The sequence below is a fragment of the Bolinopsis microptera genome, chromosome 1, assembly GCF_026151205.1.
Source record: "Bolinopsis microptera isolate Bmic1 chromosome 1, MBARI_Bmic_1.0, whole genome shotgun sequence".
Taxonomy (NCBI): domain Eukaryota; kingdom Metazoa; phylum Ctenophora; class Tentaculata; order Lobata; family Bolinopsidae; genus Bolinopsis; species Bolinopsis microptera.
The window spans coordinates 10,698,246-10,986,603 of record NC_087072.1 but is presented as its reverse complement, the minus strand read 5'-3'; the positions used below and the strand labels follow the sequence as shown (position 1 = coordinate 10,986,603).

Genomic DNA, 288,358 nt, shown 5'->3' with positions numbered 1-288,358 from the left:
ATTGGCTTGTTTATAAAGGGTGTTACATGTTTCTTTTGAGCCAGATATATAGGCGTCAAAAGATATTCTGTGAATTGTAAAAGAGAGGGATCCCTAATTCTGGCATTTAACTGTTAAGTCTGGACATTATGCCTCACATACTATCAAAAGTATCAATCTCCAGACATTGGAGATAGAGGAGATACAGAGCAATGAAACAGTGGAAGATTATTGGGACAGGATCTTTAAGATCACTGCTCTTGGAGAAGTTTCGAGATTCGGGAAACTATCCAAACTTATTCAGGTAAAACAGTTTTGTAAACAGATTTTTTACAAAAGGTTTGTTATTTAAGGGAGGTTGGTTTCGAAATTAAGGGTTATTTTGACACAATAGCCATGTGTAAACTTGCAGACAAAAGGGGTCCGAAAATGGAAAAATATTGCTGACGTAATATAAGTATAACAATAACCCACAATACGGCCAGGTAGCGCAGTTGGTTAATCATCGGCTTTGTAATCGTGAGGTTGCGAGTTCTAATCCAACTGCCTGCCTAGTCGTGGGGTGAGCGTCGTTGACGCTCTGCTAAGGATCCCGAGTGGTCTATGTAGCCCCACGGTTCACTCAGCCGAATGCTCGAGAAATCGGGTGTGAGGGTTAAATGAGGAGCTGTGCTTGATCAACACAGCGAAGCCTCGGGCGAAGAAAGTGTGGCATAGTGCCTTAACCGTCGCTGGCCTTAGGAACGATCCTTCGGCTTCTTGTAAAGCTCTTCCTTGAAAGTGCTGGTTTACATTGTAATGCAGGTAATGCCGAAGTAAAATAACAAAGGTGGTCGACTCATTCGATGGCCTTGTTGCGTCGCAACGAATCCTCATAAGATAAGATAAGATAAGAACCTTTGAATATTGTCTACTTCAGGTGATGCTGTGTATTTACTACCGATCACCGAATAAGGAGCGATCACTAAGATCACTGGAACACAGACGAGCCACAAAGATCGCTCAGGAGTTTGTCAACTTGCAGTGTTCAGGCAAAGTGAGCGATGTAAACATGACTGCTGGACTGATAGCTGCGTATAAAGAGGGCTGGGAGAAGTTAGTTTATCTGTTGATGAGAGCAATAGGATCAGGATTTATAATTACTGTTAGAGAATAATACTCGTTATTTTGACTTTACCCAACCCTTCAGTTCTCGTAGCCCTCTGTTGTCAGTCACGTATTTTGCCTACATGATTTCACATATTTTAAAACTCCCAGGTACTCTGCCCACTATTCGAACAAGGGGCTAGCTCAGAGTGCAAAATATGCAGTAGGGTCGGGGATCATCGGCGAGGGTGTTAACATGCTCCTTGGAGCAGACATAACCAACGTGGGGTACCATGGCATCAGAGAGGTGGAGTTCATTTGTTCGGAAGGTAAAAGCGCGCAATTCACAGTTACTATTTCCCCACATAACGTTGCTCAATCAGCATTCATTATTAAAATTAACATTAACAACACTGCTTAATAATTTGAAACAACACCAATTTTTTGTGCTCAGACACTAAACAGTGGAAGCAGTTTGAAAAAAGTGTTAAATGACAAACTAAAATGTTTCCTTATCCTATCTAGGAGTGTCCCGTATAGAACATGGTCTAAAGAAGGACAACTCATTGGAAGTGAACGCGGGCATGGCCCTGGTTGAGGAGGCCAGGTCCAAGATACGAGTGATCAGAAGTAAAATAATACACAGAGAATACATCAGGGAACTGGACAACAACAACCGGCTACTTTCCATAGGTAAGTTAAAATAATTACCAACTAACATTCGCATTTCTCCAGATTCTGAATTACACACACGCTCTGGATTCACCCTCCAAGTTCAGCACTTCAAGGCCAAGTTAAAATGAATATTACTGTTATATCACAAATATAACCTCGCTTTAAGTTTATATACAACACGAACCACACAGGTCTGTACCGGCTGAAGCAGTCCCGGAACACAGGTAAAGAGGGAGAGGGAGCAGCCAGCTTGGAGGTGATAAAGAGAGGAATGACCGGGATTAGTGACCTCAGGATGGACCTCAGACCAGAAACAGCTGCCGCTCATGTGGTAGATGAGTGAACCCTCTGCTCTTGCTGTATAGTGTAAAGAATATAATCGTAAATACTTATAGACGTTGGTTTTCTGATAAATATTGTCCACACTGTCAACCTTAAGCCCTATCTTCTTTCATAATTTTAGTTCTCGATTAGGGAGAAAATGCAACCTCTTGGAGCCATAGCCGAGAATTTAAATTTTTGTATCGCCTCGGTCACGTACCTTTATCGGATTTTAAATTATTGAACTGGAATATATTTCAGAGTGAGCAAATAGAAGCGGATAATGATGAGTCCTGTATGCTTTGGTTAGAAAGGGTGCTAACAAATAGTTCAGCTTAGAGGGTGTGAGTGAAACTCCCTTCGAAATTCAATCGAGTTGGAATGTGACGGACTTCTCAGACTGGATTTTATACTACTACTAGATTCATACCATGACACTAACAGCGTGAACACGTTTAGAATTTACTGGTGGGTAAATTTTAGCAACATTATGTTTCGCTAATGTTGCAACAAAAAATATTATTACCTATATTGAAATTACTCTGACAAATGATGTCAATATCTTTTACCATTACCAACACGGAGCCAGAAACTTTGAAATTTCCATTATAACTTACATCAGATTCGGACATTAACAAGGCACAATCCTCGTGATTTAACATGGAACCTTTTTGTTTACCAAGTGAGATTATTTCTAAAATTAAATATCTGCTAAACTTTCATTTGTCAACTATGTCTAAACTTATTGAGACAATCGACCACTTATCTGCATCATTGATTGCGTTTGTTTCAGAAATATTTTTTTGCTGCTCAAAGATATGCTCAACCTGGGCTCGTGTAAATGTAAAAAATAAAACTCAAAGATTAAAGCAAAATTAAAACATGCGAAACATATACAAGAATTGAAAATTAAATTTTCAAAAAATCAGGTTATTCAATTAATAATGTGACGACCGTCCTAAAATGAAATACGTGACACCCTTTTGAATTTTTTAAAACTAAATATTGATTTAATATTATACAAAATAAGGTAAAATTATCGAATCTATATAACATTAACATATTATAATAAATCATTAATAGTTTTAAATATCAAAAAAGTTAAAATACCGCACCCGCTTGTCATAATCAAAGTGTCACTGTAACTTAGAGTGTTTTTTCAAATCCAATCTTAATCATATAATGACCGCCTAAGAACTTAACGTACATGCATAACAAAATTCATAAATTGCAATGAATCTACAAATTCATTCATCAAACTTAAGTATTATAATTCAAGTTTAGTTAAGTGGAATATTCATTATTCATCATGATTAAAACAGTATTCATAAAGTCAATGCTGTACTGTATTAACAAATTATTGATATCTGTGTCCTGTGATCAGGATTCAATATTTCGGATTTCACGAAGTTCCAGCCGGAAGGTGGTTTTAACTGCTATATAACCGATTCAGAAAAGCACAGTTTTTTATGCGTACCGAAAGCCCAAATTAAAGAAGTTTCCCAAATCTTGACACAGTCCCCGTTTCTTTATCATAACTATTAGGAATAGGACCAAAGTTCGACACAAAACGTCTGCAATCACAACATTAATTTAAAAGAGCTCAATTCGACGTAATTTAACTACGGTAACCGCAAATATCACTCTTCGTCAAATTCCTCGTCAGACACATCAGCAGCTAGCTGTCTTCTCTGTGCGGGATTAAACCTGAAGCAAGGGAGAGTTAATCTTAAAAATTTCTAAATTAACCCATTAGGGACGATAGGGTCGTTTACGATCCACCTTTTCTAGAGGCTATAGAGGACAAACCAAAATACTACACGCTACGAATCTTTAGCATATATGCTTCAAATTTATTGGGCTACATTATTGACTTTCCAGTCGAGACCCAATTAATCACTAACAATTAAATAATTAGGCTAATTAGTCGTCATAATTGGAAAATATTTCACTTAACTTCTTGCCTTGATTGGGACAAACTTTATGTAGGCTTATTTTTTTGACAACAAAATAGTTGTGGGCAACGATTTCCTAGAGACTAGTGAAAAGCCCGTGATAATCAGATGTTCACAAACAGGGCTAGACGCTGTTTACTAACTGCGGTCGCAAACGACCCACTCATCCACGTCGCAAACGACCCATCACGGAAAAATCAGTTAAATGGGTGAGTTGGTCATTAGCGACTCACTAGGACAACAAAATCGATTGATAAAATACATTTTTGTCAAACTTTTACAAATATTAGTATAAAAACATTTTATTTCTTGGTCATTACTCCTGTACGTTGATTCAACTTTTAAGATCGATCAACTGGGCCAATAACGACCCAATCGAAAGTTATTGACCCAGTTGATCGATTTTAAAAGTTAAACTTAAATCAACGTACAGGAGCAATGACCAAGATATAACATGTTTTTATACTAATATTTGTAAAAGTTTGACAACAATGTACATGTATTTTATTATTCAATTTTAGTGGGTCGCTAATGACCCATTTACCCGATTTTTCGCAGTTTATGATGATAATCACTTGCTGAGAGGCGATTTTGCACATATGATGTCATTTTGTAGGCTGAATTCAAGAATTTACATGGATATATGTAGTAATAAGCAAGTGAGCCGAATGGGTCGTTAATTACCCAAATTCTTTATTCAAAAAGTTAGACTTAGAGTCACATAGTATTGGCCATATGCTTTTAACTTATGTTACAGTTTTTATTTTATCCTAGCGTCTTTGTTTCAGAAGTAATAGCCGAAAAAACCGTGGTGGGTCGTTTTTGTCCATCGCTGTATCTTTTACAGTTAACGAGATACAGATTAGCTTTTTTGGATATCTAATTTTTGCTGTAAAGTGACCTAGTGTGTTAAACGGCATCAAAATCGGCAAACTTTAAAACTCGTCGTCCCTAATGGGCTAAACAATAACGACTTGATTTAGAAACTAGGCAGTAAAAACTAGATGTGAATTATAAAGGTGCTTAGTGCTGGGTATCTTCTTTTAAAAAACAATAGCCTTTATACGGCCGATAAAAATCAACCACTACTTTCAACGTATCATTCGCGTGTTGCAGGATCAGACTTTACTACTTTAGTACCTGACTCAAATCTTTTGTGTGCGCCACATTTGAAGACAAATAACACTGCAATTAGGCTGAAAATTCCGCCAAGTTTGCAGCCTTTAGGTACTCTCAGGTTTATTCTACAGTCTAGTATATAATGTTTGTTTTTTTTTGTTTTTTTGTGTGTATGTTGCATACGCAATTGTTGAGTTTACACAACAGATAACGTATAATGTTAACCGAGTTTCCTGACAATTGAACAATTGATGATGTATATTTCTAAATTTATCCTCATACAAGTTTTAACAATTAGATGGCCAGGTAGCGCAGTTGGTTAGAACGCCAGCCTTACAATCGTTAGGTTGCGAGTTCAAATCCCACTGTCTGCCTGGTCGTGGGGTGAGCGTCGTTGACGTTCAGCTAAGGATCATGAGTGGTCTATGCAGCACCCGGTCTACTCAGCCGAATACTCGAGAAATCGGGTGTGAGGGTTAAATGAGGAGCTGCACATTGCAGCAAAGTCTCGGGCGAAGAAAGTATGGTACACACTACCTTAACCGTCACTGGCCAAATAAATCCTTCGGCTTCCTGTAATTGGCTGGTTGCACTTGTGTAACAATGTGGCTGTTGGAATACACCGAAGTAAAATAAGTGTCTTGATAAAAAAAATGGGCAGGATGACTGGGGCTAGTTGAGCTAACGAAGAGCAAAATTGAGGCAGAGTGTTCAATATTGTTACTTACAACATTAGATTTCGATGCAGTGTGTTTATAATAGAATATAAATATAATAGAATATAAGCTAAGAATAAGATGCCAGTAATTGAGTTATTATATTATCTAACTATAACTATAATCATAGTTAATGATAATCATGATAATAATCATGATAATCATGATTGGTTTACCTAATCACGTGATAAGGTGCCCCCGTTAACTACCCCGTTAAACATTATGGGAATTGTTAAGGGTGCCCAATTAAGGTGTCGTGTCACGGTGTCACATAATCACCCAGTCAATATTGTTAACGAGATACAGAAAATGCTTGATAACTTCGTCATTTCTAATCCGTTTTGCCTCATGTTTTCAGATCATATGCAACATTTGATAATCTACCGTCTCTGAAAAAATTAGGCGTTCAGCATGTTCAGAGAAAACAATATAGGTGTTTTAATATTGAATGGGCGTGGTCTAAAATATTCGAATTTTCAAATTTTGACGACGGAATCCTCGAACCAGTAAGTACAGTATGCCATCTGCAAAGCAACAGCTCTCAAATATAAAACACGGCGGAGCTATTAAGGCCAACGTATGGGTACTGACTTTTGGCCCACCCTGTATATCTAATCGTGAATAAAGTGACTCGACGTCAAACTGTCGAGGGATTACGATCCAAGATTCACCTTCTTTTGTTCATGATCAATTATCCGTATCGATAGTATTAAAAGTCGCCGCATTAACTTGTCTATGTTACTGAAGGAAGTTGGGACAAGTTCTAAAGAGGAACCCTGATGCGGGACAGGGATATATGGAAGGGATTTCGGGCGTATATCGGACTTAGTTCCGACATAGTAGTAGTAATAGTAGTAGTACATTAACTTGCCATATGATACTGTGTTTTCCTGATTTTAAAAAGTAATACTTTCTTTCTGGTGTTTTTAATGTTAAGTTATGAAAAAAGTTTGACCCTAAGTTATGGGCATGTCGACCTTGTCTCATTGTACTTGGTACTGCTGTGTACCGTGCGTCCTTCACAGCAGTCCTACACACTACACGGCAGTACCAAGTACACAAATCAGATGAATAACGGTCGATGGTGCGATAAGGTGCAATATTAGATCAACAGTGCGATTCCGCAGGGATTCCGCACCCACCGCTTGATTAGATTATAAAATTTATGCTTGACAGCTGAGCCATGGTATATGGTAATTGGTAACAGTACGATTAGGAATATGTCATATAAATCGATAATTGAAATCATGTGATCTTTTTTTGAAAAAGGCTTAAATTATGGTCCATAATCTCCGGTATTTACTTCGGCAGCAAAAATTTCTCAAAAAGTCTTCTTTCTGTTGTGTCATACCTGAGAAACGAGTAAATATTTTTTCGGCAGTTGTGGCTCGTTTATAGTTATTGGGTAATAAACGAATACAGTATTAGATTAGCTTAAGGGGGGGGGGCCAATGGATATTTTTTTGTGAAACTTGATTTCGAGATAGCAGTTGACCAACAAACTAAGACCAGTGACCGAACTTTTGAGGGGGTCCCGGACCCCAACCGCCAAACGGTGCCCGCGGGGCAGCCACGCCCATATTTGGTCCAAATTAGGCCCAATTTAGCCAAATACTCTGAACATGCCCAAAACCCAAATTTTAGGTGCTCTACTTGTAGCTAGTGGTCTCCTGAACTCGTATATGAAATTTCATCAAGATTGGACAAAAAATGACTGAGTTATGAGCCAAAAACCATATGCCCATATTTGGGCATACGCACCAAATTTGGTAGATTTCGTCCCATAAATTGGTCAAATATCAATATTTTTCACTGAAACTTACTTTACATGAAAGGTAAGCCTAAACTACATATTCTCTGTAAGTTATAGCTTTATATCTGTTTAAATGTGGATACTAAGGCGAAAAGACCACAAAAAATGAACTAAATTGCCCATATCTTGGTTCGCGATATTCGCAGAATTGATCTCATTAAAATTGTAACAACTCAATCAGTTTTCAAAATTTTTCCATGAAATTTTCGGAATCGACTCGAAATCGCATTTCCACCTTAGTTTGAGAACAGATTTTTGATTAAGGCCTCAAAAAAAATTTGGCGGCCAAATTCTGAATTTCTCCGGGAAAATTTTGGAATTTGGCCGCCAAATTTTTTTGGAGGCCTAAATCAAAAATCTGTTCTCAAACTAAGGTGGAAATGCGATTTCGAGTCGATTCCGAAAATTTCATGGAAAAATTTTGAAAACTGATCGAGTTGTTACAATTTTAATGAGATCAATTCCGCGAATATCGCGAACCAAGATATGGGCAATTTAGTTCATTTTTTGTGGTCTTTTCGCCTTAGTATCCACATTTAAACAGATATAAAGCTATAACTTACAGAGAATATGTAGTTTAGGCTTACCTTTCATATAAAGTAAGTTTCAGTGAAAAATATTGATATTTGACCAATTTATGGGACGAAATCTACCAAATTTGGTGCGTATGCCCAAATATGGGCATATGGTTTTTGGCTCATAACTCAGTCATTTTTTGTCCAATCTTGATGAAATTTCATATACGAGTTCAGGAGACCACTAGCTACAAGTAGAGCACCTAAAATTTGGGTTTTGGGCATGTTCAGGGTATTTGGCTAAATTGGGCCTAATTTGGACCAAATATGGGCGTGGCTGCCCCGCAGGCACCGTTTGGCGGTTAGGGTCCGGGACCCCCTCAAAAGTTCGGTCACTGGTCCTAGTTTGTTGGTCAACTGCTATCTCGAAATCAAGTTTCACAAAAAAATATCCATTGGCCCCCCCCCTTAAACAAGAAAAACCTCGACAAAGTTATATCATCAAATTAAGAAAGTTCGAAGATTTAGGGTTTCGATGTTCACCCAATTCAGATGGTCCACAAAGAGGAGCTAACAGGGTTGAAACTATAAACAAATAAGCATCCTGCAGTACTCACATTGCATCAGTTCTCTGTCTAAGTCTGGACTCCAAAGTGTTAAGCTGAGTCTGAAGGGTGTCGTTGTGTTCGCTTAGTTCATCTGATGTTCTTTGCAGCTTCCGTATCTGATTATTCCGCATATCCACCTGACCAGGTATTACCAGTTAAATTATTATTAATAGACTTATGGGCAACGTGTGGGCTTGGTTTTGAGGTTGAGAAAGCATACAATTTTTGTGAATGCTTAACAACTTTAAGCTACTCGGACACGCGGTAGTTATAACCACAAAAAATGATATTTTGCAAATAATGTTTTAAAATAAATGATCTATACGTAACGTATCATAATACTAATACTATAAGTATAATATAACCAAGATCTAATTATTTCGCTAGACAGAAATTGTGGGAATTGTTAATCAGAAAGAAACTTCCAAAATACTCTTAGTCTAACTATTTTGTTGTCTCTTAAAAATTGATTAAATTTCACAATTCTCAATCCCTGAGAATGGTCCCCTAGTCCAAGCTGGCAACATTTGATTGAATGTTCAGCTACCTATTTTTACCACGTTATTATAAGTTGAGCAATAAAGAGCAGTCCTTGTGACGTAACTGAAAGAAGGATACAAAATTACTACAAATCGTGACCAGATTTTACACAAGGATTACACTACGAATTTACTTGTTAGGATTTGTATTAATGGATCGTTTCCGAAAATGTCCCCTTGACACACCGTGCCGTTTAAAATAAATAGATAGCGTTTAATGTCTTATACATTTTTGAAACTGCACCCTCGCCTTGTTTTTCTCTTTAAGTTTAACATAAAGTTTATTTTAAATATAAATATAGCCTAATCAAATTACAAATTTCAATATAGTATCTTAATCAAGCCTATGATATTATGTTGTAAATATTTAAATATCTTCCATCACCCTCAGACAACCCCAATAAACCCCTCACCACCCTTCCTCATCATTAATTAAATACAAAGTTTTAAACAAGGGACAGTTAAAAACAACGCCCAAGTTTAATCTCCTAAAACAAATAACAAAATGTTAAAACTTCGCGTTATTTTCTGCAAATATCATATATTATAACTTTGTATGAAAAGCATTAATACAGCACTCTAGCTGTATTCTACGTGAAATGGTCAGGTTTCTCGGATACCACCATAGCCCATAATCGAATGCATTATTTGATAATAATTTTATCTAACTCATTGCTCTGAAGCTAACACATCGGTTAAAAGTATAGCCGTGGTCAATCATCAGACATAATTGATTTTAAGGGTTAACCCTATTGTTGTGCTATTATATTTACCCTATTTATAGATTCCGTTTGTCTGGTCAATACGGTGGTATGAGTGGGGAAGTTCTATTCTTTTTATCTGATGTAAATAATAAGAGTAACCATATTTAATTTTAATAACCATATTTAATTTTAATTTATTTGGTTTATTCGTGTATTTCAGCATAGTACATAAAACCCGATTGATGCAATAAATATATCGGCTTGAATTTCGTTAATTTCGGATACGGCCATAATGCTCAAGCATTCATATACAATAATCGGCAAGTTTCCATAAACGATATTTTATGATCGTCGCCGATAATCGCTTATTGAGCGCTTTTTCGGCGCTTTTTAAAAAAAAACCGTTTACAATCGCTTTTTTTACGATTATAAACGGTTCAAAAAAAATCGCTTATAATCGACTATAATTGGTGTCATAATTCAAAAAAGCGCTTTTTTGAATTTAAAAGCGCTTATAAGCGCTTTTAAGCGCTTACTAGCGTCGCTGAGCGATTTGAAAGCGGTTTTCCAGTAGGATTGGCGCCAAAAACGGGTGGATAAGCGGTTGGCCGGATAAGCGATTCGTAGGCGCTTTTTTGAACCATTTATAAGCGATTATAAGCGCTTATAATTGGGGTGCAATTTAGCTGTTTGTAAAGCGCAAATAAAGCGCTTATAAGCGCTTTTAAAATTGAGTCAGGAAAACGCTATATTACATCTTATAACCGCTTATAATCGATTATAAGCGTTTTTTTAGAAATCGCTTATAACGGCTAATTCATCGCTATTTCACCGCTTTTACCGCTTTTCCTATCATCCATGGCCAGGTGAGCAGGAATTAAAAAGCGATTATAAGCGCTTTTTCGATGCTGCCCCTAGCCTGGTCGGAACGGGGTAGTGCCCGGAATTTAAAAGCGCTTATAAGCGATTTCTCAATTCCCCTTAACCTGGTTGGAACTTTCATGTGCTTTTCTGAGCAACCTGGGGTGCACCGGCAGAGTCAGGATTTAAAAGCGCTTATAGGCGCTTATTGCTTATGATCGCTTTTCTACCACTTTTCCTATCACCCATGGCATGGGTTGGCAAGAATTATAAAGCGCTTATAAGCGTTTTTCAATGCTGCCCCTTACCTGGTCGGAACGGGGGAGTGCCCGGAATAAAAAAGCGCTCATAAGCGCTTTTTAAATGCTGCCCCTAACCTGGTCGGAACTGGAAATCAGAGTGCCCGCTTATAAGTGCTTTTCTGAGCAACCTGGGGTGCACCGGCAGTTCACCTAACCATGTGCTTTCGCGCCACTGCGGGCGCGCTTGTTTCACAAGTCAAGAAAGAGGCGGGCGCGCGCTACTGCAAGCGCAAGGGCTCTGGATAGAGCAACACCGGCAGAGTCAGGATTAAAAAGCGCTTATGATCGCTTTTCTACCGCTTTTCCTATCACCCATGGCCTGGTTGGCAAGAATTATAAAGCGCTTATAAGCGTTTTTTCAATGCTGCCCCTAACCTGTTCGGAACGGGGGTGTGCCCGGAATTAAAAAGCGCTTTTAAACGATTTCTCAATTCTCTTCAACCTGGTCGGAACTGGAGAGTGCCCACTTGCATGTGCTTTTCTGAGCAACCTGGGGTGCACCGGCAGAGTCAGGATTTAAAAGCGCTTATAGGCGCTTATGATTGCTTTTCTACCGCTTTTCCCATCACCCATGGCCTGGTTGGCAAGAATTATAAAGCGCTTATAAGCGTTTTTTCAATGCTGCCCCTAACCTGGTCGGAACGGGGGAGTGCCTGGAATTAATAAGCGCTTATAAGCGATTTCTCAATTCCCCTTAACCTGGTCGGAACTAGAAATCAGAGTGCCCGCTTATAAGTGCTTTTCTGTGCAACCTAGGGTGCACCGGCAGAGTCAGGATTTAAAAGCGCTTATAGGCGCTTATGATCGCTTTTCTACCGCTTTTCCCATTACCTAACCATGTGCTTTCGCGCCACTTTGGGCGCGCTTGTTTCACAAGTACGTCGCGTCTTGCTCTATCCAGAGCCCTTGCGCTTGCAGTAGCGCGCGCCCGCCTCACGGCGGTAAAAAGGGCTCTAGCCATGAACCCACCCAACGATTTCGGCACCACTGTACAGTGGTGCCAAAATTACCCGCGCTTTTGTCCTCATATCCGACGCCGCGCGTGTCGTTTTAGTCATTTCACATTTGTTAGCCGCTTTGAATAATTTGTGTTCGACAAATTTCTCGTTGGATAAGATTTGAGATTAATATTATCAAATTTTCAGAAAGCTCAGTTAGTTGTACTGTATTGTTTTTTTACACTGCCGAATGCCCATGATTCTCGAAAACACTCAAACTTTCTATTCTTGTTAAATTCTTTTGTGTTAAATTATAGATACTATACTTTTCTTGACTTGTGAAACAAGCGCGCCCGCAGTGGCGCGAAAGCACATGGTTAGGTGAACGTCGCGTCAAGAAGTGAGTGCGCGCGCTACTGCAAGCGCAAGGGCTCTGGATAGAGCAAATGGCACCCAGCTAGTGAGGCGAAACCCACTGATCTTTCCAAAAAGGTATGACAAATTTGGTATTGTGAAAATTCTCACAGTCTTTAGAAAACAGTGTTACAAAAAAATTTTAAAATCTGAGCAAGTTTATTTTATCGTCCACCCCTAATCCAGAGCCGTTGAGCTTTGATCTAGCCGCCAACCCTCCATCGATTTTGGCAACCATATATTGGTTCCCAAAATTTCCCGCACTTTGCAATTTCTGCAGTAGGGGTAATTAGGTATAAACTACAGTACAGCTGTACTTATATATTATATATTATATAATAATATATATATATTATGTATATATTACAATCACATTCACAAGCATGCAAGCTCACCTGGTCCAATGAGCCTAGCGGGAAACAGAAAACGTTTTAATTAGTTTGTTAAACGAAGTGTCGTACGTCACCTTAAGATCGGGTGACAGGGTGCTTACAATTCGCATTACTGGGCGGCGCTCAGCCAGTCATTCTGCATTCCGCCAAATCTTTATTCGTCCTGAGTGAATTACGACTTTCATCGCCCTAAAAAAGTGCGAATGCTCATTGGACTAGCATTCACGTGATCGTTCAGAACCAATTACAGCCGCGCAAAAGATCACGTGCACGCCAACTACCAATAAAAAAGAAGTGACGTATGCACTACAAGAGCCGCGCGCTGAGTTAGATTGTAAAATCTGATTATTTGATTGTAAAATCGCATAAACACGCCTATTTGCGCGTTTTAGAGGGTTTAATTACGCCAGGCTATGCTTATGAACATACTAGCTTGGGGTCACCTGGTAAAATTCGCGCCACTTGTTTCACAAGTAAAGAAAAGCATCAAGTCGCCTTCGTGCGCGCGCCCGCAGTGTTCATGTTGCCACGCGCGACACCCAATATAAAATTGCTTAGATCCGTGCCCAGGCTGCAAGCATTTTTTCGCACAAGTACCGCCTCTGTGTCACCGGGAGGTGGGGCGCCACTGCAAGCGTAAAAACCCGGGTACTTAAACATTAAAGAAATCCGATTATTTAGAGAGTCAATGTTAACGCGCGCCGTATTTGTGCAACTTAGAATTTTTTAGCGCTAATTTCGGCCAGCACAATTTTCTTCAAACAAATAGATATTAAGTATCCTTCCCGACCTCCGATTGCAACAAAAATTGGTAAGCTTACTCATAGACTTACAAGGAAAGTGTCCGAAAAGTTTAAAGCATATCCAACTATCAGACATTATGTTACAGCTAAAAGCAGCGTATTTTGCCCCATTTTTATCACTATATCAACTCCAATATCCACCACATTTTTCGGACAGTTGTGAAAGCCCTATTGGAAGGTCGTCGCCAATTTTCAGAATGATCTCATTCAAGGAACTGAAGATATATCCAAATAATACGACAAAAATCAACGAATTTGGTCAAATTTGGTCAAATTACGCAACTTTTACAGCTAATTTTGCTCCAAAAGCCGCGCACCATCAAATATGGCACCTAGGCGAAACTCACTGATCTTTCCAAAAGGGTATGACAAATTTGGTATGGTGAAAATTCTCACAGTCTCTAGAAAACAATGGTACACAAAATTTTAAAATCCGAGCAAGTTTATTTTTATGGTGCACCCCCTAATAAGCGGGCACTCTGATTTCCAGTTCCGACGTACCAGGTTAGGGGCAGCATTTAAAAAGCGCCTCTGAGCGCTTTTTAATTCCGGGCACTCCCCCGTTCCGACCAGGTTAGTGGCAGCATTGAAAAAGCGCTTATAAGCGCTTTCTAATTCTTGCCAACCAGGCCATGGGTGATAGGAAAAGCGGTAGAAAAGCGATCATAAGCGCTTTTAAATCCTGATTCTGCCGGTGACCCCAGGTTGCACAGAAAAGCACTTATGGGCAATTCCACCGTGACGGACACCACGATTATGCCATTTTTTAAAGTTCAAACGAATTTTGTGCTCAGGATGTTGCTTCTTTATCAGCTTAAACTATTTATTAGTCCACATTTAACCTTTCTATAGGTTGTGTGAAAATTTCAGACCCCTACCATTATTACTTTCTGAGATAGCACCCCTGTGACGGACGCGACTTGAATATGACACTTTTTTTGGGTGTCTACTCAGAAGGTACCCGAATCTATCTCAAAACGTTTTCTATTATCTCTAATTTGGACATGCAGTGATAGAAAAAGGTTTAGGGATTTCTGAGATACCATTTTTTTGGAGATTGCTCAGTTTTTGTTTGCGTGGCGCCATTTTCAAATTGTGACGGACGTGACTGTGACGGACACACGTTTTTTAAAAATTTCTCCAAATCTTCTATTTGACACTTTTATCTTGTTCAGTGACCTTCATTCTATGTTCATGCCAATTTTTAGGCCGCAAGTACTTCCACGAGGTCTGCAATAGCCAAAATCGTCCATTTTGGGCATACGCGAGGGTATCAATCTAGGGGCAGCAATTATTTCTCTACTTGAACAAATTTATAACTCTGGTAAAACATTCATCTCTGTTCAACACATCACACTGTTGAGACCATCTCCCAAAAGTTTCATTACTTTAGTGTTTAAAATGTGGAAGATATTGAATTTTTACTTCAAAAATATGCGAAAATAGGGTAAAGTCCATTTTTTGTGCCTTTTACCCCTGAAAAAGGTTAAGGCAAATAAAATGGCAAAACTCAGTAAATTCAATTATTGAATTGCATATGATGTTATTTGATAGTCTAGTCAACATAGTCAAACCTTATTTGACTTCAATTTGTCCTGGTTTTAGTCAAAATAGTGGAAATATGGATAAAAATGGCTATAAGTGAGCCGTACGCCCATATATGGGCATATACAAAATTATACACAACTCAGTCATTTTCTGTCCAATTTTCGATTTGACAACACCGTTTTGTTAAGGACGGTATCAGCTTTAACAAAACTGCATTTAAAGTCTGTTAAAAGATCTTTTGGAGCATTTTCAAAAAATGTGACGGACGCGACAAGTTGGGACCCCCCTTCCAAAATTTTTATCTTAAAAGATACAAGCCAGATAATTTTTACGGTACTCCCTTACCTTCAGAAGAGATAGGTTACAGTGGTTTTTTGAATATAAATAGCACTATGTGGCTCTGAAAAAACTTTTTTGCTTAATTTTGTGACGGACGCGACACCATCTTTGTGGAAATTTTTTAGAAAAAGTATTTGAGTAACGGTTTTGAAACTTTGCATAGCTCTCATTCTTATGCCTATGCTTAAGTGTATGAAATTTCATAGAGAAATATTGCTGCATACCCAAACTATGGCCCTTTGAAAATTTGAATGATTTTTGTCATTTCCGAGTAGTGTTCCTTTGAATGAGAAAAATCAAAAGTTAATGCAATATGAAACAAAAATCTTTTGTTGACCTGTAAGGTTAAGAGTCTAATGAACATATTTTAACCAAAATTAGGTGCCTATCTTTACATTTTTCATTTTCACCAAGTGGAACCTTACCGTGGAATTGCCCTTATAACTATAAGCGGGCACTCTGATTTCCAGTTCCGACGTACCAGGTTAGGGGCAGCATTTAAAAAGCGCCTCTGAGCGCTTTTTAATTCCGGGCACTCCCCCGTTCCGACCAGGTTAGTGGCAGCATTGAAAAAGCGCTTATAAGCGCTTTCTAATTCTTGCCGACCAGGCCATGGGTGATAGGAAAAGCGGTAGAAAAACGATCATAAGCGCTTTCAATTCCGGGCACACCCCTGTTCCGAACAGGTTAGGGGCAGCATTGAAAAAACGCTTATAAGCGCTTTATAATTCTTGCCAACCAGGCCATGGGTGATAGAAAAAGCGGTAGAAAAGCGATCATAAGCGCCTATAAGCGCTTTTAAATCCTGACTCTGCCGGTGCACCCCAGGTTGCTCAGAAAAGCACATGCAAGTTCCGACCAGGTTAAGGGGAATTGAGAAATCGCTTATAAGCGCTTTTTAATTCCGGGCACTCCCCCGTTCCGACCAGGTTAGTGGCAGCATTGAAAAAGCGCTTATAAACGCTTTTTAATTCCGGGCACACCCCTGTTCCGAACAGGTTAGGGGCAGCATTGAAAAAAAGCTTATAAGCGCTTTATAATTCTTGCCAACCAGGCCATGGGTGATAGAAAAAGCGGTAGAAAAGCGATCATAAGCGCCCATAAGCGCTTTTAAATCCTGACTCTGCCGGTGCACCCCAGGTTGCTCAGAAAAGCACATGAAAGTTCCAACCAGGTTAAGGGGAATTGAGAAATCGCTTATAAGCGCTTTTAAATTCCGGGCACTACCCCGTTCCGACCAGGCTAGGGGCAGCATCGAAAAAGCGCTTATAAGCGCTTTTTAATTCCTGCTCACCTGGCCATGGATGATAGGAAAAGCGGTAAAAGCGGTGAAATAGCGATGAATTAGCCGTTATAAGCGATTTCTAAAAAAAACGCTTATAATCGATTATAAGCGGTTATAAGATGTAATATAGCGTTTTCCTGACTCAATTTTAAAAGCGCTTATAAGCGCTTTATTTGCGCTTTACAAACAGCTAAATTGCACCCCAATTATAAGCGCTTATAATCGCTTATAAATGGTTCAAAAAAGCGCCTACGAATCGCTTATCCGGCCAACCGCTTATCCACCCGTTTTTGGCGCCAATCCTACTGGAAAACCGCTTTCAAATCGCTCAGCGACGCTAGTAAGCGCTTAAAAGCGCTTATAAGCGCTTTTAAATTCAAAAAAGCGCTTTTTTGAATTATGACACCAATTATAGTCGATTATAAGCGATTTTTTTTGAACCGTTTATAATCGTAAAAAAAGCGATTGTAAACGGTTTTTTTTTTAAAAAGCGCCGAAAAAGCGCTCAATAAGCGATTATCGGCGACGATCATAAAATATCGTTTATGGAAACTTGCCCAATAATCCTTTGTTTTGAAGTATATTTTTTGTAAGAGATTGTGTCTTCTGTCTACTGCCTAAAATCATTAATACATTTGGCTGGATTATCAAGAAGTCTAAATGTTAGCTCTTTATTCTGACATTTAGACTTTCAATCGAATATTCATTAATCGAATATTCATTAATATTCGTCTTTCCTAGATTAAAGAGCTAACATTCAGGACTATTCATCTGGAGTGACACGTTTTGAAAAAGAACTGTTTAGTCCAGTAGAGGAGGTTTTTAGGTGAGTTAGTTTAAAAACAGAGAAAATCTTATAATCTTATATTTATAGATTCCGTTTGTGTGGTCAATACGGTGGTATGAGTGGGGAAGTTCTATTCTTTTTATCTGATGTAAATAATAAGAGTAACCATATTTAATTTTAATAACCATATTTAATTTTAATTTATTTGGTTTATTCGTGTATTTCAGCATAGTACATAAAACCCGATTGATGCAATAAATATATCAGCTTGAATTTCGTTAATTTCGGATACGGCCATAATGCTCAAGCATTCATATACAATAATCCTTTGTTTTGAAGTATATTTTTTGTAAGAGATTGTGTCTTCTGTCTACTGCCTAAAATCATTAATACATTTGGCTGGATTATCAAGAAGTCTAAATGTTAGCTCTTTATTCTGACATTTAGACTTTCAATCGAATATTCATTAATCGAATATTCATTAATATTCGTCTTTCCTAGATTAAAGAGCTAACATTCAGGACTATTCATCTGGAGTGACACGTTTTGAAAAAGAACTGTTTAGTCCAGTAGAGGAGGTTTTTAGGTGAGTTAGTTTAAAAACAGAGAAAATCTTATAATCTTATAATCGGAGCTTTTATTGAAGAAGAACTAAACTGAACTATCGTCCAGGCTTGTAATAAATGTAAAGGTCTGAGGAGGTAATAACTTGTGTTGTGCTAGTAATGGCTAAAGCAATCTACTTTACTTAAAGGCAGTATTACCTTTATATATTTATCGATTAGTCATTTGAATTTGTTAGCCTCATCAAAACTATCGAACTATTATTATAGTATGCCTTTTATTTCTTGGAAATTGAGGTTAACATATTTTCTCAATAATTTAATCTTTTGGCTACCACTTTTAAAACCCAACTTCTCCTACAACGATTTAAAAAAATTTGATTCTCACTCTTTTTAAGAGGTGAACTGTTTACAGTTTCATGATGTGCACTCATGGTTAACCTCATATCTCAGTTTTGGAGTCAAAAATCAAAAATCGCTACATATTTCTTTTGGACAATACCTTGACGAACACTGGTGCTAAGTTACAAGTTCTCAAGTCGTAAACTGTAAAAAAATATAATAAAAAATATATAAAAAAATAGACGTTACTAAAGTTAGAGTTTAGACAGCATGTTATGATGATTTAATGACTAATAAATAATCTCCAAATACCTCATCTTCCCGCTGAGCGAGTTCCTTTTTGAGATCCTCGACCCTCTTCCTCAAGTTGTAAACCTCGTCCTCTATTACCTCCAACCTCTTCTGGCAGTGATCCAACTCTCCCGTCTGGAATAGAAAGCATCATTATAGTCCCATTAGTTGAGTTCTTAATAGCATCTAAATGATGTTCCTGTCTTATAATAATGGCAGATCCATTTAATTGAACACAAATTGAACTGTACACCTGAGAGTATGTGGTTAATATTCATGAAATGTCTGTGGTAAGATCGCCGGACGTTAGACTTAGAGAGATAATTGTCCAGCTTGGATACGTTTGCAATAGTTAAACTGCAGTTTCACCAGATACCAGCTACCAGGTCTACCGGTCAACCTGTATTTTTATCGCTGTTATTATAAATAGAGTGTGAGTAATTCACAAAATGAGGGTGCGATGTCTGACCATAAGATATATATTATATATATATATATTATGTTATATGTATTTATTATATACTCGCTTAACATGAGGCGCATATCACGACTTAGGACTAGTTTGAGGTTTGGATCACAGTTCACATTAGCACCCTGGTGTATACTGCAGACCCTGAATAGCACCGAAAAGGTGTTTTTCCTTTCTCGTAATGCCACTAAGCATCAGCAGGTATATAGTAGGTAAAACAAAGGAGGTCAACTTGGCCATGGTTCAAGCATTTAAATTCTATTTGCGTTGAGATTTTGGCCGTAAAACTTCATTACCGCCCCTTGAGCAAATATATAAAGATATTTAAATTCTAATTTTGCCCGCGAACTTATGATCAAGTTTTGTAACGGATCATCAAGCTGATAATATACATTTATAACACAAAATACTTTTCCTTAACTTTCGCAATTGCGCGATATCCCTCGCACGATGTTGGGGAATTATCTCGCACACCTCTCATTGGTAAATGTATTAGGTATATTAGCGCTCCAACTGATAGTAAGTAACTGATAATCACTAGTATATAGGATCGGAGCCGACAAGCAGGAGCTATGTTAACAGCTGCTACAAGGGTTAAATTGCTGGAGTTGTTCTAGAAAACACCCAGTATCCTCATATTGTGCTGTTCTACAATTGTTTGTTTGTTTGTTCACAAAGCTCTCGCGAAGTCGTTAGACACTGTGTCTTAAGTCTTTCTTTGAGTTTGCCTATCCCTGTTTAAACTATGGAGAAATAAAAGTGACTTTTACAATTTTACACTTTTATCACTTTTTGTCAACGAGGGTCAACACAACTCCCTCCCTTTTTTGGTTCAATTTAGTTGTCGCCCATCCCCAACATTATCTTTTAGTATATGCAATTATGTACCAGGTATAATGAATAGCTACGACATACATGATAATACATTCCTGTTAGGGTCCGTTTATGTAAATTAACACTATTGTAACATGGTAACATGGTGAAATAATTGAAACTTTTAACCAGTAGTTACCTTTTCAGACAGCTGCTTCTTAACTCGGGTGTGAGCAGTTTTTAGCATCTCCAGCTCCTGTAATTTAGAATATATAATGAACATTTGAGAAGTTCCTTTTGTTGAAATATTCATATAAAACTTAATAGGAAATTGATATTAACATCCTTTTCACGAGGTCATTTGCAAATCAAATACTTAAAGATTAAAAGTTCAGTATAAGAGTGTGTAGACTAGTGATTGGGCACTGAAAACGAGCTCGATAGTAAAACAGCTGGCATGTTTATTGTTTAATAAGAGTCCACCTCCAATAATACAAGTCCTTTATCTAGGCCCTTTAGTTATAGAACTGGTAATATCCATCCTAACATATTATATCAGTTATAATTATCAGTTTATATCAGTTGCAACCAAAGTTTTCGTACCTTGTTCCTTTCGTAGATGTCAGCTTGCAAGGTTTTGTATTCTGGGGACGCCAACGGGTTCGTGTTCCTCCGAGCGATCGTTTCTTCAGCTTCCTAAAATAAAACAGTTATATCTTCTCTTCGCTAATTAAAGTAGACTTCTATCTAGAGCACCATGGAGCGGATAATAATCATGAAGTGTCGGAAGCATGCACCATGCAGATCCCTGGACTATCAGAGCTTATCGGGTGATGATAATTGCTATGCTATGTCGGTGAATAAATTTGTTGGCAAATGACATATTGTCCAGCTGCCTGAGTCCCTATTTCTCCAATGTACCGCGTATTATTTTATATAGCTCCGTATCTCTGTAGTTTGAATAAAGATTTTGTGCCTGAATCTGTCTTTTCACCATTTCACGTTGGTACGAGTGGCGAATGACAAGTATTATGCTATACCTATTGAGGTAAAGTAAAGGGAAGTGAGCTGAGCCAGATAGCAATTCGTTAATAGTTAGATTTAAACAACTGAGCCTCATAAGTCTGAGTATTTCTTTTCATTATTAAGCCAAGTAACAAGACTGCAGATACTCATCTTCAGTATTGCACAACAACTCTCCCGGCCGTTGTCTGCAAGGCAATACTTAGTGGGTAGATACGATGCTATACTGCGTACACACAACGCAAAAGTTAAAACGTGACCCGGGAATAGGAAACAGATATTGTCTTGTAATCTGGTTTACCTTTATCAGACATTTTTCTGCGAGTAAAATTGCCTGTTGCTTTGGAAGCGGAGCTAGTTATTCATATCGACCACGTGTTGATACGATGTCTACAAAGCAATATGATGACTGATGAGTGTAGATGTGATGCTGTAGAAAATTACCCGGGAATTTTATAGATATTATCACAGACTTGTTCACCAGTTTACCTTCGTTATAAGCATTTCTCTTAGAATAAAATAATCTTATGTTTAGAAAGCAGAGGTTTTCACATCGCCACCAACCGTAAGATCGGTTATTTAACCTAGGTCTAGGTCCCAGTGCAGGGCGGCCGTCATTTGAAGACTAATAAATTACCGTAAGGAAGAGCAAGCTTAGTCATGTTTGTAGGATGGTATTAATTTTGCCAAAGATTTTTTTCCCTGCTCTTGCCGAAGGCAAAAAGATCGTAGGGAATAAGTAATCGGGTTTGGATATATGAGGTGGCCCGACGGTCCTACGTTGACGACAAAAGTCTGCTCCTTCGTAATATAGACCACTAACCTATAATTATGTGTATAGGAAGCATCTGTTATGCTGCGCGCGATGCTAGCCATGTGTTAATTAATTACAGTTACATTACAGTGAAGTTCCTCCTTCGCAAAGTTATTTTCCACAATTTTCTGGATTCATTTATTGTTGATGCGCGGCGCTACATTGGTCAAATAAATCGTCATTTTTTACCATGCACGTATCCCACTCATTTATAAAAAACATAGTGTGTAAATATGTTGCACTTTTTTTCCAGTCACACTTTTCACTCAAAAGAATTAATGGTACAAGTACATCGTAGGGCCGGGAAAATTGATCGTGCGTGGTTTAACCCAGGGGTCGACCGAGGGCAGGATTTTCGACCGAGGCCGAGGAAAATACAGTTAGTTAAGACCGAGGCCGAGGACAACCGAGGTTTCTTTTTTTTACCGAGGCCGAGGCCGAGGCCGAGGAGTGCAAATTTTGACCGAGGCCGAGGAATTTTGGCAGAAAAATTGTTGGGAAAAAGGGCATTGTTTATTAGGAAAAGCGCACTGTACCTAATCAGATTGTACTGTGTACTATACTGTGTACACACGTTAGACTCTCGAGTTGATTTATCATTTCAACCATTAGTTTACTGGAAAGCTAATAAGCAGAGCTATCCGAACCTTGCTGAGTGTTCAAGGAAATATCTATCTGCGCCGGCGAGCTCAGCAGCACCAGAGATATTGTTTTCTACAGCAGGGCACATCCTGAAGTTAAATCGCCTCAGCCTTAAGCCAACAAACTTTGAGGGGTGCTTGTTTCTCAAAAAGAACATCGGAACATTTGGGGACGACTTCGGCCCCTGTCCAAATGAATTTGAAGCCCCAAATAAAGAGGACTGTCCCCCTTCTGAGCTGTGCACAGAAGATTATTCTGATTCAGAGTGCTCAGATATTGTCATTTCATCAGACGATGAATCTTAGACTATGATATTTTTAGTTTTGTGTCCTGGTCAATTGGTCGTTTTATTTTCAATTTTACAAATTCGTTTATATTAACCTCTGTAAGTCTGTAGGAAAATTCCCAAAATTTCAACAAAAATCCTCGGTCAAATCCTCGGTAAAATCGTCAAATTTCGCCGAGGCCGAGGAATTTCGAATCTATTTTTGACCGAGGCCGAGGCGAACCGAGGAATTGTCCTCCTGACCGAGGCCGAGGAAATATCGCCATTCCTCGGTAAAACCGAGGCCGAGGCCGAGGACTCGGTCGACCCTTGGTTTAACCGCGGCGAAATTCTTGTTTGATGCAGAGTTTGGTGTTTCATTTTGGGGTTTTGTTAATAAGGAGTCGTTCACATAATATTTTTACCCCCCCCCTCCGTAATCAGTTTTACACATAGCTATTGTGTAAAAATTACACTAGCGTAATCATTCGAACCCCCCCCCCCCACCCTCAGCTGATTACGTAATAATGAATAATATGTGAACGACCCCATATCCCGTTGTCTGGAGTCTTCTCGACTCACGTCACATTTAAGGCCTTCAGTTGTATTTTTATTTTGAATGACTATATCGATCATATCTACTGATATGACATCGTTTCATGTATATTTTCCTTTTCATCATTTGATTGGAAATATTCGAATTGCCACATGGCGCTAAAGTAACAGCTAGCTAAGCTATACTTACTAAATTTGATTATTATATTAAATTTAAGCATGCGAACGCGCGCACTTTTCTACAAAAAGGACCCCGCGTTCGCCAACAACAGTACCACGTTTTTATCAATTGAGTGACGCGATGTGGGAATAATTGTAATATTGAATATTCTCAGCCTTGCTAGACCTTGCTAGACCAGTGCAGAGATGGATCATATTATACCGAAAATAGGGAAAATAAATTTAGAAGTGCAAATGGAATGAATTATGAACTAGATTATGACACCCTGCTAAATGGGGTCATTATAACACAGAATTATAGCACTAGATTAACTGACGAAGTATTAATAACCTGAATTTGTAGTTTAAGATTCTTGTTTTCTCGCTCCAGTGAACTTTTTTCTGTCTCTATCCGTTCTCGTTTGGCCCACTCTGTAGCGTTCTCGGCTTGCAGGCGTTGTATCTTTGGGAAGATATGCAGATGATACAACAGTCCGACTTTGAGGGTCGTGAAGACGCGTGCCTTAACGAATACCTGACAAGAACTACCTCATTTAGGGGCTTTGTTGGCACACACATAAGTGAAAGTGAAAGTGAAACTCTTTTACTCACGTCAGCTCGCATGTCCTTGATTTTGCGGTCCGATTCTGCGTGGCTCTCGTTTTCACCCTCTATTTCCAGGCTCAGCCGAGCTAGTTTGTCTCCTGATTCAAGCTGTATCCTAGACACCTGACAGGAGGATGTGTTAGGAGTTTGAGTTTATTGCTTACTGATCAATCATAATCACAACATTGATGTGTTCAATGAAAGTCAATGACTTTAGCCGATGAAATCACGTGAAATTCTTCTGAGACATGAGCACATCGAATGGCAACATACAAAAGGGGGTGTTGCAACTTTCTTCCAAAAGGAACAATAATTAAAAATCATGATATTTACAGAAAAAATTAAGAAATAAATAGTTTTATTGGGGTATTCACAATATCGATCGAGTGACCGCATCAAATATTCAAAACTATTTAATTGTTACACATAACTATTCACATTATGCAGTGTATACACACATAACTACTCATACATTGTGATCTAATAATTCAATCCCGCTTATGTGAAAGGGTGTGTTATGATATTGGATATAGCAGTAACATAACATCTACAATTATTAAACTTTATCCTCTAACTCACACTGAGCAAAGTGCCCCTGATTTTCTGTTTATTTCGTCCAACCCCTATTTTTATAACAACGCATTTATTCGTTGCTATGAACTAGATGGAAACAAAGGGTAAGGAAGAATGTGACCCAAAACGCCACCCAGAGCACAGAATCTCATAATACCCAGAATATAATTTAGACGTAGAACTGGGAGATTGAATAATTGAACTACATATATCTTGATAGTTGTCATGGTTTTGTTGTGGCGATTAGTGCGAGCAGCGAGAGGCTGACAATAAGGAACCCTGATGTCTCACTGTAGTTCTAAACTAGCTGCGAAGTCTCTAGACTAATCTCTAAGCGCAAAAGTAGGTATTCTACAGCACTTGCAGTATATCATATGAGTGTGATAAGATGACAAAGGAAATTTATTAAAGGGCTCGAACTACTGTACCTCGTATAATAAGTAGTTCTCGCCTAGCAACCTCATTAATTAATATAATGCTTTACACCGCTTTCTCATCAGCCCTTCCTTGTCATCTTATGCTTTTGAGAACGTTACCATCCAAATATTTCGGTCCCAATTTTGGTCGCGAGTAGGGGAGGAGAGTTGGACATTATGGTGGAGGGAGGCAAGGCAGAGTTGGACATTATGGTGGAGGGAGGCAAGGCAGAGTTGGACATTATGGTGGAGGGAGGCAGAAGACAGTACAAACAACAGCTCACTGACTTACCCATCATACTTCTTCAAACTAGTGATATAAAACAAATATTGAACGAACATATTTTCACCTATTGTAAAAATAAGTGTTTTGGCGAGGAGGAACGTTTCACATTTTAACGTCAGCAAGATTTTGTTTTTTTTGACCCCTACCTCTTCTTTCGGCGAGTTTACAAAATACGTCTATTGTTTATTGTACGAAAATTGTATCAGCATCAGCATTTCGGTCAATTTCGAAACCCCCGCTGACGTAATATGTGATCCCTCCCTAGGTCTTAGCTCTTTGATGTGCATTGTGTCCTCCGCCCTCGTGTCCTATACCCCAAACCCCATATATACATGAGGGATAATAATGTACAGTTTATTTGTCAATATTTAAACTTTACTTATTTTACAGACGTTGATATGCTGGTTGTTTCTCAATGAAAATTGTTCTCTCTAGTTCATAATGAAAAATAAAATAAAAAACACTATGGGCACTAATGTGAACTTGTCATGTGATTCTGCCATACTGTCTACCTCCGTATAAACTACCAGTGTCCTGTACCCGAATGGGTATGCTCACAGCACTGCATCCCCTTGCATTACAGGCATGTTAAATAGCATTAACACACCTGACGCCATTACCTTCCAATTTTCCCAGTGCATTAGTTTCACATGCTGTTAAAAGCACTGACGTTCCACACTCACTTCAACCAGCAACTGTTTCAATTACATGACGAATTGTTGTGGCTCTGTTTTCATTTTATCAGTTAAAATGGTTAAAATGGCGGATTGTCACTATTTCCACGCCATTTTTAATGTTTTTGGTAGTTTTCTAATGTGTTGTTGTTTACACGTGGAATATCAGCTATGTTGCTTGATCCATGATTCACATCATTATAATATAATTATAACAGACCCCCTACCTCAACTATCAATGAATTTACACAATACACATAGCTATTGTGTGAAAATTATATCAGCATGTCGATCAATTTCTAAACCCCCGCTAGGATGCTGACGTAATAATATATATGTGATCCCTCACTGCCTATATCTTAGCTCTTTGATGTTCATTGTCCCAACACTTAGTACACCTTGTGTACGATTGTAACAAGCAAAATAGCACGTACAAATCACAAACAGCACGTGCAAATCACAAACAGCACGTGCAAATCACAAACAGCACGTGCAAATCACAAACAGCACGTGCAAATCACAAACAGCACGTGCAAATCACAAATATCATGTGCCACTTGTAGCCCTAACTCACATTCCACACATTCAAAACACACATGACTTACTCACTATTTCTAGCGGATGGCATGCGAGTGGGAGGAGTACGAAAGTAGACTCAACCAACTCGGTTATGCGGAGTACGATAACGAAACACTGATCAGCGCACGTGTACACAACTTTGCAGAACTCAAGACTCTGAACACTGTTGTGGCACTTGTGGAAATAGGTAGGAAACTTTTATCACCAAAATTAGTTGCAACATATTTTCATCAAGCACATAATATCATCATGTTATGTTCTACCTTCGCTATTAAACGTTTAAAAAACAATCCGAGATTCTCACTTTCGCACATGCTGACAGTAACAAATGAACGTGTGTTTAAAAGTTGTAGTTTTAAAACCTCATCCACTCTCTCTAGGTATGGGTATAAGCTGTGTTATTTGTAACATATTAGTGTTACAACACTACGTACAGCGGCTTAAAGAACTCACCCCCCTCCTCTACTCAGCAGTCCTCATTGTAGATCTTATTGCAGGTATTGATCAGGGGGAGCAGGTGTAGGTATAACTATCCTGCCCTTTCTGGGTAACTATGTGTAGAATTTAACACCTTAAGGCCCCTTTATGCGGGGTCCTTGATCAGTTTAACTGATTGCGAGCAGCTTGCAAACGTGCTCACGGCGTGTCAAATGAAACGTGTTCCCCAGGAGATTTCTCATTAAAACAGTGGATATTTATATTTTAATATAATGGCATTGCGACACCCAGTACTATCGCAGGATTTAATGCACTCGAAAAGTTCACAATATACATACAAATTACTCCTTGCGAGTGTTCCCAGTGCTATTATATTGATTAAAGCTCACTTTAGCTCTGTAGCTCTTTACAGCTGCAGTGTGCCATGCCACATGTGGGCAAAATAACAGTGGGAGATTTCAATAATAGTGGGAGATTACACTAATAGTGGGAGATTACACTAATAGTGGGAGATTACACTAATTGTGGGAGATTACACTGATAGTGGGAGATTACAATAATAGTGGGAGATTACACTAATAGTGGGAGATTACACTAATAGTGGGAGATTACACTAATAGTGGGAGATTACACTGATAGTGGGAGATTACAATAATAGTGGGAGATTACACTGATAGTGGGAGATTACACTAATAGTGGGAGATTACACTAATAGTGGGAGATTACACTAATAGTGGGAGATTACACTAATAGTGGGAGATTACACTAATAGTGGGAGATTACACTAATAGTGGGAGATTACACTGATAGTGGGAGATTACAATAATAGTGGGAGATTACACTGATAGTGGGAGATTACACTAATAGTGGGAGATTACACTGATAGTGGGAGATTACACTGATAGTGGGAGATTACAATAATAGTGGGAGATTACACTGATAGTGGGAGATTACACTAATAGTGGGAGATTACACTAATAGTGGGAGATTACAATAATAGTGGGAGATTACACTAATAGTGGGAGATTACACTAATAGTGGGAGATTACACTAATAGTGGGAGATTACACTGATAGTGGGAGATTACAATAATAGTGGGAGATTACACTGATAGTGGGAGATTACACTAATAGTGGGAGATTACACTGATAGTGGGAGATTACACTGATAGTGGGAGATTACACTAATAGTGGGAGATTACACTAATAGTGGGAGATTACACTAATAGTGGGAGATTACACTGATAGTGGGAGATTACACTAATAGTGGGAGATTACACTAATAGTGGGAGATTACACTGATAGTGGGAGATTACACTAATAGTGGGAGATTACACTAATAGTGGGAGATTACACTGATAGTGGGAGATTACACTAATAGTGGGAGATTACACTGATAGTGGGAGATTACACTAATAGTGGGAGATTACACTAATAGTGGGAGATTACACTAATAGTGGGAGATTACAATAATAGTGGGAGATTACACTAATAGTGGGAGATTACACTAATAGTGGGAGATTACACTAATAGTGGGAGATTACACTAATAGTGGGAGATTACACTAATAGTGGGAGATTACACTAATAGTGGGAGATTACACTGATAGTGGGAGATTACAATAATAGTGGGAGATTACACTAATAGTGGGAGATTACACTAATAGTGGGAGATTACACTAATAGTGGGAGATTACACTAATAGTGGGAGATTACACTAATAGTGGGAGATTACACTAATAGTGAGAGATTACACTAATAGTGGGAGATTACAATAATAGTGAGAGATTACACTAATAGTGGGAGATTACAATAATAGTGGGAGATTACAATAATAGTGAGAGATTACACTAATAGTGGGAGATTACACTAATAGTGGGAGATTACACTGATAGTGGGAGATTACAATAATAGTGGGAGATTACAATAATAGTGGGAGATTACACTGATAGTGGGAGATTACAATAATAGTGAGAGATTACACTAATAGTGGGAGATTACAATAATAGTGGGAGATTACAATAATAGTGAGAGATTACAATAATAGTGGGAGATTACAATAATAGTGGGAGATTACACTGATAGTGGGAGATTACACTAATAGTGGGAGATTACAATAATAGTGGGAGATTACACTAATAGTGGGAGATTACACTAATAGTGGGAGATTACAATAATAGTGAGAGATTACGTGCTCGTGTTTGGGAGATATGTATTTCTATAATCTCGTCCAGTCGCTAATCTCTTAAGATACCAGACTACTATCTCTTAAGATACCAGACTACTAGTACTAAGACAGCGACATGATATCTCCAAACTTAAGCACCTATATTTAGAGGAAGAATTATCACTGAAATTTGAATATGCTGCAGTATCACGAGCTCACGAGGCTTTTATGCTGTTTGAATATCATAATACTCAACATAACTAGATAACAAATAACAATGACCTCGTACGTCAACATTTACCGTTAGTTAAGTATATTTTACCATCGTAATGATCAGCTAAGTGTATAGTTATTATGAGAAAGCATACAGCATTTTGCATTCCTTGACCTACTGAAAAGAGTGAACAGTAATGATAATAACTAGATAACAGGCAGGTAACGAACTGTGACTATTTTCAAGATAAATCCTTTTGTATTAACTAATGCAAATGTAAAGGTATTTTTATAGAATTCCAAAACTTAGTTTTCTCGACCACAGAAAACAAAAGAGTTATGCAAACACTACATTTTTAACTCCCTCAACTCAACTTCTCACATATAACCACCCAGGTATAGGATCACTGCTACAAGGGCTGACCCTCCTTCTCCTATCCTACACATCCTACACCTCATCCTACTTCTGGTACCTGGCTCCTATCACCTACACCCTCAACAGTCTCGCCTCCCACACTTCCGTCTTCTACTCCACTGTGCTGGTCACTGCCCGGACTATCATGATAACCAGACCCCGCACAGCTAGACAAGTCTCCCCGGTTCTAGTAGCCCTACTGGTGGGGTACCCTGCACTGTGGCTGGGAGTCATACTCTGGGAGGTGTGGATAGAGTGTGTCTACTGGGAGGAGAACACTCTAGAAATGATAATAGACTTGTTCGTGATAATACCCACCACCCTAGGCTCCCTGGACTACTATCTAGGCTACATCTGGACTTGTGAGCCCATAACTCCCGCCACCTCCAGCATCCTCTCTCACGTCATACCATTCGGGGTACCCTCTTTAGTATCAGGCAGTGGTAACAGCAGCTCAGGTCCTGATCCTGACACATGTAAACAGGTTCAGTGCTAAATACCGGAGAGTCACAGTCACTATCCTGATCTTAACAGCTGTGTTCCTGGTGTGTAACACGACCCAGGTACTGACTGTAGTCACTATAGACTCTCTCCAGTTGGAGTATACTACAGGCAGATACTACTGTCACTACCTGGTAGCTACCATGTTACCAGTACTAAACTCTCTGCTTAACCCTGTAGTGTTACTGGTTAGGGGCAGTGTTTTTAGCAGGCAGGACCGCAGTAGGGGTCGCTCTAATACTTTCTCTATGGGCCCTAAAGTAGCGGCTCAGAGCTAAATTGCTCATGTTTCTAGGGTAATGGGGGAGGGGAGGTTTATATATTCATCTAAACTAAATAAGGTCTTCATTTGTCCCTTTTTTATTTATTTTTGAGAAGATTTTGACCATATGTAACGTGTTAGTACTTACTACCGAAAAATGTAAAAGAGACATTTCTTAAATTATCTGAACTGATTTGTTGAACCGAATTCAAAACATTTGTATCTTTGTTATTATTTGTTCTCAGTTAGTTATGCATGAATTACACAAAAGGACACACGATCGGAATTCACAACTCACATATTCAACATAAATGACTGGAGTGTAACAGATATATAATAAGAGATTGATATTGAGACACGTACAATACATTACACAATCCATCAGATTAATCGGAGAGCACTGCCCCGACACTATATCAGAAGAATCTGAAGAATCAAGGGGGCTCTTACCTCTTCTAGTGCTTCAGTCCTCTGCCGTTTATACTCCTCCATTTTCTTCTTCAGCACTGAGTTCTCTTTGTTGTATAGCTCAGCTGACTGGCTTAGTGCTATCTTCGAACTGAAAATATTTAATTTGTGAGGAAAATGTATCGAGATTCGAGTTCTAACATATTTACAGTGTTTATCAGAAAATACAAAAACAGGGTCTGGTTGTATCATAATAGTGCATTATGAACGCTCCCTATGTGGTTACAGTACACAGTCGTGTTTTGTAATTTAGATCTTTTGCAGGAATGTGTTATCAATATTCAGTTTGATTGCACTGAAAATTACGGAGCCTGATTCAAAAATTATACTGCTTCATTTATCGTTATTCCGAGACGATTGTTGATATGCTGAACGTTTACAACATAATATATGTCTACATAATATTATTATGTAGACAATATTTAATCATAAGAGCATTAAAGTAATGATGAATCCTATTTCCTAGTATCAATCTGGAGAAGTAAAACATACGAACCATGTATTTGAGTCCAACAATCAAATCATTGTAGGTACCCGTATTTCATAGCCATGGCGATGACTGATATATGTAGTGTAAAGTTCTACTAAAATGATGATTCCGGAGACTGAGGAATTCCTGAATTTTATATAATGACTTTGCATGCTCACATTTAAGTTTCATCTAAGTTATTCAAGCATACACGATAAATATTCAAGTTTTTATTGGATTCATCAAGCAGGGTTTATAAAGTGTTTATAAGCGGTGTTTATAAAGACGGTTTTGTCTTTAATTTTCAGTTTCCAGTGCCACAGAAACTCAGAAACTTGGCAACGTTTCATTTTATCATCCATCATAAAGTAACGTTCAAATTCCACAGCCTAAACTCACATGTTTTCACACTGTGCCACTTGGTGAACACAGGTTCATATTACTAACGATCTTATATTCACTAGTCTTCTACACACGACTCCTATCTATACCGGTCACGCAGCCATGCATATAATATTTTAGATACTCAGTGTCTAAACACGCTCAATGATTAAAATAGAAAAGAGGGCGATGTCTAACAGTTTCCCGTAGTTAAATATTACTGCCCCACATCATATCTGACTGTGGATTTCTGAGCGGTATTGGATTCTCATGACTTAATTAAGATTCAAGAAGCCCCTTCTATTAATAACATCCCCCAAAACTTGGAGATTTTCCAACACAGTAAGTAATGCACATTATCAACGCAATCAAAGGCTGCTGAATTGGAGAGTTGTAGAGTTACAGAGCGGATAGTTGAATAAAGTGCTCAGAACGGATCAAGTTACAGACAGTGTGTACAGGCCTAGGCCACGGTAATTGTGGTAGTGCGTGCCACTGCTGCACGGTAATTGTGGTAGTGCGCGCCACTGCTGCACGGTAATTGTGGTAGTGCGCCCACTGCTGCACGGTAATTGTGGTAGTGTGCACCACTGCTGCACGGTAATTGTGGTAGTACGCGCCACTGCTGCACGGTAATTGTGGTAGTGCACGCCACTGCTGCACGGTAATTGTGGTAGTGTGCACCACTGCTGCACGGTAATTGTGGTAGTGCGCGCCACTGCTGCACGGTAATTGTGGTAGTGCGCGCCACTGCTGCACGGTAATTGTGGTAGTGCGCACCACTGCTGCACGGTAATTGTGGTAGTGCGCGTCACTGCTGCACGGTAATTGTGGTAGTGCGCCCACTGCTGCACGGTAAGTGTGGTAGTGCACGCCACTGCTGCACGGTAATTGTGGTAGTGTGCACCACTGCTGCACGGTAATTGTGGTAGTACGCGCCACTGCTGCACGGTAATTGTGGTAGTGCACGCCACTGCTGCACGGTAATTGTGGTAGTGTGCACCACTGCTGCACGGTAATTGTGGTAGTGCGCGCCACTGCTGCACGGTAATTGTGGTAGTGCGCGCCACTGCTGCACGGTAATTGTGGTAGTGCGCACCACTGCTGCACGGTAATTGTGGTAGTGCGCGTCACTGCTGCACGGTAATTGTGGTAGTGCGCGTCACTGCTGCACGGTAATTGTGGTAGTGCGCGTCACTGCTGCACGGTAATTGTGGTAGTGCGCGTCACTGCTGCACGGTAATTGCGGTAGTGCGTGCCACTGCTGCACCAACAAATGAGATCAAGTATAGTAACCATGTGTAAAGAAATACAGCAGTATTATGTGCTATGTCAAGTACATCGATCAACTGAAACTTCCAATTCGATACTTTTAAAGTAAAACTAACAAAGAACCTTCGGAGTGTAGGGCTCACTTACAGATGAAATATCTTTTTAATTGGAGCATTTTGGCTGGTATTAATTAAAACACGTGGTTCACCATTCATCCAGCGAACGGAATTTAAAATGGTGAACCAAACTACTAACTTATCCATACTACGACTGTTTACATGAACAATACTCCAACACGTCTTGTGCATTGTAATATCAAAGTTTAGATAAAAGATTGCGCTAGAATCTTGCGAAGGACTTTGGGCAAATGATACGGATTTTGTTCATAAATAGTAAAATAAACACCAAGACTAGATCCTTTTTCTCCTTTGGTGAGTAACTGGTTTATAGTCATATACTGCATAAGCCTGTTCAGAGTCTAATAAGAGTCATCTCCGTAAACTCTCAACTACTGAGGCGCTCTAGATCTTAGAGGGGAGATAGGTAAAATCACGTGATCTTAGTATAGAGGGGAGATAGGTAAAAACTTGTGAATTATGCATATGATCTTGGTCCAGCTAACGGAAAGGTTTGTATAGTAATTGTTGATGGTCATGGCAGCCCAACGTGGCCATATATTTTATTCTTCTAAGATATACCATCTAGTGGATTGCAGGCGTTAAATAACGCCACTAACTACTCATGTTCAGATAATGATATTGATAGTAGGAGGCTTTACGTTAATGTCATTGTCTTCTTTAAAGTAACTTCGCTATGCTAACGTGTTGCTCTCTACGACCAAAATAGATGTAAACTTTTTTACCACACGTATACGTAAGTAAAATTGTGAAGTTTTCTGGTATTTCTCTGTTTTTTCATGGTCTGCTAATTTTCTTTGGTTATTCTCAGGACGTATTTTTGCTTCTTATTCTCCATTGCTCAACCAAAATATCTTGTTTTAATAGGGGAACTGGGGACTAAATATTAATAAAAGTGGATTAATATTCGCTGTTTTAACAGCTGTCGTATGTGAACTCGAACTCCATCGTCAATTTTATTGATTTGAGCATTACAATTTATCAAATTCTAAAATGACATTTAAAGAAAAGAAAGAAAGGAGCAAATGTTAGCTGATAATATGAGTGGGGGCTGCTTTACACCCTGCTCATCCAACAAGTGGACAGCTGGAGTTATGGTAGCCACATTCCTGTTTACCATCACGCCGTTAACATTCGCTAATCGTAAGTTAACAAGATTGCCATGAATATCTTTCGAAAGTTTTGAACATGGAAATGATTCATTCAGTGAGCTTGACTACATCATTGTCTTTTTATTCATTGTTCATGCAAAGATACTATCATACTATATTATATTATCCAGCAGCAGCAGCAGATAACAATAAATTGAACTGGAAATCATTCTCTGCCAACAGTGAGGTCGATGTCACTACCAACTTCACTGGTCGTTCAGTGGAAGTATTTTTAGTGAGATTCCCCTGTGAGGATGTTGAGAATTTGCACTTCAAACTCTACATGTATGGAGCGAATAAAGATAATCAGTATGGAGGAAGAGTTCAGAATTCTCACGTCGAGCTTAAGCATCAGAAGAATGGAAATGTTTTTTGTAAAGGAGCTGGAGCAAAAGATCAGTGGGGTGGGGCCGTAACATATTTTCTAATTGAGAAGGATATGGAGTGCGAGCAGGAAAACATAATCTTGAGGTTCGTTTTTTGAGAGCAGCTTAGAGTTAGTCTTTGTACCATATTTTCATAAAAGGACCGCATTTTTCAGTTTGTCTTTATAATTGGGCTTGAAATATAAATATTCAGCCGCGAAAAATTCCAGGATTGAAAAGACAAAGGAGAGACTAACCATCTTAAACAAAATGAGAGTTCTCTACAACAAGGATTTCAACTCCAATGACGGAAACTGTCTTCGAGCTACAACGATGATCATGACACAAGTGTTCCAATCTTTCGCATATGACAAGGAATTGGGACTAGCAGTTGTTGATAATTCTATCAAAGGTTAGAACAATTAACAATAGGTTTGGTTTAAAAAGCTTTGGTGGAAACTAAACACAGCTACAGGCCGTAAAATTTTATAAATTTACTGCAGCTATTTTAAATATGGTGTTAGTGTTAATGCAAAGTCCCTTTGCATTGGGGTTTTAATTGTCACAGGGAAGGAGCATTGTATTAAAATTGAGTGAATGTCCTATATTATGTCTTATAATTGTCTTGATCACGTCGACCCTTTCGCTCGAATAAAGAATAAAGATCCAAACGAATATTAACAACACATGTTTGAACTTTAAGAATATAAAGGACATAAGAAGGGGAAAACACGAAATTATATATTCCGAACTGTCATGTTGCTATACTAGGCAATCTACACGTGAAAACAGTATACCCTGGCGGGTGGAGTAACTTCAGTGAATGGTTAGAGTGTTCCAAGACTTGTGGAGGAGGATCCCAGACACGAACCAAAACATGCACAAATCCTTCTCCCGCTAACGGTGGAAAAGATTGTCAGGGAGAAGACAGTGAATCTCAAGATTGCAACCCACAAGAATGTCCAGTTGATGGCGGGTGGAGTAACTTCAGTGAATGGTTAGAGTGTTCCAAGACTTGTGGAGGAGGATCCCAGACACGGACCAGAACATGCACAAATCCTTCTCCCGCTAACGGTGGAGAAGATTGTCAGGGAGAAGACAGTGAATCTCAAGATTGCAACCCACAAGAATGTCCAGTTGATGGCGGATGGAGTAACTTCAGTGAATGGTTAGAGTGTTCCGAGACTTGTGGAGGAGGATCCCAGACACGAACCAGAACATGCACAAATCCTTCTCCCGCTAACGGTGGAGAAGATTGTCAGGGAGAAGACAGTGAATCTCAAGATTGCAACCCACAAGAATGTCCAGTTGATGGCGGGTGGAGTAACTTCAGTGAATGGTTAGAGTGTTCCAAGACTTGTGGAGGAGGATCCCAGACACGAACCAAAACATGCACAAATCCTTCTCCCGCTAACGGTGGAGAAGATTGTCAGGGAGAAGACAGTGAATCTCAAGATTGCAACTCACAAGAATGTCCAGTTGATGGCGGGTGGAGTAACTTCAGTGAATGGTTAGAGTGTTCCAAGACTTGTGGAGGAGGATCCCAGACACGAACCAGAACATGCACAAATCCTTCTCCCGCTAACGGTGGAGAAGATTGTCAGGGAGAAGACAGTGAATCTCAAGATTGCAACCCACAAGAATGTCCAGTTGATGGCGGGTGGAGTAACTTCAGTGAATGGTTAGAGTGTTCCAAGACTTGTGGAACAGGAAGGCAGACACGAACCAGAACCTGCACAAAGCCTGCTTCTGCTCACGGTGGATCTGAATGTGTAGGAGAAAACACTGAGGAACAGAATTGCAACTCACAAAGCTGCCCTATTGATGGCGGATGGAGTGACTATGGAGAGTGGTCAGAGTGTTCTAAAAGATGTGGAGGAGGATCCCAGTCAAGAACCAGAACCTGCACAAAGCCTTCTCCTGCTCACGGTGGAGCTGAATGTGCAGGAGACAGCACTGAGACTCAAGATTGCAACTCACAAGAATGCAACATGTCAGATGATAATACAACATTTCTCAAATCAAGTAAGAAACTTTATAGCTAAAATATAGGGTATTATTTTATAAACAATAACGTCATGTTCCTTGATTTGAGGTCAATGCAAGGCAGATTAAGGCACTGTTTTGTATTGATCTTAAAGTTTCACGAAAGAATTAATTGTTGGAAAATCATTTATTTGAAACGCGTTGCCCAGTTCTGCATAAGATTGAAACAGATTTGATCAGAGATGAAAGGAAACTAAGAGCGATACTTTTTATAGTTACCCTTTCAGCTAAGAACTTTATAAACACCAGGTACTACCACCTTCATTTCCTGCTATCCTTCATCTCAAATTCCCAGAATTCATGTTATGCACTATGTAACGGACGAAAGGCTCGGGCACAAAGATCTGTTCAACACGTAGAGTGGTAAAAGCCACATTTTGTTCGCGATTGGGCTGGGTTTTCCAGTTTGATAGGAGTGCCGAGTCGTTGAATTGGAGTTTTACTACTCGCCATGATTATTTATATAATGGTGATCTAATTATCCTGCTAACTTGTCCACTCTGATAACCAGTCCTACCATCACGTGTACCACAAACCTATCTAAACAGTTCTCTATATTTTACTGCCCCAAAGCGTAGTTTTAACTCTTCTAATATCTACCCTTGTGTGTCCTACGACCTACATGCTTCCAAATTTTAAATCCGTCCTTATTTCTTGCACAATGTACTGATATGTTACAAACAGAGTGATGTATTCACTATAATATTATTATCCTAAATAAAATTATATAAAATTCAAATGTAATCTTGCAAAACGTGAGTTTATTGCCTGGTTCCTACAGTGAACAGTCAGCTTTGGTAAAGTTGGAAATGAAAAATATATAAAATCAACGCCAAATCAATCATTTACTTTTAGGTGCAAGAATTTACCCGGTTTTTTGCAATTGTGAGATCATCGGTCAAAATACAATAAATACACTAATGTATGAACACAGAGTATAACCTTTCTCTAACCGTCGTTTGATGCGGTATACTACACTTATAACTATACGTCCATCATCAAAATGCTTTGTGAGAGAAATCACACACAAAGTTTCAAGGTTCACTTTGTTATCAACGACATATTAATGTATTAGTTTTCCAAGTCCTGACGATGATGCCGTTGGTTTTTGTGTTTTTAACGCTCGCTAGTTTACATTTTATCACGACGGAGTGTCAACAAGAAGCGGTGCTACCATCATTAAAAATAATCATCAACCAAAGTGGTGTCAAGAAGCTGGAAGATGTGCTTCACAAGAAGATGAGGGTATTCGAGGAAAAGTTGACGAACAAGGGCGCAATAAAATTCCTTGATATCTCGTCCAGCAGCTACAAAGTAACGGATCTGCAAGTCTCGGAAATGACATTGAAACGTCCGGAAATACAGATCGTTCCAGGAGTCGGATTAAAAGTGAGTCAGAACATTAGTTCGTCTGTTGTTGAGGGGGACTATGAAGTTAAGGCATTCATTTTCTGGGTCAACGGAAAGATCACCATGAAGATGTCGCTAATGCTCGAAGTGACAGCAGGAGTAGATAACTTAGCAGAGGGGCAACTGGCAGCCGTCAGCAAGGCGTGCAGTGTTACTTTCCGCTCATTTGATCTAGACTTACATAATAGCATATACTCAGCTGTTGCCAGCCTAATGGAGGGAACCATCACTAGACAAATCGAGATAGCTGTTTGCGAGCACGTGGAGAAGCAGTTCGGTGATTTAAACATAATAGACAACATTCCCTTTCAAGATTCGATAGAAAAAGACAGTCCGGGTGTTATTTTTGAAGCTGACAGGATTGAATTTTACGCAAGACTTACCAAAGATACAAATCTTCATCAAATGCCTGGTAAAACGAACGAAGGTAATTGGGAGATATGCTTGATTTTATCGAAAGAACTCGTAAAAAACTCAGGAAAAGAAAATATGCATAAAATGGAATTTCTGAAAAAGGCCAGAAAGTTTGTACCAGCACTAAGTGAAGAAAACTTAGATTTTAAAGAAATGGAAAACTTTTTGAGAATATGCTCTGATTTGGACCTCGACGAGGTGATGATAGAATCCACAGAGAAATTTATCATGCTTAAAATATGATAATGCTTATTTATACAATACTAGAAAACCCGTGGCCACAGGGAGGAACCTAATAGTATTCTTTGGCAGTCAGATTAAATCGCGTCAAAAAACATCCTACACAACCGAAGATACAGCGAATTAAAATGTTGCTCGCACTAAACAAAACGTAATATGGTTACTATGCAACTACCTATTTCTCGTCTAATTTGCACGTGGGCGGTCGTACAAACGTACATTGTACATTGTACAAAGATAATTCTGTGAATTATATAAGTAAGATTATGATACATTTTAAAAATTCCTCGAAAATATTTGGTAATTTTGGGGAAATTATATCATGTTAAGATGGTCCTAATGTACCGGTCAAATATTACGTCAACAACCATTTTCAGAATTATACCTCTTGAACTACGCCAGCAATTTTACAAAACTATTGTGTGAACATTTAGTACCAGTAAATTAGTCTTTCTGTAAATTTAGGACGCCGAAGACACTCTTCATTTAAATTATTTCATTGAATTTCGTTCTGTTGTTAATTTTTGTTGCATTATTCATTATTTCATTTGATCAGTAATCACGCCAAAACTTCAATTCATTTAAGTTATATTTATTCAAAAACAACTGGAAAATGTAAACCACAAAATTTAGTTTATCTTGTGTAGCTCCCGAAAGGATGAACGGAGAATTTTAAGATTAAATGATAATAATAAATGATGTTAAACAGCACTATGTAGTTAAACTTACAGTCCGGAGATGTTGTCCAAATAACCCTAAACCTACACTTATACACTAACATTATCTCTTCACCTCTTCAGATCATCTGTAACATTCTTTTTCTCAGGGGAATACTCTTTTACACCTACTGGTATATATGGTATCTGGTATTCTGTCCTTCGATAACACAATTTTAAACTTAGTATTAGTAATTTGCTGTACACAAGCCTTGAGCAAGTCACAGTAGTTCCTTACCTGATCGTTTATCATATTTCATCAGTAGGCTGACTTATGTAATATGTGAACATTTCTTTTATTCAAAAGACAGAGAATGAAACCAGGGTGAGAACGTCAAGTAGGCGAGAGATGATGAGATAGGTGCCTCCCAACTGAATAATTCAGCACACGTTTACATTGAACCTATCATATCTAATGGAGTAATGGGAAAGGTTCTATAAGGATTTGAATAATTTAACATATACTTTGCGAACGATGGTATGGGACAATGCCACAAAGCCATCTTATAGCGAGTATCCTACGTTCGTCGTTCGAGCACACTCTTCTCTACAATTATGTAGATATTTTCAGAAACCAGTCTGGAGCATTGGGAGCTAGCTTTGCTTTCAATGACAGTTTATACTAACACAGAGGGGCAGCGAGGAACCCTATCTTGCCCTCATATTGTGTCCCAGCCAGCTTATCGCTCAGTAGTCTTTTGAAAGCTCCTGCTAATAAAATCATTTCGTATCACTTATATGTTTTAAATATCCCCCTCCAGGCTCAGTAGTCAGTTTGATACGTAAAAACCGATTAAATAGATCCAATCAGTTCAGATGTGCTTGTGGAGCAGATTTGATATTTATGACTACAAACTCAGATAATATAATTCTAATACCAAGCTATCCCGGACGTGCGCAAGGCATCATCAATTAATTATCAATTAATTCGATTAAGCAGGATGCGAACAAGACTACGATCATGATAACATCTACTGTTTTGCTTTTAGCGATCATTTCACCACTACTGGCGGGTGAGTAACTCTGCTACAAACTGTTTCTACAGATTGTCATTGTTGATACTTTGATACTTTGATAGAATGATAGATGGTAATATAATGCTTTCGGGACAAATCGGTGCTAACAAATAAAATAATAAGTTTGAAACAAGTTTCTCCAGCTAAATACAAGGTGACGATTTTGACCTCAACTGAATCCAACTCTGGAACTAATTCGAAATTCTTCTACAAAATCATCGGAACAACAGGACATACAGGAGAGCACGTGACTGATAACCCGGGGAATGATAGAAACTCTGGCGACACAGATATTTGGACCTTTAGTGACAATGCTGACATCGGGGAATTCCAGTGTATTTCCATCAGAATGGATGGAACTGATGGGTGGCTCATTCATACAGTAAACTCTTCTTTCTTACTTATGCCATTTTAAATTAGACTGGCTCGACCAAATTCCACTGAACCTAGATTTTGTTACATTGGACTTGTCTGTATTTATTCATAATTTCATTCATGACATCGCTCTGACATCGAAAAACTCTGTTTTTATGGATTGTTGTATGAGCGGAATTTTAATAATGTTGTACTTTAGATGGCGTTGGAGAGTCATAACATAAGGTTTTGCTCCTAAAACTTACGAAAAAACACGTGCTATAATAAGTTATCATAATACAAATTAAACTGCAACACTTTACAGATCAGTGTTCAAGTAGACGAAAGAAAAGAATTTGACTTTGTAAATGGAGAGAAAATTTGGATTGATGATGAAGCAGAATTAGTATTACAATTCTGTAGACCTGATAAAAGTAAGTTCCGATCTATAATATATATAATAGTAATATAATAGTATAGAAATTGAAATTGACCGAAATTAAAAAGTAGTCAAGTCCTTCGTAGTGGAATACTTTTGGGGAAAAAATTCAACGGACTTTGATTTTATTTGAACGGACATTAAATTAACACTGGGGCCTCCAGCGTCCAATTAATGACCGTTCAAATAAAGTCTGGTAAGGTATGCTCTCAGAACTGTGGGGCACAATTAGTGTACGAACTTAAAAAGTTTGCGGCTTCAAAATTTAATGTGGGAATTATAAAATTTCATAATTTCCAGATACATGCCCTCCTTTCCACCCCTACGTTTACAACAACGGGCAATACTGCTGTCAATCTAACATGGAGAAGGACAATGCTCCTGATGGTACACAATGTGATGGTAGTGTGCTTCGGAGAGACAGTAAGTGCTGTGTTGGTGACAACTACATCAAGTGTCCTAGCGAAATATGCTATCAAACAGGTACTTTCATTAATTAAACTTTATGAATATTAAGGACATAAGAAGGAACAAAAGGTATTCTGTATTATATGAAAAGATGTAATATTTAGAAAATGCACCTATCTATCTTCCACTATCTCACTAAGTAAATATGTAGCATATACTTATATACCTTTGTAATGAAGCTGAAGTCTGGTGGTTCTAATTGTATAAGGAAATTAGTTAATCTCCATTACTGGACCCATCAAAACTCTTACTATACTTTTAAGTATCAAGCATTATATTCGTTCATATTCCGAACTGTCATGTTGCTGGCCATTTTACACGTGAGAACAGTATACCCTAACAATTATTGACTAAAAGAAAAATAGTAAAAAACAGTTCGATTATAGGCGGATGGAGCAGCTATGGAGAGTGGTCAGAGTGCTCTAAGGAATGTGGACCAGGAACCCAAACACTAAACAATATAACCTGCGCGAATCTTGCTCCTGCTCACGGTGGAGCAGATTGTCAGGGAGAAAGCATTGAGACTAAGTCATGCAAAACTAAAGACTGCCCGGTTAATGGCGGATGGAGTGGCTATGGAGACTGGTCATTGTGCTCTACAGAATGTGGACCAGGAACCCAAACACGAACCAGAACCTGCACAAATCCTGCTCCTGCTCACAGCGGGACTCAATGTGACGGAGATGACAGAGAATCGCGGAATTGCAATACTCACTCTTGCCCAAGTATTTGTAAAATTCTAACTTAATTTTAAATTTCACGTTGAAGTCTACTACATAAGGGGGATAACCCCATCAGACTGAAAATATAAACTTGTCCAGACTCAAACTGAATTGTAACAAACATAGTACATTGTTTTTAATTGTAAACAAAAAGAGAGTTTTAAACTTTCATCACTCATTCAGGTTGTACGGGACTAGATTCAACCTGGGAACACGCTGTAACAGTTACACAGTTTCCTGTTGAAGCAGCAGAAGTGATCAGAGTGAGCTGTAAACCTAGATATAACAACTTAGGAACACGGTCTATGACATGTATTAACGGAACGAGCTATGAAGTAGTTGGTAGAGAAACAGCAGACCCTCCTAAATGTATGAAAACAAGTAAGTATTGCATGTAAGGCTCTAGAAATATCTTATATACATATTGTTCATATCTCTTTAATCCATAATTTTATTCGTTATCTTTTTGTGTCGGTATCTTCAGTTCAAAACAAATGGGAATTTGCTTTTGAACCGAATAAACCAACAATTAAATCGTACACAAGCACATATTATTGATAACACCAGACATGGGCGCCGGCGTCAGATGATCCGCCGGCAGTGTGGAGCCCTTACTCGCTCTTCGGCGGCTGCGTGATGGCAGCGTGGACTGAATTTGAGCCAGCCATAGCTTGATATTTGCGGAACTTTTTAACTCCGTATGTACATCAATTAACATATGCCTTTTCATACCAATTAACATTTAAATGATTGGGGAAGAATCATGCAATACTTTAAAAATAAAAATCAACCTCCTTGAAAGTCACGATAGACGGATGTAAAATCCGGATTGGAGTGTTGTTTATGAGACATGAGTCGCATGGTTGCAATGTATTCTTGTGTTAATTTGTATTGATCCCGTTTGATGCGACAAGGAAAAATGCTCTTATCAGGAAAGGAATTTACTCAACGTTTCAATGTTACAACATAGTATTCGTGATCTGTTGTAACATTGAAACGTTGAGTAAATTCCTTTCCTGATAAGAGCATTTTTCCTTGACGCATCAAACGGGATCAATACAAATTTACACAAGAATACATTTTGTTTCTGACATGGACAGTTTTCATATTCCTTGAGACATTCCTATCTGCATGCATTTTCCTGAAATTGTTCACTTAAGTTCACAGATGTGTTATTCCAGTCACAAAAGTTGGACTCTCGTTTTATCCAATATCTTTAAAGTTCCGTACAATTGCAGTGCTAACCAAGGTAGACATTCCGAATTCCTACAACTACAAGATAACGGTGAACTGCAAGGAGGGGGGGGGGGGCCAGTTTGACTACGTGTTCATGGACTCTGAGAAGAGGGAAGCACTGTGTAGCACAGACACGGGCTAACTCCCTGCTTTAAGGCTATTGACCCCACTGACTGAAAAAATATCTTCTGATATTTATCGATTAAACGTTAAATATAGTAATTTTAAAGAAACTGATGATATGTTCGTAATTATTCGTTTTGCAAATATTTTCAATATTATTCAACGATTTTTTAAATGTGTGATGCAATTTTCAATAATCGCAATTTGAGAATTTGATTTAATTTTACTGTTTTAATTTTAAACCATAAATCATTGAATATATATAGTATTATTTATTATACAAAGTACTAATAATATTATTTTAAATTTGTCATTATAATTAAATTATATTCGGGTGAATAAATTCGAATTCTAACTAAACAGGTTCTTGGGTAAATTGCCAGAAACAAATAGGCTACTTCTAGCTCATAATATAAGTTTGTGCTTGCGAGCAAGCAGTTCTCAACTCTTTCGATGTTTTTACCCTGTATGAGAAATAAACGAGATGGGAGATCATCAAGATAAAGGCCTGTTAACCCTGTATCAGAGGGACCACATGTAACGTTAAATGTAGCCTTCATTTGAAAGTAGAGCGGTTGTTTCAAAGTTTCAAGCCGTAGCTGTAATTATTACATAGAATAGGTTGGAAACTCCTTTAGCTATAAAGACTGCTTACACATCAACCCAAGAGAAGTAATAATTTCAAGCTGAAAACGTGAAATTTTCTCATTTTTTCTCCATTGTCATAATCGTGATCTGCTGTAATGAATGAAAAGTGTTTAAACATCAAAATTTTCGCAGGAAAAAATCAGAAATTCAAATAGTTATTATCACATCACACGTGCAGTGGTAGCATTAGGACAGATACTTCCTCTACAACGTGACACCTTCTGAAGAAATCGTTATACGTAAGAATTTGTTTAGTGATTAGACATGCCATGCTGAATTTTGAATAGCCAAATTTCGTAATATACCCAATATTATAGTATTTTGAATTATCAACTGTAATTACCACAACCGAAGCTTGAGTCAGTTGCAAAGTTGTAACAAGATGTCAGCTATATTTTTATATTCTATTATTGAAATGGAACAGTTACTGTGGCTCATATTATATATTATTCTTCGACCTCAAATATTCTGGCCATTGTATTACGTCAATTTCAAGTTCCGTGGCCTGTTGCGCGTACTGTTGAGCAAATTCGTAGTTGTTCTGAATTGTGTAGGGTCAAAACTCAAAATGTTTATAATGACGAATTATAAACCTTCACAGCTACGGTAGTGAGCGAGTTAAACACGTACCTGCTAAGTCTGATACTTTTGAGATAGATTACATAATTATTTAATTATTTGGTAGTTGCATTTAACTTACTGGTTAAGTATCCAGTAAGGTGCATGTTATCAAGCTTTTACTTTCATTCTATCAGTATAAAATCAAGTAACAAAGTTCTACTTATTTTAAGTGTTGTAACTCTCTGATGAATATTGTCACGGACATTTTGTATAGTTAACCTTTGCAATCGTTCTTTCTGTTGGAGTAAAGTTTACAGTTGTTTTAATATCGAGTTTTCCGTAACATTCATTTGATTGATCTGAATTTAATCAGTTATGAAAGCCTGACCACAAGTCTTGCTTTTAATAATGACAATGATGAAGATGACTCTAGTGACGATAGTGGTCCTGGTGATCATAGGGCCTACCCTAGCTGGTGAGTACCTTGCTATCATAATAATGTGTTTGAATAGCAGGGGATAGCTCCATCAAGACCTTATCCATACTCAAACCAAGACGTAACAAACACACATTATCGTATATCAATTGCTCGTATTATAGCACATCCTAAATCATAAATGTTAATTAAATTCTAGCAACAACAAAAAAACTCTAACCAATTAACCAGGAAATTGTAACTTGGGCTGCTGGAAAGACAAAAAAACCAGAGCAATAGCTGGCGGCAAAAGAAACTACGACAATCCAATAGAAAAATGTTACAAATTCGCCAAGGAAGTGGGCTATTCAGTGTTCGCAATTCAAAACGACAAGGAGTGTTTTACAGCCGAAGATGCTCATGAAACCTACAAGAAATATGGAAGAGCAACTAACTGCGAAGATGGAAGGGGAGGTTCCTGGGCTCTAAACGTTTACCTGGTGACTCGTGAATGTAAGATATTTCAGTCATCAGTAGACTTACAGACTTTATCACTGTTTTTCAATGAATTATAACAAACAGTTAGATAATCGTTATCATGATTATAATCTAACGATGCCGTTAAACAACACTTTGAATCATTGATATAGTTTTTAATTCATACAATAACGAGGCAGTCTTTTAACAGCAATCGACAGTGTTATTAACAGCAATTATTAAAAGCAATTATTTATTTTGTATCACCTAATCCACTTCAGGTGTTCAAGTTATTGTTTCTAGCAAGTTGAACCTTTACTAATCAATATTATACAGTATATAACACAAATATAAATAGATACCGGAAAATGGAAAGACTATGGATCACTGTCACCTTGCCCTGGTTTGTCAATGAAAAATAATAATTACGCATTCATATAATTTAACTTGAACAAAATTCCAACAAAAACAAAATACATAAGTGTTCATAATATAAAAGCTTTAAACCTTTACTCATCGTTACTTGTTTCAGTTAACGGAACGTGGACTACTTGGGGTGTGTGGTCGAGTTGCTCAGCAAAATGTGGAGGAGGCCACAAGACAAGGAGAAAAACCTGCACTAATCCTGCTCCTCTTCACGGTGAAGCTAAATGTGCAGGAGACAGCACTGATACTAAGTCTTGCAACACTGAAAGCTGCTCGATTAATGGCGGATGGAGTAACTATGGAGACTGGTCAGAGTGTTCTAAAACATGTGGAAGAGGATCCCAGACACGAACCAGAACCTGCACAAATCCTGCTCCTGCTCACGGTGGAGCAGATTGTCCGGGAGAAAGCACTGAGACTAAGTCTTGCAACACTCAAGACTGCCCGGTTAATGGCGGATGGAACATCTATGAAGAGTGGTCAGACTGTTCTCAGGAATGTGGAACAGGAACCCAAACACGAACCAGAACCTGCACAAATCCTGCTCCTACTCACGGTGGAGCAGATTGTCCGGGAGACAGCACTGAGACTAAGTCTTGCAACACTCAAGACTGCCCGGTTAATGGCGGATGGAACATCTATGAAGAGTGGTCAGACTGTTCTCAGGAATGTGGAACAGGAACCCAAACACGAACCAGAACCTGCACAAATCCTGCTCCTGCTCACGGTGGAGCAGATTGTCCGGGAGAAAGCACTGAGACTAAGTCTTGCAACACTCAAGACTGCCCGGTTAATGGCGGATGGAACATCTATGAAGAGTGGTCAGACTGTTCTCAGGAATGTGGAACAGGAACCCAAACACGAACCAGAACCTGCACAAATCCTGCTCCTGCTCACGGTGGAGCTGAATGTGCAGGAGACAGCACTGAGACTCAGCCATGCAACACTGAAAGCTGCCCGATTGATGGCGGATGGAGTGACTATGGAGAGTGGTCAGAGTGTTCTAAAACATGTGGAAGAGGAATCCAAACACGAACCAGAACCTGCACAAATCCTGCTCCTCTTCACGATGGAGCTGCATGTGCAGGAGACAGCACTGAGACTAAGTCTTGCAACACTGAAATCTGCTCGATTAATGGCGGATGGAGTAACTATGGAGACTGGTCAGAGTGTTCTAAAACATGTGGAGGAGGATCCCAGTCACGAACCAGAACCTGCACAAATCCTGCTCCTCTTCACGATGGAGCTGAATGTGCAGGAGACAGCACTGAGACTCAGCCATGCAACACTGAAAGCTGCCCGGTTAATGGCGGATGGACTAACTATGAAGAGTGGTCAGAGTGCTCTAAAACATGTGGAGGAGGATCTCAGTCAAGAACCAGAACCTGCACAAATTCTGCTCCTCTTCACGGTGGAGCTGAATGTGCAGGAGACAGCACTGATACTAAGTCTTGCAACACTGAAAGCTGCCCGATTAATGGCGGATGGACTAATTATGGAGACTGGTCAGAGTGTTCTAAAACATGTGGAAGAGGATCTCAGTCAAGAACCAGAACCTGCACAAATCCTGCTCCTCTTCACGATGGAGCTGAATGTGCAGGAGACAGCACTGAGACTCAGCCATGCAACACTGAAAGCTGCCCGGTTAATGGCGGATGGACTAACTATGGAGACTGGTCAGAGTGTTCTAAAACATGTGGAAGAGGATCCCAGTCAAGAACCAGAACCTGCACACAGCCTAGTCCTCTTCACGATGGAGCTGAATGTGCAGGAGACAGCACTGAGACTCAGCCATGCAACACTGAAAGCTGCTCGATTAATGGCGGATGGAGTAACTATGGAGACTGGTCAGAGTGTTCTAAAACATGTGGAAGAGGAATCCAAACACGAACCAGAACCTGCACAAATCCTGCTCCTCTTCACGATGGAGCTGAATGTGCAGGAGACAGCACTGAGACTAAGTCTTGCAACACTGAAAGCTGCTCGATTAATGGCGGATGGAGTAACTATGGAGACTGGTCAGAGTGTTCTAAAACATGTGGAAGAGGATCCCAGACACGAACCAGAACCTGCACAAATCCTGCTCCTCTTCACGATGGAGCTCAATGTGCAGGAGACAGCACTGAGACTCAGCCATGCAACACTGAAAACTGCCCGATTAATGGCGGATGGACTAACTAATAACTATGAAGACTGGTTAGAGTGTTCTAAAACATGTGGAGGAGGATCCCAGTCAAGAACCAGAACCTGCACAAATCCTGCTTCTCTTCACGGTGGAGCTGAATGTGCAGGAGACAGCACTGAGACTCAGCCATGCAACACTGAAAGCTGCCCGATTAATGGCGGATGGACTAACTATGGACACTGGGCAGAGTGCTCTGTTGCGTGTGGAAGAGGATCCCAGTTAAGAACCAGAACCTGCACAAAGCCTGCTCCTGCTCACGGTGGAGCTGAATGTGTAGGAGACAGCACTGAGACTCAGCCATGCAACACTGAAAGCTCCCCGATTAATGGCGGATGGAGTGACTATGGAGAGTGGTCAGAGTGTTCTAAAACATGTGGAAGAGGAATCCAAACACGAACCAGAACCTGCACAAATCCTGCTCCTCTTCACGATGGAGCTGCATGTGCAGGAGACAGCACTGAGACTAAGTCTTGCAACACTGAAATCTGCTCGATTAATGGCGGATGGAGTAACTATGGAGACTGGTCAGAGTGTTCTAAAACATGTGGAGGAGGATCCCAGTCACGAACCAGAACCTGCACAAATCCTGCTCCTCTTCACGATGGAGCTGAATGTGCAGGAGACAGCACTGAGACTCAGCCATGCAACACTGAAAGCTGCCCGGTTAATGGCGGATGGACTAACTATGAAGAGTGGTCAGAGTGCTCTAAAACATGTGGAGGAGGATCTCAGTCAAGAACCAGAACCTGCACAAATTCTGCTCCTCTTCACGGTGGAGCTGAATGTGCAGGAGACAGCACTGATACTAACTCTTGCAACACTGAAAGCTGCCCGATTAATGGCGGATGGACTAACTATGGAGACTGGTCAGAGTGTTCTAAAACATGTGGAAGAGGATCTCAGTCAAGAACCAGAACCTGCACAAATCCTGCTCCTCTTCACGATGGAGCTGAATGTGCAGGAGACAGCACTGAGACTCAGCCATGCAACACTGAAAGCTGCCCGGTTAATGGCGGATGGACTAACTATGGAGACTGGTCAGAGTGTTCTAAAACATGTGGAAGAGGATCCCAGTCAAGAACCAGAACCTGCACACAGCCTAGTCCTCTTCACGATGGAGCTGAATGTGCAGGAGACAGCACTGAGACTCAGCCATGCAACACTGAAAGCTGCTCGATTAATGGCGGATGGAGTAACTATGGAGACTGGTCAGAGTGTTCTAAAACATGTGGAAGAGGAATCCAAACACGAACCAGAACCTGCACAAATCCTGCTCCTCTTCACGATGGAGCTGAATGTGCAGGAGACAGCACTGAGACTAAGTCTTGCAACACTGAAAGCTGCTCGATTAATGGCGGATGGAGTAACTATGGAGACTGGTCAGAGTGTTCTAAAACATGTGGAAGAGGATCCCAGACACGAACCAGAACCTGCACAAATCCTGCTCCTCTTCACGATGGAGCTGAATGTGCAGGAGACAGCACTGAGACTAAGCCATGCAATACTGAAAGCTGCCCGGTTAATGGCGGATGGACTAATTATGGAGACTGGTCAGAGTGTTCTAAAACATGTGGAAGAGGATCTCAGTCAAGAACCAGAACCTGCACAAATCCTGCTCCTCTTCACGATGGAGCTGAATGTGCAGGAGACAGCACTGAGACTCAGCCATGCAACACTGAAAGCTGCTCGATTAATGGCGGATGGAGTAACTATGGAGACTGGTCAGAGTGTTCTAAAACATGTGGAAGAGGAATCCAAACACGAACCAGAACCTGCACAAATCCAGGTCCTCTTCACGATGGAGCTGCATGTGCAGGAAACATCACTGAGACTCAGCCATGCAACACTGAAAGCTGCCCGGTTGATGGCGGATGGAGTGAATATGGAACCTGGTCAGTGTGCTCTAAGGAATGTGGAACAGGAACCCAGTCAAGAACCAGAATCTGCACAAATCCAGCTCCTCTTCACGGTGGAGCTGAATGTGCAGGAGACAGCACTGAGACTCAGCCATGCAACACTGAAAGCTGCCCGGTTAATGGCGGATGGACTAACTATGGAGAGTGGTCAGAGTGTTCTAAAACATGTGGAGGAGGATCCCAGTCACGAACCAGAACCTGCACAAATCCTGCTCCTCTTCACGATGGAGCTGAATGTGCAGGAGACAGCACTGAGACTCAGCCATGCAACACTGAAAGCTGCCCAGTTAATGGCGGATGGAGTAACTATGGAGAGTGGTCAGAGTGTTCTAAAACATGTGGAGGAGGAATCCAAACACGAACCAGAACCTGCACAAATCCTGCTCCTCTTCACGATGGAGCTGCATGTGCAGGAGACAGCACTGAGACTCAGCCATGCAACACTGAAAGCTGCCCGGTTAATGGCGGATGGAGTGAATATGGAACCTGGTCAGTGTGCTCTAAGGAATGTGGAACAGGAACCCAGTCAAGAACCAGAATCTGCACAAATCCAGCTCCTCTTCACGGTGGAGCTGAATGTGCAGGAGACAGCACTGAGACTCAGCCATGCAACACTGAAAGCTGCCCGGTTAATGGCGGATGGACTAACTATGGAGAGTGGTCAGAGTGTTCTAAAACATGTGGAGGAGGATCCCAGTCACGAACCAGAACCTGCACAAATCCTGCTCCTCTTCACGATGGAGCTGAATGTGCAGGAGACAGCACTGAGACTCAGCCATGCAACACTGAAAGCTGCCCAGTTAATGGCGGATGGAGTAACTATGGAGAGTGGTCAGAGTGTTCTAAAACATGTGGAGGAGGATCTCAATCAAGAACCAGAATCTGCACAAATCCAGCTCCTCTTCACGGTGGAGCTGAATGTGCAGGAGACAGCACTGAGACTCAGCCATGCAACACTGAAAGCTGCCCGGTTAATGGCGGATGGACTAACTATGGAGACTGGGCAGAGTGCTCTGTTACGTGTGGAAGAGGATCCCAGTCAAGAACCAGAACCTGCACAAAGCCTGCTCCTCTTCACGGTGGAACTGAATGTGTAGGAGAAAACACTGAGGAACAGAATTGCAACTCACAAAGCTGCCCTGTTGATGGCGGATGGAGTGACTATGGAGAGTGGTCAGAGTATTCTAAAACATGTGGAGGAGGATCCCAGTCAAGAACCAGAACCTGCACAAATCCAGCTCCTCTTCACGATGGCGCTGAATGTGCAGGAGACAGCACTGAGACTCAGCCATGCAACACTGAAAGCTGCCCGGTTAATGGCGGATGGACTAACTATGGAGAGTGGTCATAGTGCTCTTTTACGTGTGGAAGAGGATCCCAGTCAAGAACCAGAACCTGCACAGAGCCTGCTTCTGCTCACGGTGGAACTGAATGTGTAGGAGAAAGCACTGACGAACAGAATTGCAACTTACAAAGCTGCCCTGTTGATGGCGGATGGAGTGAATATGGAGAGTGGTCAGAGTGCTCTGTTCCGTGTGGAGGAGGATCCCAGTCAAGAACCAGAACCTGCACAAATCCTGCTCCTCTTCACGGTGGAGCTGAATGTGCAGGAGACAGCACTGAGACTCAGCCATGCAACACTGAAAGCTGCCCGATTAATGGCGGATGGAGTAACTATGGAGACTGGTCAGTGTGCTCTGTTCCGTGTGGAGGAGGATCCCAGTCAAGAACCAGAACCTGCACAAATCCTGCTCCTCTTCACGGTGGAGCTGAATGTGCAGGAGACAGCACTGATACTCAGCCATGCAACACTGAAAGCTGCCCGATTAATGGCGGATGGACTAACTATGGAGACTGGTTGGAGTGCTCTGTTACATGTGGAGGAGGATCTCAGTCAAGAACCAGAACCTGCACAAATCCTGCTCCTCTTCACGGTGGAGCTGAATGTGCAGGAGACAGCACTGATACTCAGCCATGCAACACTGAAAGCTGCCCGATTAATGGCGGATGGACTAACTATGGAGACTGGGCAGAGTGCTCTGTTACGTGTGGAGGAGGATCCCAGTCAAGAACCAGAACCTGCACAAATCCTGCTCCTCTTCACGGTGGAGCTGAATGTGCAGGAGACAGCACTGAGACTCAGCCATGCAACACTGAAAGCTGCCCGATTAATGGCGGATGGAGTAACTATGGAGACTGGGCAGAGTGTTCTAAAACATGTGGAGGAGGATCCCAGTCAAGAACCAGAACCTGCACAAATCCAGTTCCTCTTCACGATGGAGCTGAATGTGCAGGAGACAGCACTGAGACTCAGCCATGCAACACTGAAAGCTGCCCGGTTAATGGCGGATGGAGTGAATTTGGAACCTGGTCAGTGTGCTCTAAGGAATGTGGAACAGGAACCCAGTCAAGAACCAGAATCTGCACAAATCCAGCTCCTCTTCACGGTGGAGCTGAATGTGCAGGAGACAGCACTGAGACTCAGCCATGCAACACTGAAAGCTGCCCGGTTAATGGCGGATGGACTAACTATGGAGAGTGGTCAGAGTGTTCTAAAACATGTGGAGGAGGATCCCAGTCACGAACCAGAACCTGCACAAATCCTGCTCCTCTTCACGATGGAGCTGAATGTGCAGGAGACAGCACTGAGACTCAGCCATGCAACACTGAAAGCTGCCCAGTTAATGGCGGATGGAGTAACTATGGAGAGTGGTCAGAGTGTTCTAAAACATGTGGAGGAGGAATCCAAACACGAACCAGAACCTGCACAAATCCTGCTCCTCTTCACGGTGGAACTGAATGTGCAGGAGACAGCACTGAGACTCAGCCATGCAACACTGAAAGCTGCCCGGTTAATGGCGGATGGAGTGAATATGGAACCTGGTCAGTGTGCTCTAAGGAATGTGGAAGAGGATCCCAGTCAAGAACCAGAATCTGCACAAATCCAGCTCCTCTTCACGGTGGAGCTGAATGTGCAGGAGACAGCACTGAGACTCAGCCATGCAACACTGAAAGCTGACCGGTTAATGGCGGATGGACTAACTATGGAGAGTGGTCAGAGTGTTCTAAAACATGTGGAGGAGGATCCCAGTCACGAACCAGAACCTGCACAAATCCTGCTCCTCTTCACGATGGAGCTGAATGTGCAGGAGACAGCACTGAGACTCAGCCATGCAACACTGAAAGCTGCCCAGTTAATGGCGGATGTAGTAACTATGGAGAGTGGTCAGAGTGTTCTAAAACATGTGGAGGAGGATCTCAATCAAGAACCAGAACCTGCACAAATCCTGCTCCTCTTCACGATGGTGCTGAATGTGCAGGAGACAGCACTGAGACTCAGCCATGCAACACTGAAAGCTGCCCGGTTAATGGCGGATGGACTAACTATGGAGACTGGGCAGAGTGCTCTGTTACGTGTGGAAGAGGATCCCAGTCAAGAACCAGAACCTGCACAAAGCCTGCTCCTCTTCACGGTGGAACTGAATGTGTAGGAGAAAACACTGAGGAACAGAATTGCAACTCACAAAGCTGCCCTGTTGATGGCGGATGGAGTGACTATGGAGAGTGGTCAGAGTGTTCTAAAACATGTGGAGGAGGATCCCAGTCAAGAACCAGAACCTGCACAAATCCAGCTCCTCTTCACGATGGCGCTGAATGTGCAGGAGACAGCACTGAGACTCAGCCATGCAACACTGAAAGCTGCCCGGTTAATGGCGGATGGACTAACTATGGAGAGTGGTCATAGTGCTCTTTTACGTGTGGAAGAGGATCCCAGTCAAGAACCAGAACCTGCACAGAGCCTGCTTCTGCTCACGGTGGAACTGAATGTGTAGGAGAAAGCACTGACGAACAGAATTGCAACTTACAAAGCTGCCCTGTTGATGGCGGATGGAGTGACTATGGAGAGTGGTCAGAGTGCTCTGTTCCGTGTGGAGGAGGATCCCAGTCAAGAACCAGAACCTGCACAAATCCTGCTCCTCTTCACGGTGGAGCTGAATGTGCAGGAGACAGCACTGAGACTCAGCCATGCAACACTGAAAGCTGCCCGATTAATGGCGGATGGAGTAACTATGGAGACTGGTCAGTGTGCTCTGTTCCGTGTGGAGGAGGATCCCAGTCAAGAACCAGAACCTGCACAAATCCTGCTCCTCTTCACGGTGGAGCTGAATGTGCAGGAGACAGCACTGATACTCAGCCATGCAACACTGAAAGCTGCCCGATTAATGGCGGATGGACTAACTATGGAGACTGGTTGGAGTGCTCTGTTACATGTGGAGGAGGATCTCAGTCAAGAACCAGAACCTGCACAAATCCTGCTCCTCTTCACGGTGGAGCTGAATGTGCAGGAGACAGCACTGATACTCAGCCATGCAACACTGAAAGCTGCCCGATTAATGGCGGATGGACTAACTATGGAGACTGGGCAGAGTGCTCTGTTACATGTGGAGGAGGATCCCAGTCAAGAACCAGAACCTGCACAAATCCTGCTCCTCTTCACGGTGGAGCTGAATGTGCAGGAGACAGCACTGAGACTCAGCCATGCAACACTGAAAGCTGCCCGATTAATGGCGGATGGAGTAACTATGGAGACTGGGCAGAGTGTTCTAAAACATGTGGAGGAGGATCCCAGTCAAGAACCAGAACCTGCACAAATCCAGCTCCTCTTCACGATGGAGCTGAATGTGCAGGAGACAGCACTGAGACTCAGCCATGCAACACTGAAAGCTGCCCGGTTAATGGCGGATGGACTAACTATGGAGAGTGGTCAGAGTGCTCTGTTACGTGTGGAAGAGGATCCCAGTCAAGAACCAGAACCTGCACAGAGCCTGCTTCTGCTCACGGTGGAACTGAATGTGTAGGAGAAAACACTGACGAACAGAATTGCAACTTACAAAGCTGCCCTGTTGATGGCGGATGGAGTGACTATGGAGAGTGGTCAGAGTGCTCTGTTACATGTGGAGGAGGATCCCAGTCAAGAACCAGAACCTGCACAGAGCCTGCTTCTGCTCACGGTGGAACTGAATGTGTAGGAGAAAACACTGAGACTCAGCCATGCAACACTGAAAGCTGCCCGATTAATGGCGGATGGAGTAACTATGGAGACTGGTCAGTGTGCTCTGTTCCGTGTGGAGGAGGATCCCAGTCAAGAACCAGAACCTGCACAAATCCTGCTCCTCTTCACGGTGGAGCTGAATGTGCAGGAGACAGCACTGAGACTCAGCCATGCAACACTGAAAGCTGCCCGATTAATGGCGGATGGAGTAACTATGGAGACTGGTCAGTGTGCTCTGTTCCGTGTGGAGGAGGATCCCAGTCAAGAACCAGAACCTGCACAAATCCTGCTCCTCTTCACGGTGGAGCTGAATGTGCAGGAGACAGCACTGATACTCAGCCATGCAACACTGAAAGCTGCCCGATTAATGGCGGATGGACTAACTATGGAGACTGGTTAGAGTGCTCTGTTACATGTGGAGGAGGATCTCAGTCAAGAACCAGAACCTGCACAAATCCTGCTCCTCTTCACGGTGGAGCTGAATGTGCAGGAGACAGCACTGATACTCAGCCATGCAACACTGAAAGCTGCCCGATTAATGGCGGATGGACTAACTATGGAGACTGGGCAGAGTGCTCTGTTACATGTGGAGGAGGATCCCAGTCAAGAACCAGAACCTGCACAAATCCTGCTCCTCTTCACGGTGGAGCTGAATGTGCAGGAGACAGCACTGAGACTCAGCCATGCAACACTGAAAGCTGCCCGATTAATGGCGGATGGAGTAACTATGGAGACTGGGCAGAGTGTTCTAAAACATGTGGAGGAGGATCCCAGTCAAGAACCAGAACCTGCACAAATCCTGCTCCTCTTCACGATGGAGCTGAATGTGCAGGAGACAGCACTGAGACCCAGCCATGCAACACTCAAGAGTGCCCAAGTATTTCCAAAATTGCTACTTTTATTTAAATTGCACATTGAAATCTAGATGAGGTGATAACTTTAATAGACCTAAATGAACATAATCTAGACGTTATATGATATCAGTTATGTCACTTTATACTCATTATTTATAATATAACTGTACACTGTACAGAAATTCATTTAACCAACAACTAAATCGTAGACAAGCGCATACTATTGTAAACAATACAGGCAGCACTAACTAATTACAAAATATTATGACATTATAAAATGTTTCTATCAGGATATTTTTGCTTTAGCTGTGGTACATTCATAATTTTCGATTGCATGGTGATAAAAACTATAGTTATTTTCAGGCAACGCAGCCCAACATAATTTAGGAGTTTGGATATCATCAGGGGTGGTAGCGATTTTCTTCATAACATCAATAATGGCTGGATTGTGTTTCCTACACTTACGTAGAAAGCTGGAAAATGTCTCTGCCAATAATGTAATCTGCCTCAATACTGCAGTTCTCAACCCTGCCGAAATAATCCCTTCTCCTTGGCACAACGACGATGTTGTTCTCCGAGTAACTTCTGAAGATGCTATTTGATATGATGTTGCATTGTTAAGATACGAGGCGATATTCGTTAAATTTTGTGTGGACAAATACGTTTTTTAAATGGGGCTGTTACTTTTAGTATTTCAACTTATGCTGGTAATTGCTGATCAAATATAAAGTTCGATTAACTTATATAAGAGTTTTAAGTCATGAATGTCAGTTTCATTTACTAGCTCAAGAAACACTATTGTAAACCTGAATGTTTTCACAATTCACAAATTACAAATCGTTCCTTATGCTAAACTGCAGTCTTTCAGCTGATATAGTAACATCTATACTCTACAGTGACTGTTATACACTAACATTATCTCTTCACCGGTTCAGAGCATCTGTAACATTCTTTTTCTCAGGGGAATACTCTTTTACATCTACTGGTATCTGTTATTTATATTTAGCGTACTGTTGAGCAAGTCTGTAGTTGTTGTGAATATTATTTGAGAAAACGAAGAGGTTTGATAAAGATGGTACGTAAGATGTTTTTGGCCCAAAACCAAAACCGCCCAGTTTTGGAAAGAGCTTGATTCCTTATCTATTAGAATAGCGGATATTTAGTGTAAATCTATATATATAATAATATTATATATTACATAGTCCTTTAACAGTACCAGTCACCTAACATTACACTATAACAACCCCTGCTTCACAAGTGTTAGTTACCTCATCTTCAGCATGATACTCTCTAAAGAACAGAGAAATTAATTATTCAATAAGAATTTATTTACTGGCACGAAATCATTCAGATCACAATGAACTTGCCATGCTATGATTTTTGTATACGTCAACTGTAGTTACCATGTCCGACAATGTATTCGGTTGCCAGGTTCCTAATAGCTTTGTTTTGTTATTTAGATGGCGCAATAACTGTGGTTCATGACATATTAATTTTCTGTTCTTCCTTTTCGATCTCAAAAACTTTAGAGCATATGCTGACTGCTGAGGTTGACACATGCGCATGGGGTCCAGAGGCACATATTAGGTGCGGTAAAAAAAATCGAAATTATGCGGTACCGCACCCGACTATAAAGGTAAAATGTGCGGTAAGGTGCGGTAAATTTTTACCAATTATGCGGCAAATGTGCGGCGACTTTTTCGAAATTTGTGCGGGAATTGTGCGGTTTTCTTTTGCATTTTCTCAAGGACTTTGGAAATTCTAAACGTGTAACCGCCGCTCTTATCAAAAATAGGTCTGACGACGATTAACACATGTTTATTGAAAGCTTCTACAAGTTAAATCATCGTATCTCTTATATGTTTTTAACCCAACTCCACTCAGTTTTAAAAATAGGTCTGTTTATGTGTTACTGAGGGTGTAGTTCTTTACTAAGACCATGATTGAACCTATATTGAGATTCAGTTATCTGAGAACAGTGACTTGATCTGGTAGAGATCAGGAAACAGTTATTTGAAGACGCCTCTTGATAGAGTCGATCAGATCCCATGCAGGTATCTTCTGTTTTTTGTGTGGTGAGCTTGATGATGGGTCACTGTTTATGTCTGTAGCTGTTCGTTTCTTTAGGAAACGGTCCATGACGTTGTGATATAGAGTAATCAGATGATGTGGTGAAGGTACGAATGATAACTGATACACTATAATCGAAGTACGGTAACGACGAGGGTTCCATAACGGCCTGGGTCACGGTCCCGAAAGGGCCTGGGTCACGGTCCCGAAAGGGCCTGGGTAACGGTCCCGAAAGGGCCTGGGTCACGGTCCCGAAAGGGCCTGGGTCACGGTCCCGAAAGGGCCTGGGTCACGGTCCCGAAAGGGCCTGGGTCACGTGGTAACTGGGTCACGTGGCCTAGGAATGAGTTCCAAAAGGGCCTGGGTCACGGTCCCGAAAGGGCCTGGGTAACGGTCCCGAAAGGGCCTGGGTCACGGTCCCGAAAGGGCCTGGGTCAGGGTCCCGAAAGAGCCTGGGTCACGTGGTAACTGGGTCACGTGGCCTAGGTATGAGTTCCAAAAGGGCCTGGGTCACGGTCCCGAAAGGGCCTGGGTCAGGGTCCCCAAAGGGCCTGAGTCACGGTCCTAAAAGGGCCCGACTTTTAACATATTTTGGTTTTTACACTCGAAAATCTTAACGCAAAAATTTCAAAATTATGCGAAATTACGCGGAAAATGCTAGATTATGCGGAAATATGCAGAAAATTACAAAATGTGCGGAAATGTGCGGAAAACAATAAATTATGCAGAAATGTGCGGAAAACGGTAAATTGTGCGATCCCGCACCCATCGCACCTAATATGTGCCTCTGATGGGGTCGAGCTAAGTTTGATATTTCTAAAGATTTCTTTATTTATTGCTATACTGCGCATAGTTATACACAACGTAAAAATCAAAACGTGACCCAGGAATAGGAAATAGATTTTCTCATTGACTTGTTATCTGGTTTACCTTTGTTATAGTTATTTTGATAATAAAATTGCCTGTTTTGGAAGCCGAGTTTTTCATATCGACCACGTCCGAAGTCTGCACTTTTTTCTTTACCAAAATATCCATCTTGAATCATTTGAAATTTATAACTGATAAAGTTTATTAAGAGATTTTGAAGAATAACGATTACGAAGTTTATGACACACGTGTCGTAAAATTACTAGATGTTGAGGATTACTCTAGCGACGATAGTGTCTCTGGTGATCATAAGGTCTACCATTGCTGGTGAGTGCCTCTTACTATCCTTAGAATTGTAACGGTTTATTTCTTCTGTAATTTATTCTTCTGGTAATGAATTTGTGATTGGTAATGCAATGTACAGGGGGGGGGGGGGGGGGCTCAGCAAATGTTCTACTTTAGTCTTTACTACCGTCAAATGCGTTCTGTTAAAACAGCAAGCTTGGTATAAACAGTAAGTATAAACGACGTTAAATTCCTCAGCTCAGTACAAGGTAACAATACGTACCTCCGACATTCCAAATGCTGGGTCAGACTCAGACTTCTACTACACCTTCCTCGGAAACAAAGGAAGTACTGAAGAGAAAAAAGCAGACAATAGTAACGACAGACAGAAAGGCGAAACAGATACTTGGACATTCTCAGACAGTGCAGATATTGGAGAGTTCAGATGTATCTTGATAAGGATGGACGGATTGGACGGATCGGACGGCTGGATTTTGAAGAGGGTATTTCCTATTTATAGTAATTTTCTGTTTATAGTAGTCCGGGTTTAGAACGCCATTCCCATGTAAAATACTATTTGGATCGTTTCTTATTTTTTGTGATAACTTAATTTTCAAAAGATTGAGATAGCAATAGACGGTTCCCCACAAACAACCATTGTTATTTCTGATCACACATTTATCTTTTTTTTGTGACGGAATACTTCTAACGTGTTTACCCTTTCTAGCAATGACAAGGAAACAGGGATAACCGATTGGACTGGGGCGTTGCAGACCAGTGGCAGCACACTACCGTCCAATCGGTAAGTATTTATAATGTTTAGTTATTAGGTATTTATTTGGAATTGGTTTAAATTGGTTGTAAAGTTATTCTATTATGTAATAAAGTATTTTGTTTTACAGGTTTTGTACATACGACAATTACGGGTTTTAATTGGTCAACAAACGGTCATCTAACAGTGATAGCAGGAAGTCGGAAAACGTTCTACGCAACGACCTGACAGTGGCACTTTGTTTGTGTGTTATTTAGACTACAATTTAGAGACTAATTTAGAGACTAATTGAGAGACAATTTTAGAGTTTTTTGAGTCGAACTATAACTATGAGTCTTCGTGAGATACCAGTTGTAGACGACAGCGCTGATTACAGCACATGGAAGAAGAAAGTGCTAATATGGCAGCTTGGCACCGCAGCAACAACGAAACAGCAAGCTAGTAAGCTGATTATGAACATGAAAGGTAGACCACAGGAGGTCTCTATAAACATGACATTAAAGGTGCTAGGGGCAGAAGATGGAGTTGATAAACTCATTGCCGAACTGGACAAACTGTATAAGAAGGACAGTACCCAGTCTTTATTTAAGGCAATAGATGATTTTGAGGGATACAGGAGAGGAGATGGAGAAGATATAGACAACTACATCTTGGATTTCCAGAGGAGGTATAAAATCCTCAAACAGCTGAGAAAGAACGAAGATCGTTACGATGACATGGTATTAGCGTATAGACTTTTAAATCAGGCAACCCTCAATGATGAACAGGCTAGATTGGTTCGAGCAACTTGCACTGCTACATTATCATATGACCTTATGCAAGAACAACTAAAAAGGACATTCGGAGATGGATTCACAAGAAATGAGAACCACTCCAGTTTACCTTTTAAAAGTACTCCTATGGAGGAAATGGTAAAGCAGGAACCTGTCTTTCTAGCTGAGGATTACAAATTGGGGTCTGACATTCACTGGACCAGAAATGGGGATCAAAGGAATTTCACGGGTCAACCAATGAGAGAAGAAAACAGATATAACCCTGATGCTCAGGATAGAGGACAGCAGAGATACAACTCATATGCTCAAAAACGAGGACAAAAGCTTTATATGAGGGGGAGTAGTAGTCCCAAGGTATGTTGCTTTATATGCCACCAACCAGGTCATATGGTTGCTCAGTGTTCATTCAACACATTCTCACGAGATCAAAGACAAGAGGATGAGTTTCCCGGATCTGAGGATCCTGACCTTGGAAATACGGAATGATCGAGAGAGCTGGCAATACTGAATACATAAAAACCTTTGTTCAGAGTAGATTTGGAAAAGTATCTTGATTGAGAAACAAGAAGGCAATCAAATGAATGTTTCGTGTCGTTTAAATGTATGAGTAAAGAGCGTTGAGTCAAGCAAAGGTCAATGTTTCTATTTTAGGAATTGTGAGTTTATAGATGTGGATACTGGTGGGGAGGTGAAACACATTTGTTTACGTATTAAGTGGCGCCTCTATTCAGCAGGTTGAAGAGGTGATACACATTTGTTTACGTTTTAAGTGGCGCCTCTATTCAGCAGGTTGAAGAGGTGATACACATTTTGTATTATAGAAGGCTTGTAACACTTGTAACGCTTTCTTGTTACCCCCCTTTGAAGGCCCCGAATTATTTTCTGAACGAAAGCTCAAAAATAACCGAGAAATCGACCTTCTTATTAACTCATTTTGATGACTGTTTCTAACCTAAAATTGCACGAAAAATCGATTAAGCTAGGTTTCAGAACCTATAAACACTTCCTTATCCCTCAAAATTGATATTTTATAGTTGATACGAGCAACAAGCAACATTTTTTTGATCCTTCGGTTCTACTCATGACCTAGGCAGTTAAGCTGAACCCGACAGATCGAGGCAATCCTCACCTTAACTGATCAAACTGGTACTAACACAATTTTCAGATATTATAAATGTTCTTTGCGATACGTTTATTGCAGCTTATGACCATAGTTGGTACTACAATAAGTGGGTTTCACTTCTAAGCTACCGTATAACCGTATACTAAATTGTTGCAGGATCAGAATGTTCGTGAGGAACAGTCACCAAAAGTGAGTTGCTTACCTGCTGTGTGTTTTTGTACTCTGGTCTTCACTCAAGTTGCAAAGCTGCAATAAACGTATCGCAAAGAACATTTATATCTGAAAATGGTGTTAGTACCAGTTTGATCAGTTAAGGTGAGGATTGCCTCGATCTGTCGGGTTCAGCTTAACTGCCTAGGTCATGAGTAGAACCGAAGGATCAAAAAAATGTTGCTTGTTGCTCGTATCAACTATAAAACATCAATTTTGAGGGATAAGGAAGTGTTTATAGGTTCTGAAACCTAGCTAAATCGATTTTTCGTGCAATTTTAGGTCAGAAACAGTCATCAAAATGAGTTAATAAGAAGGTCTATTTCTCGGTTATTTTTGAGCTTCCGTTCAGAAAATAATTCGGGGCCTTCAAAGGGGGGTAACAAGAAAGCGTTACAAGTGTTACAAGCAAAGAAATTCAAGTAAAGTCACCTGACATTCCAACATCTAATCCCATAGAGATTTCTCATCAAATAATGAATGTGTACAGCAGTAGCGAGGGTCTGTACTTCTTCAAAGTAAAATTTGCCCGAGGCTTAAAGTTACAGAGTAAACCGGTGAAGCTGGCGGTTAAAAAGAAGTGCAGACCTTTTACTCCTCCACCCAATACAGGTGAATTACATTTTACTAAAGGTGCATTTTTCATTAGTTTCTGGTTTTATTTTACTACTTTTGTTTCTGACATGGACAGTTTTCATATTCCTTGAGACATTCCTATCTGCATGCATTTTCCTGACATTGTTCCAGTCACAAACGTTGTTTCGTTTTATCCAATATCCTTAAACTCCCGTACAATTGCAGTGCTAACCAAGGTAGACATTCTGAATTCCTACAACTACAAGATAACGGTGAACTGCAAGGAGGGGGGCCAGTTTGACTACGTGTTTATGGACTCTGAGAAGAGGGAAGCACTGTGTGACACAGACACGGGAATGTATAGTATAACCGAGCTAACTCCCTGTCTCAAGGCTATTGAACCCACTGACTGAAAAAACAGCTTCTGATATTTATTGATTAAACTGATGATATGTTCGTAATTGTTTGTTTTGCAAAAATTTTCAATATTATTCAACGATTTTTTAAATGTGTGATGCAATTTTCAATAATCGCAATTTGAGAATTTGATTTAATTTTACTGTTTTAATTTTAAGCCATAAATCATTGAATATAATAATATATAGTATTATCTATTATACAAAGTACAAATAATATTATTTTAAATTTGTCATTATAATTAAATTATATTCGGGTGACTAAATTCGAATTCTAACTAAACAGGTTCTTGGGTAAATTGCCAGAAACAAATAAGCTACTTCTAGCTCATAATAAAAGTTTGTGCTTGCGAGCAAGCAGTTCTCAACTCTTTCGATGTTTTTACCCTGTAAGCCTGTATGAGAAATAAACAAGATTGGAGATCATCATGATAAAGGCCTGTTAACCCTGTCTCAGAGGGACCACATGTAACGTTAAATGGAGCCTTCATTTGAAAGTAGAGCGGTTGTTTCAAGCCGTAGCTGTAATTATTACATAGAATAGGTTGGAAACTCCTTTAGCTATAAAGACTGCTTACACATCAACCCAAGAGAAGTAATAATTTCAAGCTGAAAACGTGAAATTTTCTCATATTTTCTCCATTGTCATAATCGTGATCTGCTGTAATGAATGAGAAGTGTTTAAACATCAAAATTTTCGCAGGAAAAAAATCAGAAATTCAAATAGTTATTATCACATCACACGTGCAGTGGTAGCATTAGGACAGATACTTCCTCTACAACGTGACACCTTCTGAAGAAATCGTTATACGTAAGAATTTGTTTAGTGATTAGACATGCCATGCTGAATTTTGAATAGCCAAATTTCGTAATATACCCAATATAATAGTATTTTGAATTATGAACTGTAATTACCGCAACCGATACGACGCTTGAGTCAGTTGCAAAGTTGTAATAATATGTCAGCTATATTTTTTTATTCTATAATTGAAATGGAACAGTTACTGTGGCTCATATTATATATTATTCTTCGACCTCAAATATTCTGGCCATTGTATTACGTCAATTTCAAGTTCCGTGGCCTGTTGCGTGTACTGTTGAGCAAATTCGTAGTTGTTCTGAATTGTGTAGGGTCAAAACTCAAAATGTTTATAATGACGAATTATAAACCTTCACAGCTACGGTAGTGAGCGAGTTAAACACGTGCCTGCTAAGTCTGATACTTTTGAGATTGATTACATAATTATTTAATTATTTGGTAGTTACCGTTAACTTACGTTAAGTATCCAGTAAGGTGCATGTTATCAAGCTTGGTTCTATCAACATAAAATCAATAAACAAAGTTAGATACTTAATACTTATTTTAAGTGTTGTAACTCTCTGATGAATATTGTCACGGACTTTTTGTTTAGTTAACCTTTGCAATCGTTCTTTCTCCGAGATTAAAGTTTACAGTTGTTTTAATATCAAGTTTTCCGTAACATCCATTAGATTAGATGTTATAAATTAAACAAAATATTCAATATTCATCAATAATCTGGATTTGATCAGCTATGAAAGCCTGACCAAAAGTCTTGCTTTTAATAATGACAATGATGAAGATGACTCTAGTGACGATAGTGTTCCTGGTGATCATAGGGTCTACCCTAGCTGGTGAGTACCTTGCTATCTTAATAATGTGTTTGAATAGCAGGGGATAGCTCCATCAAGACCTTAATCCTTATCCATACTCAAACCAAGACATAACTAACACACATTATCGTATTTCAATTGCTTGTATTATAGCACATCCTATATGGGGGGGGGGGGGGGGGGGGGTGACATGTCCGCCTATGTCCTGTCCTTTTTGGATTCTATGAGACAACGGACGTGTTTTTTGGGACATTAGCGGACATTGACGGACATTGGCGGGCTCGGCAAACATTATGAGAATTTTTCGTACATAATTTGGACAATTGGAAGCGAGCTTATATTCATAAAAGCCTATATTCATAACCTATCGAGGCATCCCCTTTACGAATCTCGGAAAGCAGGTCTCCCCTTTTTCAAACCGAACTCGGAATCGGATCAGGGTAGCATGAAACATGGACAAAAGTAGTTTCCAGAAAAACTTTGACTTACAAAATTTTCGGTCTGAGTGATTCTCGATACGTACCTCTGAAGGCAGAGCTCCCGCTTCCGAGCTCGTATTGTGAAGGGGAGGCCTGCCTTCCGAGATTGCATTACAAAGAGGAACCCTCAAGTCCAAAATCGTATATCGAAGGGTAGGTGCGAAGAAATATTTTCGGCTCTTAATGATCAGGGTAGCATGAATTATGAAACATGTCCGAGTCACAGGATCAAATATGTAAATATACTAGACCAATTTTTCAACATTTTTAGAAACCTAAATAAAAAAGTTTGCCCTTTTTGGCCCCTTGCCCAAATTTTATGGGGGCGACAGATCCTCTACGGGATATCAAGGTCATATTGGACTCAAGACAGTGACTCAGCTCTAGACGGTGAATATCACTGTTCCAGACAGTGGCTGCTTGTTAACAGCCCTGTCAAGCGCAGAACCGATTGTAGATCATGTGATACCAATGTAGTGCACACATTGGCTTGCCCATGGTCACGTGATATCGATCCTGCATGGCTGCATTCTGATCCGCTCCAGGGCTGCATGTCTATAAATACCCACACACAGACCAGTAAGTCAGTGACTTCTTAGTCTGTGCTGATATTGTTACCCAGTAGTGGAAGTTATTTCTTCTGACTTCGTAATCCGTTCTTTTTCTCTCGTCTTTTTAAACCGTAACAATTTTGATGAGGATCAAAGAATTAAATAAATTCTGCCTGTTTTAATTCAGCTGGTATTGTCTCGAAGCCCATAGCTATTTCTATTTCTATAAAAGCGGACATAGACGGACGTGACACCCCCCCCCCCCCCTACATGTTAATTAAGTGCTGGCTGAAAGAAAACTCCAACCAATTAACCAGGTAAATGTAGCTTGGGCTGCTGGAAAGACACAAGTACCAGAGCAATATCTGGCGGCAAAAGAAACTACGACAATCCAATAGAAGACTGTTACAAATTCGCAAAGAAAAAGGGCTACTCAGTCTTTGCAGTTCAACACAAGACGGAGTGTTTCACAGCAGAAGATGCTCATGAAACTTTCAATCAATACGGAAATAAAACTAATTGTGACAATGGCAAGGGAGGGTCCTGGGCTCAAAACGTTTACCTGGTGACTCGTGAATGTAAGACATTTTAGTCATCAGTAGACATTTTTACTGTTTTTCAATAAACTATAACAAATATTTCAATAACCATTATCATGATTAATGATTATTATCTAACGATACCGTTAAACAAAATTTTGACTCTTGATATATAGTTTTTAATTCATACAATAACAAGGCAGTCTTTTAACAGCAATTATTAAGAGCAATTATTTAAATTCGCTAAACTGAAATTACTTGAATAATAATGTATATTCATCATTACAGATCAATAAACGAGTGCATCACCTAATCAACTTCAGGTGTTCAAGTTATTGTTTCTAGCAAGTTGAACCTTTACTAATCAATATTATATATATAACACAAATATAACCAGATACCGGAAAATGGAAAGACTATGGATCACTGTCACCTTGCCCGGGTTTGTTCATATATAAAAAAGAATTAAGCATTCATATAATGTAACTAAAACTTGAACTAAGTTCCAACAAAAACAAAATACAGAAGTGTTCATAATATACAAGCTTTAAACCTTTACTCATCATTACTTGTTTCAGTTGAAGGAACGTGGACTAATTGGGGTAAATGGTCGAGCTGCTCAACAATTTGTGGAGGAGGCCACAAGAAAAGGAGAAAATCCTGCACAAATCCAGTTCCTCTTTACGGTGAAGCTAAATGCGGAGTTGAATCAGGAGACAGCACTGAGACTAAGTCTTGCAACACTGAAAGCTGCCCGATTAATGGCGGATGGAGCAGCTATGGAGAGTGGTCAGACTGTTCTAAGGAATGTGGAACGGGATCCCAGTCAAGAACCAGAACCTGCACAGATCCTGTTCCTGCTCACGGTGGAACTGAATGTGTAGGAGAAAACACTGAGGAACAGAATTGCAACACTGAAAGCTGTCCTATTGATGGCGGATGGAGTGACTATGGAGAGTGGTCAGAGTGTTCTAAGGAATGTGGAACAGGATCCCAAACACGAACCAGAACCTGCACAGATCCTGCTCCTGCTCACAGCGGGACTCAATGTGTAGGAGAAAATACTGAGGAACAGAATTGCAACACTGAAAGCTGTCCTATTGATGGCGGATGGAGCAGCTATGGAGAGTGGTCAGACTGTTCTAAGGAATGTGGAACGGGATCCCAGTCAAGAACCAGAACCTGCACAGAGCCTGCTTCTGCTCACGGTGGAACTAAATGTGTAGGAGAAAAGACTGAGGAACAGAATTGCAACACTGAAAGCTGTCCTGTTGATGGCGGATGGAGTGACTATGGAGAGTGGTCAGAGTGTTCTAAGGAATGTGGAACAGGATCCCAGTCAAGAACCAGAACCTGCACAGATCCTGCTTCTGCTCACGGTGGAACTGAATGTGTAGGAGAAAACACTGAGGAACAGAATTGCAACACTGAAAGCTGTCCTGTTGATGGCGGATGGAGTGACTATGGAGAGTGGTCAGAGTGTTCTAAGGAATGTGAAACAGGATTCCAAACACGAACCAGAACCTGCACAAATCCTGCTCCTGCTCACGGTGGAACTGAATGTGTAGGAGAAAAGACTGAGGAACAGAATTGCAACACTGAAAGCTGTCCTGTTGATGGCGGATGGAGTGACTATGGAGAGTGGTCAGAGTGTTCTAAGGAATGTGGAACAGGATCCCAGTCAAGAACCAGAACCTGCACAGAGCCTGCTTCTGCTCACGGTGGAACTGAATGTGTAGGAGAAAAGACTGAGGAACAGAATTGCAACACTGAAAGCTGTCCTGTTGATGGCGGATGGAGCAGCTATGGAGAGTGGTCAGACTGTTCTAAGGAATGTGGAACGGGATCCCAGTCAAGAACCAGAACCTGCACAGAGCCTGCTTCTGCTCACGGTGGAACTGAATGTGTAGGAGAAAACACTGAGGAACAGAATTGCAACACTGAAAGCTGTCCTATTAATGGCGGATGGAGCAGCTATGGAGAGTGGTCAGACTGTTCTAAGGAATGTGGAACGGGATCCCAGTCAAGAACCAGAACCTGCACAGAGCCTGCTTCTGCTCACGGTGGAACTGAATGTGTAGGAGAAAAGACTGAGGAACAGAATTGCAACACTGAAAGCTGTACTGTTGATGGCGGATGGAGTGACTATGGAGAGTGGTCAGAGTGTTCTAAGGAATGTGGAACAGGATTCCAAACACGAACCAGAACCTGCACAAATCCTGCTCCTGCTCACGGTGGAACTGAATGTGTAGGAGAAAAGACTGAGGAACAGAATTGCAACACTGAAAGCTGTCCTGTTGATGGCGGATGGAGTGACTATGGAGAGTGGTCAGAGTGTTCTAAGGAATGTGGAACGGGATCCCAGTCAAGAACCAGAACCTGCACAGATCCTGCTCCTGTTCACAGCGGGACTCAATGTGTAGGAGAAAAAACTGAGGAACAGAATTGCAACACTGAAAGCTGTCCTATTGATGGCGGATGGAGCAGCTATGGAGAGTGGTCAGAGTGTTCTAAGGAATGTGGAACAGGAACCCAAACACGAACCAGAACCTGCACAGATCCTGCTCCAGCTCACAGCGGGACTAAATGTGTAGGAGAAAACACTGAGGAACAGAATTGCAACACTGAAAGCTGTCCTATTGATGGCGGATGGAGCAGCTATGGAGAGTGGTCAGAGTGTTCTAAGGAATGTGGAACGGGATCCCAGTCAAGAACCAGAACCTGCACAGATCCTGCTCCTGCTCACGGTGGAACTGAATGTGTAGGAGAAAAGACTGAGGAACAGAATTGCAACACTGAAAGCTGTCCTGTTGATGGCGGATGGAATGACTATGGAGAGTGGTCAGAGTGTTCTAAGAAATGTGGAACAGGATTCCAAACACGAACTAGAACCTGCACAGATCCTGCTCCTGCTCACAGCGGGACTCAATGTGTAGGAGAAAACACTGAGGAACAGAATTGCAACACTGAAAGCTGTCCTATTGATGGCGGATGGAGTGACTATGGAGAGTGGTCAGACTGTTCTAAGGAATGTGGAACAGGATTCCAAACACGAACCAGAACCTGCACAGATCCTGCTCCTGCTCACAGCGGGACTCAATGTGTAGGAGAAAACACTGAGGAACAGAATTGCAACACTGAAAGCTGTCCTATTGATGGCGGATGGAGTGACTATGGAGAGTGGTCAGAGTGTTCTAAGGAATGTGGAACAGGATCCCAGTCAAGAACCAGAACCTGCACAGATCCTGCTCCTGCTCACAGCGGGACTCAATGTGTAGGAGAAAACACTGAGGAACAGAATTGCAACTCACAAAGCTGCCCGGTTAATGGCGGATGGAGTGACTATGGAGAGTGGTCAGGGTGTCCTAAAGAATGTGGAACGGGATCCCAGTCAAGAACCAGAACCTGCACAGAGCCTGCTTCTGCTCACGGTGGAACTGAATGTGTAGGAGAAAACACTAAGGAACAGAATTGCAACTCACAAAGCTGCCCGGTTAATGGCGGATGGAGTGACTATGGAGAGTGGTCAGAGTGTTCTAAGGAATGTGGAACAGGATCCCAAACACGAACCAGAACCTGCACAGATCCTGTTCCTGCTCACAGCGGGACTCAATGTGTAGGAGAAAACACTGAGGAACAGAATTGCAACACTGAAAGCTACCCTGTTGATGGCGGATGGAGTGATTATGGAGAGTGGTCAGAGTGTTCTAAGGAATGTGGAACAGGATCCCAAACACGAACCAGAACCTGCACAGAGCCTGCTTCTGCTCACGGTGGAGCTCAATGTCAAGGGCATAAAGAATTATCGCGGAATTGCAGCGCTCACTCTTGCCCAAGTATTTGTAATATTTTAACATAACTGAACCCATTCGACTGAATGTTTAGACTTATCCACACCCAAACTTAGTTGTAACAAACACAAATTACTGGTACTTGTATAACGTATCCAATATGCTGATGGAGTGCTGGTAGATAAAAAAATATACATGCAGGTTTGTCAGTTTAAGCACCAAAAGATTTTTAAACGTTACAAAACTAAATTTTCAGGTTGTACGGGACTAGATCCAACCTGGGAACACGCTGTAACAGTAACACAGTTTCCTGTAGAAGCAGGAGAAGTGATCAGAGTGAGCTGTAAACTTAGATATATCAACTTAGGAGCACAGACTATGACATGTATTGATGGAACGAGCTATGAGGTAGTTGGTACAGAAACAGCAGACCCTCCTAAATGTATGAAAACAAGTAAGTACTACATGTAAGGCTTTAGAGTCTAGATGTATCTTAATATTATGTAATATATCTCTTTAATTCATATTTTAATACGCTTTTGTGTTGGTAACTTCAGTTCAAAACAATTGGGAACTTGCTTTTGAACTGAATAAACCAACAACATAAAATCATTATTTACAATATAACTGTACATTGTACAGAAATTCATTTAACCAACAACTAAATCGTAGACAAGTGCATACTATTGTAAATAATACAGGCAGCACTAACTAATTAAAAAATATTATGACAGTAGGGTAAAGCACATAATTTTGTCATTTTTTGGCAATTTTCCGACTGCCTGATATAAACCATGGGTTTTAACCTCGTCTGAAATTCCGATTTAGATGAAACCTCCACCATGTTATAGTAGACAGTCTAGGCAAGTTCTAACACAAAAATGATCGAAATTGCTGGGGTTGAAGATGTTCAAAAAAATTATTTTGAAAAAATGACAAAATTAGGTGACTTTACTTAATTTTGTCACCCCGAACCTAATTTTGTCACTTGAAGATTGTGCAAAAAGTAACCGTTTCTCGGTATTTTAGACTACCTGGATGCATCATTCGAGCGCTTTTTTACCAACATTGACCTCAAAAATCCCAAAGATATGATGTTTTCATAGTTTTGTAGCTTGATGAAAAGATGACACTTTTTGGGTATCTAATCTTAGAAAATAGCCCCAAATGCCCCTGAAACCACTGGCATCTTGAAAAACGATCGGTTCTAGGCCTAGGTTGAAATTTTCATGTCTGTAGATAGATCACTTGCTTAGTAATTTCATCAAATATTTTTTTAGTCATTTTAGATTGAAAAAATCAGATTATCCACCTAATATTTCTCGGCGAAAATATGCTATTATAAGTGTTATGCTATTATTTAAGTGCCTTATACATATCCTATGGGCAAAACAACTTCAGAATAGTTGTATAAGGCCATTTTCAACACAATCTGTGATTTACAAGAAATTTGAGAAAGGTCGATTTTTTTGACAAAATTAGGTACTTTTGGCAAAATCGAACCTAATTTTGTCACCCTCTGTAACTTGAACAATAATTGCGCTAGAGACTTGAAAATTTGTACGTATACTTCTGCTGTAGAAGATATTTGAAATATGCAATGGCATGAAGCTAGCTCAATTACTTTTGAAATAGCAATAAATCAAAATTTTGAAAATTCCTTAAGAAAACCTTAAGGATCTTATTTATTTTTCGGGTTAACAGTTTCGCCTTCATTTTTGACACAGATGCAAAAGAGCTAGAAACTTAAACTTTGTACGAGCAGTTTCAGCAAAGTCTAAGCTTTCTTTTTATACACAATCCTTTTCTTTCAAGCTGAAATTCCGAGCCGAGGCAGTTTTTCAGAGCAAAATGACAAAATTAGGTACCCTGACAAAATTATGTGCCTTACCCCAGAAACAGCAGACCCTCCTAAATGTATGAAAACAAGTAAGTACTACATGTAAGGCTTTAGAGTCTAGATGTATCTTAATATTATGTAATATATCTCTTTAATTCATATTTTAATACGCTTTTGTATTGGTAACTTCAGTTCAAAACAATTGGGAACTTGCTTTTGAACTGAATAAACCAACAACATATAATCATTATTTACAATATAACTGTACATTGTACAGAAATTCAAACCAACAACTAAATCGTAGACAAGTGCATACTATTGTAAATAATACAGGCAGCACTAACTAATTAAAAAATATTATGACAGTAGAAACTCTATATTATATATTATGTTTGAATCAGCTGATATAGTAACATATGCAGTATACACTCTACAGTGACTGTTATACACTAACATTATCTCTTCCCCTGTTCAGAGCATCTATAACACTCTTTTTCTCAGGGGAATACTCTTTTACACCTACTGGTATCTGTTATTCATATTTAGGGTACTGTTGAGCAAGTCTGTAGTTGTTATGAATCTTAATTGAGAAAACGAGGAGGTTTGATAGAGATAGTTTTGGTTTTGGCCCAAAGCCAAAACCGGCCAGTTGTGGAAAGAGCTTTATTCCTTATCTCTTAGAAGAGCGGATATTCAGTGTAAAGCTATATATCATTACATATTCAATTCTTGAAATGTGCATTTTGATTTATTCCAATTCGTTTCTAGCTCTGCTCATATCAGTGACCTCTATACTACTCGCACAACATATTATCAACCAGTGACTGCTGCTCGCAGAGCAGAAATTTGGTTGACATTTAAGATAGGGCTTGAACACAGCTAGCCGAACTGTAAGCACTGTCTTATTGTGTCCACATGGCTTAAGGCTTTTAAAATTATAATTGATAAAAACCCACAATCAAGGATTAATATTAATTTCCGGTAATTTCCGGCAGCCTAAAGTTCCCTCTTCTTAATACCCTGTCCCGGTCCGGCGAAATCTGGCAAACCGGAAAATATATTGGTATCCGGTCGTTTCTGGTACGGCAGCCAAAACCCCAGACCGGTTGGTTCATTTTCTTCATGATAGCAACCACAGTGGTAGTGTTAGTAACATTATCTTCATGATAACAACCACAGTGGTAGTGTTAGTTACCTCCTCTTTAGCATGATACTCTCTAGAAAGAAAACAATAGATAATATGTTTTATAAATAAGACAGTGGAGAAATGGATTATTCTACATTGAGAATTTATTTACTGGCCCGAAATGAAACATATCAACTTGAACTGTGAATAGTAAATTGTCATGATATTTTTTTACGTCAACTGTAGTTACCATGTCCGATTATTTATTCGGTTGTTATGTTGCCAGGTTCCTAGCTTTGTTCTATTATTTAAAGATGGAGCAGTTACTGTGGTCCATGACATATTAATTATTGTCCTTTTCGATCCCTCTCAAAAACTCTAGATTTTATGTTGAAGTTGACACCTGCGCATTGCGTATGGAGTCGAGCTAAGTTAGTTACTTCTAAAGATTTCTTTAATGTTTATACACTGTAGTATTAAGCCAAGTATGCACTAGAGTGAGTTAAGATTGAGGCTACTCACTTTAAGTATTGCACAATAAACTCTCTCGGTTGTCGCCATGTATAGGAACCGACCGGATATCCGGCTGAATTCAGATCCGGCCGGATATCCGGCTTCAATATCCGGTTCCGGCTCCGGTCCGGTTTCAGAAAATATGCCGGATTTTTGCCAGATATTTCTTCAAAAAAATTTATTTCTAAAATCTAGAAATGCATATTTTTCTTCCCTTTTTAACTCAAATCTTTTGAAAAATCAAAAATGTTTTGACTAAGTGCGGAATTCAAAAAACCGAACAAATATTTTTGGATAATAATGATCATGGTAGCATGAAACGTGGAGAAAAGTGATTTCCAGAAAACTTTGAAAAAGTTTCGACTTAGAACATTCTCGGTCCGATACGTACCTCCTATATCGATACGTACCTCCTATATCGAGAGCTCCCGCTTCCGACATTGTGTTGCAAAGGGGAGGCCTGCCTTCCGAGATCGCATTACCAGGGGGAAGCCTCGAGTCCAAAACCTATGTACAGAGGAGAACCGAACCTTACTACGAACAGTAGCTCTAGTAATGCTCTTTATCACAATTTATTATTATGATCCAGTTTTGGCTCCGAGTTTTGTGAAACACTGGCAACGGTCCACTCTACCCAATTATGAGTTTTGGTAAAATATATAATAATATGCTACAACATGCAAGTTTAATTACTCATAATTAATATGCACGTGCGACGAGCGGGCTACGGACATAACTTTTAATTGCTTATTACTTTATTATTATAGTTATAGAGAGATAAAAACAATGCATGTGCAAATCGAGCATGTGTTGCAGACCTCTACGATCTGGAAGGGTCAATCAACAGTTATCACTGTAATCACTGCCTAGTGCCTAACTCAAGCTGTAGCGCGTGGGCAGCTGTTCTTAACTTTTTAAGATCTTAAACGTTTGGGAAATTCATTCGCCAATAATAAATTATTTGTAGGCCGTGAATGAATGGGAAAAGCGAGCGAGCGATGTTAGTCCGCTAATTGACAATAACAGTGATTATACTTATAAATATCTTAAGTAATAGTCTCAATAAATCTGTGTGTGTGTGTGTGTGCAATTTACAATTAAATTCTACTGAAGGATCACATCACTAATTATACGTCACTAATTGGTGACATGATCTGACATGATCTGATCACCGAGGGACCCCTAAAAATTGGGGGTCCCCTAAGTCGTGCAGCCCAATCGCGCTCAAGGGGTCTGGCAGGATATGCCAATTGCATATCATTTCTGATAATAACTTGTCTACTCTTGTTACTTCTTGTTTACTCTGATTACAACTTACTGCTTGTTGATTTGATATTTGAGCTATGTGAATGTCTACTGCTAGGCCTAAACAGGAAATATCATCGGTGTGGTTGTATCAAATTGCTCTTAGGAATGCAGAACTTATCGTGTAATTACAAACGATGGCTTAGTAGAATAAATATCATAGTTGATAACGACAAAAGCCCAATAATGAGGATTAATTTAAATTTTCCGGCAAGTTCCGGCAGCATTATATTTGCCCTTCCTAACAACCGGTTCCGGTCCGGCAAAATCCGGCTAACCGGATAATAGATTAATATCCGGCAAAATCCGGTCCGGCAGCCAAAAGCCCATTCCGGTCGGTTCCTAGCCATGTAGGTAGATACGATGCTATAGTGGGCATACTGCGTACACACAACGTAAAAGTTAAAACGTGACCCGGAATAGGAAATAGATTTTCTCGTTGTCTTGTTATCTGGTTTACCTTTATATAGTTATTTTGCGGATGATAAAATTGCCTGTTGCTTTGTAAGCCCAGTTTTTCATATCGACCACGTCCGAAGTATGCATTTTTTTTCTTTACCAAAATATTAATCTTGAATCATTTGAAATTTATAACTGATAAAGTTTATTAAGAGATTTTAAAGAATAACGATTACAAAGTTTATGACACACGTGTTGTAAAATTACTAGATGGTGAGGATTACTCTAGTGACACTAGTGTCCCTGGTAATCATAAAGTCTACCATTGCGGGTGAGTGCCTTTTTCAGGTCTTACTATCTTTAGAATTGTAACAGGTTATTTCTTCTGATACTTGTTTAAAAAAAAATGGTAATGCAATGTACAGGGGGCTCAAAAATGCTCTATTTTTAGTCTTCACTGCCGTCAAATGCACTCTTGGTATAACATTGACTCAACCTGCTCAAGTATTTCCACATTAGGTTTTAATGCTTTCCATCTAGGTTTTAATGCTTGCATAACTTATTTAATGTGCCGATTGAGTGCTGGCAAAGAAATGGGTATTTTCAGAAACTGTAGAAATATTGAAATTCACCCCGGGTTGAATATTTTAAGTAACACCAATTAACCAGGAAATTGTAGCTTGGGCTGCTGGAACGACAATTCCCGAAGAGCAATAGCTGGCGGCATAAGATTCAACTCCGCCAATCCAATAGAAACATGTTACAACTTCGCCAAGGAAAAGGGCTACTCAGTCTTTGCAGTTCAATACAACACGGAGTGTTTCACTGCAGAGGATGCTCATGAAATTGAAACCTACAAGAAATATGGAAGAGCAACTAACTGCGAAGATGGCAAGGGAGGTTCCTGGGCTCAAAACGTTTATCTGGTGACTCGTGAATGTAAGACATTTTAGTCATCAGTAGACTTTATCACTGTTTTTCGATAAATTATAACAAATATTTAAATAACCGTTATCATAATTATTATCTACCGATACCGTTACGTTAAACAACATTTTGAATCATTGATATACAGTTTCTAATTCATACAATTAACGAGGCAGTCTTAAAAGCAATTATTTATATTCTAAACTGAAATGACAATAATTGTAATTCATCATTACAGATCAGTAAATAAGTGCGTCACCTAATCCACTTCAGGTGTTCAAGTTATTGTTTCTAGCAAGTTAAACCTTCACTAATCAATATATATAACACACATATAACCAGATACCGGAAAATGGAAAGACTATGGATCACTGTCACCTTGCCCTGGTTTGTCAATATGAAAAATAATAATTACGCATTCATATAATGTAACTAAAACTTGAACTAAGTTCCAACAAAAACTAAATACAGAAGTGTTCATAATTATATATAAGCTAACCTTTACTCATCATTACTTGTTTCAGTTGAAGGAACGTGGACTAGTTGGGGTATATGGTTGAGCTGCTCCAAGCACTGTGGAGGAGGAACCGAAACACGGAACAGAACCTGCACAAATCCTGCTCCTCTTCACGGTGGAGCTGAATGTGCAGGAAACAGCACCGACACTAAGTCTTGCAACACTCAAGACTGTCCAGTTGATGGCGGATGGAGTGAATATGGAACCTGGTCAGTGTGCTCTAAGGAATGTGGAGGAGGAACCGAAACACGGAACAGAACCTGCACAAAGCCTGCTCCTCTTCACGGTGGAACTGAATGTGCAGGAAACATCACTGAGACTAAGTCTTGCAACACTCAAGAGTGCCCAAGTATTTCCAAAATTGCTTCTTTTATTTAAATCGCACATTGAAATCTCGATTCGGTGATAACCTTATTAGACTTAAATGGACCTTATCTAGACTCGAACAACGTTGAACTATTGGATTTTAGATGTTATTTGATAGCAGTTATATCACTTTAATAAAGTGACATAACTGCTATCAAATAACATCTAATATAAGTGACTTTATACATAAAACTAAACTTTCAGGTTGTACGGGACTAGATCCAGCATGGAACTACGCTGTAACAGTTACACAGTTTCCTGTAGAAGCAGTAGAAGTGATCAGAGTGCGATGTAAACCTAGATATATCAACTTAGGAGCACGGTCTATGACTTGTATTAACGGAACGAGCTATGAGGTAGTTGGCAGAGAAACAGCAGATCCTCCTAATTGTATGAAAACGAGTAAGTATTGCATGTAAGGCTCTAGAGTCTAGATGTATCTTAATATTATGTAATATATCTTCTTAATACCCTGTCCCGGTCCGGAGAAATCCGGCAAACCGGAAAATATATTGATATCCGGTCGTTTCTGGTCCGGCAGCCAAAACCCCAGATCGGTTGGTTCCTTTTCTTCATGATAGCAACCACAGTGGTAGTGTTAGTAACATTATCTTCATGATAACAACCACAGTGGTAGTGTTAGTTACCTCCTCTTTAGCATGATACTCTCTAGAAAGAACACAATAGATAATATGTTTTATAAATAAGACAGTGGAGAAATGGATTATTCTACATTGAGAATTTATTTACTGGCCCGAAATGAAACATATCAACTTGAACTGTGAATAGTAAATTGTCATGATATTTTTTTACGTCAACTGTAGTTACCATGTCCGATTATTTATTCGGTTGTTAAGTTGCCAGGTTCCTACTAGCTTTGTTCTATTATTTAGATGGAGCAGTTACTGTGGTCCATGACATATTAATTGTCCTTTTCGATCCCTCTCAAAAACTCTAGATTTTATGTTGAAGTTGACACATGCGCATTGCGTATGGAGTCAAGCTAAGTTTGTTACTTCTAAAGATTTCTTTAATGTTTATACACTGTAGTATTAAGCCAAGTATGCACTAGAGTGAGTTAAGATTGAGGCTACTCACTTTAAGTATTGCTCAATAACTCTCTCGGTTGTTGCCATGTGGGTAGATACGATGCTATACTGGGCATACTGCGTACACACAACGTAAAAGTTAAAACTTGACCCGGGAATAGGAAATAGATTTTCCCACTGTCTTGTTGTCTGGTTTACCTTTGTTATAGTTATTTTGCGGATGATAAAATTGCCTGTTCATGCTAAGCAATAATGAGTGATAAGGTATGGCAACCATACTGCTGTGAAGAAGCCGTCTAGAAGCCCCTATATGGCTTCTGAAAGGCCACCATACATTTGACCTCAAAGTTCTTTGTAAGTAGTAATTATCAATTTATTTCGCAACGAAACAGAGCCTTTCAATTATAATACAATAATACCTTGGCTGCTTCGGGCCGCTCGTGATAATTCCCGACAGCTTGCTGGAGGGAATTTGCGGCCCGAAGCAGCCAAGGTATTATTTCTTATAATACCTTCCGGGAATTATATCCACTAAAAGTGTCGGACACTGAGAGCTGATAATTTGCCGATATATCCCGCAAGGAAAGCGAAGGTATTATCAGCATAGACCTCAGACTGGCTGGCGGCAAGTTGTAAAACAAATAACACTGGCGTTCTATATATTAGACACTATCAAGAGTTTAAATTCCCAAATAGTCAGACTGAGCAGGTTGAGCTGTAGTAAAACACAGTACTGAGGCGTTAAAACATTTTCATTACTATCTTCAGTAACATCCTGAATCAGAAACTCGGTTAATATCAGTTCCTACAAAGTGTAACATTGGAAATGAAATGACACAACTAAAAACGATATGAATATTTTTTAAAAACATAACTCTTGTGCCCCAATGCAATAGAAAACATTTAAGATAAATCCAATAATGGAATCCCAAACGGGTCCATGGCATTGAGCCCCAATGGACGTATAGTTCTAAGTTTCTGAATATAACGGTGTTCATCCACTTCTAGAGTTCTTGGGCTACTATTACTGAGAATTGACACTTTATAAGCCTGGTTAAAATTGTCACGTTGTTTCATGTTATGAACTTCTACAAGGTGTTTACCCAAGCTGAATCCGTCGTCGTTTTCTTCAGGGACAAACGTATTGTCCGAAATGAGTTTGTAGTAATGGGCGCGATGTTCGTTTACTCGTGCCCTGAGGGGCTGCACCGTTCTTCCTACATAACACATGTTACAAAGTTGGCAACTGAAGAGGTATACAACATTGTAGCTGACACATGTACCAGTCACTGCTTTGGCTCGCTGTCCATTGACTGTTATTGATGGATGTGGAGATATGATGTTACAGGTACCGCAGTGTCTGCCCCCACATGGTCTTGTGTGAGGTTGGGTTAAGTCATCCGCAAACTGTTTTGCTTTGACTAACTTCCTTCTAAATGATGTTCCAGTACGTCTGACGAATTTGAAGATAGGGCGTGATGTACCGGCTCTAGATGATATTGGGGAGCCTGGGGTGTTTCCACTTGTATGGGAACCAGATAATCCTGAGAAGCTCCTGGTTCTACTGAGTTCTGGTTCCAATCTTTGCACCGATTCTACTAACTCTTGATCACTGCCAAATGTTGAAATAACGCGGACTGCTGGTTCTGGAGACTTTGGTACCAGGACATTGCTGTTTGAGTTGTCCAGTGGTTTGAGACATCTTTCGAAGCCTTTGACCTTTTCACTGATGTTATCTACCATAGTTTTAGGGTAGTTGGATTGGAAGAAAAAGGTTTTTAATTCATCAATTTGTTTTCGGAGTCTGTCGTTATCATTGATGATTCGCCGGAGTCTCAGACATGCACTATAGACTATGCTGCTGAATGTATGGTTCGGGTGGTGGGAACCGAAGTACAGGTAGGAGCGGGCATCAGTCTCTTTAACATGGAGGTCTGTCTGAAGATCACCTGCGGTGTCGAAACAAAATTTGATGTCTAAGAACGACACATAAACATTGTTATCTTCTATGATGTTCTCATCAATGTGGAGGCCAAGTTCTGCTAGCCTTGAGTTGACAGTCGCGATGAATTTTGAAAACTGTCTTTTCGTACCATGGAATACTCCACAGCCGTCGTCTATGTATCTCTTGACCGATTTTACAGGTTCCATTAGTTCCGTGTCTGTATAGACTTGCTCACGCATGACATGGTATACTGCTATGTTTGCAAGTTGTACACAGATACTGCCTCCTGTCGGTACTCCTCGTTTCTGTCTGTACCACTCTCCGTTAAATTTGCCTATAGACGACTCAAAGCTGAGTTCAACACTTCTTATCAACCACTCCTTGAATTTGGCGGACCATTCTGGTCTCTTTTCTTCCATGGCCACCTTCAAAGCTTGGATTGTAAGGTGGGGGCTCAATGAATCATATAAAGCTTTGTAATCAAATGTGAATGCTTTAATGTTGCTTTTGAGTTCTGTGTCCAGGGTATTGTTGATGTTGTCGAGCCAAACTAAGGCGTCTCTATTATCAATAAGAAGGTCTTCGCAAAAATCCCTTTCTAGTTGACGTAGGTATTTATCAGCTAGGAAGACATCCGGTCGTCTGCTGGCTCCTTCGTGGAGGGCGGTAATGAGTCTAGCTGGTGGTTTTGCCCCTGGTATGAGGTCTTCTTTTTTCAGCTTATGGATTTTAAAAGCAGGGTAGAAATACGGCTGTCCAGGGCGATAGTGTGGGAGGGTACTGGGGCGGTTTGTTGGTCCAGTTTGGTCTGCTCTGGTGTTGTCAGAAACACCCATCACTTCTTTCGCATCCCTTGCTAATATCAGTCCTTCTTCTTTTCCCTGTACCCAGTGCTTGAAGAGTTTCTCATACAGCTGTTGGGTAGGGTCACAGTCCAACTTTTCATATAGTTCCTGATTTTCCAGTTTCTCCAGTGTCCGTTGCTTGATGAGGTCAGGGTCGATAATAAGGCACTATATTGTATCATGCACACGTATCGGATTACACCCCTTCCAATTCGGAACCGGAACGTATTATAATATAATAATAGCTTGGCTATTGAGTGCTGAGCGCGATAATTCCCGATAGCTTGCTGGAGGGAACGCGCGGGCACGAAATTAGCTTGGCAATTTCGTGCCCGCGCGTTCCCTCCAGCAAGCTGTCGGGAATTATCGCGCTCAGCACTCAATAGCCAAGCTATTATTATATTATAATACCTTCCGGGAATTATATCCACTAAAAGTCTCGACACTGAGAGCTGATGATTTGCCGATATATCCCGCAAGGGAAGCCAAGGTATTATCAGCATAGACCTCAGACTGGCTGGCGGCAAGTTGTAAAACAAATAACACTGGCGTTCTATATATTAGACACTATATTGTATCATGCGCACGTATCGGATTACACCCCTTCCAATTCGGAACCGGAAAATATTATAACATTTATTCTGTTTAACACTTTTGTTTGTTTTGGGGATCAGATTTTAAGGCAAACGAAAGGCATTCCCATGGGAGGGAATTCTAGTAGCCAGTTCGCTGATCTTTCGCTAGGGAAGTGTGAATTCATCTACATGACACGCCTAATCAAAGAAAAGAAGTTCGGTCTCGCTAAGCTCCTCTCAAGAAACTGCAGATATGTCGACGACCTCAACACTATGAACTATTTGCATTTCTCTAGCCTAATCAGGTCCATTTATCCACCTGACCTGCTTATGGAGAGGAGTGGTGACGACAATAAGTCCGTAAACTATCTCGACATCAACATCTCGATGAATAACTCCGGACACGTCGCCACCAAGCTTTACAACAAACTTGATGACTTCAACTTTCCTGTGGTCATGTACACCTTTCCGTCCTTCGTTACTCTTCCATTATCTCTGACCTTGATTATTTTCTGTGTTCTACCAACACCCTTTATAGGACACTTCTTTCAAGATGTTATATTGGCAGACTCATGAAGAGTAAATTCAGAAAGCTTCTGAAAGACCGACCTAGTATTCTGTACAAATACAGTACCTATACTTGATGTCAGCAACATCCTTGACATCACATTTAACGTGGACAGGTGATCACTGACGAGTGATTGCTAGGGGGTCTTGGCACATTATAAACCGGTACAGGTGTTAATGTTAAACCCCCGAAACCGGTGTGCCAAGTCATCTGCTGATGATGTTCACATAACATTATTTCCTCTCTCCTTTATTCCTTCCGTCTTTTCTTATACTTACAGTTCAGTTACTTTATTTCACCAGGTCTACCTAAGGATCAATTATTCTTTGGTGGGGTTTCACTTCTTGTATGGGCTTCATTCCCGTTCTTTTCCTTATTCTTTATACTTATTTTTTATAAGTTTATACTGTTTAATGAGATTGTATCACGTCGTGACCCCCACGGTCGTTTCACTATAGACCCTGTAGAGTTTTTACGATACAGAGGAGCCGTGCACTCAAGATACAGGGGGAGCCGGTCATACAACATACAACGGATGACAACCAATGCCCCAGCCTGAAACCAACCACTTTCGGAAAAATCTCCAAGTTGGCAATGTACATCAGTTCTAAACGGTCAACGTTTAGACAAGGAATCCCATGTGGATGAGCATAGTTTATTCTATTTTAATGGGTGCTTACCATTAGTTTAGCATATTAAGATTTGTCCCTTTCTGCTCTCCCAATGCCCTAGCCCGAAACCAACCACTTTCGGAAAAATCTCCAAGTTGGCAATGCAAATCAGCTTTAAACGGTCAACGTTTAGACAAGGAATCTCGTGTGGATGAGCATAGTTTATCCTATTTTAATGAGTGCTTACCATTAGTTTAGCATATTAAGATTTGTCCCTCTCCCAATGTCCGGACACAAACCTGGCCAGAGTTCTCTTAGTAGGGCCGGGTTGCACGATAAAAATAAACTTGCTCGGATTTTTAAAACTTTTGTCCCATTGTTTTCTAGAGACTGTGAGAATTTTCACATTACCCAATTTGTCATACCTTTTCGGAAAGATCAGTGAGTTTCGCCTTGGTGCCATATTTAATGGTGCGCGGCTTTTGGAGCAAAATTAGCTGTAAAAGTCGCGTAATTTGACGAAATTCGTTGATTTTTGTCGAATTATTCTGTCATATCTTCGGATCCTTAGGTGATATCATTCTGAAAATTGGTGAAGACCTTTCAATAGGGCTTTCCTGTCTTTACTAACTGGCTCGTTAGAATCTTAATGTTCAGATTATTTTCTTTTACTTTAAAAGAGAAATTAAGATTTTGTGACAATTATAAGCCCGACAATTATAACGTTCTACCTTCGATACATTAGTGCTCGAACTTTTTGCTTTGACTAAAGATTTAAATAGTACAACGATGCGCCAAAAACTGATTTAAACTGTTCGAGTAGGATAATCTATTTATTAGGCTAATAATCGTCGAGACCATTAAATGATTATACAGTTTATCCGCAGTGCGCAGCTGGTAAATTTTATTTTGAAATTGACTATTTTATGAAGGAAAATAATGCTTTTTAGTAAAATCGAAAATATTAACAGTCCGGTTGCGATCATTAATCTATTACTTTATTATAGACAAAATCTGCCGGTCATAGTCCGGCATTACTGTGCAGACGTTTGTGTTTGTGGATTACTTGTGTATCGACATAGTATCTAAAATAATAGCTTGACGATTAGAAAATGACTCATCCTGCATCTGCGGCAATGTCTTGGATCGGCACAGTCAGAATTGAGCACAAGGTTTTTTGTTTGTTGTTTAGTACTGCAATATTAACTAAGACTTGGTGAATAATATATTTTTTATTTTGACCCGTGATGGTTGTAAAACATTTTCCGAAATTATTTACTTGGAGTACTGAAACACTGTTAGGACTTAGGAAAGGACCGTTTTGCGTTTTGCTCTTGTGTTTTGTTCTATACTATATTATAATTCAGAGAATTCTTTTTGTCTGTCTGTACGACCGCCCACGTGCAAATTAGATGAAAAATAGGAATTTAGGTAACAACCAAAACGTTCCATAGCAACGGTGTTTTAATGTACACATACACGTGCAAAGATTGTTTTAACGTCATTTTGATCGGGTTTGTGGTAATTACGTTGTGTTTAAAGTGTTTTATATTTAAATCGGCTGTATCTTCGGTTGGGATGGATATTTTTTGATGCGATTAAAACTTTCTTTCAAAGGATACTACTAGCTTCGTCCCTGTTACCACGGGCTTTCTAGTACTATATAATTTATAACTGATAAAGTTTATTAAAAGATTTTGAAGAATAACGATTACGAAGTTTATAACACACGTGTGGTAAAATTACTAGATCTCTAGATGGTGATGATAACTCTAGTGACACTGGTGTCCCTGGTAATGATAAGGTCTACCATTGCTGGTGAGTGCCTCTTACTATCTTTAGAATTGTAACGGGTTATTTCTTCTGTTATTAATTTGTTATTGGTAGTGCAATGTACAGGGGCCAGGGGGCTCTGCAATCCTTTTATTTCAGTCTTTACTACCATCAAATGCATTCTGTTAAAACAGCAAACTTGGTATAAACAGTAAGTTTAAACATTGTAACATTCCTCAGCTCAGTACAAGGTAACAATACGTACCTCCGACACTGAATATGCTGGGTCAGGCTCAGACTTTTACTACACCTTCCTCGGAAACAAAGGAAGCACTGCGGAGAAAAAAGCAGACAATTACGGTGACGACAGACAGAAAGGCGAAACAGATACTTGGACATTCCAGGACAGTGCACATATTGGAGAGTTCAGATGCATCTCAATAAGGATGGACGGATGGGACGGCTGGATTTTTAAAGAGGTATTTATTGTCTTGTATAGTAATCCGGGTATCCATACAACACCATTCCCATGAAAATATTCTTTGATTGTTTCTTCTTATTTTGTGTCATCTAATTATTTTGTCGAATTGTCGATAGGTCCATTCGCGATCGTATCAACTTTAGAGAATGGCGATTGGCGAACGCTATTTTACATGATAAGTTAATATCGCTCAGATTGAGATAGAAATAGACGGTTCCCCACAAGCAAACATCACTAACCATCTGGGCTGGCTTGACAACGCGGTCCCGTGGCTATCCAAAGCTGTTTTTTGTCTTCCTGATATCATAGGTGAGCAGTGAATTTAAAACTGTCGAATGATACCAGTTATTTTATACTACAGCCTGCATTATTCGAATGACAGCAAGCATCCGATTCAGGTTGAAACAGCCAGTTTTAGTTTATCATACCATGTCAGTAGTTTTATTGCACAGCTAAATATAAATTTAACTTAATATATTAGAAAACAATCTTTTAAATTACGCTAATTACGTATCATTATTATTTTGATTATCGAAAAAAAATAAACAAGACTTCTGGTGGGAATTATACAGTCCTTTACCACTCACCTTAAGCAGCGACCAATCAAAATAGTAAATAATCGTGGTCAGTTGCTGAAGCAATTAAACAACACCTCAAGTCAAGTCTTATAGTTATAACACATTATTATATTGTCGTATCTACAGATAACGGTAACGAGTGTCCCCCCAACTACCCATTTGCGTTCTTTGGACACAACCGATGCTGTTCAAATAACAGTGAGAAACCTTTTGATAACGAGATATCCTATGAATTAGGAGATCAGTGCAAAGGAGGACCTTTAGAAGAGAACAGTCTCTGTTGTATAGGAGATCATGTTGAATGTTCTGATAAACCTTGTATCAGTTACAAATGGTCAGGTATGATAGCATAACTTAACTTTGCTCCCGGAATTCAACCCTCGGGCCTCGGATTCAATTTTAAAGTATGATTTTGGTATCAACTTTATTTTGTTCTTATAACTAAATATTCTGTTCTTCATAAACGTAACCTTTCCTACCTCAGCGTGTGAAGGGCACAGGTGTGTAAGAAAAACAAACAACAGAGTACTTCTTCCAATGGGAGAAAGCATCACCTCTACAAGCGGAAGAATGAGCTTGGTCATGGAGACAAATGGTAACCTTGCCCTGTATTGCAATAGTGATAACAGTAAGGTGTGGGAAACTTATACTGGAAACAACATACAAATGGGTCTTATAATAGAGGTATTTTATAATCCAATATATTTGTGCAAATATATCAATTTATTTGGGGGCCATTACAATATTTGTGGTAGACGAACATTAGTAGCATTATTAACTATTAAGTCATAGTGTTGAGCATCGTAGCACACTTCCATGCTGTTTCAATTAAGAGAAAATTATGTGAACATTGGGTCATTTCACAAATCAAGACATAATATTACATATTATTATACAGGAAAGTGGCAAAATGTCTCTCTACGAACAGCTAGGAAAGGAAGCAGTTTGGAGTTCAGAAAACCGGAACGGTTCATCAGCTGGTACGGTTGTGACACTCTTAGCACAGAATGATGGCAACCTTGTGCTATACAAACGACGCCCTATATCTTCTGGCGAAGCCATTCCTATTTGGGCCAGTGACACTTCCAAAAGTTGCCCAGTTGACGGTAAGGTTTTACTAAGAACTATATTATTTCTTCTGTAAACGAATATCTCGTTGATTTGCAATTAAATTTATCTGTTTTTGCATTCAGATATCGATGAGAACTTGTTTTCGGTTTACGAAGAATGGACTGAGTGGTCAGAATGCTCAGTAACGTGTGGACCAGGAACAAAGACGCGAACTAGAACTTGTAAAGATACAGTTCCCGAACACGGCAGAATTGATTGCGCTAATGGGAAGCAGGAAAAAGAAAGTTGTACCAGCCCATGTCCAGGTAAAATAACAAAATTAATTTTCAACATGACCTCGGTAATCAAATGTGTCACATAATGTGCTTGGTGTTGATGTCTCTGATTGTAGCTAGTTAAACTTCAAATCAATTCTTCAAATTCAACCAGTTGACGGAGGTTGGAGTCAGTATGCAGAATGGACAGTGTGCTCTGTTACGTGTGGAACAGGATCCCAGTCAAGAACCAGAATCTGCACAAATCCTGCTCCTCTTTACGGTGGAAAAGATTGTAGGGGAGAAGACAGTGAAACTCAAGATTGCAACCCACAAATCTGCCCGGTTAATGGCGGATGGAGTAACTATGGAGACTGGTTAGAGTGCTCTGTTACGTGTGGAGGAGGATCCCAGTCAAGAACCAGAACCTGCAAAAATCCTGCTCCTCTTTACGGTGGAAAAGATTGTCAGGGACAAGACTCTGAGTCTCAAGATTGCAACCCACAAGAATGTCCAGTTGATGACGAGTGGAGTAGCTTCACTGAATGGTCAGACTGTTCTAAGGAATGCGGAACAGGAACCCAAACACGAACCAGAACATGCACAAATCCTGCTCCTGCTCACGATGGAGCTCAATGTGCAGGAGACAGCACTGAGGCTCAGACTTGCAACACTGAAAGCTGCCCAAGTATTTCCAAAATCTCTATTTTTATTTAAATTGCACATTGAAATTTAGAAGAGGTGATAACCTTAATAGACTTAAATGGACCTAATCTAGACTCAAACAACGTTAAGATATTGGATTTTAGACGTTATATGCTTATTTGATAGCAGTTATGTCTCTTTATAATACTTAAGATTAAACTTTCAGGTTGTACGGGACTAGATCTAACCTGGGAGCACGCTGTAACAGTAACACAGTTTCCTGTTGAAGTAGGAGAAGTGATCAGAGTGAGCTGTAAACCTAGATATATCAACTTAGGAGCACGGTCTATGACTTGTATTAACGGAACGAGCTATGAGGTAGTTGATACAGAAACAGCAGACCCTCCTAAATGTATGAAAACAAGTAAGTAGAGATTTGGGGTTCTCTGTCTAGAGGTTTATTAGTAGTTTATTCATTTATTATTGTAGTATACTTGGTTCTCTGAGACCAATGGAAATTTGTAAATTAATACATTTATACTATTTTACCTTATTATTTTGTGTTATTGATAACTTCGGTTCAAAACAAATGGGAATTTGCTTTTGAACTGAATACATCAACAACCATATTATTTTATACAAAGATACAATATTACTGTACATTGTAATTTGTATAGAAATTAAAACTAATTATCAATTAATCACAACATATTGTTAATAACGTTTTAACAGCTTATTCAGTTATTATAAACGCTTATTAGAACATAAGATTATAATACTGTAAGCTGTTATACGCTGTCATCGCCCTTTCAGAGTGAGATATTTGTAACAGGTACATTTCTGCACCTGTTCTCCCAGGGGAATAGACTTGTATACCTACTGGTATCTCGGCATGTAGTGTGCTAACCTTTCCTACACGATATTAATAATATTTCAGACATTAACTGATTTCTATCTTTTCAGGGCTGGTTCATACTTCATACCAGACTGTCTTATTGGTAAAACATGATTTCATAGACGAAGCATTAAAGCCAATTATTATATAACTTATTATATAATTTATTATATAACTTATTACATAAACCGATTAGACTCCAGCCAATAAAAATAAAAGTAGCATTGAATATCTCCATCACCTTGTACAATGTACATACATGCAAATATAACCCTAGATTTGTTTACTGCACTGCCTGAAGCGGAATCAAGAAGTATTAAAGATAACTAACTTTCTCTCCTCGTGAAGATGACGTTGAGTCTCCTCCAGCAGTTGCTTCAGTTTGGACAGGTCCACCCCTCCCAGCCGATCCTCTTGTTCCATCCTGGTGCCGGGCTGAGACATTCTCCTGTCTACTCTATCATCTACAATAGGGAGTAATTAAACAGGGAGTATACAATTAAACAGGGAGTATACAATTAAAGTATTACTCTTCTTGTTATTACTATCACAACTTCGTATTATGTTCATTGTACAATTGCTTAATAATATAGTATACAATTGCTTAATAATATATCATCTGGATGATTCAGTTAATTCAGTTAATTAAGGTTAATTCAGTTAATTAAGGTTAAATAAAGAAGTGTCCTATTCTAACTTCTAAAGCCACTAACGCACCGTTTTTCCAGCCAGTAATGTGTCCCCTGGTGTCCCTGACCGGAAGAGCATCACTGCACACTGACTGAGCTCTGCTTTCCCCGTAGTGGTGTTCTGTACTCTTCAACACGTCCTCTATAAAGTGCAGCTCCGACTTCAGAGACGGTTCCGAGCCTTGTTCGTCAGAGGGGGCGTAACCTGGACAACGACAAGGTGTTACTAGGTGTTACTAGGTGAGTGACTTAGGCAACGACAAGGTGTTACTAGGTGTTACTAGGTGAGTGACTTATGCAACGACAAGGTGTTACTAGGTGTTACTAGGTGAGTGACTTGGACAACGACAAGGTGTTACTAGGTGTTACTAGGTGAGTGACTTAGGCAACGACAAGGTGTTACAAGGTGAGTAACCAGGTCAACGACAAGGTGTTACACAGTTGACACTAAGTAATAAGAGGTGAATTTCTCATGTTGTGCTTCTTTGATAATCTGTTTATGATCTGTCTAAAAGCTTTAGAGTTGTTGGCAACGTGCTGCGTGCTCCCTCGCGTATTATAACGCATATAATACGAGCGTGATTTGGTCACTTGTAATTTCGCTTTGACAGGCTCGAGATCACAGTGCTAATGGGCCATTAGATAATGGCATGATTGCAAGATAAGATAATGACTTAAGTCTCCGCCATCCAATTATGATTGTCAGCAAGTAGCAATTATCCCATGGCCGAAGAATTAGACCAAATTTCACGGTATATTAGCGAGATTTGGGTCATGACAAGCAAGGAGGAATCTCATCATGGTTGGATAAAAAGAATTCGTGCGATATCATTGATCGCTCCAGATCTTGAAGAATTTTACTGAGCATTACGCCAGGTAGGTTCTGTTTTACAGCCGATAAATTATTTAATTAGATAATAGGTAAATAGTTGTAATGATCTTCGTTCGTCAAACGAGTAATAATGTAAGGTTGAAATTCTACATTAAGTGTGGGTCAATCGTAAATTTACATGTGGGAAACTTAATCAATGTTCCTCGGTACGGGGTAAATGGGCAACTTTATCTCATACTTTACAGTTCTACAGAAAGAGTAATTGAACATGAACCTTATCTTATTCTGGAATAAATGGACTTCTTTATTGGTATAAGTAACGGTATTTTATTATTGCACAGCTGCCCGTAAATTAAGTTAAAATTTAATTTAAAAACGTTAAAATTTAGGTCCCCTCACCGAATTATCATAAAAACTACTTTATCAGCAAATAAAAATATGCCGAAAAAAAAATCATTTTTCCTAACATGCATCTCAATTCCGTCATTGCTTTAGCATTTCTAAGTTTTGCCTCGCTTAACTTAGAATCAGGTGGCTATTTTTTCTTCTATTTTCAAATTCAATTTGGGTCTTACAACTTGGTTCTTAATGCTTTAAAAGCAGTTTGCTCTGAAGAATAAATTGAAGTTTTGTGGAAATTTAATAAACTTGAAAAGAGGTTAAATGACATGTATAATTTTTAGCGTTATGTGTAACTAACAACAAGATTGTCACCAAATGACTATATTTCAGGTGCGGAAGCAGCCAAGATATCTACACAGTCTCCACCTGGTAAGCTTTGATTTTGACTAATAAACTTGCTTTAAAATAAGTAGGAGAAATACAAGTTAATAGAACTAGAATCGTCATGTTATGTATAATCGGTATATTGTGGTATTTGAGATGATATTACTTCTTATGAAACCGCTCGACATGATGTTTTTGTGAAGAATTACTGACCCGTTGGGTCAGTGTTAGGAGTTTTGTTTTGTTTGATCTAGAGACGGGTCTTTTGTTTCGTTAGACCTGTTCAGGCATGAACAAAGAGAGCCGAATCTATGTCATGATATCAGGTTACATCTTAGTTATCGGTCAGAAGATAGTGTATAATAATATTCGTGAGGCACTACATTGTGTAATCTCAGTAATGTGAACTAGTCTGTCAACACAAACTACACATGCGAGTTCTACAGATAATGCAGATAATAATGTAGTAAGTTCACTGTGAACTTGTGTTATCTAACACTAGAACTGTAACTGCAGTGACACACACACACAACCCGTCTCATTATTATCTCTGTAAAGGTTGGGAGTATTACCAGACATATTTAGAGCAATCTCTAAATTCCGTGTACTTAGAAACGTATTAAAGTTATTCGAGTTGGAACGTTTATAACAGACATCTGAGGTAGGTGTACAGTTTTGTCATCAGAGGACCCTACATTTAAATCAAGGGTCTGCAAATGAGTCCAGTGTGATTTAAAAACGTCAAGTTATTTGTAGTAAATTTTCAGCCTTTCTTGGATCAAAAAATCTCAGAAATAATTCATCATCGTACACCGTGCCATTAAATCATGAGCACATATCATTATTATTGAAAAGGAGGATCAACTCAGAATGTGCACCCTTTAAAATCTTATCTAACTGCTGTTTAGGTTTTATCTAAATGCTGTTCTAGTTCACCCTCTGAATAACTGGAAACTTCGGAAACTTCGGAAACTTCAGAAACTTCAGAAACATCACTTCATTAAGAGCTAGAGCAGATCGGCCCTTGAAGTGGAGATATGGCTTCCTGAGTTCAAACCAATTGCCGCAACTTCTTGCACGCTGAGCTTGCACAAGCTTGAGAGTACCTGCATGCCCTGGATGTGGTGATTATATACCTTGTAATGGTTCCTTTTACAGAGTAACAATAGGGTTACTATGATAATGGGTTAAATAGTATAGCTTGTGCACTCTACTTGCACTACCAATGATCATAATTTATAATTATCATAGAATATTCTGATAGAGACCTAGAGAGTGTCAGAGTAAGCTACAATATTGGAGATTGAAATAAATAACAGGTGCTCAAGTTGATAACTAGCTAATTTGCAGTGACAAAATGAGATTCAACTCCACACTAATTAGGAGTCAATTAGGAGTCAATTAGGAGTATTTAAATAGATTCGACAGTAGATTGGTAGGACTTACTTGAAGACTTACTTGAGTCAATATCGATATGATCATTGGAGGCTCTGGACCTTCTTTTAGATTCTATAGATGATAAGGGAACCCCCTTTACCAAAGCTAGCTCCTCTATTGCACGAGTGTAGTCCGCTCTTATCTCCTCTTTATCTAGCCTGCATAGGTCAAAATACACTATTTTTCGATGCAATTGTTCGAACTATCAGACTTATTCAAAAGTTATATATTTTAAAACCAATATTGTCAGATAGTTAGACATTACTAAATCCACCAGCTGAAATTGAATCAAGTATTCAAATAAAACACTAACCTAAGAGAAGAGCACTCCTTGAGAAGTGTCTCAACTTTACTCTGAAGATGCTTGCACTGTTCTCGAGCTTTGTTTCTTTCTGCCCTGACCTGTGAGCAATTTGGTTACTTACAAAGATGTTTGTTATGTGATTTAGAATGTAAATTGTAAATGTATGCTTTTAATTAAGGTATGAAATGTCCTGAAAAGTCTAGAGAACTGAACAAAGTACGGACCTTGCCCCACTTCTCTCTCCAATTTGCTGTACAGTCACTCCACCACTTCATAGTCTTCTCCATCTGCAGGGCTCGGTTCCTCAGTTCGTCTATCTCTCTGAATCTGCCATCGTCCCAACGAACTATCTCTGTCTTTACAGGCTCACTGAGCAGTCATTTAATGGATACTCTTAAAGTTCCAAAATATTCTAATTTGTGACAGTCGTCATCTCATCATTATTTAAAAGATGTTCATTGTTCATTGTTCAGGGAACAACTGTGAGCTGGCAGTTTAAATTGGAAATACTATCTCAACATAATATCAATCAAAGCAAAAATGACTACCATGTCTTTAAACACACTGCCATTTGTGAACTTACCTTAACTTGGATAGCAGTTCGTCAGGTATATTTTGAGGAGTAGCATAAGGTTCAGCTTTAGCAGCCGGCTGATTCGGTATATAGCTGTTGTTCTCTGAAGACGACATCACCTCTTTTGTTGGTTCACAAAGTTATTGCTAGGAGCATCCTTCTTATGCCATGAACCTATGAAAAAATATTAATTTTGCTCATACTGCTGGCAGTTTAAATGGGATTTTCCAATGACAAAAAAGAAAAGGCTTAACTTATTACGAATTCGTTAGATTTGTAATTTTAAGGATCTCGTGTAAGTCTCCTGATTAACAAATTCGTTTGCAAGGATTAGCAGTAGAGTACGGATTCATAATACTTTAAAAGACAGGTCATTGCACTTCTGCAAATACAGGTCACCACTTCGTAATGAAGTGGTATTCAATTTAACGTTCATAAAACAAAATTGGGGGCAGTCGCCAGAATATTTTGCTGTTAATATTAATAAAGGGCCCCTACATCCATTCTTATGCCCTAAAAAAAGGTCAGGTCTTCTAAAAATTCCCTCTTTGGCACCAAATTTCCTCCAAAATCCAAAATTTCCGCGCAGATCTGCCGCCTTTCTGGAATCTGGATGTGTGTAAAGGGCAAAGGCTATGCTAAATGATAAGACCCTTATTATATTTACCATGGTATATATTAGACGAAACAAAAGATAAGAAGCTTGGTCGAAATGTAGAAGACCTACTGTGATTAAACCATGATTAACGATCACATTTAATTTAAACACATTATTTTTCGTCGAATTAATCTTTCTTGTTAATCGAATTACCCCTAAAAATGTGTCACCTGGTTTGTCACTATTCTCACAGGGTTAACCCCGTTATGTTAGATCATATAAAGTACTTCTTGGTCACACCCAAGTGGTTAGCTTTGATCGTGGGTGCGGCTGTAATTATTTCAACTGTTGTCAAAGAGAAAATGTTTTGAGTGTTTTTAACTTAAATAAATTAAATAACCCTATTAAATCTACTTATTTCTAGTAATTTATGCGTTATCGTTAATATTCTATCTTTGTTTCAAGGCGACTAATTTGATGTCAAAAAAGAAAATCGTCTGGGCAATAATTTTGCTTGTAAAATAACAATTCCAACATTTCAGAAAGTGGCCCAGAAGAGGATGATGTGGTACCGGTAGTGGACAAGATTGTGGCTCATATCAACAATGAAAACATCCGAGAGGATATAAAGTGAGAACAGGCACACACGATAACAAGATATTATATTGTTCAATAGTTCGGTCTGATTCTCTGATTCTTTGATTCTCTGATTCTCTGATTAACTGAAAGATCAATACAACTACTCAAAACATTTGCAATTAGCTACTCACTACATGATTTTGAGAAACACACCACTGTACTATCAATTAAATTAACATTAAATTTTAATTATCTTTATCGACTATCATGTAACTCAAACAGGCTAAATTCAATTATTTTACATTACAATTTAAAATTTGATTGAGTAATATAAAATGTTTTCATTTTTGTCAGGTATTTCGCCGCAGAACCGCACCCGGCTGGAGGAAAAAGGAACTTGGAGCTTGGAGCAGAGGTGTTGAGACGATGGAAGAGCTACGGGTTTGACGACGTTTTCAATAATGACTACGAGGTCTTATTGTCCCTTCCTACCGAGGAGAGGTTAGTCTAATTAAAAGTAGTCATGATCAAGTTTCGGTAGAAAATGGATTTCCTAAGATTTGCCTAGGTAAATCATAAAATAAATTGGTTTTATTGAAATAATTATAAATGTAACTATTAAACGCCAAACTTTTCAGTTAGATTAAATACCAAGGAAGTGTACAGTACAAGCCTAAAAACAACGAAGACAGCAACATCATACCACCGTTCAATGCATTCTCTAAAAAATGCTAAAGTCTCGGGGAAAATTGTATACGTCAACTATGGTAGAGTTGAAGACTTGGAGAAGCTAGTTGAGTTAGAAGTGGATCTAGTTGGCAAAATTGCCATCTGCAGATACGGGAGGATATTCAGGGGAAGTAAGGTCAATATAACGAAAGCACAATATAAACATATTATATTATAATATTTAATGACAGTCGAAGCCCGATTTTTAGGGGACTCTTTTTTAGGGGACTCTTTTTTAGGGGACTCTTTTTTAGGGGACTCTTGAGCAGACAAAATTGCACAGTTTTTCCTGATGAATTAAAGTTTGGTAAATTAAAGTTTTGACTTAATGCCAATGAACAGTTTTTGTGGCATTAAGGTGTTCCTGCTAAATACTGGTTCATGGAACTCAATGAACTGTTTATAATGCACAACAATACTGTAAATATCTTGTACCATGTTGCCGCTTTGATTGCAGTTTTATTGCTAAATGATTTAACACAATTTAAAGTAAATGACCTCTATTTTCAGGCACAAAATGCCTTTGAGAAAGGTATGATAGGCATGATTCTCTACAGTGATCCTTCAGACTCTGGATCAGGAAAAGGCGATGTAAGTTTTCTAAAAGACAATTATAGGAATAGGAAACAAATTGGAAACAAATTGTAAATTATTTTAATACAGTGTCTCAGGTCTCTGTGTATCAATATCGTAGTATTCAAAGCATTCAATGAACACCATTTGACTGTTTCATTAACCTCTGACACAGTAAAATCTCATTAGGTTTACCCAGACGGTATGTGGCTTCCAGATACAGGAGTGCAAAGGGGAAATGTCTAGTCAATCAAGGAGACATATCAACTTTTATGTTTCCATCATATGGTTCGTTTTAGAGTTAGTTTTTAGTTCAGGTTTTGTTTACTATCATCTTATTTCATTTCTTCTGATATTGATAAAAAGTTGTAGATTAGCTGGCCATCTGTTGATAATATCTTACTTTGAAATACTTTGAACTACCAAATATAAACCTGAACTTTTCAGAGGGCGGGTATCACTCAAGCGGAGAGGAGCTAGCTAAAATTGCCCCAAAGATTCCAATTATTCCTATTCCCTACAATGATATCAAACCAATCCATGCCCTGATTGAAGCAGATAGCCCAACTACTCCAGAAGGATGGGGTAACTACAAAATAGGACCATCGGCTGAAGAGATTGAACTGAATGTCAAGACAAATGACACTCTTGCTCTCTGTAGAAATATAATAGGAGTCATTAATGGAGAGGTAGAACCAGACAGGTATGTTCTTGTGGGAGTGCAAGGGGATGCATAGATTCATGGAGCAGTGGACCCTGTAAGTGGGATGTCTACAATCCTCGAAATTTCTAGAGCATTTGGGGAGCAACTGAAGGCAGGATGGCGGCCAAGAAGAACCATTATATATTTGCAAGTAGGGATGCTGAGGAACCAGGAATTATGGGCTCATATGAATTTGTTGAAGACTTTATGACAGGTCTAAAGCATAAGGCAGTAGCATATATCAACATGGATGCTGTTGCATTTGGCACAGAAAAGCTCTTTATGAAGTCAACACCAAACCTCATCAGTCTTCTCTATGATGCAGCAAATAAGACAGATTCACCTAAAGCGCCATATAAGAACATGTATGAATTATGGATAGGCACAGAAAAGGAATATAATGATATTGATTACCAACTACCGCCAGTGAAGCTTATTGGCTCTGGCAGTGACTATACTGCTTTCCTCAATGAAATAGGAGTATCATGTGTTACTTTTGGATACACAAATGACTATGGCACATACCCTATGTATCATACCCAATATGATACATATGAGTGGCTAAGCACCTTCGCGAAGGTGCTTAGCCACTCATATGTATCATATTGGGTGATCAAAATTCGGTGATCAAAATTCGGTGATCAAAATTTGACTTACCATTTAAAGCATTTAGGAGACATGGCAGCAAGAACAATTTTTTCTCTGGCCAATGATGAGATATTACCCCTTTCTGCTGTTGACTATGATATTCATCCCAGCCCCAAGGCTGGGATGCCAGTGTTGGCAAAGTTCTATCTCAGAATCATACACTCAAAGTGGTTTAATCCATTGGGATACTGATGTGGTAATTCAATTCAATATTTAAATTTTTCATTGTCTGCATCAGTATCCTATTGGATCTGATCATTTGGATGTTATTTATATGTATTCAAACGAAGTGATAGCATAATGTATGTTACTTCATATTATAGCACAATACCTAACAAAACACAACGGCGAGACACAATTCTGTTAATAATATACTTTAAAGTTCCATGGGAATATCGGCTCAACAACACCGTGTTGCAACTGGTATGTTTTCTAGGTATGTTATCATCAGTAAAAGTAATAGAGGTAACGGGGAAAATTTGTTGTCCTGTCTTCTGTCTCGTCATATGTTATGTGCTCTATTGGGTATATTTTATTTTTATGTTATTTTGTATATATTTTCTTTGACTATCGATGCTAATATACTCCCTGGTGCTCCCCTACAACCTAAAATACACTCTGTACCATGTTTGAGGTCATCCATAAATCTTTACTTTATGGTAATATTTTGTACCATTTTTCTCAGACACTTTAAACTTGTGTATAGGGGGGAGGGGGGCATTGGGACAGCCTTAGCTGCAATTTCTGTAAAATTGCTATCTACCACAAAAACCGAACTGTCACCTACCATGTCACCGAAACAGACTGTTAAGTTACTTTTCGGTATAACCAGCAGCTGGCTTGGGGTCATGTCTAGGTGTGGTCTGGTTTTTCTATCTCTCCTTAATATTTCCCTGATAGTAATTTGTAATTGTTCCTTACTGAACCCTGGACCAAATTTATCTGTTGTTTACAATAATGTCCATGGTTTCCTAAATACACGCGATTTAGCATCAGGAACACCACCACTAAATATGACCAAGATACATGAATTCCATGGTTATATCTACAAACATAAGCCTCACATCGTTATTCTAAACGAGACATGGCTGAAAAATTCCATTCTCAGTAATGAGGTGCTCCCTGACAAATACAAAGTATTTAGGCTTGACCGATCCTTAAGATCGCATCCAGTGGATGCAACCCAGCCCAAGAAATTCAGAAAAAACGGTGGTGGTGTTCTGATTGCCCATAGAACAGACATTGATATCTCGAGTCTAAAGTTCTCTAAAGTTAGTGTTCAAGCTGAATTATTATCCATCATAATTAAGACTCAGTGTGGAAGAAACTTTTGTATATCAACATTTTATAGAGTAGGAACGCTTGGCTTAGATAATTTTGAATCTTTCAAGAAACATTTTGTTACTTTAGCATCTGCCAGAAAATTGCAAAGGCACATTCTGGTAGGTGACTTTAATTTGGCTTCGATTTCCTGGCCAGATGGTCAGTCATCTTGCCAGCTACATTCTAGCTTTGTAAATTTTCTCACTGATGACCTCGGACATACACAACTTATTAGCTCCCCTACTCACAAGTCAGGCAACACCTTAGATCTTGTGTTCACTAACATTCAAAACCTTATTAAGAATGTTAAAGTTTTAGATCAAAACGAAATGTGTATGTCCGACCACTTTTGTATCACATTTGACATTGATATTAAGACCAAGTATATTAAGCAGCCTAAAAGAAAGATCTTTAATTATAGTAAAGGTAATTTTAGGGGCCTGAATTCTGAGTTATTTAGCATCGATTGGGATAGTATATTTGAGTGTAATGATCCTTATCTTGCCTGGAGTCGATTCAGAGGAGTTCTCGGTGCAGCCTGTGACCGATGGATCCCTAAAAAGACCATTAAGTCTCAGTTCCAGCCCCCATGGTATGACTCCGAATGTGATCGTCTCCTACGAAATAAGGAGAAATGGAGAATAAGGCATAAGGGGAGCAACTCTGAGTCTCATAAACAAAAGTTTTGTGCATTTCGCACAAAATTTAAAAATTTGATGGACAAAAGAATGAGACTCAGTGTTGAGGATGACTCCGATGATGCTCTTATCTCCAAGAAATTCTGGACCTACGTTAAATCTAAATCAAAGTCAACCAGGATCCCTGAAACTGTCAAATATCATAATCGCTTTCGAAACAATCCATCTGATCTGCCCTTTTTAACGAATATTTTTATGAGCAGTTTTCTCAAGAGAGCGATTATGGCATTGACATAGATTTTAGTGATGATTGTTTTTCAAGTCTTGTGTTTAGTAGAGAAGATGTTCTGTTGATTCTTAAAAAGTTAAATCCTAACAAGGCCCCTGGCCCTGATGGGATTCATGGGAGAGTCCTCAAAAACTGTGCCCAAAGCCTTGCATACCCACTTAGTGTTTTATTTAACCTGTCTTTCTCGAGCGGATGCATACCCCCTGATTGGAAGCTGGCACTTGTAGTACCAGTGCACAAAAAGGGCGATAAGTCTTCGGTTGAGAACTACAGGCCTATCTCGTTAACATCTCTTGTAATGAAAGTCTTTGAAAGGTGCATAAAGACTGCATTATACGCTGCATGTTCTGATCTGTTGGATGACCGACAACACGGTTTTGTTAATGAACGTTCATGCACAACCCAAATGATACCTTTCACGGACAATCTTGCACTTGCATTGAATAACAGGTCCAGGACTGATATAATATATTTTGATTTTGCGAAAGCTTTTGATAGCGTTTCGCATGACCTCATTTTAAGTAAATTAAAGAATATTTTTAATGTCGATGGACTAATGCTTAAATTTATTAAGTCCTATTTTGAGGGGCGACAACAACAAGTAGTGATAGGAGGCCAAACGTCTTCTTCTCTACCAGTTTGGTCTGGTGTCCCTCAAGGTTCTATACTTGGCCCTTTATTGTTTGTAATATTTATAAATGACATGTTCTCCTGTGTCTCTGAAGGCACCAATATCGCCCTTTATGCAGATGACACTAAAATTTGGAGGGAGATCCTTGGTTACCCTGACCATCACATAATCCAAAATGACATCAACAGATTATATGATTGGTCAGTGAGAAATCGAATGAAGTTCCACCCACAAAAGTGCAAAGCCCTCTCTGTGTCCCTGCAAAGAAACGTGCTGGATAACTTGCCATTCAATACCTTCTTTTATAAACTTTCTGGAAGTGATATTGACTTTGTGCCCTCTCAGTCAGATTTAGGAGTCGCTTGATAAACTCCAGGTTTAATTGGGGTGCACAATGTAAAGCGCTTGTTTCCAAAGCTACCTCTAGACTTGGACTACTTAAGAGAACATGTCATTTCACTACTGATAAAAGGCAGAAAAGATCGTTCTATTTAGCGTTAATTAGGTCTATATTTGAACATTGTTCTGTCATATGGTCCCCTCAATCTGCAACTCATCTTCAACAGTTTGTTGCTATCCAAAAGAGGGCTATTAAATGGATCAATGGTGAACCTTACTCCAGTTATAATGACGATAAACTTGCTACAGAGCAAAATAAACTAAATATTCTCCCTGTTAAACAGAAGTTTATATATAACGATCTTATGACCTTCTATAAAATAGTGAATAGCATAATTCCAGTTTCGCTCCCTACATATATAGTCCTATGCCGTCCAGAGGGCACCCGATACACTAGGCACAATGCTCAAATAATTGATATGTCGGATACTTCAACTTACATGAGTACCACTGTGCCCTGTTCGGATGCCTTCCGAAATAGCTTTTTTCATAGATCTATGCTGAAATGGAATAGTCTACCAGTATGTATCCGGCAGTCAGAGCGGATTTCTACTTTTAAGGCCAAACTGATCAAGTACCTCTGGGCTGCCAATACAGTCTGGCCAGATTAGCTCATCAGTCTTATGAGTCTCAGAAATTTGTTTTTGTTGGTTACAATTCTGTCCGTCCAATTTCCTATCTGCTTGTCCTTTTCTTTTTTCTTATCAGTTGTGACGGAATTGTAATGAACAAAATCCTTATAATTATTTATGATATGTTTGATTTCTTGTTAATGTTTGTCATTCAAATTTGGTAGACGGCCCCAACGTTAATGTGGCTCTTGCTATGTGTTGGTTCAGCCGAATTAATTATTATATAATCAAGTTTATTTTTCTCGTTAGTTGTCATCCGGCCAAACATTAAGCAACTTATATTGCAGTACCATTTACCATTTAGTATATCAAAATATGTCATTGTAATTTTGCATGGCTGAAATGTAACGCTTGATTTATATATAATGATTAATTGAATTTTCAAATAAAATAAAAAAATGCAAAGAAAATTCAGGAGTTAACACTAGCTCTAATCAACAAAAATCCAGAAAAAATAAAAAACTTAGCCCTTGATTTTACTGGTATGAAGGTTCTGGCACAAGAATTTGTTGATGCTGCAACAACATTCCAGCATCACATTTCCAAATACTCTAACGCAACTGATGAAAATGGGTTAAATCTTCGAAATATCAATAATAAACTGATGTTGATGGACAGGCAATTCATACATGAGCAAGGACTGCCTGGCCGACCTTCATTCAGGCATCTGGTATTTGCTCCAAGCTCTACTAATACTTACGCTGGATCAGCCTTTCTGGGGATAGGAGATGAGATGAAGAAGGGACAAAAAGAATCAACGCAAAAGCAAATAGGACTAATAACAGCTAAACTGGAGGCTGTTACAAGATCAATTAGCTCTGAAGTGAGCTTCCTTTGAAACTAATGTTTCTGTTCTTCGAGAGAATTAATAAGTAACTCAGAAGAAAATATGTTACATGTGTTTGTTTTTAAAAGACATAATATGGAAAATATTATTAGTGTGTTTGTTGAAATAGTTTCTACAAAATCAAAAAATGCTTTTCTGTCACATTTAACATAATATTATGAATTAAATCCTTTGCCAGTATACCAAAATCGTTTCTATAGACTTGTGTATCGAGAAAGAGGATGATAGTGTACCCAATCAGATTTGGGCACTTAATCATGTTAACTGATTGAAAGCATGGTGCAAGTGTTAGTGTTGGATACTTTTTGGACAATTTTTATATCCCTCTGTATGTAATCAGTTTTAATATAGCTATTGTATCAAAATTACACTAGATTAATCATTTCGAAACCCCCTCCCCATCATATCAGCTGATTACGTAATATATGAACATCCCCATAAGAGAATATGGTGGAATTTTATAGAAACAATTTGCATGAAAAAAATTCACATATTACACAAGCTTTTTTTACCACTAAAAAAAGATAACCGATAAGTCCTATTGACAAAAATGATATAATGGGGGCCAGTCTGTTTAGTTGGTGCAGTGTGGTATTTTTTAATTAGCAATTTTAAGATTGCAGGTTAGACTCAATGAACAATGAACACGCGATAGCCTGAGCTTGACACACGCTGCAACCCCTTTTGATTTCACATAGCCATGTGTCTACGCGTACTATACTGCGTGACACGCTTGTTTCACAAGCGGCGGTCGCGCGCTACTGCAAGTGAGAGGGCTCTGGTTAGATCAAGTTTACAACCTACCAGGACGCGCGCAGAGTTGGAATTGATTGACGATGTCAATCTTGCTCTAACCAGAGCCCTCTCGCTTGCAGTAGCGCGCGAAACAAGCGCGTCACGCAGTACGCGTAGGCACATGGCTATGTGAAATGTCAATCCATCGAGATCGTTGCATGCTCTGCGAATAGAAGCAGAGCAACGATCGACGACGGAAGCGAGAAAACTAGTTTGCGCGGCGCGTCGAAGTCCTCCAAAGTTGGAACAAATATTTTACGAGTATCACCCGTTAATTTTAAATTTATACATGCACTGTACACGTTGCCCGCCATCCGAAGTGTAATATATCTTTCTGAGAAAAAATATGCAACGTGTTATATAAGCACGATGCACTACTAGTACTGCCACTGGCAACTGGGTCGCGCATTATAAGATAATATTACCTGGGGACCCCAGGCTATTATGTTCATAAACATAATAGTAGGGGGTGCACGATAAAAATAAACTTGTATTGCTCGGATTTTAAAAATTTGTGTACCATTGTTTTCTAGAGACTGCGTGAGAGTTTTCTTGACATACGTTGCATGCCACTTTTCGCGCGCCAAATTTGTCATACCTTTTTGGAAAGATCAGTGAGTTTCGCCTAGGTGCCATATTTGATTAATATTGCACCTAGGCGAATAATTATTTATATAATTATAAAACAAATAAAAACTCTATGTTGGATCGTTTGAGAAGCGGTTTTTGGTTTTTCACCCAGATTTAGCAGTTACGTTTCTAATTCAATTTAATCGTAGTTCCTAGCAAAAATAACTAATCTTATTTAAAACCTAAATCGTTCTTCAATTAAAACCGCCAATGATAACATGCATAATATGTTATTGATATTCATATATAGTTTTAACCCATTACCATAAATCCATAATTTATAAAAACAAAATCAAAATGATGCATTTAATACAATATCCAAACACAATTGAGTGACACAAAGTTAATGATACAATTCGTGAACAGAAAACTGGTATGCAGTACAACGCAAATTGCGCTTTTCCGTGATAAAAAGAGCCAAGCTACACTTGTCCACAGTTGAATTTACAATTTGTATGTTATCGAAAAATATTGTCAATATATTCCCTCTTGTATTAGGAAAATAAAAGAAGAAACAATAAAATATTAGGTTTCATTTCACAACTTCTTTCTAGGATAAAAATCATAATTCTGAGTTAAAAATCAACCTTACTAAGATTTATATTAATAGAATTACATGATTTTAACACTTTGAGGCAGCAGAGGAACAGAATTTTTCATATACTGTTTACCAATGTGCTCCGAATCACGTGGCTTGTGCGACAGAGGGTCGGAGAGGGACGGGTAGTAGTAGAAGTAGCTAACAGTTGCTATTATTGTGCCAAGCACGCTGCCCCAAACAATATCCTGCAGAAATATCACAATCAAGTATTATAAACCTAAGACAAAGTTTTAGCAACTACTATCATATCAACCTAAAATCAGGTCACTTTTGATTAATCTATTCGGGGCAAATTTCATAACCTAAAGAGCAGGCTGTGCTTTATTTAACTCATTCTTGAATACTCAATTTCCTCAATGTTATAATCCTAATCTATACAACGTAATTAATAAATAAAAGTAAGATGGAGGCAGAAATTAGGTTTCAAGATTAGGTATACCAAAGTGTTTGGTAGGCAGGTGCTCTGCGTGAGGTAGAAAGTGGTACTGACCTGGTAGTGGTGCCAGTAGTCACAGTATCTGGACAGCGCAATGAAGAGTGCTAGCAGAGAGGGACAGAGGGAAATGCAAAAGTTGAGGAGGGACTTGGGGGCGGGGGCTGAGAAACACTGCAGTTTCCCCGCTAGGTAATAGGAGAGGAAGAGCAGTCCAGCAAATGACCCTGAGGAGTGTAACAGTAGAGATAAAGAATAAAAGTACGATACTTGGAAACAAGTTACCCTCCAAATTGTACCAGTTCAATAGTATAACAGTAAGTTAGTAAATACCATGTTAAATTTACTTACAGCTGGAGTGGCCACTTGGAAAACTTTTCCTTCCTTCAATGATAACCTCGGAATCCCCGGAGCAGATAGGAGTAACCCCGTCAAACTTGGAGATACCATCGGGAAAACAGCGGTAATAGAAATCAGGCCGTGGGCGACCAACCATCAGTTTTATACCGTTAGTGATGAAGCCGTTCAGGAGGATTGACATAGTGAAACCTGTTTGTTTGATGGGGATTAGACAAAAATAGTAGTTTGGATTGTTAGTATTAAAGCGGTTATCTGGCAGCTTCGTGACTCGATATCAGTGTATCAGTGTATGATCAAAGTTAACAAATTAAATAACTTAACAGGACACAGAATATGGCTGATCTTACCTAGTAACCCGATTAAAATATCTTTAGGATTCTGGCAGCAAATACCGATGAGCGATATCAGGGCTGCGATGCAGAGCATTATAAACTGGGGAGAAAATGTTTAGAGGCTCTTGTGATACGATTTAGTTGTACAGTAAAAACTGCAGTTACAGAAATGTTTACATTAGACCGAGTTCGAATGTTTGGTTTGGAATAATAATAAGGTCCAGTTGTTATACTCACAAACAGTTGTGGGGTTGTGACTGTAACATCAGCGGAAACAGTGTAAGGGTTTTTGTACAGCCACCACTCTTCTGGCTGGATTACTCGGGTAAATGGTAGCTGCAGGTCCGACCATCTGAAACGAGAGAAATCGTTAAACTCATGTCACATGATGTTTTAGTAGTTGGAGTTTCGTAAGGTAAGCAAATAAAGGTAAATTATGTGGATAAGTGCAAGCCCCTTATTCAATTAAGCAAGCCTAGCTGTTAAAATTCACTAAGATGTCACGTGGTTAGCCGTGTACACTAGGGGGTTACGTCCACTGATAATAATATTCAGCCTCTCTCTAGAACAACACCTTGTTTGATTCCTATGTATGAGGTGTATTAGAAGGGAGTGGACCGGCCGGGGCGGCTAAGAGGTCCGATATACTGACGTATGTTCCTTAGAAATTACTCTGCGTTAACAAGCTGGGTGGGTGTACTAGTTCAGGTAACATTTGAAAGGTTCAACTTTATCTAGAGACTTAACACAGGACTGGGTCTTACAGACAAAGGCTAGCGACAAAGGCCATCGTCGTGCCCGCGTAATAAAGAGGTAGGAAACCATAGCAGATGCATAGGGAGAATTCTGCAGAATAAGACCAGAGGAATTCTGTGTAATGATACCATATGTTCTATGTATTATCACTCTATGCTTCTATTTATACACTGTTTTATACATCCTTTGTAAAATCTCAAAAGGAGTATCAAAATTTTGGAATATCTAACAGTAAGGGTTATATCACGAACGCAAATGCAAAACACCTCTTTCTAAAAGATTAAAACTTACATATACAATCCAAGTAGGACAACTCTTAATGCAACCTCCACAACAACATTTCCCCGAAGTCCCATTCTGTCCGGCTCCTCAGTTATCGGGGTAAAAGTCACAGCTTCTCTGATATATTGAGAATTCTTTATGTCGTCTACTGCCACGAGGTTAAACAATATTGAACATATATTCTCTAGAGGATGTTGGCGTGGTTAAGACGATAAAATTCACTTAACTGCAGCGAATAGCGATAACATGGTGAGAAGGAAGAGAAAATCGAAATCACAACATTGAAATGGATCCAAGATTAGTAATTTTAATTTAATTCTAGCTCATGCAAATTGTAGGAGTTTAGTTCACGGTAACGTAACGTACGTACGCGACGCGCGCACGTGAATCCAACTGCTGTGGAGCCCTTTGCTTAGATATATAAAATTGCATCGCGTGTTACAAAAACTCACATTTCCACATGTGTCCACTGGCAATAAGTACATTTATAGGTTCACGATAGGCGATTGAATCATCACAAAACGATTTTAGTAATAGAAACAAATATGTAATTGACCATATTATAGAAGCAATTTTTTAAACAATTCAGAAACACAATTTTCCGACACACTTTGTACAAGTGGGCACCTCAATTGCTTTAGATCGGAAAAAAAAGTTCCATCTACGAGCGAGAAGTTCGAATCAAATTATCATATCAAGGGGAAGTTTTAATGTTATCGCGGAACTGTTAAAACTACTCCGTGTAAAAATATATGTTCTGTGTCTTTACAAAAAGTTGTTAAATGCCTCTTAAATCGTTTCTGCCTCTTGGCTTCTTATATAGGCTTAATAATCTAGGTAAACTGGTAGACTAGCTTCATTAATTTTCTGTCTCGCATTTTATGAAAGGAGTTAAGTCTACTTTTTAACCAGTAGGCAAGATTCCCATGATATTTTCGAGATTAAAGTCGTTTATTTTGAATCAGCTGTCGGGTGACATAATTCACTATTTACAGCTGTTTTTGCAATTTGCAATTTTGTTGATTAATTCTTCTTGGTAACTTAAATGGGAATCCAACCGTGAAAGGAAATAAATGCCAATTATCAAGATAAAATCAAATCACAATTATTTGAATTCCTAAATACATATATAAAAGATTCCCGTCCCTAATTTTATGACATTTACATTAAGTTATAAATTTTTCTGCCACATATAGATACAGTTATAACAATTTTCTGGCCCAACTTTCGAGAGGACACAATTTCATAAAATAATGACATGATAGCATTTACATTAACATTATCGAAATTTCCTTGGAAAATATCCGCTTCTCTTCAAAGGTCTGACCTCAGGAATTAACCCGATCTCTCTTAGAAAAATAGTGCACTGATTGGACACATTTAATCTTGAATTCATTCAAATCCACAATAAAAATTACAGTTTTCAAATCAGCAAAGTTTCAAACTCAGCTCTTTCTCTCCATCTTTCTCTCAACAATGTCTCATAAAGAATGGTAACCAATGCAACAAAGTAAGTCCCTCACTCTAAGTCAGTGGATACAATCACTTGGACTATGAAACTCTTAGGAATCTTAGCATCTTTAATCGCAGTCTTATCATTTAGGATTTTACCGCAGCAGATCATCCTAATCCTGCTTTTACCCAGAGCGTGGTTTTGTCGGAGGCGCTCCTTAACGTCTGCTATGCGCTCGAGCGAGTTTACGGGCAGTTTCTCATCAGAAACAGCGTCTCCTATGGACAATCTTATTTTTAGGTACATGTCAGGAGCCATGGTAACCGGGCTAGCTGGGATGACAGGTTCGTTGCTAGGTTCTGGTTTGGAGGTGACTATGTTTGTGGGACGTGACAGTACGTAGGGTGGCAACACATATCTGCATCCTAACTCATCATAACAATCTGACAAGAAACCTGGGAGGGAGGTGTGAGACTAGTTTATGGGTTGTCTAACATATATAATAGAAGACAGATTTGGAATCACTGAAACTTAAAACCATATCTGAAACATCAAATAGTTTTTATCTAGTTTTGCTACTGGTACTTAACAAATGTTTTCTCACTGCACCTGAAGGAAGGGTAATACTAGCACCGTCTAATATAGCCTGCGCCAGGTCCCTGTTTCCAGTCTCAAGTGCTTCAGCTGCTGCTTTCAGTGCATCCCAAATCTCCTGAAGTAATAGTATGTTTACTTTATGAACGATCTGAGTTGAAGCAATCGGATCAAGAAAATGATTATTACTCCAATATGACTTCCTGGATAACATTTCCGCATAATAACAGGACATTTGAAATTAAAATTCAACTCTTAAAGTAAAAACCGGTCGTACTTTGCGGCCTTCATAAGCCGGTGAGGTGTCCCAAAACTCGGCCCGTTTGCGCATCAGCTGCTCCGTTGTGATGGACCGCTCGGCGGACCATACTGGCAACTCGCTCTTCACAGGCTGATTCTTAGCTGAGAGTGGTTTGTTGTTATGGTTCAATGTGATCACCAAATCAAAATCCTTCAGGACATAAATATCCAGTGAATATTAATATCCACATATTATATGGTCGGCTGGATTGGCTTGATGTTTAAATTAAATGAGATGTGTGCGGCCGGAAGAGAATGTGAAGCTCGACTTAGAGTTAGAGTAAGCTCATGCGTGATAAAATGGGAGTATATTGTTTTACAGCTTTAATTATCTTCATACTGAAACATTGGGTTTCCTTATATACAACCGAATTGATTTCACGGAACAATTGGAGTTCAATGCACTATCAAAAGTAACAAAACTCGACATGAGTCATTCAAATAATACAGTAATACCATCCATTGACGTACTATCAGCCGGATGTCCAAAAAAGGTCAAAATAATAATGTAAGAACCCGTGAGTCCAGTAGAGTACTCTAGCTCATGTGGTTCGTATTATGATAGCATGAATCCATCAGGAGTAAAATTCAAAGTATGAAGTTCATGCTAATCGATAATCGACGGCAAATTTATGCATATGGTTATTTACTTTGTTATTCGTGGAACAATATTGAATTAAAATTTCGTGCAGCATTTTAAGCATGGCGAGGTTTGGTAGTGAATTAAAGAGATTCATATCGTTATGGCAACAGTTTTTATTGCTAAATGGTAACTGATATGGTGAGAGCAGAAGACAATTTGCAAGTTAACTATAAAGAAAAGGAAGCTGATAATATATAACAATGATAACTACGTCAAGGTGCACTTATCAAACTTGTGGCTTGTGGTAGCTTTGTAACAATGATGCTGCTAAAATGATCATTCTGTCAAACAATATGATCCATACAAACTTGCCAAGCAATTAAAATCAACTTCATACTAACTTCAGACTGTAAAACAATAACCATTTAAAATTTGGAAGCGTTCACAAATTACGTCAGCAAAGTCATTGCAACAGCAATGCGAACGGCTGCTGACGGAGGGGGAGAGGGGGTAAAACTTGCTGACGTAACATGTGAACGCTTCTAAGTAATTAAAACCAACTTCATACCTTCTTCAGGCTGATTACGAGAGGAGGGACATCTGTTTCTGAGCAAGCAGTTCCCCATTACTCTTCAGAGCCATGTCTCATCATGTCACCTTCTCACATATCAAATACACAGCTAGGTAGGTGCAGTTGTGTTAGATCATAATACCGAGATACCAATTAATTATTATAATATGTACGAGATAATAATCATAATATTATGGTGAATGTATTCCAACAATGTCATTCAAATCTAATCTTGATATCTAATCTTGATATCTAATCGGTTCCTAAATAACAATTGGTTCGGAGACAACTGTATTATAACATTTTGTAAGATCACCAAGGATTGACACAAGATTCACAGGTTGAATAACTCTAATTTGTTGTAATACCTTCCGGGCATTATATGTACGAAATGTTTAGAGTCGTGAGTCTTAATATTGTTTCATGAATAGCACGTGCGCCGTGTATGGAAGATTTTTGAATTGTACATCCACATACTGCAACTGGCACGTGCGCGCGCCTTAAAAGTGATCAAGTGACAACGAAAACATTATTATCATTATCAAGTGACAACGAAAACATTATTATCATTATCATGTGGCAACAAAAAATGATTTCGTGAAAAACAGCCTGCCTTTGTTGACATGGTTCTAAATATGGTTCAGTTTTCGATTTTCACCATTGCATTACAGTAGAAATTAGAAAACATTGCATTACAGTAATAATAACACCTAATAAGTTCTTGTTCGTGCATTATGGCGTGCAGCATTCAAGAGTCAAGGTATTATGGTATTATAATATCAAGGTAAGTTAAATGCTAATTATTTAAATGTCTCTACACCATATAAGGAATTCAATTTGCCTTGAGCTAAAGAGGTGAAATTTAAGAGATTTTCTTTGATCAATAGTTACAAGTCACTAGATTAGAGAAATACGAGTCAACTGGTCACTTGAAATATATTTAAAACTCATGCAACAAACTCAAACTTATAAAAATATAAAACATTGCAAATGTGGAATCATCAATATTTTTGACATCTTTGACATGTAAGCGATTTGTTTTAATAGGATAAACGGAATTTAACGAAAGCTTTCTTGTCATTTTAGAAATTTTAGAATACGCAATCCCTAAAAATACCACAAGATAATATTGAGGAGCTCAACCAAATATATCTAAACACGTTAATAAATATAAAAATAACTTTATCAGACATTCTTCTCAACACATTAAAATAAGTTTAAACTAAGCTTATTAAACTGAACTACACCTGAAGGGGGGGGGGGGGGGGGGGGGGGGGGACCTGAAGTCATCCGTAGTGGTTAGTGAAACTGTTTCTGTTAAGCAATAAACGAATAAAATGACAAGGCTTGATTTGAGATTCCACTTTGACAGCTTAACTTGATCGAACTTCAGATTCAGTTATCTTGCAAAGCACCATCTAATATAGCATTTAATGGCATTTTAGTTGCTAAATCAAAATACAACTATCTGTAATTTAACTAACGAGATATTTAACCCCACAATTATTTCTCACTCACAAGTCTTGGGCCCCTGATCAAACATTTTCCCCAGATCACCAATGGAAGCATTTTGAGATCCCCTGGGTTTAGGCTTGCCCTGTGCGGCGCTCTGTTTCCAGGCTATGAAGTACAGGACATTAAATGCCAGGGGTAGAGAGTTGTCAGCGTTAGCGTAGAGGTCATGGTAAAGCCCAGCCGCCCCCATCAACACATCCCGTCGTAAGCCGCCCGGAGACGAGGTCAGGCAACCGTTCTCCGCCATCCCCTGGTAGAGTTTATAGTTTAGAGCATTGCACAACTGTTGAGAAAGTGAGGAGGTGGTGGGTGTCTTAATTATTATCCGAAAAAACAGTTAGTACCGCGAAGGGGGTGGGTGGGTCTTTTGAAAAATTCCAAAATTACACTTAGTCGACGTCACGTACAGAACTTAGTACCTGATTCCCCCCCCCCCCCCCCCCCCCCCCCCGGCCCCCCCCGGGATGAGGTGGTACTATACGTCATGTGGATAACATGATTATGTTCAATGTTGTTTCAATGTTGTATTGTAAGGTATAAAGTGGTGGTGTATTGTGTAAAGTTTAGCAGTATACAATATCTAATCACAAACACTGCATCATGACGCATACAGTGTGTTTCTTTCTCACATGATATTATAATGAACTAATCATGATCTATCTCTATGTCTGTCTCTCTTCCCCTCTCTGTCTCCTTATAATAAAGTAATAAGTACACAAATTGGGAACTATAACTGGGAAGTCACATAATGTATGTGAGTGTGTGAGTGTGAGTATGAGTGTGTCTACAAGAATATCACACTGTATTGCAAGTATTGCATAGGAACAGAGTAGTGTGCATGTAGTACACACTACAGATAATTACGCTCTCTGCTTATCCAACTTGTATGTCCGAGACTATATTATAGTATGTGCTCAATAATATGTATAATATATTATGTATTGTATATTCATCAAGGAAACAACTAAGATAAGTATTGTCTCCTGATCTCCATATTAAAATTTAGAACATGTCCCGGCATGATGACAACATCCGGGTATTACACGTGTAATAACGCCGGATATATGTTGATATATTTCAACACTTATAAGGGACTGCAACTGCACTCGACATGAGAGCAATAACCACTAACGCTCTTATATAATGACAGTATATATTATATCGAGTCATTAAGTTTGCTGCCTTCTCGCAGTATTTAAGATAAGAATGATCATGAGATCTCCTCAGTTAAATCGGAGTGATTATGCTGTTGCGTAATATTGTAAATCGATACATAATTTCGAATGTACATTATCATCAATGATCTCACGAATCCGATGTAAGTATTGTACGATCTTTGTTATGCATTAGATATTGTTAGGAAAATGCAGTAAACGGTTCAGTATGTATCTTGTGTTTGCAAGCCGGAAATGAAAGTAGACAATACAGGGTGACTAAAAACCACCACCGCATAATCATGATAATGTTTTGGGCCACCCCGGTCCCCAATAACACCTTTTTACTAATCAAGCCAATGTTTTTGCCTTTTTTGCCATGTTAGCTCAAATGGTTTCAAAGATGATGAAATCGAGTCGTGTTGAATAGAACCACAAGTATGGCGTGTGGGCCAACTAACCGGCAAACATTCCATAGTTGTTGACTGTTGAGCACCTTTTTAACTGGTAGACAGAGCTTGTTCAAATTGATCAATAAGACTGGTCAGACAAATTTGGCATTTTAAGGACTAGTATGAACCAAAAACCGATCAAGTTTGAGAGGCATTTGGACGATCAGTGACCACACGAAATTATAGACATGGTACGAAATGTTTGTTAAGTTTAATTGAATTCTGATGACATTTTAATGAAATTGGAGATAAACAAGTTAGGCCTAGGACAGGTATTTTTAGTAACCCTGTATTACCATTTACCTAATTTTAGATAAACCTCTGTATAAGAGCGTAATACAAAACAAAGTGCCAGAATGGAGAGCAGGAGAAGGAATCTTGCTATTTCTCAGAATGTAACATGAAACCAATACTACGCTAACAAGTTGTAACTAGTAACCATACCACTTGTCCTGGACATGACCGAAATTCTAAAGAACACACGCCTTCATTTCATAGGATTTAGGGAATAATACCATAATCCGCATAACAATACCAAATCGATAGAAGCCTTTGTACCAGTTTAGAGTGACTCTGAATAGCAGGGACGCCTCAAGGTTGGAAGAATATATTACTATGTAACGTAAAGTACGTGGTATTGAAACTTTGAGGTCTCATTCAATCCTATAATTAAAGTGGAGGAGATACAGGGCCGGGCCCGGTAGTCATGTACACTGGTACAGGTACCTTCTCATCTGCCAAACAGGTGTGCAGGTGCTGTATCTGATTCTGGGATCTCGCACTATTTAATTAACTGCAGACTTACTGCTACTGCACGTACTCCGCTAATGGTTGTTGTAAGAATAACCACCACCAGCAGAGCAGCAGATCTTCTGGAGAATCAAGCTAAAAATAGATCTGCAGGCCTTTTATCTTTGACATTTCTCGGGAGATTAGCGATTATAATGAGTGGGCTGAAGTTTAATAAAAGCAGATCATTGTAATAACGGATTCGGGGAAGTTGCGGTGGGCGGGTGGGTATACTTTACTTAAAATAAATAATAATAAATGGTGTTTAAAACAGTGCTATTAAAGAAGGAAATAACAGAAATAAAAACAGGGAGCGGGATCCAGAGTTACACAATATCTTAGCTTGATTTCTAGGAAAATGCAGAGTGGTGTATCTTACTACTAGTAAAGATATATTGTGAAGCAATTACAGCAGGAATTATGGTTGAAATGGTTGTGTGTTGACACTGGACGACCACAAAATGTATTCGCAACATGTCTTTATGGTGATTCGGGGAAATTAATAATAATACTGCTTTTACTCAAGCAGGTATCTATTATCTAACTCCAAGATCAGAGTTATCAAACACCTTGTTTAGTATCTACCTATGTTTGTGAGTTTACACATTGCATGGCTCACAAACATTATCCTGATCCATTCAAGTTGGATCAAATCAGAGGAACAACCATTTAGGTGATCATGCAAAAACCGCAAATTATGCGATCCCGCAACTCTTTTGATCATTAGGTTACAAAATTAAAGATAAAAGTGCAGAAAATATGTGGTAAATTGTGCGATTCCGCAACCGCCGCAACTAATTGGTGCCTCTGAGACAAATCGAAAGATCGATTGAGAAATGGAAGTAAAGATCAAAAGGGAACTCAAGCAAAGAGCAGAGTTAACCAGTACAAACGAGCAAGAACATATGTTTTTACCACGTTTGGTAATAGAAAAAGAATGCGGTATAACAAATAATGGTGCACTCAAGAATGCAATCCATCTCGCATATAATAAGTAAAAACGATATAAAAACGAGCAAAGTATTTGACTATATAAAGCACTGACGGTATTTGTAACGCTCCCACTGCAGAACTTGAAGCATTCTTTGTGTGAGGTCCCCTGCACATAGAACAAGTGCAGACTTATAAAAGGAGCGGAATACACTGGAAATACACGGGGCAATGGGCATGGTGCTAAGAATAACATGACTCCTGAAATAATATCATCAAATGCTGTACTAGTATTGTGCAACATGTATTGCCAGATACCATCACTAAAATGGGTTCACTTACATTGCCTCCGTTAGGTATTCGTATGTAGTTTCAGTTACATGATGTGTTCTGTATGCCGTATGATAGAAACTACATTGGCCCACCAAATCATTTAAATAAACAAAAGTTTCGGTAAAACGCATGAATAAGTAATAAGTTGCATGAGTTTTTGTGAATATGCCGTGTTGATGCCGGGTACTCACTTGGATATCTCTCATCAGGAAGTATAGATCCGGATAGGTTATGGTGATGTCCTCACTGTCAAGTGTTATCATACAGAACCTAGCTCCAGTCAGTAAGGATCCCAAGTCTGCTGGTGTTACGAATGGTGATATGTGCGGTGCGATACCACCTGAAACAAGCCTGGTTATTAAACAACTAGTACAGTGCAGGAGCGCAGTTAAAAGTTAACTTCTAATAAGAATAATAAGAATGGTTAATATTAAGTTGATTACCCAAATAAACAACAGGGACAGCCCATTATTATCATAGGTAGACAAAAGGTAAGTAGACAAAAGATAAACTAGATTCAGTCACGGGATTGCTACTCAAATCTGCTGTTTCAAAGCGTGATAACGGACTGACTAGTGATTAAGATACCACTAGATGACCAATAGAGACCTCTAATGCTACCAATAATCAGGGGTTTATGTAGCGATAACCGACCACATGCAGCTCATACTAAATGCAACATATCTGCATTTATGGCAACAATGTGTGCAATTGTAATCAGTTGACCCAATTTTTGCCGATTTCTCTGTATTTTCTAGCAAATTTTTGTCAAAATCTAAATCGGAGATGACCTCACTTAGTCACATTAACATTCTATAACCTTCAATTGCAATACCACATTCATTGCGCCGTCAAAATGCCTAATTCGTGCCCCCAGGCCTATATAAACTTAAATTCGAGAACAAATGAACAATTCCTCTTCGTCAAGAATAATTTCACTGTACAAGATTTGGAAGTATAAACAGCACGCAAAGTTCAATAATATGCAAGAAGGCTGCAATAAGTAGGTGCAGACATCTGTCAAACCAATCTCGCAGAATTCATCGTGGAACTGAATTAAATAGGTCTCTAGCTAAACGTCTTCTATTATTAAATTTCAATGTACCAGTGTGTACCAGTACCACTTCTAGTTCTAGGACATTGACATTGTTTTATTTAAATTTATTCGAGCTTTTCATTTAGAATTAAAACAAGTTCTTCATATTATATACACTTGGTTAAAGCACTTCCATCCCATTATGTTTTTATTGACCCATTTTTCTGCATACAGAATTATATGCCGAAAACGTGCTTTAAATTTTAATTAATATGTAAACGTTATTTAATGCGCCCCTTTTTACCGTAATTACATTCACAATTGAGTTTGCATATTTATTTTTTAAAGGGACATGTGAAAATGACAATAACAGCTCATTATTCTCATAAAATTATCATAAAATAGTAGAATATATATTTTATAATAAGTTTCCCAATTTGATCAAAATATGTATGAAACGTTCTAGAAATTTCTAAGAACAAACCTGTTCTCTCGAGTTCAGCCTGCTGTAGACTGACCCGCAGCTGGTAAACTGTTTCAGCTGCGAACATAGACCCAATAAACACACCGTCAGGAGTGAGAACCCTCTCCACCTGAGAAATAGAAGTGATTACCTACCACCTAGCTAGGGTTTCAACATGTTAACCAGTTTCAACATGGTAAATGTACTAAGTTTCGATGTGGCAAAATGTGTTGTGTTCCAGTTTCACCATTTGTAGTGCGAATAAAACTGGTTCCTAATTCGGATCAGTGATGTATAGTTGAGTAGTGAGTACGTTGCACTGGCTTACTGTTTATAATGTACAGTTGATTAAACCCTTCTTCTATGGACCCTTACCCACATGTTACTACCGCTCTATTGAAGCCCTACACATTACTTCTTCTCTACTGAAGTCCTAAACGTCACTCCTGCTCTATTGAAGCCCTACACATTACTTCTTCTCTACTGAAGTCCTAAACGTCACTCCTGCTCTATTGAAGCCCTGCACATTACTTCTTCTCCACCGAAGTCCTAAACGTCACTTCCGCCCTCATGAAGCCCTGAAAATTTCTCCTGCATTTACCTCACTTAGTCCTTAGAAGACACTATTAGAGCCCACATCACCCCAAAGACCTTGAAGATCTAAGTTGACAATAGTTGGGCGAAAGACTTACCTTCTGGATCAACCGTCATACTAAAGCTTAACTAACAAGAATAGACACGATCCTAGTTGATGAACATCAGCTCACGCCAACAACGGCTCATTGAAATACTTCTAAATGGACAATCCGAAAACTATAGTTTTTAATAAATGAAACAGACTGGAGAAAATAAAATTTCCTTGAAGACCAACGAACAATTCGTGTAAATTATTTTTAATAGAATATGGAGAAGAATTAAATCTGTGAATTCGTGTTAACATTTGATTTTCAATATGTGAGATATTTGTGACAAGACCCATAGCTTGTTTTTCAAAATTGTGGACGTATAATAAAAACCCCGTAAAGATTTTATCTACCAATAAAATCTTTTTCTGTGTCCGTAGGGATCTGTTATAGATTGAATCGAGCTAGTTCCTAGCTCTCTCCTGATTCTTCTAGAACCTTCCACAAGGACCAAATATCTCTTGATATTTACGGGTTAAACCACTAGTCCGTAAAGAGGACAGTTAAAACCACTAGTTCGTAGAGAGGATAGTTAAACAACGGTTAACTACCTTGTTTTAATTATAAACTTAGACCTCTCCGAAACATGTAGGTTTAGCGTAAGGGTCAAGGTTCTGCGATCTTAGTTTGTTCAGGACTCCAATTATTCTGATTTTATCATCATACTATCTTTCACTTGAACTTCGAGTATCTATCTATTCTCCACGCACCGGTGATAACAATATAGATTACTAATGATGTACATGTATATTGTATCAATATATGTACACAATAAACAATCCACACACTCCGCAATGTAACTCAATGGAATGTTTGCTAGAACTACAAGTTCATAACAAGTTATTCAACTGATCAAACATACCGCCATGTGGAACGGGCACCTCATGACGCACGGAGTACATTGTACATTGTACATTGTTATCTCTTAGTTTCTTAATTATCATTCTGCAGCTAACTTTTAGAGTATTTATTCTCAACCTTCCGTACCAAATAGACGGGCCACGGGGCAAAAAGGTGCGAGAAGACGATTACATTTAACAATTTAAACCGTCACAAATCAGGGGCAAACGACAGAAATTATAGAATCTACACTATGAAGTACATTTGAGAGATCATATTATTATGAGGCGAAACACAAAATGTGATATGTCTAAAAAAGTATTATGATCTCAGTAAAACTAACAAATAGGATTATACAACCCGAGTTATTAACGTGAATTTCACAGTTATTCAAAGTATTTCAATATGTTCAGTAAGATATAAGTTATATTATACATTGCCGATTAAACATGCTTGACAAAGAGAGCCCACATAGTATAATATTGGAATATCTTGATCTGGCTAAAGCGGGTAGGCGGTCTGTGACAATTTCTGATTGGGCTACACTTGCGACTAGAAGTGTTGATACAATGCAGATAACCTCTCAGATATTGGGCACATATTTAAGTAAAACAGTTTAGTTTAAATGATTAACTTATATAATGATCCTGCAGCGACTTAATCATGTCTGGAGACGAACGGAAACGAAGTTGTTCTTAGTTTACGAATATACTGATTTGATGATACCTTTAATTTTAGCACCCCCACAGCGATAATTGAAGTGAAGTTCTACCACGTGCAGAGTGTTACCGCACGTGTAACCGTGCGCGTCCTAAAATTGCTAAAACTCACCTCTCTAAAGAGTTTAGGCAGTTCATTGACCCAATGTAGCCACAAGTTAGAGATTATCAAATCTTGGGAGCTGTTCTCAAATGGCAGGGTATCGTCAGACTCCAGCAGGATTTGCTCTGTCTTTAAGCCCTGTAGGGAATTAAGTACAACAGGAACGCTAAGAATTAGAGACTCAGTTAAACCCATGTTCAGGGAGTCAAGAGTTTGAAATAGTGTCAAATTTCAACTGGAACATTCAAAACAATTTTATAATTTTAAGACAGATTCTTAAGCTGTAACTGGAAACATTACAGTAGACGTTATATTAGGGGGCGATTTAAATTGTACGCATTTGCAAGGTGCACAGTGCACACAAATTGTTAAGTTCATGAAAACGATCACGATGGGAACATCATAACTTCTGGAATATAGTTACACGCTCGCAAAACATTGATCCAAGACTTTGAATATAAATGCCTCATTTAGGACCCTTCCCGATCACGTCCGGAGAGAGAGCCAACCATATTTGGAGTCGTTGACAAATTACTTTGTCACTTTTTGCTCAATTTAAACACCTGAATCGATGCGTTCGCCTGGTTTTCTTTGAACTGTACAATTTATTTTTTATCAAACTGTCTACAATCGGTTTATCAAAATATAATATAGGTATGTCAAAATTATGGAGTTCGATTTTAATTGGTTGCGACATATTATAATGTACTTATTTAGTGAAATACTATTAACCAAGGCGGTAAAGAGAAACACTATCAATAATCGACAAAGCCATTTACGAATGTGATCGAAAACTTGAGACTACATTAGTGAAATGCGCCGGGGACTGGGTTACAAAATATTCTCGTGAATGATTGGGTAATTTGGTAATTGAGCAATCATTTATATTGTCGCCAGATAACTACCCGTCTTGAGGGATGAACTTGAGTATTTAATCGTTAAACATCTAAATAATTAAATGTACCTCGATATTTTGCCTGGGAAGATTAAGACACTCCTGAGCAGTATCACACTCCACCACTGTATTTGTGGTGTAGGTGTTCACGTGTTTGTACACGTGACCTTTCCCCGCTCCCAGATCTACTATCTTGGGGAAGTCTCGGCTAATGTCGGTGATCCTATCTGGGGGAGGGGGTTGATTAATTGTCTGTTAGCTTGAAGAGCAGCTTAAATTGGTTTTAGTTAACTAGAAGAGTAAAGAGTTAAGGAAGTGGTTGTTGGCGTTTACTAATATAAAGTTGGGATACAACTGTATTTCCATAGTTTAGAGCCTCTTAACTGCTGTAAGCTCCTGTCTAGAGCCCCTCTAAATTAGACGGGTCAACCAACCATTTCTCGACAAAATATTAAATCGTTCACTTAAATGAACAGATATCATGCTCAGTCAATTGAAGTACTGTTCATAATATAACCAAGCAGCAAGCTTATGCACACCGAGGCAATGGAAATGGCTCCACATAGAATAATCAATTAGTTGCGTTTCATCAGAGGGCCATTTTATGAGATGATGATCGACTAGACACCATAACAATTCTTAGAATTTGCCATAGTTTAACAGAATATGAGTTCGTTGAATTTTACAATTATTACTGCCGAGGACTTTCCGCTCTCCAGCAAACGATTTATTTAAAAACAGCAACCAGCAGGTTAGTTGCCTATAACATAAAAACAATTTACGCATTTAACTTACCAGCCAATATCTCCGCAATCCCATCCTTCAGGTAGTCAAACTGGTGGTGATTAGGCAGTTTAGCAGCTCTGTTCCTTTGAAGTGCTTTCCTCTGGGAGTTAAAGGTCGAGACACTACGTAGCCGGAGACAGAGTAGGTTTCTCTTGGAGATAGAAGAAAGGGTTCGTGAGCAAAACATCTGGAAATGTTGCTTATTTATAGAAAATAAAACACGTCTCAAGCGGGCATAGTGTTATTTAACATGGTAAATTGAGGATCGTGCATCAGTTCATGAGCTATGTTAATTAAGCATCTTAAACTTGTTTGTATTTCATGGAGAGTGCCAAGAAAAACGGTGTTGCTAATTAATTAAGAATAAACTGATTATAATTTCTAAAACAGTTCACACACTCAATGAAATGAGCAACTAAAATTGATAAAAATGTAAGAAGAATAACAAATTTAAATCTAAAATAAATACCTAGAAATGACTATCATCAAAATACTTTATTAGTGGAAAATTAAAAGTCCCGAGTAGGCATCATCAACAGGTCTATGTACAACATAATCCCTTAAAAACCCGCCCGCCAGGGCCACATCACTGACAACCACATCCTCCGCATATTCCTGGATGGTTTCCTCTGAAGTCTTAGGACCACAATTATCACCCATACCATCTTCATACTTGTAGATAAAGACCTTGGTGTCGGTGATAGGTTTAGCACTGTTTATCATGGCAATACTGAAGCCGCTGTTATACGCAGACATGGAGTGAAGGGATCTCTTGTTGATCACAGTTTCCTCCTCCTCTTTGTGGAGCAACAAGATCTCATCAGCTGGGCGATCTGAGCTGGCTATCTGATCTAGGAGTTTCTTCTTCCGTTCTACACGCTCCATTTCCTCCATCATCTCACACTCTTGTTCATGAGCTCGACGTTCTTCTGATTCCTTTTCCTCCGCAAGCGTTTTCTCTTTGAGGTATGCTTCTTGTCGACTCTGAGCAACCCTGTTCTTTTGTATTATCTTGAAGTTATCTTTCTTGTAAGCTTCAACTTTGGCTGTAGTTTCTTCAACATCAACGGTGTTGGCAAAGTTAAATACAATTTCTTCAATATCTTCAAGATAATCATTAAACTCTCTCAAAGAAGGAAAATCATCCTCTGTTTTGTTATAGACTTTCAGGATACGCTTCCTGACATCAACCTCACGCTCCACACTAAAATCTTCAAATCTTTTAGTCTTAAACCCATTTTTCTTCAAGATTAGCTTGCAGCCCGGGCAGGGAGCGGAGCCTCTGATAAAGAGATGTTCCACACACTTGTCACAGAGATCATGTCCGCACTCGTTAACTAGGAGTTTCAGAGATTTGTTCTGATAGTTGCTGGTCCTACACCTCGGACACACTTCTTCTAATGTAGTCACTTGAGTCTGTGTCATAGTGAGGTATCAACAAAGTATCCGCGTCTGGAGTTAGCATGTTCACATCGTCATTCTTATCATGGTCATATTCTGCGAAAAATGAAGGTGATTAAGTCAAGCAAATGTGAATTCTGTTCAGATTGGAGAATGTAAAATATTGTTGAATGGAGAGAGGGAAGACCGATACATTTTTACCCATCAAAATTGTACATAATCATAAACAAAGTCAAGTTTATTTACTCAAATGGTAATAAATTAAACAATTTATAAAAGTAACAATCTGTAAACAATTCTAAACACAAAAATTCAACACTTCCGACAAATCATCGGAACGGCCATGGGTCACGGTATAATGCTATGTGCTACTAACTACAAATCAATCATTATAAACTTGATTTGTACACTGTTTCTTGCAAACGGGAATGGTCTCAAGCGAGCCTCAAATTTAGCTACAATCCAAGTCTATTCTTCACAAGTTATATCCTCAGCTCTATTCTTCAAATACTGCTCCGTTTTTCAAATTACCAGTCAATAACCCTGAGGCAAAATCCCTCAAATCTAGAAAATAAGATGAAGATGTATATAAACACTGTGCCACTAAACAGCAAATTGAGTCCACACCAAAGTTCATCTGCTTCCATTCTGAAAACCAACTAATAAATAAGATTTCCTTATTTCAGGGCAGCGTAGGCCTCTTCTTCTAATCTTTTCTTAACTCTAGATTCCTCTGTATTAATTTTATCAGAATACTGCGCCTGGAACTGTTGTTTTGTCATTCCTGTGTTCTGGGGCGCTCCAGGCTGAGTCATTGCTTCTGAACCCTTCAAGATTTCATCAAGATATGAGTCATCTGTCCTGAAATGAAATGATGGTCTTAGATTTCATTACAATTTTGGGGGGCCAATTTTTAATTTCAAGATATCTATAATAGATCAATAATATAAATTTTATCACTACACGGAAGATATTGGATGCCGATACAATTTGTAGATGAAAACAATTTTAAACATGTCTGACCGAATCAAATTCAAAGCTAAAAGATAATCCAAATAGATCAAAAATTGTGGGAAGCACGTGCTATAACTAACATACCAACTAACATACCAACTAATAACTAACATACCAACCTTATTTTATAAAGTTCTGTCTCTTGATAAACTGCCCAGGATCCAACAGGAAGGAAACACAATAACGTTGCTTTCATGAACTCCATCTTGGTCTGCCAGGCCATGGGTGTATACTTGAGGCTCTTCCCCGTAAAAGAGCTGAAAGCTCGCACGGCACTCATGGCTACGAAAAATGTGTTTGTAGTTGGAAATGAAATGGAAATAAAACTTTGGTTTGTGAAGGTGTAACGAACAAAGCCATAATCGTCCTGCCCGATAACCATACGCCCTAAAACCTGATCACGTGCTCAGAACTAAATACGTGCTTCTAGGGCATTGTCAGAGCAATTGGTATTTATAATTAAGGCAATATGGGTATCGGGCAAGAAGATGATAAAGTAAAAAAAGTTATGAGATTATCTGGTTGTAACATTATAATAACCTTAAACAAGTCTTCATCACGGATATAACATGGACGCATAAATGATCGCAGCATAATGCAATGGCTGCGTAGTAGCCGTTTCGTGAATAGAGCAGTCAATAAGGAAATATGATTTATAGGAACCAAGATGATACAAAGATTTAAGGAATACAATTTGTTAAATTTCAACGTTATCATTTATAATTAAGGTTACGGCGTCATCCATCGACAGGCTGTCTTTGATAGTACAGTTAGAATTATTTCCCATTTGTCTTAGATACAAAAGAGTCTGGAATATTGGGTCTAGAAATTCAAGGAAATTCCAGGTCTCCATATTATTCAGACTCTCACGTACAATGTACCTATGGTACTGAAGGATTTAAACACGTATTTAAGTAAGACGTTATCGGCAGGACTGTCAGGTTTCAATTATAAATATAATTTTTTATCTTAATTTTGGAACCTACTTATATTTACCGCTTTTACCATTTTTATTGAATAAAATACCATAACAACGTGTGAATTGGATTTAAATAGTTTTATTTTTCTCAGTGTAATTATTAAAACAATCGAGCACTTTCTAGGAAGCCACACCTGCTTGGAGAAATACCCGACAAGCTGCTACTGGTGGAGTTGGGTTTATGCTGACCAAGCAGGCCTACAAAGCAGTGAGTCTCATGAAATCGTTTGGGAAGCGAATTTTTCTCATATCCTTTGATGGAAACCCACGGCTTACAGTAATAACGGTGTACAGTCCCACTGAAGCAGCATCAAATGAAGAGGCAGAGGACTTTCACGAGGGACTAAGATCTGCATTAGGAGAGGTACCAGCTGCAGCCCATCATCTGCTAATGGTTGTTGGTGATCTTAACGCCCATCTTAGCAGATTGAATGAGGAGGATTCAGGTTGGTACTGGCATCGAGTATCCAACAGAAACGGATCGCTTCTCAGGGATACTTTGTTGGAGGGAAACCTTGAGGCAACAAACCACCGATTCCAGAAACGTCCCGGTAAACTATGGACGTATCTCTCTGACGGAACACTGAGCAAGAGTCAGATTGACTACATCCTGATAAGGAAGAAGTGGCGTAACTCAGTCAAGGACACTGTTGTCTCCAATTCTTTTAACTCTCTTGGGTCGGACCACCGTCTAGTAGTTAGTTCAGTCAAACTCAGCCTGCGAAAGTGCCAGAATGCACCTAGAGTAGTAAGATATGACTACAGACTGCTCAAAGAGAATAAGGAGTTGCAAGCCTTGTATTCTGTGGAGGTGAAAAACAGATTCTCTATGCTACTGGAGGAAGAATCTAGTGAGCAGAACGATCCCACGATTCAGTACGGAAAGCTTATGGATGCCGTGAAAGCAACCAATCATAAGTTGCTTAAGCCCATCCCAAGAAGACAACGTAACAACCCCTCCCAAGATCCTAGGGTATCGGAGAGGAGGAGAACTCTGTTTCAGGCCAAAGACGCATATCATGAGAATCCTACAGAGGAGAGTAGAGTGGTAGTTAAGGAGTGTAAGGATGCACTTGCAGTGAGCTACAAAGAGGTAGAGGAGGAGACTCTTGTTTCTCGGATCAGGCGGGCTGAGGATGCTGCTGACAGGTGCAAGAATAAAGAAAGCTGGGACCTTATTAATGACATAAATGGCAGGAAAAGCAAGCCATGCAGCCTGGTTGATGGAGGTAGTGCAGAGGGGAGATTGAAGAGCTGGAAGGACCATTTCACTAAGCTCCTGGGTCAACCACCATCTGTACCTGACCAGGAAATAGTTATCCAAACCATCCACCCCCAGCAGGATATAGAGACTGGTCTGTTTTGCAGGGAGGAGTTAGCGGAGGCGAGGAAGCAGATCAAGGAGGGTAAGGCCTATGGTGATGATGGCATAGCTCCAGAGATTCTCAAAAGAGTTGACATGGACGACCTGATTCTAGAGTTCTGTAACAGCGCTCTGGTTGATGGAAAAATCCCTGATCAATGGCGGCAACTCAACATCGTGCCTGTGCCAAAGAAAGGAAATCTAACTAAAGTGGATAACTACAGAGGAATCGCTCTTACGTCCATTGTTAGTAAGACCCTGAATCGTATGATCCTTAACAGAATCAAACCAGCGATGGAGAAAATCCTGAGGATCAACCAAAACGGATTTCGGGAGGGACGCAGTACCACCAGCCACATTCTGTGTCTAAGGAGGATCTTGGAGGGGGCTAGAGACAAAAACCTGACCGCCCTTCTCTTGTTCATCGATTTTAAAAAGGCCTTTGATAGCATTCATAGGGGTATATTGATGAAGATACTCCTGGCATATGGGATACCAGAGCCCATTGTTAGGCTGATAGATGCTATGTACAAGGACACCATGGCACGAGTCATCACGGAGGATGGTCTGACTGAAGCTTTCCTTATACTTGCTGGAGTTATGCAGGGAGATACACTGGCGCCCTACCTCTTCGTGATTGTCATTGACTATGTGATGACAACAGCACTTAGAGGCAAAGATCTGGGCTTCACTGTCAACCCCAGAAGAAGCAGGAGATACCCAGCAGTTAAGGTGACAGATGTCGACTTTGCTGAAGATCTTGCACTGACAACAGACACCGCAGAGCAAGCGCAAGATCTTCTCCTCAGTGTGGAGCTGGCTGCTAACTCCGTTGGACCCACCTCAACGAGAGTAAGACGAAGTACATCAGAGTCAATCTCTCTGAGTCTGACTCTACCGTCATTAAAGTAGCAAGTGGGCAGGAGATAGAGCAAGTCGATGACTTTGTCTACCTTGGAAGCAGAATAATGAGTGCGGAGAAGGACTTTGATGTTAGGAAAGCAAAGGCATGGGGGGCCTGTCATCAGTTAAAGACAACCTGGAAGTCTGGAATGCGCAGGGACTTAAAGATCCGTGTCTTTCGAGCAACGGTTGAGCCCGTACTCCTGTACGGCTCTGAAGCTTGGACGATAAGCCAATCCACGACTAAGCGGATCAATGGATGCTACACTAGAATGCTCCGGATGGCCTTGAACATACGTTGGCCACAAATCATCAACAACAGTGATTTATACGGCAACATCCCCAAGCCATCAGCGATGATAGCCTCCAGAAGAATGAGACTGGCTGGACATGTAGCCAGGCATGACGACCTTCTGGCAAACCAACTTCTGTTCTGGGACCCTCAGCATGGATACAGGAGACCGGGGAGGCCCCATCTTACGTTTCTGGACATGCTAAAGAAGGACACCAGCCTTTCCTGTGTTGAAGAGATAAGATCTGTTATGCTTGACCGCGACGTGTGGCGAGGAATTGTAGTTGCTCGGACCAAGAAGCCGACATAAGTCAGTTCTAGGAAGCCTGAAACAGCCCCATAGAATTGCACTGAAATTTATAACGATGGAATAAAGGTTAGGGTTAGGGTCAGGTTCGTGTTTAAATTAGGGTCAGGTTTAATAAAAGGAAGTGTAATACCTTCCGGCGGAATTCTACCGAGCCAATAATTGTTCATAAATCAACGCTTTATTAATACAGGGTGGGCCAAAAGTCAGTACCCATACGTTGGCCTTAATAGCTCCGCCGTGTTTTATATTTGAGAGCTGTTGCTTTGCAGATGGCATACTGTACTTACTGGTTCGAGGATTCCGTCGTCAAAATTTGAAAATTCGAATATTTTAGACCACGCCCATTCAATATTAAAACACCTATATTGTTTTCTCTGAACATACTGAACGCCTAATTTTTTTCAGAGACGGTAGATTATCAAATGTTGCATATATGATCTGAAAACATGGGGCAAAACGGATTAGAAATGACGAAGTTATCAAGCATTTTCTGTATCTCGTTAACAATATTGACTGGGTGATTATGTGACACCGTGACACGACACCTTAATTGGGCACCCTTAACAATTCCCATAATGTTTAACGGGGTAGTTAACGGGGGCACCTTATCACGTGATTAGGTAAACCAATCACCTAATCACACGTAATGAATAAACTCGTTATGCTTCATATCTCGGTCATCTGAGAAGCTACAGTTCTAATTCTTTCAGGACAAACGTAATTCGAATGGCCAAACACAATTCAATAACATTTAGCTTGATCCGACTATCCAAACTATCAAATAAATGTGAAAATGAACCTCCATTTGAAAAAAATGAACGCGAATATTTTTCGAGTTGACAAATTCCTCGAACCAGTGGTGGTACTAAGTCATACCAGAAAGAAGTATTTAAATTGGGCACTCAGTGACTGAGCTATAAAGGCCAACGTATGGGTACTGACTTTTGGCCCACCCTGTACATATATTGCCAACTGTTTTCTATCGATATCATAAAAATTTCAGATATTATTCGACAGAACTGAGTGACTTAATGATGAGCTTATTATTCAGCATGAAAAATGTTGTCAGAAACAATTCTTGATTAAGCTTTTGACAAGGTTAGGAAGCATCCTAAGTGTGAGATAAATATCGAATATCAATCCAATGTGATTAAGGTGTGATTCCAAGGTTAAATCATATTCTAATTATAACTATTGTTGGCTTCTATTTGCACGCCAAATTTACGTTGAAACTCGGCGGCAAGAACAGACCAAGCCATGGACTACAATCAAGTACGAACAAACAATTGCAATGCTGGGACCATCATCATACAAAACACGAGTCTAGCTATTGAAACGACCTAACTATCAACATTTAACAAAATGTATACTTAGTTCAGTATGAAAATAGTATGAGCTGGGGGAGCGCTCAACTACATTTTCCGAGATATAATTAGTAACACTACGAGTTCCCTGAACTGTACATCTGTACTTCTGTAGATACGCGAGGCTTTTATCAGCTTCATACCCTTCAGACAGATATTTAATTATGCCATAAATAGTAATCAGTCGTACTCAGAGAAGATGGTATTGGTAAATGGTATAAAAATTGTACGTAGGATAAAGGCATGTAACTTCGTTGAAATAATTGTCTGAATTTAACAATTCCAATTATAATACAATTTAACTTTCAGACAGTTTTTAGTAATGTTAGAGTCGAAACTAATTTGAAAACATCTTTTTAGAAGCCTCAAACCTAGAAGTCTTCGAGTTTTTTAATTAGTAGCTTCATGCTAGTGCTACTGACCACAACAAAGGTTGAGGCGCTATGATTTATTCATTGCAGTGGCCAAATAAAGTATAATGTACAAGGTTTAAGAACTTTTGGTCTGAATATGATATTAAAATGCCGGTCGCATATATATGCTGCAGTAAAAGTATATTATACACTAGCGCTATAATATAATAAAGTTCTTGCAGCACCGAATCAACTATTCCTATCATTATCCGATATAAAGGATTTTAGCAAGACTCACTACAGCAATATGTTAATTGCTGCAGGTACCCCAGGTATTCGTAATGATATCAAAATATATTCATATTATGAAAGGGTCTCGTCTACTTACGAATGAACAGGTATACGTCTTAAAATATTACTCTTACAATTTGGATGTCGGGCACTACAATATAATCATAAGATGTAATACAATCTGCGATCGGCCGAGGATATGGGTAAAAACAGAGGGCGGGGTTTTAAAGACTACCTTAAGTCTAGTGACGAGGCTGACATGAGGAACTGGTAGATCATGGATTAAATAAATAAGTTAGTAATTGCAATAAATAAAATAAATGTTAAAATTATGATATATTAAAAATGTGTTTAAAAAAACAAATCGGCTTCCTTACCAACTTGCATTGAAATTAGCTTTAACAGTGACGACACATCATCGCTCACCAATCTTCTGCCATTCCTGAATAGGAATTTCTGGATCCACCAAGTTTCAAGATTTTGAAGGGAAAGGTATGTAATCATCTGTGTTATTATCGTTAGACAAAAATTCAGCGGGTTTAATTTCCACTTCTTCTTCTTTAACTAATTTCTTCTTCTTTTTCCTTTGATGAGGGGTTCTATCATCGACAACAGCCGACATTGCCTTCTCCTTTACTGCCTTAGCACTAAAGTTAGCCTTTGTTGAGATGTTCATTGGCTGACCACCTCGCAAAGTCGCCACTTCCTTATGAAAGTCTTGTTCATGTCCACGAATTCTATTACTGAGATCTTGACTGACACAGTCTAACATTACTTTACCATCTGATACTGATTCCTTCACGGTGCTGTAGTCAAATGAAAGGGTTTCGAGTTTTTTAATGACTGAACCGTCGTAAAATAAGCTGTCTACTGCATTGGGTTTACTGATGGCATCCTTCTTGGAGTGGAAAGAAACAAACCTGAAAAACATGGAAAAAGTTATACTTTTTTAGTGGAAATAATGTGCTATTTTTGGACAGTACAAATCAATGGGACGAAAGCAGGAATACGTGATTTGTGGCCTTTTATCATAAATCAAAATGTACATTTCCAAAATGCACATGATTTAAATGTACGCAATCAAAATGTAATAACTGATATTATCCAGACCTGTCTTTAGGAACGAACTTGTTCCCCCACATGATTGTGTCATGTGTAGGGATGACTTCAAATGCCTGGACCGCCAGCAACTTATTGAAAAGATATACAACATCATGTTCCTGTGAAATTAATGATAAAATTGAATAGAATAACTTGATCTAGCTTAAAATAAAATTCATGAATCAAAAATATCTTTTACTCATAACTGAATTTCGAATTCATCAAATTATAGAACTTTTCCTCTTGACCGTTTCCAATATAACTACTGCTGTACAAGGCCAAGGGAAATTAAAAGAAACACTTTCTGTAACTAGTGGAGGCTGGTAGAAATTGCAGAACAAACCACAGAAAAATGTTTAGTATATAAAAAATAAATGTTGGGCTGTTTGTTTCAAGCATAAAAATGTCCATACCTGATTATCACAATAAGCCTGAACTAAGGCTTTGAAGTTTTTAAGTTCCTCGTTGGTTATAGGTATATTTATTCTTTGCCATGGATTTGGAGGTTGAATAACAAAGTATGCATACAGAACAAATATGGTGCCTTTACCAATGAGAATACCTCTATCAATTCCAACCACCAGATACTCAAAAAGCTCTCTTATATAGTCATATTGCTCCTGAAACAAAGTTAATAATGTACGTTGGAAAGTATAGAACCTGGGTCAAATATAGTTACTGTCAATTTACACTAAATAAACATTATGCTATCAAAGCAAAAAATGTGCAAAAAAAATTGTTAACGATTACATATGATGTACCTTTGGATTTGGGGAACAATAAATTACACATGACATGTTTCTTTTTTTCCAGAGATAATTGAAATCTGACAAAGTTTGCTCTGTCTTCCGAAACTCCTCCAGAAATAATGTAACATCTTTTTCAACCATACCTATTACCTTCAGGGAACATAGTTAGTAAAATCTCTTTGGAATACGTTTTAATACCAAGATGTGGTAAAAATACCAGAATTTTTATTCATTCATTCATGTAAGTAAATTATGAAATTTCAGTCAAGGTTTAGAGATCTTGTCATTTAAAACAATTTACTCTCAAATAGAAAGGCTGGGGAGTGGCTCAGCTTTGACTATCCTCCCAAATAGATGGTGCCTATCATTAAAATGCCACATGAATGAGGTGCAGCTCTTGAGCAATTTGGAAAATGAGCTTAGCATTGGGACTGGGAGCGTAGTCTAAACCTGACCCCCAAACTTTTAGCAGTGGATCTGCACAGAGGTGAATCCTGACTATCCAGCAACCCTCACAATCTACCTCCCTGGCCTTAGTAGTAGAACTTAGTACTACATACTTAGTACTACATATATTTACAGTACACTACAATGTAGATGTACTGCACTGAATGGGTAGACTATTGTGTCATGCCTAAATTTTACTGGGGATAAGAACATTCTTTGACATCAGGGTCCAACATCCTAATAGTGACTCAAATACGTTTAAGCCATTAGAGAAAATCTACAGTGCACATGAAAAGAGAAGAAAGATTTCTATGAGTACTTCAGTCAGAGAAAGGGTCCTTTGTCCTACTAGTCTTTACAACATCTGGAGGTATGTGACCACTCTGCACAGTGTTCGTATCTCTGAGATGATAGCTCACCACAAAAAGAGCCTGGTCAAAAATCACACCAGAACACGATTCAGGTTTGATCTGCTACGAAACACACTCATAGCACTCAGGGGAGTCAGAGGAAGACAAACAGCCCAGCAGGCAGCATCTTGGACTTAAAGACGCTTTGGCGGGTAGTTGATGCACCTTTCACAAGCAAAAGCCACTTTGTGTATCAGCTACATGGGTTGGCCACCCCCCCCCCCCCCCCCCCCCCCCCCCCCCCTTTTAAAGATTAACATGAAATGAATATTTGTTCGTCATATCCCTGGAAAACCTTCAAAATCTGGATTGTTTTAGGTCTATCCCACAATATATGTGTGAATATGATTTAATTTGATTATGATTTGATAACTTGAAAAGAAAAAGTTGCAGGAGTACGGCTCGCGCTTGTATAATTAATTCGAGGGCCAGGGGTGTACCATGGAAAATTAAAATGCCCTTATGTTCCCTCAATTTAATTAGCTGAACATAATATGGAGCGCAGCAGAGGCAACATGTAGATACAGGATCATAATATATAATACCAGAAGTTCAACCAGAGTGCTAGGATATGGGACAGAATCAACAGCAATCCATATCACAAAGTATATAATGTTATTTTCTTTCGCTGAGAGTGTAATAGAAAGGTTCACTGAGATTCCCGAGAAACAAGAACTCAAGATACATAAATTTATAGAATTACCCTCATAGAAGGTTTTATAATTATATGAGCAGAAGAATCATGTTAGCCAATGTAGCATTCCAGAACTTCAAGAAGGTCTGGTGCCAGAGTAAGATCCCCCTACAGAAGAAGCTGAAGGTCTATGAGGCCCAAGTAGTATCTATCCTCATGTATAACTCTAGTTGCTGGGGAATGCCTAAATGGTACTGGGACAAACTAGATGCATGTCACCGTAACCACCTCAGAAAGATCATGAATGTCAGCTGGCCACGCAGTATGATGTCCAAAGATACCCTCTACAAACAGAGTAACTCTACCCCTATGTCTGAGCGTGCTGAGTTATCTAGGTGGAAGATGCTAGGACACATACTGAGGAGCGATGAAAGATCACCAGCTCAAGCTGCGCTGTGTTTTGCTGTCGAGATGTGTAGTGAAGTTGGTAGACTCGGGCTCACAGACGTAACCTCCTACACCACCTGAAGGTTGACCTCTGGAAGCGTTTCATCTTGCTGGAGTCGTATGATGATATTCTCCATTTGAGAGAACTTGCTGGTGACCGTGGTTATCAGTGGCGTAACGTTGCCTGTTGGCGCCCCCCTGCCGAAAAAAGCGCCCCCCTGTTGGCGCCCCCTCCCCTTTTGGTGCCCCTCCCTAAAATTGAACAAATTAGGTGATTTTAGAGAATACGCCGGTAAAATCTCTAAAAAAGTGTGAATCTAGAGCAAAACGCGCAGTTTTGCTAGTACTTTAGTTAAGTTTTCGAAATTGTCCCACATTCAAACGACGTTTTGGCGCCCCCCAAGACGGCGCCCCCCTGCACAGCGGGGTCAGCAGGGCCTTTCGTTACGCCACTGGTGGTTATTGGAGTAAATTGTTTAACTTTATACTTGAGTACAAGTCAATTTGATTATTGGGACATATAATTTTACAAAGGATCACGTTTCGGTTCTAAATTATTTTAGGATTGTTGACATTTGTAAGATTGACATGTTTGATAATATGAGCAGGATGACTGGGGCTAGTTGAGCTGGTAATTAGCATGATTGAGGAATCGTATTAAATTTATTAACTTTAGAGCTATTAACTTTTTGGCAAGGATAAATAAACTGCGGGAATTTTTATTTATAAATATTGCTTTATAATTATTGCACTGACTCGGACTAACTTGTAACTGACAACCTTTTCAAAGGTTGAGTAAATTATTTTAGCAGCTATAACGTTTTGAGCGAATTATATTGTTTGAAAAGTATTGAAATGTTTTATTTAAAATATAAATAACACCACGAGCTTTTCGTGCTGATTTAAATTTTAGATATTTTTTGTAGTCTCGCTTTAATTAAAGTCTTTTTGTCATTTGTAGTCTTACTATTATGAAATTGTACAACTTTGGTGAAAATGATAAATTGCTTATTGCAATGATATTTATTTATTAGTATTTTTGTATTTGCATTTTTTAACTTGTGTTAAACTTGTCTTGCGTCGCGAAAGCCACAATATCAGATATGGCCGTGCCGCGTACTTGTGCGTGGTGGGTCCATAGCGTGGGGGCAAACAAAGTTACTGGGCCGCGCTCAGCCTGTCATTCCGCCAAATCTTTATTTTTTATTTATATATGTTTATTTATATATGTTAATGAACATAATAGCCTGGGGTCCTCAGGTAAAAACAAAGTAGTTGCAATATCTAATTTAAGTTTATAACCTACCAAGACGCGCGCCGAGTTGCTCTATCCAAAGCCCTTGCGCTTGCATGATAGCTGTTTTTATTTGTGAAACAAGCGCGCCCGTAGCGGCGTAAAAGCACATGGTTACTGGTTAGGTGAACGCGCCGAGTTGGATTCCTCGTCAGTCGCTATTTGCTTGACGGATGTTACTCGTCTACATTTCTTCGAAGTAGTGCGCGCCGCTTTCTTCTTGACCATTGTTAATGATCTGGCCCGGCGCGCGCTACTTCGTAGCTCGTACCGTTTTTCGAGAAGAAAGCGGCGCGCGCTACTTCGAAGAAACTTAGACGAGTAACATCCGTCAACTTTCTTCCCGATGGCAAGTGCTACGAAGTAGCGTGCGCCGGGCCAGACCATTAACAATGGTCAATTATTTGCGTGATATTTGACAGTCTATGTCGTAATTAAATTTCGACCGCAACCGTTCTGTGTTGTGTGTAGATGCTTATAGTTATACGTTTTTGTTATATGAGTAAGGCGTAAGCTGTAAAATTGTGAAAGTTTATTGGGCGGCGCTCAGCCTGTCATTCCGCCGAATCTTTCTGTTTATGAACATAATAGCCTGGGGTCCCCAGATAAGTGAAAGTAAGCTATCTATATAGTATATTGTATATACTATTTGACCAAAACCCATAATCATGGGTAGAGTGTACCGCTGCCAGTGTCTCTCTTTTCCAAACAAAAGGAAATGATATTAATTTGAGGAACCGTCCGCTAATGCAAATTGATACCGAGAATGAAATCGGTCGCTCGCTTTTTCAAATCAATAAGCTTTAAACAATTCGTAAGCCGTGATCGAATGGAAAAAGCGAGCGACCGATTTCATTCTCGGTATCAATTTGCATTAGCGGACGGTTCCTCAAATTAATATCATTTCCTTTTGTTTGGAAAAGAGAGACACTGGCAGCGGTACACTCTACCCATGATTATGGGTTTTGGTCAAATATCATCTCTTTTTGATTATAATGTCAGGATAATTTACACAATCGAAACTTCATTAACAAGGAGGTAATTCCGACGATTTCGAAATTCTGCCTTTGAAAACGTTTCCTTGTGTTTAGTTAGGTATATCTGTCGATAACCGACTGAATATGGCACTTTTTACTCATTCAAGTTGGCATTAAATTCATATATAATGCCATTTAAATATCGTGGAAAGCAGAATATATTCGAAATCACGAATGAGCAAAATTCTCACCTTTCGCACGTGCAAACTTTGAGCGGACGTTGCGTGCGCATACAATATTGAATCACCGTACATTTTTGCATAGTGGTATTTAATATATAGTTTGATAAGCATGCAAAGTTTCAGAAGATTTCAAAAAGAACTTGGATCACAACGGGACCCCAAAGTTGATAAAAATCGTGAAAATAAAATTTTTAGTGATTTTAGCTATTTTAAATAAATTTGGGCGTGTCCCCACGTGTGCAACTTTTCGATTTTTAACTTTAAAACTAGCCTATAACACAATTTACACCTTTAAGAAGCAAAATTGAGCTCCACAACCCAAGGGATGACCCAACACCAGAGAATACTAATTCACAACTTTTGTGTTTTTATAAAATTATTCTTCAAAAAAGCACTAACTTCAATAGCAAATATCTTTATGAAGGAGCAAGGTAGGAAACTATTCCGGTAGATTTTCGGAATGCTTGAACAATTATCTAAGATCAAAATGTCCTCAGATTTTGAATAAAATTACTCCTTAATAGCGTAAAATCGATTTGAAAAGTTGTTACTTTGTCAAAATCAAGTTTTTAAAACACTTAATTTGATGACGTCATCAAGTGATGATGATGACGTTAAATTATTTTTTAATACAATGTAAACTAAAGCTTAAACGATTATCTTTAAAACCTGTGGTTCGAGATGACTGTATCGTTTATACTTTCGAATCTACGGACACTTAAATGTAGGCTACAATTGACTGCAAAAAGCGTCTATACATATTATTATATATATATATATTTAACCAAAACCCATAATCATGGGTAGAGTGGACCGCTGTCAGTGTCTCTCTTTCCCAAACAAAAAGAAATGATATTACTTTGATTGACCGTTCTCAAATGCAAAATGATACCGAGAATGAAATCGGTCGCTCGCTTTTCCCATTCATTCACGGCTTACGAATTGTAATAAGTTTCGATTGATTACATCAATCAGATGCTGTAAAAATCTCTTTGGGTTGCGTTCGGGTCGATACCTAGTATTTCGGGGTAAGGGTGGTAGTTATTAGTATTACTTATTGAATTAGCTGAAGTTTATTGAATCTTCATTGCCGAGTACAGCTGCCTTTGGGTAGTTCTTCTTAATCTATTACAATTGTAAATGAATGGGAAAAGCGAGCGACCGATTTCATTCTCGGTATCATTTTGCATTTGAGAACGGTCAATCAAAGTAATATCATTTCTTTTTGTTTGGGAAAGAGAGACACTGACAGCGGTCCACTCTACCCATGATTATGGGTTTTGGTTAAATATCATCTCTTTTTGATTATAATGTCAGGGTACTTTATAAAGTCGAAATATAAACTGATATCTTCATTAATAAGGAGGAAGTTTCAACGATTTCGAAATCTATCCTTTAAAAACATTTCCTTGTGTTTAGGGAAGCATATCGGTCGATCACTGACTGAATATGCCACTTAATACTCATTCAAGTTGGCATTAAATTCATATATAATGACATTAAACTGTCGTGGCAAAGCAGAATTTGTTGGAAATAACGAATGAGCAAAATTCTCACCTTTCGCACGTGCAAACTTTGAGCAGACGTTGCGTGCGCATCCAATATTGAATCGCCGTAAATTTTTGCATGTAATTGTTTTATATATAGATTGATAAGCATGCAAAGTTTCAAAGTATTTTAAGAAGAACTGTAATCACAACGGCACTCTAAAGTTGACAGAAAATGACGAAAACAGCAATTTTCAGTGATTTTAGCGATTTTCTATCAATTTGGGCGTGTCCCAACGTGTGCAACTTTTCGATTTTCAACTTTAAAACTAGCCTATGACACAATTTATACCTATAGGAAGCAGAACTGAGCTCCACAACCCAAGGCATGGCCCAACACCAGAGAATACTAAATCGCAAAATTGACGTTTTTATAAAATAATTCTTCAAAAAAGCACAAACTTCAATGACGAATATCTTTATGAAGGAGCAAGCTAGAAAAACTTTCTGGTAGATTTTCAGAATGCTTGAACAATTATCTAAGATGAAAATTTCCTCAGATTTTGAATAAAATTACTCCTTAATGGTTTAAAATTAATTTTAAAAGTTATTACTTTGTCAAAAATCAAGTTTTAAAAACGGTTAACTTGATGACGTCATCAAGGGGTGTTTATGACGTCATATAATTTTTTTATACAATGTAAACTAAAGTATAAACAATTATTTGCAAGACCTGTGGTCGGAAATGGCTGTATCTTTTATACTTTTGAATCTATGGACAATTAAATACAGGCTACAATTGACTGGCAAAGCGTCTATCCCTGAATATATATATATATGTATATATGTATCACGACAATCTATCGTAAAACAGGGGTTCTAGAAAACCCACTTCCCGATGCTCCTGAAACCTGAAACTTTTTTTGCAGTCGATTTGGTCAACGTCTAGACGCCCTGAAAAATTTCAGATCTCTAACTCAATTTTAACATGGTTTTTAAGGCACCTGAATATGGCGATTTTGGGTTTTTTACCGAATTTCGTATAACAGTGCTGGCGAGTATTTTATGCAAATTTCTTAAAAATCTCAACATAACTATTTTTATTCCTGTCATCTTTGACATCAAATTAGAATGTTTTGAACTAAAAATAAATCTGCTGAACGACTTCCGATGAGTCTTAATGCCTGAAAAACTCCTGCCGGAGGCGGCGGCCTTCGGCCGCCGCCTCCGGCCGGAGTGCACGCTTCGCGTGCACGAAAGAGGCTTCCGACGAGTACCAAAGGGGTTATAATAGTAAAGGGGGTATAATAGTAAAGGGGGTACAATAGTAAAGGGGGTACATAGTATACCCCCAATAAAGACACCGCTCGTGCTTGCCAGCACTGTGATTTGACCAAAACCCATAATCATGGGTAGAGTGGACCGCTGCCAGTGTCTCTCTTTCCCAAACAAAAGGAAATGATATTAATTTGACTGACCGTTCTCATATGCAAATTGATACCGAGAATGAAATCGGTCGCTCGCTTTTCCCATTCATTCACGGCTTACGAATTGTAATAAAGCTTATTGAATAGAAAAAGCGAGCGACCGATTTCATTCTCGGTATCAATTTGCATATGAGAACGGTCAGTCAAATTAATATCATTTCCTTTTGTTTGGGAAAGAGAGACACTGGCAGCGGTCCACTCTACCCATGATTATGGGTTTTGGTCAAATATCATCTCTTTTTGATTGTAATGTCAGAGTATTTTATAAAGTCGAAATATAAACTGATATCTTCATTAATAAGGAGGAAGTTTCAACAATTTCGAAATTTTTCCTTTAAAAACATTTCCTTGTGTTTAGGTAAGCATATCTGTCGATCACTGATTGAATATGCAACTATATAATCTATCAAGTTGGCACTAAACTCAAATATAATGTCATTTAACTGTCATGTTACTGTTAAAGCAGGAACTAAATCTAATCGAAATAAAGAGAGTGAAGTTCTCACTTTTTGCAAACTTTGAGCGGACGTTGCGTGCGCATCCAATATCAAATCACCGTAAAATTTTGAATTTTCGTATTTCTTATGTATTTTAATAAGTGTGCAAAGTTTCAGAATATTTTAGCAAGAACTCGCATCACAACGGGACTCCAAAGCTGATAAAAATCGTGAAAATAACAATTTTCAGTGATTTTAGCAATTTTCTATCAATTTGGGCGTGTCCCCACGTGTGCAACTTTTCGATTTTCAACTTTAAAACTAGCCTATAACACAATTTAGACCTTTAAGAAGCAAAATTGAGCTCCACCACCCAAGAGATGGCCCAACACCAGAGAATACTAATTCACAACTTTTGTGTTTTTATAAAATTATTCTTCAAAAAAGCACTAACTTCAATAGCAAATATCTTTATGAAGGAGCAAGGTAGAAACATTTTCCGGTAGATTTTTAGAATGCTTGAACAATTATCTAGGATAAAAATTTGCTCAGATTTTGAATAAAATTACTCCTTAATGGTGTTAAATTGATTTGAAAAGTTGTTATTTTGTCAATAATCAAGATTTAAAAACGCTTAATTTGATGACGTCATCAAGTGGTGACGATGACGTTAAATTGTTTTTTGATATAATGTAAACTAAAGTGTAAACGATTATCTTCAAGACCTATGGTTGGAGATGACTGTATCGTTTATACTTTTGAATCTACGGACACTTAAATGTAGGCTACAATTGACTGCCAAAGCGTCTATACCACTATACTATACTTCACGACAATCTGTTCACTGTTGTAAAACAGGGGTTCCAGGAAACCCACTTCCCGATACTCCTGAAACTTGAAAAAATTTGTACACTCGATTTGGTCAACGTCTAGACACCCTGCAAAGTTTCAGATCTTTTACTCATTTTTAACGTGGTTTTTAAGGCACCTGAATATGGCGATTTTGGGTTTTTTACCTAATTTCGTATAACATGCTGGCGCGTATTTTGCACAAATTTCTTGAAAATCTCCAAATAACTATTTCTTATTCCTGTCATCTTTAACATCGAATTAGAATGGGGGTAAGCAGTAAGGGGGGTAAATAGTAAAGGGGGTAAATAGTAGAGGGGGTAAATAGTAAAGGTGGGTAAATAGTAAAGGGGGTAAATAGTATTGTGAATATAAGGGCGACGGTCATGCTTGCCAGCATTGTGATCTTCACGACAATCTGTTGTAAAACAGGGGTTCCAGAAAACCCACTTCACGATACTCCTGAAACATGAAAATTTTTTTACAGTCGATTTGGACAAGGTCTAGACGCCCTGCAAAGTTTCAGATCTCTAACTCAATTTTAACATGGTTTTTAAGGCACCTGAATATGGCGATTTTGGGTTTTTTACCTAATTTCGTATAACATGCTGGCGCGTATTTTGCGCAAATTTCTTAAAAACCTCCACATAACTATTTCTTATTCCTGTCATCTTTAACATTGAATTAGAATGTTTTGAACTTAGATATACCTGCTGAATTACTTTCGATGAGTCTTAATGCCTGGAAAACAATAAAGGGGATATAATAGTATAGGGGGTAAATAGTGTTGTGAATATAAGGGCAACGGTTATGCTTGCCAGCATTGTGATATAGTGAATATCAGAATATATACCAATGTGTTTTTACGTGTTGATTTCAAATAAGACGTTCCTATTACAGTATTACGTAGCATGAAATTCATTTCTTGACGAGTTATGAGCAATAATAACCATTTTTGTCAAACCCAGAAAACCTTATTGGCTAGGGCCTAACTTACCTGGGGACCCCAGGCTATTATGTTCATAAACAATAAAGATTTGGCGGAATGACAGGCTGAGCGCGGCCCAGTAAGGGCCTAACTTCAAAAGTAAAAGAGATAGCGAATTCCAGTTTTAGCAAAATGATCGCTTTGTAAAAATTTGTCATACGTTGTATGACCCGCCGCGCACGAGTGCGCGGCTCCCCCTGTATCGTCAGGACTATAGTGAAACGACCGTGGGGGTCACAACGTGATACAAGTGAAAATAACGTTTCCTCCCCAGGAGGAAAATTAGGGACATCGTAGATTTTGAGTTATCCCGAAAAGTATGATTTTGGGCCGAATAAAGGATCGCAGCTTAATTATAACTTTGCAAATTAATGTGGTTGTCATGACTCCATAGATGAATTCAGATTATAACACGCGTGTAGAGCAGCGAGCTTTACGTCACGCGCGACGACAAACAGGCTATTGAAAAATTATCACCTCTAGTTATAGTAGTACTAGTAACAGTAACACCGCCAGCCAGTAAGGTTTGCTGGGAATGCGTGCACGTGACAGGCTTGGCTTGTAAAGCGATTTTTGAGCTGTTTATGTTTTAGGATTCGAGTTAGTTTTGGTTTTAAAGTAATCGAATTGTGAAGATAATATAAAGATTTGAAGTACAAATTTGTGCGCCTTAACGTTAAATACTTACCATTGAAATCGAAATCAGCATTTACAAATGTGCATCGCGCTACAAGTACAAGTACAATGTACAAGTACAATCCGGTATGATATAAAACTGATAACAGATAGTTTCTATTTTCTATTTATTTTTATTGCTCGCTCCTATACTAGTTCGATCTAGCTCTACATATGAGTATGACATAACAAGTGAAATTCAGAGTATTGGTCCGATATGATGATACCATTACCATATATTCTATCAAAGCAACATAATACTAATAGCATTACACATTAGCATTATAAAATATCATGAATTAATTAACATAATATTAATAACCAATCATTAATTTGTAATTGTATAAGTATAACCACTCTAAATTTGATATAAATTGTTCGAATTGTTGAACTTAAAATTAAATCCTAGTTGAATCAATATACCATCGGTCATGCTGCCAGTGGCAGTGCTAAGCGTACAAAACTGCGTTCAACAAAATAAAAAACGCGAAGCTTTTCCCGGATGATGGCTTATTTGGTGAATTTGTGAATAAAATTAACAATTAATTGAGAGGCACCTATCCTGTATCCGTCGCGGATTGTTCCCATTCATATCAGCTAAAATTCGTTAGATGATGATAACTTTCACTGCCTGCCACGAAACAAGGATGGCAATTCAATCGCAGACTGACGATAAAGCATTGACAATTAAAATGAATTGTGTCTAGTTGATATTTCTTAAACATAACAACACATTATGAATGATTTAAATAAACTAAACCTAAATCACTTCATGGTTCATCATTCATAGAATCATAGGATTGATGCATATATTAATCATTGAAATTGATTCTAGAACGTAGCATCAAAATCACACAATAACGTACGCTTATAAAATAAAACATACTAACTAAAAAACTTCTCTAACTCATTAAACTATACTCTAAAGGTTAAAAATAGCTTTTATTGTAAAGTTGACGTCTTTAGACTTTAATTGATTACATTCAGATTCTGAAGGTCTAACAATTGATCAATAACATGGTGGAAATTAGTCACCATACCTCTATTAATAGAACGATTAAAATCATAATAACCACAATTAAACTTAAGGGAAAACTATTTTCTATAATAAAACTTGAAGCCATAAGTTTGCAATCATGATCTCTTTAAAGAACTGGAAGACCGCTTGAAAGAATTCCTTGAAAGAGTGTTCTTTTTAAAGATATTCTGAAAGTTTTTCCACTGATTCCCTACCATTTTCATATTACTTGGATCTGGTACACTACTAATATCCTCACTCCCAGCCTCACTATTGCCACTGAGCGTACTATCGGAGTCATTGTCCTGCTGTACAGACTCTGCGCAGTCTTCCATTCCTGAAGTCAGAGAACTGGTGGACTGGCTGGAGAGAGAAGTTGTAGGTGAGTCCTCACTTCCGCACTCACTGGTTGCAGCTGACTTACTGCCACTGGTGTATCCTGACGTTACTGTGTTAGTCCTGCTGCGCTGTGTTCCGAACTTAAAGAACGACTTTCTACCGAGATTGTCAACGTTTGACTCGTTCTGGTAGTGGACCGAGTTCCATTGGTCGATGTCGATGTCAGTCTCGTCGAAATCACACAGAACTTCCTCGTTAAGCAGGTTGTAGCAGTAAGAACAGATTCTGACTGGCGCTTCATAACCGTAAACAGGAATAGGTAACCTTAGTAAGAAGAGTGATTCAACTTTCAGTTTTAGTGCAATACGTAGGACTGTTAACGTTATTTATGCTTAAATAGATTGCTGACATGCATATTGCTGTAACATTCGTAGTGAGAGATAGATATAGATATCTCAACATAGAAATTGACTGGCGAAAAGCTGTAACCATAGAAACCATTACATGGAATATGTACACGAAATATGTTAATATGTACTACAATTCAATAAAGATGTAACAAGAGCTCAATAACGTTTCACTTTACCTCTGGATGGAACAATCGTAGCAGAAGACGCGACCACAACACCGGCAGTGGTGTTGCGAATATCCGTCTCTGAAGACCTTGCTGCACTCCGTGTTACCACACTTCCGTGTTACACTCTTCGGTACCCAACACAGCTTGTACTTCTTGTTCAGCTGCAGAACTTCTTCCAGTGCCTGAGCGAGGTTTAGTTTGTAACCGTTTACTTTTAAAGTCATTCAACAGTGCAGGACATTTAGGTTATCGTTCACATATAACGTAAGCCAAGTTAGGGGGCGGGAGTTTACATAACAGCTATGAGTTTATTTGGGGGGGGGGGGGGGGGGGCGGGGGGGGGGGGGGGGGTATAAGCTCTAAAGTAACAAACATCCCTCCCTTACACCAGGACACGTTGTTCTGGTTTAACTGGGGTTCGTAAAACAGGACACGTTTTTAATCAACTCATGCAACAAAAGCCAAAAGGTCTATGATGATCGAAATCAAACAGTTATATCTGAAGAAATATATTTAACATTGATCACTTAAAGGTCACATATTTTTAAGTTAAGATCGCTTGAGAGAGTGAACCTTCTCATAACGATCGTGATCTTGACAAGGTTAACCCTAGCGCCTAATTGTATGGTTCATTATTATACAAATACAAGAGGCTATGACGAATTTCATTAGTACACTAATTGATCCCAACTGACCCGCAAGGCATCCTCCGCAATGTACTTCGAGGCCTCCAGATCCATTTCAAGTTTGCTGACAACGTCTCGAATGTTGGTAATTGTATTAACGCGCTTTTTATTCAATTTCACCATTTCGCTGTTTGCAGCCAGCACCGCGTTTAATGCCTAAACGGGAATTTGATAATTTCACATTTATTAAGTACTTAGCAGGTTTCCTTATGGCGACATTTTCATTCATTCATTGCATACATGAATTCAGCTAAACGTGCATCACACTTTAGTGCCTCGTTAACCTGTTAATATTAAGCGTGATCAGTGACTGTGAGCATCATAGCCCATACTAAGTATTTAATTTCGTGTCGATAACGTTAAAAGTTCTTTATTTAATTTTTGTCTTAAGAAACACATTTGGCACGAGGACTGACCCTATTAGAATTTATCTCAAGGTCTCTAAGATGCTGTTTTGTTTCTCTCCAGCCGGTCCGAAGCATCTTGATGTAGCCTCCATAGTTAACGTTCATTTGTTCGCTCTCTGCGAGAGCAGATTCGCATAACAGCAGTTCATTTATCATTTTCTCGCGAGTTATCGCCTCTTTCAATGCTTCTCCTAACATATCGACCAAACCCTAGACAATGATTATAGTTGTCTGTAAATCAACTAGCTTCGCAGAGCTTCGAGGTTTTTCTTGTTAAAATATTTCATGTCAAGTTGACTTTTAAATTGATTTTTGCGAGCAAATTAAAGCAAGCAAATTAACGCACGATCAGACTGTTGTGGGGCTAAAACGGGTCAGCTGGGCTAAATAAGTAAGAAAACTTGACGGAACCTGTTTGGCGTCTTCCTCCTGAGTCTTTGCTTCCAATAAGTCAGTCTCCAGGATGCTGATGGTGTTGTTGTAATAGTCTTTCAGTTGCAGCAGTGCTGCGATCTTGTTTTCCTTTTCTTCGGATAAAGTAGCCTCAAACCTAAACATAAACGTTGTGCGTGACAGTGACAATAAAAATGGTAAGATAATCCGATGTTTCTGACTGAGATAAGTTTTCACGTTTACGTTTGGTAGTTGGAATAACAATTAAAAGTACCCAGTACTTTCTTCCGACCTGTCAGTTTCAACTTTATGCTCCTCGGAGCTGAGTACCACTTCATCTCTAAGAGTCTGTATTTCTTCCTTTAGCCGAGTTATCTTCTCGTTGTTGTCGGCCACTGTTTTCTTCAGCTTGTACGGATCAACTCCTTCAGCAATTACTCCTCCTCTGTCTTTTAGAGACCTAAAGCAGAATAACAGTCGTTGGATAAAAGATACAATAAGTTATATCGTTAATCGTACTTTTACAGAAAATTAGAATCTGTGACATTTTTGTATTGTACGGCCAGTCAATTCAGATTTCAAATTTAGAAAGCCATGTGTTTGAAATTTTAAATTGTGAAACAGAAATGACAGAGAAATGATTTCATTAGCAAGCATCTTCTTCATCTTTTAAATTTATTGTACGTTTGTACAATTCACTCATCACAATTGAATTGTTTATGTATGAAACATTCAGTTAGTTTGTTTGATATGAGGTATGTTTACATGTTTAATTTGGATGTAAAGAATAAAGTTTCATGCGAACCATTTCTCTTGTATTCAAATTGACGATGTACATTAAACATTTGTTAATGTTTAGTGCGTCATTTGTAAGATTAAAGACGCAGTTTTATTGTGATCTTATACGCAGTAATGTAAGTGAGCGTATTGAACAGAAGTATGAACATGCATGTCGTAGGCTACAGGTCACACAGATTTAAAATATTGATTCATCTGGCTCACATGGCTATCGAATTAAAAATGACTAAGCTGATATCGTTTTTGTAGTTCCTTAATAATAATAATAAACCTTGATAATAGCTAAGAGTCACGATGATGTATACATGAATTACTAACGTAATCAGGTACATAGTACGTGAAGCCGATGATATGTCTCCAATTTTTGGTGTACATAGATTATCTCCATATCAAGTTTCAGTATAACAACAAGGAAATATCTTAAATCTAAGCTTGTATTCTCGCGGTTCACGGACATGTTTCACTAGTCACTACTGATAATGAGAGAATGTACCTAAGTCACGTTTTTACCTGTAATTTATGGATTTGTTGCGGCCAACTTTGTTGTTTTGCTTCTTTTCGAAAGGGTTGAGGCACTTTATTTTAGACACAATGTATCGTAGACATGCTGACACATCGTCTGGCAGATCCAGCTTCGTGTTCAGACACCTGGTTGAAATTACGAATTAATACACTTGTACTTAATAGTTATGCAATATGCATAGGTTTTTTCAGTCATACTATATTCTTATCATTGTTGAAATATAACCTAATCTTGACTACGAGACTAGGTTTTCAGAACAAGTCGTTAAAGACATAAAAATACAAATGTTAACTTGATCTTAAACATTGATATCGCTCAGAAAACAGTCACTTTAATCAGCACTAAAGAACGAACACGATCGTGTCTTGACAAATCTTATTTATGTAATTGATAAAACTAAGTTAAAAGTTAACCTACTTTAATATGATTGCACTGCTATCCCTGAACATAGTGGGTTCAAGTAGGGTTTGCAGTTCGAAGTTATCTGTTTGTAAAGAGATAGCTAGAGCAGTTTCTCTTTTGTTGCTCATTAGGAATGTGTTGATCCCATTGCTTACCAGAGTGTCGCATATCTGACCTGATAACCAATAGTTTGATCAGACTTATTACTTGAGTAAAACAGATGGAATATTAAGTAACTTATTTCTACTCATGTTTCTGTGGAAAGGAACTGCGAGCCATGACGCGGTACAGGGATATATGGAGACAGTTAGTTCCAACCTGGCGGGACAGCTTACAATCCCTCCATCCGGGTGATAATTTGAAGTTTAAATGTTCATCTTAACTTTGCTTATATTTCTTCCATACAAATTAACAAAGGGCTCTGCCATTTGCACCTTTTTAATAATGTTGCAAGATTCAGTTTCTCGAGAACTTACTTAAAGTTCTGTATTTGTACGGATGAAATGTGAAACTTCGATCGGACAAAAGAAGGATGTAGAACTAGATACGATCTACGCACTGGAATAGTTCGCACTGGCCACTAACAGTGTTGCCGACTTTTGCTTATGGTAGTCTCGTTTTACTACTACATGAAGGTTGCAGAAATGTTCTATTTTTGACTGCTTTTTAGTTCCTACTTGTTTAAGATGCTGCTCTTTGATTAGCTCATTTACTATACAAAGCTGTTCTTCTAACCTAATATATTCCTTTAATCGATGTTGTTGAGTGGCAGGTTCAACTTCAGATCTTGAGTTTACTAATGTTGCCGCCACAGAATTATGCTGAATGTTGAGTACATCTCAAGGCATACACCTGCCCACATTATACTACCACACTAGATTTGTTATATCCCACACTAGATTTGTACTCGTTTGTGCTTACTAAAAGTAAAAGGCATATCCGCTTAATGGCGGAATAGCCACTCAAAATAGCCACACTAACTCAAGTTTGTAGCAGTAATTTTGTCTCACTATGAAGGGCAAATCCACCTCCGGGTTCTTTGCTATAAATAATTGCCTAGGTCTAACAAGCATCGGCACAGCACACATACCATTACGGATTTCGTGTGTTTATGCACCATCTGCGTTATTCATGAGCCATCTGCGTCATCCGAGTGTGGACGAAAGCTTCTGCTCATGACAATTTAAATAGCTTGTCGACATTTTCACTTAATCGTTAGTCGCATGTCTGTGATACAACTCTCTTATACATTGCCAAATGTGATGTATCAAGCTGTGCTAGCTGCCTGCGATATACAAATCATGAAGCCTGCTTGAAACAGCATCAGATGTTATGAGTACATTGAGGATTGTTCAGTGCAGCTTCATTCATCCTGAGTTACAGCTCTTTAGAGTATCTTTGCCGCTTCATATTTGCTTGATACCATCTGCAGTTGATTGGATTGCAGCTGGTCTCCGGTCTCAGAGACTGATCAATTGTTCTTTTTACGGTTACTCATTGGTGGGAATTATGCGAATAATCAGATATGGAAAGGTTGATGGAGTTGCAGCATGCCTCTAAATAAATGAGCAGCATTTCTGACTCGTTTCGAGGACATTTCTATCCTGGTCTAATAACTTTGATGGTTAGATCATTAAAATGGCCACCACATCATCATTTACAAAGTCCCACGCACGATGCAAAAGACACCCTTTGACTGTTTCAATCAGCAAACCACTCGGCCAAACAATACTTTAATCCCGAATTTAGAATCCCTGTATACAAATATTATTCTGATTCTTGGTTGAGAACCAGTTCGTGACCCGAGCATAAAATACTCGCGGGGATTACAAGTAATGAGACTAACAATTTTGGTTTGTTTGAATTACTGTAGCTGAAACGGTTTAATATAGGGAACCGCATCAAAATATCACGATAGCCACACACAAATGATCACCCGGTTCGTAAACTAGATTTATTCCGTCGAGTTTTATTGGAGGGCTACTTGTAATATGGTTTGGTGGCTGCAAATCTATGCTGCTTTCAATATTTTAGCCGCTGCCTTCAAACAAGATTTTTGAAATAAAAAAGGCAAAAGCCACCTTTTAATATATAACCAACTTATGTCCGCTCTTTTGGTATTTTGTCTCAAGAACGCTACTCTCACCCCTGTAATTATACTGACATGTGTATTTAATACTCATCTTTGAGAATTTATTTAAAAACTTACGTTCTCCTCACAGGAACAATGTTACGGAAAGTATTACAACTTATACTTCTCCTTCTTTTCATCTCTGCTTCGGTCACTATCCCAACTAACCAGCTTTTTCAGAACACATTGAAACGATGGGGCATCAGACCACTTAGTGACCAAGATCGAACGTAATTTAAAAATCTTTACTTTTATAAAGTGTAGGTATAACCGTTATATTTTTATAATCGTTTAGTTATTGTACAGATGTTCGCAGGACCGTTCTTTATTCATTAATTTAAACATGATGTAATTTTCCAGGGAAAGATGGAACCGGTTTATGAAAGCAAAAGACTCCGTGGAACAGACCACAACGGATGTGCTTCTTGAAAGTCTAAACAAGTTTACCGTTCTAGTAAGTCTTTTTACATACTAGTATCAAACAAGAATGAGATGCCCAAGCATTAAGGCTCATAATACAAATCTATGTGTAATTTTAACTGAAGCTCAGGCCTTATCATGCGTAAATCTAAACTAATCTGATCGGACGTTTAGGATCAACTTATAGTTACATGTAGCTGTATCAATTTATGGGGTGGATGGATTTATCTGTAACCACGACTATACCCCCAGAATAATAAAGAATTTGAGTCTATGGTCAGACCATTGCTCCGAGGGTACAACATGACAGAAGTTCTAGAAGACATGTCATCGTGGTCTCCTCAAACAAGAACTGGGAGGAGTAACAGGGGCAAGAGATCGCTCCCTAAAACATTCGACTACTGGGAGAAAGAAGTTGGACTGAGCGAACCTCAGGATCAAGCTAGCTGTGGCAGTTGTTGGAGCTTTCCTAATGTAAGTTAATTCAAAACAAACCGTTATTTTCTGTTAATTATTAGATTATCGGGCTGCACAAACAGACAGACATTGAGCTACTTCTTGGCATTGATAAAGGGGCATTTTCCCAATTCAACGATCAGTTTTTAATTGTTTACATAATGAAAGAATGCTCTCGAATTGCTTAATTTCATTTTCGCCTCTACAATCTACATGGTCATATCCTTGCAGGTTGGGACTATGGAAGCTTTGAACAAACATTTGACGGGAGATGACACAGTACTCTCAAAGCAATATTTCGTGGATTGCACCTTTGAGTATTCTGGATGTGCAGGAGGGACAGTTAACGAAGGGTACAAAGTAACAATGATGAGACAATATGTTATGTCAGAAGATGACTGGCCCTATACAGCGGACTGTAAGTTTATATACTGTAGTTATATTGACAGTCATTATATTTGAAAATTAAATTAATATTTCGTAAATTAAAACTCAGAACTTGAAATAAAATTATCAGACCAGACGTGCACGTTCGCGGATGACATAGCAAGTTATAAAAACAACGCCTTGAATAAGATATGGATACAAGACTGGATACCACTTGGTAAAAACGAAGACAGCATGCTCCGAGGACTGCAGACTTCCCCGGTAGCATTTGGATCGTACATAAGTGACAACATCTTCGCTTACTCCGGAGGTAATAATGTCTTTACACTTGCAATCCGGCAACTTTATCCCGCGGAGGTCGGCCGTCATCTGTTAAATTTATCTGTACTAAAATAACTTAATACTATCATGATTGATGTTGCATTTTTAACATATTTTATCAACAGGAACATACAGCGATGCACTATGTGCCACTAATTCTCTGCCTCATGCGATGTTACTAGTAGGATACACTGAGACGACACTTCGTGTCAAAGCAAGGTAAAATCATGCATCGTGAAAAACTATTTGTGTGCTTATACTCCGTGGTTTGCTAATCGCACTATATTACGTCGAAATCATATTACGACAGCACTGTACTATACGACAGTTTCGCAGTAGAGTGCTGTCGTAATATAATGCGGGAACCCGTTGTTTGTGAGGTGAATGATACGTTTAATAAATCAAGTAAACGTATTATCTCATTAAAATAAAAGGTCATAAAACATTCATCAAACGTTTCTTTGAAGCTACGGGGCACATTTTGGAGATGAGGGCTACATCAACTACAAGCGCGGTGATGGTAATCTGCCTAGTTGCAGATTCTACGACAACGCTTACAGTCTCACTGCCACTTACAGAAGAGGTTAATTAATGATTTTGTCGTTGCAACTGTGTGTCATGTAGATTGTACATTGTACAATGTACAATGTATAATGTACAATGTACAATGTAGTTGTACTCCCAATTGATTTGTAAGCCATTCGAATCGTTAGAGATCGGATTGCTTTGATCATATGATTATGAATTAAAATTAGACGATATTGTGGAAAGGGGTAGACTTTGTCAAAGATATCCCCGACAAACATTCCACAGAGAAAACATGTTTCAGATGTGGAGTACGAGTATTGTAACGACGGAAAAGTAGCGACTTACGAGCAGTGTAAAGCGTCCTGCCAAGACATGGATACAAATGGTAAAACCGGCTGGGATCTAGCAACCATCCCCACCAAGATGCACAACCAAATCATCATGGACAAACTTGCAGTCGACTATCCAGGATCTAAGAAGAATGACAGTTTTAACTACCTCTGGATTGGATTAGTGTGAGTTCATTATAATTATATAAAGAAAATCATTAAAGGAGTTATAAAGTTCCTTTAGGGATTTATAATAGTTGAGATACAGTTAATAAACTGCGAAACAGTTAATAAACTGACTTTGTTATCGCAGTGCATTATTAATTATTGCTCTGACAATGTTTTCATTACAGAGATGAAAACAAGGATGAGAACTATAAGTGGCTGGACAGTTTCACTCCCGTCAGCTACTTCAACATGTCTAATTCTAATATTGGAAACAAGTACGGGCTGATTAACAAGAACACGGGTCAATGGTTAACCAAGAACTCTCTAACCTTCCCAGCAAGGGGTCTCTGCAGTCGACCAAGTAAGAGGGTATTTTAGGTATTTCTTTGGTGCTTTATGACAAATGAAACAGAGGCCTTCTGATGAAGACTGAAAAATGATTATAAGAAGAATCACCGTCACACAATATTTCAGTAAACTGCTGGAACATAGAAAATGCTATAAAGGATGGGACAGTTAAATTCAGCGAAGCAGATTTATCAGAAGGCACAGAGGCAACGATAAAATGTAAAGAGGGACAACTAGTAGGCGCAAACAAGCTGAAGTGTGTGGGGGGACAGTGGGATTCAGATCTTCCAACTTGTAGTATTGGAGGTGCGTTCAAACTGGAACCATTTAATTTACATTTGATAGATTAAGATCAGACAACAAATGTTACTAATGTTGCACGCTGAAAATGTTTTTACTTACTTATCGGTTGATTAATCTATTATCGCGTTCTATATCACGTTCAAAGTAACCGACAAAACTGCACTCAGGAGCATGTACGTACAGTGGAGAGGCAGGAACAAAAGCAACAATCCAACCAAACAAGCTAGACTTCGAAAACGAAGAGATGATAACGATCACCTGTACAAACGGGACTACAACCGAACATATTTGTACAAGCGGTGCTTTTATCCCCAGAATAGATGAATGTTATGATGACAATATTTCTAATTCAGTGGTGGTTACTCTGTCGATAATAGTTGCTGTAATGTCGGCTCTTCGCATCCTAATTTGAAGGAAACCGTAAACATTTTGTTTTGAAAAATTGAAGCCATGTTGACCTATGGAATCTACTGCTAATAATACATATTAGTCATTGTAGCAAATGCAGTTAATATGACATCTCTTTGAGACGACCAGGACTGTAAGGAATCTTTAGAGTAAGAAAGAAATCCAATATTTCTAGCTCAAAAACTAGCCAGCAATTAATTGATTTCAAATTTGTATTTTCATACTGAAATGTTAAACTGATTCAACTTTTGATTGTAAGCGTTGTTTTTGTTTCATTCCCGAATTATTTCACTGATTGAATTCTGAATTATCTGTTTTGACGGATGATTACTTGTAATAAAAGTTCTAGGTGGAATTTCTCGCTTTAATACCAAGATGGCTACATCTTATGTTTTTGTAATTGTATGTTACGACAAAATCGACCATCGAAATTCAACAAGTATAATTGCCAATGGGGGACAAACGAACCAAACGACCATCAGGCCATCAATGTTTTGACACTTAGAGTGAATAAGTATACTTGGATCAATAAATTGAAATTGAAACGGTCCGACACCAGAAATTCACGGTCCCCAAATATTTGACTGAATTTGGAATATTTCTGAACATTCTTCAATTTATCGTTTCAACATTTTGTTCGGCTCCATTTGCTCAGGAATAACGTCGCCAAATAAGGATCGAAGTGTATACCTGAATAATCCCAATTCTTGTGCAGCATGCACGTGCTAAACCTGCACTTGATTAGGGGGGGGGGGGGGGGATTCTACTTTACTTTATTCTACTTTATTCTACGTTGCCCCCCTCCCTTGATTACTACCATCAAGGTTGACTTTACCTTCAAGACTGCATACTACGTCTACATTGCAGTTTCGTCAACAGTGAGTGAGCAGAATAATAGCCCACATGCAGTACCGTGTTTTAGAAACCCGGCCAGTTTGTAGATCCCTGAACCGGCAACCACACTAACCAAGTTGTTTATAATCATCAACAAAATATTATGAATGAGTAACGTAGAGTGAAGATTCAAATCTTCATGTTACACAGCATGAGCAGTCAACTATTTATTTATAATTATATTGTATAGATTAAATATTTACGTCTCCTTTGCTGTAAAACATGAAAATATTGTGTTGATAATTGTTCCTAGTCAAGTTTGTGATCTGCAATCACGTTACATTATAATTAATTGATGAATATTTATTTTTATTTTAAGAAGTTACATTTTCTGAAGTATCTTGCAGTGCATTTCTTTCGTATTTGTCACAATAACAAATTATCGTTACGAAATATTTTCAACATATTCATACCGAGTTATTTATAATTAAATCCTTTTTGAGATTAGTCGTAATCGTTATCGTAAAAGTTATTTACTTTTGTCTGATGCAGAAAAATGTAGTATTAATGATTCAATAAGATAATGTTGTAAAAGTAATAGGGGAATCACTGATGACCTAGAACTTGCCCGACCCAGAAGTTTAAATCGAGACCAATTAAAATCTTAATTACTAACCGATTAACAATCTCTTACGATCACTAAATCAAGTCACTAGTCACGATGCACATCTAGTGACTACACAGTACACAAGAAGACGTATGAAGCGCAGGAGATGCTACTGCTAGACAGTATACAGTTACACTCATAGAATGCAGACATGTCCTCTTAGAAGAAGGCTCTGATTCTCTTCTATCATTCTATCATCTGACCGTTTTCTCTGCTTACTTGTCTATAATACAGATTTCGCATGCGACTATCCGATTAGCTTGATCACGTTCAAATGTTCATATTGTCATTGATGATTGGGGAACTGACTTTTACATAAAGAGTAGGATTTTCAGTCTCACCCGTTAAAGTTTTTCTGCATTGTTGATTTTTACAATTTTACAGTTTCGTGGTAACTGGAGTAAAAACCGTATAACATCCAGAATGTATAATGTATATCTGACAAATCAGCGAACCAAAGTAACTGAATATCTTAGATAAAGTGGAGGACCAATAGTTTTCTAGTATAATGAAGAAAGACTGATGTCAGGACAAAGTATTATAACACATATGTTAGCAGTGTTATTATTGCTGCTGTATTTACCTAGTACATCAGCAACCATCACCATACCTACAATCAAACTATTCCAAAACACCATTAAAAAATGGGCAATAGATCTTAAAGACGACAAGGATCGAAGGTAGGTGCGATAGGACAAAATAGCCGTTTTAACTGCTTGAAAATGAATATGATAGGATTAGTCGTGCGAGAGGCACATAACGATAATAAAACATGTTTAAAGAGTTTAAACCATTTCAGAGAAAGATGGGATCGTTTGGTTGAAGCGGTGAAGTCGGTTGAGAGGACCACATCGGGTGTGGTGCTCAGCAGTTTGAACAGATTTGCAGTTGCGGTGAGATTCAAGCTGGTTGCTCCTTAAACATACACACCATTCTAGGACTAAAGTTCTAACATGTTCTAACATATCATGTTGATTGTCGATGTAATACTAAACAATGTCAATATTTCACCGAAATATACAAATTTACTTAGACCTTAAAAGCCACTCGCCCACTCAGATAAGATATTTGAAGAAAATCAGATGTATCGCTAATGTGATATAAATCTTTCAGAATAATGAAGAGTTTGAGAATATAGTACGACCTTTGTTCGAGGGATTTAACATGTCAGCCACTTTAGCTGGTTTCTCGAAGCTTGAGAACAAAGTGAGGAAAAGAAGGAGGAGTAAAAGGTCACTTCCTAAAACATTTGACTATTGGGAGAATACAGTGGGTCTCAGCACTCCTCTCAACCAAGCGAGCTGTGGCAGTTGTTGGAGCTTTCCAAATGTAAGATATGGGAATCTTAATTATTTCTGGTCAGGCTTGATAACAGTAAAATTATATCTGGCAATAACTTTCATTCTTATATCTGACATCTGGGTGACCATCTAGGAACCATAGCTGTTATTTAAAAAGTTATAAGGCCTGATAATCTGAATCGTCTGTGAAATCAAGCAGAGTTCCTCTTTTTATCGTATCAACAATTTATTCGTGCAAATTTTTCCAGGTGGGAACGATGGAAGCTCTGAACAAGCATTTAACAGGAGATGACACGGAATTCTCGGAGCAATACTTCGTGGACTGCACCTTCGATTACTCGGGATGTGCTGGCGGTGTTGTTAATGAAGGGTACAAACTGACGAAGATGAGACAGTATCTTGTCTCCGCTGAAGACATGCCCTATGCTGCAGACTGTAAGTTAACATTCCAGTCATCACAATTGCAGTTTTTAAAAATATGTGCAAAATTAACTATTTTCTCTGGCAAAATTTGTCATCCCGATTCCGATTCGTAATCAGCTTGCAGGTTCTATGTAATGTCACCCAAGACTGATCTATTATCAATTATAAGCGCTGTCAAACTATTATAACTACTAGCAGGAACCCGTCTAACCCTAAAATGGTGTCAAGACTGAAGAGACTAAAACAATTATTACCTATTTAATTCGCGTTTTTTACACCACTTGGGGTACCAAATTTTGGGCTCTAAAACTCCTATTTCTTGGCCTATTTTTTATTTTTTCATGCTGATTTGGAGGCCATTAAAGCATTTGACCCAGTTAGGAACCGACCGGAAATCCGGCTGAATCCGGTTCCGGCCGGATATCCGGCTTCAAAATCCGGTTCCGGTTCCGGCTCCGGCTGGAAAAAAATTTGCCGGATTTTTGCCGGATTTCAGTTTTTTTTACCGAAAAAAATCAAAACAATATTTTCGGCTAATAATGAACAGGGTAGCCTGAATCGTGGAAAAAAAGTGGTTTTCAGAAAAACTTTAAAAAAATTTTGACTTAGAAGTTTTTCGGTCCGAGTCGTTCTCGAGACGTACCTCCTGTATCGAGAGCTCCCGCTTCCGAGCTCGTGTTGCAAAGGGGAGGCCTGCCTTCCAAGATCACATTACCGGGGAAACTTCGAGTCCAGAATTGTGTATCGATGGGTAGGTGCGGACTTCGAAAAACCGAAAAAATATTTTCGGCTAATAATGAACAGGGTAGCCTGAATCGTGGAAAAAAAGTGGTTTTCAGAAAAGCTTTTAAAAAATTTTGACTTAGAAGTTTTTCGGTCCGAGTCGTTCTCGAGACGTACCTCCTGTATCGAGAGCTCCCGCTTCCGAGCTCGTGTTGCAAAGGGGAGGCCTGCCTTCCAAGATCACATTACCGGGGGAAACCTCGAGTCCAGAATTGTGTATCGATGGGTAGGTGCGGACTTCGAAAAACCGAAAAAATATTTTCGGCTAATAATGAACAGGGTAGCCTGAATCGTGGAAAAAAAGTGGTTTTCAGAAAAACTTTTAAAAAATGTTGACTTAGAAGTTTTTCGGTCCGAGTCGTTCTCGAGACGTACCTCCTGTATCGAGAGCTCCCGCTTCCGAGCTCGTATTGCAAAGGGGAGGCCTCCTTTCGAGATCACATTACCAGGGGAAACCTCGAGTCCAGAATTGTGTATCGAGGGGTAGGTGGGGACTTCGAAAAACGGAAAAAATATTTTCGGCTAATAATGAACAGGGTAGCCTGAATCGTGGAAAAAAGTGGTTTTCAGAAAAACTTCGAAAAATTTTAACTTAAAAGTTTTCGGTCCGAGTCGTTCTCGAGACGTACCTCCTGTATCGAGAGCTCCCGCTTCCGAGCTCGTGTTGCAAAGGGGAGGCCTGCCTTCCGAGATCGCATTACCGGGGGAAACCTTGAGTCCAGAATACAGAATAGTGTATCGAGGGGTAGGTGCGGACTTAGAAAAAACCGGAAAATATTTTGGGCCACCTCCCTGGGCTAGCCCCCGGCTATAATCGCAAAATTGGCAGTATTTAACCTTCTGATTATGAAATACGAAATATGAAGGTCACGTGTTCAGGGTCTGGGTAGCTACTTAATTAGCTCATTACTGCAATCACGTGACTCAGCTCTAGACGCCAGACGGTGATTAGTACTGTACTAGACAGTGCCTGCTTACGAACAACCTTATTAAGCACCTCTGGTTGTAAGTCACGTGACCCAATGATACTCAGACTTGCATGAATTCGCACAAACGCGCTCAACCAGGGGTCTGGCAGCATATGCCAATTAGATATCATTTCTGATTATTACTCGTCTAGTGTCGTGACTCGTGTTATATTGTGTCTGCTACGTACTGCTTGTTTAAGCAATGTCTAGTAGTAGATAGGAAGATTTGTAAAAAAACTATATCTGTTCGGACGTTGAAGCCGCCCTAAGTCGAGTCGAGTAGTAGTAAATCTAAAACATCGTCCGTCTGGTTGTTCTACTCAGAAGAAAATGGGATCCCTTATGCAAGCTGCAAGAAGTGCTCGATGAAGATTAGGCGTGGAAAGGAAGGAAATTTTCCGGCAACATCCGGCAAAAACAGGCAAAATCCGGCAAAATCCGGCTGCCTTTTATTTCACTCTAAAACCACCGGTTCCGGTCCGGCAAAATCCGGCTTGCCGGATTTGAGATCCAAATCCGGCTGAATCCGGTCCGGCAGCCAAAACCCCAATCCGGTCGGTTCCTAGACCCAGTCAAAAAAGATTCAGTTGTATATCTTTGACGGTTTTTGAAGAAATTCGCGTTTTTTAAATTTTTTATCAATAAACTTTCAAATTGTTACACAAATACATCATTTTATTTCAAAGAAAATATCGCCGAATGACCTTACATGCCTTGACAAGTGACCGAGTGTAAACAAAATAAGGGACACCGAAACACCAGTTGACCAGTAAACTGATCATAGCAATTACATCGGGCCCTAAATGCACCTATAAGTGAAGCGATGCTGCAACCAAGGCATGCTAGGTTTATTCCATTGAACTAATAAGGTTACAGCCTAAAATATAAATATAATAAATAACAATGTACCATAAATCATAATTATAAACACACTTTATTTAACATATTTTATTAATTATACTTCATATCAATTTATATTTAGACAATATAGTTACATTAAGGTAAATTGTTTAACTGTCAGAGGATGTTATATGGTCGTTTAGAACTGTCCAGAGGTACTTAATTAAATGGGTTTTAAACACGGATGGCCTTGAGATTTCCCTTAATTCATAAGGGAGTTTATTCCAAAGAATGTGTGCTCTGTAAAAGTAAGACTTAGATATGCCCGAACATCTGGTCTGGCTTGACGTAAGGTTTTGTGGAACTTGAGGAGAAATGTCACTAATCATACTGAGATCGTCTAGATGTGATCGCCTTAACCTACTTCCCATGAAACGTCGTAAGTAAGGTGGAAATGTCACAACTGACATGTCATAAAAAATATTATGAAAATATAATATATCCTTGTAATCAAACCTTACCGAGAGTGGAAGGATATTTAGTTCCTTACACGCTATGAAATACCTTTTTTTGTCCCTAAGGCTCAAGTAAATATCATTAAGGATCCACTTGATACCTCTTTTTTGTATCGATTCAAGTTTCTCCACCGAGGTTTCTGAATGAGGCCGCCAGACAATTGTGCAGTGTTCGAAATGACTTCTAACCTGAGATAGATAGAAGGCCCGACGTTTTTTAGTGTTCTTGGTGAAGTAACATGTTCTTTTTAGAAGGCCTAACCTCTGACTAGCCTTAGAGTATATCATATCACAGTGATGTGACCAATCTAACTTACTATTGATATGTACTCCAAGATCTTTTTCAATGTCTGTGTATTCGATAGCCGTTTCATTCATTGAGTACACAAAATTAACACTACGATTCATAGAATATGCTCGGGTAATAGAAAGAACGTGACTTTTTGAAGGGTGAAACACCATCTTATTATGATGAGCCCAATTTTGAAGACTGTTAATATCCCGCTGGAGCAGCCAATGGTCATCCTGGGACGTGATTCTACGCCATATTTTTGTATCATCAGTATACATGGTTATATTTGTTTCCGGTGACAAATCCTCTGTAATGTCATTAAGAAAAAGTATAAATAAAGTAGGCCCTAAAATTGAGCCCTGGGGGACACCTGATCTAACCTGACAGGGAGCAGACATTTTATTTCCAATGACAACCCTTTGGTATCTGTTTTCAAGGTAGCACTTGAAGAATCTCAGTAGAGATGCATCAATGTTATATTGTTCTTTGAGCTTCAACAGAATTATGTCGTGGTTGACAGAATCAAAAGCTTTTTGGAAATCAAAGTATATTATGTCAGTGCGAACATTGTCATTGAGAGATAGGGCTAAGCTGTCACAGAAATTTACTAGCTGAGTTGTACATGATTTCCTACTCATAAAACCATGTTGACGTTGATCAATAAGATGTTCACATCGATTGAGCAATTCATCCCGGATTACTTTTTCGTAAACTTTCATAATAATGCTTGTCAGAGAAATTGGCCTATAGTTGTTAACTTCAATTTTAGAGCCTTTTTTATGAACTGGAACAACGTTTGCCATTTTCCAATCTGCTGGAATACATCCAGTTTTATAAGAAGCTTCAAAAAGGATAGCAAGAGGCTTAGACAGGCTCACTGAACAGTACTTTAAAATTCTTCCATGGATATTGTCGGCCCCTTGCGCTTTACTTGGATCAATATTTTCAAGTAAACCTTTGATTTTACAAGTGTCGAAATTGACCTGAAAATCACGGTCACTGGAAAAGTCGATATCTATATCATAATCACTACCCTCTGTAAACTGTTCGTTAAAATATTTATTGAATAACTCACACTGTCCTTGCGGATCGGACCGTAGGCAACCATTGTAGCTGTCTGTTTCAGGAATGCGATTAGAGTTTGATTTAGATTTCACAAAAGACCAGAACTTTTTGTTAATGAGATTTCTGTTATCATCATCTTCAAAGTTTGCGTCCAATTTTGCATCAACGAGATTTTTAAAATCCCTCCTAGCTTTGGAAAATTTTAAATATTTTTTTGGATTAGAAGACTGTTTCCATTCGTCATGTAGTCGCTCCTTTTTTCTACATAAATCAAAGACATCTGAGTCAAACCATGGGGGTTGAAATTCATCGGAGACAGATATCTTAGGAATATGTGAATTACAATGAGAAGTGAAAATAGTATTGAAAACTGACCAGGCCTCTTCGACTGGTTTACCACTAAGTAGATGTTCCCAGTTTTCAGAATTCAGTGCATTATTTAAATTAGTCCAATTGGCCCTTTTGAAGCTATAGATTTTTCGTTTGGTAGACTTTTTCTTTCTAGCGTTAAGTCTTATGTCAAAGTTGATGCCGTGGTGTCAGTAAAATGGCACAGATAAATATATATATATCGTCTCGCTTTATATATAGTAAGATATATAAGTGTTAGCGTAAGTAAAATGATACAATCCGCAGATACGCCGTGCAAAATACTGGAAGACATCGTCAACTTTAAAAATAACGCCATGACAAAGATATGGATACAGGATTTCGTGCCACTCCAATCAAGTGAGGTTGGAATGTTGGAAGGATTAACTACATCTCCAGTTGCGTTTGGAACTATGATAGGCAATGACCTCTTCGCCTATTCTGGAGGTTAGTTACACTGCCTGGGTTTATACACAGTTATCCATACACTTTAAAGTATGAACCATCGGAAGACACCCCAAAGATAACATGAATAGTTTAAGTCTAGAACATGCTACGTTTCACATTTGCAGGAGAGTATAGAGACACACAGTGTGCTACTAACCCAATGCCTCACGCCATGTTACTAGTAGGATACACTGACAAAACACTTCGTGTCAAAGCAAGGTAAGATCATGATCACATGTGTATCAACATTATTAGGAATCATCACCTTTACTCCTCTGATTTGGTGAAAAAAAGAACATTTTCTTTGAGACTTATTTTCAGTTCTCAATCATATTTTGAACTTCATCAAACAAAATATCCCAAAGCTACGGAACTGATTTTGGAGACAATGGATATATTGACTATGCTCGTGGAGACGAGAGTCTCCTGAACTGTGGGTTCTACAAGAACGCCTTCTCACTTTTAGCTACTTATAGAAGAGGTAACAATGAAGACTATAATATTTGTGTTCAAGATGTTCATTTTATTTACTTCTCTTTAATATCTTGGTAATGAAACGTAACTTTTCTGTTCTGCCAGATCTGAAGTATGCATATTGTAATGAGGGGCACCCGACGACCTATCAACAATGCAAAGATTCTTGCCAAGCGATGGATACAAAACATAAAAGTGGATGGGATTTGGCGACCATCCCTACAGAGTATCATAACAATCTGTTAGTGGATAAATTAGCAGATGATTATCCTGGGGAGAAGACAGATGACAAATTTAAGCTCTTTTGGATTGGGTTATTGTAAGTTACATACATATACTGAAGCTTGATTGTTTTTGTTGAATGAGTTCTATAAAAGGGGTACTATAAAAGTTCATTTGAAGATTACCTTTTAAGACCTGTTCAGGTAATGTCTCGGTTCGCAAAACCAATGAGAAATCTCAAAAATTAATTGCAATTATTTACAACAGAGATGAAGATAGAACTGGAGCATACAGGTGGCTGGACGGGTTTACGCCGGCTAACTATATCAACATACCGAGTCATGGTAGAGGGAATCATTATGGGTTGATAGATGAGAACTCTGGTGAATGGGTCACCAAGAATTCTCTCACGTTTGAAGCAAGGGGTCTCTGCAGCCGGGCAGGTATAAAACAACCCAACATTTTATCGCCTTATTAGTTATTTAAGTATATTGACCCCTTATCTATTCATTAATTTGTCAAGAAGAATAAGTAGAATCGTGTAACTTATTACACAGCTTTTTTCAGAATAACCATAACCCTTCTTTCCAAATACAGTGAACTGTTGGAACATAGAAAATGCAGTCCAAAACGGGAATGTTAGATTTAGCAAAGCAGATTTGACTGAAGGCACAGAGGCAACGGTCAAATGTAAAGAGGGAACACTAGTGGGTTCAGATACGTTACAGTGTATTGGGGGACAGTGGGATCAGCCTCTTCCATTATGTAGTAACGGAGGTAGTAAAATCTCATTTCAGTAATCAGTTCCCTAGTTTCTTAGCGGATTGAGTTAAGAGTTTTTGGAAAAATTGCATAACTTTTTAGAAGTTATGCAATTAGAATTTAAACGAAGATGCGTTGATGACGATTGACGATATGCCTTTTTCAATTGCCAGTTTTAAACTTCTTTCCATCAGGTTCAAATGGCAATGCCCCGTATGATGTTAATAATGGTGAGTGTACTGTGATCAAATCAGATCTGTTCATCCTAGAACCACCCGAGGAGGACTTCATTGCAGATGGAGAAGAGTTGGAAGCAATATGTGTAAACAATAAGAAGATCAGCCAGACTATGACATGTTCCAAGGGTGTATTTCAGCCTGCACTTAATCCAAAGACACTTTGTTCAGGTAAAAGCTTTCAAACAGCTAAAGCTGGACACTCGACCTTATCTGCAATTTTAGCCCTTCTACTTGGACTTTTAATGATCTAAAAATGCGTCACTAATTAAACTTTTTTTTTAATGATGGCATGTTTACGGACACTGCTTAACGATTCCCTGAATTTTTTTGTCTTTTGAGGCTTTTTAGATTGTTTAAACCTTTTCTGTTTTCGATGTAATATAAACTATCGGTTGATGATTATGTTGTTAAGATTTTGCAGAGTTAATCTAAGCAAGATTTAATTTTGTCCCATGCCCTCTGAGCTGGATTCTCACAATCGGCAATAAATAAACTGACAACCACCCCACAAGATCAATCAACTTAATAACACCAGAATGTGTGTGTGTCTGTGTGTGTGTCTGTGTGTGTGTCTGTGTGTAATTTCCGAACGGTTATACAAAAAAAACGGTAATAGTTACGGGACTGGTTTTTTCGGTATAGTGCCGACAAAACTCTGACGAAGCCAATAAGCAAATTTTATAAAAATCGGCCGGTGGTAAGTGGTTTAATTGATGGTTTTGTACCACAAAATATGTTACATAAAATGGCTTGAGAAGAACGGCAAGAGTTACGGGGCTAGCTCTCTCTCTCTCTCTGCATATGTAGCGTATATATTACATGGCGTATATATTACATGGTCATATAATACTATAAACTTATTAGGGGAGGGAGTGCTCAAACGGTCTGTTTGGACTGTAGAGAGAGTTCATACTTTCATACGACAATGTAATGCATGTTCACAAATATGATAGGCTGGTGTGGTGCATGGTGTTAAGGGTTAATTTCTATTGATTATTGATTAAGAATTACTATCTTTTAAGCATACTATTGGATACGTGAGGGCACTCCGAATAGAATTGCTCGCCTAATCCGGGTTTTGACTCAGCGGGTAATTACTCCTACCCTTTTTAACTGCGGCAGTGAAATCCCGGCCGTAGGCCGGGTTACACTAGTCATTAAATAATTTCCAAACTTCCACAAGTGCTAAAAACACTTGCAAACTCAAATTAGCAGATCCACGCACCTTGTTTGGGAGTCCTTGGTCCAGCTGCCAGATGGTGCAGAAGAGAACACCCCTCGTTATCCACCAGATTCACATTACCGCCCTGGTCCAGCAGGTACTGTAATATCTCCACGTCAGCCGTCTTCACCGCGTGGTGCAGCAGCGTCTGTCCGTCTGAGTCTGCCATATCCAGGTAGCTGGCAGAGGGATTGTGGAGTTTAGTGGTTTTCTGGCTAACTTTCATTAAATATCAATTAGTCTATATATATATATCCCTTACTATTCTCATGGCATTGGCGAGCCATCTGGAAACATTCGATTGATCATGGTGATAACTTTAAGATATTGGGCTGGGTATCTCAAATCTGTATCATTATAATTTCATTCAATACCCAATTACTCTTGACCATTAGCAGTTAAATATAGCTGATCCAACGTGAATGAAATTTGATTGGATGGTTAATACCACTCGTCGAATGTACATTACGAAAATTTTCCCATAAAAGTCACCAGTAAGTAGGCAAAGAAACATGACATGGCAGCAAATAGCTACTTAGTTCAATTCAATGAGGTACTGGGTATTGACATAGGGTTGTTATTGCATGCAACCAACGGCTCAGAGCTGTCTTCATTTGGTTCAGCCGTCTCAGCCTAGTAGTCTGTGTGTCGTGCCTATAACTGCGCGAGTTCTTATTTCACGATGTTTTAGCCCCGGTCACGAAACCTGGCAAGAACCTTACTTTAATAGCCCTAATAGATGTGGATACTGGCGGGGAGGTGATCATTGTTTGTTTACTTGTTTAGAGCCCAGTTGTTGACTCTAACTGTACTGTCCGGAACACGATTGGAAAGCAGTTCATCAATCTGAATGTCAACCGATCTGTCATAGTGGAGCAATAGCTTGAACGTTAGCAGGAACAAGAGCTGGAAGGAGAGCAAGCAAAACAATACTATTTTTTAGGGCACGGACAAGGGTAGCTGGCTAGTCGCCAACTTCTCCACGCCACGCGTTGGAGAAATTCCAAGAATTAGCTGCTTTGGCAACGTTCCCAGGAATTCTGTGTAAAAGAAGTGGACGGTTACGATGTTTCATATCACGTGGTGCGCTTTCGTGTCACGTGGTATAGGACTCGGCGTATGCTATTGGTGGCACGTGGTACGCACGTGACGCGCCCACGTGATCGCGCGTCTAACTGTTCTACTATTATCGAGTTTCTAATCAGCAGTATCATTGATTATTGTAAGTCGGAGAATTGAATGATAAACATCAGTTAATTAATAGTGAGCACATGTTAAGCAGGCTGAGGAGGTGATCATTGTTTGTTTACATTTTAGGTGGAGCACATGTCAAGCAGGCTGAGAAGGTGATACATATTTTGTATTATAGAAGGTTTGTAACACTTGTAACGCCTTCTTGTTACCCCCCTTTGAGGGCCCCGAATTATTTTCTGAACGAAAGCTCAAAAATAACCGAGAAATCAACCTTCTTATTAACTCATTTTGATGACCGTTTCTAACCTAAAATTGCACGAAAAATCGATTTAGCTAGGTTTCAGAACCTATAAACACTTCCTTATCCCTCAAAATCGATGTTTTATAGTTTAGAATGCGAGCAACAAGCAACATATATTTTGATCCTTCGGTTCTACAGCTCTTGACCTAGGGCTGAAACCGAAAGATCGAGGCAATCCTCACCTTAACTGATCGAACTTGAGCGAAGAGCAGAGTACGACAAAACACAGCAGGTAAGCAACTCATTTTGGTGACTGTTCCTCACCTGTACAACGAGAAATCGATTTAAGTTGGTTTTACAGCCCAATAACGCTTCCTTTTTCCTCAAAATTGTTGTGTTACTCAAACAAAGAACATGTTGATTCTGCAACGAAAGAACAAGGAGATTGTCTCATTAACAACTCGAACAGGTTCTATCACAATTTTCAGAGCAGAGCACGATATAGCAAAAGTCAAAAGAAACACAATAAAGGTATATAACAATCATAATAACAACTGAATTATATTTATTCGGACGACGGGCAGCCCTGATGTGCTCCGTGATCCCGACCAATTGTAATAGAGGTGTTCTGTCACGTGACGCTGATCCGTCCAATCACAACAGGAAGAGTGAGCAGAGGGACATTATATCGTATGTTTACCTTTCTTATCTGTATTTGACCCTTTGTTCACATTGTTATCTCTGCCACAGGTTGGCAATTTCAAGGTGCTCTTATCTGCAGACTGCACCTCGGTACACACGCCATGATTACGTCATACAGAACTAGAAATTGTGTGAACCGTGATCATTACAATGTAACCGTGCCCACTGCCCATGTACAATATGAGATTTTTCTGAACGGGCCCCTATAATTTTAGGTTAGAAACGGTCATCAAAATGAGTTAATAAGAAGGTCGATTTCTCGGTTATTTTTGAGCTTTCGTTCAGAAAATAATTCGGGGCCCTCAAAGGAGGGTAACAAGAAGGCGTTACAAGTGTTACAAACCTTCTATAATACAAAATATGTATCACCTTCTCAGCCTGCTTGACATGTGCTCCACCTAAAATGTAAACAAACAATGATCACCTCCTCAGCCTGCTTAACATGTGCTCACTATTAATGTAAACAAACAATGATCACCTCCCCGCCAGTATCCACATCTATTATAACCTAATTATTACCCTAATTATAACTTTATAACTTTAATATATTAATTATTAACCTGGACCTCGCTAAACTAAACATCCTGAATCCTAATTGTATATCTCGGAGTTAGTGGTAATGCTTCATGAGGTTACATGGTCATGGTGTTAAAATACTGCCACTCATTCTCTCAAGTAACAATCTTAAAAACTTGAAAATCATGATTTTACCCTTTTCAAACTTATGTCCGGATCTCGATTATCAAGAGTATAATATTTGAAGCATAATAATAGCGTGGGATCACCTGACCGGGGCTCCCAAAAGAGATCTATAATTTTACCAATAAGTCCACCAACGAGCAGGTTTAGTGCTATAAGCTGCAATAACTTGCTAACAACTTCCTTCTTAAAACCAATAATTAGTTATTACCACAACTACGAGCCACGCAGCTCATTTTAATTATTCTCCTCCTAATTTAAATGAGCACCGTATTATATTACTGTATTGTTCTCTTAATTACTCAATTCCATGAGCCGTTTATATTCGTCTTTTGAGTTTTGGGAATCGTCGCTCCCGAATCCAAAATTCTAATTAATGATGGTTAAGCCTGAATGATAAACCAAGGACTATATAAATGGTACAGGTATTGTGCATTGTGTTGTATATTCAACATTTTCGCCGATGCCACGCGGACGTTTGTTTATATCATTGTTTTATTCATGACACCTACATTACGTCATGTTTATGGCTCTGTTGGAGAAGGAACAATTCTGTGATCAACCTAAACCGTTAGAATGCCTCAGAAATGACAGGAGCTTATTGCTCAATAAAGTGTCAACTTCACAATGGCGTTTCGCCACCTCAAAATGACACATTTGTCGTTTCTAAAGTAAGTATCTTAATTTCTCTTTTGTTAAATGCGGCTGGGGACGAATCACTTTGAATTTTCTCGCGAGATTTGGAGGATAAGTTATCACTGCAAGGTACTGCTGCTTAGTACGGCGTTCCAGTTGAACGCATGTAATAATGAGCCACAAATTGCAGGAAACATTAGGTCCTCATTGCTTCCACAGTTGCTATGCTCTCTAGAAACATTATATAGGCTGCGGGAGAGAGACCAAGGAGTTTAGCATTACGTAGTGCAGAGTACAGTCTGGATATTGTTTTTACCACAATTTCAGCTGGTTTTTGTGCAGTATTTTCAATTTCAAGATAATTTCATGGGCAGAGTTTTCGATTTCATATGTTTCTGCGGAAACATGGTGGGAAACATTGATCTTCATTGGCTTGGTCCTCCACAAACAACCATTTGTACGAGGCTTAAAGAGGTAAACACTATTTGGGTCTTGGTACAAATTGTTCTGGCACTCATAGTCCAGCTTGAACTTGCTAAGTTTCATTTGTCGTGAAGGAGAACAACTGAAGTCTGGAACAAATCACACTCCACCAAACACGGAAACGAATCTAAGTTCAGACAATGTGATCAATGTAATGACTCCTCTCACAACATTAGTAGGACCTCCTCCTAATATACCTACTCTCACTACCACCACACTTCCACTCAGCCACTGGATCTCACCATTACTGTTTAATCCCATTCAAGGGATTAGGATCTGACATTTGATACCTTGGATTATACTCGGTATTTTGTGTGTCTCTCCCCACACCCAACTCTAGATACTCATGGATATTTTGGATTCTTTCATTTGTCATTGTAGGTAATTGTACAGGTTTGTTTTGTTTACATGTCGTTTTGGAAGTAATGCGGGGTTTTTTACAATCGTTTCTGTCTTATAATCAGCCTGGCAAATGGGATTATAACTCTTTGTGTTTTCTCCACTACTCAAAGTTAACCCGGAATTTAAGGTAGAGATGTATTCAAGGATTTCGCTCCTATAATACGTCTTGATTTAGCTATAAGCTGTAACAGAGCGTGCTCTATCAGACCTACAATTAGTGCATGTTTTAGGTCATCTGCAACGTCCCCCAGCCCCCACCGGACGTATGACTTGTTGATAAGCGAGGGCGGGAGGGGCAATACATGTTAATAATATCCATGTTATCCACCTGTTTTACTTTTTACATAGGTACCGTAAGCTCTATAGAAATATGTCTTGTAGTTACATTATGTTCAAAACGTACTCTTTGTTGCCAATCTAAATGTTAATTCTACAATAATTACTTACGATTTGCCGCAATGTTCCAACAGGTTCATTACAGTTGACAGAGATTGTTCTTTGATAGCTGTTATCATGTCGTCAAGCGCGTTGTCAAAATCCTTCTCCTGAAACGTAATGAGATGATCTTATTTGACCTAATAAAGTCGTCAAATAATCATATAATCAAATAAATGACACTCTCATAATATTCCCGCTCCATTGTGGCGAATTAAAACTCCAAGTGTCGTCACTCGTAATATGTGCCGTTTTGAAGTCCACAGAATTTGAACTGACCGTCATCTTGCAGAGAATATGATAGTTGTACGGACAAGGTCCCATATCGAGATATGATGTTTCCCATGAGGACATGTAGGACTAGCGGAAACAATGCAACATAAAAAAGAGTCGTAACCAGATACGACAAGAAACTTAAGATAGTGTTCAGCCATGAAAGGTAAATGTATATATTTGACCAAGCAGTACAAATGACGCAATAATGCATTTACGATAGCACCTACTCCGAACTTTTACTTCTTAATTTAATCTTGTGTTCTTGCTTTGGGTGAATCTCGAAAACACATACTTACTTGCCAGGATTTTTTGTACTCCAAAAAGGTGAGACAAAAAAAGGAAAAATTGACACCTTTTGATGAGAGAAGAATAGTACTCACGTCTAATTATAGTTCAAGTAATACGACACCTTAAAGACATAACAGCTGCCGTTCCACTGTACATGGAAGAAGTGCACTGCTCATTAGCTTTTGTATCTTGACTGTGTCAGTCCCACGCTCCCACGCGCTATATAATCAGTGGTCTTCTCTTTGTTTAGGTTATTGAGCTTTTCTTATATTAATATATCCGCCTTAAACTTGTATCGCATCAAAGTTGAGCACTTATTTCGAAAAAGACCGCCAAAAATGCGTATTAGTTGGACTTATGTAATTCGATGATAATTTATCAACCGATATGTCTGAAGCTAGTGAGTAGTCCGACCATCATTTCCATGAATCAAACTATTGTTCACATAGTTTCAAGGAATCCACCACATACCAACAAAGCACTCAACATGCTATGTTACGTTTTTAATTGCATCTCGTAAAACTCTAAAACAATTAGCCTCAAAGATCTCTCCTAAAATGAATGGCTGGCAGCCAAGATTCAATGGCGTGTAAGAGCGCTAAAAGAACGCTAAAAGAACGGTATAGCACTAACCTTAGAAGACAGGACCAGCGAGACGTCTATCTCCCTCCAGAGGGCGTTGTACGAGTCCTGAACCTTGTTACAACTACTGCACATACTGTTCACCAAACACTTTCCACAGAGGGGAAGGTTGCAGTGCCTGGAAGGGTGGTTTAATGTGAGCTTCTCAACCAGACCGAGTCAGGAACTTGTGGTGGCAGCGCAGTTATTGGTTATGTAAACCTTTTAAACGGGGTACCATGATAAGCGAATTGTTCGCTGAGTTTTGCTTTAATACTTGTGCTTACTTAACTAGACAAAATCAGATGTTTTGTGTTTGTCGGGGCGGGGTTATGTAAGCCTAAATGTTTACTAAACTTAGAGATTTATGTAGGATAATATCCATTATCCAATGATATGGCGATCTTGTTATGCTACAATCTAAGATTCTAACCATGTGTGCAGTCTAATTTTGTACTTGGACGATATACCCGCAACCGACCAAGCCCCTATAACAATGTTAGTAACTTAGGCTGTTATAGTACAGACTAGTTAACAGTAGGATATATCAATTTATCACCGCATATTCGAATGAGGGGCAATGAGGGAGTTGATACCCGAGGTGCCTCTACAAATATTAGTCATCAGCCATTCTCATTAATATAATCAGATAGTTGTATTAACCAGGATGATGTAACTGTAGAGTGTAGTCTGCAACTATAACACATGCTGTGTAAGGAGTAACATTGGATCCTCCCTCTCTTACTCTCTGCAACTCCAACTTCCCGCACGCAATCTGTCCTCTTCTATAATCAGCTACTGGTACATTGTTTGTGGTTTAACTCCAAGTTTAGAGCTCTTTTGTTTTGAGTGATGGGCACTTACACAGGTAGATGTAGACAACAGCCAGCTTATTTGAACGACAGTTTACGATAACTTGTGCCTCTCGCGGAAGGCTGTGCCTAGTCAGAGTTGGAATTTGGTTTGCTTCATGCTAATTGTGCATTGAATATTTTTAGATCTAAATTCCTAGTACATAATATGTAATTTGTAACCAATTTCTTTCGTGAAGTTGACCGATTTATTAAAGTTACCATTGTGGAAGACAGTAATCCGGACCGATTCAGCCAATAAATCCATCGAGCACTCCAAAGAAAAGTGTATTTCCTAGATCTTGCCGGGAAATCGTAAATTCAGACCTGCATTCTTTTGTGCCCGGTTAATTAAGTTGCCGGGATGTCAGAAATTTAATAGATCGGGCTAGTTGCTGCAGATTTTCGATTCTTTAATAAATGCCCACTTTTCATTTCCGCGGTCCCTTTAGTAGTGCGAGCCCTGCAGTGCGAGCTGATCGATTTAGATCTGACAGTGTTCATCCGATACCATTTTATTTTACAATAGAAATCACCACATTTAGCAGCTTCAAACTTGTACTCTAAATATAGCATTCGTTGTCTGTTACTAATTAAGGTTTTTATATTGAAAGGACTCAGTTTGTATTATTTTTGCAAATTTAATTTCGGTTATTCGACGCTGACCACACGAAATTGCAATTCCATCACAAACATTTTTTTTGAATTTTCACTTTAATCAGATTAAAGATTCTTACTAATACTAAGTCTAAGACCCATTCTAGTCTGGTTATAGTACGGGTTAACAGGTTGGCGAGAAATTGTCGAGAAATTGCCTCCAAATGATATATTTGACGGATTCTCAAACACGGTAATGCACAATAAACCGCGCCCGCAATTATATGGTCCCAAAATAGTAAATACAATTAATAAAGTACAACAAATTGCAGGATGTGATATGTGAAACAAGCAGTTCATATTGTTAGCCAGGGCGGGCACACTGGCCAATTCAGAGCTAACAATATTATTGTTCTTGATAACATGAACTTTTTCAGTCTCTGTCATCCTTCTGAGCTGTAGTTTTAAGCTTCTTAAAGTTAAAAGCTCTCCTCTTGGGGGTCGTTCACATATTACGTAATCAGCTGAGGGGGGGGGGGGATTTCCGAATGATTACGCTAGTGTAATTTTGATACAATAGCTATGTGTAACAGAGGAATTTAATTCTCCCTTTGAATCAATCAAGCTAGATGATTTGTTGTAAATACTGAGATCAAACTATCAATTTACAGGCTATCGTCAAACATGTTGCAATGCGTCATCTTCAGTGACATAAGCCTAAAAATTGTAAAAAGTTAGTAAACCCAAAATTCCTTTAAAAATATGAACACTCTTAAAACGGTTATATAATTAATATTAAGATGTTAGGAGTAAGGGAAGGCCAAAAGGATTTATACTTTTATAGTGTTTATTCCCAAAGGTTTTAAAGTCTTGAGTTGTTGAATATATTTATGTTCACGAACTTCTAAAGTTTTAGGACTAGAATTATCAATAATTGCCACATTGAAAATGTTGTTAAAATCCTCCCTTTGTCTAAAACCATGATCCAACAAATGTAAGCCCAAACTATATTCATCACTTGTTTCATCTACCTTATCACCATTTAAAGTTTATAATATTTGACCCTATGTTCTCCAGTCCTAACCCGTAGAGAGCGAGTAGTGCGACCGACGTAAGCCTTTCCACAGAAACTACATTGGAATAGATAAATGATGTTGTAACTCAGGCAGTTTCCAGGGGAAGCTTTAACCTTCTTGCCGTTCACTTTGAATTCATGGCTGCCTTTGACAAGTTCGCAGCATTTGCATCTTGGCATATGGCATTTGCTGGTTGGACCATGTTTAGCTCCTAAAGCAAGTTCTTTCAATTTGACGAGGCGAAATTTTAGGCTTGGCCCTGTCTTCTTGGTGTAACTGAATATTTTCTTCCTAGGCGTGGAAGCTGTTGAGGAGGTCTCTTGGGATGTTTCAACAGTGTCACTTTCACTGAAACTCCTTGTTCTTGAGAGGTGTTCTTCATACTTCTTAGTCACAGACACCAGATCATCATCACTACCATAAGTAGATATGACCCTGATTAGAAGGTGTAAAGATGTCTGGTCATCAGGATTCAGGAGTCTGAACTTTGCGTAACAGTGATCTTGTTGAATTGAGAACCTTATTACTAATGTTCTCAACCATTTTCCTAGGGTAACACGCAGCAAGGAAGGCTTTTTTGAGGTTGGCGAGGTGTTCTTTGAAGCGTTCTTGGCAGTTGATGATCCTTCTGAGTCTAAGGCATTGAGAGTACACGATACCGGAATAGATATGGTTTGGGCGAGAGCTTTTAAAGTGTAAGTATGAACGAGAGTCCGTTTTCTTTATATGAACAAATCCGTTTCGAAAGTGAACATTATGTCAAGGAAAGATACGTATTTACCAGGATCTTCTATTTGGTACTCATCAATGATTAGGCCATGGGGCCGGGGAGGAGTGCTTTGTTGACATCTGCAATCCAAATGTTGAACTCATCTGTAGTTCCCTCAAACAAACCTGCTCCGTCGTCAATGTAACGCCTGGTTGATACGATCTTCTTCATGAGCTCTGGGTTACTATAAACACATTTGTTCATTAGGGAGTAGACTGCTATGTTTGCGATTTGGACACATGGTGATCCACCCGTAGGGATACCAATGAGCTGTATGAACCAATTTTGATCGACCACCCCAACAGAGGATCTGAGGCTTAATTCCACCAGTTGTGTGAGCCATTGGCAGAAGTCTTCAGACCAATCTTCTCTACATGATGACATAGCGGACCTCAAGGCCTCTATGACGAGTGTTAAAGTCGTAGGTAAACGATCTGAAGCCTTTCTTCTGTACTGGGGAATGTTCAATATCCACGAATTCCAACCATTGAAGGGCATCGGTATGTGTAAAACTGATTACGGAGGGGGGGGGGGGGGGGTTAAAATGTTCCAAAAAATGATTACGTAATATGTGAACGACCCCATGTCACCAGTTCTGCCATGGCTGATGTAAATGGTAGCCCTCCTTAAAACGTAGTAATTTTGAGATTCAGATCGTCGTAAATCTGAACTCCGATATCAACACACATTTCTGTCGAAACTTCGTTCATAGCTAAATGACCATCATGAGAAGGCACGGTTGAGATGATCGGGCGTTTAGCATGGTATTGTTTTCTTTCTAGACTAGTAACACATACGATAACTAACCTGCTACTAGTACTGCCACCCCACGTGCAAGAAACCAGCGATGTAATAATGACTTCCTACGTATCGCTTTGTACACTCCACTAGACTCATCTCGACCACTATATCCGGTACGGGAAAGTCTGTAGCCGTGATAAGAAACCACCATGAAGCAACTCATGTCTCTCGGACACTGATCAGTATTTGAATGAGTATTGTGTATCTTAATAGTTTTCGGACGTTATCTGTATTTGAGAGACAATTTTATAATTTATATACGAGCTATTTCTTGATTGTTTCACACTTCATATTTCATAATTTGTTTCACACTTCATATTTCATAATTTGTTTCACACTTCATATTTCATAATTTTATTACTAGGTGGAGGTGACGTTATTGAGACTTTGGGCGGCCATAAACCTCGTGTTTTAAAAGTTGTCCTCTGTACTTGTTTCACTGACCCACGCTTTATAGCATTTATACATTTCGGCCCATTTTATATGTTTGTTCGATTTGCTGTACATTTGTATATTTGCTATTTTGTAAAAGTTTCAAATCAAATCAAATCAAAATCATGTGACTGTATGTCACGTGATAAAAAGTCAGGGTATTACCATGGTAACGATTACAATGGTAAGCCTTTTTCGTTCTAGTAATACTAGGTGCTACCTAGATAGCCAGTCTAGAATGGATCTTAGTCACTGATTTTGAGTATTGACAGTAAAACAGCGTGATAGATAGTGACCCCTCTAACCCTTCACTACCTGAGATATCTATCAAGTCATGTCATATTAACCAGTCACCACCACCCAACATGTCGCCTCCCTGGCGCCCGCAACATACCAACCCCTATAATATGTTAAAGTAGATACCATGCAGTAGAGAACCTTAAACTAGGCTCCACCAGGATGGTTATTGGTAATAATGAATATCGTGATCAGCCGATACTGGCTACATAATCTACATAACGCCACTTGTAATTACAACTTCCACAAATCTGATAGCTAGAGACTTGACTGGTACATGACGGTGTGGTGGATACCCACTTAGTGGGCCGGGGGTACAGCCACGAGATTCTTAATCGTGTGGCATTGCGTAATGTGTACAAGCTTTGAATATTGTTCACCACTATTCTGTGTTATAGCCGATATTGTAAGGATCGTGGTAGCTTTGTGATTGTATGTTGGCCATTTTTGATTTTACGCGATTGTTTTGTACAAAGGACGGGTAAACATCTACCTAATTTTTATTGGATTTCCCTCAGCTTGAAATGAACTACAGCATAAAATCACTCATCTTACTGACAAATTTATTAATACCTACTTTTACGTGTAAGTTTTCGCGACAGTTTCACCTATAAATTCGTGTTATAAAGATGGGGTTAAACTCAAATCAGCAGTTTAGTGAGTTCAATATCTATTAACCCTAAATGGTATAAACATTTTGAAAGGTTGTCTTGATCCGAGCACTTCGTTCCCTGAATCCATTAAAGGATTACAGCACAACCAAGAGAGAATGTCACGCTAATCGTATTATTATAGATATTAGTATTACCTCAAACGCGACTTAAGTGCCACCAGGTAAGAGGGTCTCCTAAACCGACGGGTACTGAGGAGTCGATCCTAAAATAATTCCCTTTATGGCAGAAATATCTCCCGTGTCTCTAACCTCAGTTTTGGTAGTGTAGTACTATCCCTGATATTTCGGCTGTTGTAAGTGTATGAGAGCTAGTGTATCAGTATCACGAATACACTGCTCATGATACCATCTGATATGTAGATCTGTGTAAGTCAGTAGAGCAGTAGTGAGTTAGTAATCACAAATACTGCTCATTTTCTGATATTTCACTTTCTGATGGATGATCTTTGCGGGAGGTCTACTAACAGCCACCTTGTTGGGAGCGTTTAATTTCACTTTAACTTCCACTGCGACCACATCATCTGCTGCATCGCATATGAACATGTTTTCCTTCATTTCACTGTGAATGAATCAAGCAACATATTGCTGGGTTCTAGTCTGAACTTTCAAGTTTGTTGGATCCAGACGAAATGTGTTTCTCCTTGCTTGATCAACCACTGGTGACTTGCACCTAGAAATGTTAGCTTGTGCGACGACGCAAAAAGGGCTGTTTTCATGTAAAGTCTACTCCTAGTCTTTCCAGTCCTCGATTTCCCTGAATTTAAAAAAGTTCAGCTTACCAAATACCAATTTGTACACGTCATAGCGACATATGTTAAAATATAATAAGTAAAAACACGCACATTTACATTTTAGTAACGCAACCTGTCCGATTACACCAGCTGTAGATAGTATTCGACAGCTCTGTAGCTACAATGAGAAGTACAGATACAGCTACACATTAGTACACATTAGCCTAATGGAACCAGATCTCCTTAAAACGTTATATCAGTATCACAGGATTGTATACTTTGTATTATGGTAGAGCCCTCGTGTGGTGTCCATTAGCGTTTGTATCTTGTGTCTACAGCTATTTTACATATTTACCGAACTTAACGATCCGCTGCATTCCTGTGGTTTAAATATTGTGTTGAGGACGTCTTGGATCCGACTCCAAGGCTCAGCCCTTTATTTGTGAAACTTGTCTGTCTGGAATTCAGCCAGTTCCAAGCTGACACTCGTGTGTATCTATATGTTTTCCCATTAACAGGTATTAAGTATTTACTATTTACGTGTTATTAGTATTAATCTTGATTAGCATTGATACATGCCACCACAGATCTGAACCCTAATTGACACAATGTTAGTTTTACTTGCCACCTTAATCGATACAATGTTAGATCTACTAACCACTCCTTGAAAGATAGCATGTTTTACAAGCTACCAGCATGTCAACCCCCTGATTAGCCGTAATCAGGATCGTAACAGACTGTCTCCTAATAGATAATGTAATGTATTATCTACATGTGTTACCACCTGTTTGCCCCTTCTGGACAATCTCTGTAGTTTTATACTTAAAATTGTTGCTTTTGTTGCCAGGTTCTAGTGTTGATCGTAAATTGTAGCCGTGAACGAGCACTGTGTTTACATCTTGCTACCATTCTACGGTATCGTTTTTTAACTTTAAGTTTTAAACTAAGAACTTAAGTCGGATGAGTTTTTGCCATTGATTCAGGTGATCGTATGGAGAATGAACTCGACCATTACCAAAGGTAAGATCATTGCCAAAGATATGAATATTTAGACTTGTAACTGCTGAAACACTAGATGGGAGAAGACGATGGGAGAAGACGATGGAGTCGGTAAGTTCACTAGATGGGAGAAGAAGATGGGAGAAGACGATGGAGTCGGTAAGTTTGAAATAAAAGTAATTTTGGAACCAATTTTGGAGCAAATCACTTTGGAGCAAATCACTTTCTGTGAACACTACTATATTTTGAAATTATTAGAGGACGTCTGACGCGGCGAGATCACAATCTTAATAACGCAATCCAAAGAAACAAAGAGAAAGAAGAGAAGAAGAGGTAATTACGACTACGTGACTAGCGGCGTCCCCCAGGTATGAACCAAACAAATTTCCATCGTTTTCATAAACACACAGCCATTACGCTATTAGTAAGACGATGTTTAGTCATCATGTACGGCTCTTCAATTTTACTGTAATCTCTGTTAGAGTTTAAAGTTGTGTTCACCAACTACTCAAATACACTGCCAAGCACAAGGGCGGAGGATCACAATGTCTATTTGCGACAGCTTCAATCTACTGCAGCGATCTACTGAACAGCAGAGTTTATATTTTCAAGGGTGTGGACTGCTAAATAGCTACTTAGCACATAATAGCAGTGATTATCGCAATTGAGGTGGCGCTTAAAACACTTACCTGTAAAAATATAATGGCGTAATAGCTTCACACAGTTCATTCTTCTCTGTAAGTTTACGCAATTTGATACGATGGTTTGTTTTACTATTTGCTGTCTAGAGAGCTTGATTGAGTCTAGCTTAGAGCTTGATCGAGTCTAGCTTAGAGCTTGATCGAGTCTAGCTTAGAAGTTTTTAAGTTTTTACCAAAGCCTTCAGAAGTTTTCAAATTTTTAGCAGAATCGTAAAAAATACTCAGGTTTTTACCGAAGTCTTTACCAGTTGGCAAGTTTACAGTTTTCTGCATCATTCGAATATCTTGTGTTATGTCAACACATTAGTCTTCCGAAGACTGTGGATTGCGAAGACTCTTCGCAATCCACAGGAGCCCCCGCATGAATAACATGTGAAGGAAGCCGTCAAGTATTTGCTATGTAGATTGTATTTAAATATGTACCGAGTAACACTACCTTGGTGGGGGTAGTGGTGCAACATCCAGGAGGAGATGTTGTTTTTCTTATTAGAAGTAACACTTACATGTAACATGACGTTTTAGTCTGTCTTATGGCTGTTTATAAGATGACATCTCTTCTTGCACTGTACTTATTCATTGCTCATCAAAGGGAAACGTCTCTAAGTCTCGACCTTCCAGATTAGAATAAACAGCTTCGTCCGATAAATCTTGCGTACTAAATACCAATCTAACCATTTCAATAACAGTGAAATAGAGATATGTTAGTCTTTTTGTCTTTAACGAATCGTCGTGCTTGTTGTAGACAATAGCTGATTAAAACTCCCAACAGTTTGCGCTTTTAAGAACGGCCAACTTTTCATTAAATTCTTAACTATTTTGCAGAGTTCAGTTAAGTGCAATATTTTTCTACTAGTCATTTACCATGTATTGAATTGGCCACTCACGCCTCATGGTAATGGTGGTTGATGAATAATAAGATGTATCTCATAGAACGAACGAACTGGATTATGTAATAGTCATTACGTATATGCTCTAGATAGGGGGTTTCAGCCGGAGGGGGTGTTGTGTCACTAGTTGATACACTTAGTTAGCAAGGTATACCTGAGAGAGATGGTCTAATATACCCCCTTATAACTGTTCACATTGTTTTATCGAGCTGATTCAGGAAGCTCATTGTTCGAGCCCGGCCCCTTTTTGATCTGCTCTCTCCCCTCTCCCCAGGTGTACACTCTCTCTTCACGGTAGTGTGTGTTTTGTGTAGATATTGTAGAGTCTCAGCTTTCATTGCGGTTTTGTTTTAAACCGTGTAACTAGTTTTCTTGATTAGAGAATTACATGGTTCAGCGACCAGAGGCTTCACGTGATATTCCCAGATCCGACCACTTCACTCCTGCTGTATGGAAATGATTTCATTTCGTTGCATCATCAGTCATCACAAAACTTAATTTTATCCCGACCAATATCATCTCCACAACATCTTGATTGTCAGATGCACTATTACGTATATGTCTAGTTCAGTACACGATGTTTATTTTAGTGTTTTCCAGACAGCACTTGTCACTACATTTCCAACATGTACCGTGAAGTTTAAACAGTCTTGAGAGCTCTTCCGTTACAGCTGTTTTCATAAGGTCCAGGTAAATTTATCATCTTCCAGTCACCAGTGATAGGGTAACCTCACGGTGATGTTTGTTTAGAGTATTATAGGTACTTTGTGGCTAACGAGTGTATTATTTCACTCTGCTCGAGGGGTCCTTACTGGCTAAGGACGGTCGTCTTACCCGGTACCTGGTTATTGAGTCCCAGTATTATAATACCTGCATATCTGCTTTATGTTTGTTCGTTGGTGCTGTGTGGCAGTGGAGTAGACACTGTGACACTGACACTACACCGCCTTCTCTCTGTCAGGGCTATGTTTTGAAATCTCATACAAATTGCACTGCTCGTACAAATTGCACTAGTTTACATACCCATTGTCTTGTTAGTGGTATTATGACAAATACAGCCTGTTGCCGCCCTTGCTGCCCCCAGTTAGCATTGCAACATCAATTGTTACTAGGTATTATGAAACAATGGAATGTACAGAGGCCTGCTCCGCGGGGACTGTATCTCCTTAATGGAGAGCTAATGTTCTAATGCTACACACATCTCTTGAAAATGGAACTTGTCCCGTGTCGCAGTGACATCATGCGGACATTAACTTGGCAGATTCACGTGACTTTTCCGTTATTGTTAAGTGTTCGAAGATGTCGTGGGACAGTTAAAGACCTGAATCTCATTCCAGATGACAGCGACGAAATCAGTTTCTAGATTTACCGTCTCGTTGTAAAATTAACAATTTTCAAACTTTATTTGTTTAACTGTGAACGGCTTAAAATTTTGCCCAAAACTGTCAGTACAATGCATTGAGACGGCTAAGGGAGAGCTTCACATTTCCTGCCTGAACATTGTTTCAAATGCAATATGTCATCCACTCCCGTTGCCAGTGTATCACATCCCAGCGGTGAGATCACTGATTTGGTGATCTTATATGTAACTCTTGCTGTTTAATGCTGCTGTTACCTTTTAATGGCATAAAATTTGGATATTTCATCGATATAACCTCTTCGTCTGTAAGCCGGTCAAAACCCATTAGTCGTTGTAAGGCAAAATTGCATATCATTTTGATCGAACAATTAAAATATATTGAAAACCGGAATCTTTGTCATGGCTCGTAATCTTAAAAGTGGGGTTACTTTACCTTATTTGCATTGACAAAGCCCCCAGGACTCTACATTCCCCCGAGATGTACTATATCTTTGTGGCAAGAGCCCCCTAAATAGCTCCTCTCATGGGGTACCATGCGGTTGTTAATTCGTATCATTTGTAGATGTATTTTGTAGGTTGCGGTTGTTAACGTATCCTGTAACGGTTGGCCGGGTGTGGTTTAAACTCGATGTTTTGTGTATTTACTGTCTGTCAGCTGCTAGAATCTATACATATTTCTCTGGACAAATTGAGGATTGTAATAGGATTCTTTGACGTAGGTTACTACTTGATTTCTTGTCCTCAAAGAGGAATTTTGTGGAGTATTGCCCTAGGACTTCCTTGCCAAATGTAACGCTTTGCTGATCATATTTGTAATAAATGTTTGCTTGACTCAGATTAAAAATCTCTCACGAATTTCGCATGAATTCAGTAACGAAAGGTAATAAGTATAAATGGTTGATTGTATGCATGTCACTGGCAAAATAGTTTCGATTACATAGCGATGATATATTCGCACGTCAAAGAGCTGCAGTCGTTCGTTTTATAGCAAATTTCTCTCATATTTCGCTGTTGAATTGATGCCGAATGAACAGCCTGAAATGTACCTTAACCACACCATAATATGGAGTTTTTACCACACTTCCAATTGGTTCTGGCAATGATCTTAATGCTTGCAACAGTTGAACATAACGTCTCCCTCATGGCGAATAAAACTCATAATTATTCAAATAATTAGTAATTACCCGACTAATCCATCTTACCTTGCTGAACTGATTCATGGATATAAAGGCTCTCTTAGGTCCAAAATTAAGGGGAGGACAGATGCGACAAAAGACCCTTCTACCAATTATCATCAAATCGATTATACGCTCTACACACACTAGTGTTAGACACACTGTTAGTGTTGTACGTTGAGAGCGCGAATGTTGAACCTTGAGTGTGAGCCAACACACACACACACACACTAGATGTGAGAATAGTACCCTCATTGAGTTTAATATAATAAAGCTCCCAAACAATGGTTTGCTCCTGTACTGTACACGACCAATGACATAGCTCTCCTGTATTGAGACCTCCGCTAGTTTATCTAGTTGTTGTCTTGACTCTTGTAGATCTATAGCTGCTGCCTCACTTTTGTTACATTCGCTCAGTTTCATAGGTGCCTACCAGTGTGATAGTTTCCAGTTTGATACAGTAAAACCCCGATTTCCTAATTTTGTAGTTGCCAATTTGATAGTTACCAGTTTGGTAGTTACCAGTTTAATAGTTACCAGTTTGGTAGTAACCATGTCTCTGAAGGATTATCTAGTCTGAAAAGTTATTTTTGAAGGCTCGATTCCTTGTTCCTAGTCCAGCAGTAGAAGATCAACCTAAGACATGGATCTTTAAATTTCAATTTATTCCCTGGTACTGAACAAGCACAATACTCAACTACTGAGAGTTGTCAAAATCAGGTTCATTATACTCCTTTAGGTAGCACTACTCTAAATGATTCGGTTCTCGGTAGTCATGATCTCCCTCTCTCCATACACCTCAGCTGTCACTACGAGAACCAGGGAGGGAGAGAGAGCTTCTAAACGGGTGTCTCGTGTTAGCTGATATAAGAGAGCTAACGCTTCCCTCGCTCCCCCGTGTTATATTAACCCTCATGATAGATTACCCATGTTCTCGGAGAGATCGACTCTTTTTTCTTCTTCTTTGCGGGGGTAGTCACATGATTCTAATTCGGGGGGCTATTGTATAATGTGGGTATCAAGAGTGATGATACTATTGTTAGAGGGGTTATACTGGAGGTAATTACCCATCAACCTTTTAGACATGAGCCATTGCAAAGCCATGCATCTTTGACCTTGCTGTTACACCAAGTTAGACCTAAAACCCCAAGGGGGCTTCTAGCCTTGGATCAGTAAAACTTCCGATCGCTGAGAGTCCACAGTGTCCAATTCCCACAGTTACACAGCTCTTTGACTCCGGCTTTATACACTCTATCGGTAGCTCGTTGCGGGGGGCCACGTCTCTCCTAATAGCCCTGTTTAACTAAGCCCGCCACAACGGTACTCAGCAAATATACTGCCGCTTATAATCACTCTTATTCAGTGTGTATAGGCCGTTTGTTTAGCTTGTTTGTTATTTCCTCTATTTACCATCTATCTATTTATTTGCAGTGCACTATCGGCCGTTAGACTCAGTCTTTATACTTGATGTTGGCTTTGAGCTTTTGAGAAAATCGCGGTGTCTTTTCTTTGCTTGTTGAAGTCCTTACCATCTAAGAAAACTAATTAATTCAATAAAAAAGCTCCGAAGAACGTTGAAGGTTGCTGATTATCCAGCTGGGCGCTGGCGTCAACAATATGACTCATCCAAAAGCGTGGTCTGTAACATTGTCCGGTTGTATCTGATGCAATGCTTTTCTTTCATTCTTGTGTCTAATTGGGCCGAGATCCTCCCTCCCTCTACTTGGCAGTATAATAATGTGGCCGCATTGAGATGCAAATTACAGCGCGTAACCTCGCACTTTACAACGTGCCGTGTTCTCATGTCCTGTCACGAAGTTCAGAAGCTGTAGCCTGTAGTTTGATTATGCAGTGTAACTTTTGCATAGTGTACCTTACTTAGTGTTACTCAAGATCATATTTGGAACATATTTGTGGGTCCTGAAGGAAGTTGAAGTAGCGAGTTCTTAGGAATCTATAGAATGCAGGATCAGGGGCGGATTACCAGGCTCTGTGTAGAGGTACCCTGTGAAGGGACCTGTGCTCGTCTAAGCAAATCAAGTCAGCTCAGGGTTCAGGTTCCTGTGCTGGACGATTGCAAGGGTCACTCCCTGAGCACGCCCATTTCTTGTAACGTCATATTTCCCTTCTTGTAACGTCATATTTCCCTTCTTGTAACGTCATATTTCCCTTCTTGTAACGTCATATTTCCCTTCTTGATCGTCTCCCTTCTATAATGCTGACGCGATGTCTCGTATTGTTTACTATCTGCTCTTAATAGTTTCAGTAATTCTGACGGTTGTTTTGAACGACAAAGGCTCATCAAAATTCGCATTAGTGTGTAAAGAGATCTTGTGATCTTTTGTTAAAACTTGTAACACAGAAATGAGCTTTTTCTTGCACTGTACTATTCGCGGTAGGCAAGCCATTAAGCGAGTTGTTACTAAACATCCTAAAATAGTCTAATGGCTTATTGGATTTGCTGGCAGGTCTATAAATGGTACATTGGCTGATCATTTGTTTGTTTATAAGGTGTATTTAGCAAAACTATTCCGGGAATTAATTGTTATGCTTAGTGTTTACTGAACATTGTTTAGTGTTTTCGCACAAACGCCACAATGGCGACTTCGATCAGCTGTACTACTGAAATTCAAGACTACTTGAAGATTGAAATAGCTAGTTGCTTTGCTTAACTCATCACACAGTTCAATATTGGATCTAATCCCCTCTTTTTGGCGTCAAACATCTGGTTCCTTTTGCCTAAACAATAACTTGGAATTGAGTACTTTACTCTTATTGAGTACTTACCTCATTTACTAATAAGGGCCTCTATGTTATATACTATATAGTTTATCTGGTTTATATAGTCAGCACTAAATGTATTATCCCATTTCATGCCAACAGTCTCGCAGTTTGCTTAATTACATAGTCTACAACAATCTCCAAGGTCTACAGTTAGCTGCCTTGAAGGTGCCAGCGACCAGGAGCAGCTCTCAAATTCCGCACAGAAATGCTCGAATTCACTGTTCTAATGGCAATCTTATAGCTTATATATTGTTATAACTAGATCAGCGCTCCCACCACACAGTGCTTTCTGCAGTACTGTGGTGGGTACATGAGATTACTTTTACAGCCTTTCTAGTTGTAACACGTTGATGCGTGCTCGCTGCTCACTACCCCCAACACTTCAAGGAGGTGGAAGTAACAAGGCCGTTTGGTTAACGAGATTGTAGGTTGTTGACTAAATTTAATCCACTGCCCGACATATCGCATTACCAATGAAGTAGCAAGTCCAGGCTGCTGCCTAGGTTTTACCTGAAGTAGCCGATACTGTAATTAGTTAGCAGGGGTTTTAACACGCTGATTTGATAATGTGCCGATGAATGTGTGTCCTACCAGGAGTTACTCTTAAGAATGATATAGTTCATGTGTTCTCAAGTGGTCGGTTATCCTGTTGGCTTGTCCAATTTTCCCGTATTTATATTTCCCGCGCTAATCGGTCTAAAATGTTGTCAACAGCCTTTAAAGTTTATAAGATGCATGCCAGGGAGCTGATCTTTTGGAGTGAACCATCTTTTTTCTTCCTTGCTTTAGCGATTTCTAATATCCAGATTAGAGTTGGACTAAAAATAGAAATTCTCACATCCATTACATGTGTCGCCTAAAATTTATTAGATTAACTCTATACTATGTATATGCCCGAAAATGAAGTTTTTGTTTGATTAACCTCTATCCCACACAGGAAATGAAAGCGTTGGAAGTGATCACAGTTCTCCTAATCTCTGTCCATTACGTCAGTGGCGAGTCCTGTACAGGTGACTTGATATGGCAGGATAAGGCCAGTATCTGCATCGCTACCTGCACGGCTCACTTTTACCCTGACAAGGAACTCTGTCCGACCAGGACCATTGGTCGCTGTGTGTGCCCTGCAGATAAAATCAAACTGGAGGACACCAGCGATGTCTGTGTGGATCCTCTGTCGAAAGAGTGTCGGCAGGCCACAAAAAAGTACATGGATGAGCCCTCCGCCCAGTTCAAGTTCACCAAGGAACCGGAGGATCTGACGGTGATAGCCGGGGACTCAGTAACGATCAGCTGCCTAGTCTCCAACAAGTACACTATCCAGTACATCTGGTACAAGCTGGATGAGCTGCCTCAAGGAGACGGCACGGCCGAGAAGAACCTCTACATGACAGGAACTAGCGAGCTGGTTTTCAAGGAGATCACCCCGGAGGAGGCAGGCTTCTATCAGTGCAAAGCGGTCGCTTCCTCTGACTTTCTTATGATCAGTGGAGTAGGAGAGATCAGAGTGAAACACTTTACAACTAAGGATACCATCGTTACTGATGATAGAGTTACACTAAGTAACCCCTTATTTGAGATTAAATGTGCGGAGATCTACGCTGATCCAACTCCGGAGATAAAGTGGTACTTTGGAGACAAAGTGGTTGAATTCGAGAACGCCGACTATTTCATGAACAGGAACGAGAAATCTCCAGACTTCGGTTCTCTGTACATCCAGAACGTCCAGGCTGATCACGCTGGCAAGTACACCTGTAAGGGAGCCTCCTCAGAACTTGACAAAACAGTGACCCTGGCGGAGAGGACTGTCATCATCACGGGATCACAAAACACCGTCAGCGGAGCTCCTAAAGTCAAAGAAACTGCCAACTTCGGTGAAAAGAAAAAGAAGGGAGAAGAGGGAGTGATGTACTGTGCAGGGTACGGGTTCCCTGCTCCTGACATTAAGTGGTACAAAGTGGCAGCCATAGGGGAGGAGCAGCCTGAGATATCAGGGTGTACCGAGTCAAAGTGTGTCGACCAAGGAGGCAGAAGGTTGAGGATATACAACCTGCAGGACAGTGACTTTGGGGACTACCAATGTGTCGCTACCAACTCCTTCGACCACGTCACCAAGATAATAGCCATGTCAAAAGAGCCCAGCTCCTACGCAGTTAACTTTGAGAGTATCTCAGACCCCGTGAAAGTGTTACCCAACCGCTACACCAGCTTTACCCTGACATGCGAAGTGAACACATCCCAGAACCCAGAGACCTACATGGGCTGGTACCAGAACACACAAGGTATCGCAGACAAGGGAGAAAGGATCAGGATATTCAGCTCCTCGGAGAACGGAATCAGCGTCCAGAAGCTGGTGTTTGATTTCCCTACTAACGATGACCATGGTGTGTACCAGTGTCTGGCTTATAATTCCAGAACTTTCAAACAAGCCACTACGGATGTGTTTGTGTACACCAGTCAAGGGGTAGAGGACGAAGGTTACGATAACGACAGTGCATTTGCGACAGATTCCTACGATCCGAACACAGTGAAGGATTACCAGTACTTTAGCGATGCTAAGAACGCCGCTGAGGCGGACAGAACGTGTCAGGAGTGGCGAACTGACGCCCATCTTGCCACCATTCTGAACTACAAGGAGAATGATCTTGTGTTTGACATTTTGATGGCAAACAAGGACACAACGAACGAGACTAGAGCCTGGATAGGCCTGACGGACGAGACAACAGAGGGAGTTTGGAGGTGGCTGTCTGGCGAGGTGTCTGACAAGTTCAGTTTTTGGTGGAAAAACGAGCCAGATAACTCGGAGGCTGAACGAGATTACGCCTTCATGGACGCCGCCAAATCAGGACACTGGATTGGTGGGGATTTTAACCTGCAGCTACCATTTGTGTGCAAGCATTACAACGCTTCGTGCGTAGACTTGGAGACCCAACAAGAACTGGAGATCAAATTTGATAAGTACACCAAGCGTAGGCTGACCAGTAAGATCTCAGTGTACGATACTGCAAGTGTGAAGTGTGGAAGTGAGTATATTACATTGGAGTGTGCCCCCAGTGGAAAGTGGGTCCTCGCCGAGGGCAGCACATGTCCTGAGATAAACGCTGTTAAAGACAAACAAGGCGAGGCTACCACCGGCGGTGGAGTTAGGTTAACGTATCAAACTCTTACACTATTTCTTATCTTATCTTATCTATTGACGTGAAGTATATCTGTGCTGTGAATATACTGCGCGCGCGTGCTGTTTTTAATATTGGTTTTTTATCTTGATTAAATTTTGTAATTGCACGAGGATACTTAACTTGGACACCAAGCACTTGGGGACTCAGATAAAAATGTTCCGACTGAATCAGATATATCATTCAAGTTTTAAGTTTCTTATTTTATGTCAGATTCTTCAAGTTAAAAATAATTATCATTACAAAACTACTTATTTTATCTCAAGATAAACAAGCCATGGAGATTATTGTTAACTAGGAAGATTTTGTTCACCACATATGTTGTCATTGTTGGTGGTGTTTAGTTATTTGAAATAATAATACTGTTTTCGGGTAATTGCTGTAAAATTGACTGCTCAAAAATCATACTCCAATTTACTGCTCATACCAACTACATGAAAAGTTTACAGCAATAACCTTGTTAGATGTCCGACGGAAGGTGAACTCAGTTCAAACCAGAGGCCATATTTATTTTTTGTATTGAATTTGTATATAATTTACCAATATATTTGATCATTGCGAATTTTCAATTTCTTAACCAAGTTGAAAAGAGTCCCTTATTCGTTTCAAAGTGATTTGCAATCCCAAACTATACAGCACCTTGTAAATTCCCAGATAAAAATGAAAATAACCATTCTACTGTAAACGTATAAAATAAATTGCCTATAAACTACCTACCGAGTACATACCAATGTATGCTGTAGTATGCTACCAATGTTGCTAAGCCCTCTATCCTTACAAATCAGCTGGTGGAACTTATGTAGAGAATGAATACATTGAACATGTCTTCAACTGATACATATCAGGTTGCACTACCTGTATTTACAGGGCCCTCAACTGACAACAAAAAGATTGGTCGTGTCAACACTCAACAGTTATGTTTTCTACTAGTAAGCTCAAATTTTGCTCCGCTACTTTTGGACCAGTTCCTCCCTCACTGGAATATAATCCCCAAGACCAAGTTTTTAGCAATACATACGCCCTGGTTGTCGGGAGACTAAGGAGTAAAGTGGGGTTGGTAAATTATGCTTGGCAGCCGGCAGGCTGTGTGCCTGTGTAAGTTTTGCCTTTGATAAGCACGTACCGTCCGATTTGATGTCTACAGTCTAGGTTTACTTTCACGGAACATGGTAGAACAGAGGCCCCGTTTACTAGCCTCGAGCCTTGAAATATCCAAGCATAACAACAAATACGCCTCGTTAAAGCTAATTAAACAAACCAACAAGCGCCAATTGGAAACATGATCACATAACTACACATGAGCCAGTAGTGAACAGTTTGAGGTGTGTGTCACCAGCCACCTAGTTAGTTGATAGGATCAAGTTTAGGACCTGGTTATAATAATTACCTGGGGGTGCACTAATTAGTTGTGATAAAATGGTGAGCTAATTAACTGTGTTTAATATCGGTGTTCTTCGTTGCAACGGCCTTTTCACTGCCAAATATGTCGATATCATACAATACCGCCGGTTTTATGTTATTTCCTGTTCAGCGTTTACAGTTTTGATTTTTGAGATTTGGTTTAAAATTGTGCTCCTTAAGTCCTCATTGAAATGAGATAAAATATTATTTCGAAACGCTCGATAAAACAACGTAGAATTTGAGGAATGAGGACCATTCCTCCATCGGAGGAACATTACAAATCCATGTAAATTGTAAGCTTGAGTACAATAATTGTTATATCAGAGGCAACTCTACGACTTGATTAACTGATATTCACTTTTAAGAAAGTTATACTTTTATTTTCCGGGTTTCCACAATCCACATTCCTCTACTCAAAGCTAATCATCTAGCCTTGTCACCAAAAATGCATTATAACCGTGATCACAAAAGAAGACCACCTTAAAAAGGTAAGCACAAAGTATCCAGTCAGCACAAGTTACCACACCAACTATTTGTAGCAGTACTTAACACCGTTAGTGGGCCGGCACTTGATCTCGCACCTTCTAACACAAACATAAAACAAACCCCCATTACATCACTATTTGGGGAGTGATCACAGTATCACACCACCCTGATAGCAAAATGTTGTGTAATGTCCTGTGATATCATTAGTAGAGAGCCTAAATTGTTGTTCCTAGTCGAGGATTATTTTCCTGTTTCGGATAACGCACAAGCTTACACCCCGCGGTCCTTTGTTTTACCTAGTGATTCGTTTCTTCTTTTTTATGTTTCTGCGAGGTCAAATTGTGTAAGGGAGTCGATTTTATGATAACGTTTTGGTAGTTTTTAAATATTTTTAGATTAATTGTAAAACATAGATCAGATACCTTACTCGGGATTATTATGACCGGGATAAAGTGGCGGGTTTAGGGTAATTTCGCCATATTTTTCCCGAACCACATTTTCACCGGTCGTTAATAAACCCGCCGACTCAGCTTTTAGGGTTCCCAAGGGGTATGGGTGCTCATATTTTAATCGTTGTCTTATATTCACTAAAGAAGACTATTGGGACACTTGTTGTAGGTTTTTCGACTTCATTTGGCTAAAATTACAAAAAATTCACCTTTTTGCCCAATTCTTGTCATATATCCTTATTGTCAAAGTTGATTTAAATAGGCCAATTTTTAATTTCTTAGGTATTGACTATCTCTACATAATGAAATAGGACTCAAAGTAAAAGTAACAGTTAAATTAAAACTTGAATTAATTAAAACTGTCAATAACATGAATCAGTTTCATCAGTCATTTATTCATAATTCTAAACAATGTGAACGATGCATTCTTTCGAAGAAAATTATTTTCCGTCTAGTTTGATTAACCACGAGTCATTATTTCTGTCTACTTTCAACAATTATTGATAATTCGACTTGTTTCACAAGTTTTAGCAATGCAAAAATTTCTAAACTTGCTTATCTCTAATAAGGAAATTTACATCTGAGACAAAATTTTTGAATCTAAAATTGAAAGGTTGGACACCGGTAAAATGGCGACCGGGAAAATGTGGTGGGTTTTGAGCAATTTCGCCATATTTTTCCCGAACCATATTTTAACCGGTCGTTAATAAACCCGTCGTAATAATCCCGAGTAAGGTAACACATTTTCACACAAACTTCACACGTTTCCAAGGCCCAAGCAAAGATTTTCAACGTAGAATACCACTAGAACTGAAAGCAGCTTACTTTTAACTTCAAAAATTCAAATTGTCGTGTCTTCAAAATCATTAATTTGAGTTCCGTCTCTATACTAGTTTGTCATACAAGATCTCCTAATCGGAATGCTAACCCTGAGTCGGGAGACTGCGATAGCTGCTAATGCAGCATGGTGGTGCCAGACTCCGGTAATATTCCACATATCGAGCCCTCAGATCAGGTTTTCTGTAGATTAAGATTACAGGGAACAAAACCGCGTAAATCAGCGGCAATGTAGACATTCCAAATCCACAGAGAATACCTTGCATCTCATGGTCATAGTGCTTGTTGGGTGAATTCCAATTTCCAACCACTCCAGAGTAAATAGCCCATCCAATACAGAAGAAGAAGTTGCAGACGAAGTAGAGAGTGGAGATAAGGAAGAGGGTGATGGACACATGTCTGGAGGTGTTGGGTGGACCTTGAAAACCGGGCTCGTCTTCAGGAAGGTTCTTCTTTAGATACCTCACCTGAATCACCATGCAAGTCAATACAAGGATCGGTGGTATGGCCATGTTGAGGACGACGGCCACTCCGTACAGTAGAAAGTTCTTGACATGTTTACTTATAGGGAAGCATTCTCGGGAGAAACAAGATAGACTTAAGACGGTCAACAGTCCTGGCAGTTCATATCCGAATACCATGTTCTCATATTCCCTCACGTGGTTATAAGTTGACCACTTTGAAAAATATACAGCTATACAAACTGTTTCAGACACATGAAGGCACACTATCACCAGGCAAATGATCAAGGCGGCTTTCTTCAGCCTGTCTGTGCAGATCATTCTAAAAGGGTTGACTATCTTGAGCGTGAGAGTAAGAGTAAGCATGATGTTAAGAAGCTTGGAGCAGCTTATCCCCGGCAGTGCTATTACCATGTAACAGTACAGACTCTTGAAGAGAAGCTCAAGTCTGTCCTCACTACCACTCATGTCATCATCCCAGTCATGATACACCCTGAACACATAGACACTGATCACTGACACCACCATTTGTCCAAGAGCCTTGAGAATATCAGCGAGGGCAATGCCCATGTATATACAGGGCACAAACTTGGCTTTGTCATGGTAGTAGTTCACGAGTATACCAATATTTTGGATGAGGACCATGATTGAGAGGGGTATGTTGAGTGGGACCAGGTCGAATATTCCTCCTTTAAAGACAAGGGACACGTCATCTAAGTTTGAGGAGTAAGACTCGTTCATTCTCCTTCAGAGGTCTTCCTACTTTACATCGAACAAAAGCTTAATGTTTTGGCCCAATATTTGCCGGCTGAAATTGCTACCGGAATTTTGTTTCGCTGACCCTAATGATAGAGACAAAGTTGGCACAGCTAGGGTCGATAAGGTATAACCGAAGAAACAACAGTTTAGCTTGTACAAAGAGAGAATGCAGAATGTGCAGAAAGTTAGCCATGCGTAAGGTATTCTAAGTACTCAACTCAAAGATTTGTTCCTTGGATTTCCAAGTTGGAATGTAGTGTTACGATCTATTGACCCGGTAAATGTGTGTAACTGTAAAGTGTAAACCATCCCGCCTGCAGTCAGAATGTAGCGGTACTAAACCCCTGCTACTAAGACTAAGTTGCATGCCTCTCATTACACCCCTGACAATGCACTGCTCCTCCAGGGGTGACACAGTTAAACACCCTATCAAACCCAGAACCGTGTGACATTGAAGCTAGTAACCGATTTGTAAAGCAGAGTTTCTCACACGCAGCTGCTCCAAACTCCAATCTCACTTCGCACGGAACGATCACGTGTGTGACAGGTTGCCATGACAAACCATGTGCAGATCATGTGACCATCACGTGCTATAATTTCGAGAACCCGTGGTCAAATTTGGAGTGACAGGACCGGGGAAGGAGGGGAATGCACCCAGTAGATATCCAATAATTTGGTTTTGCTGGTGTGAGATATGAAGGGTACCGTGGGTAGGACCCTAATTCCACAAGCTGCATGACAAGAAGCTCCGTACTCACGTAACAGGGTTGGACAACAATCTGAGTACCTCATCAGTTGCTTATATAGAGCAGTGCTCTGTTAGTTTGTAATATGTAAGTCACCTACGTCTCAGTTGCAGTGCCCGCGATATTATTTTCATTATTTGTTTGCAGACTGCTGCGATATTTTCATTGCTATGAGAACGAAATTTTATGAATCAACTGTTCTGTTTATAAGTTTCACATTTCAGGAGTTTCTAATATACTTGAACCTCGAATTTCCTTACATTTAGTTTTATGGCGGTAAAACAGAGCGATCTACATTGTTTACACACCCCTACCCATATTATTTACTAAACAATGTTCCCCTTACCATATGACCTAACTATCAGGTTTCCGGTGTGACCGGGCCCTTTTGTACGAACCTCCAAGTCTCCTATTGTTGTTGTAAGTTTGGGAGAGTAAGTTGGTCTCTGTACAAGTCTGAAACAAACGGGTAGCTGTTGTACTGATCTATTTGTAACCGTTTGCAGTACTTGTTGTGCTGTGTGCCACTTTGGTGGCTGTTACCGGTCAGTTCTGTTCTGCATGATGAGGTGAGTCATGGTTTGTTGTTTGTTGCCACTATGTGAAGTTCAAACTTCCACGATGGATTCAAAAGTTTTACAAACAGTGTCAATTCTTCGTTTACGTTCAAAATCGTGAAGGGTTCTCTAGATAGTTTTAAACTATTTTCACAATTACAATTAAATACATTTATTGAAGATGTAACAGAAGGTATGTGTATAATGTTGATTTAGAGGGGTCCTCAACTGAACTTTCTCAAAATGTAAGTAATGTCTACTAAGTGTGTGTAAGTATACATGAATTATGCTTTAAACCCGTGTTTTCGTGCTTTGCTTATTCATTTGTTACTTAGTGTTTTTTATACTTATAGTAAAAACAAGCACTTTGCTTTTGTTACAAAGATACATTGTTTGGCAATCTGCTTTGAATTTTAACTTCGCCGCACCGTCGAATGATCAAATAATATGACCGGATATTATCGTTAATATTGAATAGTATTCGAACTCCCACTACGTGATCGAATTGTATCCTATCGTTATTGCATGTTACCGTAAAACACGGTGTCACGTGGCAGTAACAAGACAACACCCCTTAATCAGCTGAGATGGTGACGTAGTTTTACAAGAGTGATCTTGCTCGAAATGGGTCCACCTTTTTTAATTTTCATATCACTTTTTCTGTTGGTTCTCTTTTACTTGATAACTTATTCTTAATTTAGTTTCGTAAGAAAGTTAGGAGGTGTTTAGTGTTGCAGAGCACCTATTCTACCTTGTGAAATGTCTCGGTTTTGGAGCTTAGGGTTAATGTCATTGTTGATGAGGTTTTGTTTACGAATATGTCAAGTTATATTCTGTTTTGTATCTGATGGTACTGTGTTCCCTGCCTAGGAGACATATCCCTCTCACAGACACACGCCCACGTGCTTATTTTTCTGGCATTCTCATTGGTTGTTTATCACCACGTGATCCGTCTTCTCGTCCTCTTATTGGCTAATCTGTGTCACGTGGTGGGCTGATCTGCCAGCTGATTGGTTGCTGGTCTGAAAGCAGATAAGCTGTCACATGCGCGGCGGGAGATGGTAATGTTTATCGTGCCCGAGTCAATTTTTTCCGGTTTGATGTAGCCCCTCTATTAAGGGTACATACGTGTTAGCCTTGCTATGGGGGCACAACTTCATACCTCGCTTGTACTCGAGCATTTCTTCCATACGTTTTACAATTCCCGTTTGCTTTTCTCCTTTTCATAACACATTTTATGCACATCTGTGAAGGAGTCCACTATCTGAGCGACCTTCCTGAACCCGAACTACTGTTACTCAATTACCACAACTACATACTGTGCGAATTGTAGTGCGGCCAGAACTTCGTTATCATAAGAACTTACCGTTTTTATAAATGGTATTCATAGAAATGATTCACTTTATCATAATGCAGACTGCAGACACACTAGTTTGCTTGTATACTTTCGAGATTTGGTGATGAGGTTGGCGGCGAACATTTGTGGTGTAGGAAATACAGCAGTGTTGCGGCAGATAGCAATAACCACTAGTAGAACTACTAGTAGTACAATGCGATGATTCGTGCGTAGAACTCTTTTTCACAATTTATTTCACTACTTTGTCCGTATCCAGTATCCGCTATATTTCTTTGTTTTTATTCATTTTATTTCTTTGTTCATGTTGACTATCGAGAATTACTTTGATTGGAAGTGATGATTTTTAGCAGCTAAGTGTCTGCTACTCCGTTCTTCTCTTCTATAGGGTAATACCTGATAACTCATGCTAGTCTCGAGTAGGTCAGTTGATTACTCATCAACCCTCCATTATCTAAACATGGTGCACTGAGAAGCCCTCTGAAGCTCCTCCTGTAGGCAGATATACATGAACATACCTACCTTTTCATATGAAGAAGACCAAATAGCACAATCAAATCAGGCTGGCTAAGTGCACTACTGTTATCAGAGTGGATACGTTTACCAAACTCTCGAACTTTACCATCTAGGTATAATATCCTCATTGCTCTGTAACAACACCTCTATCTTTTTCCCATTAGTAGAGATAAGCATTACTGTCAGCATGCTTCTCACTATTTGCTTAAAAGACTCTGAACGTTAAGGTTTTGTCAATAACACCATCTGTTTGAACTTGGGTCATTGTTAGATATGATTATGTGTGATATGAACATTCTCGTCAATGACTTCCCCGCAATTTTTGAATCAAATTACCAATTGACGCAATCCCCAAGCCATGCAAACAGACAGAGCTGAGCGGATGTCAACTGATTCGTGGAGTCCCATTAGCATGCAATATGTTTTACAGAACAAGTATCGATATGAGACGATGATTCTGTGTGCTGATTGGCTGAGAGCAATCATATGTAGCTTTTTGCAGGGTGTGATTGGTTGGATTGTAAGCTTTTATTTTACAGCCAATATCAGCCTATAAATGGGATTAATAGCTTTAGGAGCCGTAATAACCTTTGTCTCGCTGGAGGAATGAGTTATATGAAATTTAAGCTATGAATTTCGTAAAACTATTCATTATGTAAAACTATCGTAATTTTCTACACCTTAAACCGTCAAGCTGCATATTCTCACACCCCCTAAATCATTAACCATATTTACAAAACATTTAACTGCTTTTCAATAACTTAACCAGCTATATACGTATGTTACAAATATATTTGAGACACAAAAACACCCAGACATGGTGGACTATGCTGGACACTGATCTGACAGGTCTCGATATGTCCGATAATAGGCCCAGTGTCAGCCTACATACCATATTTTAGGACCAAAATGAAGGGGGACGTTAATATTTTACAATTATCCTCGCTTTACTTTCCTGTGAGCGTGAGGCAAGAAGCGCATGCAATATTGGTGGCATAAAGGCTCAATTATTATAGCTAAATAGTACGCTGATTTAACCTTATAAAGCTTTAAGGTCAACTGAAAACCATAGCGTATTGCTTTCTTTTGAAGTTTGATTTCTGTTGCAGCTGAACGATTTAAGGATTTATGTTTGCGCTTGAAACTCCCAACACCTTATCGTGAATTTGTCACGCACATATTTTGTTTTAAAGTAAATGTTACATCCGGTGTTTGGTAAACCTCTTAATAATAACCTTTCGTTTTTACCCAACTCACCTGGACTAACAATATCCTATTTGATATAGCAGGATGATACTCCGAGGTACCGTGCTCCTACTTATCCTGTCCACAGTACAGTGTAACAGTTACTGTTCGGGTGATATGCAGTGGGAAGAGGACGCTCCTATATGTATTTCTACCTGTCCTCAGAGATTTTACTATCAGGTAAGAGCAGAAGTGTAGATGGAGTAGGCTGTGCCATGTGACCACCTTTAGTTTTTGATGTTTATAGACTAATAGAGCCCCAAAAGTGTAGCACAATTCCGTTTAAATCAAGGTTGTTTGCTGCAAAATTTATGAACTATAAATATTTTTCGAGTCCAATGAAAATGTAATTTCTTTATCCCTGCGGGAAGTTGGTCGTTTAGCTCCGGACAGTCTATGCAACGTCTATGCAACGTCCGTGCAACAACAAAAGAACCGTCTATGCAACGTCTATGCAACGTCCCTGCACAATGAACACTCTATGCACACTCCCTGCACGGTCAGTCTATGCAACGTCTATGCAACGTCTATGCAACGTCTATGCAACGTCCCTGCACAGTACCATATGAACACCGGCTACTAGCCGGCTACTAGCCGGCTAGTAGCCACTTTTGTAATAACAGCTCCTCAACTTCACATTAACAACCGGCTACTAACCGGCACTTGAAAAGTGGTCACTAGCCGGCTACTAACCGGCTACTAGCCGGCTAGTGACCACAAAGTGGCTACTAACCGGCTACTAAGCGGTCACTAACCGGTCACTAGCCGGCTCTAAAGCAGACCTATTAGTAGCCGGTTCTAAACCGCCTACTAGCCGGCACTTGAAAAGCGGTCACTCGCCGGCTACTAACCGGCTACTAACCGGCTAGTAACCAACAAGTGGCTACTAACCGGCTACTAACCGGTCACTAGCCGGCTATTAGCCGAGCTCTAAAGCAGACCTACTAGTAGCCGGTTCCAAACCGGCTACTAGCCGGCACTTAGAAAGCGGTCACTAGCCGGCTATTAACCGGCTACTAACCTTCTAGTTCCGGTTTGGAACTAGAAGGTCCGCTTTAGAGCCGGCTAGTGACCGGTTAGTAGCCACTTGGTGGTTACTAGCCGGTTAGTAGCCGGTTAGGTTACTAGCCGGTTAGTAGCCGGTTAGTAGCCGGCTAGCGACCGCTTTTCGAGTGCCGGCTAGTAGGTCCGCTTAAGAGCCGGCTAGTGACCGGTTAGTAGCCGGTTAGTAGCCACTTGGTGGTTACTAGCCGGTTAGTAGCCGGTTAGTAGCCGGCTAGTGACCGCTTTCTAAGTGCCGGCTAGTAGCCGGTTTGGAACCGGCTACTAGTAGGTCTGCTTTAGAGCTCGGCTAATAGCCGGCTAGTGACCGCTTAGTAGCCGGTTAGTAGCCACTTTGTGGTCACTAGCCGGCTAGTAGTGACCACTTTTCAAGTGCCGGTTAGTAGCCGGTTGTTAATGTGAAGTTGAGGAGCTGTTATTACAAAAGTGGCTACTAGCCGGCTAGTAGCCGGCTAGTAGCCGGTGTTCATATGGTACTGTGCAGGGACGTTGCATAGACGTTGCATAGACGTTGCATAGACGTTGCATAGACTGACCGTGCAGGGAGTGTGCATAGAGTGTTCATTGTGCAGGGACGTTGCATAGACGTTGCATAGACGTTGCAAAGACGGTTCTTTTGTTGTTGCATGGACGTTGCATAGACGTTGCATAGACTGTCCGGAGCTAAACGACCAAGTTGCCATCCCTGCCTCATTTACGTACCTCATACAAATCCTGAAGCAGTACAAGCAGTAACTGATTTAGCCTAGATGCTAACCCTTTAAAAGCCCCATGTCTGAAACCCCCTCTTTCAGGAGTGTCCGAGCAGGACGATAAGTAGATGTGTGTGTCCCCGGGACAGACCCGTCCTGAAACGGGAACATGAGACTGTGTGTGTTACAGCTAACAGTTGCGAGGAACCTGACTGGTTTAAACTTGGCCCTGCTGCGCTCAGGAACTTTAAATTCTCTACGGTGAGCTCCATGGCAGAAGGAGGTTTATATGATTGGATTAGATCTTAATCATAAATATGTCAGCGGTGAAGTTCATTATTCTTACAGCTTACACCTGGACATTTTTTCACAGTTTCTCTTAACACAGGAGCCGAAGAACCAGGTAATAACAGCTGGACGGTCCTTGACTCTGTCGTGTTTCGTAAGTGCGGAGAAGCCGGTCCAGTACTACTGGTACAAGATGTCCACTCTCCCCTCCGGGGACATGACTAGTGATGATAACTTATATCTCGCAGGTTCGTTTATCTTGGTTTAGATATCACGGACTCAACAATACCGAATAATTGCCGCTCAGAACTGACAAAAAAATTGTAAATATCTGGTACCCACTTCAAAATAATATTAAAGCTTGTCATAATTTGCATCTTTAGAATATCCGTAGCACTCAACTCCTCTCTCTCTCTTCCCAAGGTTCAACGAGTATCTCAATATCGAATATCAAAGTATCAGATGCTGGCTACTACCAATGTAAAGCTAGGTCCCAGGACGGGTACTCTTTGTTGAGTAGAGTCAGCGAGGTCCTAGTCAAACACACCAGCTTCGACTCCACTGTCACCTCCTCGGATGGTGTCGTCACCAACAAAGGTGGGATATTTATCACTATTTCACTTTAAGAGCAGAACCATCATGATGATTTTGAGTTCAAAGAAATGTATCCCGTCATGATAACTTCAGAAGAACTAATCCATGTTCCTCAGCTCGAGCTATACTGAAGTGTAACAAGGCAAGTGCTTCATATCCACCTGCACAGATACAGTGGACTAAAGATGGGAACAGCATCAGTGAAGCTGACGTCTTCATGAACAGTAAAGTTGGACAAGGCAACTTCGGGGATCTCTACATTCTGAACGTGAAGGAGAACCATGCAGGTATTATTACTGAAGTAATGTCTCTTGTGATCATAACTAAGCCTATTAAAACTTCTTTCGATTCACTTAGAAAAGTCTCATAAACACACCTAGAAACGAGAATTTAAACTTGTCTGGAGCAATACAATCATACCTAAAAAGGTAAAACATTCAACCATCCTCAGGTGTATATAAATGCATTGCAATAGTGAACGACCCTGATGTTGGAGGAACCTTTGTTCTCTCCCAGATTACTTTCAAGATAAGAGGGTCACAGAACCAAGTCAGTGCTTCACCAGTAGCTTTGGAGGATGCTAGTTATGGTGATAAGGTCAAGTTAGGAGAGGACGCCACACTCTATTGCGGAGCTTACGGGTATGTCTCCGAAAATGAATCATACAACCGAATATTTCATTAATTATAATGTCGGATCATATCTCTTTAACTTATAAAACGATATCCATTGGTTTTAAACATCCCTTCCCCAGGTACCCACCAGCAGAATACACATGGGCTAAAGCAGCTTCTATCCAACAAGCCTCCAGTATCACCGGCTGTGGAGAGAAGACTTGTGTCGAGGACTATGGTCGGAGACTGGTCATAACAAATGTGGAAGAGAGTGACTTTGGGGGGTATTTCTGTCAGGTCAGGAACTCTGCTGGACTCAACTCTCTGGTGCTAACCTTGGAGGAGGAACCTAAAAGTTACGAGATCAACTTTAAGGGCATCACACCATCGTACACTATCACTCCTAACAGATATGATACCTTCAACCTGACCTGTGCTGTAGATATCATCTCCACTGATGCGGTAAGTTCTTTCTTTTTGGTAATTTTAACATTTACCCAATATTCTAAAATTTGAACCCAATTCGACGTTTCCAGCTTGTCTTTACCCGTAAAGTACACTGATACAGCCACTTAAAATGTTAAAACCCTGGCTCCCTCAGGTGTACATTGGCTGGTACAAGGACGGTAAAAGTGTGTCAGGTAGCAACAGGATCTACACAGAGGATGTGGTCACCACTGAATCCAGGATCCGGAAGCTTGTCTTCAAGTATCCTACTGATGGGGATCCGGGTCTATACCAGTGCCTGGCGTACAATTCCAAGGAGTTTGTCCAGGCTAGTACAGATGTGGTCATCAAGAGGTATGAGGAAGATAGTGATGAGGTTAACACAGAGTTATGGGAACCTGATGCTCCCTTCGAGTTGAAGTTGTTCAAGGAAAAGAAAGGGGTAGGTGAAACCATTCAATTTGACAAAATACTCTGCTCACCAAAGAATTTGAAAAAAACTGAGTTATGATAAGGAACAAACACTATGATTATTGATTATCTATGATTATTAAGACCTTACGATCACACCGTTCTTCTCTCCCCAGATCCAGGATGCTCATGCGGCCTGTCAAGCTTGGAAGCCTGGTGCTCAGCTAGTATCCATACTGGACAATAAACAAAACGACCGGGTCTTCAGACTTTTACAGAATAACACCATCGAAAAAGCTTGGATAGGTAAGGAAAACATGTTACTTCAGAGTGACGCATCAGACATGGCATATCCAGAATATTTCTGAACAAAAAAGAATATTGTGGTCGAATAAAACTTTTTACTTTTGGAAGCTCCTCGTCATGATATCACAAGATAGAAACAAGTAGCCTAACCATGCCACCCACAGGATTAACGGACGAGAGCAAGGAGGGAAAGTGGCAGTGGTTCACCTTGGAAGAGTCTACCAGGTTCAGCAACTGGAAACAGGACGAACCGGACAATGAGGGCAAAACTGGCAGTGACTACGCTGTGATGGACGTCGCTAAAGCTGGTTAGTTTTAACAGCAGTAGATGTACAATATGTGACCAGTTCAAGATTCAATCGATTAAAACATCCTGTTATTCACGAAATGCCACGTCAAATTGTCATTTGTTCTCATTGATTCTTATCAATGACGTAAGTAGGTTAATATCCCACTCTATTAAAGGAAAGTGGGAGGATATGACGAATACGGACAGCACGTTCCCGTACGTGTGCAAGTATTACAACGCGTCCTGCCCTCTCCTGGACCAGGACGAGGAATTTAAAGAGTACCCTGTTGCCTTCTACACTAAGAAAGCAGGTAATAATCATGTTGTAGGATTTCTAATGTTATCTAGAACCTTCGATAAAAGATCGAAAATTCGAAAAAAACTACTTTTCTAAATTTTGCCCAACAAATAACTACTTTATATCCCAGGTTCTATAGGAGTGTTTGACACGGCTACAGTATCGTGCAAGTCAGGCCAGACAGTGACACTGGTGTGTTCCCCCAGTGGGAAGTGGCAGTTCAGTCAGCCGACCGAGTGCGAGCCACAGGCTGCTATCGGCGCTGCCGGCTCCTGCGCTCATTGGAGTATCAGTTTAATATTCATCTCTTATCTTCTAGCTGTTATGAGGTGAAGATTCATGTGTTTTGATATCTAATTTTAATGCAAATAATTACGAATTTCTTTATATATTGTTATATATATAATATTTCAGTTTTTATTACGCTTTCTAATCTTCCTTCAATCGCTTGGAATATCAGACAACAATTTCGGAGTAACCAAATTTCAAATTAACCGAACATGTATTTTCAGGTAATAAAAATAGTCAAAAAGTAGACATATCAGACAGAGCAAGTGAGCTTAACAAAAAATCAGAAATCAGAAGAAATCGAATGCAAAGATCAGAGCACAAAACGTTCAGAACGACGACTGTTCATTTGGGCACAAGATGGTCCAGATTTTACTGATTGGTAATTTCAGTCGAGCATTCCTGGATTGATGCATTATTTCTAGGGCACAAGACGGACAAACTGGATTGATAATATTGTGGTTACTTTACTTGTATTTATTTTTATTGTTGTTAATGGAAATTACTAACATTTTTACAGAGAAATTATTTCATTAGGAATGTAGAGGTTAAATTCTAGCAAGATCTAGGCTGCTTTTTGTTGTTTTATTTTGATATACACGTTTTTATCGTTATGTAGAACATCAATCATAAGAATATTGCAAAGTATAATGCTATATATACAGGTCGAGCGGCAAAGGTTTTTAAGGAAGTAATACATATCATATTTGTTTTGCCAGAAAGGACTGCTCAAGAATTTTTTCAACACGAACGATCAGCAGTCAATCCATTATCGCTTGAAAATTCAATTGTATCAGAAGTATTTTGTTTTGTGTAAATTATGCTGAACGCTCCCCAATTGATAATTTATTTTGAATATTAAATTTTTTTGTATCGTTAAGTGGTTGTGTTTTATTTATTGTAATAATCCTTTATCTAACGTTAGAAATACATTATCAAGAAATGAAGGAAAGCTTTCCGGTCAAAATGAATGTTATAAGTTGAAAGTTTGCCCATTTGATTACACGAAAGCAAAAAGCAGCTCAAATTACCTCAAAGCAAGGTCGTGCTGTCATACTTCATATAATACCACGTACCAAATAACTATAGTGAATAGAAAACCACATACCTGCAGAATATCTTGCGTTTCTTGAAGATAGTCATGAGTTGTTTGTTGTCGGAACCGATGTCAGCTTCACAGGAGGCACATCTTCCACACCGGCACTCCTTCTTCAGCTCGCAGCACTTGGCACAACTATCTGACATGTCTGGGACAGTTAGAGCGGTTAATTAACACTTTATTGTGATTTGTTTGTATAGAACATGTAACTTTGAGGTATTGAAGTCTGGTCCGGAAACGGCTCAGAAATTTACACACAACACTTCTCACGTAAATACTAGCCGATTCAAAGATAAACTAGCGCGCGCAAATAAATGAAATTGAAATGCAAGAACGATGCCAAACTTTGTTCAATAAACTTTGATTCGACTGTCACGCGTTCCATCACATTTTCTTATCACGACAAATTCTTGTGATCATATTCATCAATCAAACACACATTCTAGTTAACAATCAACCATGAAGGGAAGATGATACTGATAAATCATCAGATATCTATATGTAGCAAACAAAAGAGATTGAAAGATGAGGCTCGGCTGACTGAGTATAACGTTAATTTGTTAGTCTGAGACGGTATCATGTTTCCAGATAAGAGAATTTACGTGCCATCTGTGGACGAAAAGTCATGTACTGTGCAACCATTTGTTTTTACATTCTTTGAAACCGGCTGATCCGAAATTACCGTAAAGAAAGGAAGAAGAGGTTCATAATTGGTTCAGTAATCTTTGGTGGATCACTGGTTATCTTATAACCTCACCATGAAGTTTTCAGGCAGAAAATATCCAGCTAGTAGCCACTCGCTCACTGCTTTCAATATCTTTATCTTTGTGACTTGCATATAATATAACTTTCGACATAAAACGTGGGCAATTGCGGGAGGTGATCCATATTATCTCTACGAAAACTGATATAACTCTTGAAATAGGCATAAAAAAGCTTAAATAATAAGCTAATAATGTTGTTTTACAAAACGTTGCTAAAATTTTTCAACCTCGTTGAACTTTCTACAGACTTTCTTGTGCAATATTTTAAGCGATATGATATGGATTACCTCCCCACCACAACCCACCATAAATTACGACAAAATTATATTATGAGTACCATGCATTTAAATACCTGATCTGAATACATTCAATTAAAATCAAATACCTTCAAGTACAGACTCGTTTTGAAAAACTTTGAAATCCGTTGAAACATTGAAAAATTGAATAATAAATTAAAAAGTCCAAAATTTTTTCATATTATTATATTATATTATATATGAATCACCTCAATTATACTTTTGCTCACATTTACACTTTTGCTCACATCACTCACAGTCAGCCGCTCTGACATGGTTAACCACCTTCCTTGTGTTTTTGATATAGCGGGATATAAATAGCTCATTTCATTTCATATATTATATCTGTATGATTCACCCTTGTGAAAATAAAACGTTTCCCAGTTCCACAGTTTACCAATGAAATCGCAAGTTACCGTGGTGTCTGCACATGCTGCTGCTTCTGCTAAGGACCATGTGATGAGAAATATTTCCCATATCCCAGCATATTTGTACATACTTTCCAACGTGTAGCTTAAGCTTTCGTCCACAATCCACCATCTTGCAATGAATTTATCAGTGTCACTACCTATATGTACTTTGCAGTTGTTATTTTGATAGCATGATATCACAAACTGCTCACCGTTGACGAGAAACTTTATATCCTTGTTACTGCTAAAGATATTCTCCACAAACTCAGAAGCAGGATATTTACAGATAGTGGTGGTTTTTAACCCTTGTTCCTTGAAGCTTATCAGATTCTTGGACAAGTCTGAAAAAACTCCGTGAGCCGGCGGAAACCGGCAAGGTTGTCCAGAACAGCAAATAATTTGGAATGAACATCAAAAATTCGTCCTTCGGAACTCTTCAAATCAGTTTGGCTTAGAGGATATTATCTACAATTTTCATAAAAACTACCATATAGCGGCTCTTTTCAAGGTGTTTCACTCTTTACATTTAGCACTCAGTCACTCAACCTGGTGAAGTTCTGTCCGAGGTTGAAAGTAAGGTCTCCATCACTAGGATCTCCAATGTGGCGTCTTCCAAAGTCAGCCTGAACTTTATTGAGGGCCATGTTATGAAGACTCTTCTAACCCTGGTAAAGTATTGACATTAACTGTGGGTAAAAGGTTTTTTTCAACACAAGGCTTTTTTTCAACACAAGGCTTTTTTCAACACAAGAGCGGCAGAATTTTATAAAATTAAAACGATTTTAGAATACAGGCGAAATTTTGATACTAAAGTAAAACCAATCTTTTTTCGATCAAATGTAAGAATAATTGATATAACATGTTTTAGCAAAACAAGGTGAACAAGGTTGAAGACTGGGTGAATGACAGGGTCATAAAAAGATGAGAAATATCTGAAGAAATTTTTAAATGAGGCATGGAAGGAGGTGAAACACAAAGCAGAGATTGAGTTTATAGAAGTATGTCGTAACTCGTAAGATTAAGTAATACAAACCATCGAGAGTTGTTATTCAAAGTTCTATCAAGAGGTGTTCGTTGAGGGAACTAATTGATTTCAAATGCTACAAGCCTGCACAACGCATCATCAAGGATTTTAAAGTTATCCTCCTCTTCTGTTGATCTGTACCCTTCTTTTGTAAAACAAATCTTTTCCCATCTGACAATAGTATCACTCCGCCCAAATCGCCCGTCGTCCCAGGCATATCTCTAGCTTGCTCATGAAACCGCATATTCCCCAGTCAGTTCCAATACCTATCAGTGATACCACAGCTAGGAGCACCAAACCAGGTGATGGGGAATAGTCTCCATTCTTCAGATAGATAAGAAACTTTTGCTTCTAAAGCAAAATGAAGTTTGCACTTCCTACCTAGTGAGTACCATTTCGCACTGAACTTGTCCGCCTCAGTATATTTTGCAGCTGTTATAGACAGCATGAATTGCTCTCCATTGACGATAAATCGAATATCACTGTCATTGCGAATTTAAAGATTCGTTTCCCAAATTCAGAAACAGAGTATTCATAGATAATTGTTGTTCTTAACTTTGTTTCACTTGAAACAAGCTCCTCAGTATTTCTGAAACTTTTGACCATATCCTCTTGTCCTACTGAATCCAGTATATATCCTCTCAGGTAATCGTGGTTTATCTTACCCCATCCTCTTTCCTCCTTCACAGCTACGGTCTGTTGTATTAATTCTGGTTTCTCCTCTCCTCTAGCATAATACGGAGTAAAGGCTTTGAACTGTGGTAACAAATTTCTGAACACCAAAGAGCATCAAAAAACGAATATATTGAATTCACTTCAGAACTGGAGGCCATTTTTTCAAACATTGTTTCACCATCTGACTACTAGGGTTGCCAACCGATATTATCGGCCGATAATTATCGGCGATAATTTCCCAAAAATCGTTATCGATTATCGCGATAATTTTCGAGAATTATCGCGATAATCAACAAATGTTTATTTAAAGGGTAACATGGCCAAAATTCAACATATTTTTCGAATCTATTTCTCTGTTTGTTAAGTTAAAACTCAGTGCTAGCATAATTTTCAGTGTGATGGTCTGCTGACGTGCTGTGTAGTGTGTACTGTGTAGTGTGTATGAATTTGTGGAAGTGAACATTGAAATGTTGCGTTATCGCATCTAGTAGGTAACTTGGAGGTTGTATGGTCAGACGTAGTTATTGTTGTTTGTTGAATTGCACGAAAAGGAACTCAGACTGCAACGAAACTACAAAACCCGTTGGAGCTCGCTGTGCAGTATGTTGGAGAGATATGACCGGATAACTTATGCAGTGCACAGAATTTTAGATGACTTGGAGCTAGGCAATCTAAAACTGGATGTAGAAGAGACTGAGTTAGCTAAAGACATTACCAAGACTCTCGCACCGTTCAAGATTGTAACTGAGTCTTTGTGTAAAAGAGACAGCAAGCTCGCTCAAGCAGAAGTGATTATTTAGTTTATTGACAGCAAGTAAAGCTAGAAGATATCTGAAATATAAGACTCGCCACTTTCTCGAACCCTTCTCGATAAGCTACGTACACGATATGCCAAGAGAAAGAACCTTCACTTCGTATCGTTGGACTCCTACAACTTCAGATGCCAGATTCCAATCCTATCCCGCTGACAAAAGAATTATCAGACCTACATTAGGGCAGCGATTCGACTACGGTAGCAAGGACAGATACCCTTGCTCGGGAGATAGATCTGTTCACAGCTAACAGGCAGGAAACTGATACTATCAAATAAATACGTCGTGCATATTTTTTATTGAAATCTTTCAAATCAGTCAATTACATACAAGTTTACACAATGAATTAGTTAAATATAATATTGTCCTCTAAGCATGGATTGTCAAAGTTGAAATTGTCTCGGACAAAATGTATGTAACCAAAGGACCTGAGGGTCACCAAAACACAGATATTGAGTGCAAATGCAGCTCCTGCACAAGCATGGGCCCTTATAAAATTGTAATAAGTTACTTTAAACAAAATCACACACCCATTCAATCAATTCATAAAATATTGTGCTGTGAGATGAAATTGAGAAATATGTGAATGCAGACAGCAAGAATAGATAATCTTGAATAAACTATTTTACGGATTTGTTTCTATTGAATAGTCAAGTTCAGAGTCCGAATCCACCGGGATAATTTTCCCCCACATGTAAGTGGAAAGTTTACTTTTAAAATCAGTGATACTCTCTATCTCACGGATATCTAGAGGAATGTGATTCCACTTAGTGTGGGTCCTATAGAAGAAATTCTTGGCAAAAGCGTTGGAGCTTGCTCGAGGTGAGATAGAGCTTACAAAACATAGAGAGTCCATGTGACTATTTCTGAGCCTTGAGTGGCCTTGAAATGGTTGCAAATATGAGGGTAAAGTGACAGGTATATGTTGCTTCACAATTTTAAAGAAGAAGATGAGATCCAAGAAGTCAAAGCGGTCTTCAATCGGCATAATCTTCAGCTGTCTGCATTTTTGAATGTATGTGGATGGTGGATAACTCATATACTCCTCGTGAAGAATCCACTTAATAGCACGCTTTTGGAGGCCCTCCAGCTTGCTTATCTGGGATTTTGTGACTGGTCTCCATATAACCGAGCAATGCTCAAATAGGCTCCTCACTAAAGTGAGATATGCTGATTTCTTTTTTAAATTTTGCTAGAAGCAATAAGTCTTTAAGAACATATTTTGTCTATGAGTATGAAATATGGGCTTGTTAAATAAAAGGGCAATATTGCAATTGATTCTTTAACAAAGTAATCATCACAAGATGCAACATAACACATGAGCATAATTCAAGTATGCAGAGTGCATACAAATATTACTTCAATTATATTGCCAAATTTATCGCCGATAACCGATATTATCGCGATAATTTTGAAAAAATTATCGATTATCGCGATAAAAAATTTGGTACTGATAATGGCAACCCTACTGACTACGTCACAATATTTTCTATACGTTTTGTGGTTGAGAGGAATTGGTAATATACTGATCTGACTTTGCTTAGCATTTCGCGTGTACTTTATACAAATAAAATCAGCATCAGTGCTACTTTCTAGATCCTCTAACACAGCAAATAAGTTCGAGTGAATATCAAGAACTCTTCCCTCAGAATTCTGCAAATCAATTTGAGTCAGAAGATATTTGCAGTTTTCATCAAAACTACCATAACCTCTCACCTTGAGATGCTTTGCCAGTAGCTCCGCCAAAACTTGAACATCAGATTTAACTACAGCCAGACAAAAATCTAGTTGAAGTTTAGTAGATGATGTGATATCAGGAAGGTACTGTTTAACGAAATTGTTCCTATTAAATGTAGAAATGGAGCTCAACTCGCAACGTCAGCTATACGGAGCAAAGATAAAAAAGATAATCAACCACTCTAAGGATAGGGTAGACCTTATAGTGTAGCTGATATATAATAACTAATATGACTAACGTAAAATTACGAGGGAAGTATTAAGCCGACTACTTGTGTATAAGAACAGTATAATCAACTAGTAAACGTATCAACTTACGCTGATACTATTACTAATTAATTTCAAAGACGACAAGTCTGCATAAATTGTCTTTACCTATGCGGCAGCAATCCGTCTGTCCACAAATAAAAGAACCAATACTAAAATACGAGTTGACTCTAGATTTGGAAAGGACCGAGGGGATTCTGAAATAAACATTTCCCCATTCCCATTCATTAGTAGATACTCCATCTTCTATAGTGCTTTTCCAGGTCGGTTGACCAAACCACGTAATTGGGAATAGTGTTCCGATTTCTAAAGCAAACTGGAGGTGACACTTTCTTCCAAACGAATGCCATTTTGCACAAAATTTATCTGGTTGTTCAGCTGTATCATGTGCAGTTGTTATTGATAGCACAAATTGCTCACCATTGATGGAAAACCTAATATCCTTGTTACAGAGAAAGAATTGGTCTACAAACTGAGAGGCAGGATATTCACAGATAGCAGTAGTTTTTAATTCAGTCTCCCTTGAAACTAGCTCGTCAGATTCCATGAAAATATCAACCAAATCCCTTGACCGATGATAACATTTATAGATCCTTTCAAGGTAACGCCGGTTCATCTTACCCCAACCTCGTTTCTTTTTTACAGCTAAGAGTTCCTCATGTGTTGGAATAACATCCCAATGATGAATGATAGTAGTCCACAAGGCATCAAACAATGAATACATGGAATCTACTTCAAGACTTGTAGCTAGCTTCTCAAATATCAAATTGATTCGGTCATCATAATATATCGGAAGAGATGTGAAGCCAAGAGAATTAAGTAAAGGCCGACTTTGGAGCAGTTTAGAGTTGCTTTCAGACTGCTTGTACTGATCGGAAAGTTGCTCGTATTTATAGTGAAGAAGTGTTAAGTCTTTGTGAGACTTCTCAGAAAGCTGCTCGATCTGCTTAGAATTCTGCTTAGAATTCTGCTTGTACAGATATCGAAGAAGTTTCAGGTCAGTATCAGTGCTACTTTCTAGATCCTCTAACACAGCAAATAATTTCGAGTGAATATCAAGAACTCTTCCCTCAGAATTCTGCAAATCAATTTGAGTCAGAAGATATTTGCAGTTTTCACCAAAACTACCATAACCTCTCTCCTTGAGATGCTTTGCCAGTAGCTCCGCCAAAACTTGAACATCAGATTTAACTACAGCCACACAAAAATCTAGTTGAAGTTTAGAAGATGATGTGATATCAGGAAGGTACTGTTTAACGAAATTGTTCCTAGCAAATGTAGAAATGGAGCTCAACTTCGTAACTGCAACATCGTAGAACTCATTTTTCTTGATAGCAATCACTACATAAAGTGCCTCACTTACCGCAAACAAAATATCCAAGTAGCTTGCGGACCAGTTACTCAATCCCTCCACATATGCTACAAAGTACTCATTACATTTGGCACTCAGCCAGTCAACCTGAAATACGTGACCCATCTTGTTCACGTCTCTGAAGTTGTCCTGGTTCAATGCCTCCACTTTCCCCGTATAGCAAGCCTCGATGAAACAATCCACTGCCTCCCTACTGAAATCATCTGCTTCCAGGCACGTCTGCTGAAGTTCTGTGGTCAAGTGATGGATTACAGGACTGTTCAGGGACAGAATGTTTGAGTCAGCTTTTATTGTCTTAACCCCCTCTCCGAGGTTGAAGGTAAGGTCTCCATCACTTGGAGCTCCAATGTGCCGTCTTCCAAAGTCAGTAGGGACACTCACCTGATTAAGGGCCATTTTGTCGACAGATCTGTCATGAAACCTGACCCTGCAGTAATTATATAAGTTAGTCAAAAGCATTTGTTCGAGTGATGAGATCACGAACCTACCAATTCATATGGTCAATGAGGGAATGAAAATTAAAGGCCACAACTACACTTTTGGAGGGGTTAAGTTTGGCCAATGTATGTTATAATGTAATACAGGAGGTTCCTAGGGCTAGATGTTTTTTAAAAGTAAATTATTCAAACAATATACACATAATTGTCACCATGACCCTATATAAAAACAACCCTTCAAAAAATCAATATGTCCCCCATCTCAAATATTGGGAGACAAATTTGAAAATCGACCTTGGCCTTCAGCCTTGTGGCTCCAAATTCAAACCTAAACTATTTATATCAACAAAGTTCTTTCTCGCACCTCTGTCTTCCCGTAGATAAATCACTGTTGTTCTTAGGATTTCGAAACGAAGGCGCTTCCTTATGTATCCCAATTCCCACAGCATCTGAATACTTTTGCCCTGTGTGGTATTCCATCTTACTGCCATCTTCTTTACTAGTCTTTCAGCTTCACCACCAATTCCACCAGGCGCTGAGAAAACTAACGGCGTGAAGCTTCCTTTCTGTACTTCCAGAACCCTTGCATTGTAACACTGTTTTTTCTCATTTTCATGGGACTGGTACATTGCTGGTATCGATTTGCTTGCATTGGAGGGGGCTGGGGCATGGAATACCCTTACATCAAAATATGCCCTCTCTGAAGCATTCCAAATCGATCTTGCAGAAATGTCCAGCCTAGCTTGGTCTCCTAGGACTGTTCCCTGAGGTTACTCTAAACCATCAACTGGAAGAAGAACTGGCTCAGTCTGCACATCCTTGTATTTCATAGTTCTCATTAGTTCTGCAAAGGTGTCTCTAAACGAGTTGTGCCGCAGTGACACATACCCACCAAGTTTGCAGATGAGCGCATGGTTTGCAGAGTATTTCTGGCCACACGTACATGTCTTAGGGCTATCCTCTAAGTTCAGGTTATATCTGAGAGCTATTGCATCTGAGAACTGTTGTTTATTCATCAGATATCCATACTCTTTTAAAGGTAGTGCTGTTAACCAAGCACTTGCCCCTTTCTCAGCAGCTAGTTGGAACATGAACTTTGCCAGTGGTGTTGACTCAAGCTCCTGGGTTCTGCTGTGTTTCCAGTCCTCTGTGTAGTTGTCTACCTGCTTGAGAATGGCTTCTTTTAGATGTTTTGTAGCTTTACAGGAGAATATAGTACTCTCAATCTGCCATGTCCATCATAACTGGAATACCTAATCATTCATATCTTGGCGGTAGAGCCATTATGTTCCTTAGTTCATCAGTGCAGCTAAAAAGTCTGTTGATTATAGCTGGGATAAACTCATCACGTGTTACTTGTTCCAGAGGATTAAGCCTATCTGCCACTCCTGGGGTAGTTCTGCACACACAGTTCCATCTTTTACTAAGCCCATACACGTATGCACTGTATGCTATATGAGGTTCTCTTGATGCATGATGCTATATCACTTAACTGATTAAGATCACGACACCATTCTTGAACTTTTTGTGGGTATTTTTTTGTGAAAGTTGAATTCAAGATAGCAGTTGACCAACAAACTAGGACCAGTGACCGAACTTTTGAGGGTGTCCCGGACCCCAACCGCCAAACGGTGCCCGCGGGGCAGCCACGCCCATATTTGGTCCAAATTAGGGTCAATTTAGCCAAATACCCTGAACATGCCCAAAACCCAGGTTTATGGTACTCTACTTGTAGCTGGTGGTCTCCTGAACTCGTATATGAAATGTCATCAAGATTGGACAAAAATGAATGAGTTACGAGCCAAAAACCATATCACATATGCCCATATTTGGGCATACGCACCAAATTTGGTAGATTTCGTCCCATAAATTGGTCAAATATCAATATTTTTGGATTAGACTAACTTTATATGAAAGGTAGGCCTAAACTACATATTCTCTGTAAGTTATAGCTTTATATCTGTTTAAATGTGGATACTAAGGCGAAAATACCCCAAAAAATGAACAAAATTGCTTGTATCTTCGTTCGCGATATTCGCGGAATTGATTTCATCAATTTGGAAATAACTCAATCAAGAAAGAAAAAATTTTTAAGAAAGAAAAATTTGTATTTACCACAAAACAATCAATACATAATGTTATATTCATAAATAAATTCAAATTTCAATTTCAACCACATATACAGTACGCCGTGCACACAGCCACAGTTGTTGAGAAATTCTTAGGTGCAGCTGGAGGCATTTCTTAATTACTAAAGCCAAAATTTCAGAAGCAAGATATTTCTGTCGTTCGCGCAGTACAGGCCGTGACATGTGAGCACTGCGAATCAGTTTTCAAAATTTTTGCATGAAATTTTCGGAATCGACTCTAAATCGCATTTCGACCTTATTTTAGGAAGCCGATTTTTAATTTAGGCCTCCAACAAAATTTGGCGGCCAAATTCCAAAATGTGCATGGCAAAATTCAGAATTTGGCCGCCAAATTTTTAGAGCAAGTAGAGCACCATAAACCTGGGTTTTGGGCATGTTCAGGGTATTTGGCTAAATTGGCCCTAATTTGGACCAAATATGGGCGTGGCTGCCCCGTGGGTACCATTTGGCGGTTGGGGTCCGGGACCCCCTCAAAAGTTCGGTCACTGGTCCTAGTTTGTTTTTCACAAAAAATACCCATTGGCTCCCCCCCTTAACTTTGATTGTAGAAAACATCTTATCTACAATCTAGCCCATAATGAACACCCACAGAATGCCTGCTAGACTGTTCATTGCAGGAGGAGATGATCATATTTTTAGTGAAGGAGGGACTACACAAGGTGACCCACCTGCCATGGGATTTTATGCCTGTGGTACAATACCATTGATTGATGCAGGAAACATTGCACATTGGCCCCCCCCCCCCCCCCCCCCTTAAAAGAAGTAAACGAGGTAGCCATGGTAGCTACCTTTTCACATGCATATAAATCTTATTACAATTTATTGTTCAAATATAATTTTTTATTTATTTACAATAAATGTTACATGTACATACATGGTAAAGTCTCCTCCTAGTCGTTGGAGTGGCCTGCATCACACACATTGCGTTGGCGGCGTAACATATGTCTCCACTGCAGTACTCGGTTGGTGGCCAAAGCTTCTGTTGTGTCGTTGTCGATGTTTTCAACACCTGTAAACTTAGCCCCTTGACCTCTTTCCATAATTTGGCTTCCAGTTCAACAGAAACCTCGGTAGTCTAGAGTCTGGCATTCTAACTACATGTCCAATAAATGAAGAAATTTATTCATTATGTTGTTGGTAGTAGAAAAAGCTTAGGAATAGGGTTTCAATTAGTTGCCTTGATGTTTTGGGTGGAAACTTAGGATTTGTGGAGCTCACTCTGTTTAACTTTTCAACTGAGACTGTTAAAAGTTAAACAGAGTGTAATGTTACTTGATCGAGACAGTTTTTCGCCAATATCTCGTCAGGGGAGCATTTTAACTTTATGTTTCACATAACCATGTGTCTACGCGTACTAGTCTATGTAATAAGCGCCATGAGTTGGCACAGAACTTTTTGTCTCTGATTTTGATAAAACTGGTACCAAAAGTTGCCTCTAAGTGTGAATAATGCAAATTCACCGTGTAGCAAAATAACATCGAGCTATATGTGGGCCTCCTGTGCATTACTAGAATGTACAAAGGACGAAAAATGGGTAATTTATTGCTTAAAATGCCTATTACTCCTAAAATATTAAATATTTTGAAATAATTATTACAGCATCGTAATGCGCTTAGTCAGACGCAACTTTTGGTACCAAAATTATACTATCTGAAGCACCAAATTTTTCAAAAATTTTTCAAAATTTCACCCTTTTGTTCAGATTTAAAAATTTTGAAAATAATTTTCCTTTAAATCTTGAAATATTAGTACTAAAAGTTTCGTCTCGATGAGCTGATTACGATGCCATACTAAGTATGTGATAATAACTGAAAATGTGAAAGTTATAGGCCAAAAAAACGCGGCTTGACATACGTTGCATGCCACTTTTCGCGCGCGTATTTGTGATACGTAACATGTATCAACGCGCGGCGAACAATCGCCGTGTAGCATTTTTAGCGAAAATTGCTACACGGTGGATTTATTTTATTCACATTTTTACACACATTTTGGTACCAATTTATCGAAATCGGAGAAAAAAAGTTCTGTGCTCGCACTTGGCGCTTTTTACACTGACTATACTGCGTGACGCGCTTCTTTCACGCGGTCGTGCGTTACTGCAAGCGAGAGGGCTCTACTTAAAGCAAACTCTATGTCATGGGGTGATTCGGAATCAGCGTCCGAAAATACATCGATTGAAGTTTTAACGGGTGATACTCCGAAAATATTACCGTCGACGAGTCCAACTCGGCGCGCGTCCTAAAAAGTTATAAACCTACAATTGAAGTTGGTTTTAACGTGACATACATTGATTCAAGATGTCAATCCTTGTTACTCCTGTTTTTAGGAATGCGCGGCTTTGGTGACCATTTATTGATTTATACATAAAATTGAATTTTAAATAGAAATATGAATATTTTAAAATAAAAATTCTCAAAACTCAGGCTTATAAATATCATTATAATATATTTGTAAAATAAAGGATGAAATTATAAATTTGTTTCACCAAAAATAAATTTGTTTCACTGTTATCTAACAATTACATATCACATTTATTAATTACTAGAGCCAAGATTTCAGGAGCAGAATAATTTTAAAACAGGCGCTTAGCCTGTCATACCGCCAAATTTGTTATGTTTTGAACATAATAGCCTGGGGTCCCCATGTAACATTGTTCTTCGCCAATTGCATCACTTGACTTAATTTATTGCATATATGGTGTATACTGTTTGAAATGTTTCTCCCAATATTTGAGATGGGGAATATATTGAGTTTTTGAAAGGTTGTTTTTATATTGGGTCTTGCTACTATTTATATTATTTTGCAGTTAGCATTCAATAAAACAATAAGTTTTAAGCTCGGCCTGTAACTTCGCCATATCTTTTTGCTTAAACAGTATAACCTGAGGTGCCCAGGTTATATGGAATACAATAAAATACGCCATTGGAGGACTTCGCCGCTTCGACGCTCCGCGCGAACTAGCATTCTTGCTTCGCATCGAATGCATCGTCGATGCATCGTCGATCGTTGCTCTGCTTCGCAGAACAACGATCTCGATGGGTTGACATCGTCAACCAAAATACGCCATTACGGATCGTGATTGGGAAATTGAAGGGTCATCCATAAAAGAAAATCGGCTGTGTTTTTTGTTATTATTTACAGTTAGAGGTAACTTTTGGTACCCAATTTATCAAACTCAGGCACAAAAAATTCCGTGCCAACTCATGGCGTTTATTCCATAGACTAAAGAGGGTCTCCCCATTTATTACAGGCCTGAGTAAGGCTGCATACATACCAATGGCTAGAGCATCGGCCGTTTAGTATAGGGGTTGGATACCCCAGCTAGGCGTGGGTGGGACTCGTATAAATACAGATCTTCCTTCTAAGCTTGAGCTCATCATTACTTACACTTCCATTACATAGTAGACTTGGATGAATTTTGGATCTCTGGACCAGTTTAGGATCACAAAATGTGAATTGTCCAGCTCTTTCAGATTAAAGAACTCGTTGACAATACTAATAAGATATGAACATGGCTAAAACACGTCAACATGGCTAAAACTGGTCAGTGAATGAATTGCAGTATGTTCTTCATAACCACAAGAGCATTAGGGGATGGCCATTTCATTCTGTCAAGGTAAAAAGAAATGAGTAAAGGAGATTGTTTTTGTAGAACAAGCTCATAATTGGTAATTTTTTCTGCTAACAAACTGGGGAAATGCCCAGAGAGTGGTAGACACCTTGGGAACTTGAGACCAGCCCTTCATTTGTATAGTGGTGTAACGTTGCCTGTTGGCGCCCCCGCGAAAAAGATCTTTATTTTACTCAAACGGTCGATTGTAAGCGCATGCATGATCAATCGTGTTGTCGGGTGTTCAATTCTCGTTCGGACAACTCAGCCGCGCCGCGCAGTTTTAACACTCAGTTAATTGCAAACAAGTACAAAGCACATCAACGTACTCTTAATCTATATGATCAAGTTGTCCTAGGTTGTCCAGGACAACCTGCAATTTTAACTATCGACTGCTAGTGCCATTACACTGCGCTGCGCGGCTGAGATTGTACTCGTGTGGTGTCTTATTTCACCAATTTTATAAGTTTCCGTTTTTGTTTGCTGTCGCCTGTGACACATTACATACATGAGGCCCTGTGTGTAACTGTTATGTCCAGACACTAATCTAATATTGTATATGACTGTTTTCCTATTATTTGAAACTATGTATATTTTAAAATATTGTGTTATAATTTAAACCATCCATACATTCTAGGGTAGACCAAAAACCAAGATGGCTGAAGTTGTTCAAAGTCATATCGAAGAGATGTTGCCTGAGGTTTACGAACTTCAGCAACTAGGTGTTTTGTCATCAGTTGAGGGAAAATCAGTTATTAAAACTAGAACAGACTTTGAGTATAAAATGCGACGGCGCATTTCAAAGAAACAGGATTTTCTTCGATTCATTGATTTTGAGCTCAAGCTTGAAAAACTTAAGCAATCAAGAATCCTCCAACTTGGTTTAAATGATGTCAGTGAGGGAGCCAGATATAGAAGCTTGCAGCGTATTCATTTCATTTTTCAGAAATGTCTGAGAAAATACAAGAGTGATGTGCCTCTTTGGATTCGATACATTCAATACTGCAAACAGGTTTCAAGTACCCGATCACTTGGCCTAGCTTTTGTTGAAGCCCTGAAACAAAACCCCAATTGTGTTCAGTTATGGATTATGAGTTCCAAAAATGAGATGGAGGTGAATAAGAATATATCAGCTGCACGATCGATTTTTCTGCAAGCGTTAAAGTTTAATTCAGACTCTGCTGAATTGTGGACAGAATATTTCCGCCTTGAAGTTTTACATGTTGAAAAACTTCAAAAACGCAGACAAATCATGGATGCATGTGATAAACCTTCTGCTCTTGCAGCCACGGATGATTTTATGAACTTCAAGACTGCAAGGATTGTGTTCAAAAATGCTCTCAGTTCCATTAATCTGACTTCTCAAACTCTGTCTGGATTTACTGATGTTGTCGGAAAGTTAGAATTTAATGGAGATGAGCTCATGAAATTCTTGTTTGAAGCTGCCCTAAAACAATCTCCCGACAATTCATCTTTGTGGGTCTGCCTAGCTGAATTCGTAGTCACTAAAGATGTTGCTAAAGCCCAAAGTATCTTACAGACAGCATACAACACAATTCAAACATTTGAATGTCTAAAAGATATAGTTTTGTTCATGATCACGTTCACCGAGAAGCTTGGAGATATACGACAAATGATGATGGAATTTATGAACAAAAGCCTTGATGAACTTTCAATTGGCAGCCCAGATACAGTAATCTTTCTTGGAGATAAGATGATTGCAAACAATTTAGCCGATTTTCTCCCCAGAATATATGACGTTGCTCTAAAGAGATACCCAAAGATTAAATCTTTATGGCTCTACAAGATTCTTAATCTCTCAGATGATCCCAGCAAAGACCTAGAAGATGCACTCTCTGCTCTACCAGACGATCCTGACATACTATCTGAATATCTCACCAATTTGTCCTTTACTGACCCAGCCAAATGCAGAGCAAAATGGGATGAAGTTATGAAGGAGACCTTTGCTTCCCCTCTTATTACCCAATATCTACAGTATGTCTGCACATCATCTGGGTTGGAGAATGCTAGAAAAGTATTTAAAGATCTTCAAAACTTGCACACTGTACCCGAAAATGCTGTTGTTGCCATGTTGAATTACGAAATGGTGGATGGGACAAATGTGGAACAAGTCTGCCGCTCATTTAATCTCCTGACCACGCATTTCAATACAACTAAGAATTGGAAAATGTATTTAGAGTTCTGTCAAAAGAATTGTCCAGAACAGATATCATCTGTGTTGTGGAAATGCAGAAACAGTTTGTCTGAAGCACAGGTTGCAACCTTATTGTAGAGTAAAATTCTGTTATCACACTTTTCATAAGGTTATCGGAAAACTATTTTTAAACCAGGGAAACTACCTGCTGCTGAGTGTTTTAATACAGTAACTACCATATATGCAATAATAACTGGGTTATTTATTATCTTAATTTATTTTAACACAGTTTGACATACTATTTTGATCTTTTACATTTTATTATGTGCTTTTTCTTGCGTTCTTCTAAGACATTCGATACAGTCTGAACCATTACAAAATATTCTTATCTTGATCGTCATTTCATTATTGAGTGTTATATGTAAATATGTCAATATTGTATTGAAACTAGGTTCCCAATAATATGTAGTTCCTAGCAGTGGTCTATAAAAATTTCATATCCCAGCAGAATGGCTCTTAGAATGACACACTCCTTATTTAGATTATCTACACAATTACATATTACATCAAGGTTTGTTCGTTTTTTTTTCGTTCTTTGTTTCGTAAATAGCCCCCTTTTCTTTCTTAACTAAATCTGAAATCCATTTTTAGCTTTAAGTACAATAATTACATTTCAGGACCTATTCGCAAGCTGCAAAGGCATTGGTTGATAATGGAATAAGAGATAACAAAGTATTTGTGATCAGTAAAGTGTACTGCCCTTTCTGTTTGAAAGCCAAAGCAATCCTCAAATTTGCAGGTTTCAACTATTTTTGATGTAATCACAATAACTTACATTTGATATTTTTTTACATTATAAAATTAGAAGAATATCATTCATTTATTATTATCATAATCTTAACCTGATGTCCTGATGGATTTGATATTTTATCCCCCTAGCTTAGGTCGTAAATCATTTCGTTCATGTTTAGTATTTATTTATTATTAATTATGATGTCCTCTACGTCAAATATGTGTAGTCTAGTTATTTCACAGGATCAATAACGAATAATCAACGAATATCAAACATATAAATATCCAGGTCTAGAAGCGTCAGTGGTGGAGATAGAGAGCAGGGAGGACTGTACTGATATTCAGGACTACTGTAAGGAGCTGACTGGTGCCCGGTCTGTACCGCGAGTCTGGATTGACCAGAAATTAGTTGGAGGAGCTGATGCTGTAGAGAAAGCGTATAAAGACGGAACTTTGTGAACATAACTTGCATTGTTTTATTTAAGTGACTGTTATAATTAGTTATAATAAGTTATAATTAGTTACAATTAAATGAGAACGGGGTGAAAGTTCTTGATTAAATGTTGTAATACGATGCCTCTTATAAATCTGGATTAGCTTTGTGTATCTAGCTGCTGTATGGTGGCCAGTTCTACAACTAGATTGAATTACTGAGTACTGACCCTCTTGAATAAATCTCAATCTTTTAATTTATTTATCATGCTATGTTTATTTCATTTTGTATCGTTTTTGTGTGATTTGTTTTTAATTTATAGAAAGTGCTATATAAATTAGTAGTAAATTTTAGTGCGCTAATGAAATGTATTATCAAATAGAATGTTTGTTTTAACCTGGAGATGAAATATTTTCAGAATAGATTATTTATAACATTTTCATAGTTTTATTTTCCTGTCGCAATGATTTCATTGAATAAGCAAACCAAGTACAAGCATCATTATTTCATCTCAAAAGGTATTACCCCAATTTCAATATATAATAAGATTTAAATCAAACCTAGCTCAAGAATCACGATAGGTGCGACCAGCAGTTCTGCAAATCACAGCACCATGGCTCAACAAATTGTAGATAGTGGTATCAAGGAGAACAAGGTGTTTGTGATCAGTAAAACTTACTGCCCTTTCTGTACCAAGGCTAAGAAATACCTCAACCAAGCTGGTGAGTGTAACCATCATAATATCTTAATCATCATAATATCTATAATTAACTTGTAGATTACTCGATATCCTATGACAGTTAAAATTGTTTGTCACGAATACAACATGTGTTTACACTTTTATAATAATCAGAGTAATTAAAAAAAACCCAACTCACAGGAATAAAAGATGCAAAGATATTAGAGATAGAGGACATGTCGGAGATGGACGCTATACAGGACTACTGCAAGAAGCTGACCGGTGCACGGAGTGTACCCCGTGTCTGGATTAACGGCAAGTTCATTGGAGGAGGAGATGATGTGGAGCGAGCCTTCAAGAAGGGGGACCTCCAGAAGATGGCTTAGCTTTTCTTAGTGTCCCGTTGAAAGTAGAGTCCTCGTTTTATAAATGCTCTAATAATATGATTGTTTCATGGTATGGTTCGTTATGCAGATAAAATATATGAAAAAATTTACCTGGTTTCGTAATTCGTAATTCCTTAAATTTATACATTTTCATACTTGGTAATATATTTTACTGAAAGTTTTACCATGATATCTTCCTTCTGTAATTTACGTGTCGGTTTTTACCCTGTTGAGTCTATTTATTAGAATGTTTGTTTATCGTGACGAAACATTGTTTTATTCTTGAATAGTGTACTAACTATTAAGGGGACATACACCAAAACCTTTTTTGCCGGGACCCGGGATTTGACTTCATATTATGTAAGTATAGATTACAACTGTAAGATCTGAGGCATTGAAAAAAATTTTTGAGAGTACGCACTTTCGAAAAAAAATTATTTTCTTTTTCGAAAATTTTGAAAATTTTGAGAAGTCTGTCGCTGTAATACCGATATTTTAGTCATTTTAAAAGTTTTTTGGCTGATTTTTTTACTGAACTTTACTTACAATCCGGGCAAGAAGCCTCTCAAAGGATTATACAAATATTTAATAAATGACGAAGTTGCAGACTGAACAAGGTCGAAAAATTGAAATTAAAATTGTTGCAAAAAATCAAAGTTCTACATTTTACCAATCACCCAGGTCATGAGATATCGCTTCAAAAATTTTTGTGAGTGTAGCTGATGATCATATCCTACTTTTTGGAACAGGATTTCTCTCAGTTTTGAGTTTTAAGGCATGAAATGTGGCTTCAAACGACTTAGTAAAATTCATCGTAAAAAAGGGCCAAACGTGTTAGATTTAAGGCTTAAAATGCCTATAACTCAAAAAGTGTCAGTTTTTTTGAAATAATTTTTACATAATCGTAATCATCTTGATAAGACGAATCTTTTAGTACCAAATTTATAATATTTGAAGACACAAAATTTGTAAAAAAATGTGTACAATTAGTACAAAATTGATGAAAGGGACCCTTGTGTTCGAGCTAAAAAATTATTTAAGACAATTTGTCTTCTAAAATCACCTATTTGGTACTAAAAGATTCGTCTTATCAAGGTGATTACGATTATGTAAAAATTATTTCAAAAAAACTGACACTTTTTGAGTTATAGGCATTTTAAGCCTTAAATCTAACACGTTTGGCCCTTTTTTACGATGAATTTTACTAAGTCGTTTGAAGCCACATTTCATGCCTTAAAACTCAAAACTGAGAGAAATCCTGTTCCAAAAAAGTAGGATATGATCATCAGCTACACTCACAAAAATTTTTGAAGCGATATCTCATGACCTGGGTGATTGGTAAAATGTAGAACTTTGATTTTTTGCAACAATTTTAATTTCAATTTTTCGACCTTGTTCAGTCTGCAACTTCGTCATTTATTAAATATTTGTATAATCCTTTGAGAGGCTTCTTGCCCGGATTGTAAGTAAAGTTCAGTAAAAAAATCAGCCAAAAAACTTTTAAAATGACTAAAATATCGGTATTACAGCGACAGACTTCTCAAAATTTTCAAAATTTTCGAAAAAGAAAATAATTTTTTTTTCGAAAGTGCGTACTCTCAAAAAATTTTTTCAATGCCTCATATCTTACAGTTGTAGTCTATACTTACATAATATGAAGTCAAATCCCGGGTCCCGGCAAAAAAGGTTTTGGTGTATGTCCCCTTAAGCCTTGACTGGCTGAATCGTATTTATATAAAATTTCATACGTGAAATCACATATTAGAAACTTGACATCGGCTAATTAAAAATTAATGTTATTTCAAGATCCGTATTTATTTCTTTATTTATCCACAATTTAAATTAATCTATCCAAAGTACATAAGGTCTGAGGTCATGCCTTACAAATTTTAGAACGCTTACTTGCATGCTGTACAGAGTTGGCATAAAAGTGGAATGGTAACAATAGCCAGTCAGCCTCAACTAGTGCCCCTCACCAAAAAATCTCTTACCGGTTTCATTAAACTTTCTGATAATTCCGAGTATTTTATATCCGTTGACTATAATCGTCAGCCTCCTGCAGTGACTTTTGACGATGACCTCAAGTTAGAATTCGACAAATATCCTTCAAAACTTGCAAAGATTGTAGAAAATTCGGCAACATTGGAATCTTTTGTTGCAAACTTGGTCACTTTTCTAGAGGATATCCTAGTTAGTCCCACGGATAGTAAACACTTGTTGATACTCATCAAACAAGTCGCAAATCTACCATCAGACTGTGTTAAATCAATAGACCAAGACTTCAAGCAGGTCATCTTGAGGCACACTGACGAAAGTAACAGAGAACACCACGTTGCCATTCAGTTGGACTCAAAAACTCCCACATTAACATGCGACCTTCCACAAGAGCTCATAATATCAGATACGTGGTCATGTCAGGAAGTTTTGAGGACTTTCAGAGAAGTTATAAGTCAGTACCAGGTACTGTGGGACATTCTGGATGACATTGATTCTAATTGCTGGGTTATTGAACCTGAACCATACACTCGTGGTGCTGTTCATCGTAGAATTGTCCTGAAAGGAGATGTATCCCTGATAGTTACACTTGATCCTTCTCAGCCCACTACGTTGCCGAGGTGCCGGTTTCTGGGCTCAGCTAAGTCTATACAGCCTTTTCAGAATCTCCTGGATGAAAAAGCGGATGAGTGGGACCCTGCTCTGGGAATGGTGGAGAATCTAGCCACAATTTCAGATCTGGAACTTCCCAGTAAGCCAACTGAGGAGAACAGTGCGATTTCTATTGAATGTGGGGTGTGCTATTGCTATGAAATGATGGACCAGATACCGGAAGTAAGTTGTAACAATGAAACGTGTAAGCAGTTGTATCACGTGGACTGTTTGGTTGAGTGGTTTAGGGGATTACCAGATGTGAGACACAGTTTTGGGACTGTGTTCGGGGAGTGCCCGTATTGTAGTAAGCCAATGCATATTCAGGCTGTGCTATGAATTGAATTCTCTGCAGTTTTTGAAAATTACAAAACTGTTGCTATTGGAATGTTGTTTGGTGATTGCCATGGTTAAAATTTCGATATAGTTATTTCACACATGTCTTGTAATATTTTTTTGATGATATTTATAATTTTTCGCTTTATATTCTGTATCTTGATTATTTTGTGACCTTGAGAAATTGTCTAAATATTTTTAAAAAGCGAACGACTATTGTATTCTTGCAACAGTTTCCTAAAATGAAAATGATAGGAAGTTCCACCCTAGTTTTTAAATGCAGCTTTAACTCACTTCAATAAATGTATATAATATTGTGAGTGCTACTAATCTTACAAACTAACATCCTAATTTCAGATCATGTCATGGCATCTGTATCAGTTGACGAGATTACAATAAAACTAGAACCTTCAGAGATCGAGGAAAACGTCGCCGTTTCCAATAACTCCGCTCACATCACTTCTGAAAATGAGAGGGGTACCAGTAAAAAGAGAGGGGTACCACTAAATGAGAGGGGTACCAGTAAAAAGAAAATGCCCAAAATCCCCCGTCCGATTAAAACTTATCATTGTAGTTTGTGTGAGTATGAAGTAGATAAAAAGAAGCACCTGAAGGTTCATAATATGACGGTTCACAAACATGCTAGACCTTTTAAATGTGAGCAATGTGTCTACACTACTACCAGAAAAGAGTACCTAAAAGAGCACTCCCGCACCCACACAGGGGAACGCCCCTACAGATGCATGTTCTGCGAGTACAAATCAGGGCATATGAAGACTCTTAAACGGCATCTGACTATTCACAGCGATGAAAAGCCTTTTAAATGTGATCATTGCGATTATGCTTCCAGACAGAAACAAACACTTGTAGTCCACGTAAGGAAGCACACTGGAGAACGGCCCTTTCAGTGTAACGTTTGTGAGTACAAAGCGGGTCAGCTGAGCACTTTAAGAAAGCACATTAGAACCCACACAAACGAGAGACCGTTCAAATGTGAAGTTTGTGAATACGCAACCACCAGGAATGAACTCCTTGTAATTCACATTCGCAAGCACACCGGTGAACGACCTTTTCAGTGTGATTCGTGCGAATATAGAGCCAGCAATACTGCTGATATAAAACGACACAAACGAACTCACTCTTCGGAGAGAGCGTACAGGTGTGAGCTTTGTGATTATGAGTCTTCTAGAAAAGACCACCTCGATACACACGTTGAACAACATTTGAAATCGTTTAATGGAGGGATTAGCACTTTGTTTTAAATCTTTTTGAATGAGAAAATCTGAGATAAATTAGTAACTTGAAAGTATATCCGACTTATTTTAAGTTTGGGATTGAGAACACTCTATTCTCACTTTAGATGCGATTAGACAGTTTATCGATCTCTCCCACCGACTAGAAATAGTTCCATTAAAAAGTTGTATCTTCTGTACTGGCACTGTTTTATCTGTAGTTACACTGTTTGATATGTAACTAAATCACAAGTTAAAGTTGTAGATTACATTATTACATACAATTTTACGGTTATTGTAGCCCTTCAGTTTTGGACAGACAGTTTGATGTTTACTTTGAATATAAATACAGCATGAGCAGAATTTCACTGTCGGTAATAGTGTTTCATATATAATAATAATAATAGAATCCTTTCACTTCAAATATTTAAAAATACATCATGGAAAATGCCCTTTACAGGTTCACATCCCTGCTGCAACACTAGAAAAATGTCTTCAGTCAATGATCTAAAAGTGGCGATCTCAACAGAATGTGAAAACATACCCCTTACCCAAGTGAGCTCATTATCTAAAACAAAAACCAATAAGAGAAGGAAGATCTTACCCCGATCTGTGACACAGCTTGCATATGGTGTTAGGGGGACTTTATCCAGTGAGGCTCCTGGTAACGTTATCATAACAAATCCTCATGACGCTGCTAGCATATATATTTCAGGATGCTATGGTAAAGGATCACTGTCTAAAGGTACACCAGCGGGTCTGATGGATGGTTCAGAACATCTCATACTTTCGCCCTGTGAAGCGCTGTATTTAGTTTACATGGAAGCTTTAGTCTTGGTTCAGGATAATCAACAGGTTTTACAGAAGGAGGTTCTTTGGAATATTTGGCTTGGCCACGATCCAAGTTTTTGTCACAAATTCATTGTTTACCGGCATTTTCGGGACAAAAAGTATACAGTTCGATCTGGTATAAAGTACGGAGGAGATTTCATGTTGTATTCAGGAGATCCTAACACTGCCCACGCAGCGTATGTTGTGAAGGTGGTGATTAGTGATGAACCTCTGTGGACAGAGATCAATACATTGCGGAGGGTCAGTGAGTCAGTAGCTAAGGAATGCGTGCTGGCTTACGTTAACTTTGAGAGTGCTGCTGATAGGAGTCAGCTTGATTGTGTGGCTAATTCTGCTGTGACACTTGTTTTACTGAAACGGTGGACTCCTGAGAGGGACAGAGAAATTGCGAATGGAAAATCTGAAAATGTGAATAAGAAGAAAAAGTAGAGCTTTTTTGTTTTGTTTTATTGGGTGGATTTTTTTGCTTTTTTTGTTTTGATTATTATTTCCATCATTCAATCTAATTTGATTTAAGGAACCTGGGGAAAAATATTTTCGTTTCATTTGATTTATTCCTCGAATGAGTCATATCCCAGTTCACATAGAATTGAGAGATCAGATCAAAATTTGGCCGTCGGTAAATTCATTACCCAATCATATATTTATCGATTGATTTACTAATAAACCCTGATTAATGAATTAAGTTACAATGGCTACACTGCAACTGGTTAGTCAAGGTGCTGAGGGTCGACTGTTTGAAACAACCTTTCTCGGGAAACCTTGTCTTAAGAAAGAAAGATTTAAGAAAGCCTACAGACACCCTGTACTTGATGAGAAACTTACCAACAAGAGACTTACTCAGGAGGTAATTTTAGCAAGGTTACATTTCTCCTATTTTATTCAGTGACAGTTACAATTACAAGCATCTCTTTTGGACCTGTGTTTCCTGCAGTAAGGGCTAGGTATAGTTTAGTAAAAATCCCACCCCATGTTAATGATACAATGATCGCAGTGTCGCTCGTTAAGCAAATGCAGAAGTTTGGGAATCAGAACTCCTACTGTGTACTACGTGGATCACAAAACCAACACTATTTACATGGAGTACATGAAACACACTGTAGTTCTCAAGGACTTCATAGACGAACACGTGTAAGTATTGTTGGTATGTGTTGTAGAGGCTTTTAACTCCCCGCCCTCCACATTGGTTGGGAGGTTTAGCGAAGGATTGATTTGAAGTGCCACGAGGAAAATAATATTGTAGTTATTCTGTGATTATAATTTAAATTTTAAATACATCATTTTGTGAGTAAATCTATTGCATTTTAATTTGCAGTGCCCGTGGAGAGCGAACTATTCTAGAAGACCTGTGCTACAACGTTGGTTACACTATAGGCCTGCTCCACAACGGAGACATTATACACGGTGACTTGACCACCTCCAACATCTTAGTAATGAAGAGAATAGACAAGTACGACTGTGTTATGATAGACTTTGGACTGAGTATCAACTCCTCGTTGGTTGAGGACAAAGGAGTGGATTTGTATGTGTTGGAGAAGGCGTTTCTTAGTACCCATCCCAATTCTCAAGACTTGTTTGATAAGATATTAGCGGGTTATTGCAGCGTAGCTCGGGCTCAGAAAGCTGTGGTCACCAAGTTGCGGGAAGTAAGATTAAGGGGCCGAAAACGGAGTATGGTAGGCTGAAGTGATTTTAATCCTAGGGTGAATTTTAATTGTTTCTGTTGCTGCTTGATATTATACTGTACTGAAATATTGTCGCAGAAGGAATTGGTGCTCTGGTATTTCAAATATTTGCATGTTTTCATATTTATTACTCATACTGTTCCTAGATGGATTTGGCCCCTCACTACCATGCAATTTTGGGGGTAACACCACTATGTTTTGACACAGACAGCTGTTTGCATATTTGATAAGTTCTCCGAAAGATACAGGCTCGCTAGAGGCCATCTCCATCAGGAACATTATTGACCATACTTTGTTTAAGGTTGTCGTATGATCTTTGATTTTATTGTAATGCTACGATCACCATGCTACGATCACCATGCCTCAGGGAGGCCCCCCGCAACCGCACCTTCCGTCGTAACAGGTCCTAGGACCTTGCATGATGGAGGAGTATCAGTCGCTTCAACTACTGTTCCCCAGACCAACAATATCCCCCCTAATAACACCACCCATAGCAACACCAACATCAACACTCAACACAACAACAACAACAACAACACTAACAACAACAAAAACAAAAACAAAAAACGACACAATAAGACACAGAGGGGCAGACTGTGTCAAAAGACTACTAAAAAAAAAGGTAAGAATTGCTTTGATTCTTATTCTATTACTCAGATTAACCTCAAACGCAAGTTTAATGCATGGAAAACCCTCCTAGCCAACATACATGGCAGGAAAAATCCAGTCATTCTTGCTACTGAACCGTACTCGAATAACAAAAATATCATACCACCTATAAATAAAGATCTGTCCAACTTCTACTACAAAATCGGGGATAAAAGACCCCGTGCCGCAATTGTACTGCACAAAAACCTGACAGCTAAATGTTGGGAACTTACACAATTCACAACACCCGATCAAGTGGCCGTTAAAATCCAACTCAGCTCGACAGAACTCATTCTGGCAGCTTCATACATGGATATAAACGGACCGGTACCGCCACAAGAAACATCACCTCTAGCAAAATATGCTAATGATAACAACATCCCGCTCATTATAGGGTCGGACACGAATTCCCATCACACCCTTTGGGGGAACAAGACATGCAATACGAGGGGAGAGGAGCTACTTGACTTTCTCTCCTCCCTAGGGCTGTCATGTGCCAACAAAGGATCATCCCCAACCTTCCTCAACTCTCGAGGCCACAATTCAATTATCGATCTTACAATAACAAACCAGTTGGGAGGAGACCTCATTAGCAATTGGCATGTTAGTGACCTCTACTCCAACTCTGACCATCGCTATATTATGTTCGACATAACTACAGGGCCAAAGAAGGAACCCAAACAGATCCGACTAGTCAAAAACACTGACTGGGACAGATTTGATGAGATCCTATCGAATAACCCCAACCTTAACAACACACAAATCAACACTACGACCGAAATTGATCACAATATAGACATCATCAATACTGCACTTAAGGAAGCCTTCGAGGAGGCATGCCCCATTACTTACATCTCAAGTTCCGTCCGCAAACCCCCCTGGCTAACTCGAGAAGTAGAGGAAGCACAGAGGGGAATAAGACAAAAACTGATTACAGCCCGAAAAAAGAAAACTGATGCCCTGTGGCTCGCTCTTAGAGAGAGCAACAAACAATACAACAGACTTATATCCAACTCCCAGCGTAATGCCTGGAGAACTTTTTGTCAGGAAACAGAGTCTGTTAAGGAATCCGGAAGGATGAACAAGATTCTGAAATCCTGCAACGACAACAAGCACACACTAGAAGCCGTTTACAAACCAAACGGAGACATCACCAAAAATGCAGAGGAGACACTGGAGGTCATGACACAAACCCACTTCAAGGATAGTGTCACTGACCCGCCAGTGCCTCCACCTGGACCTCTACCAATCACCACCACCTTACTCAATACCATCTACAGCCCAGACAGAATCGAGGAGGCTCTTAAATCCTTTGATCCGTTAAAAGCTGCTGGACCCGACACCCTCAAACCTATCATCATACAGAAAGCTTGGACACAGATCAAAGACATCACCAGAACCATTATGACAAAAAATCATGAAACCCAACACATTCCAACTTTGTGGAAAGAATCCCTTGGAATCTTTCTCCCAAAGCCTGGAAAAACTGACTACAACCAACCAAAATCATTTCGCACTATCACCCTTTCTCCTGTGATGTTAAAACTACAGGAGAAGGTGATACTATGGCATATGCAACACGACCTCAATATCGCTAAAGACATCAACAAACGACAATTTGGCTTTAAGAAGGGATGTTCAACCGAAGCAGCCCTTCATAAAGTTACTCACACCATCGAGCGCAGGATAGCTAAGAAGGGATATGTCTTAGGAGTCTTTCTAGATATAGAGGGAGCTTTTGATAATGTCTCTTTCAAGGCTATTTCTGACGCTATCAAGACCACGAAAGTGGACCCGGCCACAGCACAATGGATTATCAACATGGTAACTAACAGATTCATCACATTAAATCATAAGGATAAGTCGAAAAGGGTTCGGATCCGGAGAGGGTGCCCCCAAGGTGGCATCCTTTCCCCTTTCCTTTGGAACCTGGTAGTCGATGATCTCCTGGCCTACACCGCAAGAGACATACCAGGTTATCTGCAAGCTTTTGCAGATGATCTGCTTTCTCTAGCGGAGGGGAATGATTTAGACATCATCTGGAACAGAACACGCAAAACCATCAACACAATAGAAAAATGGTGTCAAACCAAAGATCTATCCATAAGCGCACTCAAAACACAAATAGTCATGTTTACCTGGAATAAGAAATGGACACTTAGACCTGTGGTGGTGGGTAACACCACTATAGGTCTATCCAAATCTGACAAATTCCTAGGAGTGACCCTCGACAGCAAGCTCAATTTCAATGAACATATCACCAACACCACCAAAAAAGCTACGGCATCCCTTATGCAATGTAGAAGAGCTGTCGGCCCCACTTGGGGTATGAGCCCTAAAACATGCAAATGGATGTACACTGCTGTCATCAGACCTATTCTATCATACTGCTGTAGTATATGGATTAGGGCAACCCAAACAGACACCAACGCGAGGAAGTTCAAACGAGTTCAGGCATTGGCATTGAGAATGATGTCTGGTGCCATGCCTAGTACTCCCTTCATCGCACTGAACCACCACACCAACACTCCAGATATCATACTTTTCCTGAGAGGTGAAGCAGCAAAGGGCACAGCCAGGCTTCAAGCATATGGAAGCCTAACCCTCGAAACTATCGCCCCCAGAAAAGGTACCATCACAACTCACACCACTATCAACAAACAATTCATGGTAGACCTCAACATACCACCCAAAGCAGAGAGAGCTATCTATACCAACCATGATGCTTGAACGACGCTTCACGGTCACCACTCCTGGAGCTGACAACGATCAACGACAAAGTCACAAAACTTAATCAAGAATCATGGATTACTAATGATCCCAGACACACTAAACTGACACTTGGACATAAAAACATCAACATCATCAAAAATCTCAACACTACACTCAGTAACAACAGACAAAATTACAGAACTGCAGTGCACCTCATCACGGGACATTGTGGCCTCAACAAACACCTACACACCATTCACAAATCAGACACAAGTGCTTGTCCTAAATGCGGCGACGGAGAGGAGACTGTCTCACACTTTCTCGGACAGTGCCCGGCTATTGCCCAAATAAGAGGTCAATATTTCCGGGACTACTACCTCTCTGTCAATGACATATTCGACAACCAACACATCTCCACCATTGTCAACTTTACAAACCACACTAAACGCTTAGTGGTGCCGGAGGAGTTGGACCAGACAGGTGTAACATAGCGACTACTTTAACGCCGTCTTGTTTCGCCCCTCTCTTCCACACTCAACCACCACTTAACCGTTTATCTATAACACACCCCACAACACTTACCATCATCCGTGATTACACATCTTGATTCCACTGGCATCCTCCCACAGGACTGCCATACCCCAGAGGTAGGCAAAGCATCCATATGCTATCCTCTCGTGGGCCAACCAGGCCCAGCCTCTCTTAAAAAAAAAAAAAAAAAAACCATGCTTTTAATTTATTTTATTGTAGAGCACCCAAAGACTATTGATGTGTTCATAACCAAGATCATTGATAGTTAGCGTACCAAAATTATAACATTAGGTATTTGATTAATTATGTATTTGATTATAATTTGAGAATACATTTATCAAACAGCAATCTTCCAAGGACATTTGTGAAACATAATTTTGAAATTGATAGTACAGCTTGTTTGTTTTGCTATCCATGAACAGTTAAACTCTACTAGGAGCCCTAGGAGTGATGGCTGATGATGGTGATAAAAACAGAAAAAGGAGAAGGGTCGACAAGAAAGATTCCAGTGATGATGGTGAGTTCGAAATGTTATGTCAGTTGATTTTTGTATTAATGATTCTTTTCTTAATGTCTACCCAACATGCCAATGATTTGAAACTAGTTTCTTCTCGTTTACTGCTGACTGAACACTTTTTACATTCGATTATTTTCAGGTGTTATAGATTTGACAGCCTCTAAATCCAACTCCTTCAAAATACATGACGTGGTTGATCTAACAGCTCCAGTGGCTCCCAAACCTGTAAGCTATCAGCATGTAATCTAATTTTAGCCCTCATACCTTTTAGAAAATTATTTTCCTCCGCACCAAGCTGCTCGGCTTCGATTAATTAAATAAGTACGTTCGTGCTCAGTGGGGCTAACAGTGAAAATGTAAATCTGTCTTTTTTGGAAGACGCGGCAATGGTTTTGGAGACTAAATAACGCGCACGCATGTTCATTTTGCGCGCAATCCATGCAAGCAACGTTAATTTATCTGTATGATTCAAACTCAATAGTTTGGTCCACCACGCACATTCGTTTTTCCTAGCCCGCGTTCTCAAATATTACACAAGCCCGCATTCTTTCACACCAAATACCAATGTAGCCTGACAATTAGATTAGAACATGATGAGATATTCTCCTATACTTACAAATATCTTCTCTAGCATGTCCATAGAAAATGGCTTGTTCATGGACAAAGAGGCCTATGATCAGTTGAAATCCAAGCTAGAAAAAGAACTGTTCATTTTCCAATGGCTAACCACTCTCGAAAAGACCGTTCGTGACTTCCCAAAGGCAGAGTTTAAGCAGTTCCAATCGAAGCTCACTCTCGAACTCCAAGAACTATTAAAATCTGACCATGGGCCACCTGTACGACGTCTACTCGGAAATGCGTTCGTGGCAGTTTACTCTGTGGGGGACACTTATTCAATGTACGATACTATCACAGTATGTCTTGACCTAATCAAGGGAAAGGCAGATAACACTACAATGTTAGGCTGTATCGAAATACTGGGACATTTGTACGAGAAGCTGGGAAGGAGTGCTGGAGGAGTGTTCCCGGATGCTCTGCAAGCTCTCGTTAAATCTATCAAGTCTTCTGACGCTAGCATCAGAAAATCCTCTATTTACTCCATGGAGCAGATGATAATTGGACTGGAGACGTCAGCTTCGTATGGTTACAAAGACCTGTCGAAAGCTTTCCGGAGCAGTATGACCGATAAATCTGTAAATGTGAAATGTAAGGCTGCTCAGGGTCTCAGAGCCTTAACTCTTTTCTACAACGTAGCTTGCACCAGCGACTTAGACAGCAACATTGCTATGTGTCTTAAAGTTTTAGAAGGGGCCAACTACGACTGTCGCATTGCCACTGCCCAACTTATCGGCACACTTCTCTCTAAAGCCTTGCAGTTTAAACCTCCTGAGGGCTCCAAGGTAAAGAGCTACTCAACTGACGAAGTTTTCACTTTCCTGTCCATGTCCTTTCTGCACGGTTCCATCTCCATTCTTAAGACGTCAGGAGTTGATCTTGGGAAGAGTGTCACACCACGTGAGGTCAGAGTTGGGATAACAGAAGCGTACACGTTCTTTTTCAAGGAGATGAACAACCCGTGGGTTGTCAACAACCTTAACTACATAGTTTCTCACTTGCTTGATCTCTTATCCAACTCTAAAGCTACTCCATCCCACGTTGAAGCAGTGTACTCAAGGAAATGTATCTCATTCGTAATGGACTCCCTGATAAACTCGCTTCTGGGTGAAGCCTCCCAGCTGGAGATTGCTAAGATCTTGATAATTGCAGTCCATAAACAGATGGAAAACCTCAACAAATCTGACAGTTCTCTGAGTGACGCCCAGTCATCTCAACACATCATCTCCACCGCTCTCTACCAGCTCTCCTCTGTTGTCCTGCGGCTGGGAACTGCCAGCATGACTCTGATAACAGATCACATTCCTGTCGCTCAGGGGAAGAGTATTATGTTCACTGAGACGGTGTTTGAGGTGCTGCTACATCCCTCTCCAGCCGCCCGACTTACTGCTGCCTGGTGTTTGAGGTGCACTGCTAGTGCTGTTCCTGCTCAACTCACCGCATTGGTCGATATCTGCACTGGTGGGTTTTTTTGTTTTACTTTTTTCGTTGCAACCAATTATTTTACTGTCTGGCTTTTAAATTTGCTTACAAATACGCATGTATATTTATAAGAACCTTTTACTTCGTTACTAAACTTATGCTGTAATCACTGTTACAGATAAACTGGAAAAGTTGAAGACATCACCAGAGGCCTTGTTTGGGTTCTCCCACTCGCTGGCTGCCCTGATAGGCTGTGTTGGTGGCTGTCCTCTTGGTATGCCACATTCAAGAAGCAGACAGGTATGTCCTCCGACTTTAAATACTTGAATTTTCATTCGATTTAAGTTTAGCGGTCTGTTCCCAAAGCCATCCAGAACCTAGTTTTCTATTAATATCTATTATGTTGATATCTCACAACCCCTCTTTTCACCTTCAATTTGCAGCCCGAACTCCAGACTTTTATACTTTACTCCAGGTGATGGTGATAGCGGAGGACATGTTGCGGACCTCGTCTCAGAACACCCGCCTCTCTTTGCCCCGAACCCAGTGTGGGTGGCTGCTCCTCGGAGCTCTCATGACGCTCGGCTCTCCAGTTGTAAAGAGCAATCTCTCCCGACTCATGCTGATCTGGAAGAATGCTTTTCCTAGGAGCACCAAGGAGCTGGAGAGTGAGACCGAGAGGGGTGACCTTTTCACTTGGCAGGTTAGTAGCTGTATGATTTGATAGATTTTGTTACGATTTAATGTATAGTTAAGTATTGAAATTAGAAAAACTAAAAAAAGCAGAACTTATTCGGTAATAACTTATTCATCAGTTCATCATTCCCCACTCAGGTGACGTTGGAGGGATACTCAGGAGCACTGATGAGCATGTTCAGTTTTCTGGTACACTGTCAAGACCTCTGTTCTGAGGATATTCTCCGAAGACTGGCTGGGATCAGTGAGGTGGCGGTCAACGTTCTCAGTCACCTTCCCACTATTATTAAACAAGTGAGTCTTCAGTACTTCAGTTCTTCCAATTTGGCCAAAACTCAAAAGAATATTGTAGTTGGTTGGATGTCAGCAAAGAATCCTTTCCTTTTTACCGCGATATCCCTCGACTTATATGTTTCAAATGTAATACTATATTACTTAACATTTCAGCATGGCGCACAACTAAAAGCTGCTACTGCCATGGTTAGATTACGTCTGTACTCCTGTCTGCTGAAGATACCCCCTAAGCAGTACGACGGTGCTTTCGCGAACCTTCTCCGACAGCTAGGTACGATAGTTCAACTTCAATATCATTCAATGGAACATGACCAGCGGTTGTGAGCTGTCAGTTAAGTGGAAGCATCCTGGTTATCATTCAATTTTATTAGAACCGTACATCTCAATTTTATCTCCAGTATCTGAACTGGTTCTGAACGACCAGACATGCACAATGACGTCTCTACTCCGCAAGCAATGCCACCGAGGAGACAGCATCATCCTGGGAATCTGGCTTAAAGACAACGACCATCAGACAGTGGAAGAGCAACTGCAGCCGAACAGCGCGGCAGGATCCGGCGCTGTGGAGCACGATAGCTCGTGCGTGTTCATGGAGAAGGACTCAAGTAACTGGCCCCTGCCTCTGGGGGTGATGGTGGTGGATAGCGCGGTTAGACTGTTCGGGAAAGTGTTCCCGTCCCTTGGAGACAAACACAAGCTTCAGTTGCTGTCCCACTTCAACGATACTATCAAAAATGGTATGGTCTATGGTCATTGTGAAAATGATATACAAAATGTTTATCAGTTTAGTTTGTTTACTGTATAATAAAATACGCTAAATTAGAAATATATTTCTTCAAATTAGTTATAACTTGGTGTTGACTCCTATCCCTTCTAGCTAAAGGTAGTCGCCAGCTAGCAGTGCAAGTCAACATTTTCACAGCATATTTGGCTGCCCTGAAGTACACGTCCGAAAACAAGATGAAACTTGGTAATCAGGATGTCATCTCCCAGGCTAATCAGGTTTTACATCTTTAAGCTTAAATGTAGTCTGAAACTGCAGAAACCATCAATTATTGAGCTCCAATTCGATCTTCAAATTGGTAATATTAAAATGATTTCAGCTAGCCGAAGTAGCATTAACTAATCCCGATCCTATACTGAGATGTGCCGCTGGAGAAGCTTTGGGTAGGATGGCTCAGGTTATCGGCGATCCTAAATTTATCTCAACGATGGCTCAGGTAAGATAATTATGTGGTCATTGTATGCTGTATGCTAATATTCCTGTTTTAAGACAATGTTATTTCAATACAAAGTCCAACATTCCTGTATGCACATAGAAACCCCCTCACAGAAAGCGTTTGAGAGTTTGAAGTCATCACGTGACGCCCACTCTAGAACAGGGAACTGTCTAGCTCTGGGATGTCTCCACAGATATGTGGGCAGTATGGGATCAGGACAACACTTCAAGAACAGTGTAGCTGTCTTACATGCTCTCGCTAGAGACACTGTCACTCAGGTATATTCAATTATAGTATCCCGACCGTTTGAATGGTTTTGAGCTTTTTCATGGAGGAAAACACATTCTCCTCTGATGACGTTTCGTTTTAAAAGGTCTATACTGTGAGCTTAGTTTAGCTTAGTTTAGCCACAGTTATATATATATATATATATGTATAGTGTATATATATATATATATATAACCACGTCCAATTCTTGAGACATCGTCAGAGTGCCCAACTAAGTCCAGATTAAATTAATTATGGCAACTATAACTCTCGTTTTCAGGTTCAAGTTTGGGCTCTACACGGACTGTCCCTGATCGCAGATACGGGAGGCCCCATGTTCCGGGGGTACGTGACCTCCACACTGGACCTGGTCGGAGAGCTTCTCCTGACGGAGAGTCTGGACAAGGTGGAGGTTCACCAGTGTCTGGGTAATCTCCTCACTGCTCTTATCACCTCTCTCGGACCTGACCTCCAGGTAATGTAGAGTACTTTTCTACAGCGACTATTACTGTTTAAATCACAGATATAGATTTTTTGCACGAGTTAGATACGTATGATTGTTTAATTCTGATGTCTCGAGTCTTTCTCTCTTAGTGCTAGAGTACTGCGGTTATAATTGATAACTAACCCTCTCTTGCCCTGTAGATGGAGAGTAAGAGTATAGCTCATGGTAGGAATGTTTGTCTAGTGGGATGTGCAGCTATGCAGATACACCCGGACCCTCTAGTGCAATGCACTGCTATTCAGTGTCTTCAGCAACTCCACCTCTTCGCTCCAAGGTACTTTCTTTCATAGGATCAATAACTTGGCTATGGTGGGGAAATTTCATACCGACATAACTCAATACGGAGCATAACATTTTAAACTTTCGTCTCGAATTTGGACTTTGGTTGGTTATTCATATTTAAGTATTCAAAGTTAAGTATTCAAAGTTAAGTATTCACTATTCAAAGTTAAGTAATCATCTTATAGAGCTCGTATATTATTGACAGGCACGTAAACATGAAAGCGCTAGTGGTGTATCTCTGCAACTCCCTCTTCTCAAAACACCTGCTACTGAGGAGGGAATGTATTGCTTGTCTGAGACAACTCGCTCAACGTCACCCTCACGAGCTGGCTGGTTTGTTATTCTTGTTTTACTTCTTTCCACAATTGTAAATATTTCCCAGCAGTGGATTCCATATAAATGTTACACATTTTTTGAAAAAACTGGCAGCCAATTGCAATGGGAACTATGCACTATGTATACCTTCAATGATGAACCGTGTAATAAATATAAGAATTTATTTATTTATACAGTATATTAGTACCTTGTGTTACTGGAATCTGCAACAACCCATTCTGTAGATCACCACGTAAAAGAAGACCGGTATCTAGCCTCAGTGGTGATGGAGATGCTGGACCTGGAACAGGATGCGATCCTGTGCGACCACATCAGGGAGGCGGTGTCAGCTATTCTAGGGGCTGTCGGAGCTGAGAACCCCCGCAAATGGCTAAGTTTATGTAAGGGGGTGCTGAGTCTCGCTGCGAATAGTGATGGACTTTCCAAACAGACTGATATGGTAGGTTTTTAAATTTTAACACCTCCAAAATAATAACTATCATTCTCCACGAAACTTTAACTCTTTAAGCTCAATAACATTTCGAAATTTACAGCAAGAATTGTAAAACATTATACAGCGTGTTACCTGACCCCATTTAATTCAGGCCAAAGAAGATGAAGAGGAAGGTGACGAAGCAAGTTTCGGAGAGGTATCCACAGCTGTAAAGAACACCATGGCACCTCGGTGGACCACCAAACTGTTTGCTATCCAGTGCGTCAAACAGCTCATGATAGCCTGCAAAGATGTTCCACATCACGTAGATCTGCAGAAGGCTAGACAAAAACTCAAGGTAATGTTTTGGTGATGGACCGTTCATTTTTCGTGATGGCTGACCTTTAATTTTGATACACCTTGTAGCCACAAACCTGTAACCATTTATTTAAATGACCTTAACCTTCCCAGGCTGATCCGTCTGGTTCGTGTCTGGTGTTCCTGCTCTCCGACCTTGTCCGGGCCACCTTTATCGCCAGCACCAGCTACAGCGACCAGCTGCGACGCGAGGGCCTCAGCGCGCTCCAGATGATTATACACGTGTTCTGTGGTACCCTAGATCCTGACTATGATAACCACGCCCTCTTGGAGCAGTACCAGGCCCAAGTGGGGGCTGCTCTGAGACCTGCCTTTGAGGACGATACCCCTCCTGATGTCACCAGTATGGCTTGTCAGGTTAGCGTAGTCTGAGTGAGAGTCTCCACTGAGTGGAGACTCTCAATTCGTCACCAACTATCAAACTGTTTGTCCTTATTATTCAGATGCTATATCTATGCAGATATATGCGGATATATGCAGATACATGCGAATATATGCAGATATATGCGAATATATGCGGATATATGCGGATAATGTAAACCTCCTGTGCAGGTGTGTAACGCGTGGATAAGTAGTGGTGTATCACGTGACGCAAGTGACTTGAAGAGAATCCAGCAGTTACTAGTATCCTCCCTACAGAACCTCCAGACTAGTACTCATGAGCTCATCATTTCCAGGTTCACACATTGTCCAAGATAATGTTTCAACTAGATAAATTAGATAAAATCAAATTATATGACTTAGGATTTGGTTTAGAATTTTTCTTTTTTGGTATCAGTTATAGCTGATTCAGGCTGTATCTCAATTAGAAGGTTCCAGATTTTTCTAAATTAGTATTCTTATATTTACAAGGTTAAGTTTAAGAATTTTAATATAATGTTTTTTTAAATAAAGACATGGGCATAAGGAATAATATGAGCTGACATGACTAAAATGTTCAGCCAATAAACAAATGTACAGTATAGTTAAACAGCTATTTTTAAATCGTTGCTTCTTTAATTACATATAATAATCAGCGTGTCTGAATAATAACTATTACATTTACAATTCGTTTTAAATTATAATCTTACACTAACATATACTTAGTTATCATTAGTCTGGATACATGTACAATTTTGATCGCACTGAAACGAAAATAAACCCAATAAAATAATTGTTATCTAAAATCGCCACACGAAGTATGTGTATTGTCTCGAGAAGGGTAAAAACTTCAAACTCTGCTGGTTTAAAAAGTTATGCTAAAAAAGACTCAACCTTCGTCACAGTTTCATGGCAACTGTTTGTTTTTTTAACTGCTTGACCTTACTCCAGTTCAAGCTTGGTTCTGTCATAAATCGTTCTTGATTTAAAGTTCAGTGACATCAAAGTTTCGTCAGGAATTCTAATTAGTTGCTGAATTCTGAATAGTTTTGTTTTTAAGTGTCCTATCATTTTCTGCAAATCTTTTTAAGATGCTCCCTCATTTTCATGCTTCTTCCAAAATATACCATTGGGTTACACGTGGAGTTAAACGGAAGCAAAAAATGTAGAAAAAGTAGTTTGTATGCTTGAGGAATTTCGCCCTCCTCGCCCCATGATAAGAACAGATAATACCCAAAAGTGACGATATATCCTACGTTGGTAACACAAAATATAAACGAAAGAATCGCTACCGTGATAGTTGAATGTCTTTTCCATTTAGCTGTGTTCGACTGAAAAAGTTTAACCATACAAAACGCATTGCACAATACGACAATGATAAATATGAGCAATAAAATCCCAATTTTAACGGTGGATACAACGTTAGCGTAGACAAGCCCAACCAATGCCGGGATATGTAAAGGGATTTTTATCAAGATATAAATAACGATTGAAACGCCTATTGATAAGTGATCCACCATGGAGTGTGGCCTAAGCAAATTAAGTGCTCTCACAACAGATAATATACAAGTCAAGAAAGAGGTGATATCCACGAACATGAGCAGTACTCCCAACAGAACTCGCGGAAGTTTCTGTAATATAGCTAATGCTACATAAGAGCTCAGCAACTTGAGTGTGGTCCGACATGCTGCTGTAATACAGACAAGGAGGTCAAAGAGGGCCAGGGTTAGAAAGATAGATGAGTTTGAGTGTCCTATGTTGGTTGGCCTGGATTTGGATCTGACCAGCCCGACAAAGTAGGATAGAGATATACTGTTGGCGACTGTTCCCGAGAATGCAAAACAAGCACACAAAATAAAGAAGATGAATTCAGGCATTTCTTGAGTCATCGTGGCAAGTCTTTTCACTTGGACTTCCTGAGGTGAAGTTTTTTGGTTAGATGGATAAAGAGAACAATCGTTGCTTTAAGTTTATCGCAATATTAAACCAAATATCAAAAATGTTCACTGTATCAACCGTAAACGCATCTAAAAGAAACGAGCCTCAGTTCTTCGCAATACCATTGCGACCTGAGTACCAACAAACCCTACACCAGTGATTTGATTTGAAACTTTTACAAAATAGCAAGTATACAAATATACAGCAAATCGAACAAAGATATAAAATGGGCCGAAATGTATAAATGCTAAAAAGCGTGGGTCTGTGAAACAAGTAAAGAGGACAACTTTCAAAACAGGATTTTTTTGGCCGCTCAAAGTCTCAATAACATCACCTCCACCTAGTAATAAAATTATGAAATGTGAAAAGTGTGAAACAATCAAATAATAATAATAATGATACTCCTACATATACTGATCGGTACTCCTACATATACTGATACGGTGTCCGAGAGACATGAATTACTTCATGGTGGCTTCTTAACACGGCTACAGACTTTCCCGTTACGGATGTAGTGGTCGAGATGAGTCTGTTCAGCCCTCTTCTTCTTCAGGTCAGTTACCAGGTTCTTCCTTGCTGCACGCTCTTCACTGGATCTATCAGGACAAATCCATACATCTTTGTGTGCTTCAGCCAGCCTCAGTCTCCCTGTTTTCATCAGAATCTGATGAACTGCTGTTGAGCTTGGGACGATGATCTTGACTGGTCGGATAGTAGTACCTGGCCTCTTCCAGCCGACTCTTGTCGCTTCGAAATGAGGTTTCTCCCCGATCTCCTCCTAAACTGTGGTTACCAGAGCTGGAAGCTGTTCTTCATCCTCTTCTTTCAGCCCAAACACTATCAGATTCTTACTCCTGTCATCCTCTGCAGCCACACTTCAGAATTTTACTGTTGCAAACCGTACCACTTGTGCTGTTCTTTTGTACAGCTGCACTGTAGCTCTTAATCCCTGACTCCACCGTTGTTTGTACTGTCTATTCGACTGTAGTTGTTCGTCCTTCTGCACCCACAGCTGGTCCTGCAGCCTGATCACTTTTTCCTTGTCTGCTAGCCCTTCCGTCTTGAGGCACTCAATTATTTCCATCATAGTGCTCATCTTCCTACTCTGCCGCCGTACGACGTCTACTGCTTGCCTAACCCAGTTTGACATAGTCCTTTTATAAATAGACGGAGGCATATCGTTGTCCATATCTCCACGAATGTCGACGCCTTCTATTTTCAGTATTTTTGCCATCGTAGTGAACCATCTATCAACACAGCCCTCTACATCTTCCTTTTCTTCACAATTGAAATCCTTGATTTTCTTCTGATTTTCTTTTAAGTGCCTATAGCTATGTTGTTCCATGGTAAAATTTGTACAAAATCCTCAGTCAAATCCTCGGTTAAATCTTAAAATTTTGCCGAGGCCGAGGAATGGCGATTCGATTTTTTACCGAGGCCGAGGCAATCACTGCCCTACTGTACACCTCCAATTATTTTAGTGTTTACATCTCCCATTATTTGCAGGTACAACGAGAGTACGTCCACTTTGTTGCGCTTGTCTGTTCTACAAGCATGGGCAGAGGTGTACGTGCGAGCACACGAGCTCAACAAGCAGGATAGCGCAGAGGAAGCGCTTGATCTACTCTCCACTGTAAGTATTCGCTATGGGGTCGGGGACCTCTTAAAAATAGCCTATTATGAGTTAACTAGTGTAACCTGTGCCTTCGGCCGGGACTTCACTGTCGCAGTTGAATTAAATTGCAAAAGTATAAACCTACAAACGTGAAACGGTGCAAAAGCATGAACTGGCCCAGTCGAAACCGGCCGTATTATAGTCAATTTAATTCTGAGCACCCAACACGTATCCAATAGTAATACCTAATAGGCAATCTTGCGTAATAACTATGTTAGTCTCTTCAGTCTTGACACCAGAGACTAAAATTCTAAATTTCATTGGTTTTTTAAATCGTACAAGCATTATGGAGTTATTTGTCCTGCAGATTTGGCCATATAACATATAAGACCAATGTCACTAATTCAATCTGTAAATTCCGGAAAAAGACGCCATGTCTCAAGATATTAAGACATATTTATAACATAATCAGACATCTAATTGTATGATCAAGAGTGGAGCGCTGCTTAAGTAAACTTGATGTAAATGTAGAGTAAAACAATTCACGCTTACTAGGAAAATCGATGAATTAGCTAAGAATTATAAACAAGTTGAGATGTGGCATGAAAATAACATAATTATGGGTCTAAGTGTATACCTCAGCCTGCTATGAAAGTGAACTGGGAGTTATCAAGAATTGTCCGAGAGTGAACTGAAATTGAACTGGTTTTTAGAAACGGAGAAAACGTGAGAGTAGAACGTAAAATTCGCAAAAACATCATTTTACTGGCGGTGTCAAAACAGGGCAAGTTTCTATTCGGTACACAATATATTTTCAAGTACAAACCCGGCCTAAATATTTAAAAAATAATTCAGCTTACAGGTTATACCATCAAAGTAACCCAGAGAGCTCGAGATCACAGTCTGATCATGGATATTGAATATGAGAGTTTTACCGGGCACAAAAATAAAGCGAAACTCTTATCCTGTCTCCGGGCTATATCGCTACTTGTCAAATTTCATGCAGGCTATATCAGCGGGCTGTAAGTGTAACAGCGGGCTGAGAAATGTCAGGCCTTTTAACTTGCGGGCCCGCTGGTGGATATAAGTTTTACTTATAAATTTAAACCGTATAAGCTCACATGGTTCACTTCATTAATAATTACACAGAATATAATCTCCAGAATTACCATTTCCCAGATCAACCTCTCTCTCTATCTCTCTCCCTCTGCTATTATTAAACAAATTGTGCCGTCAATCTGACAGTGTCTGGAGATGAGCTCTCATTGTGCTGCCGTAGTGATTTACAACAATTAAGAGAGCACTACAGCAGCTTTATAAAATGGCAGAACTTATGTCGGAAACTGATTGACTTGAATCCTTATTAAGAAGATCCACCACACAGTTGACAGTTCACATTAGACCAGTAGTAGCGTTTTATATCATCAGTCCAATTTCAGATTTCTGACATGACAGGCTACATTTAAATACCTCGGATAAGACTTAAGTTCAAGATATTATGATGTTTTAATCCACTCAAAATAACGTCTCTAGAGTGCTCTGTCACCATTAATAACCATTGTAAACCATTTGCATAATTTTTGATTTTGATAAGTTCAGTTTTAAGTTCCATTTTTTGCATTTATAGTAAGTTTTCAGTTCTACAAGTCTTTTAAGTAGACTTATCAGGTCTTTAGGATGTTCTTAGTAACTACTTTGGATTTGTGTAAAGTTTGATAATAATAAACCATTACCCAACACGTATCCAATAGTAATACCTAATATGCAATCTTGCGTAATAACTATTTTAGTCTCTTTAGTCTTGACACCAGAGACTAAAATTCTACATTTCATTGGTTTTTTTAATCGTATAAGCATTATGGAGTTATTTGTCCTGCAGATTTGGCCATATAACATATTAGACCAATGTCACTAATTCAATCTGTAAATTCCGGAAAAAGACGCCATGTCTCAAGATATTAAGACATATTTATAACATAATCAGACATCTAATTGTATGATCAAGAGTGGAACGCTGCTTAAGTAAACTTGATGTAAATGTAGAGTAAAACAATTCACGCTTACTAGGAAAATCGATGAATTAGCTAAGAATTATAAACAAGTTGAGATGTGGCATGAAAATAACATAATTATGCCGTCTAAGTGTATACCTCAGCCTACTATGAAAGTGAACTGGGAGTTATCAAGAATTGTCCGAGAGTGAACTGAAATTGAACTGGTTTTTAGAAACGGAGAAAACGTGAGAGTAGAACGTAAAATTCGCAAAAACATCATTTTACTGGCGGTGTCAAAACAGGGCAAGTTTCTATTCGGTACACAATATATTTTCAAGTACAAACCCGGCCTAAATATTTAAAAAATAATTCAGCTTACAGGTTATACCATCAAAGTAACCCAGAGAGCTCGAGATCACAGTCTGATCATGGACATTGAATATGAGAGTTTTACCGGGCACAAAAATAAAGTGAAACTCTTATCCTGTCTCCGGGCTATATCGCTAATGGTCAAATTTCATGCGGGCTATATCAGCGGGCTGTAAGTGTAACAGCGGGCTGAGAAATGTCAGGCCTTTTAACTAGCGGGCCCGCTGGTGGATATAAGTTTTACTTATGAATTTAAACCGTATAAGCTCACATGGTTCACTTCATTAATAATTACACAGAATATAATATCCAGAATTACCATTTCCCAGATCAACCTCTCTCTCTATCTCTCTCCCTCTGCTATTATTAAACAAATTGTGCCGTCAATCTGACAGTGTCTGGAGATGAGCTCTCATTGTGCTGCCGTAGTGATTTACAACAATTAAGAGAGCACTACAGCAGCTTTAAAATGGCAGAACTTATGTCGGAAACTGATTGACTTGAATCCTTATTAAGAGGATCCACCACACAGTTGACAGTTCACATTAGACCAGTAGTAGCGTTTTATATCATCAGTCCAATTTCAGATTTCTAACATGACAGGCTACATTTAAATACCTCGGATGAGACTTAAGTTCAAGATTTTATGATGTTTTAATCCACATAAAATAACGTCTCTAGAGTGCTCTGTCACCATTGATAACCATTGTAAACCATTTGCATAATTTTTGATTTTGATAAGTTCAGTTTTAAGTTCCATTTTTTGCATTTATAGTAAGTTTTCAGTTCTACAAGTCTTTTAAGTAGACTTATCAGGTCTTTAGGATGTTCTTAGTAACTACTTTGGATTTGTGTAAAGTTTGATAATAATAAACCATTACCCAACACGTATCCAATAGTAATACCTAATAGGCAATCTTGCGTAATAACTATTTTAGTCTCTTTAGTCTTGACACCAGAGACTAAAATTCTACATTTCATTGGTTTTTTTAATCGTATAAGCATTATGGAGTTATTTGTCCTGCAGATTTGGCCATATAACATATTAGACCAATGTCACTAATTCAATCTGTAAATTCCGGAAAAAGACGCCATGTCTCAAGATATTAAGACATATTTATAACATAATCAGACATCTAATTGTATGATCAAGAGTGGAACGCTGCTTAAGTAAACTTGATGTAAATGTAGAGTAAAACAATTCACGCTTATTAGGAAAATCGATGAATTAGCTAAGAATTATAAACAAGTTGAGATGTGGCATGAAAATAACATAATTATGCCCGTCTAAGTGTATACCTCAGCCTACTATGAAAGTGAACTGGGAGTTATCAAGAATTGTCCGAGAGTGAACTGAAATTGAACTGGTTTTTAGAAACGGAGAAAACGTGAGAGTAGAACGTAAAATTCGCAAAAACATCATTTTACTGGCGGTGTCAAAACAGGGCAAGTTTCTATTCGGTACACAATATATTTTCAAGTACAAACCCGGCCTAAATATTTAAAAAATAATTCAGCTTACAGGTTATACCATCAAAGTAACCCAGAGAGCTCGAGATCACAGTCTGATCATGGACATTGAATATGAGAGTTTTACCGGGCACAAAAATAAAGTGAAACTCTTATCCTGTCTCCGGGCTATATCGCTAATGGTCAAATTTCATGCGGGCTATATCAGCGGGCTGTAAGTGTAACAGCGGGCTGAGAAATGTCAGGCCTTTTAACTAGCGGGCCCGCTGGTGGATATAAGTTTTACTTATGAATTTAAACCGTATAAGCTCACATGGTTCACTTCATTAATAATTACACAGAATATAATCTCCAGAATTACCATTTCCCAGATCAACCTCTCTCTCTATCTCTCTCCCTCTGCTATTATTAAACAAATTGTGCCGTCAATCTGACAGTGTCTGGAGATGAGCTCTCATTGTGCTGCCGTAGTGATTTACAACAATTAAGAGAGCACTACAGCAGCTTTAAAATGGCAGAACTTATGTCGGAAACTGATTGACTTGAATCCTTATTAAGAGGATCCACCACACAGTTGACAGTTCACATTAGACCAGTAGTAGCGTTTTATATCATCAGTCCAATTTCAGATTTCTAACATGACAGGCTACATTTAAATACCTCGGATGAGACTTAAGTTCAAGATTTTTATGATGTTTTAATCCACATAAAATAACGTCTCTAGAGTGCTCTGTCACCATTGATAACCATTGTAAACCATTTGCATAATTTTTGATTTTGATAAGTTCAGTTTTAAGTTCCATTTTTTGCATTTATAGTAAGTTTTCTGTTCTACAAGTCTTTTAAGTAGACTTATCAGGTCTTTAGGATGTTCTTAGTAACTACTTTGGATTTGTGTAAAGTTTGATAATAATAAACCATTACCCAACACGTATCCAATAGTAATACCTAATAGGCAATCTTGCGTAATAACTATTTTAGTCTCTTTAGTCTTGACACCAGAGACTAAAATTCTACATTTCATTGGTTTTTTTAATCGTATAAGCATTATGGAGTTATTTGTCCTGCAGATTTGGCCATATAACATATTAGACCAATGTCACTAATTCAATCTGTAAATTCCGGAAAAAGACGCCATGTCTCAAGATATTAAGACATATTTATAACATAATCAGACATCGAATTGTATGATCAAGAGTGGAACGCTGCTTAAGTAAACTTGATGTAAATGTAGAGTAAAACAATTCACGCTTATTAGGAAAATCGATGAATTAGCTAAGAATTATAAACAAGTTGAGATGTGGCATGAAAATAACATAATTATGCCCGTCTAAGTGTATACCTCAGCCTACTATGAAAGTGAACTGGGAGTTATCAAGAATTGTCCGAGAGTGAACTGAAATTGAACTGGTTTTTAGAAACGGAGAAAACGTGAGAGTAGAACGTAAAATTCGCAAAAACATCATTTTACTGGCGGTGTCAAAACAGGGCAAGTTTCTATTCGGTACACAATATATTTTCAAGTACAAACCCGGCCTAAATATTTAAAAAATAATTCAGCTTACAGGTTATACCATCAAAGTAACCCAGAGAGCTCGAGATCACAGTCTGATCATGGATATTGAATATGAGAGTTTTACCGGGCACAAAAATAAAGCGAAACTCTTATCCTGTCTCCGGGCTATATCGCTACTTGTCAAATTTCATGCAGGCTATATCAGCGGGCTGTAAGTGTAACAGCGGGCTGAGAAATGTCAGGCCTTTTAACTTGCGGGCCCGCTGGTGGATATAAGTTTTACTTATAAATTTAAACCGTATAAGCTCACATGGTTCACTTCATTAATAATTACACAGAATATAATCTCCAGAATTACCATTTCCCAGATCAACCTCTCTCTCTATCTCTCTCCCTCTGCTATTATTAAACAAATTGTGCCGTCAATCTGACAGTGTCTGGAGATGAGCTCTCATTGTGCTGCCGTAGTGATTTACAACAATTAAGAGAGCACTACAGCAGCTTTATAAAATGGCAGAACTTATGTCGGAAACTGATTGACTTGAATCCTTATTAAGAAGATCCACCACACAGTTGACAGTTCACATTAGACCAGTAGTAGCGTTTTATATCATCAGTCCAATTTCAGATTTCTAACATGACAGGCTACATTTAAATACCTCGGATGAGACTTAAGTTCAAGATTTTTATGATGTTTTAATCCACATAAAATAACGTCTCTAGAGTGCTCTGTCACCATTGATAACCATTGTAAACCATTTGCATAATTTTTGATTTTGATAAGTTCAGTTTTAAGTTCCATTTTTTGCATTTATAGTAAGTTTTCAGTTCTACAAGTCTTTTAAGTAGACTTATCAGGTCTTTAGGATGTTCTTAGTAACTACTTTGGATTTGTGTAAAGTTTGATAATAATAAACCATTACCCAACACGTATCCAATAGTAATACCTAATAGGCAATCTTGCGTAATAACTATTTTAGTCTCTTCAGTCTTGACACCAGAGACTAAAATTCTACATTTCATTGGTTTTTTTAATCGTATAAGCATTATGGAGTTATTTGTCCTGCAGATTTGGCCATATAACATATTAGACCAATGTCACTAATTCAATCTGTAAATTCCGGAAAAAGACGCCATGTCTCAAGATATTAAGACATATTTATAACATAATCAGACATCTAATTGTATGATCAAGAGTGGAACGCTGCTTAAGTAAACTTGATGTAAATGTAGAGTAAAACAATTCACGCTTATTAGGAAAATCGATGAATTAGCTAAGAATTATAAACAAGTTGAGATGTGGCATGAAAATAACATAATTATGCCCGTCTAAGTGTATACCTCAGCCTACTATGAAAGTGAACTGGGAGTTATCAAGAATTGTCCGAGAGTGAACTGAAATTGAACTGGTTTTTAGAAACGGAGAAAACGTGAGAGTAGAACGTAAAATTCGCAAAAACATCATTTTACTGGCGGTGTCAAAACAGGGCAAGTTTCTATTCGGTACACAATATATTTTCAAGTACAAACCCGGCCTAAATATTTAAAAAATAATTCAGCTTACAGGTTATACCATCAAAGTAACCCAGAGAGCTCGAGATCACAGTCTGATCATGGACATTGAATATGAGAGTTTTACCGGGCACAAAAATAAAGTGAAACTCTTATCCTGTCTCCGGGCTATATCGCTAATGGTCAAATTTCATGCGGGCTATATCAGCGGGCTGTAAGTGTAACAGCGGGCTGAGAAATGTCAGGCCTTTTAACTAGCGGGCCCGCTGGTGGATATAAGTTTTACTTATGAATTTAAACCGTATAAGCTCACATGGTTCACTTCATTAATAATTACACAGAATATAATCTCCAGAATTACCATTTCCCAGATCAACCTCTCTCTCTATCTCTCTCCCTCTGCTATTATTAAACAAATTGTGCCGTCAATCTGACAGTGTCTGGAGATGAGCTCTCATTGTGCTGCCGTAGTGATTTACAACAATTAAGAGAGCACTACAGCAGCTTTAAAATGGCAGAACTTATGTCGGAAACTGATTGACTTGAATCCTTATTAAGAGGATCCACCACACAGTTGACAGTTCACATTAGACCAGTAGTAGCGTTTTATATCATCAGTCCAATTTCAGATTTCTGACATGACAGGCTACATTTAAATACCTCGGATAAGACTTAAGTTCAAGATATTATGATGTTTTAATCCACTCAAAATAACGTCTCTAGAGTGCTCTGTCACCATTAATAACCATTGTAAACCATTTGCATAATTTTTGATTTTGATAAGTTCAGTTTTAAGTTCCATTTTTTGCATTTATAGTAAGTTTTCAGTTCTACAAGTCTTTTAAGTAGACTTATCAGGTCTTTAGGATGTTCTTAGTAACTACTTTGGATTTGTGTAAAGTTTGATAATAATAAACCATTACCCAACACGTATCCAATAGTAATACCTAATAGGCAATCTTGCGTAATAACTATGTTAGTCTCTTCAGTCTTGACACCAGAGACTAAAATTCTACATTTCATTGGTTTTTTAAATCGTACAAGCATTATGGAGTTATTTGTCCTGCAGATTTGGCCATATAACATATAAGACCAATGTCACTAATTCAATCTGTAAATTCCGGAAAAAGACGCCATGTCTCAAGATATTAAGACATATTTATAACATAATCAGACATCGAATTGTATGATCAAGAATGGAGCGCTGCTTAAGTAAACTTGATGTAAATGTAGAGTAAAACAATTCACGCTTACTAGGAAAATCGATGAATTAGCTAAGAATTATAAACAAGTTGAGATGTGGCATGAAAATAACATAATTATGCCCGTCTAAGTGTATACCTCAGCCTACTATGAAAGTGAACTGGGAGTTATCAAGAATTGTCCGAGAGTGAACTGAAATTGAACTGGTTTTTAGAAACGGAGAAAACGTGAGAGTAGAACGTAAAATTCGCAAAAACATCATTTTACTGGCGGTGTCAAAACAGGGCAAGTTTCTATTCGGTACACAATATATTTTCAAGTACAAACCCGGCCTAAATATTTAAAAAATAATTCAGCTTACAGGTTATACCATCAAAGTAACCCAGAGAGCTCGAGATCACAGTCTGATCATGGACATTGAATATGAGAGTTTTACCGGGCACAAAAATAAAGTGAAACTCTTATCCTGTCTCCGGGCTATATCGCTAATGGTCAAATTTCATGCGGGCTATATCAGCGGGCTGTAAGTGTAACAGCGGGCTGAGAAATGTCAGGCCTTTTAACTAGCGGGTAAGCGGGCCCGCTGGTGGATATAAGTTTTACTTATGAATTTAAACCGTATAAGCTCACATGGTTCACTTCATTAATAATTACACAGAATATAATCTCCAGAATTACCATTTCCCAGATCAACCTCTCTCTCTATCTCTCTCCCTCTGCTATTATTAAACAAATTGTGCCGTCAATCTGACAGTGTCTGGAGATGAGCTCTCATTGTGCTGCCGTAGTGATTTACAACAATTAAGAGAGCACTACAGCAGCTTTAAAATGGCAGAACAAAATACTTATGTCGGAAACTGATTGACTTGAATCCTTATTAAGAGGATCCACCACACAGTTGACAGTTCACATTAGACCAGTAGTCGCGTTTTATATCATCAGTCCAATTTCAGATTTCTAACATGACAGGCTACATTTAAATACCTCGGATGAGACTTAAGTTCAAGATATTATGATGTTTTAATCCACATAAAATAACGTCTCTAGAGTGCTCTGTCACCATTGATAACCATTGTAAACCATTACCGATTACTGTAATGTGTCCAGTATTGCTCAATTTTTTCCCGTTTGTGTTCGCTACTCTCAAACAGTTTTTGAGCAATCGGTTTGAAACTTTCAAGATATGTTCTAAGAATTATTTAGAAGAGATCTGTCATCTCAAAATTTTGAGATAGGCCTTAAAATCTTGTTTACTATTCTATTTTAATTTAGGCTCCATAAAACTTTCAGTTACTGAGCCTGCATCTTATCTGCCGTCAAGCAGAGTAAAATAATGTTGCACAATCTGAAATAAAGTTACTGTGGAAATGCGTTATGTGAATGTCCCCGGACTAGAATTTCGGGGAATTTAATTTCCAAATGAATATGATATGACGTCTGAGGGCCTCTTAGAGTGCTCTGTCGCTATTAATAACCATTAATAACCATTACCGATTACTGTAATGTGTGCAGTATTACTGAACATTATATGGATCATAATATAATATGGATCATACGGTTATTTATTTAACTATGGTGCTATTCTGCTTATTGCCAAGGGGGTGGTAAGTACCCATTCATCGCAGCCCGCTAGTTTTACTGACCCTCAATATTACTAAATAAAGCAAGGATTGCGTCTGTTGATAGGAGTCCTTACTAAACGGGGAGTTCTCGTATCAAAAGACGTTAGACAATTCGGCAATTTGGTAATCTAGCTAGGCACACTTGGGGCACAAAATTGTATTTCCTGGGGCACAGTTGGGGCAAAAAGTTACTTGGGGCACACTTGAGAGATTAATCAGTTTTACTTAAGTAAAAATGTTTTACTTAAGTAAAAATGGGTTTGATGGTTCGTATCGATGGGTTGTACGTCAAGGGTAACAAGTCAAAGGTTTTTATTGAGATGCAAGTAAATTGTTCGTCTGCGTTTTTAAATACGCTGTATTTCTAGGTATAAAGGTATAAATATTGGAGGATTGTTAACAGTAGTATCGCATGTCTGAGCATTTGGTGTGCTCCATAGAATCCTCTATCGGGTCATCAGAGTTGCTGACCACCCGGACAGCGAGATCGCTGCCTTTATTTCACTCCAGTCCAGTAACGAGTTTCCATTTCGACAGCTGTATCCTGCCACTAGAGGCTCATCCGGGAATGATTTCCCAAACGTTGTAAGCTGTTAATAAGGGGAGATACACCAAAAACGTTTTTGCTCCGAACATCGATTTTATTTTATATTATGGTTAAATAGACAAAAAGAATAAGATTGCACACCTTCAAAATTTTCTAAAAATATTCCCTCATCGAGAAAAAATATATTTTTCTTTTTCGAAAATTTTTAAAATTTTGAGAAGTCTGTCACTGTAATACCGATAGTTCGGCCATTTTAAAAGTTTTTTTGCTGATTTTTTTTACTGAACATTACTTACAATCCGTACAAGAAGCCATTGAAAGGATTAAATAATTGAACGATAAATGACGAAGTTAGAGACCAAACAAGGTCGAAAAAATAAAAATTGAAATTTTTCCCACTTCTAAAGTTGTACATTTCACCTATCACCCGGGTCAGCAGATATCGCTTCAAAAATTCTTGTGAGTGTAGCTGATGATCATATCAAACTTTTTGGAGTAGGATTTCTCTCAGATTTGAGTTTTAAGCTATGCAATGTGGCCTCAAACGACTTAGTAAAATTCATCGTAAAAAAGGGCAAAAAAGGCAGATTTAAGGCTTAAAATGCCTATAACTCAAAAAGTATCAGTTTTTTTGAAATAATTTTTACAGGATCGTAATCAGCTTGGTAAGACGAATCTTTTAGTACGACATTTATAATATTTAAAGACACAAAATTTGTAAAAAAATGTGTACAATTTGTACAAAATTTATACAAGGGGGGACCCTTGTGTTCGAGCTAGAAAATTATTTAAGACAATTTGTCTTCTAAAAGCACCTATTTGGTACTAAAAGATTCGTCTTACCAAGCTGATTACGATTCTGTAAAAATTATTTCAAAAAAACTGACACTTTTTGAGTTATAGGCATTTTAAGCCTTAAATCTGCCTTTTTTGCCCTTTTTTACGATGAATTTTACTAAGTCGTTTGAGGCCACATTGCATAGCTTAAAATTCAAATCTGAGAGAAATCCTACTCCAAAAAGTTTGATATGATCATCAGCTACACTCACAAGAATTTTTGAAGCGATATCTGCTGACCCGGGTGATAGGTGAAATGTACAACTTTAGAAGTGGGAAAAATTCCAATTTTTATTTTTTCGACCTTGTTTGGTCTCTAACTTCGTCATTTATCGTTCAATTATTTAATCCTTTCAATGGCTTCTTGTACGGATTGTAAGTAATGTTCAGTAAAAAAATCAGCAAAAAAACTTTTAAAATGGCCGAACTATCGGTATTACAGTGACAGACTTCTCAAAATTTTAAAAATTTTCGAAAAAGAAAAATATATTTTTTCTCGATGAGGGAATATTTTTAGAAAATTTTGAAGGTGTGCAATCTTATTCTTTTTGTCTATTTAACCATAATATAAAATAAAATCGATGTTCGGAGCAAAAACGTTTTTGGTGTATCTCCCCTTAACTCTGTATCATTTGATTTGAAATCAAATAATACAGAATTATACAGCAATGAAATCATATATAAAAACAATGGCAACAAAGAATGTTTAGGCTGAGAAGTGCTCAGATTGGTTAGGGCATGCAAAAGTAAACAGGATTTGACTGTGCTATATCAATATGATTGTGGAAAACCATGTTAGAGCACACGTGCTCTGGACTCTTACTAATACTCATGCCCCCATAAATCCTATTACTGTTTCTAGTATAAAATGCTTGGAAAAGGGGTTAAAAACGCAGTTTCCCCCAAAATTTTCGCCTGCAACGGGCCCTCTCCGGCCGAATCATCGACCTCCGCTGTTCGCTTGGCCCTACGGGCTTCGACCGATGTACGACCCCCGATATGCAAGATTTTCTTGCTGGATCCACCCCTGCCCATCATTCGTAAGTTATGGCAGCACTAAACATTCAGTCTAGTATTTGGGTTAGGCAGAACGTGCAAACGTAATCAAACTTTGTCATATCAGCCATATTCTCAACTTTCTAATTCTAAATATAATCTTGTGCAAATAACTAGTAACTACGCTTATGACGCGAGACTAATGCAGATTGCAGATGTTGTTAATATTAATGAAAGTTTATATTAATGAAAGTTATAAATCAAATTATGGGCCTACCTTCTAAATTTGGGCAAAAATTCAGGTATTTTTGCTGACGGCAGAAAGGCTGCTGACGTAATATGTGAACGCAATTTCAAATACCACGTTTTTAAATTGCCTACGTTTGTGTTCACTACTGTCCATTAATGTCCGCTTATGTCATAAAAACACGTCCGTTATCTCATAGGGTCCAAAAAGGACAATAAACATTCATAATCTGGTTTCTTCACAGCATTGACTGTTTTCAACCTCCAGGTAGAGGCACACGAGAGTTACCTCTCTGAACTGTGGATGTCTGCTATCCGAGATCACGCCCTTCTCGCTCTGCCGCCTTCATTTGCCACCCAGCTGCCGCCCAACGGCGGCACTTTCTACTGTGCGGACACCATTGACAGCTCCCGACCACACTATAGAAGAACATGGCCGTCTATCCTTCACGCCGCTGCCATGTGGCTTAACAAACATCCGTTCAGAAAAGAGATGGACAAGATCACTGATATGACGAACGAAGATAGACTGTTTTTATCGATTGGTAAGGCAATTTTCAAACACAAGGAAATATTTTTTCGACAAATATTTATTCGTTTATTCACGCTTATTGAGATCGGCAAGGTGTGTTTGTGGCAGGCTATCATGAGTGTCACAGTCAAACCCTTGGCAGAGTAAACCTGGGTCAGACAAGTGAACAGATAACCGTCTGTTCGCCTCACGACTTTTGGAACACTTTTTTTAATATCTTTTTCTTATTGAAAACTGATGAATTACATAAGTTGAACGTAGTCAAGTGTACACCCCAAGTATGAATTTCTGTTGGCTATCATCTGATTAAAGTTTCAAACGGTTGCCTGTTAACCCCAGGACAACTTGGCAAAATAGAGCACAAGATCAGCGACTCAGTTCCGGACACTGCGAACCAAACTATCTAACCAATTATCTAATCATCTTCACAAATTTAAGCCGACTACCAGTGGCATAAAGTTGCCTGTTGGCGCCCCTCCCCTTTTGGCGCCCCTCCCTAAAATTGGATAAATTAGGTGATTTTAGAGGATACGCCGGTAAAATCTCTAGAAAAGTGTGTTTCCAGATTAAAACGCGCAGTTTTGCTAGTACCGTAGTTAAGTTTTTCCAAATATTAAAGTGAGCACAATGCTCCAATGCTTTATCTTATAGTCTTCATCTGGACCATAACCACAGCCCTCGAATAATAATAAGAAGAAGACCCCAGGTTAACACAGCACGTACTTTATTGAAATAATTTGATTAAAGTTCTTAACGAATACCTCCCAGGTGTAGCGATAGAAGCACTGTGTGCTCCCTCCTCAACTCACACAAACCAGACCATCTGCATCTGCCTGGAGGCGTTTACTGAACTGATATCCTCGCCATGGAGCCAAGCTAAGATAGCGTATAACCACTCAACCTGTGTGGAATACGTCAACGTTCTGCACAGAATTGTCCTCACTAGGTCTAATGCTCAGATTCACATCCACGCTCTTAAATGCCTGCTGCTTCTTCAGGTATTGCTTTTATCGTTTGAACTTGGAGAAATTTTAGCTCATCAGTTTTCAAATACATTTTAAATCAATGACGTTAGTGGCTCCATTAAACAAACTATCAATTCCATTAAGTATTCACTTTGCATTACAAGGTAAAGCTGTGGCTGTAAAACAAACTGTTACGGAACCGCGACAATTGACCCCCGACAATTGACCCCCCGTCAATTGACCCCCATGTAATTACACTGGGGTCAGTTGATCGGGTTAGGGTCTGGGTCAGAGTCCTGGGTTAGGGTCAGGGTCAGGGTCAGGGTCAGGGTCAGGGTCAGGGTCAGGGTCAGGGTCAGGGTCAGGGTCAGGGTCAGGGTCAGGGTCAGGGTCAGGGTCAGGGTCAGGGTCAGAGTTAATTGTATTAAATTGTCAATTGTCGCCCACCCACTGTTACATGTCGGATATTAAACTGAGATAACCTAAGAAATAACATAGCTACAGTTTAGCAACGAATGTAAAAGTGTAATTACCGTACTAATTTAATTACTGTACTTACTCGAAATTGAACTAACAACAATTTTACCGCTCCAGGAGTGTAGACGGAACACGGGAGAAGGAAGTGACGATAGACTGGAACCAGGGAACTCCTTCCTCTTCGCTAACCTGGAGATGGCAATGTGTGTGTTGCTCCGGAGGTTCCCAGAGATTAGCCCCACAGATCACCCTAAAACTCCGATCAGCAGCTACGCTTCTACTGGTGAACCACTTACAGCGGTGAGAACTTTGTATTTTTTAAATCTTATCTAGAATCGCGTAAACTGTAATATCGTTGCCTAAAGATGACTGTTTTTATTGATGGCGAAGATACAAGTTATCGATTTCTGCACTTTCTTTGACAGTATTTTGATATAAGCACATTTTATATTGATAGTTGCTATTTGTCTTTAGTACCTTTGCATTTCAGATCAAAGAGCTGATAAGGTTGAGTATAGACGTGATTGTTGGTCTAGTCAGCCTTCCGACAGATCAGTTTTATGTTGAGGTACCCGAGGCGGCATTCCTTCTTCTAACAGGTACACACTAGAAAGGAAGGCTAAATTATTTTCTGAGCTTCTTAAAGTATTCTGACGGTTTCGGGCAGGAATTAAATAATCTAACATCTCTCAAGACTTTCTAAATTTGATATATGATCACTGCTTAGGTCTGTTCAGTGCGTGTGCAGTGAACCCCTCGGAGGAGGAGAAAGAGGAACAAGTGAAAACCTCTGACTTTGTGCTGCACGGCACCCCTTCCATGGGACACAAGTTCTTCAGTGTAGTCCCACACATCTCCCAAGGTGAATACAGGGGCCGGGGGGGGGGCACTCTGCTGCTCAATGTAACTGACGCTATTTACAATTTCATCTGCTTCTAATACTGGACTAACAAGACATGAATACTGGTCGGCTTGTAAACCTGGAGGCTCGGTCTGAATCATTATAATTTGTTCAAACCTTCAAACCAATCTTTCAAATCTACATAGATAAATAAACCCAACTATTCCAGGTCTCTGCAGCGTTATAAAGAACATGGAAATAAAGGACAGTAACGACAGGAGATGGTTAACCTGCATCACCACCACCCTGGTGACCCTCCTCCAGACCCTGGATCAGAAGAGTGAGCAGGCTCATCTTGAGAGTTACGTCAGCACTCTCACAGTCCTCATCTGCTCTGCTCCTCCACAAGCTTCTAATGTTCAGATTGTAAGTTTATTTGCCTTGTGGGCTGGTTTTTGTGTAGTATCATGATATACTGTGATGGTTTTTCAGACTTTGATCGAAGTGAACTGGACGATTTTTCAAGTTTAATATTCATAACATGATATTATAATGATATTCCACTCACAGGTTTATGATAAAGTGTCAGCTCTTTTTTCCAAGATGCTCGACGGAGATATGAACAGTCAGCTCACCTCTCTGCGTGCTTTTAAAACTCTGATCATGTCATGTGACCCCGTTATCAGAACACGTTACATCAGATCAGTTTCTGAGGCCTTCTTTGAGGTTTTCTTCGCTTATCAGGTAAGAAAATAATATCTGGTATTTATCGTTTTGGAACTAATGAAATTGCATGTTGTTAATATTATTTTTATCGTCAGGATAATGCTATCAAGAAAGTTATAAATAAGCAAAACATTTGCAGAAAAAGGGTACGGGGGAGGATCTGACGCTGATCAAGGAGATAATATCTATACAGAGAATACTACTGACCTACTGTCTCCCTAATACACATATCCATATGATAAGGTATAAATATTCGCTAGTCTTCAGGGACAATGTAAGGAAATCGCGACATGTACGGAATCGCGATTTCCCCATTATTTGCGACAAATTTTATGTATAGTTTAATGTATAGTCTGTTAAAAATCGCGGTATCGCGATTTTTGGCCAAAATAATGGCGAAATCCTTTTGACCCTGCTAGTCTTGATCTTAGTGGGTAGTTACTGATCAGTGTTGTAAAGGCACCATGTTTCATGTTTGTATTTCAAGAATAATCAGTAATCTATAAAGCAATGCTTAGTTATCCTCTATTGAACTATTATTATCACCTGATTGTAAGTGTAACCATGGCAAGGGCGTGTTATCTCTAACTCCCTACATCCCCTCAGTCTTATAGTTCCAGTGCTGATATCGATGCTGGGTACTGGTGCCGCACACGCACTGTGTCTAGCTGAAATCACCTACCTGACTCAGACATATCCTGCTGAGGTCAGGAACATGTTCTCCGAGCAACCTCATCTCCAGCAGCGACTGGCCACTGCTATCAGGTCAGGACACGGGTTTCAAACAGAAAACTTTCATTTTATCAATGTCGATTTACACTTTTTTAATGATCTAAAACGTCATGTTTTTAATTTAGATTATAGAAACCCCCAATTCCATATTTTAGTTTCTTTTAGTTTAACACCGCTTCATGTCAGAATTCTCAAAACTAAATCATTTCTAAATTCAGGACATCGGCCGCCAAGGCACAAGCTCAAACAACTCAAACTCGTCTTGCTAGCAGTCCTATATCTACTGCTCCTAAAATAGCCCTCAAGATGGACTTCAGCAACTTCAAATGAGGAAATTAAACAAATATTATAGATTTTGTTTGGGTTAGGAACTTTGGTGCCATGGGAGGGAATAACACGGTTGAGCTGGCTCTACCTATTCTGTTTTAATTAGTGTTAATTGTTCAGATTTATTTCGTCCTTCAATTTGGTGTTGATTATTTAGCAAGGTTTATGTTTTCTCGGTGGTATAGTTTTAAATAATTGGAAATAAAATGATAAGTGGTGACAATTGATAATGGTATATCCGATGAATTTGTGTCAAAATAAAGTACTGATCAGTAAGTAAAATTTCTTGTTGATTGCATTAAAAACGTATAATATTCGTAGCTAACTGTAAACAGTATATAATTTTTCCCGCCATGTTGTAATCAATTCTGTAAACTTACTCATTTCTGTGTTATATTGATTTATTATTTGAATTCCGTTTAATTATACCAAGTTATGATAATTTACAATTGCTTCATTGTTTTATTTTCATTGAAATTCGTTATAGCATAGCAGATCTGTAGATTTGTAGCCCAATAATGACTCTTTATAAACTCAGGTCCGAAGGGCCAGTGTTTACATTTATTTTCATTTATGGACTAGGCGCGCGGATGGGTTTATGGTACATAGATTAAACTGAGCAGAATTTCAAACTACTGGATGTTTTTTAGGGGGTCGTTCACATATTACGTGATCACTTTTTGGCCAATTTTTAACCACCCTCCCCCTCCGTTATCTCAGTTTTACACATAGCTTTTGTGTCAAAATTACACTAGCGTAATTATTTGGACCCCCCCCCCCCCCCTCGGCTGATTACGTAACATGTGAATTGTGAACGACCCCTAGGTCTCAATTCTTCTGCCGAGCAGCTTCTTGCGGGACGTGTGCGTCACGTCTAGCTACGGTCTAACCAAACAGGAATCTGTAATACAGTTACCTCTTCTCAGGTTCAGAGCTCTCAGCAGAGTTTGGGAGGCTTCAGACCTAAAACATGTTAGTGAACCTCATTTCACATTTTCAAGCTTGCTTTTCAACTTGTTTGTATTATCACTCCATCTATACGTAGATTCTTCGGGTTTTATCGTCCTTGAACTGCCTGCTGCCGGGGTAAAGGTTTGGCTGAGATAGTACAATTTTGTAATTTGTATCAATGTAATCTCAATCTGGACATAATGAAATGGAGAAAGTAAGAGTACTTTCTTGACGAAAGTCAAATACAAGGAAATACTTTCGAGAAAACCATAGTATATAGCTAACTTTAGCAAGGTAATGTTGGTTATGTGCCTAACCTGGTGAGCACAGTGGATATCCTTGCTGTACGGCTAGTTAAACAAGGAATTGAAACTGTGGGGCTCCGTGCAGACCAACCTACCTGTGGCTAAAGCTCTAATATACAAAACCAATACATTGTATTTGTAGCTGGGTGAGAAGTGTGTGGCGGTTCCTCCGCCCTGCGGACCACATAAAGGCTAGCTTATATAACATCTTAACCGAAAGTAAGAGTACTTTCTTGACGAAAGTCAAATACAAGGAAATACTTTCGAGAAAACCATAGTATATAGCTAACTTTAGCAAGGTAATGTTGGTTATGTGCCTAACCTGGTGAGCACAGTGGATATCCTTGCTGTACGGCTAGTTAAACAAGGAATTGAAACTGTGGGGCTCCGTGCAGACCAACCTACCTGTGGCTAAAGCTCTAATATACAAAACCAATACATGGATTATAATTAATTATGTTAATTATAATTTATACCCAATTAATTGTATCTTCCCGCAGTTGGGGACTGTGACATTGTGTCGGCAAAAGACGACAAACTGTTTGACGACGACATAGTGATAGTTGTGTCCGATGCATACCGGGAGAAAAGGAGACAAGAACGGAAAAATAGAACTCCAAACAGAATTCCAATCGCTCCAGCTTCGGATCCTAATCTACCTTCCAGTTCGAACAGTTCTGGTGAGTTGGTTGTTTTAACAATATAGCTTATTTAAAGATTAAGTATTTATAGCAGGAAAGATAGTAATATGACGGGGGGGGGGGGGGCCAATGACTACTTTTGGGGACTTGGGGAATTACGTCAACGATTTTACCCCGAGTCCCCATGATTTTTAGTCCCCAAAAGTCTCCATTAGTCCCCATTTAGATGATTTTTAGTCCCCATTAGTCCCCAAAAGTCTCCATTAGTCCCCATTTAGATTTATCCTACTCTTATCTTGGACAAAACATCTCGATCGTATCGTTATTAAACTAACTTGAAAACCATAAATAACTGTCAAAAATTCTGGGGACTTATGGGGACAAATGGTGAATTACGTCAACGAGTTGACCTCTAGTCCCCATGATTTTTAGTCCCCATTAGTCCCCAAAAGTCTCCATTGGTAGTCATTGCCCCCCCCCCCCCCCAATATGACACATGCGGATAAATTTATCGAACCTAACCGGAACCATCATCTTTACTTAATAGCAGGCTGGATAAACTCATCAGCTCCGTCTTCAACCACCTCCGTGAACCAAACACCCAACAACCCCACCACTCCAGTCAGCACACCATCACTCCCAACTCCCAACATCCCCCAGCTGACCCCGCTAACCAGACCAGCTCCTCCCATCTCCACCCCTCCTCCCATCTCCACCCCTTCTACAGCTTCAGCTGCCAGCAACAGTTTACCTCAGTCAGCCGCTAGCAGCAGGTTTTGCTTTCATATCAAATAAGCTATTATTATTTATTGGTCTTTATTTCAATTAACGCTATCCTGATTTCTGAGATTAGCTCTCGATTTGCTCGCGGTTCACAATGAAATTTCAGTAATCTCGCAAGTTTGACGGTATCTTCTGTAATCAGTGCAGTGACAGGGGCTTTAGCGACCCTCTCCAATCCTTCACCTCCACCCTCAGGGTCAATACCCTCTGGATCAGCAGGTTTTTATATCTTGCAATTATTGATAAATTTGATCGAATTTTTGACTCTCAAAAACTTGTCTCATTCTATTCATTTCTTTAAAAATATTATTAAAAAATGGACTTCATAATCTCAATAATCCAACCGATGAAGCATTAAAAACAGCTCTCAACTTTACTCTCAATTTAATGAGTAATTATGGGATTGTAAAAAATAATGATCGATGAAAAAACACTGGACAAACACTGCTGACAGTCGACTTGATTATAAATACCCGACAACTTGTTCCCAGAAATACTATTAGCTCATTAAAAGGTCCACTTATCATTACACATATAAATCTATGATCCAACTTTCTGCCTCAAACTCTCCCATCTCCTCTGTTATGTTTCGCTCTATAGATATCAGCAACATTTCCGTGCTTGGCAGTAAACTCTCTCTTGTTACCCTAACAGAGCCCCTATCTGACGGTTCTGTCCTGTCTGTTACCTCTGGCTCTTTTAACCCTGCTGTCAACATAACAAACTATCTGAATCAAGCGACGAGTCTCCCCAATCAACATATTCCTGCCAACTTCTTAAATAATCAAAGCAGAAGTGCGAATATCCATCGCACCACTTTGAACCAGCCGAGCACTTCCAGTGTTATCAGTTCTGCCCTCTTAACTCTTCTAACGCCTTGCGACATGAGACTTAGATCAGGTCTCGTTTATGGATTAAAGTTTCGTCTTGTTAACGGGGTTTCTAAGATTTCTTAGTACTACTTCATCAGGGTAAACCGTTGACTGAAAATATTATGTTTAGATTCAATTGTTTCTTTGAACGTTTCTCATCATTGACTTTTTCAGGAATCACTACAGCCAGTAATACTGGAGATAACAATGCCGTTGTACTCAATACTGTAGAAACGGAAAACGAACTCTGGGTCCGATTTAGACGACATGGTAATTATTTAGAAGCACTCAAAATGAAATTAATCTAGGAATTTACTAATATTTGGCCAAACGATGTTTGGGTACTACAGTTTATCTTCAAAAGACATTTTTAAATAGTTTGCTGATTTGCAGAATGTAATAAATTCTACATGATATTCTATTTTTAGCCTATTCGACCCCTCACTAACCCCTCTCACCAAACCCAGACCAAAGGAAGGAGTTCATGTGCCCGTGCTCGCGGTGTCGGTGCCGCAACTGGTGGCTAACGTACAACACTGTCAAGAATCACTGCGAGTCATCGGGTTGTGTGCGCGGTTGGGTGCCCGCTAACTCTCCTGCCGCTCCAAATTCGGAGTAAGTGATTGTAGATTTGAATTTATTAATTTTGAAAATGCCTGATCCAGAGCATTCATTGGTTAGAGTTTCCCAGAATCTGTAAATGGGTTCGGTAACGGAATCATTGTTGTACTTCAATTAATAATCATAGCGGTCTTCTCTGCAGCATTGGTTTGTGGCTATCAACTCCAGGGTAATATTCTTAACCGGAAGGCGCTCTAGAAATCGTTGCCTAATTGTTCGTTCTATATCAATTAAGGACCATAAATAAAGGATCAAAACTCGAATACCCGTACTTTCTTCGGGCATGCAAAATCATTTCTCGGGCAAAATTGTGGTGGTCATGTACATATATTATAATATTGGGCAATATTGTAACGTTACAGCCTTAATAATAATAATGACTGGGCCTTTATACTTTATAGCTCAGTCACTGATTGCTCGATTGCGTTAATTCCTTTTGGTATTACTTACTTACTATCCCCACTCATTCGAGGAATATGTTAAATCAAAGAATATTCATCTTAATTTTTTTTCGAATGAAGGTTCATTATCGCATTTATTTGATGGTTCTGATAATCGAATCGAGCCAAATTTTATTCAATTGTGTTTGGCCATTCGAATTACGTTTGTCCTGAAAAAAAAACGAGAGTTGTAGCCTCTCAGATGACTGAGATACGAAGCATAACGAGTTTATTCATTACGTGTGATCAGTTGACAGGCTTACTTGTTCGGGTGATTAGGTGACCCGTCAATTGTGAAGACAGCCCAGTTCAGGTGTCGTGTCACATAATCACCCAATCAATTTTGTTACCGATATACACAAAATGCTTGATAACTTCGTCATTTCATATCCGTTTTGCCTCAGTTTTTCAGATAAGATGTAGCAATTTGTTATCTACAGAAATCTGAGAAAATTGGGCGTCTAGCATGTTCGGAAAGAACAATATAAATGATTTGATATTATATGGGCGTGGTCTGAAATATTTGAATTTTAGAATTTTGGCGACGGAATCTTAGAATGAGTAGTAACATCATCCCATCTGCAAACTGCAAAGTAATAAGTCTCAAATATGAAACATGGCGGTGGTATTATAATACCCAACGTATGTAAATTGTAACGTTATGTTTAGCCCACCCTGTATTTTAACAACCATAATCATGTCACGAGCAAAATTGTGAACCTCATTGGTCGTCATGTATCCGCATGTAATTTTAAATGCCATTATTCCCGTTACGGTTAAATAAACTATTTTAACAACCATTTCAACGTAAAATGTCAACATTATACTGTAAAAAATGACGTCGGTCTTTGTTGAAATAGTATTAGTCCTCACTCTCCTCACGTCCAACAATGGCATTTCTCTTGTCGTTAATGACTCATTCTCGCTATATCAATATGCATCGAGGTAGAGCAATATTTTTTGTTTTCGTGCAGTATCTTTAAAACACCTATAAGAGAAGTGGATGTTTGAAAGGTAAAGCATTAGCAAGTCATGTCCTATCATGTTAAAGTGTTACTTATTACTCCACCGAGATATTTTGTCTGCTAGGAGCTTATGTTTATACTGTATAACTCTTCTTAGGTTGATCTTCTATCAAAGGATGAGACGGAACCAACTCCTCTGGTTAATCATACATCTAGTGACTGTTGTAACTGCAACAAGGAGAACTTTACCCACCAATAAAAGTGCGGTAACGTATCCAGTGACTGTAAACATTGAACAAGAAGACCCGATGGAGATGTGCTATAGTCTAAATCGTGAGATGGAATGCTGCGACGGAGCTCCCCTCAATCAGTTCCCAGCTGATTTCCTGGAACAGTGTGGACAGTACTGCCTGTATTCTGACCATTGCAACTTCTTTGCGTACAACTCCCTGACTCGGATCTGCTCCCTACTTAACGATCATGTAGCTCCGTTTGAAGATAATTTCTCCGTTATAGGGAACTTGAGTTGTGTCAGAAATCTTCAGCGTATTGTTGAACTAGAAGCGAATGATCCTATCACGGAATGGCAAGCAATGACTAGTGGAAAAAATAAGCTAGAAGTTTTTGTTAAGAACGGAGTTACGATGAAGTGTCTAAGAGCAAGTGGAAAGACATGGGAGCCTGTCGAGTGGGGACAATGTACGGACACCTCACTTTGGATCGTGAAATGGAAGGACCCTACGGCTATGCTTGTATGGATCAAAGATAAAACATCTGGAAAGTGCATCAATGTAATACAATATGGCGATACAGGTAGAAGGTCTGTTACTCTTTCAGATTGCTCGACAGGGATAAACCAAAAACTAAAGATAACACCAACAGCGATAGGAGAAGTACAGCATGGTCAGTTAATAGTGTCAATAGAACTAACCACAACTGATAACTACAGCTTACACTTATGCCAAAAGTGCTGGGAAACTTTAAAAGACATGACATTCGACACAGTAGGACAACACGAAGGACCATGCGCAACATATACAGCAATAAAAAACGGAGCAGTCACAACCAACACAACGGTACCATTCTTCCTGCCCGGAAGTATCATGACAATGGTTTGTGATCCCGGGTACGAGAGAAACGAGAAGACAACTGACCAGTTCATCTGTCTCAATCCTTTCATAAAACCACCTTCCTGCACAAAGAATGATGCTAGGGGTAGCGCATGGAATTTATTTATTGTTTTTCTGCCATTTCTTTGCGGTATTTAGTCGAAGGTGCGAGGCAAAATTCCGAAAGAACGCTGTTGACTGCATACCACTACGTATTATTATGATGCACTAAAAATGTGCTCATGAATTTCATAGGACAGTACTTTAATATTGTTTTGAGATGAAATAGTCCCAGAGATAACTGAAAAGAACCCTGTATAAATTTCCGTGTTAATAAAGATGTGACCACCATACAATCTCAGTTACTAATTTCATCTGGAAACTAGATACATACCTGCTTTTGCATTTTAAGGCAAGTAAAGAATGGGCATTTTGTTGCGTCTGGTGAGGTTGCCGTTAGTCGAGCAAAGTTTTGGTTAAAAAGACAAGGATTCATCACATGATTTGAGGAGAACCCCTTTGCTTGTTTATTCGATTTTGCTGAGCGTTGAACGGATATTAGAAGATTGCTGGTTTCTACATATTATGGTCTGTTAATTAATACAATCAATGCGTGATATAATTAGATGTATTTGTTAGTTTAGAACTTTGCTATTGTTACTGTTAAGTTTAGAACTAAGAAAACCACCGTTAAACCATTTACAACATGTAAAAGAAGCATTTATCTAAAGCAACAATCACGGGTATGAAAGATAAATTGCAGCAACAAATTGAATTATGCGACTTGGAAGCTGATACAGCTCAAACGATTGACTCTAAAAGCAAACCCAGCTTGTTTTTCATTCTGCATTATCTCTCAATTCATCTGAACTTGTTATAGAATCAACCTTCACAGATTCTACTTTTTCTATTGTCTGTTTTGATATAATGTTCATGGTCACTCCATCATCTTCGTCTTCGCCGTTTCCGAATAATCTACCAAGAAATTGGGTGTCAGATGAATTGCTTTCAACTGAGATACTAATCTTGGAGCATGAATCTGATTCAGCTTCGATATGGTCCGATATTTGATTGAAGTTGTATTCCCGTCTAACAGGGTCCTGTGTGTTTGGTCTACTCCGCTCTGATCTAGTGGGACTATCCATCTCCTGGACAACAGATACTTTTCTGGAAGTCTTCCTGGCGTTCATCCAGGACCTCGGTCGGGACTGGATGAGTGACAGTGGATGGTCTAACTCTATCGGAGCACTCGCGGGTCTTCGTCTTAGAAATTTAGGGGTCGCAGTGCTGGCAGTCTCTATGATGATATCAACATGTGACTGTATATGGGTAGAGAGAAGGGACCCTAAGGATGTCACACTACCTGACACATTGTCTAGAATTCTTGTGGAATGTCTCTGTATTCTCTCTGAGTTTACACTCTGGTGTACGGCAGTGGAGAAGCGTCTTAGAGCCCGGGAGACCACGTCACTGTTGGAGTAATAGTACTCCCCCCGGTATTTAGGGATACAGAATGTTTGTTTTATGGCACTCTGTAGTCGTTTGTGTCGGAGAGCGTAGATAAAGGGGTCCAGGGTAGGAGAAAGGTAGTACAACCATCGTGTCACCACAGTGATTGCGAATGTCAGAGGTGACTCGTCCTTGGGCTCTATGATGTGCAGCATAATGAAAATATCTACCAAAAATTCAGGGATCCACGTGACCACGAATGTCACTATTATAAGAAATATAGTGGTCACTGCTTTATAAGACCTGAGAACGCCCCTTCCTTGAATGCTGTGTCTCCTAGTATTCCTGACTTGTTGGCGGACCTCGTAGAATATTCTAGAATAACACGCTATAATAGTTACCAAGGGAACTATCTGAGTCAAGGACCACAGGATGTAAGGCACCAGGATGATGGGAAACTCGTGGACCTCCACAAACTCGTGGTCACTGTCCGTGTCTGCCATCTTGAAGAAGAGCGTGCACTGCCCGTACGCTGTGTAGAACTTGTGAGCTAGGTTACCCTGCATATCGAGTATTCCCAGGGGAGTGGTGATCAGAAGAATGGGAGTCAGCACTGACACACTAAACATCACCCCCACCATCCGCCTGTTCATCAGCTTCCTGTACTTCAGAGGGTACGCTATCGCTACCAGCTTATCAATGCTGATGGCAGCTAACAGCATGAAAAGGATCCCTGTCCACAGGACGCTTGCGTAGCTGGAGGTTTTACAGAAGGCTCCATCGCCTCCCCCTGGCCAGGGCCAGTAGAGTAGAAGTGAAGCTACTGAGACCCAGACTCCGTGGCACACAGCGTAGAGTAGGTCCACCAGACATAACAGTCCTATGAGAATGTTGGAGGTAGAGTGAAGCTGAGTTACTCGGACTGTTACTATGACGACTAGCAGGTTACCAAATATAGCAAACAAGGACGACACGCCGTAGAATACTCCTGGAATAAGATATCGTTACACAAGATTTAGAGAGAGTTTTAAGGAAAGTTGTATAATAATTTATATATATAGATTCTTTCTGCTAAACTGTATCTTTGTCGGCGGAGAGGGAAGTACATCAAAACAATTTAGGTTTCTAGCCCAATAAGGTTGGTTTACATGTCTTAATATAAGCTCGCATGTATAAAGATCAAATACTTGTTCTTACAACTTTGGTGTAGACACAAACAAGGAATAATAAAATGTATCCCGTGAACAAATAAAAGCCAGCTTTGTAAAAACTGTCACTCTCTTACCTTGAGCAAGGATAGTGTCATTGGAGGTAGTGTTAGAGAAGCACAGGAACATGACTTATAGGACACAATCTCTGATCACAAACGCGTCGCGACATAGAATTAATGCTGCAAACGTTAGAATTATAGTTAATAACTAGCTCTGAATGAAGTCATATAATTGAAAAATTAACGACAATTTACATCTTGTCTAAGTAAAACCACTGCTGTAATTAACGTTTATTTTTGAACTGCAGCACATAAAAATGAGATAATATGGACTGAAGTGGTCTGAAAACACAGCAAGTTACTAACAACAAAATAACTCTCTATATCTGGGGTTAGACGCTGGTTTCTCACATGCAAAACCTATACTTATAGTTATGAAAAGCACTACAAAACTGCTACTGTCATAGTTAACAATATATAATATAACAAACAATTCTACTATCTGGAGTCAAGTATAAGGAAGTTGTGGTAGTACATCTATAAACTATAGTTATATGAATTACTTCAATTGTAATTCATTACTGGCTCGTTTATATGTCATTGTTTAAATGCACTGTTATGTAAACTTGGGAGCTTATATTGTGGTTATAATACGGTTGCATGGTAGGTTTACACATTTTAGTCGATACCAAAGTCAAAATTATCATACAAATTCATACCGTAAATCTTGATAAGCACATACAAAACGTACGAAGTGATCTCAACGGATAGACAATGTGATCAGACTATAAACTTATCAAATTAACATGATATTAGTATTAATTGAGTATTGACAGGTTGTAAAAAGAAGGTTGTTTCAATTTTTCCTCGTCGGCACTCAGCAATACTACATTCTAAAAAGTGGCGGTTAAATTCTGTGCTTCAGGAGCTAACTTCTTCATATATATTAATAATAACTGAATACACTTAACTCGAATAAACGTTCGTCCAACTAGGCTCAATCACGTTGTTCCGGCCGTGTCCCATCAAACATGGAGTATAATAATAACACGGATGTACTGTCAAACATGCAACCATTCTAGTGACCATGCGCTCTTCATCTGTTTGTAAAACGTACACTCGGCTTTTAGCTATTCTGATAAGTTTGCTGCTAATTCTCGTCTATTTCCTGCAATCCCCCAAACTCGTCAACAATGATATCAGAATACTCCAAGGCATGGATATTTCTTCTGACCCCACCGTTCAATTCGATTCGATGGATCATATCAAGGCTCAAGACACTCCAAAGTTCGCAGACGCCCGGCTAGAACCATCGGAAGAGCCAAACTATGATCAGCTGAAGACTCCAGGTCCTTCATCAGACCCGCTAGCGCCAGCAGAAGATTCCAATAATGACTCAAATAGAGCAAAGTTTTCATCAGAATCTAGGTATAAGACAGCTCAATTTTCAAACGATTCAATACCTGGATCAGCGCCTTACTTTGGTTCGTGGACACAAAAAAACATTCTGATCGTTAGTACATGGAGAAGTGGATCCACCACCTTCTCTGGCATTGTCTCCTCTCCAAAGGAAGCATTCCTCCACTATGAACCTCTAGACAGTCACTTTACTGCATCCCTCACTGACCCTGATGTTACCGAACACGTAGCTAGCATCACTGACAAGCTCCTGTCATGTGACTACGAGAATGTTGATGACCAATACCTCCGGGGTATGTACTTCCGGAGAGCATACCTTAGAGAAAACAACAAACTACCCAGCTCGTGTAAAGGACGTGGAAGACAAACCAGCCCCTGTCTCAATCAGACCTTCATGGCAGAACAGTGTCGGAAGTACCCGATACAGATTGTAAAGTACGTGAGAATATCTCTGGCACAGGTGGCCCACTACCTGGACGATTACTCCAACTTCAAGGTCATCTGGTTGACACGTGACCCTCGGGCGGTGTGGTACAGCAGGGTCAACAACAGCAGGGTCAACTTCTGGTGTTTGCCTGGACTTTGTGGTGACTTGAAGAGGCTCTGTCAGTTCTATGAAATAAATTGGGGGCTGTCAGAGCGGCTTCTGATATCTCATCATGGCTCTTTTCTTAGGGTTAAGTTTGAGGACATTCAGCAGAATCCTTTCAGCGAAGCGGAGAAAATAACCAAGTTTTTGGACTTAAAGAATCCTGGCGATATCTATGATAAGATTAAACTGTTGTACGATACGACTAGTTTTACCACTAAGAAGGATTGGAGAGGCAATATAACTGATGAGGTTCGCCGCGAGCTTGAAGACACGTGCAATGCCACCATGCACGAACTGGGCTACCTTTAGCACGTGCAGTTGCATTCTGCACCAACTGGTATCCTTTAGCATGATATTTTATATGAACAGACAACATGATATGATATGAGATATGAAGTTTAACTGTCTGAAACTATATTAAATATTCGTTGATGAGTTTCGATGTCCCACAATTTCAGGGTTCATTTAATCAAATCTTTACGATCGGGGTAATGGCCTCTCCAATCTTACATGAATGTTTCTAATGTCATTGTCACAACTTGGTTGCTCATAGTGAGTCCTACAAATGCAAGTTCATCTTCTAAGTCTAGATATCAAGCTTCATCGGCACCAATATGCAACGAGCTTTAAAAATATGCTGCATATTACAACGAAGCCAACAACAGTTAGAAATAGATTAAAAAACAGAAAATGCCAATCAGAAGAAGTCAATCAATTAAAACGAACTCGGCGAGTTATCCCCGTCCGCACAATAATAGCAAATCTGCCGAGTCTGGCGGAATGGTGGGGTGGTGCTTCCAATTACCACAATTATACAGTGCTACATCAGGAGGAAGTGTTGTTTCTAGGGTGGTAAAACGGATAAATATATCTTTTAGGTCATGATGTTAATTGTACGTGTAGCTATTTTGAGTTTTGAAACTGAATTGAAATTGAAAATGTGATTTTTATTGAAACGCGAAGGAATTTGGTTTGTGATAAAGAGAAATGGACATGATAAAGCTATATCTGACAACCGAAAAATAGATCGCTGAACTGTGAAGCCAGATATTTGCAAGAAGACAGACAGTGTATATTAATTATGTAGAGACGGTAAATGAATTCACAAACAAAAGTGTAAAATAAATGCCAGTGCCGATTGTAAAGCTGCAAATAGCTCTTGGATCCATTAGAACAAGATGTTATTGTTTCTGCACTGTTTCTGTACAATTAACATTGCAATGAACATTTTCTGTGCCAATCCAGACAACCAGCATACAGTTCAGATAAGAATAGTGTGGACAATATATGGCTGGATTAAACGAAGAGATGTTTGTAACACATCATGATGTTGGCGATGCATCACCAACTTAAATCTGCCAAATAAAACGAAATACTGAAAATCTTAATTCAGCCGCTTATAATAGATAATTATCCTGTTACTGCTGTTTAATTGTTCAAAGATATGAACATGAATAGATTTAGAGCAATTTCCTCTTCTAATCGTGAGAAAAAGAAAACAATGTGAAACACTTCACACGGTAGGAAGGGGAGGTGCGATGGTGAACACGGTGATGTAATTACACAATATGCTTCCTGCCTGGTATCATACCAGTCGTTGTACTATCGCTACAACTTAGTGCTTTTTTTTTTTATCAAGACACTTATTTTACTTCGGTGTATTCCAACAGCCACATTACACAAGTGCAACCAGCCAATTACAGGAAGCCGAAGGATTTATTTGGCCAGTGACGGTTAAGGTAGTGTGTACCATACTTTCTTCGCCCGAGACTTTGCTGCAATGTGCAGCTCCTCATTTAACCCTCACACCCGATTTCTCGAGTATTCGGCTGAGTAGACCGGGGGGCTGCATAGACCACTTACAATCCTTAGCTGAACGTCGACGACGCTCACCCCACGACCAGGCAGACAGTGGGATTCGAACTCGCAACCTAACGATTGTAAGACTGGTGTTCTAACCAACTGCGCTACCTGGCCGTTAATCAAACTATAAATTTTTTAGGTCTGATTCCCACCAAAAATTTGCGAGAGGAAAGGTACTAATAAGATAAGCTAGATAAGCTAAGATAAGCTAGTTTTGGGTGAAGAAACTGAAACTCAGTATTTCCCCATGCTTCATGAGTTAATTGCAATCGGATAGGTGCTGGTTTTATATTATGAAAAACACCATCACAGTCAACAAGCGGGCAAGGATCAACGCAATGAATATGATATCTGGTACTAGACAAACGTGATTGCTTCTGATGAAAATTTCTGATGATTCGGTGTACTGCGACAAAGGGAAAATGCTCTCAAATTAGTTGTTATATAGTAGTGTTGAAATATTAAAAGTTTTAATACTTTCAACACTTTTATATAACAAATAATTTGAGAGCATTTTTCCTTTATCGCAATACACAGAATCATCAGAAATTTTCATCAGAAACATCACAATAATGTGACTAATAAATAATGTTCCTATCCTGATATTACACAACCGTAATTAATTAGAAATTATGAAAATAAAATAGATATTATATAATAATTTGTCTCTGAAATCCTCTCCTGTATGGTTCAGGCTCAGCCTATGTCCTTAGGCCGAGCCAAAAATTCTCAACTTCGTCGCTATAGAACAGAGTTGCAAAATTTCTGGAAATCTTTAAAAGTAATCGATACGAAGGCTGATTTTCATGCTCAACATAACCCATAGGCATGAAGTATGCGAAAATATGCTGAAAAAAGTTTGGAGATACGCGAATTGCTACCACTCTGATCGTAGTCAAATCAGTAGCATGTTTCAGAAGTAATTGTAGAAAACGGGAAAGCTGCAACAATAATCTTGATTACGTGAATAACATTTTTAAATGTTTTTACCATGAATGATAACCATCGCGAAATCGGCCTTATGTACATGTATATGTCTATTTTTATCAAAGCCACTGGGTCGCAAATGGTCTCAAGTCGTGGTGATCGCAATCTCTGATTCGTATTCATGGCTTTCAATATGTTTCTTCACTTCAAGTTATCAACAATTTCGTGAAACAGAGTTCACCAACTTCTTCGAATTTCTTGTTTTATTTACGTGTACTGTGTAGACATAAAATGTAAAATGTAAATAGATTTTGTGTTTTAGGCAAAGTAAGGCGGCAAAAGGACATATCGAGCATACAATTGAAGTTATTATAAAGGTGTGCTCCTTTGAGATATTATGAGTTAATTACATTAACACTGTAACAGGGAAGTGTGGATATTATTTGTTGCCAAATATAATGAATAATAATGCAAGGTCTGTTGTATTGAGCCCGACGGGCCTAGGTACTTCATGATTAATTGAAGTACAATATATCATCCTCAACAATTCATAGGCGTGTTTTATGAGATTTTTTTGGAAGCCATATTACTAGTTTGTTTGAGTTTAGACTAATCTGACATTTCATAATTATTATATAATTTATAATCATATAGTGATGTTTTAGAAAGGAAGGTGTTGCTGGCCACATATTAAGTAAAACCTATCAATTTGAATCCGACTGCGGAACTGGAGTGCAACTTATGTGCATTATGCGGATTCAAATTTGGATTGCCAATAAAGCTTCCTTTTTCCGTATCCTCACACATAATCTTGAGTTTTAAGAGCAATTGAAAAAACCTGTTTCGTATTTGAGATGATTTAAAAACTTAAAATAATAAATTGTTATCAGTTAATAATATGGAATTTCAAATAAATAGAAATAAACAGAAACTGCTTAAGTTTGGTTCTGTGGACGCTCCGTGACCGTTATATTTATTCAGGGTCATGCACCAACAAGGTATCATGCTCTGATAATATTGCACATAGTTATATAAATAAAGATTTCACTTGACCATATGGCGTAGTGAGTTCTGTTAGGAGGTGCGCACTCCACGCGCACTCCACGAACGACAAACGAGCAACCATGTTAATCAATAAACAGTAGTCAATTACTAGATCTAGTCGAATCAGAAAAAACATATAAATTCGGACTGACATAATTTTATTTAACTTTAAGTTATCTCGCTAATTAGCAGCATGCAATTGCAATTAGTTAGGTCATTAAGTTCATGTTAAATGATAATTAGTTGGTTCGTTGTTTATATATTATTTCGTACATACTAATTCTAATTACAATGCGTAATCTCAAATCATAAAAAGTCTGAAATTGTAGCAAGGATAAAAATTACGAATTAAGCGCACCGCTCAGCAAGAGTTCTAACTATTGAAACATGGGGCCACAAATTGTTAGACTCCCTCCAAAAAACATTTCCTTGTGTTCAAACATCGATTTATTCCGAAAAATCGCTGTGCCGACACAATTCCGATGGATAATGAAGGATGGCGTTTATACGATGGTCTCTGGCACGCAGTTAACGTTGTTCTTGACGAGATGAAGGCTGAAATCACCCAGACTAGGTCTCTTGCTACCCTCACTGTTCGTTATACTGCTCGTTCTCGTACCATGGTGAACTGAAAAGAAAACATTAGCTCCCAGACAACATATCTCGTTGAATGTGCATTGCTTCGTAAAGACATTAAGACCAGCCCCACCTATAGTCTCGCTATCGGATAGTTGTTGAGATCTAGTAGAGGAGAGCCTGAATTAGCTGGTTTCCTGATCGGTAGTTAGAAGTTCGCTATATTTAGTCGGCGGTTAGTCAAGGGCACCAAGCCATACATCCCATTTTTGGAATATTTACTGAACCCTCCCTAACTGGAATGAGTTTAGATTCTCTTATCAAGTAATTGCAGGGACTCATGACTTTTTTAATTAAATCTCAGTTACTTTTACAGGACCACCGTTGAGTCGTTTCAGAGAAAACACATTATTCACTACCAGCTCATATGCGACAAAAATTCTGTTGAAAATTTACTAATGAATCAACTAATTAAATTATTAATTGACATCATCGTTAAATTTTTGCCGCAACAATTAAAATCCAAAACCATCAACAAGAAGTGATATATAAACTAAAGTTTATATATAAACTGACCATGGTTGTTACTGATATCGCTGTTATAGCTAGGTAATTGCTGGTAAGTAAATAGTTTGCGGATGTTGGTGAAGGGAACGTCCCACGACTTGCTATCTGGTTTATTAATAGTTTGAGGTGCTGGACACAACAGTCTCTTTAGTTCTTGTTGTACCTGAGGTCAGTGTGAAGGTTAAGGATAATGTTGCTATCCCGATCAAAAAGGGAAGAGCTGGGATAATGTTTCACTAAGGTATCTGATATTAAGGAAAGACCTAACCAGAAAGGAGCAGAACTTACACGGCACCATGCCTAGTATCATTAACTGTGCCGTATAATTTACCCACCTTATTATGACGTAGTGCGTATATGAAGGGGTCAGCTACAGGGCTAAGGAAGAATATCCACCTAGATGCTATCTGCAAGTTGTATAACACCGTGTTCTCCCTTCCTACTCCCAGAAACGCTAGGAAGTCCAGGGTCCACTCGGGTAACCATGTCAGTACGTAGGTTAACACCAGGAGGAAGATTGTCACCGTGGCTTTGTGGCAATCCAGCATGTTCTTCTTATCCAGACTCTGAGCTCGTGCGTTCTTCACCTGCTTCTTCACCTCCACAAATATCAAGGAGTAGAAGACGATGATAGCTAGGAGTGGGAGGACCTGGAACGCGAAGAATATGCCGTAGAGAACGTAGCAGAGGACACAATCAGCGGAGGCTATGACCAGCTGACAGGAACCGTAGGGAGGGTAGAACATGGTATACATCCGGCTGGAATCTATCAGGATCTTCTGGATGGGAACCAGACCGAGTAGAGGCAGCACGATGCAGGACACTATCATACCAAACACTGTTTTCTTAGTAACGATCCGGTTGTACTGGAGGGGGTACTTTACAGCTGTGAACTTGTCTATGGAGATTACCACTAGGAGGTTGAAGGGGATGATGGTGAGCAGGATCACTGTTACTCCAAACATCTCGCAGAAAAACCCGTCCGAATCTGAAATTTCCATTGATAAATATCTCAAATAATATGCATCACGAATCACGATTGTTGAATGTCGAAATTTTCCGGGAATATCTAACATTTTAGACAGAATCATGAGCTCATATTCACAAAAGTAATATATAAAATAGTGAGTTACCTCCCCCGATCCAGCGTTCAGTAAGACAGGAAATACCAATAGGAATCATGCTGAGAGCAGCACTGAGCAGGTGAAAGAAGCAAAGGAATGCCACTAACACGTGAGAGGGGGTATGGAGGAAAGGAGAGGAGAGGGTAGCTACGATAACACTCACGTTACCCACCAGACTCAAACTGGCCATCACCAACATCGTCAGGCCCCGAATCAGCATGATTGTTTCTAGAGTAATATGTCCGGTTAAGATAAAAAAGGGGTGTAGATTGAGGGAAAATATAACTGTAAGCATTCGGGCTGCAAACAAACGTAAAAGGTTAGTAAAATTATGCCAATATCATGATCGGTCAGAAGCGAGAAGATGATCAATCACGTAATGAAAACAGTAGTGACAGGCGAGACAGTGACACTCATAACTCATGCCTTTAACAGAATAAACCAGAGATCAGACTGAACGGACGGAAAGTCTGAAATATAATTATCTGTTTGATCAGTAGATTAAATCTCCATTAACAAGACCAGCACCTAAACTATGTGATAATAGGGTGTTAGGACCCTTCAAGGGCCACTTTACCCCACTGCTGATATAATGACACCTCGCCGCCGTAATCGTCACCAAACTATCTTTATTTAGATTTGGATTATTATTTGCATTATCACATTGGTAAACTCGCACTATATGAGCATATTTTATGGGGGATCTCTCAAGGGCAAGATGAAACAAGGTTAAGCTCCGATAACTTTAACTCTATCTCCTGGCTGGATCTCTATCTGGCACGTGTAGGACATTTAAAGCAGCACAAAGTTAACCAACTGAGACAGCAACACCTCTAGTAGTAGTTAAACCGCTGCGCTCTTGGTAATACCATAACAAGCCGTGACGTAAGGAAACTATGCCTGATTTCAAGGGTATCAACCAAATGGCACACTATTCTTCAGGGGGTACCCGGGGAGACGCCTCGTGACATCATGATAATAGTTTCTTAAACTGGCTGCCTCCCAGCAGGCTGCCAATTAAAAACTCTCCGAAACACACCTGAGTTAGCGTCCTGCTAAGCTGTGAGCGACGACAGGGTTTACACTTTACAGTTTATATATACCCCATCAATCAGGTGGTAATTAAATTAACCTCCCGGAGAAGATTAACACTCAACGTTCTCCTTGCTGTTGGTCTGGCAGAATGGCCAAATGGGGTTTGTTGAACAAAATAAGAAATATGCCCTCTGTACTAGGCAGGTATTTAAGGTGCAGCCTATAAGTTTTCATAAAATCCAGGCACATGTCTCAGGCATGATGCCTGTATGTCCCAAAGTTCACGTGCGCTAATACACGTGAGGTTTGGGGTGACAGCGTATACCCATCCTAGTTTATTAAGATATAGCTAGCTTAACTTAGGTTCAGTGATACTACTGTATCTCACTTTACATCTGAAGTAAAAGATAGCATTCTATCTAGTGAGACTTGTGCGTCATATCTTAATTCCTGGCAGATAATCGCGGTGAAACTTTTGTTTGAAAATCTCTGTCTTATATTTAGACTTTCTATGATACAGAGCTACGATCGATTTTGAAAGAGACTTCAAACGAATATGGATACATTTTGATTTACTTAAATCGACTATCCCGGCACCAAAATAGGGCATAATTGTACTTGTATGGCTGTGCGCTGAACTGCCAGTCTTAACTACGGATGTAGCAATTAATAGTGGCAAAATCAAGTGTGTACCGTTAATAATAAGTTTTATTCTCAACCCATGTCATAAGAACCATCTGCCTTAAAAATTTGAAAAATAACTAACTTCCAGATTTCTGAATGAAAAAAACAGGACGAATGTGAGCTGCTCTCAAAACGATAACAGGTTGACGAGAATTTCGGCAGAGCTCAGTTCATTAAGAAGAGTCTAAATATATCCCTCCTAAATTGCTTGATTTGTGCAATTCCACCACATTGCTGCAGCAGTGCAGCGGTGCTCTGCAAGCCGGAAAAGCTTGTCGTGGTATTTTTAACTGCACCTTCCAGAGCAGCAAGGACAGGTCGCTCTGAAACACGGCCGCCACATGACAGTCATGACACAAGACTGCTGCTTTTTCATTAATATCATGGTGGTTAATGAGACGTTGGGCGGGAAACAAGGTATGATTTCACTCTCAATGGGGGCTGCTGCGCAGAGTGCAGGCATTGTTGCGGAGAGGTGCATAATTTTTGTTATGTCATAATCGTTATCAGGAATAGATTTTGCTGCTCAGGACAATTAGCCTGTAATTAAGATTTGACGTAACCTTCTCCATTTTACCGCGCTTGTCACTGTTGTCGGGTATTGGCTGCGAGAAACTTACCATTTTAATTAATTGCCCGAATTATCTCATAACAAATTAGGAACGATTGATTAGTGACGAGTGGTTCTGCTAATTTCTAAGGAATGAACAGATATTTCTGTCACAACGATACAGCAAATAGGCAATCAACAACTCATCAAAGATTCGTACGGTTATTGATTATATGTGTTACTGTAGGTCTCTCTTCTCTGGTATGCTCCAAAGTTGACGGGTATCTCAAGAAAAGAATGCCCGGATAAAACAACTTCATGCCATTTTTATGCCAAATTCTGGAAATAGTTTAGGAACATTGTGGGACTTCCACATGCTTAAGGAGAAAGACAACTGTAACTCAAATCATGGCTATTTTAATAGTTCATGGAAGAATGTTCTTATCCTGTCAATATAACTACCTGGGCTAACAACAAAAGTGATCTTAATAAAACAACCAATAGCGCTTGAAGTACGGGGTCAACAAGGTGACTAATCATTTTCTGAGAGGGTAACAATAGATCTCGGTCAAGATATTATACCAAGCTCGAGAAAAGCTGGCCACAATTGTATACTCAGAAAATAAAGCTCTATAAGTCTACAATGTAGTTTAATAAAGTGTAGATGCAGTTTAATAGAATGGTCTGAGAGTCAGTGCAGCAGGTTAACTAAACAATAAACTGTCTGCTAGTCTAAATAACTCATCAACACAATGTGAACTAAATATAAAACCGACGTGCCCTGCTCATATCCTTGTGTATTATATGCAAATATAGCAGCCGCCCCGCCACTGCTCGCAATCACACTTGCAAACATCACGTTGTTTTCAAAGCACGTTTCGATCTTGTGATGGTGGTTGCGGATCACGTGACAGTCCATGCCCATATTTGGTGTTACATCTTGTTTGGTGGCGGAAGTGGAGTAAAGTGGGTGGTTTTTATAACGATGTGACCGTCTTGAAAAGCACGTCTTGTGTAAGCTAACTAAGAGTTATTTCTGACTATCAGGCTTGTAGATAAGATCTGATACTAGATCATCCTGTTTAGTGTTGCAGCTATACCGGCAATACAAAAAATCACGTCAGCTCAAAATAAGTCAACTAAAAGTGGCAAATTAAACGTACTAAATCACTTAAAATCATGACTAGAAAAGAAATTGTGTAACATGAGTGTACTCGATTAGTTTAAGTATAGGAATTTGTAATTGAACTCATAGAATGTTGATTTAACGTCTAGAACTAAACCTGAGAGTTATTCTTCTAACGTAACATCCGCTAATAACTTGCCTGAAATCTTCAATACTATAAAAAGACATGGGTCTCCGTCTATTTCCGGAATAGCATAAATTTTCATGGGCGTTATTTGTTGAATATCCAATAATTGACGTCTAAAAACAACCCTGGTGATGATATCACTGTTTAGAGGCCTAATCTAACCCGATAAACCGATCTAACTTGCAGACGGATACGAGAATAATGAAAATAAATAGCGTTATGACTTAGTAATCAGAATATCGGGGACCATGTCGTGTAAACCACTGTCCAGTAGATTGAACTGCGAGCAACAAATCGAATGAAAGGTGTGAATTATAACTCTGATAGCTTCCTGGCAGATGAAATGAAATTATAGCTGGGAATGAGACCAGACTTTTATACGGGCTTCCAACTCACAACATACGTCCTGTTTATAATTCTCCTGTATAATCAGCATAGACACCAATTCAATACTCAATAATACTGCCTTCAAATAGAAGAGGAGAGGAATCTAGCTGTCTCTTAATTTGTTTCTAATTCTATGAGATCTGGAATCATTTCTTTCATAACTCAGCACGGTGTAGCAAATAGTTGAGTTCATTACATTTGGATAATGAACTTCTGGAGGAGAGTAAATGATACCCTCTGAGAACTTGAATGTTTCATCCCGTAGTCCGTACAGATCCAGAGGAGTTGTCCTGATCTGTACTTGTACAGATTATTGTAGGGGAGGAGGGCCTCTTCGTACGTTCAATGAGGTATGGAGTTAGCATGATGTGTAAGTGTATTTTGACTCATACGATTACTGGCTAAATATACCGGACATACAATATACATTATAATGCATTTCTGTCTGGCGTTCAAAAAATTGTTCTGCAGAACAACGAAATACTTAAAAGGGTGCGTCTTCCGATGTCTGTAATTTTAAAGCCTTAAACTAAGATTCTGTTAACTAAGATTCTGTACAGAATAAAAGGCACAATTAATAACCATCAGCGCAAATAACAGTAGATAAACTCAGTGTTACGTACAATACATTAAAAAACAAAAACTACAATTTTATCATTAATCACTGACCTGCCATGATGTTGTGCTGCTGTCCTTGTAACACGCCTTGTGGCCGCTCCTCCTACCAGAAAAATATGTTATTTAAAGTATATCGTCCATAAAGTGATGGCATCCCGACCTATACTAATTCAAATTCCGACAGGAGCTATAAATAGAATTATTTAGATCGAACTTAAACAGAACTTTGAGCCAGAAATCTATCAGTCGAGAAAGGTTTGGCAGAAAAAATCATGTCCAAAAATATGGAACACAAATTAACACAAGACAACTCTCTACAGCAGCATTAATTACTGGTACTATTGACAAGTATTGGGGACAAGAAGTGCGTGTAAAAAGTAGCTGTCAAAGTGTAAGCTACATTGTGTCCACCTCGTACCAACGACTAACCACATCTGTGCAACACTTGGGTTCTACAATCATTGGATGGCGGTGGTGTACGCCATCCTCCTCTGCCATTGGTCCCTTCCTGCTTAACACGTGACCCCTCCGCAAAGTTATTTCCTTCACGTGACCGAGTAAACTTGGTTGGGAGTGGTGGAGTGAGCAGTGTACATACTTGCTCTATATATAAAGTGTGCGCTGCAGAGAGATTAATATCCTGTTGTCTGTGGAGTTGTTGGACATGGAGTCGAGAACTCTTTATCGATTGTGTGATGTCATATTTATAGAAACACTTCCGGTAGGGTAGGTACCACCATTCAGGACTGGAGTTACAGCACTATACGATACAGAACAATAATAATAATATATGTGTTAGTGGTATATCCGCCTAACCTGATGCTATTATCATAGAGAACCTTTACAGTTACTGTGCTATAGTACTACTAATAAAAGATTCGGTAAATGTCACTGATAATTACAAAAAGTTTTAAGACAAACTCAAACGGGATATGGAGGATGTGTGATGTCATTAGTCAGTCCGATAGATTTATATTTATCGGCCTTGCAACATGCCTGCATAATAATCGTTAATTTTCATTCCAAAGCACAAAAACTTTAAACTTATATCATTTTAAAATCGCTAAATTTATGGCACCTATCGAATACTGGTGTAAACTGAACCGCACTTAACAAGCTATATTTAGAAAATAATAAAGATCTTGCAGAAAGTTAACCAGCCGTCTCCACCTGCAGGTTTGGTGCACTAGCTATCGCTGCAGGAGGACAAGTCAATAGTCCAGGGATACGAGCCCCTGCTGCCCCCGGTGCGCCGGCCCGAGTAGCTCCTCCTCCCGCCCCTGTTAGAGCCGCGCCTCCGCAAAACCCTGGCCCTGTTATCACTGATAATAGACCTAACAGGTACAGTATTTATTCAGATATGTTTCTCTGTTTTCGTACGCTGTGGTACCATTCCCAGCACTTTACTTTTGGCTCTTAAGGAATAAGGACCCATGTAAATTTTAAAACACCAATTTATCAACAGATTATCGAAGGTATATGTAATGAAAGTAGCACTCCCAAAAAAATTTCGTTCAAACCGGGCGATATAGACCTGCCCGAAACGGGCACTTTGTTTTGCAAAATCTTTTTTAGAGGTAGACTCTCGTACAAGTGGTCGTGAATTTTTCTTGAGATTTTCTATGAGTTCGCAAAATTTTAAAAAGCTTGATTTTTGGTGACTATTTCTCGATTTTTGTTGTTAAATCCAAAATGCCCATTTTGGACATATCTATAATGCCCTATTTGAACAAAAATTTGCTCGTTGATAGATCGTTGGGCACTTTATGTTTTATAATTTACACGGGGTCCTGAAAATGTAAAGAAATGGTTCTGGCGGGGACTAGGAAGCTCCCAAGTACATGCAAAATGCACATTACCGCCTAACTCTACTACTCTAGTGCTATTCCTTCAAGCTTAAAAACTGGCAATACCACAAATATATACTAATATTAATATATAATATTATGTATAATGTACCTGGTACCAATACCACTAATTCTCAGGGCTGTCTACCCGGGGCACCCGTTTCATGGGTTGAACCCGGTCCACCGACCGCGACACCCCGACCCGAGACACCACCTTGCCACCCTCCAGACAGCTGGGCCCCCTCCTGCTCCTGCTGGTCCCTCGCTAGCTAACCTGCCTCTGACTGTACCAAATGTGGTGGACAACGATCCTAACCCACTCACCTGCCCTGTCTGTCTCGATAGTAAAGCTCAGGTAATTTGTCAGACAGACAGACAATCAGTTTGTGAACACTGATCTGAGATCTCTTATCATATCATAGCATTATTGGGGTGTTCAATGTTCATCTCGCGTCACTTAGATAAGTTAAGTATCATTAGTAAGTAATGTTATCTTTAACATTTAGAGTTCATATAATATAATCATCCGTTAAGTTTGACTGACGCTCCTCTTCAGATCCAAGCTTCAAGTAGAACCCTGGTGTCGACGACATGTGGTCACGTGTTCTGCAGCTACTGTATCGAACAAGTCTTCAAGTCCACCAGACAGTGTCCTCAGTGCCGGAAGAAACTCACCAACAGAGGCTGGCATCCTCTTTACATCTAGACGAGTTCTACTTTCCGCATCCTCTTCCTTGGAAGATCACGACGACGTGACAATATACGATCTAGATTTCAATTAGGATCAATCTTTGTAAACAGGGACCCTCCCTAATTTAACAATTTTTCGTTGTGAAATTTGCATTTTGTATTGATGTTCTTTTCATGGTATAAATCACCCATGTTTTAGAATTTCTGAGTGATAACAAAATTTCAAATCACAAGCTTGTTCTAAAGCTCAATATTTAGTCATAATTTATTAGTTTTTAATTGGTTGATAGTTCTACAGCTGATACCTGTATACTATTAACCCTATCAGCTTAAATTTATACAATATTACTATATGGGTTGAGACTGAATGCTCGAAGATAGATGCTATTTATAATTTTAAACAAAATTCTTTGTCAGTGGCTTGTTTAAAACATTATTTCAATAATTTTAAGGTCAGAAATAGTTATAATATTTTACTATATTCTACCCAATCTATCATCGCGTACAATTCGTACAATTTCTTGTGAATAATGTAAACTTGGGAAGCTTGACTACGAATAAGGAGAATTGTTACCGTGCCCCGTGGTTTTACCAACTATTTAAATTTATATATCCCTTTTGTAGCAAATACGATATACCATTAATTAAATTTAGCAATAATTTGAAATAGCAGTAAAATCTATTACTGTTAGCTGGAATAATGAATATTTTACTTTCGTTAGTAAAACTCTTAATTTAATGTCAAACGTTTTGCGAAAAATCATCTTAAGAATGGAAAATGATACCAGATATGAGATACGGAGGTAGTGTTTGTATGTTTTTGTTTCGTGGTGAATTCCATGTCGGAATTAAATGTGTGAGAATTTGTTTACTCTTTTTCCTGAATTCTTTAAAAGCTTAAATGGAAAACCACCGATTTGTCAACCTATTTTGTAGTTATAACTAATAGTATTAATTATAGTTTATAGAAATCTTTAATAGCAAAAATATTGTTTCATTGCATTAAAAAGAAAAACTCTGCTCAAATGAGAGAACTACCAGTACCGAATACAGAGTAAGGTGATACTCGTAAAATATTTGTCCAACTCGGCGCGCGTCCTAGTAGGTTTTAAAGTTACACCTACAAGATTTGGACCGTAAATTCTGTACTTTACTTTAAATTTGTATACTATCTTCACAATTATATTACTTTAAAACCAAAATTGACTCCTAAATCATTCAGCTGAAATATTGTTTTACATTTTACAAGCCCGTCACGTGCGCGCGTCTGAAATTGACGGCCGATGTTACTCGTCTAAATTTCTTCGAAGTAGCGCGGCGCTTTCTTCTCGAAATATTGGTCCGATGGCAAGTGCTACGAAGTAGCGCGCGCTGGGTCAAATCATTAACAATGGTCAAGTCTGACAAAAATGGTTATTTGCTCATATAATAATAATAATAACACATAACTCGTCAAGAAATGATTTTCATGCTGAGTAACATATTTTATTCGCGAAATCAGCATAAAAAGTACACAGGTATATTGTAGCGCGATGCACTACTGGGTCGCGCGCGCGCGCATCCAATAATGCTTCTCGCAACCACAGATCGGCGAGATGCGAAAGATTGACATCGTGAATCAAACTGGTATAGCTTACTTTCACAATCCCACAGCTTATATTATATTTATTATTATACCAATTATTATTATATACCAAAAACTTGGAGGACTTCGACGCGCCGCGCAAACTAGCATTTTTGCTTCACATCGACAAGATCGTTGTTCTGCTTCGCAGAGCAACGATCTGGAAGTACATCGTCAATCAAACCAAAAACGTATAACATGAACATATAACATATAAGGATGTTCAAATCTAATCGCCACCGCTAACCTTATAATTATTTATTACTGATTACTTGCTCTAACCAGAGCCCTCTCGATTGCAGTAGCGCGCGACCGCCGAAGGCAGTACGCGTAGACACATGGCTATGAGAAACTGATTACACTGACTATTTTTATTACAGTGTGTACTTAAACTTACAAAAATTTTAGAAACGAATATTTTAAAGTGGCTTTCTCTTACAACCTTGCTCTAACTTGTCATACGTTGTATGACCCGCCGCGCACGAGTGCGCAGCTCCCCCTGTATCTTAACGGGTGATACTCGTAAAATATTTGTTCCATATATACATGACCGTCGACGAGTCCAACTCGGCGCGCGTCCTGGTAGGTTGTAAACCTACAACCTGTATCGTGCGCAGGACCACCATAGTGAAACGACCGTGGGGGTCGCAACGTGATACAAGCTTTAACCAGAGCCCTCTCGCTTGCAGCTTACGTGCCAGAAGCGCGCCACCGCTTGTGAAACAAGCGCGTCACGCAGTACGCGTATACACATGGCTATGTGAACTTACAACCCACAAATAAAACATGGCCAGTTTGCATCATTTGTCGTAGTTATCACAAATTAGTAGTAGAGGAATTTTCAGGAAACCATATTCTGAGAAATGTATAGTGCAGACAATTTAAACTTTTGCACAGACAGTAATTAAAAATATTTTTGCCGCACGCGCAGGCAAAAATTGTTGACGATTTTTCCCATGCGGAAGCCCTGGAAGCAATTTGGCATTCGAGATCATAATTTTATTGAAACCAGAAAGTAATCAATATTTTGATAATATTAATACCCAATTTTACAGTTCTACCGCGACCGCTCTGTTCCAATCCTGAATTCCTCCGAGTCAACTTAATATAGGTAACGTAAACGGCTTTTACTAATTCGCTCGCCCAAAAGAATCACGTGACTTTGGTTTTTTTGTATCACGTGGTGACCCGCACTGTCGCTTCACTATAGTGTAGATGGTAGAGTTTCTACGATACATGGGGAGCCGCGCACTCGTGCGCGGCGGGTCATACAACGTATGACAATGGTTTTTATGGTTTTGCAGCCGTACAAAACGGTTTTACATCCCAACCCTAACCCTAACCATAACCCCGAAGTTATCCATAACCCTTATCACAACTGACAACCCTAATTCCATAACCCGAGCCCTAAACAATTGTATTCATGTTTTACTAGCCTATCACGTGACTAAAACGGTTTTTTGCCCATAACTCTCCAGGGAAGCATTTTTACCCTACGTCATGCATCATGGGGGGGGGGGGGGGTGATTCGGAATCAGCGTTTAGAAATACACCGAGAGAGATGAATTTCATACCCAAAGAGCCTTTTCACATGAATTTTCTTAAAATTTGGGAAAACGATTTATTATGTATTAGGAGCGAACGTAAACCGTAATTTAACGGGTGATACTGATACTCGTAAAATATTTGTTTATGTTCCATATATTAGGGACCGTCGACGAGTCCAACTCGGCGCGCGTCCTGCATGCAGCATGGTAGGTTGTAAACCTACAATTGTACAAACCGTAATAAACTTTGTATCACGTGGTGACCCCCACTGTCGCTTCACCATTCACTATAGTGTAGAGTTTCTACGCGACGATACACGGGGAGCCGCGCACTCGTTCGCGGCGGGTCATACAACGTATGACAAAATAAACTTAATGTGAATTATAGAATAGACCAGGATGCGGTTATTTGATTAAGATTACAAGGGGTATATTTTTGTGAAACTTGATTTTGAGATAGCAATTGACCAACAAACTAAGACCGGTGACCGAACTTTAGAGGGGGTTCTAAACCCCAACCACCCACCGATGCCCGCGGGGCAGCCGCGCCCATATTTGGTCCGAATTCGGTCCGATTTGGCCAAATTACCTGAACATGTCAAAAACCCAGGTTTCAGGTGCTCTGCTTGTAGCTAGTGGTCTCCAGGTCTCGTGAATTCATATATGAATTTTCATCCAGATTGGACAAAAAATTATATTATACTAATACAGAGGATTTACCTGAGGACCCCAGGCTATTATGTTCATTAACAGAATAAAGATTTGGCGGAATGACAGGCTGAGCGCGGCCCAGTAAACAGAGGATCAGAGACTATCTGACCATTTGATGATATGAGTGTTGGTATAGGTTGAGAGATATTTGCAAGCTTCGATGATGGCTGTGAGCTCTGTTTGATAAACAGTGCAATAATCAAGGAGCTTGAATGATCTATCCTCTAGACTTCTAGAGTGGTGACGGTGTTATTATTGTCAGTGGTGATGATATAGCCAGCCCCGCTTCCTGAGTCTGTGCGTGACCCGTCTGTGTAGCAGGGTTTTTGTAAATATTTGTAAGGGGTCGTTCACATATTTATATTAGTATTACGTAATCAGCCGAGGGGGTTTTCAAATGATTACGCTAGCGTAATTTTGACACAATAGCTAGGTGTAAAACTGATTACGGAGGGGCGTACAAATTGTCCAAAAAGTGATTACGTACTATGTGATTGTGAACGACCCCGGCCCTAATTGCTAATATGTTTTGATTCTGGGACCTAGATATTGTCAACATTGTTATGTTTTGTCTATGTTTGTCAGGACTGATCAACAAACTGTATAGTTGTCTAGCAGTGGGCAGTGCAATGATGTGTTGTACTTACCTAAAGATTAAGGTATTTCTTGGTGGCCCCTGTATTTTGGACACATAATCGAGATACTGGCCCCCCCCTCCCCCCGATACTTGATAACTCCTTCCGGTAAATTTGATTCAATCAAAGCCATATATTACGTCTGTCACGAAATGGTTAATGAAATACACGTGAAGGGCTTTTGAAAAGCTCTGCTGCAAATCATAGTCTCTGTTTGTGGCGGTCAGGGTTCAATTTAATTTTTAAAATCAGTCCATTCGAATAAATTTTAACTTTTAAGTGTTAGTCGTTTATTAACCGGTAATATTGCACTAATATTATTATTATCATCAGTAGTTTTGTGTGCGTCTTGAACTATCTCTCTCTAGCTTTGTAGATTTGAAAACATTGTTTGTACATTTTCTGTACACCGTGTACGATGCCTTTTCCGCTACAGAGTGAACACTTGGATATGGTAGTTGATACTATGGTTGAGAATGGCGAGTTCCTTCAGGAATATGTGGATCAGATACACATTAGAGATTAGAAGTAAAATCAGTGTTGAACACAATGATGAAGTGCGATTCGATAAGCTGAGCCAGAGAAGTGTGCCAAGAGAGTCGTTGTCAGAGTGGTTAGAGGTAGTGTGCTGTATGCTGGACAATTATTGTGGTCCATTGTTACAATCGGCCGTTAAAACAGCTACAGACAACCGAATGTTCAGGAAAGAAAAAATAGCAGATGCGACTAAAATCATAGAACTACAAGAGAAGTTGCTCTCTAGGCAAGAAAAAGACATGGCAAAAATCAGTGATTTGCAGGAGAAGTTAGCTTTGAAGAAGGATAATGGGATTGGAACTGTAAAAACTGCAGCTCAGAAAGAGATGAAGACCTTTTC

General features: G+C 39.2%; 21 protein-coding genes, 1 long non-coding RNA gene and 1 pseudogene across 35 annotated transcripts in view; 14 read left to right on the top strand and 9 right to left on the bottom strand.

The window, feature by feature from the left end:
- LOC134815949 (uncharacterized) overlaps positions 1–2,854 on the top strand; it is an 11,501-nt gene extending 8,647 nt beyond the window's left edge. Inside the window, exons 14-19 of one of the 4 annotated variants that reach the window (XM_063824591.1) lie at positions 164–283; positions 899–1,074; positions 1,237–1,394; positions 1,591–1,758; positions 1,932–2,121; positions 2,323–2,854. In XM_063824591.1, the coding sequence (XP_063680661.1) occupies positions 164–283; positions 899–1,074; positions 1,237–1,394; positions 1,591–1,758; positions 1,932–2,083 (774 nt within the window). In that variant the 3' untranslated portion in view covers positions 2,084–2,121; positions 2,323–2,854. The remainder of the gene's footprint in view (positions 1–163; positions 284–898; positions 1,075–1,236; positions 1,395–1,590; positions 1,759–1,931; positions 2,122–2,322) is intronic. The other 3 variants (XM_063824565.1, XM_063824573.1, XM_063824583.1) reach the window with 3 other exon arrangements.
- A 72-nt stretch (positions 2,855–2,926) lies between these two features.
- Positions 2,927–93,830, bottom strand: LOC134815900 (coiled-coil domain-containing protein 102A-like). 7 transcript variants are annotated; one of them, XM_063824515.1, is made up of 15 exons: positions 93,664–93,830; positions 93,305–93,449; positions 93,090–93,178; positions 92,798–92,934; positions 89,810–89,986; positions 89,424–89,556; positions 31,214–31,322; positions 24,248–24,364; positions 23,988–24,170; positions 20,781–20,873; positions 20,377–20,433; positions 18,917–19,030; positions 8,797–8,924; positions 7,155–7,202; positions 3,196–3,768 (listed from the first exon to the last, which is right to left on the bottom strand). In XM_063824515.1, exons 1-15 carry the CDS (start codon positions 93,768–93,770, stop codon positions 3,702–3,704), a joined length of 1,704 nt encoding a protein of 567 aa, XP_063680585.1. In that variant the 5' UTR covers positions 93,771–93,830; the 3' UTR covers positions 3,196–3,701. The 7 variants fall into 7 exon arrangements, with proteins under 7 accessions (XP_063680593.1, XP_063680625.1, XP_063680618.1 ...); XM_063824507.1 differs by having other exon boundaries at positions 92,786–92,934; positions 93,664–93,824; XM_063824540.1 differs by having other exon boundaries at positions 23,988–24,098; positions 92,786–92,934; positions 93,664–93,824.
- On the top strand, positions 25,408–30,973 carry LOC134823085 (uncharacterized). Its single transcript, XM_063834437.1, has 4 exons — positions 25,408–25,476; positions 26,809–26,956; positions 27,150–27,266; positions 29,982–30,973. Exons 1-4 carry the CDS (start codon positions 25,408–25,410, stop codon positions 30,494–30,496), a joined length of 849 nt encoding a protein of 282 aa, XP_063690507.1. The 3' UTR covers positions 30,497–30,973.
- LOC134823063 (uncharacterized) lies at positions 35,047–89,243 on the top strand. The gene is made up of 30 exons (XM_063834416.1): positions 35,047–35,112; positions 35,237–35,418; positions 35,973–37,031; positions 38,128–38,889; positions 46,067–46,327; positions 46,824–48,719; positions 49,090–51,991; positions 52,295–53,669; positions 53,707–54,291; positions 54,652–55,673; positions 55,715–55,937; positions 56,272–56,748; positions 59,929–59,989; positions 60,206–60,450; positions 61,064–61,846; positions 66,901–67,057; positions 67,597–70,463; positions 70,639–70,810; positions 71,066–71,263; positions 76,662–76,931; positions 77,444–77,785; positions 78,007–78,204; positions 85,409–85,647; positions 85,844–85,958; positions 86,354–86,566; positions 86,712–86,911; positions 87,126–87,207; positions 87,788–88,240; positions 88,424–88,621; positions 89,161–89,243. Exons 1-30 carry the CDS (start codon positions 35,081–35,083, stop codon positions 89,241–89,243), a joined length of 17,652 nt encoding a protein of 5,883 aa, XP_063690486.1. The 5' UTR covers positions 35,047–35,080.
- LOC134818781 (netrin receptor UNC5D-like) lies at positions 40,777–44,443 on the top strand. Its single transcript, XM_063828429.1, has 7 exons — positions 40,777–40,845; positions 40,992–41,230; positions 41,528–41,636; positions 41,942–42,124; positions 42,496–42,834; positions 43,015–43,212; positions 44,070–44,443. Exons 1-7 carry the CDS (start codon positions 40,794–40,796, stop codon positions 44,207–44,209), a joined length of 1,260 nt encoding a protein of 419 aa, XP_063684499.1. The 5' UTR covers positions 40,777–40,793; the 3' UTR covers positions 44,210–44,443.
- A 688-nt stretch (positions 93,831–94,518) lies between the features above and the next one.
- Positions 94,519–102,344, top strand: LOC134814479 (N-acetylated-alpha-linked acidic dipeptidase 2-like; annotated as a pseudogene).
- Positions 102,345–103,741: 1,397 nt separating this feature from the next.
- On the bottom strand, positions 103,742–106,625 carry LOC134826618 (phospholipid phosphatase 5-like). The gene is made up of 6 exons (XM_063839075.1): positions 106,442–106,625; positions 105,632–105,746; positions 105,410–105,494; positions 105,054–105,251; positions 104,760–104,929; positions 103,742–104,454 (listed from the first exon to the last, which is right to left on the bottom strand). The coding sequence occupies exons 1-6, from the start codon at positions 106,504–106,506 to the stop codon at positions 104,281–104,283; spliced, it is 807 nt and encodes a 268-aa protein (XP_063695145.1). The 5' UTR covers positions 106,507–106,625; the 3' UTR covers positions 103,742–104,280.
- A 355-nt stretch (positions 106,626–106,980) lies between these two features.
- On the bottom strand, positions 106,981–110,044 carry LOC134812579 (ubiquitin domain-containing protein 2-like). 2 transcript variants are annotated; one of them, XM_063820067.1, is made up of 4 exons: positions 109,931–110,044; positions 108,748–108,881; positions 108,495–108,597; positions 106,981–108,340 (listed from the first exon to the last, which is right to left on the bottom strand). In XM_063820067.1, the coding sequence occupies exons 1-4, from the start codon at positions 109,986–109,988 to the stop codon at positions 107,952–107,954; spliced, it is 684 nt and encodes a 227-aa protein (XP_063676137.1). In that variant the 5' UTR covers positions 109,989–110,044; the 3' UTR covers positions 106,981–107,951. The 2 variants fall into 2 exon arrangements, with proteins under 2 accessions (XP_063676137.1, XP_063676145.1); XM_063820075.1 differs by having other exon boundaries at positions 108,757–108,881.
- Positions 110,045–110,855: 811 nt separating this feature from the next.
- LOC134819504 (arginine-hydroxylase NDUFAF5, mitochondrial-like) lies at positions 110,856–122,130 on the bottom strand. The gene is made up of 7 exons (XM_063829468.1): positions 121,101–122,130; positions 120,641–120,818; positions 119,915–120,072; positions 118,960–119,088; positions 116,627–116,735; positions 115,298–115,446; positions 110,856–111,698 (listed from the first exon to the last, which is right to left on the bottom strand). Exons 2-7 carry the CDS (start codon positions 120,816–120,818, stop codon positions 111,444–111,446), a joined length of 978 nt encoding a protein of 325 aa, XP_063685538.1. The 5' UTR covers positions 121,101–122,130; the 3' UTR covers positions 110,856–111,443.
- On the bottom strand, positions 121,098–122,056 carry LOC134819513 (CDK-activating kinase assembly factor MAT1-like). The gene has a single exon (XM_063829480.1). It carries the CDS (start codon positions 122,054–122,056, stop codon positions 121,130–121,132), a length of 927 nt encoding a protein of 308 aa, XP_063685550.1. The 3' UTR covers positions 121,098–121,129.
- A 139-nt stretch (positions 122,131–122,269) lies between the features above and the next one.
- Positions 122,270–123,328, bottom strand: LOC134821285 (uncharacterized). The gene is made up of 2 exons (XR_010161003.1): positions 123,166–123,328; positions 122,270–122,893 (listed from the first exon to the last, which is right to left on the bottom strand). It is a non-coding gene; the product is annotated as an uncharacterized LOC134821285 (long non-coding RNA).
- Positions 123,329–141,334: 18,006 nt separating this feature from the next.
- On the bottom strand, positions 141,335–212,956 carry LOC134814309 (early endosome antigen 1-like). The gene is made up of 15 exons (XM_063822438.1): positions 212,876–212,956; positions 210,655–210,992; positions 208,789–209,756; positions 201,982–202,120; positions 169,480–169,606; positions 168,295–168,392; positions 163,494–163,669; positions 146,284–146,443; positions 145,854–145,991; positions 144,838–145,005; positions 144,564–144,702; positions 144,162–144,362; positions 143,755–143,901; positions 143,069–143,241; positions 141,335–142,806 (listed from the first exon to the last, which is right to left on the bottom strand). The coding sequence occupies exons 1-15, from the start codon at positions 212,954–212,956 to the stop codon at positions 142,260–142,262; spliced, it is 3,600 nt and encodes a 1,199-aa protein (XP_063678508.1). The 3' UTR covers positions 141,335–142,259.
- On the top strand, positions 148,495–152,323 carry LOC134821236 (uncharacterized). Its single transcript, XM_063831938.1, has 11 exons — positions 148,495–148,629; positions 148,760–148,853; positions 149,072–149,293; positions 149,507–149,693; positions 149,793–149,972; positions 150,109–150,202; positions 150,451–150,566; positions 150,813–151,026; positions 151,194–151,369; positions 151,483–151,662; positions 151,827–152,323. The coding sequence occupies exons 1-11, from the start codon at positions 148,496–148,498 to the stop codon at positions 152,069–152,071; spliced, it is 1,842 nt and encodes a 613-aa protein (XP_063688008.1). The 5' UTR covers position 148,495; the 3' UTR covers positions 152,072–152,323.
- On the top strand, positions 153,844–162,641 carry LOC134819954 (uncharacterized). Its single transcript, XM_063830121.1, has 12 exons — positions 153,844–153,890; positions 154,045–154,248; positions 154,368–154,461; positions 154,682–154,897; positions 155,118–155,304; positions 160,392–160,571; positions 160,697–160,790; positions 160,937–161,052; positions 161,151–161,364; positions 161,535–161,710; positions 161,865–162,044; positions 162,224–162,641. The coding sequence occupies exons 2-12, from the start codon at positions 154,091–154,093 to the stop codon at positions 162,517–162,519; spliced, it is 1,911 nt and encodes a 636-aa protein (XP_063686191.1). The 5' UTR covers positions 153,844–153,890; positions 154,045–154,090; the 3' UTR covers positions 162,520–162,641.
- Positions 184,542–187,362, top strand: LOC134813819 (hemicentin-1-like). Its single transcript, XM_063821701.1, has one exon. The coding sequence runs from the start codon at positions 184,808–184,810 to the stop codon at positions 186,797–186,799; it is 1,992 nt and encodes a 663-aa protein (XP_063677771.1). The 5' UTR covers positions 184,542–184,807; the 3' UTR covers positions 186,800–187,362.
- On the top strand, positions 192,637–283,947 carry LOC134821244 (mucin-2-like). Of its 4 annotated transcripts, none has more exons than XM_063831967.1 (12): positions 192,637–192,652; positions 231,053–231,130; positions 231,270–231,355; positions 259,309–259,354; positions 260,139–260,318; positions 260,830–261,052; positions 261,169–261,281; positions 262,109–262,204; positions 262,402–262,549; positions 281,604–281,768; positions 282,413–282,629; positions 282,831–283,947. In XM_063831967.1, exons 2-12 carry the CDS (start codon positions 231,064–231,066, stop codon positions 282,978–282,980), a joined length of 1,491 nt encoding a protein of 496 aa, XP_063688037.1. In that variant the 5' UTR covers positions 192,637–192,652; positions 231,053–231,063; the 3' UTR covers positions 282,981–283,947. The 4 variants fall into 4 exon arrangements, with proteins under 4 accessions (XP_063688037.1, XP_063688026.1, XP_063688044.1 ...); XM_063831956.1 differs by having other exon boundaries at positions 260,827–261,052; XM_063831974.1 differs by lacking the exon at positions 231,270–231,355 and having other exon boundaries at positions 260,827–261,052; positions 282,831–283,946.
- Positions 193,624–201,753, top strand: LOC134820826 (hemicentin-1-like). Its single transcript, XM_063831811.1, has 13 exons — positions 193,624–195,764; positions 197,441–197,599; positions 197,727–197,874; positions 198,050–198,223; positions 198,337–198,507; positions 198,672–198,861; positions 198,975–199,296; positions 199,436–199,723; positions 199,869–199,998; positions 200,163–200,306; positions 200,464–200,598; positions 200,716–200,914; positions 201,098–201,753. The coding sequence occupies exons 1-13, from the start codon at positions 195,630–195,632 to the stop codon at positions 201,099–201,101; spliced, it is 2,199 nt and encodes a 732-aa protein (XP_063687881.1). The 5' UTR covers positions 193,624–195,629; the 3' UTR covers positions 201,102–201,753.
- Positions 203,840–220,062, top strand: LOC134821277 (uncharacterized). Its single transcript, XM_063831997.1, has 3 exons — positions 203,840–203,844; positions 219,469–219,628; positions 219,787–220,062. The coding sequence occupies exons 2-3, from the start codon at positions 219,520–219,522 to the stop codon at positions 219,969–219,971; spliced, it is 294 nt and encodes a 97-aa protein (XP_063688067.1). The 5' UTR covers positions 203,840–203,844; positions 219,469–219,519; the 3' UTR covers positions 219,972–220,062.
- Positions 221,907–223,106, top strand: LOC134814228 (E3 ubiquitin-protein ligase FANCL-like). The gene has a single exon (XM_063822331.1). The coding sequence runs from the start codon at positions 221,907–221,909 to the stop codon at positions 222,954–222,956; it is 1,050 nt and encodes a 349-aa protein (XP_063678401.1). The 3' UTR covers positions 222,957–223,106.
- LOC134821268 (EKC/KEOPS complex subunit TP53RK-like) lies at positions 225,719–227,262 on the top strand. The gene is made up of 3 exons (XM_063831985.1): positions 225,719–225,884; positions 226,032–226,168; positions 226,353–227,262. The coding sequence occupies exons 1-3, from the start codon at positions 225,729–225,731 to the stop codon at positions 226,720–226,722; spliced, it is 663 nt and encodes a 220-aa protein (XP_063688055.1). The 5' UTR covers positions 225,719–225,728; the 3' UTR covers positions 226,723–227,262.
- On the top strand, positions 231,743–258,824 carry LOC134821225 (HEAT repeat-containing protein 5B-like). Its single transcript, XM_063831927.1, has 27 exons — positions 231,743–233,206; positions 233,346–233,467; positions 233,643–233,870; positions 234,002–234,157; positions 234,311–234,428; positions 234,556–234,894; positions 235,035–235,159; positions 235,261–235,377; positions 235,491–235,655; positions 235,925–236,119; positions 236,290–236,423; positions 236,637–236,764; positions 236,992–237,206; positions 237,352–237,537; positions 237,651–237,914; positions 238,110–238,234; positions 241,362–241,488; positions 254,051–254,327; positions 255,083–255,312; positions 255,874–256,056; positions 256,247–256,355; positions 256,484–256,618; positions 256,827–257,023; positions 257,168–257,341; positions 257,463–257,566; positions 257,930–258,088; positions 258,274–258,824. Exons 1-27 carry the CDS (start codon positions 231,763–231,765, stop codon positions 258,383–258,385), a joined length of 5,868 nt encoding a protein of 1,955 aa, XP_063687997.1. The 5' UTR covers positions 231,743–231,762; the 3' UTR covers positions 258,386–258,824.
- Positions 265,909–267,519, bottom strand: LOC134823052 (trace amine-associated receptor 8c-like; the record flags this gene model as incomplete). The annotated part of the gene is made up of 1 exon (XM_063834405.1): positions 265,909–267,519. A coding segment is annotated over one exon (1,611 nt), but the record flags the coding sequence as incomplete, so codon positions are not given.
- On the bottom strand, positions 273,374–280,526 carry LOC134811482 (adenosine receptor A2a-like). Its single transcript, XM_063818329.1, has 5 exons — positions 280,479–280,526; positions 275,850–276,068; positions 275,052–275,704; positions 274,726–274,879; positions 273,374–274,201 (listed from the first exon to the last, which is right to left on the bottom strand). The coding sequence occupies exons 1-5, from the start codon at positions 280,483–280,485 to the stop codon at positions 274,077–274,079; spliced, it is 1,158 nt and encodes a 385-aa protein (XP_063674399.1). The 5' UTR covers positions 280,486–280,526; the 3' UTR covers positions 273,374–274,076.
- Positions 283,948–288,358: the final 4,411 nt, after the last annotated feature.

Excerpts from the sequence above, each read along its gene's own strand:
- LOC134823085 (XM_063834437.1), top strand. The coding sequence starts at position 25,408 with ATGGTGGAGGGAGGCAAGGCAGAGTTGGACATTATGGTGGAGGGAGGC. Across the intron at positions 25,477-26,808 it reads AGGCAGAGTTGGACATTATG|CGGATGGCATGCGAGTGGGA; the intron begins GTGGAGGGAGGC and ends CACTATTTCTAG. Across the intron at positions 26,957-27,149 it reads TGTGGCACTTGTGGAAATAG|GTATGGGTATAAGCTGTGTT; the intron begins GTAGGAAACTTT and ends CACTCTCTCTAG.
- LOC134823063 (XM_063834416.1), top strand. The coding sequence starts at position 35,081 with ATGGAGTGCGAGCAGGAAAACATAATCTTGAG. Across the intron at positions 38,890-46,066 it reads GCCTGGTAAAACGAACGAAG|GAAATTGTAACTTGGGCTGC; the intron begins GTAATTGGGAGA and ends CCAATTAACCAG. Across the intron at positions 53,670-53,706 it reads GCAACACTGAAAGCTGCCCG|TGTGCTCTAAGGAATGTGGA; the intron begins GTTAATGGCGGA and ends GAACCTGGTCAG.
- LOC134818781 (XM_063828429.1), top strand. The coding sequence starts at position 40,794 with ATGATAACATCTACTGTTTTGCTTTTAGCGATCATTTCACCACTACTG. Across the intron at positions 41,231-41,527 it reads ATGGGTGGCTCATTCATACA|ATCAGTGTTCAAGTAGACGA; the intron begins GTAAACTCTTCT and ends AACACTTTACAG. Across the intron at positions 42,125-42,495 it reads CGAAATATGCTATCAAACAG|GCGGATGGAGCAGCTATGGA; the intron begins GTACTTTCATTA and ends GTTCGATTATAG.
- LOC134815900 (XM_063824507.1), bottom strand. The coding sequence starts at position 93,770 with ATGTCGTCTTCAGAGAACAACAGCTATATACCGAATCAGCCGGCTGCT. Across the intron at positions 24,171-24,247 it reads TCAAGGACATGCGAGCTGAC|GTATTCGTTAAGGCACGCGT; the intron begins GTGAGTAAAAGA and ends AGTTCTTGTCAG. Across the intron at positions 20,434-20,780 it reads ACATCTACGAAAGGAACAAG|GAGCTGGAGATGCTAAAAAC; the intron begins GTACGAAAACTT and ends TCTAAATTACAG.
- LOC134826618 (XM_063839075.1), bottom strand. The coding sequence starts at position 106,506 with ATGGGACTTCGGGGAAATGTTGTTGTGGAGGTTGCATTAAGAGTTGTC. Across the intron at positions 105,495-105,631 it reads TCACAACCCCACAACTGTTT|TTTATAATGCTCTGCATCGC; the intron begins GTGAGTATAACA and ends TTTTCTCCCCAG. Across the intron at positions 104,455-104,759 it reads ACTACTGGCACCACTACCAG|GATATTGTTTGGGGCAGCGT; the intron begins GTCAGTACCACT and ends ATATTTCTGCAG.
- LOC134812579 (XM_063820067.1), bottom strand. The coding sequence starts at position 109,988 with ATGGGGAACTGCTTGCTCAGAAACAGATGTCCCTCCTCTCGTAATCAG. Across the intron at positions 108,598-108,747 it reads AAGGCCGCAAAGTACGACCG|GAGATTTGGGATGCACTGAA; the intron begins GTTTTTACTTTA and ends CTATTACTTCAG. Across the intron at positions 108,341-108,494 it reads TAGTATTACCCTTCCTTCAG|GTTTCTTGTCAGATTGTTAT; the intron begins GTGCAGTGAGAA and ends CCTCCCTCCCAG.
- LOC134819504 (XM_063829468.1), bottom strand. The coding sequence starts at position 120,818 with ATGTTTTGCTCACGAACCCTTTCTTCTATCTCCAAGAGAAACCTACTC. Across the intron at positions 119,089-119,914 it reads TTCCCAGGCAAAATATCGAG|GGCTTAAAGACAGAGCAAAT; the intron begins GTACATTTAATT and ends AATTCCCTACAG. Across the intron at positions 116,736-118,959 it reads TGCCTAAACTCTTTAGAGAG|GTGGAGAGGGTTCTCACTCC; the intron begins GTGAGTTTTAGC and ends TCTATTTCTCAG.
- LOC134819513 (XM_063829480.1), bottom strand. The coding sequence starts at position 122,056 with ATGACACAGACTCAAGTGACTACATTAGAAGAAGTGTGTCCGAGGTGT.
- LOC134821236 (XM_063831938.1), top strand. The coding sequence starts at position 148,496 with ATGTTACGGAAAGTATTACAACTTATACTTCTCCTTCTTTTCATCTCT. Across the intron at positions 148,854-149,071 it reads TAAACAAGTTTACCGTTCTA|AATAATAAAGAATTTGAGTC; the intron begins GTAAGTCTTTTT and ends CTATACCCCCAG. Across the intron at positions 150,203-150,450 it reads ACACTTCGTGTCAAAGCAAG|CTACGGGGCACATTTTGGAG; the intron begins GTAAAATCATGC and ends GTTTCTTTGAAG.
- LOC134819954 (XM_063830121.1), top strand. The coding sequence starts at position 154,091 with ATGTCAGGACAAAGTATTATAACACATATGTTAGCAGTGTTATTATTG. Across the intron at positions 155,305-160,391 it reads CATGCCCTATGCTGCAGACT|ATACGCCGTGCAAAATACTG; the intron begins GTAAGTTAACAT and ends TACAATCCGCAG. Across the intron at positions 160,572-160,696 it reads CCTCTTCGCCTATTCTGGAG|GAGAGTATAGAGACACACAG; the intron begins GTTAGTTACACT and ends TCACATTTGCAG.
- LOC134813819 (XM_063821701.1), top strand. The coding sequence starts at position 184,808 with ATGGATGAGCCCTCCGCCCAGTTCAAGTTCACCAAGGAACCGGAGGAT.
- LOC134820826 (XM_063831811.1), top strand. The coding sequence starts at position 195,630 with ATGATACTCCGAGGTACCGTGCTCCTACTTATCCTGTCCACAGTACAG. Across the intron at positions 199,724-199,868 it reads TGTTCAAGGAAAAGAAAGGG|ATCCAGGATGCTCATGCGGC; the intron begins GTAGGTGAAACC and ends TTCTCTCCCCAG. Across the intron at positions 199,999-200,162 it reads CATCGAAAAAGCTTGGATAG|GATTAACGGACGAGAGCAAG; the intron begins GTAAGGAAAACA and ends TGCCACCCACAG.
- LOC134814309 (XM_063822438.1), bottom strand. The coding sequence starts at position 212,956 with ATGGAAAGAGGTCAAGGGGCTAAGTTTACAGGTGTTGAAAACATCGAC. Across the intron at positions 209,757-210,654 it reads CTCATCTGCAAACTTGGTGG|GGTCAGGTTTCATGACAGAT; the intron begins GTATGTGTCACT and ends TAATTACTGCAG. Across the intron at positions 146,444-163,493 it reads ACCAAGGACTCCCAAACAAG|GTCAGATATGCGACACTCTG; the intron begins GTGCGTGGATCT and ends ATTGGTTATCAG.
- LOC134821277 (XM_063831997.1), top strand. The coding sequence starts at position 219,520 with ATGGCTCAACAAATTGTAGATAGTGGTATCAAGGAGAACAAGGTGTTT. Across the intron at positions 219,629-219,786 it reads GAAATACCTCAACCAAGCTG|GAATAAAAGATGCAAAGATA; the intron begins GTGAGTGTAACC and ends CCCAACTCACAG.
- LOC134814228 (XM_063822331.1), top strand. The coding sequence starts at position 221,907 with ATGGTAACAATAGCCAGTCAGCCTCAACTAGTGCCCCTCACCAAAAAA.
- LOC134821268 (XM_063831985.1), top strand. The coding sequence starts at position 225,729 with ATGGCTACACTGCAACTGGTTAGTCAAGGTGCTGAGGGTCGACTGTTT. Across the intron at positions 225,885-226,031 it reads ACAAGAGACTTACTCAGGAG|TGTCGCTCGTTAAGCAAATG; the intron begins GTAATTTTAGCA and ends CAATGATCGCAG. Across the intron at positions 226,169-226,352 it reads GACTTCATAGACGAACACGT|TGCCCGTGGAGAGCGAACTA; the intron begins GTAAGTATTGTT and ends TTTAATTTGCAG.
- LOC134821244 (XM_063831956.1), top strand. The coding sequence starts at position 231,064 with ATGGCTGATGATGGTGATAAAAACAGAAAAAGGAGAAGGGTCGACAAG. Across the intron at positions 231,131-231,269 it reads GAAAGATTCCAGTGATGATG|GTGTTATAGATTTGACAGCC; the intron begins GTGAGTTCGAAA and ends GATTATTTTCAG. Across the intron at positions 231,356-259,308 it reads CTCCAGTGGCTCCCAAACCT|GTTCAGAGCTCTCAGCAGAG; the intron begins GTAAGCTATCAG and ends ACCTCTTCTCAG.
- LOC134821225 (XM_063831927.1), top strand. The coding sequence starts at position 231,763 with ATGTCCATAGAAAATGGCTTGTTCATGGACAAAGAGGCCTATGATCAG. Across the intron at positions 236,424-236,636 it reads CTCCACCTCTTCGCTCCAAG|GCACGTAAACATGAAAGCGC; the intron begins GTACTTTCTTTC and ends TATTATTGACAG. Across the intron at positions 258,089-258,273 it reads CGACTGGCCACTGCTATCAG|GACATCGGCCGCCAAGGCAC; the intron begins GTCAGGACACGG and ends TTCTAAATTCAG.
- LOC134811482 (XM_063818329.1), bottom strand. Across the intron at positions 275,705-275,849 it reads TGAACGCTGGATCGGGGGAG|ATTCGGACGGGTTTTTCTGC; the intron begins GTAACTCACTAT and ends TGGAAATTTCAG. Across the intron at positions 274,202-274,725 it reads CGATATCAGTAACAACCATG|TTCACCATGGTACGAGAACG; the intron begins GTCAGTTTATAT and ends TTTTCTTTTCAG.